This window comes from Meriones unguiculatus, chromosome 8 (assembly GCF_030254825.1).
Source record: "Meriones unguiculatus strain TT.TT164.6M chromosome 8, Bangor_MerUng_6.1, whole genome shotgun sequence".
In the NCBI taxonomy this organism is placed as follows: Eukaryota; Metazoa; Chordata; class Mammalia; order Rodentia; family Muridae; genus Meriones; species Meriones unguiculatus.
The window spans coordinates 4,902,524-5,185,254 of NC_083356.1; the positions used below are offsets into that span (position 1 = coordinate 4,902,524).

The window sequence follows — 282,731 nt, forward strand, 5'->3', positions numbered from 1 at the left end:
CTGGTATAAACAGTGCCGCAGTGAATGCGGGAGTAAAGATGCTCTTCGGCTGATTATGCTGATTTAGACTCTCCAGACAAGATGCTGCAGAACCAAATGATACACATGTTTCAAGCTTATTAGGGAAATGTCACATTTAATATAACAGCTGGGCTCATATTCCCACCAACAGTGTGCAAGAATGACCTTTTTTTTCTACATCCTTGCTAACACTTATCTTTCATCTTTCTGATAACAGCTATTCTAAGAAGTATGAGTTCATATCTCCTACGGCTTTAATTTGCATTTTCCCAATCATTAGCTATTGAGTGATTTTTTTTCCCTACCTATTGGCTATTTGTCTATCTTATTTTGAGAAATGTCTATCCAAGTCCTTTGCCCATTTCTATTATTAATGGAATGATAACCTATTATTCTAATAGAATAAATAAGAACCTATTATTATCTTTCTTGATAACGAGTTTCTTTAAGCATCTAAATTGCTTGAGCATACAACATTACACAACTTATAATTATCTATATTTAGCCAAAGACTCTCAGCGTCTGAGTTTTTCGATTACACTTAAGGCCTGGAGGGTCACCTTTACGGTGAATAAGAACCAAGTCATCTTCTGATTGTTATGAGTCTGCTACTAAATTTATTCACTCTGTCCCTGTTTGGTTCCCGATGTCCTTAGGTCATTTCGCCTTTTAACCATGAAGGCAAAATTGGAGCACAGGCCTGTGGGGAAAGCGGTCTAAAGTGTTCTAGCTACTTTTAGCATTAGGTTATTAAGAGCCCCAGGAGAAAGAGCTCATTGTGCATTCACCCAACTCATGAAGTCTAGGACATCTTCCCTATAACAGTTGGGACCCAAATAAATGATTTCCCTAGACTTCTCTGTAGAAGTCTTCCTCAAGAAAGGCCTGGTGGTGAGATTAAGTGTTCAGTCCTGTGGGGAGGGGGAAGGGGCATCTCTGCAACCACCAGAGCCAGTAGAGTGTCAATCCATGTAAGGCAGGAAGGAAATTCGGTTCATCATTACTCAGTAGCCAGTGTTGGTTCAAACGTCTAGAATCTCACACTGGGCAGTTTATTTTAGGCATATTTTAGGCACAGCACAATTTTGAAGAAAAGTTTCCTGATGATACAACAAAGCTTAAGATGTTACTCCACTGAAACACTTTTCAAGGTTCGTGTGATCTCTTCCATGAAGATGGGTTCTGTTGACTGAGAAGCAAAGCCCAAGATAAGGGTCTAGGAAGGATGACTGAAATAAATATCAGAGTCTGGGGGTGCCAGGTGTGGCCTGGTCCTACAGAAAGCACAGAGGTCACCAGGCTGTTAACCACAGCCGACCCCAGCCTTCTGGGCAGAAAACAGACTATTTCTTTCCTCGAAGGAAACATCTCTTTCCTCGAAGAGGCAACCCTCTGTGCTTAACGTTCCTGGTTTCCCCAGAGCTTGTCTGTGATCACAACAGGGACTGTGCCCTCAGCACAATCCTATAGCAGTCAGGCTTCATAAGAAAAAGTCTGAGGAAACAATTCAGCCATTAAAAGAGCAAATTTCAGCCAAAAGAAGATAAGGCTATGGAACTTAAAAACTTCAAAAAAAAAAAAAATCCCACTCTGATATATTCAGCTTTTCCTGCAATGTTTCAGGAATGCACTTATAGTGAAAAGCATGTTTATCAATTTGTGGAGGTTCTTGAGTCCCAAGTTTGATCTACTTCATGGGCTTTATGTCCAGAAAACAATGATTTTTTTCCACACTTACAAAGTGAAGGTTTTAATAAAGAAAAGTAGCAGTCTTCAGTATGCATAAAAACAGTTTTAAATGTTAGTAAATATGAGTATGAGAGGCACAGATTAGTTGAAGAAAAAAACCTACTAGAAGATAGCCAAACCTTTCAGAGTGAAGCTCTTTTAAAAATACATATAATTTAAACAAGGCTGATGAATCCACATGAGGCTCAAATGAACTAACCTCATTCCTAAAACAGGTTATTTTATTATTAAATAATTAGTTAATAATGAAGGGCTGTATTTCCCTTATTTCCTGTGTTCGGAGCATGACAGGAGAACAAGAATCCAAGCATCCCATTGCAGTGAGACATTTTCCCACAGGTCACACTTTGTTCTTTGAGCTCCTGGTCATATCTGGAGACACTCCCTTAACTCATGAACCCTGTGCTTTTGTGGCCAGGATGCGGAAGAGTGCAGAATTCTCTCAACAAGAGCCTCTTCAAAGAGCAGAGATTTGTACCGTGGGCTCATTCGCACGAGAGGAACACAGCAGTCTTGATTACTGCCCCTTTGGTTAACCACAGGCTTACTGGGTAGAAAAACAAACTTTTAGGCACTGTTGGAGGTCCTGACACTTCCTCCCATGATGTGTACGAACTACTTTGAAAATTGTTGCTAATCTAACTATGATCACAGATATGCTGTGTGTCTCTGCCCAGAAACCTGGAGTTAAGTAACCTTGTTCTCTAGCTATTGGGAACTCCAGATAGCAACAGAGCCTCCCAAATGGGGCCAGAGATGCCCCATTTGAGCAGTGGTCCTCAACCTCCCTAAAGCTGCCACCCTTTAACACAGTTCCTCATGTTGTAGTGACCCCAACCATAAAATTAGTTTTGTTGCTACTTCATGATTGTAATTTTGCTACTGTTATGAATTGTAATGTAAATAGCTATGTTTTCTGGTAGTCTTAGTCTGGAAAGGGATGTTTGACTCCCAAACGGGGCATGACTTATAGGTTGAAAACCACTGTCCTGGAGAAAGCCATGCTCCAGGAGAACCAGAAAAATCAAAAGAACAAGTGACGAGTTTTTCTTTCTACAGAAAGCAGCTAGGCTGGTATATCCTGTCCCCTGTGACAGCATGATGGAAGGATGATGGAAGGATAGGCACAGTGCAGGAGTGTTACACTGTGACAATTCTCACCACATGGAAAACAGTATCAGGACCTTTGTGATGGTTGTTACTGGTTGTCAGCTTGACTACACCTAGAATTTATTAAAAACTCAAGCAGCTGGGCACACCTATGAAGGATTTCCCTTAATCGAGATCATGTGAATTTTGAAGACCCACCTTAAAAGTCCAGATCATTCGAAGTAGGAAGATCACCTTTAATCTGGGTCACACCCTTCTCATGGCGGCCTATAGAAAGCACGTGGAAGAAAGAAACTCTTGCTTTCTGCCTATTCGCCCTCATTCTCACTATATGACAAGTTCATACATCATGCTGCTGAGGCATTTCCTCACTGCTGTCAGAGCCTGCTTTTTCTCATACAGAAGACATGCGGAGACATGCAACCTCATGGGATGAACGACTGCTGTGTTCTTAGACTTTCTGTCAGGAAACAACTATTGGACTAGCTGGACCACAGCCTGTAACACACTCTAATAAATCCCTTCAAGTATGTGTAGGTCGTTCTATCAGTTCTGTTCCTCTAGGGCATCCTGACTGATACAACTTCTCACAGTGTATAGCTTTCATTTTCCTACCCCTTAAGCCTATGGATAACCAAAGGGGCAACCATTAAGATGGCTGTGCTCCGTTTTCATAAAACAGACTCCCCAGTACAAAGAGCTGGTCTTTTTAGAGATTCTTGGACCTCTGGGAAGTTTCTGTTTTGCTAATAGATGGTTCTGAAATGTATCAGAACAGTGGGCCAGTTAAATCAATTACGACCACACAGATTTACAGAAAGCTCATTCTCTGTCCTGTTCTACGGCCAAATGTACATGACTTCACTGTGAAAACTAAATTATCTATGACTCTTCAACAAGATTAAATTACCTCAGTAAGGTAATAAAATAGAGCTCAAATGTCATGATATGCATAAACTGTTTTTAAAATTGCTGCTAATTTAACTGAGTTCAAAGACCCTCTGGCCTTTAAATAGGGATCAGTGGAGTTGAGGATGGCGCTTTGCACCTGTAGGGTCTGCAGAGGTTGCAATTATGATGCTCTTTTAGCTTACCAAAGATATCACAAGTATGTGCCTGGGGAGGAGGGGTGGGAGGAGGTGTTTACATGGATATCTTTCAGAAAGATGGCATCAATTTAAATACCATCATTTCAATAATTCAAATTACATTTCAGATATCAAGATTAGCTAAAGTAATGCTGAGCCATGATGATGCACACCTTTGATCCCAGCACTCAGGAGACAGAGGAAGGTGGATCTCTGTGAGTTCGAGGCCAGCCTGGTCTACAGAAACCCTGTCTTCAACCCCCCCAATATAGTTGAAGAGAACATAGCTGCAACTTCTACATTTTATTGTCAGAAGTAATTTTTTTATAGTGAGGTTTTTTTTGTTTGTTTGTTTGTTTTGTTTTGTTTTGTTTTGTTTTTTGAGACAGGGTTTCTCTGTGTAACAGCTCTGGCTGTCCTGGAACTCACTCTTATAGACCAGGCTGGCCTCGAACTCACAGAGATCAGCTTGCCTGGGTCTCCCGAGTGCTGGGACTAAAGGTGTACCCACCATGCCTGGTGAGCAAGGCTGTTTTTTGTTTTGTTTATTTTGTCTTTGCAGCAGAATTCTGTGGATTTAGCTAAAGCTAAAGGAGAATCAACATTTCCTCTTTTTTGTTAATTTCTTAAATTAACAAAAGAACATGACATTTTTAAGTCAAGTGTGGACACAAAAGCTTTAAAATGGCAAGGTCAAAATATGCAATCTGAAAGGCCAGTGAGAAGGTAAGAGTTGCTATATCAAATGGCAACAAGGGCAGATGGTTCTCACCCACACTATAAGACGCTGTCCACATGCAATGTGGCAACATTGTCTGTAAAGCACAGATGTCAAAAAACTGTCCAAGAACAAAACGCTCACCAGACACCGCTGTCTTCCAGAGTGGCCCGCCAGCTCAGACCACCCTCCCTGGAGCAGCTCTTCCCCACACACCATGCCATGTCTGTTACTGGGGACGGCGATTCAGTGACAGTATGAGCACCAGAGCAGCAGGATGAGGTAGGTGTGGTGTGCCTTCCACAACCCCATGTGTGTACACAGGCGCCTGGCTGCACCTCACAAGGCCCTGGATGCTGGCCAGCACGGAATAGTATTGTCTGCTCAGTGAGCTACAGGCAAGCATTTGTCCTTTAGTGGGGCTTGGTGAGCCCTTGAGTTAAATGCCAGCTTCTTGGCCAAGTCCAAGAATTCTGTGGTTTGTAGCTCGCCGCCGACTTACGTTGGCCGAATACAAGCTTAGCCTCAGCGTGTCTGCTGGGTGAAGGGTTGTCAGCTCATTTTAAATCATGCTTTCTGCCCTTCCCTTTCTTTTCCTTCCCCTCCACTCCCCTCCTTTCCCTTCTCTTCCTTTCCCATCCCTTCTCTTTTCGGACTACAAGAGTAGTCCTAGATACCAGAAATCTCCAATGTGAAGATGATAGAAATGGGCCCAGCTCTTGCCTTCATCAACCAAGAAATCTCACTTAGAGCAGATCTAGTCATGAAAGGAGTGGCTGAAACAGGGGAGGGAGCCTCCGTAAAGCAGAAAGGAAATGCTAGGGAGATTAGGGGGTTCGGCTGGACTTCGATACCTGGCTGATGACCGGGAAAGGTGGGGTGTGGGGGCAGCGAGGGGTGAGAATCAGGTGTGGGAAACATGAAAAAGGTGAGGTTAGGGTGTGCCAGAAAGAGAACAGAGAAGACCATGGAGCTAAGCAGGCGTCCACACACTGGCCACCTAAAATCCGGCAGGCAGAAGGGATCTGACACCTGTTAGCTCCAAACAAGACAAAAGGACAAGAGACTTGATCTGAACATACTGAAATGGCCCTAAACGTTACAGTAATGGGAAAAGAACACACTAACAGTGAACACTAACTCTACTAAAATAGACACTCTTTACTCACGGGCCTCTAGTACTACTCTCAGGTCCCTGGGAACCAGTTCCAGCAAGGCCGCCATCTGTGGGCCTTGGTCATCCATTCCCCATTCTCAAAGACATGCTTGAACTTAAAATAAAAAAAAATTCTTCTCTCAATACATTCCAACCACACTTTACTCTCCCAGCTCCCCCCACCCGACACACACACACACACACACACACACACACACACACACACACACACTAACCTCCCTTCTCCTCTAGATCCTTTCTGCCCAGTGTATGTAAAACAGACCGGAAAGCAGAGGTGCCATGTATTAAGGACTCTCCTCCGGCCAGGCCCCTTTTCCTTGTGCCTGTGCACAGTGCTGAACACCTGGGGGGTGGGGGGAGTCCAGCTGGGAAGGCATGGATCACTGGAATGATCTAGAAATGGCTGCCAGCCAGTCACCTGGGTGATTTGACTCCTATGCTTTGAAATATCAGGACTGTCCCCGCCTAAATTAAGGACGAAAAGACAGGATTACGTTTCTTCTACACAACACTTTCTCCTGTATTTTGCACCAATGCCCTTTAATAAACTACTTGCCATCATCATCACTCACTCTATTCCTCGGTGTCTTGAAACTTTCCTTCTCTGACATGAGTCCTAGACATAGCTCTTTTCTTCTCTCCCCTCTGTCTGCACCCAGCCATAGCAGTTCTTTGATGCTGAAGGTCCTGGAACACACACACATGACTAAATAGGGCGTCTGATCAATGCAGAGTAAAGGGAACCCATCACTCCCTGTGTAGAGCCTGTGGTGACCCTGGCATTTTCACTACTATGCCACTACTACAAAGATTTGCTAGACAGTGTTAAGTTCAAAACTTTCACTGTCACCCAGGTTCTAGGTCCCAGTGAGCATCTGACCTTCCATACAAATGTGTCCTTTGTGCTTCTCCTGCCCTCCTCCTCAAACAGGCCCCAGGCAGCAGACCCGAGGAACAGCAGCACAGTGACCGATTTCATCCTCGTGGGCTTTGAGCAGAGCTCCCCTTCCACTCGGGCATTGCTCTTCACCCTCTTCTTGGCTCTCTACAGCCTCGCCATGGCCATGAACGGCCTCATCATCTTCATCACCTGGACTGACCCCAGACTCAACAGCCCCATGTACTTCTTCCTTGGACACCTGTCTTTCCTGGACATCTGCTTCATCACCACCACCATCCCACAGATGTTGATCCATCTGGTGACCAAGAACCACACTGTCTCCTTCATCTCCTGCATGACCCAGATGTATCTGGTCTTCTTTGTGGGTGTGGCTGAGTGCATCCTCTTGGCTTTTATGGCCTATGACCGTTATGTTGCAATCTGCCACCCACTGAACTATGCCCAGATCATGAGCCATCAAGTGTGTGTCCAGCTGGTATGTTCTTCCTGGATCTTTGGGATGATCAACGGCATCTTTCTTGAGTACATGTCATTCAGGAATCCCTTCTGCAAAGACAACCACGTGGAAAATTTCTTCTGTGAGGCTCCCATAGTGATCGCCCTCTCCTGTGGGGACCCCGAGTTCAGCATGAAGTTGATCTTTGTTGATGCCATTGTGGTGCTGCTCAGTCCCATGGTGCTCATTGTCACCTCCTATGCCCGAATCCTGGCCTCCATCCTCGGCAAGGCCTCCTCCTCAGGTAGAGGGAAGACACTCTCCACTTGTGCCTCCCACCTGACTGTGGTCATCTTTTTCTACACCTCAGCCATGTTCTCTTACATGAATCCCCGCAGCACCCATGGGCCTGACAAAGACAAGCCTTTCTCCCTCCTCTACACCATCATCACTCCCATGTGCAACCCCATCATCTACAGCTTCCGAAACAAGGAAATGAAGGGGGCCATGGCGAGGGCTCTTGGGAGAGGCAGCCTGGCTCAAGCAGAGTCTGTCTAGGAAGAAGATCTCTAGGGAAGAAATTTCTTCTGTGGGAGAGTGGAAAGTTAACCCTGTTCCTGAGCCTCACCGTTTCTGCCAGACTCCAGGAACAAGCATTCATGGCCATCTTAGCTTTGGACTCAAGAGGAGATTTCTTTTGGGTCCATATCTCATATCTCCAGTTGACTTTCCACAGAGAGGAATCTTCTCTGACTTCCATTATTGGGGGAGGGGGTGTCTTCAGTTATTGGGGGGCAGCAGGGAGACACACCAGGGAGGCAACATGACCCAGTAGCCAATCATGGTTCAAACTTCAGGTGTCTGAAGCTTTCATCTTATTTTATTTTATCTGGTTTATTTTATTTTAGGTGTACTTAAGCATGGCACAATCTGGTGAAAACTGTACTTGCAATGAGTATCTCAACCCTGTGTGCACAACAGGGCTTTCCTAAATCTCTCTGAGGAACATACAGCTCAGACATGGCTACATCAAAACCCTTTGTAGAGTACAAGTGACATCTTCTGCAAAGACAGGTTCTACAGATTAACTGAGAAACTCAAGTTTACTGGAAGGGTCTGAAAGAGGGTCCTGGGCCAGGATGTCCCCGGCTACACAGATCACACAAAGGTCACTAGGCTGAAAAGCATGTCCACTCCAGCCTTCTGGTTGGAAAACAGGTTTCAGGTTCCTTCCATTACAGGAACAAGCCTGTGTGCTCACCAGCCAGGTTCCCCTAGTGCATGTCTGTAAGCACCGAGACCTCTGTGGACCCTATGTCTTAGTGACACACTTCCATTTTGGAGGCAGAAGTGCAATGCAAAGAACTTATTTCATACATTGAGGAGAGATGTGCATGGTTTTCCTAAAAAAGCAATTGAAGAAGACAATCAGATCATGTCTGGGGAGCAGTCGTGTGTGTGTGTGTGTGTGTGTGTGTGTGTGTGTGTGTGTGTGTTACTTAGATGAGTGGGTTAAATGAGTGTGCACTGATAGGATAAGAATGTTCTGTTATACACTCATTTTTATTTACAAATGTTTTAAACTGTTTTTTTTTTTTTTCCTTCTTTGAGGCAGGGTCTTCAAGTCCGGATCCCCTTAGTGTAATCTCCTAAATACTGGTATTGCTAGGATGCACAGCAATTCTTGGTTCTCCCTGGAAATGTCATCATTAGCATGAATATACATTTGCATAATTGAACTTTATAGTGTTTGAAGCTTCCTTCTTGTCTTCTGTTTTATTCATAATTCACTCACAGTTGGTGAGTCCGCCTGACCCAGCCTTTCCTTTGCTCTCTGCAACCTCTGTCCCTTCGCCTATGGTCTAGATCAGTAGATCTCAACCAATGACAATCTGGCAATGTGGGAAAGAGCTGCTGCTGGCATCTAAGGGCACAGGGCAGCATGGATGCTAAACATCCTAAAATAGGACAACTGCACACCAGAACTTAATGTCCTGAGATCTTAACCATGAACAAAAGTTGAAAGAGGTCAAGGGCAGAAGCTAATGGGAAGAGGTAATGTGGGGAGAAAAGAAACACTGGAGGCTGGGAAGAGAATAAAGTGCAGGATTCTGTCTGCAAAGCTTCGTCCAGCGGTCTGTGGGCAGGAATTTTGTCTCATATGTACTCATAACAAACCCTGCTTTGAAACCTCTGTATTTGTCTCCATCTGTCTACCCCTACTCTCCAATGACTTTGGTCGATTTTGACTTTCTTAGTCCTTGATCACTCAACAACTGCCGTAGACTGTCTTAGCCTTGTTTATTTTTCCTGTAGGCCCTGGGATATGATTATCCTTTTTTTAAACTTTTTGTTGACCCCAGTGCCATTCACCCCTCTATCCTTTCATATCTACCTTCCCCGCAAAAAATAAATAAATAAAAATAGAAAGTTTAAAAAAGAAAAGAAAGATCTCATCGTGGAAGCTGCCAGGTGTCACAGTGTGTCCCACAGTCACCTTTTTTGCCCAAACAGCTTCACTTGCAAATGTCTATTGCACTGGTCTGGTTCGAGGCCTCTGGCTTCTGCTGCACCTTCAATACTGGATCCCCACCAGGACTCCTCCGGGGTATCCTGTTGTTGCCCTGTGCCACGGAGATCCTGCAGCTTTGGATCTGCAGGACCGGCCCCTTCACCTGCTCCAGCAGTTCATCGATGGGATAGATGTTGGGGTGGGCCAGCTCAAAGCCCTGGATCTGGGCCTGGGTGGAAGCCGAGTTGGTCAGCCACCTGCTTGCTCTCCTGTTCCCATGCCAAGAGGGTCAGATCTGCTTTCCCCAGGTGGCAGGGCAGCAGCTCTCTCACTTACACCCTCAGGACGGCTCTCCAGAGTGCTGTGCCCCAACAGCACTGCCACCAAGGTCAGCTCTCCTGAGCTGCCCATGTGAGGGGAAGGGCCCACTCTCCCAAGTGGGCTGCTGATGTCGACAGCTCTTCAGCTAGGGGTGGGAGTTCATGACCATCTCCCCTTTGCATGCTGGGAGGATTTTGCATGATCTGGCTTGAGCTCTTACAGGCATTACACATGATCTCACAACCTCTGTGAGTTTATATGTGCAGTTGCCCTGTTGTGTCTGGAAAATAGTATTTGCCTGTAGTCACACAGCCCTTCTGGCTCTGACAATCTTTGCACTCACTCTTCTGCAATAATCACTACACCTTGAAAAGGGGGGGAGGTGACTTAGATGTCTCATATAGGGTTGAACACTCTCCAGTCTCTCATTCTCTGCACCATGACCAATTGTAGGTCTCTAGCATTTGCTATCCAGATGCCCACAGAACTTTTATGAAGGTAGCATTAATCTATGGGTGTGATGGTAAGTCATCAGAAATTAATTTAATACTATGTACATTTAGCATAACAATATTATGAGAACCTACTATCCAGCCACAGGTTCTTAGTTCTAATAATGGGACTACATATAGATCTTATTGCCTTAAATCCAACCGGAAAGTTGCTGGGCCCTTCCCCATTGACTGCTGATTGAGAAAATGCCTTACAGCTGGATCTCATGGAGGCGCTTCCCCAACCGAAGCTCCTTCCCCTCTGATGAGTCTTAGCTTGTATCAAGGTGACACAAAACCCATCAATACATTAAAGATATATTTTTTATTTATGCATCGGGGCTTTTATTTCTGGTGTTAGATGGATGGTTGTGGGTGGGTTTTATTTATTTAAGTCATCTTCTTTCAGTGGAGGTGTTTGCAATGCTCAGGGGGAATGTGAGATAGTATGGCTGAGGAGTCATCCTCCTCTGTTGACATGAGCTCAGGACCCCAGGCTCTCCTGTAAGGGCTGGCTTCTATCTGAAACAGCAGTCAGTATCCAGGAGTTAACTCACCATGAGACAGAATAGCAGTTCTGACTTAAATACAGAGCGGTCGGTTGCCCCCATGACAGTTGTGCCACTACAGCGCTAGTAGCCGGGTCCTATCAGACCGACTGTAATTGCAGCTCAAAGGGTTCATAGCTGGGTGAGATGGACAGTTAATTCTCTCTTCTGGTAGCATTCAGAGTGCCTTCTGGCACTGTGAAGCTGGCCGGTAGGAATGATGCTGCAGGTCGTTTCCAGCTTTTCGGAGAGCAATGACAACAGCCTGAGATATTTGGGGGTCTATGGGACCGTACTGGTCAGCAAATGTAAAATAGGGTAATTCTTTCCTGGAACTGGGTTTGTATTTGTTAGTCTCTTACATTCCTGGCTAGCTTTCCGCATTTTAAAAAAACTAAGTGTAGTTGTGAATTTTCAATCAAATGGATGGATTTTCTAGATAAATGGCCATCTATCATTTTCTTCGTCTATTAATATGGTGATTTATATTAATTCACTTTCTAATGTTCAATCAATTTTAAATCGTCATAATAAACTCAACTTACAATGTAAGGTGTTAATTTTTAATACAAGGTAAGATGCAGTTTGCTAAAAGTTTCTCTAAAAGTTCTGTAACTATAATTCTAAGGAAATTGATTTGTTTTGTCGGATTTGTATATTGAAGTTATGCTGACTTCATTTAAAATTTGAGATGTTTCCTTCCTTTCTAATGTATCTGCATTCGTTTTTGTTTGTTTCTTTTATCTTTATTTGCTGTCATCATCACAAGATGCGATGACAAGAAATGCGTCTGGAGGAAAGTCTTACTTGGGTTGATAACTGTGACTGATGTCTTCGTCTCTTCAGGCCTGTGGAAAGGCAGCGTACTATTGCCTGAGCATTAAGTGAGGTAAAAGAAAGGGAGCAGGATGTTTTGTTTTATTTGAGGACCGCTATGATGGAGGTGTGTCTGTGACCTTCTTCTCTGCATGCTTGGTTGTGGTGTATAATAAACCTAGCCAAGAAGATGAAGAACCTTGAATGAAAACTTTAAACCTCTGAAGAGAAGGATGAAGACAATAGAAAATGAAGAGGTATTGCATGCTTGTGGACTGCTAATTTAAGATTGTGAGAATGCTTCTATCAAACGCTATTTATAGATTCAACGCAATACCAATCAAAATCCCATCTTATTTTTTGAAAGAAATAGAAAAAAAAAACCTCTATTTTAAAATTCATATGGAATCACAGAAGAAACCAGATAGCTAAAACAATCCTCAGTATGGCGGGGGTTGGGAGAGGGGAGGGTTGTAGAGGTATTACAGTTCCAGACTTAAAGGTCTACTGCAGAGGCGTAGTTAAAAAACAAAACAATATGTCATTGGCAAAAGCAGACAGGTAGACCAATGAAACAAAATCAAAGACTCAAACATGAGCACATGTAAATTCAGCCACTTAATTACTTGACAAAGGCACCTAAAACGTTCCCTGGAGAAAAGAAAGCACCGCAGCAAATGGTGCTGGTAAAACTGGATGTCCACATCAGGGAGAATGAAATCAGAGCTTTATGTGTCACCTTGCACAAAAGTAACCCCACATAGAGCAAACCCCTAAGACTGAAACCTGATACATTAAAACTGCCACAAGAAAACATGGGCAGACCAGAAAAAAAAATCATCCTGAAAGATGTATCCCAGACCCAAAAAGACAAAATGGATATGGTGGGACCAGAGCCTAGCATAATCATCATCAGAGAGACCAGAGAGGCTTCATCCAGCAACTGATGGGAGCAGATGCAGAGTCCACAGCCAGATACAAGGTGTTGCTCTGGGAGTCTTTCAGAGGAGGGGAAGGGAGGATTGGAGGAGCCCAAGGGATCAAGGACACCACAAGAACACGCCCACAGTGTCAACTGTCTGGGACTCAAGTAGGCTCAGAGAGATGAGCGTGTGTAGGGGTGTGACATAGGTCGTCTGTGTATGTTATGGTAGCTCAGTGTTTTTGTGCAACTTACTAATAGTGAGAGTGGGGGCTGTCTCTGACTCTTTTGCCTGACTCTGGGACCCTTTTCCTCCTACTGGGTTGCCTCACCCAGCCTTGATGTGAGAATATGTTCCTGGTCTATTGTAGCTTGTCATGCTATATTCGGTTGATGTCCCTGGAAGGCCTGTTTTTTTCTGAGGGGAGGTGAAGGGGGAGTTGATCTGGGGGAAAGAGGAGGTGAGGGGGAGAGGCTAAAGGGAGAGAAGGGAGGGAAAGCTGCAGTTAGGATGTAATGTAAGAGAGAAGAATAAACATTTTTTTTTAAAAGAAACATAGGTAGTGCCTCCATGATATAGGTGCAGGAAAGCACTTCCTGAACAGGACTCCATTTTTCTGAGAACTAAGGACAATTGACAAGGGGGATTTCAGAAAACTAAAAAGCTTCTGCACAGTGAAAGAAACAAACAATTGACTGAAGATGAAAGTCACAGAATGGAAGAGGATCTTCCCCAGCTGTTCATCTGACAGAGTATTAGTATCCAGAATATACAAAGAGCCTAAAACACAAAGAGTAAAAAAAAAAAGTCAGTAAAATAAAATAAAATAAAATAAAATAAAAACAGAGCCTGATTCCTGAATAGACTTCTCAAAGGAAGAAAAAAAATGGCTAAGAAATATCTCAAAAAATTCTTATCGTCCCTAGCACCCTTTGAGATTTCATCTACCCAAATCAAAATGGCAAAAATCAACAAAACAACAGGCAACAAATGCTGGAGAGTACATGGTGGGAGGGGACCCTCAGTCATTGTTGGTGGATTGCAAACTGGTGCTGCCACTCTGGAAATCAGTGTGGAGAATTCTCGAAAAGCTAAAAACAAATCTACCAAATGACCCAACTATACCAGTCCTGGGCATATTCCCTCATACAGTTACCTGGCCACATTCACTGCTGCTCTGTTCACAATAGATAGGTGTAGGGGCATTCTGGAATTTTGGTTTCTTTAAAAACCACAGAAATACATGTTTTCATGTTAATGTCAGGTGTAGGGATGTGGAGCTTCCTTGGACTGTCCGCAGCAGCTGGCTATGATTTGCCTCGTGCTCTAGCAGAGCCATGGTTTTGCCAGCTGCAGGTAGTTACTGCAATTGTGTGACTTTTGGAATTGTGGGAACTTTTCAGAGGGTGTATAGATGCTAGATCCCTGAGAGGCTTTGTGGGTTGTTGTTGATCACTTGGGAGTGGGGTCGGTTTGTTAGCAGTCATGCTCAAAGAAGAAACAAGAACAAAGAAATTAGATCCCGACATAACTCTCTCTCTCCCCTCCCCTTCTTTCTCTCCTATCTAGTGATAAAGGGTGGAAAAAAGCAGACCCCACAAAGTAGCAAAGACCAGCTGCAAGCAAAGAAAAAAACGAGAAGAAATTAGATTCAGAGATTCTCTCCCTCTCCTTTCTCCTCTAGCTTTCTTTATCACCTATCTAGTGATAGTTGGTAAAATAGATGGAATAAAGAGTGGAAAAAAAGGACCCACAAAGTAGCAGAGGTCAGCTACACACAGGGAATGGAAATTACCTAAATGCTGTACAACCCATGAGGAGATAATGAAAATGTGTTACATATACACTATGGAATATTACTCAGCTGTAAAGAAAAATGAAGTCACGAACTTTGCAGGTTCATGAATGGAACTAGAAAGATCACATTGAGTGATGAGACCCAGGCCCAAAAAGACAAATGTCACATGTTCTCTCTTGGAGGGTCCAAACTCCAAATCTTCAGATGTGAGTACATAGCCTGCAGTAACTACAAAAACCAGGAGAGTGAAACGGGACCACTGCCAGGATAGAGACATTGGAAACAATAGAGAGGGGAACAGCAGGGAATAACTGATTGGGGAAATGGGGAAGGGGGCTTTTGAGGGAGAGCGAGGAAGGTAAATGCAGAGGTAGGAAGAGGGGAAAGGGGAGTAGCAGGATACAACTGAGCTGATGGGGAAAATAGAAAAAGGGAGGGTTCTTTAGGGAAGGGAGGAGGGAAGTAAATAAAGGGGGAGAGGAGGAAGTAACAAAAGCAATTTGCATGGCTAAAAAGCCACAAGAAATCTTACTATTAACTGTTAACCGTTAAAAATCCTGTAAGGTATGTGATTCAGTGCATAAAAATGCATACATAGTTTTAGTGAGCTTTTCTCATTTGAGCTGATGGCACACTCTCCAAGAGCCAGAAACCACCTAACAGAAACCTCAGCCTCAGATGTGCGACTTTAAGTTGCTGGCCAGAGATGTCTAAGAGACTCCCAAGAACATGCAGCCCGTTGCTGTTGCTCTTGGTTACCCCACCACCACCACCACCCAGAGGTGGGAGTTAGTCTCTATTGCTGAAAGCAACATGTGCTTCAAAACTAGGACCCAGAGGTCCCTGAGCTAGAACTGACCTGAATGCCCTCTGCCTGAGGACAAGTTTTCATGGTACCAGAAGCTGCCATGCAAGCTTCCAAAGGAGGGAGGCAACCCACAGTCCTACCCAGCTATGACATCTATGACGCACATCAACAACCAGCATGGTACCATAACCCTAAAGGGTGCTGTAGTGGCATGCATGCCTTGGTGGTACCAACTGCTCTCTGATTGGACTTAAGATCCACTCAACAAGAAAAAGACCATGTCTGGTACTGGAAACCGAGGTAACTGCTCGGTGCCAGTGAAGTCATGGCAACGGGAGGAGAAGCTACAACCACTGAGTCACCAGAGCACCATAATCGCTAACGACAATCTATAGGTTTGTCCTCATATCCACAGACAAGTGTAGTCTTTACGCCTCATCAAGAAAACTTCTCTTCGCCATGGATAGAGAACAGTACAGGAAACCACAACCAATCAATATGCAGAGTCGTGGATCCCAGTCTCAGTGGATAAATCTAAAAAGCACTCCCACACCCAGGAAACAGTGCAAAAGATGGCAGAAAGATTGTACGAGGCGGAAGATCAGGGGCTTTTCCATGAGATGATGTCTTCTAGCAGCATCAGAAACTATCTGTGACGTCTCACCAGCGTGGCCGCCAAAATGTGAGCCGAGCACGGATAGCATTGACGAACACGACAAGGTGGACAGGAAAAAGCCCGTGAGTCTTAAACTTTACACAAAAAAACAACAGACAACTGAGGGATGCTAGAAGCAGGAGAGGTGGCTCTCCCCGGAGAGGAGCATGCCAGGCAGGTGGTTGTCCACTGACGATCGGTCAGCTCTGCAACCCTGAAAACATACACACAAGTAACACTGTATGGATGAGACTCTCTCTCATACATATATATGTTCATGCAATAACAGTTGATAAAAAGGGGGCATGAATTTGAAGGAGAGCCGGGATGGATATATGGGAAATTTTGGATGGAGGAAAGGGAAGAGAAAAAAATTACACAATTTTATTATAATCTCAAAAATATTATTTAAAGAGTTAACGGGCCCTATGACTTGAAGCTGAGGAGGCAAGGATTGTGTTTGCCAGGTCTCTTAGGTACAGAAGAACACAGTTTTTTCAAGAAAACCTGGGATTATGTTTGGCTCTCTAGGCCACTTGCCATGAGCATGGCCTCACAGGGGAGCCTCGAAAAGGACCAAGTGAAACTAACCCCCGGGGACACACTTGGAATGGCCAGGCCTCAAGAACAAGTAGCTGGCCTTATTACAGTTGGCTGCCATAGTAACCAGCTGGAAGCTTCTGTCTGTCTGGGGAAGGGACAGGGGTTCACGTGCTCAGGCAAACACACCTGAGATAGGAAGGAGGGCAGTGGGGAGAGGAGCCCAAGCGTCCAGCCCTGTAAATGCACAGCTGGTCTGCAGTAAATGCCCTCCCTGAACCCTCACTCTGAACCCCTGGATTCCTCTTCTGCATCCAAGACCAGCACAAACAATGTCCTCACCTCAAGGTGAGTGAAGTCTCCTCTGCTATGAAGCTAACTCTGTCTCTGACCTTGTTACCGGAGCCAAGCTTCCTCTGGCTTTCTCGGACACGATCTGCATTCACATCACACAGGGCTCCGTACATGGTGGCCGTAAGACAGAGGTCACGCTTTGACTCTTAACCTTTCCCTTGTTCAGCCTCTCCCTCTCTGGCGTCCACCAGGGTCTCTACTGTCCTGGATCTTTCGTGGATCCCTTCTTCCTCTGTGTTCCCCTGCATACTTCCATCAGGATCTCAGCCTGCTCACCTGCCTTCCTGGCTGGAGAAGTCATCACTAAGACATGGCAGGGAGGGCCTTGGTGCCTTGCTGAGTGAGTCCTATTGGAGGCTAGGGGGAGGAGGGGACCAGCTCAGTCTTTCTTGCTAGAACTTGGAGAACCAGGCTCCCCACTGCTGCTTCTATACCAACAGCCGAGCGTGCATAGTTCTCTGCCAGACTTTCCATGGCAGGTTTTGTCTCATTTACTTCTCCTCTGTCGGTGGAGGCTCTCGTAATCCCTCCTACTGTCCTCTTCTGTACTGACCTGTCCGTTTTCACACTTTCCGTAGTTTATTATATTTTGGTCGATTGAATTCCTTGGTTTTCCAAGCCTTTCTTTCTATATTGTTTCTAAATCTCTCCTTTCTCTAATCACATTCTTTCATTTTTTGCTTTTCCCAAGCCTTTGTCTTTATGCCCAAACATCTTAGTATTTTCTACTTACTTAGTGTTTTTCTTTTTTTTCCTCCTTTTTCCCTGTGAAAAGGGAGACTAGGAAGTGGTCATGGATGGTCCTCTTTCAAAGACTGTGGTGAAGAACATGGCTTCCACATTCTGCTGGGGATTTTCGGGGCCAGGGGTAGGGGCTAGTGTTTGCAGTGTCTATGGGAGCTAGCTAAGAGGAAAGGGTTCTTGTGACATTAAAGAAACAGTTAGGTGAAGAGATCTTCCTGAGAATAAGAAGCAGGAAATATTAGGGGAGACTGGGAAAGGTGGGTGAAAACTTCCCCTCTCTCAGTTTCTAAAACAACTAGAGCTTGATTGGAAGGCTAAACGGTCTTGGATGTGTGGAGTGGAGCCATAGGAGGACGAGAGGAGACTGACTCAAAACTAATTATCTGCCTTGAGTGAATTCTCCAGTCCTAGGAGAAAAGCTTAAGACAGCCTGACAGCTCATGCTTAGAGTTTAATTTCAGACACGTCTAAATTGAACCAAAGCTCCCTGCCTCTACCGGGGATGAGGCTGAAAGTGGGTATGTTGCCTTTTAATACATAAACATTAATGCATTTTATTTTTAAGTGTAAACATGAGCTTTATAGTCCATTTTTAAATGATTCTGTATGGGGAGAGATTATATACTCAAGGAAAATAACTCTTATAAGGCACTTAGCTTGAGATAGCAATGTCATTTCACTTTGTACTTCAAATCTGACTCAAAATAAGAATAACTTTTTTTGCATTTATAAATAAATGTTCTGTGTATTTGTGGTGCCAAACACGATATTTCTTGGTCAGGTGTGGGGCACACACTTTTAATCGGGGGGGCAGAGGCAGGTGGAGCTTTCCAAGTTCTGGGCCAGCTTGGTCTACCCAGTGAGCTGTAGGATAGCTGGAGATACGTAAGGGAGAGCCTCTCTCAAAATAAAAACTGGTGATTCTTCCACTGATTTGTTCACCTTCTGAAGTTCTTGAGATTGGAACCAGGGCCTTGCACCTCATTGGCAAGTTTCCCCCTGCTGAATTTCATCCTCACTGCACCGTTTCGTTTTCATATGTGCAAATATTGTATAAAAAAGGGGGGCTAAATTAAGCCAATTGACATATTGATCGCCTCATAAAATTTTCTCTCTGTGTGAGGTGAAGAGTTAAAAAAAATACTCAGCAGTTTTCAAGTGTGTGATAGGTAATTATTAAATGTGGTTACTATGATGTACAACAGATTTCATGAGTTTATTTCTTATGACTATGTCCTTAGACCAATCCCTGCCTTTGCCCTGCATCTGAGGATCATCTCTCTGCCCTCCATGACTCTGACAGTGTTAGACTCCACATATTGGTGATATCATGTGGTGTGAAAGAAAGAATCTCTGTATTGATTTCACTTCTGAGGATATTCTTTAAGTTTAATCCATCTAATCCAAAGCGAAAGGATGTCCTAATGTTTTAAGATTGCATTATATTTCATTAGTAAATACCACATTTTTAAAAATGTACTGCTTGTGATGGGTGTGATCATTAAATCTATATCTTAACGATTGTAAACAATGCTTACCGTGAACACTGCAATAAAGAGGTGTCTTCAACATGATCATTTAATTTCCTTGGAATATGTCGCATCAAATGATACATATATCTTAGATTTCTTTTGGAACCCCCATAATGTCTGCTATAACAGCTGAACTCATATTCCCACCAACAGTGCGCAAAAACCATCCTTTTCCTCTATATCCTGGCCAATGCTTAACTTTCAGATCTTCATTTAAGATTTTATTTGTAAAAATTTTATTTTTATTTTTAATTGTGTTTGTATGTGCAGACATATGCATGCTCATGCACACATGCATGTGAGCACAGAGCCTTGGAAGCCAGGAGAGGGCATCAGATTCGCTGGAGCTGGAGTTACAGGCAGCTGGGAGCTGCCAGAGAGGGGTGCTGGGAGCCAAACTCATCCTGGGAGGGCCGTGCACATTCTTAACAGCTTAGCCATCTCTCTGGTCCTGATTGTAGTCTTATGTGCAGTTATGAGTATATTTAGCTATGAATATATCTGTCTATGCACATTAGTGCAGTGCCCACAGAGACCAGAGGAAGATGTCAGGGTTCGGGAGCTGAGCTGTGGGCCACCGTCTGTTGACGCTGGGAACCACGCTTCGGTCCATTGAAAAAGCAGTTCATGCTCTTGCTGTTGACCCTTCACGCCAGCCCCTTTGCCTTCTTTTATGATGCCATCCTAGCTGATGGGAGTCATAAGTCCCTGAAGTCATAGTCTGATTCCCTGATCGTTAGTAGGCTTGAACTTGTTTTTCATTTGCCTGTTAACTATATATCTTTCTTTTATTGAGAAATGTCTGTTCAAGTCCTTTACCTACTTTTGATCTGATTATGCTGCTTTCTCTCTGTGTGTGTGGTGCGTACCCATGTGTGCAGTGTTATGTATTTCATGTATATTTGCATATGTGTGTGCATACATATGGAGACCAGAGACCTGGTGTCCTCACCGTCTGCTCTCTCCATCTTAGTTTTCGACACAGAGTCTCCCTGTGGAGTGCATGTGGAGTGCACTGATTCAGCCAGGGCTCCAGGAAGCTCTGAGACCTTCCTGTCTCTTGTCTTCAGTAAATACGGCAAGAACCTGAGCTTCAGGCTGGCAGGAGAGTTTTCCCTCGGGTCTGGTCTGCAGCATCATGCTGTGTTCTGTGCTCTCCTGTGTCCTGGATGGAGACCTTCTTTAGCTTACCAGCCCTGAGCTTTCATAATTCAGAATATGGAAGACTTCAGAATTCTTTTCCTTTTTGGGATCTGCCACAGACTGTGATTAGCTTAGAGGTGCTTGTCATTACAGCCCAAACTCTGTTGTATCCCATTGTTTATACTGTATCTTTATATATGGGATAGCAACTTGGGACTTTGACAGGTCCAGTAAATACTTCACCTGGTCTTGAATGAGCTGGAGAAAAGGGGGAGGAGGCAGAGAAGAGTCAGCAGATAGTGTGGTCAATATAATACTTATATTAACAATAACAACAATGACAAACCTATGTGGACATCTGTGTGTTCAAGCCTGGCCAGCCACTGGCAGCACCAGACAGCAACAGGGGCAGAGCCCACCCTAGAGAACAGAAGTGACAGGTTAGAAAGAAAAAAAAAAAAGCTCAGGTAGCCATTTCCTGTCTGTGACAGTGTACAGGAAGTCAGATGACACCCTTCATGTGGAAGGAAACAGCAAAAATGCAGGAGAAGCGTCTCTCCTCCCCGCTTCTCTCTCCGCACTTAACAGGGTCTACCATTGTATCCATCTACCTTGTTATGTCTATGGCTGACCAGCTTTCCACCCTCCCAGGGCTGATCCCCCAGTACAAATCACCACTTTTCTGAGATCTTGGACATTTCAGAAGTCCCTGTTTTACTTGCAGATGGTTCTGAAATGCCCAGAACAAAAAGATGGGTCAGTTAAGTCAACTATGACAACACTACACCCACAGAAAATTTTTTGTCCTTTTCTACTGCCAAACCTTGTGCAGCTTCATTGTCCAATATAACTTATCAGCAAGTTTTCAATGAGATTAAATTGCCTCGTTAGAGGACATTAACAGAATACAGGCTCAAACAGCATGATGCAGATGAACTACTTTGAAAAGTGTTGCTAATTTAAGAGATCACAGATCCTCCAGCCTTTGAATAGGGAATCAATACAATTGTGAATGGTGCATTTTCTCTGTGTAGTCTGCAGGGGACAATTATGATGTTCTTCTGGTTTAACAAAGAAATCCCACAAGTGTGTGTGTCAGTGTGCGCAGAAATAGCATTTAGGAAGATGTGGATGTTGATATCACCATAGCTATTATTTAAGACCATTGTAACTATGCTTCACAGCTTATGAATAGTTGCAGAGGATGTAATAACTTCTACCACTTAGTTCTTATTCCTAAGATTTATTTTAGGCCTGGAGAAATAGCTCAGTGGTAAATAGCACTGGCTGCTCTTTCAGCAGGCCCAGGTTCAATTCCCAGCAGCCACATGTGGCTCATAACCATCTATAATTCCAATTCCAGGGGGATCTTATTAGGCTCTTTGGACTTTGCAGGGACCATGCATGAAAGAAGTATATGTATACGAACATTCATACACATTAAAAATAAATGTATTTTAAATTTTTAAGAATTTTATTATTGAGCATCTTTCGGGTATATGCCCAGGAGTGGTATAGCTGGGTCTTGAGGTAGCATTATTCCCAGCTTTCTAAGAAAGCACCAGATTGATTTCTAAAATGGTTGTGCAAGTTTAAATTCCCACCAGCAATGGAGGAGGGTTCCCCTTTCTCCACATCCTCTCCAGCATGTATTGAGTTTTTGATCTTAGCCATTCTGATGGGTGTGAGGTGGAATCTCAGAATCATTTTGATTTGCATTTCCCTGATGACTAAGGATGTTGAGCATTTCTTTAAGTGCTTCTCCATTATTCGATATTCCTCTGTTGAGAATTCTGTTTAGCTCTGCACCCCATTTTTTAATTGAATTCTTTAGTTTGTGTTTAATTTCCTGCATTCTTTATATATTCTGGATATTAGCCCCCTGTGACGTGTACAGTTGGTGAAGATCTTTTCCCACTCTGTAGGCTGTCATTTTGTTTTGTTGACCGTGTCCTTTGCTTTACATTAGCTTTTCAGGAGGACTTCCCTTATCAGTGGACTAGGGAAGAGGGATAGGGTAGGAAGAGGGAGGTAGGGTGGGGCTGGGAGGAGATGAGGAAGGGGGCTACAATTGGGATACAAAGCAAATAAATTATAAAGAAGAAGAAAAAAAAAGAAGAAAAGATTATATTATTTTTAGACATACTTCTTTTAAATGGTTTATTTATTTTTGCTTTATGCCTTTGGTGTTTTGCCTGCATGTATGTCTGTGTGGGGGTGTCAAATTCCCTGAATCTGGAGTTACAGACAGTTGTGAACTGCCATGTGGTGCTGGGAAGTGAACCCAGGTCTTCTGGAAGAGCAGCCAGTGCTCCTAACCACAAAAACCACCTCTCCAGCCCCCACTACAGTGCATTTTAAAGACATTTTTGTCAGAAGTAATATTTTTGAGAGTGAAGATATTTTTTGTTTTCTCAATAGAATACTATATGTTTATCTGAAACTAGAGAATCAACGTTTTATTTTTCTTGTATTCCTTAAATTAACAAAAGAGCATGGCATTTTTAAGTCCAGCATGGGCACAAAAAATTTTAAAGAGACAAGGAGGTCAAAATATGCAATCTGAAAGGCCAGTGAGAAGGTAAGAGTTGCTATATCAAATGGCAACAAGGGCAGATGGCTCTCACCCACACTATAAGGCGCTGTCCACATGCAATGTGGCAACATTGTCTGTAAAGCACAGATGTCAAAAACTGTCCAAGAACAAAACGCTCACCAGACACCGCTGTCTTCCAGAGTGGCCCGCCAGCTCAGACCACCCTCCCTGGAGCAGCTCTTCCCCACACGCCATGCCATGTCTGTTACTGGGGACAGCGATTCAGTGACAGTGTGAGCACCAGAGCAGCAGGATGAGGTAGGTGTGGTGTGCCTTCCACAACCCCATGAGTGTACACAGGCGCCTGGCTGCACCTCACAAGGCCCTGGATGCTGGCCAGCACAGAATAGTATTGTCTGCTCAGTGAGCTACAGGCAAGCATTTGTCCTTTAATGGGGCTTGTGAGTCCTTGAGTTAAATGCCAGCTTCTTGGCCAAGTCCAAGAATTCTGTGGTTTGTAGCTCGCCGCCGACTTACGTTGGCTGAATACAAGCTTAGTCTCAGCGTGTCTGCTGGGTGAAGGGTTGTGGGCATATTAAACTATGCCCTCTACCTTCCCTAACTTTTCTGGACCACCAGAGTAATCCTAGATACCAGAACCCTCCAGTGTGTAGATGATAGAAGAAGGTCCAGCCGATGCCTCAATCAACCAAGAACTCTCACTTAAAGGGAATCTAGTACTTCGTGGGGTGAAAAATGGGAGAAGATGGACGAAGGGAACAAAGGGCTCACAGAGAAGGCTGAGAATGTACAAAAAAGGAAATGGAAAAATTGATGGAGAGAAAAAAAATGTTAAGCAGGAATACACTGGCCTTTTGCAAGCATCAGAGACAGGCTAACTCCACACAGGATGAAAAGTACAACAGACATGACATTGACATAGGGACCGCCTGAAAGTTAACCTTTTAAGAGGTAAGTTCCGGAAGATATACCGTGAACACCATTTACTCACAGAGGAGAAAGGGCTGGGACGTATGTGGCCTCCTCACAGATTCCTTCTCACAAAGATGGCTGAATTGTTTCCACCCAATGGTGGGTAAATTCCAAATTTCCTGATTAAAAAATAAAAAAACAAAAAAATGCAAGTGCTCACAATCAAACCCCCTCCCCAGCATGTGCAGTGTGGTCATAGGTGTAATGGCAGCAAGCACCAGGGAGTGAGTCTAGGGAAAGGTGCATTACAGTAGAGCGCTAGACAAGACTGCATCCAGAAACCTGTGAGTCCCACAGAGACCGCCTGCTTAGCTTCCCCCAAAACTTCAACCCATGCGGCACCTCCAATTAGGTACAAAAAGACTGAACATTGTTCTCCTCTACAAAATGCCACCTTTGTGCTGCTTGTAATGGCATCTGCCTGTTGTTACAGTCCTTGGGAAATGGAGGCAGAAGTTCAATGCCATCCTTGGCAGTACATGAGTTCAAGACCAGCTGGTGCTACATGAGACTTGATCTCAAAAAAGAAAAAGTGAAAGGTAGAAAAAAAGGAAGGAAAGAGGAAATGAAGAAAAAAAGAAAGGAGGAAGGGAAGGAGGAAGGAAGGAAGAAAGAAAAAGAAAGTACGCTTTCAAATATCTCTCAAGTGGGTCCTACATGACCCTCCCTATACTAATTGCCACCGACACACCTTCCAGAATCCTACATTCCTCAGCTTCTTCAAACTTTCCTCATCTAACTCGAGTCTTACACGTAGATCTTATATTCTCTCCCCTCTGTCTGTATCCAGACATAAGTAGTCCTTTGATGTTGAAGGTCCTGGAAAACACACACACACACACACACACACACACACACACACACACACGCTACTTCATAGAGCATCCAATCAATCCAGAGTAAAGGGGAACCATCACTTCCTTAACTTCTAAAATTAGGATCTATATTAGAGCCTGTGGTGAGCCTGGCACAGATTTACCAGCAAGTGCTAAGTTCCAAAACTTTCACTGTCACCCGGGTTCTAGGTCCCAGTGAGCATCTGACCTTCCATACAAATGTGTCCTTTGTGCTTCTCCTGCCCTCCTCCTCAAACAGGCCCCAGGCAGCAGACCCGAGGAACAGCAGCACAGTGACCGATTTCATCCTCGTGGGCTTTGAGCAGAGCTCCCCTTCCACTCGGGCATTGCTCTTCACCCTCTTCTTGGCTCTCTACAGCCTCGCCATGGCCATGAACGGCCTCATCATCTTCATCACCTGGACTGACCCCAGACTCAACAGCCCCATGTACTTCTTCCTTGGACACCTGTCTTTCCTGGACATCTGCTTCATCACCACCACCATCCCACAGATGTTGATCCATCTGGTGACCAAGAACCACACTGTCTCCTTCATCTCCTGCATGACCCAGATGTATCTGGTCTTCCTTGTGGGTGTGGCTGAGTGCATCCTCCTGGCTTTTATGGCCTATGACCGTTATGTTGCAATCTGCCACCCACTGAACTACGCACAGATCATGAGCCATCAAGTGTGTGTCCAGCTGGTATGTTCTTCCTGGATCTTTGGGATGATCAACGGCATCTTTCTTGAGTATATATCATTCAGGAATCCCTTCTGCAAAGACAACCATGTGGAAAATTTCTTCTGTGAGGCCCCCATCGTGATGGCTCTCTCCTGCGGGGACCTCATGTTCAGCATGAAGTTGATCTTTGTTGATGCCATTGTGGTGCTGCTCAGTCCCATGGTGCTCATTGTCACCTCCTATGCCCGAATCCTGGCCTCCATCCTCGGCAAGGCCTCCTCCTCAGGTAGAGGGAAGACACTCTCCACTTGTGCCTCCCACCTGACTGTGGTCATCTTTTTGTACACCTCAGCCATGTTCTCTTACATGAATCCCCGCAGCACCCACGGGCCTGACAAAGACAAGCCTTTCTCCCTCCTCTACACCATCATCATCCCCATGTGCAACCCTGTCATCTACAGCTTCCGCAACAAGGAAATGAAGGGGGCCATGGCGAGGGCTCTTGGGAGAGGCAGCCTGGCTCAGGCAGCATCTTCCCAGAGGGAGGCCATCTGGAGAAGTTTCCTTCAATGGGGAGTAGCAGGTTTCTTTTCCCAGCCCCTGCTTTCCAATTCTGGAAAAGCTCTAGAGAAGAGGGTTTCTAGTTTTCTTGGCACTAGACTCAGACCTGGAAATTCCTCCTGATATCTAAGGCTCATCTCTGACTATATTTCTAGAATCATTTTTTTCCATGAACTTTCTTTAACAAAATGTGATGCTTCCCTGAATTTTTCCAATATTTTCCTCAGGAGTCAGTGAATAAGTGCATTTAGCTCCATTTTATTCATATTATTCTCTTGCATGCCATCCCCCAGGATAATTTTTACACATACATTTGGGAATAAATGACATTTCAGTCTTTTAATATGCCATCTTAGTCTTGGTATTAGAGCAAAAGCAGATGTTGTAGGTCAGTGGAATTGACTAGAGGACCCAGGTAGAATCCAATGTAACTACAGCCACCTGATTTTTGACAGATGTCATGATAGTGTGTGTCATCAACTCCCAGGATCTATAAGCTGGAGACAAGACTCCAGCATACCTGTGAGGGGTTATTTAACCTCTGAGCATGCCTGTGGAGAATTATCTTGACTAAGTTAACTGAGCTGGGAAGATCCACACTAAGAGTGGACAGCGCCATTCCCAGGTCTGTATAAGACAGCAAGCTAGAAGAGTGCATCATTGTTCTCCGCTTTCTGTGTGTGGATGTGAGCTCCTCCCATCTTAACTTCCCTGCCCCAATGGACTGCGTGCTCTTCAGCCATAAACTGCAATAACTTCCTTGTCTTTTATTGCTTTTGTCAGGGTATTTTACACAACAATAGGAAAAGAAATTAAGATAAATGCTAAAACTACACTTTGCAGCCTCAGAAAAAAAATGGCTCTGGGGAAACTGGATGTCTGTATGTAGATATCCAAAACTGAACTCCAATGACTCAAGAACCTCAACCTGAGACTTGAAACTATGAAGCTTCTGGGGGGGGGGGGAGTAGGAGTGTGCTTCAAGATACAGGCATAGGTAAGGACTTCCTGAGTAGAATTCCAGCCAACAACCAACAATTAATTAATTAATTAAAAGGCATCTATATAGCAAAGGAAACCGCTGGGCAGTGATGGCACACACCTTTAATCCCAGCACTTGGGAGGCAGAGGTAAGTGGATCTCTGTGAGTTGGAAACCAGACAGGTCTATAGAGCAAGCTCCAAGACACCCAGGGCTATGCAGAAAAACCCTGTCTGGAAAAAGAAACAAACAAACAAAGAGCTGTCATCCAAGTGAAGAGGCAGCCTACAGACTGTAAGAAAATTGTTGGGGCACACCAACATTGACACATGTCCATATATATATATAATTGTTGTTATATACATATGTGTATATATTTTTAAATGTCCAACATCATTTGCCAATTCGTTAGGCAAATGCATATTAAAACTATTTTGAGATTCCGTCTCACTCCGGTCAGAGTGGGTCATCACCAAGAAAACAAGGGACAGCTGGGTGTGGTGGTGTGTGCCTTTAATCCCAGCACTGGGAAGGCAGTGAGTTTGAGGCCAGCCTCATCTACACAGTGGGTTCCAGGACACCCAGTGCTGGAGAAAGCCTTCCTCAAAAAAGAGAAAATAAACTACAAAAGAGAAAGAAAGAAAGAAAGAAAGAAAGAAAGAAAGAAAGAAAGAAAGGAAGGAAGGAAGGAAGGAAGGAAGGAAGGAGAGAGAAAGAGAGAGAGAGAGAGAGAGAGAGAAAGAAAGAAAGAAAGAAAGAAAGAAAGAAAGAAAGAAAGGGAGGAAGGGAGAAAAAGAAATGAGTAGGTCAATGAGATGCTCACTGAGTAAGAGCTTGCAGTAAGGCAATTCCTGGAACTTGTGTTGATGGACAGGGAGAACCAACTCCACAAGTTGTCCCCCGCCCTCCACACAGACTCTGTGGCATGTAGGTGTTTGTAAGTGCACACAGACAGTGCACACATACGCAAGAACTAAATAAGTGTAACAAGTACGTAAAGAATGAAAATAAAGAATGAGACCGGCCTTGTTCTTCAGATGCTGCTGGGGCTGTAGAGAAAGTGGATCCCTTATCCACTGTGGGAGTGTAAAGGAGTGCAGCCTCTAAGGCAATCGTTGCAGAGGTTTCTTTAAAAGCTGAAAATAGAACTAACATGTGATCCAGCTATAACGTTTCTGGGCTTATACCCAAGGGGCTCTGTATCCTGAATCAGAGACTCTACTCACAATAACTAGAAAATCGTATCAGCCTAGCTGTCCAACACCCGAAGAACGCATAATGAAAATGTGGTACCCACACATAATGTAATTTTATTCATCATTAAAGCATGAAATCGGTAGGAAAATGGAATGAACTGGGGGAACATTGTCCTGAGGTCCAGAAAGATAAAGGAGGTGTTTTCAGATCTTACAGCCAAAGTTGTAGATATGTGTGCTTAAATCGGAATGTCTGTGGGGACCAGAAAGCTAGAGAGAGGCCAAGAGGCTAAGATCCTGGGTAGGGAGAAGGGCTCAAGTAAGAGGACAGAGTAGGAGACATGGGGTATGAAAGTAAAGGGGAAATCCAAGAGTTGGAAAAGTTTAGGCATAGATGAATACAGGAAAAGGAAGGGACAAATGGAGGATTAACAAAAGCAAGACGGTAAGAAAAGATTGTATGAGCTCTACTTTGTAGATCTTACTACTCTTTGTAAAATAAATAAAAATATTTTTAAAGGGAGGGTGCTATGAAGCCAGTGCTCTATGTTGAGATTCTGTCTCAACAAAACAGAGAAGAAATGACTAGGTCAGAGAGGTGCCTCAGCCAGTGAAAAGCTTGCAGGAAGCTTCAGTTCCAGGAAGGCGGTCCTGGAACTGAAGGAAGGAGAGATCCAGCTCCCTGGAAGGGAAAGGGGCTGGGAGGGAAGCAGGACCTGTGTTGCTAACTGGTGTTACCTAAGGAAAAATAAACTTGTCCTATGCCTTTATGAATATTAGTTTAACCAGTTGGAGTCAGGTTCCTAACCCAGCCCCAAACTGAGAGATAGGACACCATCTTCCTTAAGGATGGACCTTCGATAGCTCAGGCCGTAAGCTTCCAAGATCCATATACATATTGAAGGAGCAGAGAAAACTAGCAATTCCAAGTGTTCTGAACTAAATTCTGTGAGAAGGAGGAGGGGAAACACTTACAACCAAGGAGAACCCTGTCTAAAGTCGTCAAACTGAGGGGAAGGCATAGAACGCATTCCAGATCACCAAAGAGGAAAAGATGAGGCCTCATCCTCGGCTCTGGAATCCTAGCTTCTGCACGTTTGAAATTCCAATCTGCAAAAAGCCTTTGAAAAGGAAAAGAAAGCCAGCAAAGGAAAGGCAGAGAATGGAGACGGTGTGCTTTTGAGTTCTGAGGAATTACTCCATTGCCTTTCAGCCCTGGTTCTCAACCTTCCTGACACTGCAACCCCTTAATACAGTTCCTCCTGCTGCGGTGACCCCAGCCATAAAATTATGTCATTGTTACTTCACAGCTGTAATTTTGCTACTGTAATGAATTGTCTGTAAATACCCGTTTTCTGATGGTCTTAGGCAACCCCTGTGGAATGGGGTCGTGACCCATTGCCTCACAGTTACCTGATCCTGATAGACGAGATTATAAATAGGGCAATTCCGCCAAAGAGCAAGCGTTATTGAACGGTCGGTGTAAAACATCAACGGAGCACGGAAAACGGCAGCTCACTTTTATTAAGTACTCAGATCTTACAACGTTTACAGTTGATCCCTGGTGAGAGTAGGATCATGAGATAGTGCGATGCTATCGCGGGCGGTAGCGCGACACGCCTTTAATCCCAGCACTCGGAGGGCGGAGACAGAGGGATCTGTGAGTTCGAGACCAGTCTGGTGTACACAGAGAGAAAGTTTCAGGAGAGCCGGGGCGACACAGAAAAACCCTGTCTTGAAAATCCTAAGAGAGAGAGAGAGATACTATCACCTTATTTGATATAAAAAATATCAATAGGGGGTTCCTAGAACTTGGATTTTGTTTTGTTTTTCCCTCTCTTTTTCGGATCACAGTGTACAAAACGCGTGGCCACCATTCTCAGGTGCGCTGGCCTCAGAACCCATCCTCCTCCTCTCCTGGCATGACACTGCTATTGTCCTCTTCCTCGGCAGCTGTGATTACCTGCAAGTGACCTGCACAGGCCACTGACTGAATCACTGAGGGGCAGGTCCTTCCTCTCCCTAAAGATACCTACATAGTCAATGATGGGGGGGCAGCCCTTAGCTCACCTGCGGAAGCCCGGAAGAATGCCAAGGAGGTGATGTTAGCTAAAGCATGAAGAATGGGGGGGGGGGGGTGAGGTGCAAAACGGGAAGTGGTGCTGGCTGTTAGGAATAGAATCCCGAACAGCAACAGCAACAAGAATTGATTTCTTGCAGAGTCAGGGCCAGCAATGCTGAGAAATCAGGCCCGGGTGAGCTGGGACTGTCCTCTCAAGGCCTCCCAGGTGGCCCGGGTCTCAAGAAGGGCTCACAAGGGAAGCTTACTGTGTCTGCCAGGTCTCCGCTGCTGCAGCCGGGCACTGTCTCCCGGAAGGGAAGACCTTCAGGGTCCGCAAAAAAAACAAACAACTACTCGGGTTCGGGAGAGGCTGGGGTCTGACCCGTAGATGGAGGAAGACGCAGAGGGGCCTAGAGCAGCGTTTCTCAACCTGGGGGTCTCCACCCCCTTTGGTTTGCATGGCAGACACATTACGATTCATAAGAGTAGCAACATTACAGTTATGAAGTAGCAACAAAAACAGTTTTATGGCTGGGGTCTTCACAACATCAGGATGTATTAAAGGGCTGCAGCACTAGGAAGGCTGAGAAACACTGCCTTGGAGTTAGCTCAGCCCCGCCCTGGGAACCGAGGGCGAAAGGGGAGCCCAGACCCTCTCCTCCTCCCCTGGCCGGCTCCACCTGGCGGCGGCCGCAGCGAAGGCGCCGCAGGCCTTGACCTGATTAGAGGCGGGCGAGCCCGCCACCTAGCAGCCTTCCTCGGCTCCTCGCGCTGTGCGGCCAATGAGCGCCGGCTGCTCGACCACTCCTCCCGCGCCGGGTCCAGGTTCGTCAGGCGCGGCGAAGCCGGGTCTATTTCGGGCTGTGACTGCAGCAGCCGGTGCCCCGCAGCTGCAGCGGCCCGCGAGCTCCGGGCGTGGGTACCCACCCGACCCAGGACCCCTCCCCTTTGGGCGGAGCGTAGCGGGGAGACCTCCACCAATCGCGTTAGGCCTCGGTGGCTGCCGGTCCAGTCCGGGGATGCGGAGCCTAAATCTGTCCAAGCGATAGCTCCATTTTTAGCGAATTGTGTAATGCTGGCCTGCAGTTCCCGCCCGTGAGCAGCTGCAGTGTCCTCAGCCGCCTTGGCGCCCCCTCTCAGTTAACGACTCGGAGAAACCGTCCTGACACGTACCCGGAGTCGCTGGGCTCTCCGTGCTATCACAATTTGTGTCTTTTCTTATCGCCGTATTTTCTTCATTGTTTTACTTTTCTCTCTACCCAGCTAGTGTGTGATTAGATTTGTAGCCCTTGGCATAAGTGCTTTGACCGTGAGTGGTATTGTGACGGTATCCCTCATAAAACCAAGCAAAAATCTTGGTACGTTAACGAAGCAGTAGGAAAGCTTTTCCGACAGGACAGGACGGGACAGAAAGTAGAGTCCTGACCCCGAGCAAGCCTCTCCTCTGAAACGGTTTAGCATATAGAAATGGGGTTTGTCCGGGCCTTGAAAATTAAACGCTAAATCTAAAATTTTTAACGGTAAATCTGAAGACCTAGATGTCTTCTGCCTGGCTCTTCAGCTCCTCGTGATCCATCTCGGGGAGTGGAAGACTGACCTGTGCAAACTGTTCCCTTCATCCCTGCGTTCCTTCGGGGTCCATCCAGGAATGGCGAAAGCAGGGCACAAGGTTGTGTTCTAGCGCCCTGCTCTCTCTTTTTGGTGGGGTGTCCCTTTAGCTAATATTTCTACAATTGATCCCTACTCCCCACCTGGTTCTGCCTCCAAGATCTGGAACAGAATTCTTGCACTGCTTCTAGATTTATTATTTTTCTACACACACACACACACCACACACACATGGGCCTTTAAAAATAACCCTTGATTAAATTATATTCAAATTTTCCTACCCAAATACAAGACCCTTCACTGAGAAGCAGAAACAGTCACCTCACATAGGAACGTTTGAAGGGGTACCTATGAGATGTAGTAGATATTTTTGGAGTGCTCCTGTTACGCTACACAACCCATTTTTCAAGAACTCTCTTCCCCCACAAGAGTGGACCATTGCCACCAAGAAAACTTTATGAGAGCTAACAATCCACCCACCATCCCCACAGCTGACCCTTCTGAGATCCTCCTGAGTCTTTTTTCCCCCCTAAGAATGTGTATAGGAAATAAGACTATTTCAGACTGGAACAGCCAAGAGCCTCAACTACAGAGCACCTGACTTCCACCATGGATACACAGAAACGGGGAAAAGTTGGTGTGCAGAGACAAGACAATGAGGTCAGAGGGAAAGAGAAATAAAAGACCATGTCTCCAGAGAAAGAGCCTAAGATAATGGCTTACCTGCTTTGTGCTGGCCTTACATTTTGGCTCCTTGTGCTGTGGAATAACTTTATATACTTACAGTGAATTCCAGAAATGTTAGGACCCACCTGTAACAACTCTTAGCGGCATCCTGTGTGGCCCCAAAACCACACACCTCTCTTTTGTACTTATTTGGGATGAGTTCATTTTGCTGTCGGAGTTGGAGGACGTCTGCAAGATTCTCTCATCCCAGCCCTTCATCTTCCCAGTGTTGTTCTGACATATTGCGGTTCTGTCTTACTTGTTCCTCGAGGGATTACGGTCACTATGCTCAGGTTCTCGGCATACACCATTACCGGTGTCTGCAAGTAAAAACTCTGTTTTGTTCATGTCTTTCGTCTCTACTCTCATGTTTCTCTTTTATGGTAGGTAATAATTTTCTATTGTGTATATTTGTGTTTTGTAAGCATAGTAGCTTTGTGAAATTTTTTTTTCCTGTGCTGAAATCGAGCCCAGGGTCTTGCTCATGCTCAGCAGATGCCTAAACTGAGCCATACTCCCCTCCTAGACACTCATTTCCCTAGCCCTCCGAAGCTAATGAGACAGATGTCCTATCCTGTTGTTTCCTTGCTTCACTGAGCATGGTTTCCCAGCTCCACGTGCTTTGCCAGGTGCTAACACTCTGTCACAGCAGAGTCACTCTGCCTTGACTCCCTCGTCGTGTCCAGCCCTGCTCACCACTTTATAACTCTACATCAGACATCCCTGACCAGCCCATTCTGGAGCTGTAGGAAGATTTATTTTATATTGTATAAAGCCACTAGTTACAGCTCTTCTCTTAACAGGTGTAAGAAATGCTCCATGACCTTCCAAAGATGGCGGAGTGAGTCTCCGTGACCTTCCAAAGATGGCGGAGTGAGTGCAAGCCCCTGTGGTTCTGCAGGGCTGACAATGCTTGCAACTTCGCTGACTCCTATTTTTGCCGGTGCGGTAGCTTTAAAGGGACATCGCACTGCTGGTTTAACTTGGATTCTGTTACTAACCAGTTAATTAAACTTCCATATGCCTATTAGTTTTTCCTCCTTAGTAAACTGCCTGACCATATCCTTTGTTCCTTTGTGTTTTCTTGGCCCCTCACACATTTTTTACACATTTACTTCTTTCCTCACCTTTAATTTACCAAAGTGATTCCTTCTTGAGTTCTGCTCTGGGACGTAACAGTTCCGTGCAGGCCAACGACAATGTAGAACCCCTCTCTGGCTTTCTCTCACCCTTTTCTTCGGTTTTGCTATCCGCTGCCCTGTCTTGTGATCCTCTCCCTGACCCTCTTATTCCTAAATTTTGCAAATGCGAGGCAGATGTTCTGCAGATCGCAACAAACTGCTTCTACCCCAGGAAAACATGAAAACATGGTCTGTGTCCTGTGGTAAGCAAGCTCTTCCGTGCCAGAACTTGGATCTGTTTCTTTGGAACAGGGGACCAGCTCTTTTTTTCATTGCCGTGTTTCAGGCAGGAGTCCCGTCCAGCTGTGTTTGTCTCTTGTGCTGTTTTGCTCGTCTTGTATAAAATGCGAGGGTCGGTTTATGCAATCTGCTTTCTACGTTGGTGCCGGTGCCGTATGTGGTTCATCTACGCACTTTGTTGGTTCTCTCCTCACTCTCTCCAGAGCGGGATGCTGCCCCTGCTGCCGCCTTTCTCCCAGGGTTACGTCACGTGTCCTCGGCACTGCACATCTTTACAGAACTTCATTTCTACCGAACCTCGTCCTACCTGCACGGGGCTACTTTCCCCATACACCATGCCGTTTTCACACTGCAGTATTCCCAAACCGGCCATCAAATACAGAACAGAGGTTTTTCCTTCCATCTTCTGAAAAGCACATTGCCGCTACTCAAGGGCATAGCATTCTGCTGTCTGTAGACTGTGAGCCCCCTAAGTGAGAGGGAGGTGGGCTAAAGGAGCCTGTGAAAGGCGCAGGCTCCGCAGTGGGACCTCCCACGACTGTTCCTTGCTTCTCTCTCCACCGATTGCACTCTTCTGGGTGTCTACAAGGAGAGGCTTAACGTGTCTAGTAGAATTGTGTTTCTTGATGAAATCGGGGAAAGGGCTATGCAGGTCTTGGACTTACTGCATCGTCACACTGAGGCAGCCTGCATGGCAGGATGTGGGCACAGAGGGAGAAATACACCAGCAGACACTGCAGAAGCTGTCTTGGATCCTGCAGACTTCCCTGGCTTGGAAACTGGAATTTGTGTCAAGTTTAATAAGATCTCTAATTGACCCGGGAAGTCCCTTCAGACACCTAACTTACATATAAAATAGCTGTACAAACGTCATCACCAAGGTTTCTTTCAGGAAAAAAAAAAAAAACATTTAAAGATTCTAAGAGATGGCCATATTTTTCAGTTAAATTCTCACCTCTCCTTTCTCAATTGTTCATTTTCAATCTTATTATTCAACTAAATATTTTTGGCCTATTATCAAGATGATCCTTTGTAATAATGTAAATTTTGTTGGTGTGATGGTGCACATTTATAATCCCAGCACTCTGGAGGCAAAGGCAGGTGGATCCCTGTGAGTTTGAGGCCAGCCTGCTGTACAGAGTGGGATCTTTTCTCAATTAAAACAGTTTCACTGATTCCTGCAATTTTTTTTCTCCCACATCTGAACATCTTTCAGGTAGAATGCCTTATAGACCTGATGGTGGCTTACATCAGTCAGCTCCTGGAAGTCATGCCATAACTGTCACACCCACACAAGCCTGACCCTCGCCTTTATTCAAAGCGGTGTGACTGGAAGCAATGTTTCAGCTTATAAACCATCTAAGGAACCCTCTAAAGAAATATTAGTCCTGAGTGTTGTTCCAACACTTAAACTCTCTCCAGCAAGATCAAAAGAAGTGCCCGCGTTGAAGACTAGCTATTGGGACAGGGAGGAAACTCCCAGGGCAACAGATTCTCCATAAGAAACTCTGCCTTGCTAAAACTCAACATGGCCCCTAATAGAAATGCATGGGAAATGCTTGGGGTCAAAAGTGATTCAGAAACGCCAGGCTCAGACTTTCAGTTATAATTCTGTGCACAGTAATGATATTTTAAAGTAGGAATAAAGATATTTAAATAAGAATGAAACTTTAAATAAGAAAACAGTGGCCAGTACTGACAGGTTTGTTTGGTTTGTTGTTTGTTTTTTCCTTCCTTCAAGGATCCTGAAATGAGATGCACTCAGTCAGCGGGACCCAAAGTCCCTGGTAGACACCCCAGAGACTGTAAGCGTGAAGATGCAGCTGCAGCTGTCGAGGCACCCCTAAATCTGGAAATAAGACAGCAGACAGCGTGCTCGGGTTGGTTAAAAACACGCAGGGAGTAGAAACATGATAAAATAAGGTCATTGTCCTAATCGGGAACCAACAGAAAGATGTAGCCACATAGAGGAGGGTAGGCTCACATTCTGTGTGCCTAAGGGTGCGGGAGCACCGAAGGGCTTTGAGGGACAGAGAGGATTCCAACCAGGTGACAGGGGCAGGACAAAGCCGAAAAGCAAGCAGCTTTGCCAAATGCAGGGAAACAAAGGCGTCTCCAGGAAACAAGTAGAAGCACATTTTGGCCACAGAGTTCACTACCCTTTTGGCATGACCTGCTAAAGAATTTGATGAAAACTGTGAACCTTGTCCTTAGAAATAAAAGCATAAATTTATAATAAAAAACGGTTGCATCGTGTCTCTGGGGATTCCTCACTCACAGACAGCATGAGGAAAACAACCCGGAGAAATTGACAAGCGGTGCCTGTGATGAGGACGGAGGCTCATTTCTGGAGATGAGGTCTGTGCCTGACTTTGCTGGAAAGGAATGGAGACGCATCCAGACTGCTCAGCCAGGGCCGAAGGAGCAGGGTACACTTGGGAGTCATCCACAGCTCTAAGCTGGATGATTTGATCTTCTGATGGTGTAAGACAGTCTTTAAAAGGTAGCTAGGAAGGCAGAGGCAGGCGGACCTTTGTGAGTTCGAAGCCAGCATGATACATAAAGCGAGTTCCAGGACGGCCAGAGCTGTTACACAGAGAAACCCTGTCTTGAAAAAAAACAAAAAAAACAAAAAACAAACAAACAAACAAAAAAAACCAAAAAACAAGCAAACAAAGAAATAGGAGCTGGGGAATGAACTATATGGGGGGGTATGACAGGCCCTTGTTAGGAGGAGTTTGACTCTCTCCCCTTACACATATAGACACACACACATCACATATATTTAATATAGGGAGCACTGGGGAGACGTTACAGATTGTTAAGGAGAATAAATGTTCAGAACTACGGTTTAGGAAGATTGATTTTTGGAGTGGAGGTAGCTGGGGGGAGGGGGCAGTAGTTTATTGCAGTTGCTTTTATAATCTTCAAATCCATTCTACTTATTCAGCTTTTCTGTCTCTCTGCACCACCCACCATATGGCAAAGAGCCAAGCCTTTAGTAGGCATTTGCCAGTCCTGAAGTGAAAGCCATAAATTCACTGAGGTTCCTCTTGTAATGTCTCTATTCCACAACAGGTGGCGCCATTACAGCATTATTTACAAAGCCGGTGCTTTCTCCAAACACAGGGCTTCCCAGCGGAAAAAGCCGTTTTTCAGAGCGAAGTCACCTTCTGAGGACAGTGTAGAATAGGAGGGGGCAAAGCTAGCTACAATACGAGATTGATGAGCATTCCTTTTCTGTTTCAATATCCCAGCTATGGTAGGCGCCCTGAATTAATTTCTTTTTCTAAGCATTTAAATAGGGGAGGACGTTTATGAAAAGCTGCCTTTCAAAGCAGGACGTTTGGTGTCTTGTGAGAAATATAGACTTGTATTTGGGGAGTGCTGTAGCTTAGTTCTAGGAGAACTTCCGTTTGTAGATGTCAAGCAGAAGCTTTAATCTTCACCGGCATCGGGAGCCCATCAATCTGCATGGCCTGTGGAAGGCCAGTTTGTGTCCCTGGGAAGCAACTGGTCCTCCAAGAGCCGAGTTTAGCTGCCAGGCTAAAGTTGGAGCTTATTTCCACAAAGCTGTATGTGCTTTGGCTTTGAGATTAAGAAGCAACCTCTAAGAGAGGCACCTTAGGCAGGTTAGAGGTGGGCATTCCAAAAACTGGGAGTTGTAGTGAGTTGTGTGGGGCGCTGGGTTGGCCCCAAACAGAAAAGTTTAGCCGGACGCCACAGGGGCTGATATGGGGTTGTGTCCTCTCAATTAGAGCGTGCCTTCCTGAAGGGAGGCTGCTGCCTGTGAGTGCAGCAGGATCTCCATGGATGCAGCTTGGGGAGCAGCCACCCATCGTGGGGCAGGCTGCTGGTGACACCTGGGGGTTACTCATACTTCTGCCCCCTATTAAACCACCCAGGAAACACACCAGTTGTAGACCTGGGTGAAACTGTCCAACCGTTTGCCTTTGGTGCCCTCTCTGGGGTGAACAGAAGTGTGCTCGCGAGCCGTCAGGCGAACTCTTAACCTCCCAGGCGTCTGCAGCGCTTTGACAAGCTTCCAGTGCCACAGATTTGGAGGCGATGAGCGGCGGGACTGTAGCACCTGATACGTCCAACGTGCTTAAAACTCATCAGATAAGAAGTGACTTATCAGATGGAGATAATCATTTCAGTTCCAGGCAGGAAATACTCCAGAGGCTCTCGGAGGCATGGATGTTGGAAGTGCCAGCCTTCAGGGGTCTTTTCTTCATTGGTTTCTTTTGAGTTGAAAAGTTTCATTACACTTTACTCAATGACTCTTACAAAAGCCTGATTCTCACTCTTTAAGGATTAAGTTGAAACAATGGCCCTTTCTCAAGCGAATATATTCTTGCAGAATTTTGTGTTTAATTTCCAGGGGTTGTGGCCTCCCAACATTCAGCAGTGAGGCCTGCTATTCACCCTGGTGAGAAACTCCAGCTGAAACCCACTCACCAGCAGTCTGAAGAAGAAACCGCAGAGGACGGTGGGAAATGGAGAAGGTAAAAACAGGAGAGAGGGGAGGTAACCTGTGCAGAGTCTCTGTGAGATACCAGTGTAGATTTAAAAAAAAAAAAAGGCAGAAGTGATTTCTGTGGGAAGATTTTTATCTGCCTGGACTTGCAGAGAATAACTTAGCAGCTGAGGCCACAGGGAGGGTAGTGTGCCTCATAAAAAAACTGGAGTGGATGGCTAAAGAACTGAACTAGAACTTTCTATGGAGTCTAAATGGTTACACTGCCTCAGGGATTTAGGTCACGCAAGTGAGACTCTGAGCTAGAGGGAGGAGAGAGCTCGCTCGCCCAAGGAAGTAGCTGACAGGAACTGCCTACAAACATCGTACTCTTCCTCCCCAGCAGCAGGTCCAGACAGCCATCGGCTGCACACCCTCAGGAGATTCCCACCCACTCAGTGCCGAGAAAGGCCGTGACCCAAACCCTGAACTGCAGTCTCTTCAAACCGAGAAGATGAAAACTGACTAAATGAGGTTGATTTCTTTTTCAGGATTCTCTTGGGCTCTTTGAAGGTCCACGTAATAGAGCAATTAGAAAGATGGTTTCTAACTAAGGCTCTTTTAAATCAAATCATTTCAGGGTTAGGTCCTGGCTTTTTCAAAAAATCCACTCTGTGACCTTGAAGTTTTACATTTGTTTCTGAGGTGTTATGTAAAAACAGTTTCTACCTCCTTGAGTTGTTGGGAGATAAAATTGGAGCTCAATAACTGGTCCTTGCCATGGTAATAGATGCTGACTGTAGAAACTGTAGCAGAAACCTCTGTCCCAGTCCTCAGCTATGCATTCTTGCTGCTCTCCTAAGGGCCGCAGCACACATCGCCCAGGAGCTGTAATACCTCAAGGCTTCCTCTGGCAATTCAGAAACAGGGCTGGTCCTAGTCTTTTTGGCTCATACCTACTTTTGCTTAAAATAAAAAGGCCCGTGTGATCTTGAGGAGCTAACTATGCCCTTTCCCTTAATTCTGGCCTCAAGGGTAAGAGTTATTTATATAAGAAGAGACTATATTAGAGGAGAGTTTGCTCAAGAGACAGAAGCAGGTGTCTGTGAGTCTGAGGACCAGCCTGTTCTATACAGTGAGTTCCAGGCCATCCAGGGCTATGTGATGAGACCCTGTCTCAAAATAGAAAGAAAAAAGAAAAAAGGGAAGGAAGAGGGGAGGGAAAAAGAAAGCGAGGGAGAAAGGGAGGGGCAGTACAACACTGACCTGGAAACTAAGGGCTGGAGAACCGCCTTAGCAATCGGGAGGCTTACTGCCTTCCAGAGGCCTTGAGTGTTTCCCCAGCACCCTCCAATCAGCTCACACCTGCCTGAAGCCCAGCTCCTGGGAATCTGACACTGTCTTCTGCCTCTGTGGGCACCAAGCACACACGTGCACACATACGCATGAGTAATGAGTCTCTAGGACCTTCCCTGCGTGGTTTGGCTTTCCTGGAGGGAAAGCCCTACAACCCCAGGTGAACTATAAAGAAACTCACATTTCCACAAGGCATCCTAGGAGTCAGACATTTTTCTTCCCAAGGTTTTATTCCTATCATATGCATTCTGAAAACCAAGTCTCAGGCAGTCAATTCAGTGTTGAGACTGAAGAGTCAACCCCACATCTGTGCCTTTAGCCCTCTTTGTAACCGAAGCAATTTTACATGCTACACACACACAGAGAGAGAGAGAGAGAGAGAGAGAGAGAGAGAGAGGAGAAAGAGAGAAAGAGAGCGAGAGCGCAACCCAGCCTAGTGGCTCTCAACCTTTGTTCTGGGGCATCCTCAGGAACTCTCCCTCACCCAGGGGAGCTGCCTAGAGATGACGTCAGCGTTGACTCTCCAGGGAACACCTTGCTGTGGTCTTCACCCGGAGGCCTGAGGCAGTAATAGTGGTTCCCTCAGTGATGTGTCACTCCACTCCAGAAACCCTGGGCAAGCCCTCCGGAGCAGTGACTCCCACCCCTCCCTGGAACAGGTGTCACTCTCCTGGGCCAGGGCGCTGGCTCCGTAGCCGCCCCCGTGGCAGGGTTGATGAGGGGGCATGCTTCACTGAAAACAAGTGGAGCGCTGGCTACCAAAAACTCGTTAGCTGGGTGTTTCCATGCAGACCTCTGCGATTCCCCGTCCACTTTAGGTCAAGGTCCAGGAAGAGAAGAAGGGAGAGCAGGCAGAGCTGGGAATGCTTGTCCCAACCAGGACAAGGTCAGTTGACTCTTTGGGACTGGAGGCAAGGAGAGAGGGGGAAAGGCATGGTCCCTAAATTTCCTGCTAAGCCCTGAGCCCACAGCTGGCCCAGAAGCCCCGCCCTTAAATCCCCTTAATACCAATTAGCAAGAGGGGAGATGACACCTTTTTTTTTTATTAAGGTTGACACCAAGGAAAGCAGAGAAAGGGTACACAAAGGAGCGGGAAGGGCACACAAAGTCACCACTTCAGAAGGTAGGAGGGAGGCACATCGGTTAAGGAACCTCAGGACAGCCACATGCTCCATGCCCTGATTGAGGAGTGGGGCGAAGGGGGAAAGGGAAGGGAGAGAGCGCCAGGAGAGCCTGGGGCTCACAGCTGAAGCCCCTTGAACCTAATACTAGAGCCACAAGCCCTGCCCCTGAGGGCTCACACACTACTGCACAAGTGGACACAGGTAACACAAGACGCGGTGGAGGCGACACCGAAAAGCAGAGGGCAGTGACACACCGACAGAAAAAGGAGCTGAGGTTAAGCCGGTAGAGCCAGAAGAGACAGGGTTTTCTGTGGTTTTGGCCCTCCCCGTCCCTCCCCTCAAGAGTTCTTCAAAGTCCCCTAAATCTGGGCTGTTGCTGAGCAGCCCCAGGTCTCAGCCTGTGAACTGGGCGCACAGTTCTCCAGGCCCAGGTGACTGGAAAAGCAGTCCCGGAGGAAGTCGGTGACAGGGCAGGGTCCGCTCTGCATGAAAATGCCAGAGCTTGAGCTACCGGGTCTTCATGCACGCTCATAGCCAGCTCCTCCCAGCCTGGGGGGCCCTGGGAACCCCACGCACCCAGATTCCTTAGGGCTGCGGATCCCCCAAGCTTCCTTTACCGTAAATCAGCAGCCGCAAAGATCTGTGAGGGAGAGAGGCTTCCGCAGAGCGCTGTATTATCTTGGGATTTCAGCAAAAGGGTAAATTTCCTGTTGCCAGAACAGAATACCCCGAAACCTTAATTTCTAGGTAAATAGAGATTATTTGCCAAAGTCCTAGGTGAGTCCTTTTACAGAATAGAAAAGGCAGAAGTTTATTTACATAATTCGATGGTCCTCCTGTTTCCTGGGAAGAGGGAAAGGGGCAAGGTAGAGGGATGGCTGGGAGTCCAGAGATGGGCACTTCCTGTCAGGGAACCTCACCTTTCTGCAGTTTGTTATGATGCATGGTTGGGTGGCATTCGCGAGGCTTCCAAAGTCCTTCACCCACAGATCCTTCTGCGAGGGAGTCTCTCTCCCTGACCTACAAGGACCTCGTTCGGAGTGAAGAACAGGGCGCCGCACTGCTCAGTCCCGCCACGTCAAGCGCTCGGAAACCCAAAGCCAGCCCGGGTAGCCGGTGCCCCGGCGGGGTCCCCCTCACAGAGAGGCCTCGCCCTCCAGCTGCAGCAGGGTAATGTCAGGCAGGTCGAGGGGCTCCACAAGTGGCCCATCCTCCCCAAGGAGATCTGCGCAGGGACTCCCAGCGCGCTCGCGGCGGCTGGTGGGTGTGGCGGGGCTGGGCAACCCTTTCTCCTCCTCGTCGTCCTCGTCGTCCTCGTCCTCCTCATTGGGAACGCGACCCAGCAAGCCGCCGTCCCCGATCCCGGGCGAAGGTGACTCCGGCTCGTGGGGAGCACTCGGGGAGCTCCCCTTGCCGGCGGCCACGCCCAGACCTCCCTGGCGGGGCGCGGTGGTCATAATCTGGCACATGGAGACTATGGCCCGCTGGTTGGCGCTCACGTCGTCCGACAGAACCTGGATGTGCGAGGCCTGCTCGTCCAGCGCCCCTCTCATGGCCCTCACGTCCTCAAACAGGGCCTGCAGCTGGGCCTTGAGGTGCTCCATGAGCTCCTTCATGCCACCGTTATACTCCCCAGAGAGCACGTCCCCCACGGCTGGCACCGTGGACACCTCTAGAGGCGCCGGCATGTCGCCGCCGTCCTTGGTCATCATCTCCAGCAGACTGTCCTCCATGGAGTGGCAGAAGCGGGCGGTGGCAGCTCTGGGTCGTGTCCAGCCCGGCCTCCAGGGTGGGGGAAGGTTGTGGAGGGGGAGAGGTCCCGGGAGGGACGGGGTGGAGCCCAGGGACACCTCGGCTCCCTAGAGGGGCGGGGAGCCGACGGAAGGAGCGCGGCCCCGCGCGGAGGGCGCGGGCAGGATCAAGAAGGGCTGAGGAGAGCCGGCGGGCGAAGACCCGTCGAGGGTCCCGGGGCCAGCGTCCTCGGGCTTGCTCAGGGGCCAAAGTGCCCTGCCAGCTCGCCTCCCGGAGGGTGCCTAGGTCCCCGCCGCCCTCCCTGCAGCCACCGGCAGGGTGCCCGCAGGCTCCCCGGGTCACAGAGGCGCTGGCAGACGGATCGGGGTCGAGACGGCGACGGCCCGCAGCGAGTGGGTCGCGGGACTCCCCCCGGCCATCCACCAGCAGCGCCCGCGAGTGCGGCTGGAGCGGCAGGGGCGGGTCTCCCGGCAGCGCCGCGGATGCTCCCCCGTTTCCAAGGCGACGCACGGCACGTAAGTGACGTGTGTCCCCATGGCAACAAGGAAGTGAAGAAGAAAGGGAACCGGGTTCCGAAGCTGCAGTGGAGCTCTGTTGTCTGGGCTAACGGGCGGGGCAGGGCCGCCGCAGTGGCCTCCGAGGAGCTGCAAAGAGCGTGTGGCTGAAATGTTTAATAGGACAGCAGCACGGGAGAGCGGCTCGCCGCACGCCCCCTACCCCTACCCCACCCCCGCCTAGCCGGAGAGGGGACGCCGCCTGCCCGGGAGGGCTTCTATCCGCTCTCCGCATTCCTTCCTCGGAGGATGGCGCGGGAGGCAGGTCCTTCCTCGGCGGCCTGCAGGACGGGGCAGCGAGGCGGCTGTTAATAATCCCAGGCGAGCTGGCGGTGCAGAGGGAGGCGGAAGGCACGACAGGTTTCTGCCTCTCCCCTCTTTCTTCTGCAGAAACGAGTTTTCCCTCACTCAGGAGAGCTCAGGGTGAGGAGATTCTGTCCCTTAGGGGACCCAGATGCTTCTACCCAGGTTGCTGTGAGCTTGTGAGAATGGTTAAGCTAAGTACTTGAATTTTGAGAATGAAAACTCCACAACAACAGATCTCCCTCCCCTTGCACCCTCCATCATGGAATCCCCAGCGCTTAAAATAGCGTGCGAGACACAGCAAGCAGATGCTTAATGTATCTGTGGAAGGGATACTTAAGAGCCACCAAGCCCCACTCCCTTCCCCAGGATTCTGCAGCCCACACATAGCCGACTTCAAAAGACCTGGATACAGTTTCGCTTCAGCCCTTAATGATTCAGAAACCTCCACTGAGCCATTTTCTTCATGTGCTGGGGTGCCGGACTGTAATGTCTCTAAATCTGAGTTAACATTGTGCCGCCAATTGTCAACAGTTGAAGGCCCATTGCCCCTAGTGTCCATGTTTAGATGTCCAAGTGCCCCTATCCTTTGAGAAAACCCCTTCCCCCTTCTTGGAGAGTAGATCAGGCGAGGAGGAGGAGGAAGAACAATTGGTTCTATTTTGAGATTACATAGTTTGGGAAGGCAGTCATCTTTCAGACTGCAGCAAGCCAATGTCACTTTAGTAAATGAGAAAGCCAAGTGATCACAACCCCCAAGTTTACAGGAATCTAGAAAGAAGAAGTAAATTGTCATGTAAAAGATGGGGGAAAAAATTAAGGTGGGTGTCACTACTAGTTCAGTAAAAGCAAGTGTGTTCTTGAGTTTCCCCGGTTCTGTGTCCTGGTGATGAAGTGTCTAGCCAGGGAAATTTTTGTGGCACCAAAGAACCATTTCATCTATACCACTCCAACTGCAGATAAAATAAAAGCAAGTTAAAATATCTTAAACTACCCAGCATCAGAATGCTTAAATAAATAACCGAAGACATATGTATATCGGGCAGATGTGAGAATTTTGATTTCCCAAAACAAATATGTGAACAAATTAACACATGCACCACCACGCAATGTCGTGTTTTCTAAAACTAAGGATCAGCCTTGTTTGCTTGCTCCTTCAACAAGTCTGCGGCAAGCCCACCTTCGCTACTGCTCTCGCCTCTGCTGCGCCCTGTGCGTGGTTGGTAAACTCTGCAAGAGCCCTAACAGTCTGGCTCACTAAACAACAGAACGCTTTTCCCTGGCATCCCTAAGCACATTCAGAAAGATGTCCACGTGGTGGAAGGAGGAAAGCAGTGGTCCACAAGTGATCCTTTGACTCCTACAGGCTCACTATGACATGTGTGTGATCACGCGCAGGTGTCTGCTGTTTTGCAGAGGGGAGATACAGCGGTGCTTGCCCAGAGTGCTGCTGTTCACCCCTCCCACCAGAACCTTACCAGAGCAAGAGAAGACCGGCTTGTCCGGCAGGCTTTCTGCCATGCTCCATTAATTCCCACCTCTTCTCTGGTGCATCATATCCTGGTTCTCTTCAGGCGTGCTTCCTGCCTTCGACCTCTGAACAGGGGCCCTGTCCCCAGTGTAATGCTTCCCCCCTCTGCTGCCAGATAAACTCCCCACACAGTAGGAGCTGGGTTGTGCCATCACACAAGGCTCTGGGCCGCCATTGTTGAGGGTATGTGTATGTCAAGGCTTTCAGCATCAGAATACCATGTTGAGCAGAGGCTCTGACTATGCAGCACACACAGGGTCTGGGCCAAGAGGGAGGGAGAGTTTCTGGAGAAGCACCAATGATCATGGGAAGCAGGTGCAGAGGTCCAGGAGTGTGGCTCATCCCGTCCAGTTCCAGGTCAGAAGTTTGAGAGGGTAGGTGGGAACTTGGGGAGCGGGACTTGAAAAACACAGGGAGGAAACATTAGTTGTGTTTGGTTTTTTTAAAAGACATAATTCCATAAGTTCTGTGTCAAAATTAGAGACAGGGAGATAGATGGGTCTAGCCTCAGGGAATTAAGAGTGGCGTGTATAGGGAATGAAGCCTTCATCAGCTGTAGGGGCCGTGAGGCTGGGTGCTTGGGGTGCCAGGCCTTGTACCCTAGCCACGTTGCTAAACTCTTCAGATGAACTGCTTGCTGGAGTAGGGCGGGGTGGGGGCCTGCATGGTCTTCTGCTTCCCGCCTTAGTCTCTTGGCATCACTGTAGCTGCCGTGCTCCTTTATCTCACCCTGATGAGCTTGCAGAGAGAAGAGACCTCAGGCTGTAAAGTAGTCCCCATTATCTGTGCCCAGTCCTAAGATCACATTCTTATGAAGGTTGAGTACGCCTGCTGTTTTCCTCTCTCGGGCCTTGGTTATCTATCTCCATCTTTTATAGCTGGTCTACTTGTGCACAATACATCTGATAGAGATGCTTCTGGACTCAGGTCTAGAAAAGTACAGTAAATCAAGGTCAGATGAAAGTCTAGCCACTTCAAAATCCCCAGGCAATAATCCCCAAATATAACTGAAGAAGTTGTGTTGCCTATCTCAGTATGAGACATGTACCTGTTGGGTTTGGTTTGGTTTGGTTTGGTTTGGTTTGGTTTGGTTTGGTTTTTTGTCAGCTTGACACAAATTAAGGACACCTGGAAGGACAGAAAATCATTTGAGGAATGGCTGCCCCCAGACTGGCCTATGGATACGTCTCTGAGATACTTTCATAATTGCTAATTGATGGAGGAAGGCCTGGCCTAGTGTGGGTGTTGTCACCATTGGCAGGTGATTCAGGATTGTATAAGAGAGGTAGCTGAATGTGAACACAGAAGCAAGCCAGTAAGCTGCATACTGCCAGAATCCCTGCTTCAGTTCTTGCCTCTAAGTTCCTGTCTTGAGGTCCTGCCTTAGCTTCCTGCAACAATGGACTGTAACCCGTAAGTCAAAGAAACCGTTTCCTCCTCAGGTTGGCTTTGGTCAATATTTTACCACAGCAATAGGAAAGGAAACTAGGAAGGGAATTGTTACCAGGAGTGGGGTACCTGACCAGGCTGTTTTGGAGAGGATTGTAAGCACCTGGAACTCTGGGCTGGAAAAGTTATTGAGTGCATAGAATGTGGTGAGCTGTTCTGTGGGAACTTGGAAGGTGCCGCTGAGAGAATGTTGTTGACAGAGACCTGGCTCATGAAGTTCCAGAGGGAAACAGACTATCGGGATGTCTCTGTGATATTTGGGGTTGATGATTTGTGCAAGTGGAACCTTTGCTTTGCTAGGATAATGGTTCCTGGTTGCCTGGGGTGGAAGATTGTCTGTGTAACCAACCAGTATTGCTAAGGGGGGATTTTCTGGCTGGGGCAGGCAGTTTTCTTAGGATCATCACAGAGAAGAATTTCTAGTTCATCAGGGACAACTTTTCTGGACAAATTGCTTCCCAAACCAAAACCTTTCCCTTACATTTCTCATCTTCTAAGGACATATTTGTGTTCCTGAGCAGATGCTTTCTTTTTAAACAGAGCTCGTTGTCTAGCCCAGGATGACCTTGAACTTGTGATCTTCTTGCCTCAGACTCCTGGGTGCTGGGATTGCAAATGTGCACCACTGGCCTAACCTTGTGATATCTTATTATTTATTTATCTATTTGTTTGTTTATGGGGTTCCACACATGTTCAAAAGTACCTGTTGGAGGTCAAAAGACAATTTGCAAGAGCTGGTTCTCTCCTTTAAGCTCAGGTCATCAGGCTTGGCAGCAAGAGCAAACTTGACGCACGGAGCCATCCTGCCGGGGGTCAAGCGGTGTACACAGTCAAAAGACTGTAATGAATTGGAGCCCTTTGTGTCCCTTGCGCATATCTCTTCCTGTCTGCTCTAAAATTCAAACCAAACAAGAACTCACCAAAATGACCCAATAGATAACAGAGGATATAAAAAGCTCTGTCTCCTCGGGACTGCAAAACTGAATCTAATCAAGCGTCAAATGTGGATCATAAAAGCGACTTTCTTGGGACTGAGGTTAGTCTTGAAATAGCCCATGGTGGCCAATCTCAATAAAGCCTCTTGCTTTCCACAGACCTGTTCAGGTCTCCAAGAAGCAGAGGCAAACTTTAAATGAAATTTGCTGGTGACTGTCTGGATTGAGTGAATTAAACTGGGACCAGATTCTCCTCAGAGAGTCATCCCAAGGATCCATCCATCCATCACCATTATTGCACACCAACCTCCAATTGCTTGTATTATTAAAATCAACTCCCCCCTCCCTTTACCAGAGTCACTGATGGCTCTGCTCAGCAGAGCAGTCGATTAGCCATGACATTTCCAGTGTGGTAAACAAAACAAATTGTTCACAATTTCACATATTTCACACCGAAATTTCCCATGTTTAAATTTCAACAAGGGACATAATGCCTCTCCCTTTCACACTTGTGACTTTTATTAGTTTGGGGGACATTCTCTTTTGTAGAAAAACGTTGTGGAGAAAGGTTCCAAGAAATGGAGATGGAGCATGGAGATAATGCCATTTCAAACCTAATTTAGGTCTAAGATAAGGAAGACAGGAAATCATCAATAGAGATGCAAGACAGAAAAACTGCTCAGTGAATTTTGAACTCCTCAGCAAGGTAGCTTTCTTCCCTATTCCTCTGGCAAGATACAACCTGATAGGTAGAAATTGTTTGCTTTGAGACAGACTTTTCTCTACACAGCAGCGGCTGTCCTTGAACTCACAGATATCTGCCTGCTGAGTGCTGAGATTAAAGATGCATTCCACCACACCCAGATGTTAGGCAAGACTTTGACAAGAGAGACGAAGGGATGAAAGGGGGAGCTAAGAATCCTCCCTCCCGGGGCATTAGAAGCCAGAAGACAGTTTTGTGACGGAGTTCTGTTAGGAATGAAATCTTTAAGCACTTTCTTACCTCTGAGCTCAGCTCTAACCACACCCTGGCTACCTGCTGGGTAACCAGGGTGAACCAGTTCTGAAGCTATTGTGTGTTCTCCAGAACAGGGAGGTGGCTGCAGATTCAAAGGCTCTTCCACTCAAATCTCTTTCCAACGTCCACAAATAATACCACATTTCTGGCCTGCCACTTCCCCTCTCATGTGTCCCTTTTCTCCCCCTGCCTGCCCGGGCCCCCTATATTCCTCTCTTTCCACTAATAAAAGTCTTCTAGAAAATACATTGAGCCTCTCCATACTCATAACCAATTCTGAAGACCTCCAAGCAGCCCTGACTTTTCACCTTTATCTTTTCTTTTCTGCCTTTATCTTTTTTTTTTCTTTCAGTTTTATAGGAATGGAATCATGGTAGATTTTAAATTTTGCTTCTTTTGCACAGCATACCTGTAAAAAAAAAAATCCCCAGTGTCACTGGGGCCCAAGGTTTGTTTATCTCATCATTCTGTTGTATTATGAATATGCCATATTGTGTTTTAAATTATTTCTTGTATTTCTAAGACTATAATTACATCCTTTTCACCCTTACCTTTTCTCCCTCCAAACCCTCAAGTTTGTGGCCTCTATTTTTCTTTCACTGTGTGTGTGTTGTTCCTAAATATGTATATGTATAATGTTACTCATGTGAATGTTTTCAGGGCTGACCATTTGGTGTTGATAACCAACTGATATGTTCTTTCCAGGGCAGGGTGTTGAGCGGGGAGGGAGACTATTTCCCCCACTCCCTACATTCCTTCGTTGCCTGTTGTTCTCTGTGTAGAGCCAAAGTCTCGTGCATTCTACTGTGGCATCCTGATGCTATCTGGGAATCCTCCTGCTATTCAAGTCAGGCTGTCACTGACGGTCGTGCTCTGAATACACGGCTCTTAGTGTTTATAACGGGTTTCTCTAAGCTTTATACTTGGGCGGATTTGCTAAATCACAGACTTCAGATCTACTGTGGCAGGCCATCTCACAGTCAGTCAACCAACAGGGTAAATTTTCTCATAGTGCACTTAGTTAGGCTTATTGTTGCTGCATTGAATTCCCTCAGTTACTGCACTGAGGAAGGAGGAGTTCATTTGCCTTACACTTCTGTAGCCATGGGTTTTCCTCTCATGCCCCAGTTCCCAAAATAATGACTCTGAGACTTTATTACTTATAAATAAGTGCCTAGGCTGTAAGCTTTGGCGTTGCTTCCTGACTAACTCATGCCTTACATCACCCTTTTATTTTATTCTACGTGTCATGTGTCTGGGTACCTCTCCTCAGCTTCACATGTCCTTCCTTGGAGTCCAAGGTAAATCTCTCACCTCTCTCTATCCCAGAGTTCATCTCTCTCTGCTGGAACTCCCACCTCCCATTTCCTGCCTCAGCTAATAGGCCATCATCTTTTTATTGACAGGTGATGCTTCCATACAATATGCAAGAGATTCTTTCTACATTTCCCCCCTCTTAGTCCAATAAAATGCTCTTTCTCTTATTACAATAAACTATAAACATAAGAACAATTATGATATAATTATGAAAACTATCATGTAAGAATTACATTCATGATGTCCAGTCCATTTGTATTTGGCAACTTTGGAGAAAGTACTCTGCTATCTATTCTATCTTGATGACTTTAGAGTTTTGTACTTAACTCATTTCTATCATAGTTTGTATTTATCAACCTAAAAAATCTACTTGTCCTAAAGGTATTTTAAAACATTTTCTTAAATTTTAAACAACTTAAGGTTAATTGTGAGACTCTACCTACCTAGTTTTCAACCCCATCAGAGACTTGAGAAGGAATAAATATTGCCTGAGTTTTCAGGAAGTGCAGAGCAAGCAGCTTCGAAAAATTATAGAAATGACAGAGAAAGCTGGTTGCTTGAATAGTCACCCAAGTTTTCTCTGCAACATTGGAGCATCATCTTTAGACTTCTGGCCCAGGATATAACAGACTTTTTGAGAAACAGAAAGTATGAAGGACTGCCAGCTTGTCTTGGCAAAGATTAGCAATTGACTTCTTTCTTGTCCTGCTCATTTATAGCTTGGACCGCATGCTGTCTGCAGCTGAGGCAAGGGCAGTTTTTACCCAGTGGCTGCTTCGCCACTTTTGAAGCAAACTCCACATGGAGGTTCTTTGATATCCATCATCTTCTTTGAAGTAGAATGGGGATGCTGCCAGGAGCTGACATGTTGCACTGTTAAAAAGCCTTTTCCAAATAATAATAATAATAATAATAATAATGCATCTTAAATGCCATATTCTGTGGCTCTCTAAGGTTTTTTGGAGACTATCTATCTAGCAATCCATCCATAGTATATTTTAATAGGCAAACATTGCTTATTTCCAGTTATTGCTATCTACTTCTGTAATTAACTAGACTAGTATCTAACATGCCCATGAGTTTGATTGTCTGACTACTAACTTGCATTTTTTAATTATCCTAAACAGTTTGTAATAGTAGCTTTCAAGGACTATAACTTCACATTGTATCTTTAAATGAGTTGCATAAGTACAATACCATATACAAGAATTTAAACATATATACAGTATGTTGTAACAAAAATAACCTTGATTTTCTACCAATATACGAAGCTCTATACCACTGTAACCAAATAGAACCTTAATTTTGTGTCACTATAAAAAGATCCATACCAATATAAGATTTCTAGCTAGTAGTAGCTCTATAATTTAATAGTAAATTCAACAATCTACCCATTATTCCTATAGCTCCCCTTTTTTCTTTTTCTCCCTTCTCCCTCTTCTTCCCTTAACATTAGATAAGAGAGAAAGAAGGACAGAGTAAAGAAAACAAAGGAGAGAAATCCCTAAGTCTAAGCTTTGGTTCTTCCCTGACCAAGACTCTTTAACAACTTGGAACCAACCCCTTTTTAATGACAAGCATCTATCACCCACAGAAAAACCAAAAACCTTTCACCCCTTGTGGGGAAATGGGCTGTCATTTTCTTAAAATCGTTTTCTCTTTTTTGGAAGTGATAGTTCTTTTGGGGGGGCATAAGAAAATTAGGATAATGGCCAAGTCTTCAGAGAACTGACTGTATCATTTGTTGTTCAGTCTCTGTGTGCTGTGAAAGTGCAGTCTTATTTGAAGTCCTCACTGGAATGGTCTGTGATGCTGAGCAATCTAGTTATCAGTTTTAAGTTGTTTTGGATGCAGGTTTATTGAGAAAACAGTTGCTGAGGCAGTCTATGATTGGATCAAGCAGGATGCTGGAACAGACATGTCTCAGCATCTCAGCATCCTTCTGGATGAATTCTGTCAGGGCCACTCCAACTTCATTAGTGTATGTCCTCTACTTCTTTAGACACATAAACTATCACAGGTAATATACATTGTTGTATTAATATATGAATGGAATGTGCAGTAAATAATTCTCTGCTCTTTGAGGGGCCAAAGGCATCTGTCTTTCTTTATAAGCCAGTCTGCACAATATAACCAAACTGTGATACAATTTTTCATCTATGCCATATGAAAGAATGGCATGATAAGTCCTGGGGACTCTGTAGCCAACAAGATTTATCAGCTGAGCAATTGACGAACTGGCTCAGATATTCAGAGATTTGAAGTATCAGCAATTTATGTTGTTACCTATGTTTTTGGTCTTCTTGTTTTTTTTTTTTTTTTTTTTTTTTCTTCCTGTCTGCAGCCAAGGTCTTCAGAGTGTCTCCCCTGGTCAAATCTGATTTTTTATTAGTTTGGATGGAATTCAGTTTTTCTTCTCCTCTTGAAATAAACACAAAACCTCTCCTCCAATGTAACAAATTTCCTGTGTTCCATTCTGAAGTTAAGACATCCATAGGTTGATCTAACTCAGCAGCCCTTTCTAAAATCCAGCATTTTTTAGTAGCTGTGTTACTTATATCATGGCATTTTTTTAAAATTAAGTCAATAAAACATTATTTAATTTATTTCTGGGATATCCCACATCCCCCTTCTATTCTATGCACATTTCCTTTAAATTCCTGTTAGATCTCTCTACAATTTTTTGTTCTGTAGGAGTGTAAGATATATCTGTAATATTTTCTGTATCATAATGTCTAAAATATTGTTGTATTTTACCAAATACAAATGTTGAAGTATCATCAGCTTTAATCTGTAAAGGCATTTCCAAGATAATCATCACCTTAATAAATGTACAATCTCAGAATCATCCTTTTAAGAATTCAAGGCAAAAACCCATTGGAATTCTGAATATGAATCTATTATATGGTGCACATTTTTTTCTAAACTCTGCAAAATAAAACACATAAGTTACTGCATGACATTTATCTAAGGTGACATTATACAGAATCTGTATTTTTAATTCAGTATATGGGCCTTCATCTAGTAATTGATTCTTGACAATATAAATATAGTATCTAGTCTGATTCATAGCTGAAGCCTCTTTATCCTTTATGGAGCGTCTCAATGAGCTGCCATTCTCCAATCTCGTCACGAGGGGGAGGTGTAGGCTTTAGATTGGATTTCTCTGACGCTCCATTATTCTGATTTAAAGAATTCTCTAATCTCTGTTCAACGGCCTCCATGCTAGCATTTAATTTTTCAGTCTTTTTCTCCAAGTATATTTTCTTATGATCTCTGTTAAAAGGATATATGAAATCACTATCATTACTGAAAACATGATTATTTGTATGCTGACAAGCATAGCAGAAGTATACAGTAACCCAACGCCCTCTGTCATCGCGTTTGCGTTGTTTGCCTTATTCCTTTTAATTTTGCTTAACTCTCTTTTTTTAAGGACTTCGTTATTTTTAAACTGTTTTTGTGACTTTCTATATCCAGCTCTTTTCTTTCTTTCTTTAGCATCTAAGCACATGGTGTAAGCATATTTTACCTGTTCAGAGGTTTCTGGGTCCGACTCCTGCCGGCGAGCAGCTCAGACCTCCGGCCTGCTTGCACAGCAGCAGCCCCTCCTAGCTGGCCTGTGTCCCGCATGCCTTGACACTGGGCTGCCACTTCTGACCTCTGCCTGGACCAAGTCTCTCGGAGTCACCGAGCTTTTCAGAGCAGCAGGGGTCGGGAGGCCGGTTGCCTTAACAGGACTGGACCAACCCCGTGCCAAGCTGGGGAGCCCCTCCAGCGGCTTTTCTAACTTTTCAGACAGAGTATTGGGGGCGCCTTAGGCCCCTCCTTTCGCTCTCAGCCTCTCTCTCTGGGCTGCAGCTCGGGAAAGTGTCTCAGCTTTGCTCGCCCAGCGGGGCTTGTAAAGGGGCCGCCTTTTGCTCTAGGCCTCTGCTCTAAGGGCAGGATGTTTCTACCCACTCTCCGCCTTCTCGGTTGCTAGGAAACTGTGTCCAGCTCTGTGTCCCGGAACTTTTGGTCTAATGTCTAAATCTAGTGTCTAAGCTCGGATTCTGTGTAAATTCTTACCCCAGGGTTTGGTACACCATTTGTAACCACAGGTTTTTCTCCAGTACCTCAGTTCTCGAAATAACAACTCTGAGACTTTATTATTTATGAATAAACGCCTAGGCCATAAGCTTTGGCTCGCTCCCTGACTAATTCATAACTTATTTAACCCATTTATTCTATGTGTACCGCATGGCTGGTTACCTCTCCTTAGTTTCATACATCTGTCTTCCTCAGAGTCCGGGGCGAATTTCCCAGAGTTCATCTCTCTTTTTATTAACAGGAGACGCTTCCATACAGTATACAAGAGATTCTGTCTACATGCTTCCGTATCGCTGTTAATCATCAAAGGGCGTCAGGGCAGGAACTCAAACAGTACAGGAACATGGAGGCGGGAACTGACGCAGAGGCCGTGGAGGGGTGTTGCTCACTGGCTTGCTCCTCGTGGCTTGCTCAGCCTGCTTTCTTATAGAACTCAGGACCACCAGCCCAGGGATGGCACCACCCACCATGGGGCTGGGTCCTCCCCCATCGATCACTAATTAAGAAAATGCCCTACAGGCATTCTTATTGGAGCCCAATCTTATTGGAGGCATCTTCTCATCCGAGGCTCCCTCTTCCTCTGATGACTCTTAGCTTGAGTCTTGTTGACATGACACTAGCCAGAATACCCAATCCTCACCAACACTTTGTACGGTCAGACTTTTAGTTATTGGTTTGCTTTCTATGGGATTCCAATTTCTCAGAGCAATAGTTGTAGCATAGTGAGTGTACACATTAAATATTTGAATAAGTGAACGTTTCTTAATTTTCAAGCATAAGAATTTTCTGTTTGTCTTTTTTGTTACTGATGGATAGCTTAATTCCATTGCAACTGAAGAATACCTCTTATGTAATTTTAGCCTTTTAAAATGTGTTAACGCCTGAATAAAAGTAAGTTTTGCATTCCTCAAAAACAGCCAAACAAAACCCAATATGCTCTGCAGATATGTCTGTTTAGGCTAGTTTTTTCAAATGTGTACATTATGTATAAAATGTCCTATGTCCCAAGTGACTTTCTTTACTTCTGTTATAAGAAAGAGCTGTTATTATCTTACTCCACTAATTTTGTGAGCTTGGCCTTGTATGTTCTGGAGTGATGTGCATATGATTAATATTTAATTTAATAAAATCAATTTAATTCATTTTCATTTATCTGGTTTTATGCCTATGGATGTTTTTCCTTCATGTGTGTGCACCATGTGTGTGGTTTGGTGTGCTCAGGGGTCAGAAGAGGGCGTCAGATCCCCTGGAACCAGAGTTAGGTTGGCTGTGATGCTATGCCATGTGGGTGCTGGGAATCAAACCTGGGACCTCTGAAAGAGCAGCTCCTGGGGTATCTCTCTGGCCCCATGATTAAAAATTTTCATTGTCATGGTTTTTGGTGAATGGGATGTTTTTATGATTAGGTGGTTCTTTTGTTCAGTAGTAATACTTTCTGCTTTAAAGCCAAATGTTGACCAATAGTAATACAATTGAACCAGCTTTCTGGTCACCTTGTGTGTCTTTTCAGAATGTCCTGGTAGACGACTTATATAGCCATGTTTCCTCTTATTTTTTTAAAGTCATTTCGATATTCCTTGTCTTTTTTCAAGATTAGTTTATTTGTACTTAACATAATTAATAATTAGACTGAAAAACAATTGTGGATTAGTCTACTTCTCAAGTTCCTTTGGGCTTTCCCCCTACATTTCAAAGTTCTTTCACTAGATACTTAACAATTCAGGGCTGGTACATCCTTTTGCTGAATCAGTCTCTTCATCGTTAAGAAACAAGGGTTGGAGAGATGGAACCGTAGTTCCAGAGGATCTGATGGAGTCTCCTGACCTCTGCGAACACTGGTCACACATATGGTGGTGCACACGCACACATAGCAAAATGCTTAAATACATTAGATAAAGTCAATATAGCTAATTTTTTTTAAAACAGAATTACAGATTTGAAAGAAAAACAATACTGATGGTAGTCATGGCTCTGGCATCCATTATCTGCTGTCAATAAGGCTGTTTCAGTACTTTCTAATATTTGTTGTTTTCATGGTGCTTCTTTCTTCTTTTTCCATATATCATGTCTGTTCTTTTAAGTTTAAAGTGAGTTTTGTGGTTAATCCTAGCACTCAGAAAGAAGAGGCAAGATGGGAGTGGTGGCCCATGCCTGTATCCCAGCACTCAGGGCGCCAGAGGCAGGCGGATCTCTGTGAGTTCAAGGACAGCCTGGTCTACAAAGCAAGTCCAGGACAGCCAAGGCTACACAGAGAAACCTATCTCAAAAAATAAAAAAGAAAAAAAGAAAGAAAGAGGGGTCAGATAGATCTCTGTGAGTTCCAGACCACTTAGGGCTACATAGGGAGGCACTATCTCCAAAATAAATAAGTAAGAAAGTAAGTAAATTAAATTAAATTAAATAATAGAAATTAAATGCTAATTTCCTACATGCATTTTATGCTTGCTTATTTTATCTACCCTGACAATCCCTATACTCTAATTAAAATGTATAGACCATTGAATTCATTTCAATTATGGATAAGATAATAAACTCCAGTCATATTGCTATTATTTTTCTATCTATTCCATCTGTTCTTTCTTTTTTGGCTCTTTCATTCCTGTGTTTGGATTAAATAAATTTTAAATTTATTTAATTAAATTTAAAATTCCTTTCTCTTTCCACCATTGGCTTATTAGCTCTTCCTTTCTTTTCTGTTTGTTCTGTCATTGTTACTCTCCCACAATTTCCTGTGATGATGAACTCTTTTTATCTGCATTGTCCACTGTGGGTGGCCACTGGCTACATGTGGCTATTGGGTAACTGAAATGTGACTGACTGCCATGATTAAGAAACTGAGCATTTGGTTTTCTTTGTCTTGAATTAGTCTTGCTCCAAATAATAAGCAGCCATGTGTGGGCCCCTCGGCACAAACATTCACAAGTCAGATGACTGACAGCCAGCCATTAGGAAGACATTCAGTGCAACTGAGCTTCAGGAAGACCAGGAGTGAAACATTCTAGTCTGGTTCCAATCGTGTTAGTCACTGGCACTGTTTACTCTTTAACTTGAAGTGTTAAGTGGGCATGAGTTTGCAAATCACCTTCAGTAATTCCAACCCTTAGCTAAATTGCCTCAATCTGGCGGGTGGCTAACACCTGAGTGGAGGCGCCCACATCTAGAGAGTGCTTAGCACACTGGACGGAACAGCTACACCGCTCGCAGCTAAGCCTGTAGCTTGTTTTGTTCCCTTCATCGCTGCGTAAGAATCCTGGGACAGTGCGCTCTCAACGCTCTCCTAGCCTCGGAGGTTTTGTTATCATAAGCATCTCATTTGCATGTCATAAAACCCCAAGTTTTTATTATTTTTCTTTTTCTTTCACACTATAAGGTTCATATGTAGCCCTGGCTGCCCCTGAAACTCACAGAGATCCACCAGCCTCTGGGATTATAGGTGTGCACCACCACATCCAAGTTATTTCTGTTTTAAATAGTTATTATCTTTTCAAGAGATTAAAAAGTGAGAAAAATATCCTTATAGTTCATCAAAATGCATCACCTTTCTCCTTTTATATTGATTCAGATTTCTCTATACTACAGTTTTTCTCCTGCCTAAAGAACTACAACGGGTCTCCTTTTGGCTCACAGTATCTCACCTTCATTTGAAAGCTCATTTGTGAGGGGCAATGAGGACACTTGCCTTTACTCCCAGCACTCCAGAGGCTAAGGCAGTCAGATCTCTGATTCGAGGCCAGCCTGGTCTATGGAGCGAGTTCAGGGGCAGCCAGGGCTACACAAGAGAAATCCTGTCTCAAAACAAAACAAGCAAACAAACAACAAGAAGAAAGATATTGTTTGCTAGAAAAAACAAAACAAAACAAAACCTTCTGGGCTGGCCTTTTCTTTTGCCTCCCATCGATTTTGCAGGAAACATGCCACATTGTTTTCTTTCTTCTATATCAAGAGAGACAAACTTTTCTGCATGTGGCCCCATAGTATATACTTTAGGCTTTGCAAGCCATGTGGTCTTTGTGGCAACTACTCAGCTTGGCCATGGTGTCACAGCTTAGCGAATACATGAAGGGATGAGTGTGGCTATGTCTCAATAAAGCCTCACTTACAGTTAGAGACAGCAAAGGTTTGACCCCTGAGCCCCAGCGGGTCAGCAGCTGCACTGGGCTTTGTAAAATGTCCTTATCCAGCTGCTTCTAATTTTTTTTGTTTACCTTTGTTTTTATTTGATTATGATGTGCCTTGACGTAATTTTTCTTATTCTATCTGCATTTAACTACCCTTCAAATTTGGGGAATTTTTAGTTACTATTTCTTTAAATGTTTTCAGCCCATGATCATTTTGAAACCTTAGTTACATGTATATTAAACGAATTCTTACATGCTAAGGTCACTTTTGTTCTAATTCCTTAGTTTTTAATCGTTCTGTCTTTAGGTTCTCTGACTTTGTTTGTTTGTTGTTTGTTTGTTTTTTGAGACAAAGAGTTTCTCTATGTAGCCCTGGCTGTCCTAGAACTCACTCTGTAGACCAGGCTGGCCTCAAACTCAGAGATCTGCCTGTCTCTGCTTCCCAGCATGCCTCCCCACCACCCAACTTCTTATTTTGTTTTCTGTGACCTATAATTAACTCTCAATTCTTCCAATAAGATGTTTAATTTTTATTAATTTTAAAATGGCACCTTCAACACTCTGGGAGGCGGAGGCAGGTGGATCTCTGTGAGTTTGAGGCCAGCCTGGTCTACAAAGCGAGTCCAGGAAAGCCAAGGCTAAACAGAAACCTTGTCATGGAAAAAATTAAATAAATAAATACATAAATACATATATAAATATATAAAATGGCATCGTCAGGACTCTGGCAACTTGAAGATTCAGTTTAAACATTAGACCTTTACATTTATTTGATTGTACTATGGTATTACAGCTCATGTTAAATTTACCTGTTTTCTTCTGTAAAATTCTAATCAGGTTTCACACTACTAGTCTTATTACCAGGAACAAAGTAACAGAATACAGCTTAAGAGATTTTTGTAACTTATTTTGTTCTTAGAATACTTCACTCCAAAGAAATGTGGGGTTCTCTGACCTGAGACAAGAAGAAAATCCGGTTCAACAAGGCTGGATAGCAGTGTGGGCTCAAATGTCTAGAGTCTGATACCAGGCAGTTTATTCTAAGCATATTTAAGCACAGGACAATTTGGGGGAAAAAAGTTTCCTGGTGTGCAATCCCCTGTGCACAGGGAGGAATAATTACACAGCAACTCTTCTCAAAGTACATGTCACTTCCTCCATGACATCTGTGTCATCTTAAGGGCCTAGGGGAGGATCTGGTCTCAGCCATGCAGATAGCACAGAGGTCATCTGAGCTATCAGTCACCTTCAGTCCTGCTTGTGAAAGCTTGGGGGAGTCCCTGGCCACACAATAGTGCGTAGCCACTCTGGTCCTGCTGGTAGGAGCTTGGTTTGGTCTGTTCCTACAGACAGCACAGATCACCAGGCTATTAGCCACCTCCATTCCTAGCTTCTGGGTGGAAAAAAAAACAGTTTATCCATCTCCCTGAAGGAACAATGCTGCAAGTTTAACATTCCTGGTCTCCCTAATGCTTATCTGTGAGGGCAAAGACCATTGTGCTTCCAGCAAAGAAAGGCAAAGTGCTATGTTCAAAACTAGCTTGAAATAAACATTTGGTCATGCTACCAGCTTCATATAAATTCAAGTTTGTCTTGTTGATTTTTAGTTTCAGATTTCTCTTTGGTCTTGTTGGTTTAGTTTCCTTCCAGAATATATAAAATGGTTGTAGAGTCAAAAATACACCGGAGTGTATGTTCTGAGGTACCTCTCTTCCATTTCTTATTCTTTGTACCTCTCCCTCCCCGATCCCCAATGTATAACATGTTAGTTTCTGGAATGGTGTCTCAAGTGCTTTGTTTGCACAAAAGGCTTCCAAATATACTCTCTCATGCACTCAGTTTCCCAGTGCCCTATTCTGGCAATCATCATCTTAGAAGAGTAAGCAAATATCCTCATTATGTTTTTAGAGTCAGTATTCCAGCATATTCCAGACTTCAGTTAACTACTCAGCTACTTCCTGGTTAACAGGCAGTTGAGGTGTTCTTATTCCTTGCCACTAAAAATGCCACAAGGAACCTCTGTATGCGCGTTTTTTTTCAGATTTGCACAGATATATTTTCAGTGTGGACTTTCAGCAGAGATCTCCAGAATATGTGACCGATGGGTTAAAGGATAAAGCCATTCACCCGTAATTTTGTGAACTAGTGCCAAAGCCCCTGCTTGGGAGCTGTATCACTTGTTACTTCCACCAACAACATAGTTGTCAATGTGTGGTGACAGTTTTGGCATTTGGGTTTCTGTATAAAACACAGATAAGAATAGGTTTTCATGTTAATCCCACGTATGGGATATGCAGCTGCTTCAGTTGTCCACAGCAGCTGACTATCATTTGCCTCATCCTCTAGCGAGGGCGTGATTTTGCCAGCTGCAAATAGATTCTGCAGGTGTATGACATTTGGGATTCTGGGGACTTCTCAGAGGACATATAATACTAGGGCCCTGAGAGGTGAGGTGGGGTTGTTGGTTGGCTGCTGTTGGTCACAGTTTGTTAGCAGTCACGTGCAAAGAAGAAAGAACCAGGCACAGTGGCGCACACCTGTGATCCCAGCACTCTGGGTGGCAGAGACAGGTGGATCTCTGTGAGTTCAAGGCCAGCCTGCTCTACAAAGTGCGTTTCAGGATAGCCAAGGCCACACAGAGAAGCCCTGTCTCAAAAAAAAAAAAAAAGAAAAAGAAAAAAAGAAAAACTAGAAGGAAGAGAAGGAGAAGAAATTAGACCAAACTTGCCCCTAAGGAAATCAATGCCCCTAATCAGCAGGAAGTAGTCCAACTATAATGTTTCTCTCTTTTCCCTCTATCCTTCTTTCTCTCTTATCTAGTGTTACAAGGTTGAAAGGGTGGAAAAAAGGGATGAAGGGTAGAAGGAAGAAGAACCCACAAAGTAGCAAATGCAGGCTGCATAAATGTACCCCACAATTTTGGCAACACCAAAAGAAACATTATTGTCAAAGTAACATAATTTTACTTTCTGTTTTGAATGAGTTGAGTCCGTTTTCATATTTTAAAATAAAATTGCATGGCCAGGCGGTGGTGGTGCATGCCTTTGATCCTAGCTCTCAGGAGGCAGAATGAGGCAGATCTCTGAGTTCAAGGCCAGCCTGGTCTGCAGAGTGAGTTCAGTCAGAGTGAGGTCAGGGCTACAAGAGAAACCCTGTCCCAAAAAACAAATCAAACAAATGACAACATCAAACCAAATTACATAAATTTTACACTGTTTAAAAGATCAATTACACAACTTTGAGATTTTATTTGTTTGTGTGTTTAGGCTAATTTTTCAACTATATTTGTATCTCTTTGTTTCCAGGAACTCCTCTGGCATTAAAAAAGAAATTACCTTTTCCCCATCATGTCCAGTGCAAATATATGTTCACCAAACCGTTTTCCTTTGCCCATTCTAATAGTACTCTGGTCATGCAATTTTTAAAATTATGTGATAGGAGTCTTCTGTTGCTTTTGGATGTAGAGTCATGGAAATGCTTTGCCCAGTGCCCCTGTGGCTCAATTACAGAGACCTACCCACATTTTCTTCTAAGGCTTGGAAGGTTTTCGTTCTTGCTACACTGTTTAACTGACCTAGATGGGGTTTATCTTAAGGTATGTTATAACTATGGATTCTACCTGACCTCCACCCACTCCCCAAATAATTTTGGAAGCACAAAGGTCCTTGTTGTGCTCACTGATACCACCAAGAAAACCAGGAATGTTAAACACTCAGAGTTGTCTTTTCAAAGGAAAAAGTGTACAATCCATTTTTCCACCCAGAAAGCTGAGAATGGAGCTGGCTAATGGCCTGGTGATCTGTGCTGTCTGTAGGAACAGGCCAAACCAAGCTCCCACCAGCAGGACCAGAGTGGCTAATAGTCCAGGTGACCTACGCACTATTGTGTAGCCAGGGACTCCCCCAAGCTTTCACAAGCAGGACTGAAGGTGACTGATAGCTCAGATGACCTCTGTGCTATCTGCATGGCTGAGACCAGATCCTCCCCTAGGCCCTTAAGATGACACAGATGTCATGGAGGAAGTGACATGTACTCTGAGAAGAGTTGCTGTGTAATTATTCCTCCCTGTGCACAGGGGATTGCACACCAGGAAACTTTTTTCCCCCAAATTGTCCTGTGCTTAAATATGCTTAGAATAAACTGCCTGGTATCAGACTCTAGACATTTGAGCCCACACTGCTATCCAGCCTTGTTGAACCAGACTTGCCTCACACAGATCATGGAAGTTTTCTCTACCTTCCCTGGGGTTTGCAGAACCCCCTCCCCGCTCTTGCCCCCCCCAACACAGATAGTATTCAGACATCCCAAAATGAGCTATTTTAAAAGTTTTCCATCTTTTTTTGCATAGTTAATATTTACATATTTTAAATTGCTATCTAAACCTTTTCTTTTACTCTGTCAGTGTATTTGCTCATATGAACCAACTCTGTACCAGTTTAATTATGAAGGCGTCATATACTTTTAAATGCTGGGTAAGACAGGCCCCTCCCTCTCCTCCTTCCAATGCTTGCCTGGATACTCTTGGGCTTTTTTTTTTGTTTTGTTTTGGTTTTATTATTGTTGTTGTTTGGGGTTTTGTAGTTGTAGTGTCTTTTGAAAATTGTGTTTTGATGGCCACTTCCGAGTTATATTCTGGCTGGTTCTTCCCTGTATAAGAAGACTGTTGACCCCATTTATGGCTTCTTCTGCATTGGCCCATCTTGTCTTTTATGGTACTTCTTCACTGGTTTCTTGTCCTTTCCTACATGACCCGTCTAACACATCTAACCTTATTGGTTTCTTCTGTAAAACTACCTTGGCGACTAAGTGTGGTGGTGCTCACCCGTCATCCTCGTAGGAGAGAGTGGGCTGCTGGGAGTTTGTGGCCAGCCTAGTCTACATAGCATGTCTCAGGCCAGCCAGAAGTACGTAGCAAGATCTTGTCTTCAAAAGTAAACAAGAACATAAATACTTTGGCAAGTGCCTCCCAAATTATGTGACATGTTGTACAGACAATTGGCGTCTTTGTCTTCTCCAGGGTCTCCGTACACTTGCAGTAGGAGTGAGGAAAGGAGATGAATTGTGATGTTATGAACATACACTTTTATTCTTCTTTTGAACATTATTTTAGTAGGCGCTCATTTTGAAGTTTTGAAATGCTTTTCCAGCATCTGTAGAGATAGGATCAAGACGTTTTCTTTCTGTATACAATACTTAGCTGTATTAATGAATTTCCTAGCATTTACCCATCTTTGTATTCCTGAAGCAATTAGGACATTGTTTGCTTTGGTGTTCCTTCCTAATTTTTAGCCTTTTTGCTTTCTCTGCAGTTTTTTCCCTTGTAGTATCTTGTATTTTAGTGGCAATGCAATATCTATATTTAATTGGAAATTTTGAAGTTTTCCTTTTCTTTGCTCTGAAATGGGGTTGGATGAAAGGTTTTAAAGTTCTGTTTTGAACCAGTTTGGTAACTTTTATGGAGATTTTTTAAAAAAGCATATACTATACTGTATTTTAATCAATTCATTGAGATGACAGAACTCAACAGAGCGCGGTGGCACATGCCTTTAGTCTCAGCACTTGGGAGGCAGAGGCAGGAAGATCTCTGAGTTCTAGACCAGCCTGGTCTACATAGTGAGTTCCAGGACAGCTAGAAATATGTAGTGAGACCCTGTTTTGAAAACACACACACACATGCACACACAGACAATGATAGAACTTCATTTAGCTCTTAAATTATTTTGATTTTGATTTTCTCTGGGGGAGAAAAAAAAATCTCCCACTTTTCTTAATGGGTGTGGGTGCTGCGGCCCCACTGGGGCCTGGTGGACAATGAGAGAGGCTTCCATACTGCTCAATAGTACAAGTGCCAATGCCCACTGGCAAACAGCATGACACAAGGATCCCAGCAAACTGGAAGAGCCTCCGATTGGGCCAGAACAGGGTGGTGGCCCCTTTTACCATCTGCAGAGAAGTTCCCTCAGGTGATCTAAGGCCCCAGGCACCTCCCCACAGTGACAGTGGGGTGGTTGGCTACCCAGAGCTCATGTCAACTTCCCGGTGGTCCAAAGGCTGTACAAAAATGTTTGCTGCGCAGTAAAGTAAATGCTGGCCCCCGGAGTCTGTTTCCCAGGTTCGTGACTCCGTCTCTCTTACCCCCTCCTGGATCCCAGTTCCCTCAAATGGGTTCTCGTAATTTTTCAAAACTTTGCTCACTTATTATCCCCCTAAAAAGTCTCCTCTGAACTCCCAGCTGGTGCTAAGTCCTTCGCTAGGTGACTGCTGAACAGTATTCATTCTTGTGTAGGTTCATTTCATTAAATAACACATGAATGGAAACAACAACAGCAAAAGCCCGCATCAACAGTGTGATGGCCTCCGGTAGGAATCCCAGACTGCCTTCACTTGTTAGCGGTCCATGTCTGGCCCCAAGCACTGTGCTCCACATGTTGTGGGAAGTAGCTGAAGAGTCCACCTTGAAACAGACCGTCTCAGCCCATTCAGATGATCTCAGCTCATCTTTTTTCCTGTCACAACTTTGTCAGTGGCTCCTTCATTCATACACGAGCAGACAGGGGCCTGGGAGGAGAAGGAGCCATATTTGATTCTCATCTACTTTAAGCTGACAACCACCACCAACCCCTATTATCTCTGACGTTAAGTATGTCAAATTCTCCCTCATGTCTGTGGCAGCCGCCTTCAGGCACCACCGTTTTCACCTAGACCGCTTAGGCTACTGTTTTCATGTCTTTGATCCTGTGTAAAAGACACTTTCTAGGGAAGCCAGTGTGACCCTTTAAAAATGTGGGCATGGTGATTCACTCGCCTAAACCCTAGTGGTGGGCTCCCTGTCTTTGGAAGTGCAGTTCAGAGGCTCTGAGCTGTGCCCCCAGGCTCCACGTGGTCTGGAGTCTCCCTGTGGCTCCCGGCCTCAGTGTGTGCCCTCTGCCTTCCACCCTGGCCCCTTTCTCGTCACCTTCCTGTGCCTCTTGCCTCCTCAGCCTTTGCACTCTCTGGTGCTTACTTTGCTCCAGCCTGACTCCTTGAACCTTGTCCTCACCTTTAATCTGTCTTCTAGGTCTGCACTCAGAGAAGTGTTTCTCGACTTTTCACCTTGAACGAGGTCTTTCAGTGAGTAGTCTTATTGTTTTTCAACTTTCTGCCTTGCTCTCCCGTGCACTGTTGCAAAATATAATATGCCTGTTTCTGGGCTCTCTTATAGGGGCCCATTCATGGCAGGGGCTTCCCAGAGGGCTCATCTCCTAACACTACCACCCTCGGGGCTAAGACTTGAGCAGGTGCGTCTGGGGAAGGCATGTGCGATTAGCTCATTGCACCTTCTCTTTGTGGTGCGGCGCATCGCTGTTGTAAGGGTGTAGGTATTGAAATGACTTCGTAATATTTCTTTCTCACCTGGAAGTATAACCTCCCTGGAGTCGGAGGTCATGTTTATCTTGTTCTTGGCAGTATCTTCAGCATCGCTCATGGTTAACAGTCATGGTAATAGCATCAAATAAATGCCTGTTGAAAGGATGAAAAAATAAATGAGTGAATCTATCAAAAAACCAAATCATGGAGTCAGGACATGTGCTAATTTCTGAACTTTTTTGGAAGCAGCCTGATAGAACAAATGCTCTGTTTGTCCTCCAGGGGGAGACTTATTCCTACCAGCTGCACCCCGGCAGAAAATTCTGAGCTGGAACCTAATTTACTTCTCAGGCTCCTGGAACTGCTTCAGACAATCTGGTCGCTTCTTTGCTAAGACACTCTGCGATAGTCTAGGCCAGCAGTTCTCAAACCCTGGGTCTCGACCACACAGCGGCCACCCAGGATCATCAGAAAACACAGACTGTAATTCGTGACAATAGCAAAATTACAGCTATGAAGTAGCAACAAAAATAATCTTCCAGTTGGCAGGTCACCATAACATGAGGCACTGTATTTAAGGGTGGAAGCATTAGAAAGGTTAAGAACCACTGCTCTAATCCATTCACTGGGATCAGCAGGTGGGCATTTCAAATCTCCTGTTTCCCTCCTGTAGGCAATAAAAAAAGTAGGAGAAAAAGGAAAAAAACCAAAAAACCTTTCCTTTAAGAGTTCATCCATTCCAATGTTTGTTTGCCAGATAATTAAAATACAGTGTTTATGTTTTTGGAAAAAATATATCATGTATGTGTTATTTCAGTATTATCATTAATGTTAATTGTGTTTCTACTGTGATTTTTTTTTTCAAAATCCCTCAAGCATTCTTTCTCTGTGAAGAGCTAAGTGGAAAATATCGGTATTCTATAGGAAAAAAGAGAAGAAAAGAAAATGTACATGTAAGGCAATTTTCATTTTTAAAAAATGATTCATTAATTTGCCTGAGCCCTGGAGAAAATGAAAAGGAAAGCAAAGCAGGGGGAAGCATTTGAATGTTGAGAGGGAGTCTGCCTCAGGCGGTTTCTGCAAGATGCCCTTGTTTAATCCTGAGGCATCCTGGGAGCTACTCCAGCTGCACTCTGAACCTGCTCTGCCCCTGTGAGGAAACTCACCTTGCTAAGCCTCTGAACTTTGTCCTTTCGGTTTTTCTCTGAGCTCATCCCTGAGCCTCTTTCTTCCTCAGAGGATGTCTTCTCAGAGGAGAATGTCTAAGGACATCACTTTTCAGCAGTTCACGTTTCCTTGTGTTGACATAGAGCCACTGTCTTAGCTGTGGCTGCTACTGCTGTGGAGAACATCATAGCCAAAAGCAACTTGGGAAAGGTTAGTTTGGCTTATGTATCCTGAGTCACAGTCCAGGGAGGGAAGCCGAGGCAGGAACTCAAAGCAGACAGGAGCCCAGAGGCAGGAGCTCATGCAGAGGCCATGCAGAAGTGCTGTTCACTGCCTTGCTCTACCTCACGGCTTGCTTGTCCTGCTTTACTTTTTCTCTTTCTCTCCTTGTAGCCATATGGTAAGTATCTGTTTTAAATTTTTCTTGAAAATAAATTTTTTCGTACACTATATTTTGATTACAGTTTTCCCTCCCTCACCTCCTCCCTGATCCTCTCCACCCACCCAATCCACACCCCTCTTGTCTCTGAGAAAACAAACTGAAATGTGTAATAATAAATAATAACAATAAATACATAAAAATATGCTTTAAAAACAAACAACCTAAATAGAACAAAGCAAACAGGAAAAAAAAAAGCTAAAGAAAAAGCTTAAGAAACACATACAGATGCTGACATACATTCAGACACACAGGAAACCCATGAAAACAAAGTTGAAAACCATAACATATAAGAAAAAGATCTATAAGGTTAAAAAAAAAAAGTAAAAGGCTAGACAAAGCATTGTGTGAGGAAACAAACAAACAAACAAACAAACACTCCATTGAACTTTTGTGCTGGCTGCCTGCTGCTGGCCATCTGTTGCTGGGCATGGGGCTTGCCCTTCCGTGTTATTTTGTATACCCAATGAGAGACTCAGTTGCATAAAACTAGCTTATCCTTTCCCAGGAGTTACCAATGGGGATAGCTTCTGGGTTAGGGATGGAGGTTGTGTCTGCTTCCCCCTCCCGACCCTGGGACCCTGTGTTGGGACCCCGGCTTAGACCTGTGTAGGCTCTGTCCATGCTCTCTGGGATTAAAGTTGCATCAGTCCTGTTGTGCCTGGAAGGCCTTGTTTCCTTGGTGTTGTCTACCCCTCACCCCCGTTGGCCCTAACAACCTTTCTGCCTTCTTCCCCACCGTTTCCTGAGCCCTGGGGGAAGGGATTTAAGGGAGACATCCCGCTTAGGACCAAGTGTTCCACCAAGCGTCTCTCACTCTCTGTGCATTGTCTGCTTGTGTCTGTATTTGTTCCCATCCACTGCAGGAGAAAGAGTCTCTGATGACGGCCAAGAGAGACGCTGACCCATGTATGGCAGAACGTTCCTTCAGCAGAACAATATATTTGGTTTTTCTCTAGGTCCGTGGAGTATCTTGTCTCCGGTTCCTGGCCATCTGGGCAGTCTAGGGCAGAGGTTCCATCTCATGGAATCCGATCAAATTCCTTAAATTCAATCAGATATTGGCTGGTTACTCTCAACTTCCATTGTACCAGCATGCCTTGCTCGCAGGTCACCACTGTGGATCAAAGGGTTTGTAGCTGGGTCGACGTTTTTCTCCTTTGGTAGCGTGCAGAGTACCTCCCAGGAGCGCCAGTCCGCAGGGGCGAGGGCTCTAGATAGGCAGCAGCTTGGCATCTCCGTGGTGGTGAGTTATGTAGATGCTGAGTTCAGCAATGCGGAGTTACCCTCGGTTTACAGAGAAGAACCAATAGCCTTGGTGAGAGCCCGGGTTGTTTGGGGGTTTCCACGGAGTCCCTTTGGCCAGCAGCTCAGACGAATGCAGTCCTAGCACGGGAGGTTTCGTTCAGTGGTAAGAGATGTCTAGTTGGGGGTTTGCCTCCTTCTAGAACCCAGGACTACCAGCCTAGGGCTGGCATGACGCATCAATCATTAATTAATCAAATGCCCTTCAGGCTTGCCCACAGCCTGATCTTATGGAGGCATTTTCTCAGTTGAGTTTTCCTCCTCTCAGGTGACTCTAGTTTATATCAAGTTGACATAAAACTAGCCAACACCTACTATGTGAGGAGACTTTGCTACACAGAAGGAATGAACATGGGAAATCTGTCTCGTCCTTAATAGGGCCAAAAGGACAAAACACTTGGCAATCCCTCTAAACAAACACAAGCTAATATGAAGATGGTATAGTAGTAGCCCATAATGCTTTATGTGGCATATAAAACTGGTCTTCACAAACATGGCCTAGGTTTTGTGAACTTCACCCTTGGACTAGGTGTTCTCTGGTCTCGTTGTATGGACCAGTAAACTGAGGCTCAGATATGGAATGCAACTTGCTCAGAACTGGAATGTTGTTTCCTACTGTGCTGATATGGTGTTATATTATCTCTAAATGTGAAGAACTACATTAGCACTCAGGAGGCAGAGGCAGGCATATCTCTGTGAGTTCAAGGCCAGCCTGGTCTACAAAACAAGTTCTAGGACAGCTAGAGCTACACAGAGAAAGCCTGTCTCAAAAAAAAAAAAAAATACAGTAAGTGACAACCTTAAATATTAAATAAGTTCAGAGAAAGGTAAAATATACGATTGTGTTAGGAGAGATTTTTCCCAACCAGCTAGATAGTGAGTGGGCCCTAATTTTTCATTCTATCTTGTTAATTTTGACCCGAACTTCTCTCCCCATGTTTAAGAGTATCTCCTATTCCTTTGGCTTCTGTTCTTTTGGTAATAGGAGCACCTAAGAATTGTCCCTCCTCACACTTTAGTCACCTTTCTCTAGGCAGGATGTGGGGAAAATTGCCATCAACATTGGATGTGTGTCCCTGAGGAAGGAGGTCTGAGGCAGAAGCATATTTGATGAGTTTGGCCAGAGCCCAGAAAGCTGTTGTGAAAGACGCTCTGTTACCACTCAGAAGCTTACAAGGCAGAATTCCTCTCCTCCAGCTTCCTGTCGCTCCAAAGGATCTGCTTCAAACCACAAAAATACGTGAAGCTGGTAAGAGAAGAGATGGCTTCAGTCCCGAAAGGAATCACGCACGTGGCTTAAATGGCAAGACATGAGATCTGAAAGCTGTTTCACTCCTGTGGCCTCCACTCGGTCTGGACACTAATCCATGTTGACTGCTGCTAGCAGCAGTGGGTACAACCATAGCAGCATTATCAAGTTTCCAGCTCAAGTTTACGCCCAGCTCTGAAAATAGAAACACTAGTGAGACTGTCTGCCAATTAACACCATTTACTGGGCCCTTCTTGAGGGCAGAGTTGGAATTAACATAGGGAAAAATGACCTAAAAGTCTTATGGGAAACACAGCATGCAAAAAAAAAAAAAAAAAAAAAAAACCACAAAAACAAACAAACAAAAACCAACAACAACAAAAACAAAAACAAAACAAAAAACAAAAAACTCATGAATTTCTTCTATTCAAACTACTAAGGACAGAAAAAAACTATGTACAATGAGAGCATAGAGATGAAATTCAGATGTGGAATGCATAAGCCATGGGGTGTGATCAAAATGCAACTTTGCTTTTTTGGCTTTTAGCATCTTTTAGAATGTTTTGCCTAGGAGCTGGGGTTAAGTTATCTTCCTTGGTTCTTGAATGGAAAAATCAGGCAGACCTTTACTTTTTGGCTCATTCTCTGACAACTGACACTCTTTTACAGAACAGTTCTTTGAAATTAAAATAAAAAAGGACAGCCTAGATTTCATAATTAGAATGTTTCCAGTCCAAAATGTTAGTTGGATTCTCAAATCTTCATTCTAGGGTATTAATCACTCCAAGGCTGCTCTCTCCTTCCCCCAGGTAGGGTCTGTGCTGGTGGCTGCCAGCTGTCAGCTTTCTCCTAGACTCACTACATCTCTCCTCCCACACTCCCGAGCTCCTGTCCCCATCAGCCGGCTGCCTTTCCATCTGCTTGTGTACGAGTGGGAGGAGGCAGAATGCCTGAGTCCAGAGGGCTGCTCTTCGGAAGGTCAACACTTTATCTGACTGATGGTAAAACTGATTTTCCCCCCTAAAGGAGGCCTTTATCTGTTCTTTGGAGGTTCCATCATCAGGGCCCTCTTAACTAAATGCATTTCTGTTGTCTGTCTCTAACTTCAGCCCATCTGGTGCCTTCATGCCTCCAGACTGCCCTTCATTCGGTAGGCAACTGTGTTGTTGGTCTTTTTATGTGGTCCACCTTTGGGCCCAAGGAAATACTGACAATTTCCTATTTGTAGCTGCAGCTCTCATTCACTGACAGGCCAAAATGTGAATTTACTTCTTTACAACAACAGTGAACACCTTTCAGACTCTCTGGCGCCAAAGAACCTTGTTTGCTTGAGGGGAAAGGAATATTTGGGTGGGAGGACAGACTGAACTCAAACAGCAGAAATTTTTCCCTATGAAGCTCTTCCCAGGTCCCCTTCCTGTAACTCTTGGTTTCATTTCAGAGGAGAACTGTATTTCAGCACTAACTTTGGATGCAGAACCTTTGTTGCCGTGATTGTCCTTAACAGCAATTGACAATGATCCCATTTGTCTTCCGATTCCTTAATCGAAAGGAACCACACTTCATCCCTGTCCCCAGAAAGGCTGGGCTGAAAAGAATAGGTGCTCAGTAAATGTTCCGTGAACAGGCAAATCTAAAACTTATGTGCTGTGATGACCAAGTCTTCAAGGCACTTCAAAATAACCCATATGGGTAGTCTATTTTATCACTTATTAGTAAAATGCAGTCATTCATACATTTATATTAGTTATCTTATCAGGAAAAAAAAATCCCCCAATGCCGCAGGGATTACAAACATTTTTGAGTAGTTTGTCTAAAACAAAAAAGAAAAGCAACAACAACCTAAATCTTGAAAAAAGAGATCTTAAATGTGATGAAATGTCAATGTTTTACAAATAGGTAATGATTATAAAGATTTCATGCTGCTATTCTTTCTAGCTTTTCTGTATGTTTGAATGTTTTTATGACAAAAGTAATATTAAAATAAAAAACTGAGAATCGTTGTTGTCCTTATCTTTCTTTAGAAAGGAGACACCAGAAGAGGCAAAAATGGAATAGACACTGTAGGCTTTGCGATTTTATAATGACATCTCACAGGTTCTGTTTTGTGGTTCAGAAGCATCAGGATAGCTATATAACCGTTCGAATTTGGGCAACAGAAGACAGCGCTTTGGAAGCAACACTTTTTGCTTTGAAGCTTAGTAAAATCAAAATGTCTAGAAATAGGATGTTTAAGTATCATTACAGTCAACATTCGAGAAAGTCAGCGCTCAGAGAAACAGAGTGAAGTAAGAAATCAGCCTCAAAGCCAATGCCCTGGGCTTGCACTCTTCATACTGTGCTGTGTGGTGCAAGGCCTCAAGATCTGTCAGGGCCCACACCTACAGACAGCGGCGGACGCCACCCTCCAGGCTATAGTACTTTGTCTTGATGGATCCTTTGGCCCTATCCTCTCTGCAGTGTAGAGGTGGAAACGTGCTTTTGTTGTGCAGTGAGTGAATTCTCAGAGATGAGCGGCTGAAATAAACCAGGCTTCATCCATCAGATCAAAATTAGAGAGGCAGTCACCAGCCTCCCGCTGTGAAGCTTGCACTCCACGTGGAAATGGACGGTGCTAAGCAGAGAATGCTGTTTTCGGATGCAGACACGAGGAGGCAGAGACTGGTGGGACGGTGCCACGCTGGCCTGGTCCATACTGACACAGCCTTACAGACTAGGCTTGAAAGCCGGGAGTCGTGGGTTTCTTTTCCAACAGTAGACCAGGATGCCAGGCCCAAGGCTGGGGGCGAGCTAGCGACTGCGCCCACACGCATTCCTTAGAGGCAGAGACAGGAGAAAGCAACCGACTCGCTAGGAAAGTTGAAGTATCCTGACTCCGAGAGTCTGCGCAGGCGCACTCCGCGCCTTCACATTGGCCAGCGCGCAGGCGCCCACGCAACTCGGCGGCCTTTCGCTGTAAACCCGGGCCCGCCGCAGGCCGCTTCTGCTTCCGGGTCACGCCTTGACAGCGGCTTCCCGGACCGGTCTGCCCGGCGGCTCGGTGAGTGCGACCGACCGTGGGTGCGGGACGGTGCGAAGCCAGGTCGCCCGGCCCGGAGCTCCGCAGCCAGTTAACGCCCCTTGGCCGCCTGCCCGGCTCTTTGCGGGCGGTGGGGGCGGGGACTGGTCCGTGTCCGCGCCCCCGGGGGTGCAGGCTGAGGCGCCCGGGACTCGCCCGAATTGCTGCGAGCTCCAGGGAGCCCCTGCCGCAGGGGACTCAGCAGTTCTGGCGTTTCGTGCCCTCGCCCCCGCCCCTCGGCTCGGCCAAGCCCGGCGGCCGCGAGCCTCCCGCAGCCCATATGGTGGGGTTGGGAGCCAGGCCGAGGGTGCCCGCGGGGGCGAGGCTCAGGCCTGCCCAGAGCAGCTGTGGGTCTGTTGAGTGTCTTTCTGCATTGCTTTAAAAAGGGGGGAAAATGGTGCTTTCTCTACATTCCATAGGGAAAGAAAACAAAAGGGGGGGCGGAGCCCCAGCTGAGGCTCAGACTTCAGGGTTGCTGCCCGCGGGAGTAGATCCTCACTCAAAGTCACACAGTTTTCACCTGGAGCTTCAGGGCAGCTTGGAGTTCTTAGCCTGGAATCCAGGAACGCGCGTAAAATGAGTGCAGGGTTTAGTTTCTCTGCTTAACCATGTACCAGAAGCTTAACACAACCATGTCTGTCCAGTCCTTCCCCTTTAGACAACCTGGGTTTTGTCCACACTGTTGTCAGGATCCAGACTCAAACCTTTGTGCTCCCCACCAGCTTTTGTTTCCTTTGCTACAAAGTGTAGGGTACAGATCTTTGTCTCTGAAGATCTGATGAGAATGTGTTCTTTTCTTTTGAGCGCTAGGAACTGAAAAAAGGATTTGTCGAATTCTGCCAAGCCTTACTCAGCCTTGTATACCTTTGAGACAGATATAAATGGCTACTGATTCGCAAAAAACAGACAAACTAGTAGAGTTTATACTATATTACCTAGTGCAAAAGGGATACCTCATCACAAAAGCAAATATGTATTACAAAATTACCAAAACTGTTTTTCAGATTTATGCCCTTTGTAGTTGTTTATGTAATTACAAAAAAAAGTAATAGGTTCCAAAGTGAAAGCTTTTTTGCTTCTGTGTCACACCTTGACGGCAGCTTTCCTCACCCAGAAGTTTGGTGAGTGTGAGGCCAAGTCAAGTACTGGATTAACAAGTGTCTGTTGAGGCCAACCATGTGCCCAGCACTGCTTTAAAACCCTCCCATTACCCTTGTTCTTGGGGTGGAGGTTGATGTTTTAAGGAAAAGGCGGACTCCTAAGCAAACACATCAAGGAGCTGGGGCTGCTTGTTATACTTTTTTCTCCAGTTTTTGATCAGTGCTTTTTTTTTTTAATAATAAAACATCACCTTGTTAGCTGTCATTTTCAGATGTGTCACTTAACTACATCTTATGTAGTTAAAACTTTTTATCATAGTTGAATCTAAGTATGTTGACTTATTTTCTCCTCTCATCCTAGAATTCTCTTTCATAAAGCGGTTTCAACACATTTGTACAACTCTGTTTCTCAGGCATGTTGACTAGCCAATTATTGAAATGTTTTTATTTTAAATTGCTTATTTCCTATACCCGAAAGCATATTTTATTGGTATGAACTTTTAAAAATTTATGTTGATTCCAGAGTAGTTATACGCTCACTTTCTTCCTTAATTTAGAATGTTGCCTTATTTCTTGTTTTTCTCTGTCAAATATTTGAAAATATCCACAGGCGGCTTATCATCAGGATAGGTTTGTCTCCTGGCCCCATGGGTACCAAGCATGTTCATACTCTGTCAAGCGACCGACGTTTGTCAAATGTCTACATTGTGTGTGATGTGGTGGTTAGCCTGACTGAGCAGAGGAGTAGAAGACAGAGAAACAATGAAGTGTGCACAAGTGTATTCTAAGGCAAATATGTAAGGAACCGGAAGGGAATACTGAGGAGGAGAGGAGTGTGTGGTACCATCTTCAGCCTTCAAGAACTCTTCCTCCTTGCCAGCCTTGTGGACCATGTGGTCCTCCAGGAGGATCTTAGAACCAGACTTCTTAGGTCTCATCACATTAGAGAGTAGAACACAGGCCCAGAGTATCCGGGTTTACTTAACGTCCTAGCAGCTGCTCTAGTCTAGTCCCTTACTATTGCAGGAGGCACCCCTGGTTATGGTTAGTCGCAGATCTCCTTGAAGTCTGTTTTTAGATCGGGAAGCCCTCAGAAAATGCTTAGCCCTACCGAGTGGCGTACTCTGTGGTACTGTGTATGCCTAACACTTGTTTGTTTCAGGCAGTCTGGAGCATGTGAACATCCTCTGAGCCTTGATGAGTTCCAGCATGTGGTATATTATGCAGACCATTCAGAGCAAATACTCCCTCTCAGAACGCCTGATCCGAACAATCGCTGCCATCCGCTCCTTCCCACATGACAACGTGGAGGACCTCATCAGAGGGGTGAGTAGGCTAGTCCTGACAGCAGACCTCTAAGGGAGGTGGGGGATCCCTGCTAAACCCTGGCCGGTCTTCACGGTGCAACCTTGATTTCACATGTGCTCTGTGGGTCAGTGTTTACAGTCTGATCATTACGACACATTCCCCAACTTTTGCTTCACCTGCTTCCCCCTTTCACTTTATGTCCCTGATGCTTTTCTTCATAAAATATATTCTAGATGACACTACTCTTATGGTTTTTGTTTTGTTTTGCAAAATCTATCCGATCTGCTGCATGCACACATGTGAAAGCCATGCAACCCAGAGTCCTTTGTACATGTTTTACTAAGGGTAGCAGGAGACAAAGGGGAGGGGGGAGGTTAGTTTTTAAATTCTTGGAGGTTTCCTTCAAACCTGGGTTATGGTGATTACATGGAGAGATTTCACTTTTCTGCTTGGTTGCAATGGCTACCAGCCTGATTTTTTTTTTTTTTTTTAAGAAAGGAAACCCTTTCTCTGACCTGTGAGCGCTGCTGTCAGTAGTTCTGTTACATGACTCATATGTTTTGGTGCCCCTCCCCCTCTAAAGAGACGGTACAGAGTCATGTTTTGGAAAGTGTAACCATGTAATTACTCCACACTTCCTGGTTTAAAACGACTGTCAGCCGGGGTTCTGGAACTGCTGCAGGGCTGCATGCCTGCAGAGGGAAGGTGCCGAGTGCTGCTTCTCAGCAAAGTAGGGTCAGAAGCCTCTCGGCAGGAGGGCCTTGGTCGTGTTCTGATCCCAGCGCTGCTGCCGTCACACAGGCTTTGATGTGAATGTCATACTTTGAACCTTCCCCATCAGACTAGGAGCAATGCTGAGACTTGGGCTGCCTTGAAGAGTTTATAAACAAACATTAAGATGGCTTTACAGTTAGTGATGGTCATTTGTTGAACTGCGAAAAGAGCCTGATAGTTCTGGCCTCAGTCTGAGAGACTCATTTTCTCGTGACTTGCAGAGGGTGGTAGCTGGTCTGGCTTTTCCTCACTGGGTTGTTTGGTTTTGTTTTGTTTTGTTGTTTGTTTTTGAGACAGGATTTTTCACTTTATAGCTTTTGCTGTCCTGGAACTCTCTGTAGAGCATGCTGGCCTCGAACACACAGAGATCCACTTGCCTCCACTTCTCTAGTACTGGGATTAAAGGCATGCGCCACCACTGCCTGGCTTCCTTCAGCTTTTTAAGGTCATGTCCTCAGGGGTGTCCAGGTGGCCATTTTGGCAGGCTGTGTTGTAGAGAAACTTAATAGCTTAATCTGGGTAACTGTGCATCACAGGGATGCCTGGTGCCTGAGGAAGTGGTGATCCTCCATGTGGGTGCTGGGAATTGAATCCTGGTCCTTCTCAAGAGCCATTGCTCTTAATCACCAAGCCACCTCTCTGCCCCCGGTCTTGGGAGCCGGCTTCCTTTTCTTCCTCTTCGGTATTCCCTTGGTGTGAGTACTGAAATTCATTCCTAGAAGTAATAGGTACTTGCACTTCCAGTGTATTCAGGGTTAGGAGCCCTTCGTCCATCTGGTCACGTCTGTCTCCTCCTGCAGGGAGCAGACGTGAACTGCACGCACGGCACCCTGAAGCCCCTGCACTGTGCCTGCATGGTGTCTGACGCTGACTGTGTGGAGTTACTCCTGGAGAAGGGAGCGGAGGTGAGTGACGGCTTCAGCGCTTCTACACTCGTGACTCGGGGAAGCTTGGCCTTCGTGTTCTCTTAAATTTCCCTTTGCGCCTTCCAGCTTACTTTGTAACTCATGGTGATGTTGGCATATATGCTACCAAAGCAAGGTGTTACCGTGAATCCGTGAAATAACTCTAAGGATCTTACCCTTTTCCCTTTCCCCCCTGTTCACGTAAGCTGAACATGGCTCCCGGGAGGAATTTTATGTCTTTCCTTCCCTGCCCACCTCCTGGAGGTTGTTCATATTTCCACTGACTCCTCCTCTGCCGATTATCCAGTTACCCTAAGCACAGAGGCTTTCCACTGTGATTAACTCTAAGCCCTGTGAGATACTTGTAGACATGAGATTCTACAGATTATCATCATGAGGCCATCCTGTCCTTTGGATCCGGCCACTCGTGCCCCTCTTTTGCCCACTAGTTATTTTTAGTATAGCTTGGTCTATCTTCCTTATAATGTATCTTAAGAGAAAAATCAAAGATTAAGTTTTAAAAGTAGACTCTTGGCTTTGGCCTGAAGTAACAATGTAAAGAATGATTATTAAAGGGATAGACTCTGAGCCAGGCCTGAGGGGAAGTAGTGCTGTGTGATCCCAGCCCTGGGAGGAGCGAGTCCGACTGTGAGTGGAGGCAGCTGGGGCCCATCACAAGACTGTCCAAAGCTGCCCACCCCAAACGACTCTGGAACCAGATTTCATCTCCAGCACAAGTGCTTCCAATTGTGTGATCTTGAACAGATTCCTTAAACCCTTCGTTTGTCTCCATTTCCCCATCTATAAAAAGGGAATGTAACAAGATTGAAAGTGTGGGATTGCCAGCTTGTGGCCGTTGCTAAGTACTTGGCAGATTAATCCAGTAGCTTTGTTAGGGAGCAGTCGTGAAGGTGGTACCTGCTAAGCTGCTGGCTTGAATCAGACAGGCTTCGAGCCAGTGTGCAGGCAGTCCCACACACATTGGACAGTAAGTCGAAGACCCAGATTCCACCCTAACATCTCCACACGGCCATGATGCTCTCTGCTTAGCACTAGCTAGTCTATAATTTTTTGATTATAAATGTATTTGTAATGTAAATGTCCCTGAAGTGAGAAACTGGTTATACCCTGAATGATTAATACCAGTGACAAAAATGAAAGTGAGACTTAGCAAAATAAATGGCTAACTCCGTTAAATGGCTTGGTTTGGCTGTCATGTGTATGTTAAGATGACCTTAATGACAGAGTCAGTGAAGCAACTGCCATTTCAGTACCACAAGTGTGTGATCTTCCTGCTACATGGGTTCATCTGAGTTCTCCGTAGGGTTAAAAGGACACCACAGCTAAAAGGACAGGGTATTGACTTCATTATGTTTCTCTCTGGTTCCCATTAATCCCAGGATATGGTAAGTGTCAGGGTGAAATAATCAGGATCTCCCAGAGCAGTTTTTAAGACCTGGACTTCGTCTTCCCCTCCTCACTCGCTGCTCTGCAGCGGAGGAGCCAGTGAGTAGAGAAGTAGACACTGAGCCCCACCGGCCCCTTAGCGGTGGCCATTTGCAGACAGTTCAGCCCCTTAGCGGTGGCCATTTGCAGACTGTTCCTGTTTGTTCCCGTCTTTCCATCTTGACCACCGAGACTTGCGGGAAATTGCACATTACCTTATTGTTGAGAGCACTGCATGGCAAAGGCAGTGGGGAAATAAGTGCAGGATTCTCTGCCAGCCTCTTCTTGCCAGTAACCTGCCCACTGTAAACACGTCCTTCCTTTCTGCAGGTCAACGCCCTGGATGGCTACAATCGAACAGCACTCCACTATGCAGCAGAGAAAGATGAGGCTTGTGTGGAGGTCCTGTTGGAATATGGGGCGAACCCCAATGCACTGGATGGCAACAGAGATACCCCACTTCACTGGGCAGCATTTAAGAACAATGCTGAGTGCGTGCGGGCCCTCCTGGAGAGTGGGGCCTCGGTCAACGCCCTGGATTACAACAACGACACGCCGCTCAGCTGGGCTGCCATGAAGGGCAATCTCGAGAGTGTCAGCATCCTTCTTGATTATGGTGCTGAGGTGAGAGTCATCAACTTAAAAGGCCAGACGCCCATCTCCCGCCTGGTGGGTCTGCTGGTTAGAGGACTTGGGACAGAGAAAGAAGACTCCTGCTTCGAGCTCCTCCACAGAGCTGTTGGACACTTTGAATTAAGGAAAAATGGTACCATGCCACGAGAAGTGACCAAAGACCAGCAGCTGTGTGAGAAACTGACTGTGTTGTGCTCAGCCCCAGGGACTCTGAAAACCCTGGCCCGCTACGCCGTCCGCCGGAGCCTGGGCCTGCAGTACCTGCCTGATGCAGTGAAGGGCCTTCCGCTGCCCGCGTCTCTGAAGGAGTACCTGTTGCTCTTACAGTAGCCTGGAGGGGATGTTCCTGCCGCCATGCAGACAACTCAGGGTGAGGTTTTCTTTCAATACTGTCTCCTTGTGGAACACAGAAAAGAGCTTGTTCCTGTTGCGTGGTTTGTGGATTTTGAGGCATCGCATCACAACAGTAATGTATGTGCCACCTCCCCTCCCGTACCTAGCAACCAAACCAAACCCAAAAAAAAAAATTACCTCACTTCTGTTTGCTGTTTTATTGCTTAGTTGCCTTTTTATATTCAACCCTGCAAAAGAAGTCTTCCCCTTAGGACACTAGTCAGCAATGTAACAAAACCTCCCTAGGAAGATGGAAAGTGCTCAGAGTACATGGTTTTCCTTGGGCCATGGTTTAGCATTGTGAAGGAGCTCCTTCTAAAAGCTTTGAGTTGATCTGAAGTTTAAGAAAAATCACAATTTCAATTAACAAGAATTATGTTCCAAGGATGAATGCTTGAACTTCAGATGGGGTGTAGACTCAGAATTGGGCATTCAGAAGGACCGGCCCTTTCTCCTCACCAAAAGAAAGAACCGTCTTTGCTTTTTTCCATAGTCGTGCCGAAGGGCTAGTCCTCCAGCAATGTGATCTCACCGGGGTATCTTGCTGCTCCCACAAGAGGAGAGGTGGAATCGCAGCAGGCCCAGAACTGCCAGGCCATTCTTCTAGTTGTTCTTTCCATGAAAACTCCTTTGCACCAATGAGCTGAGCACATTTCCTGCACCGTAGATGAGGGTGTTTCTTAGCAAGGGAGGCTGGGTAGCGCTGCCTGCCCCGTGGAGCTTCATTCTCCAAGGGTTTGGAGATTTTTGCTTGTTTGTTTTTTTGTTTTTTTTTTTTTTTTCCTACTCTCTTGGAACGTTTGCTTTTTATTGAGCTATAGAAAATGGTAGGGGAAGTGGAGATGGGAACAGAATATAAAAGGGCTTCTTTGGAATTGGCCCACCTACCCTAAAAAGACCTGTTTCGGCGAACAATGTTCTTGCTTTTCGTGTTCTGAAACCAGATGAAGTTGATTTTGACCTTAAGTGATCTGTACGCAAGTTTGGAAAGCACTTTTTAAAAAGCTGGCTGAAACTATACTCGAATGAATAGGACCTTCTCATGCAGCTAACTCAAAAAGTTTGCCTGCTTTTGTCCTTCGCTGTTGCTGGGGTTTGCCCATTTGAGAAAAAGAATAAATAAATAATTCTAAAAGCAAATTTGGCAACTTCCAGTTTCTACTTTTCTCTGCTTCCCCTTCTGCCATTGCTAAGAAGTTGCTTGGCCCTTCACTGTGCCTCTCGATCTCCTCCCAGCAAGTGGCTCCGGGCATGGGTGAGCAGGAAAGCTAGGGCGCAGTATTTCAAAAGCTCCCACTCGCTCATTTATCCCCTTACCCAGATTTGAAATTCCTGCTTTTATTCTTAACTTCAGCTGCAGGTTGTAGCTCAGTGATAATAGTAGATGACCCTGCCCCAACCACCAAAGACACAAAGAGGAGACTGGAGAGATGGCTGAACTGTAGAAGACTGGGAGTCAGCTCCCCGCACCCACATGGTGGCTCACAACCATCTGTAACTCCAAGGGGGATCTGATCTCTACAGGCTCCTGCTTGCAAGTGGTGCACTTAAACTCATGTAGGCAAACACATTAATGGTAAAATAAATGTTCAAAAAGAAAAATGTTACAAAGTAAGACTCTGAGGAATCTTTAAAAACACTAGGCCAAGATTTCAGCCTTGTATTGCTTGGGATTTCTTGAAGAAGGGCTGGGTTGATCTTAGAGGCTTCTACAGTGCAGCCAGGAATGAGGTCCACTACTGTAGACAGAGGCTTTCAGCCTCATAGTTATCAAAGGCCATGCAGGGAAGTTAAATGCTAAAGCCCAAACTCTACTCACCAAGGCTGAATTGCTTCAGAATTAAACTAGGCATCAGCTTTTTTGTTTTTTTGAGACAGGGTTTCCCTGTGTAGCCCTGGCCGTCGTAGAACGAACTCTGTAGACCAGGCTGGCCTGGAACTCACAGAGATCCACCTGCCTTTGTCTCACAAGTAACAAGTGCTGGGATTAAAGGTGTGTGCCACCACACCTGACTGAAAAACAAAAAAAAAATTTTTTAAACAAATTTTTTAAAGATCAGTTTGACTCCCAGTTCTGTTAGGCTCTGAAACCTCGGAGACATTGGTCACTCCAAGACACTGTCCTTATCTCTGAAGAGGGTTGTCAGCATGCCCCTCATAATGCTACTTTTGGGGATTCAATGCTAACATGTAGAATGCCTCACAGCACTTGGTGCTCAGTGTTTATTTCTCCGGCCTTTAAAGAATGCCAATGGGCGTTCAGCTGCCTTACCTGTAGACTTTGGAGCAGCCTATTTAGAACTGCTGTGAGGTGTAAGTGGCTCTGCAGACAGCCAGACACCTGCTTCAGCAGCAAGGAAGAGAGCTTTGTGCATTGGGAGGAATGGGCATATAAGGAACGCAGAGTCATAGTCTGCCGGATGGAGGCTAATCCTAACTTCAGATCAAAAACAGGACACCCTCCCGTCAACGTGGGGTACAGTCTGGAGTCCCAACCTGAGGCCGCAGTGGACACTTCAGCAATGAAGACACAGCGTCTGTTGTAGAACAGAAGACAAACTCCAGCTGAGTCAGAGCGGACATCCTTCCAAACTGTGTTCTCCAACCAACGCGGCCTGGACAATACAGAACCTGGTGTCTCTATTGTCCAGGCTTCCAAAATGTCCATGTCTTTCCCACAGACACTGACAGACAGAGTCCAGCTTTCATCCAAGAAAGGGTTGAAAAGAATGCTGAGTTGAGTGGAGATTGCGAGATGGCTAGAAAAAAAAAACCAACTTCATGGGTATCAAAGAGATGCGCCACTGTACACTGTATACACCAAGAGATGCTAAAAAACAAGCCAAAAAGAAACCCCAAGCCGAATTGCACAGCACACTTGCATGTGCTGTTCTCACGGGACTTGAGTCTGGGTCGGGACACAGGGCTGATGCCATTACACTCCCCTCGTGACGATAATAACAGCACCCCAAAGCACAGTGAGCAGCTGGCATTTATTAGTGTAGTTATACCTCATCACTGTGGTGAAAGGTAAGGGGTCTAAGACTCCGTTATCACAAAGAAATAAATAAAGCTTAGGAAAACTCTGGAGTAGCTGAAACCTAGCAGTAGCATGAGAGAGGTCCAGCCTATGTGACAGCTGAAGCTGGGGACAGGGGGAATCGCTCACTGCCCCTTCCCCAGCTCCTGGCCACAGCTAATCCTGGCTGCGGGTACAGAGGACAAGGAAACCTACAAGGGCAGGGGGCCAGAGCGAGAACACTGAGAAATCATGGACTTAGATCTACTAGGGCATGAGCTGACCATGATCAGGTAATCTTTCCCCCTCACTCCAAAAAGGTCTAGACAGCAGCTTCTCCAGACCGCTTCCTAGAAATGTGCTCCAGGTGGGCGTGGTCAGAGGTGTCCAAATCAATCTCGTACTTGGCTAGGATTTTGAGGATTGGCCTCAGCTTCAGCCACCACTGCTCTTTGGGGATTCGGTGCCTGCGGAGAAACAGAGTAACGGTGAGGCGCTATCGTCATACCCCGGTGAACTTCTATCAAAGGTTAATGGGAAGAAGGTCGGCAGAGGAGGCTAGCTTAAAGGCATGAATGCCCACTGGTGGTACAAAAAGAAAAGCATTAGCGACAATTAACGGCAGGGAGAGGGCATTCTAGAATGGCATAATGACTTACTCAAAGTCTGTCTGGTCCTTCAGCTCCGTCACTGGCTGAAAGACTAGGGCCCTCTTACGCATCCCCAGGACACAACCCGAGTCCGGAGTGTTGGCAAAGATCCGTCCTGGAATAAAGGCGGGTCGGTTGGTTTCTCAGCTGTGGGGTGAACCTCTGCAGGGGGGGCTCACCCTCCCACCCCACATACCATTACGGTAACTCTCCTTGATCTTCCCAGACATCCAGTTCATAGCCTTAGCACCCATCTTAGTGGCAAAATTCCTGTCAAAGGGAGTTGGGCTTCCACCCTGGGGGGGGGAAATCAGAAAAATTAGAGGAAAGAATCCTAATGAATTTCAGAAATCTAAATATACAGAAAGAATGGGTCCTGGATTTTCAGGACATGGAAGCCTGACTGAGACAGGTAGGGACCCAAGGTGAGCTGGCCCTTGATCAAGTGCACGGGCAGTCAGTTAAAGGACTAGGTAAGCACACAGCTCTCTTCCCTCCACCGCTGCCAGATCCCATTTCAACCTCGGTGTGTACTTTTTAGTATGGCAGCTTGGCAGTCACCGTCATCACTGACATGGAAATGTCCTCTGTAACCTAACTAGGCTGCTCCAGGGAGGACCTCAGAATACTCTGTCAGTTTTTCTATGAACCTGAGATACTGGGAATTCTTTGTGAATAGAGAAGCATTGGTGCTTACGAGGTATCAGCCAGGTCAGCTGGGCCGTGGTACTACCCATGAATGAGACCTTTCCCCTGAAGGCCAACTGGTGGAGATGGAAGCCAACAGTAACAACTGTCTACACTCATTCATTAGGCTCAAGAAGGGCGAAGGTAGAAATCATCTTACCTAGGCAGGTTCAGCTCTAATTCACATTTGCTAGGTAGCCCTGAAAATATTTTTCTCTCTGGACCCCATTTTCCTCATCACAACCGCTGGTTCTCAACTAGAGATCCCCCGGGGGATATCTGGCTGTGTTCAGAGAGGTTTTGTTAAAATTGGAGGTGAAGGGGAGGTGTGACTGCTTGGAATGCTAAGCTCCTGAAATGCACGGAGCAGCCACCCGAATGCAAAAAACTAACCATCCCCCAGTGGCAGTGATGGCAAAGGTGAGGAACTATATCCTATGCAAAGAGGATGGAGCACATCTCCGGGGCCGTGTGGTGGTTTGGCCCCCACAGGCTCCTGTATTTGAATGTTCCATCACCAGGGAGTGGCACTACTAGAAAGGACTAGACGGTATGGTCTTGCTGGAGGAAGTCTCACTATGCGTGCAGCCATGTTCCCTGCCATGGCGATCAGGGACTAAGCCTCTGAAGCTACAAGTGAGCCACTAATTAAACGCTTTTTTTTTTTTTTATAAGCGCTGCCTTGGTCATGGTGCCTCTTCACAGCACTACAACAGTGACGGAGGCAGGTTGTGTCCAAGGTAAAGCTGTTTTGATGTTATGACCCAGCCTTGCCCTGCGGTGACAGTGAGGCCCCGGCAGATTGGAGAAAGCCCGGGTCACTAGTGAACACATGGCTGCATGTTCTACCTGCTGCATGTGGCCCAGCACGTTCTTCCTGCTGTCGAAGATGCCCTTCCCCTCTTCCGAGTACAGGTTGAAAATGAAGTCAGTGGTGTAGTTCTCATTGCACTTCTCATTTCTGCCAGGGAAACCAGAAGCCTGTGAACCATCCCTCATCCCTGCCTCAGAAGCCTGTGAGCCCAGCCCTCATCCCTACCTCAGAAACCTGTGAGCCCAGCCCTCATCCCTGTGAATCCATCCCTCATCCCTGTGAGCCTGTCCCTCATGCCTGCCTTTTGCTTTCATAGGCTGTTTTTCCTCCTCCCAAGGTTCAGGGGACAGGCTCCTCCACTCCTACCTGCTTCTATATCAGATTCCCCAGGTGTCCCAGCCACAGATCCAGCCATGGACCAGAGCCATACTGACTAGTTTCTTCTTAATTTGGGACAAGCTGTTAATGCGGTACCTTAATACCAAGCCTCTTTTCACCGTTGTTTTCATCTTTTGCACCAGATGCTCAACATTCACCTGAAAGAGAAACAGTAAATCCTAAGTGTAGCTGGGATTGCTCAGGGTGGACAAAGACCCCCATGCCTCTTCTACATCCAGCCTTTGCAAGAAGGGAGTGGCCATGGAAGGGAGTTGCTCATAGGCCTGGGCTTGGACTGGGTCTGTGTGCCTTTAGAAGTTCATGCCAGTGAGACTCAGAAAGACCCAAACTGCGACAGGCAGATTTTAGAGAGGAAACATTGGAGAAGCTTCCACGATTGTCCATTTCAGCCTCACCCTTTCTCAGCTCTGTCCAGCGGCTTCCCTCAGAGAACTGACTGCTCACAGTGTGTGTTTTCACACGTGTGACACGGGTTACTTGTGTGAAAAGCAGTGATTCAGGTGTTGGGATGTGTACCCTCATTTGAGCTTTGAGGGGGTGTGAAAACAAGACTTAAGCTTTCAGCTTCTGGCAGGGATTTGGGGCTGGGAGTGCCCTTAACCTGCTGCTAAGTCTCTGCTTTGTGGCTTTCTTCTCCTTTACTGAACTCAAAACTGGAAAAATGATGCTCATTTGATCTCCTCTCTGAAATATGAGTCCTGCCCAGAGGTGAAGAGAGATTTCTCTCAGAACTGGAAAGGCACCAAGAGAGATCTGGGGAGAACACATAATAGATTCCTCAAGTATTTAAACTACTGGCTCCTAAGAGTTTGGAAGTTTCTGAACCCTCTAAATCTTTCTTGCCTATAATATGGAAGCAGTAACTTTGCATGGATGCTGGGCAGATAAAATACAAACTATACCAAAGGGCTTAGCAACATGCTACCTGACAAAATGCATTCCTAAAATAGTAGCTGTGGTCACGTATGTGGTCACTGAACTCGAGAATGACTGCAAAGAGCCCTTCATAGTCTTCGTGGGGTCCGGGCCCATCGGCTGCATTCTACCCTCATTGCCCTAGTTACTTTTGGGACACTCAGGAGCTAGACTGGAACAGGAGAGAGACACCCAGCAGGCTCTGTTGGCCGGCTACCTGTAGATCTCGGATGGTGAAGGGCTCCTCAAAAATGTAGGCAGCATCTGCCCCGGCTGCTAGTCCTGCCATGGTGGCCAGATAGCCACAGTAGCCACCCATTGTCTCGATGATGAACACGCGGCGTTTGGTGCCTGCTGCAGACTGCTTAATCCGGTCACAAGTCTGTAAAGACAACGGGCCATGGAAAGACAGGGTCGGAAGTCTGATCCTTATTCTTCAGCTTTCTCATTAATTCAACTCCAGAGCTACATCCTTCTAGGACAGTGAGATCCCCGGACCTCATAAGGTCCTGTATTCAAAGAGGGTGCTACATTGGAGAACTTCTCTCCTGGGAAGAAAGCTGTTCCTATCTTTAGTGTTGTTCAGAATAGGGATAGTAAACTATGGCCTCTGTGGACAGAACAAAACAGGCCCTTTGATAACAATGATATATTTCAAGATAGGAAGAATGAATACCAGCACACACGCCTGGGCCAGACACAGCTATCAAAGACAGGGACTCACTTTCTAGGATCAGGACAGCAATCCGGGCAGACTAACACGGGGCGGGGCAAGAGGGGTCAGGTGCTCACCGTGCAGATGGTATTTAGCGCTGTGTCGGCCCCAATGCTGAAGTCTGACCCAGGGACATTATTGGAAACGGTGGCAGGGATGACCACAAATGGGATGCAGAGCTCATCAAACTGCTTCCTGCCCTCCATCAGCTCCAAGCCACCTGTGTAAGCCTAAGGAGAGAGCAGCAGGCACAGGCATGAGAAGACAAGGGAAGGCAGGAGGGAGAGAAGAGGAAACGGTGGGCCACTCACCTCAAAGCCCCCAATGATGACAAGGCCCTGGATGTTAAACTTAGTTATGTTGGCACTGATCTGTTCAAAGTTCTTCTTGGGTAGAGTCCTAGTTGACCAGTGGCAGGGAACAGGGAAATGAGGGTAAGGTAGCAAGATGGAAGGAGGGAAAAGTTAAGAATTAGAAAGTGAGCCAGGTGTGGTGGCGCATGCCTTTGATTCCAGTACTCGGGAGGCAGAAGCAGGGGGATGTCTGAGTTTGAGGCCAGCCTAGTCAACAGAGCGAGTTCCAGGATGACCAGGGCCACACAGAGAAACCCTGCCCCCAAAAAACAAACCAAATAAATATGAATGAGAAAGTGTTTACTTTCTTTAGTGTCTGAACCTGTGGCACCACTCTCCCCCCACCCCCCGCACTCTCACGCTATTCTAGAGAACATAGTGGCTCTCTGAGTGGTCGGATCTGCTACATGATGCCCACTTGGGCCTGGCAGTCCTCACTGAAGATGCTAGAGCTTGCAGAGCGGTGGATGTAGGAACTGACATAATGGATTGATATTCACATTCAAAAGCAACTTGAAAGCGCAACTGGGAGGGGCCCTTCCCCCAATACCACTTACCTCTTAGTGCCAAGTTTGGAACCACCTTGACCAGTCCAGCCTCCAACGTAGCTCCAGCCAGCTTCCTCAATCTGCAGGGAAAGGCGGCACAGCTCTGCGTTATGGCCAGAGGGCCAGGAAGCCCGTGTGTGACTAAGGCCACTTCTTGAGCTCTGACCCTTCAGAGTTCCCTAGGTTGGAAGATACCCCAGACACTGGCTTTCCCTGCATGGAACTGCTTCCACCCTTCTGAGCTCATTCAGGACTATCAAACACTTATGGCGGTAGACGCCGTGCTGAGCTCTGGACAGAGAAATAAATAAGACAAGAGGTTTGGAAGGGTTTGTTTCAGGGGTCCTATCCTTATTACCCCAAAATTAACTATGCCTCCTAGAGAGAAGAAGTTAGGTTGGCAAGGAGGCAGAGACCATGTACTTATGCTGACCTACCATGGCCCCGTACTGCACATGTGTGTCCTTCATGTTTCCGTACCTGACCTTTGGCCAGACCCTCAAAGCCATCATGCACGACCAGCACTCGGTTGCCCTGGATCAGGGCAATCCTCACAGTAGAGCGGACCGCAGCGTTCATGCCCGCAGCTGGGGCCCCCACATTCATCACCGCCACTGTGTGCAAAGTGCCCTGTTCAGGAGCAAGCAGGAGAAGAGAACTCTGAACCCCCATGGGTGCATATGACAACACACGTCACTCCCCCAGGGACTGCTAACAGAGCCTGAGAATTATCCTACAGAAGCAAAATTTGTTACCACAAACAACGCAAAGCCAGTGTCATCATTATATAACAGACAAAGGGCCTTGTAGGATGTTTTCCAAAGTGGGTCCTTGAGCCACTTGCATCCCAATCGTCCTGAAGAGCTTATTAGAGGGCACATTCCTGCCACTGCTCCACGCCTCACTCTCTGCTGGAAGAAGGGCCTGGGAATCTGCATGCTTCATAGCATCCCTGATAATTCGGATCAATAGTAAACACTGAGAACTGCTCTTTCAAGGGAACAGATGCGGGGGCAGACCTGGGTGGGAGTCTTGGGTTCTCTAATCAGGGCAAGGTGAAAGCATGGGACTAGAATCTGGGGTGGCTGACAGGAAGTCGTCAAACAGGGGCAGGGTTCCAGCACTGAGGAAGAGTAGGGACAAAGATATGGCAAGGCTAAGGCTGTGTGGACTGTGGGTAGCACTCAGAAAGAGACACTGAGAAAAAGGAAGGGCAGGTTGCCAGTACCTTAGAGACGGGGGGTCTGACGTGAGCGAGAAGCTTGTACACCTCCCAGTTGTTCATGAAGCTCCTGAAAGAAGCATAAAGAGGACATTGCTTACGGCACACAGCCACAGGGATCTGGGTCAGGAGCTGGGTCGGAGTGGATTTCCACAGGGTAGACCTCTGAGGGACTAACCAGGCGGAGCAGGGACCAGGCAGGAGCTTTGGGGGAGGAGGGGCCATTCATTCATCAAACACTCTGAACATTTATGTCCCAGGAGCTGTGTTTGGCATAGGAGACCGTTCCTTGCTTAGAGACGCCGAGAGCCTATCTGGGGTCACATCTAGAACCAACAGACTAGAGTAAAGGGCTCTTTCCAAGGAGAGAGCCCTGGATGGACTAAGTGTCCTGGGTACCTCACAACTGACTTCCCTGGGGAAGAAACTGTGCAGTCAGTAATTAGAAATGGCAGCTTATGTTTTGGGCATAGGGTGATGCAGATTTTTGGCTTCATTCTGGTATCTGCTGTGGTTAGCCAGTTACTGGCCATTTTCTCACCGGCCTCTCAGCTTCATGGCTTCTTCAAATCTCCTCTCATCCATAGCCTTGGTCACATCTTTGGTCTAAGGGAGGAACACAGCCAGAGTCACAACTCCAAGGCATGATTCTGTGTGACCAGATCTGCTTTGCTATGATCCTGCTCATCTACCCCACACCTGCTCCATGTCCCCAAACTATCACAGAAGCATTTTTTTTTTTATTCCGAGTAACAAGCAGAAAAAAGGGGACTAGATTGGAATTCTGGGACAGTGGAGGGGGCCCGCAGGTGGTGGAGTTTCTTCCCCTCTACACCACATGTTTCCTCGGTCGTCCCGGGAGACTGTGCCGGGCGAGAAGGGTCCCCGGCACATGATGCTCAAAGGCTGACTTCCACTCCGGGCTTTGGCTTCTGCTCTTTGCAGATGCAGCCTCAAACACACCTGCACATTACTGGGATTCCCAAGTCTCACGGAGAAGTGCCCCCCCCCCCCCAAATTCAGGCAGTCCCAACAATCGGGACCAACACTCTAGTTCAGCCACCAGCCAATGTATTCATAGTGTGGTATCAAAGGGGTGGCTGAGAAGCCCGCGTTTTCCAGGTCCTGTGTCAGCTGCACCCTAGCTTCCCTCCAGCCTTTCTCACCTTGGAGGTGAGTAGTGCTTGCCCTATGCTGATTTAGGGACACACATATGAAGCAGATGTCATGTAGAGATAAGAGGTCACTGTCTAGAAGTTAATGATTAGCATTTCCCAAGTCTTAGTTTTGTTCGGAGGGACACTGCATTTGTGTCCCCCCTACGTAACTATGTGAAAAGGATTGAGGCTGGCACTTAAAAGACATTAGAGAGCATGTGGAGCTTCCCTCTTCCTTAGGACTACTTCACTTGAGGAAGCTGATGCTAAGCTGGGGCCCCGTTCCCGGACTTAGAGGGACGGCAGCTCGCAGAGTCCTTCCCTGTATGTGCCTTACTACACCCCCCCGCCTTTCCATCCTTTCCCTGCTGGGACCACAGACGCTCATCTCATGACCTCTGAGCTCCTGGGACAGGCACAGGGCTGCTAAGAAGCAGAGTGGGGCCAGTACTTACCACCTGGACACACTCCATGAGAGGCAGACGCACAGCCTGGTTACCGGACAGGCTCACCACACAGGCTGGGGTGTCTGGGGTCCCTTCCAAAAGTGCCATCACTGCTTCCACACCCATCCTGCTGCCCTGCAGGAGGCCAAAGGATTTGCTTAGACAGCCCTTTCTGGCTTAGCTAAGAGCCAGGATGCTCAGGACCTTTTCTGAATCCCAGGGCTGGGTTCCCTATTAAAGGGCTGTGCCCAGGAACGTGCCATGCTTTACCTCCTGCCCAGTTCTCATCTAAAGCTTGCTGGCTCTCTGCCCTCTTGTCACCAGAACCCTGAGGGCTGTACTTGGTTCCAGAGAAGCATGCCCATGCCACATGTGGCCTAGAGGCTGTATGACTAGCGATATGAGCCCCACAGAAGTAGGACAGCAAGGCTGCGGCTTCTGAAGCATGGGAACCTCAGAATCCTGACTTACCAGGATCCGGTCAAAGGCTGATGGTGTCCCACCCCTCTGTACATGTCCCAGAACGGTGACCCTGGTGTCATATCCAAGGCGCTTTACCACTAGCTAAAAGGGCCAAGAAAAGGAAACACAAAGTCAAAGGCAGAAAATAAGCAGTGGCTTACTTAAGGTGAACTACAGGGCCAGTGTTTTGTCTTGTGATGGCTCCTAGCAGGAGGAAAACAAGGAAGGGCACAAGGACCAAGAAAAGATGCAGGGTCACAACTCAGAAGCCACCAAGGGGATGGCCAAGCATGCTGGGGGCTTCCCACTAACATTCTTGATGTCTTCTGAGGTGATGGGCTTCCCGTTCTTGTCGATTGCACCCTCAGCAACAATGATGATGTTGAGACGAGACCCACGGGTCCTTGTCTGGTCAAGAGCAAGAAAGAAGGCAGTTCATGGAGTCAAATGAAGGGATCCGAAAATGGATCACCCATGGAACAGGGTGAGGGGTCTTGCTCAAGAACACGATAAAGTGCCAATACCTCACTGAGCCTCCGACAAAGGTGCTCCTCCCAGTCGTCATCTGGTGGACACTCAGGAATGAAAACCCAGTCGGCCCCACAGGACAGAGAGGTGACAAGGGCCAGGTATCTGGGACGAGAACCAGAAGCACAGAGTAGGTACCTTTATATTCCACAAATAGCCTATCACACCCAGCAAGTTCTCCTGGTCCCCGGAGACCAGGAGATGAGACTCTGTCCTTGAAGCCCGCCACCACAGGCTTCCCAGTCAGAGACTGCCCATCCTTTCATGTGTGCCTGAGCATGTGCCCATGTGCTCATGTAAGTAGATAAGGGAGATGGTGCAGAGAATAGACTTCCAGACCTACTACAGCAGAGACCCCGCTGGACTCTCGGGGAAGAGGAGAGGGCCCTCCCTAGGCCTGTGGAATGCAGGGGACAGGACGGGGGTCTTACCCACAGTGGCGGCCCATCACTTCTAACACAAACGTCCTCTGGTGGCTGCAAGAGAAAAATGGGATTTACAGCCTGCGTGTCCCTGAGGCCAGGACCAAGGCAACACCATCCACACCTGGGCTCTCTGGCCTCTGGGAGGTGTGTTTATGCTGCCAGCCAGCCATTAGGTTTTCTGAAAAACTATGAAGACATGGGAGAAGTAGTTTAGCATTTTAGGGTGGCAAAGACACTCCATTCCACAAAAGGGTGAGTCCCAAAAGCAGAGAGAAATAGAAAAGAAGCAGATATAGGACGAGGCTAAGCTGGAGCCCTGCAAGGTTACCTGGGTAAATTGGCAGCCTATTATATTCCCGTTTTCTCTACTGACCCTCTGCCCAACCCATTTCCTTCTGAGCGGTGGTGCTTAGGCATCCGCACAGCTGGAGAGGGCATCGCAGACTCTGAGCTTCCCAGGTCTGATTGGTCTGGACCACAACCACATCAGACAGTGGTTGTCAACCAGTGGATCATGACCCCTTTGGGGTCACATATCAGATAGCCTACACATCAGATATCCTACACATTACGATTCAGAACAGTAGAAAAATGACAGCTATGATGTAGCAACAAAATAATTTAATTTTAACAAAATAATTTTAATTTTGACAAAATAATCCCTCAACACAATGTGAGGAACTGCAGCAAAGGGTCGCAGCATTGGGGAGGTTGAGAACTACCGACATAAGAGATCATAGGTGTTCAAGCCCCCAGAGCGACATGAGATGCCTACGAAACAGGCACGGACAGGCTGGAGAGCGGCAGATGGCGTTTGGGTGGGGGGGCAGAGCATCTTCAGTGCTCCGGGGTGAGTCTCAGGAACGCTGGCTGTGAATCGAGTGTTTTCACTCTCACCGGCTCCTGTCTGCCCCCAGCTACTTCTCTGCTGGCCCCCTTTCAGCTGCCCTCACCTCTGAGCGGTAGTGGTGATGGCGTCCACGATCTCCACGATCCTGTGCAGGGCCGAGTCAGTGCCAATGGTCATGTCAGTGCCACAGAAGTCATTGTCGATGGAGCCAACCATGCCCACAATGTTCAGGAAGCTAGACTTTGTAGCCTCCTCAGCTGTAATCTTCCCTGTAAGGGGAAGCAAACCCGAGGCCACCAGGTGAGGAATCCTCCACAGGTACTGAGGAGATTGCTAGGGAGACTGCAAGCCACGGTAGAAAGGAGGGCAGAGGTGGTTTGCTTGTGTGTAGTTAACACCTCTCTCTGACGGTAGGTAAGAGCATGTGTGCAGCATGTGTGTGCACACACTGTCAGGTGAGAAGAGATACTGATGGAAATGTCTCACCTTCTTTCTGGAGGTCGTTCAACAAGTCGCTCCACTCTGAACGGAAAGTGTCAGCCCCGGTGAGGCTGCCGTCGCCCCCAATGACACACAGGTTCGTGATCCCCAGCTTCACCAGGTTGAGGGCGGCTCGGAGCCGTCCTTCTCGCTCCCGAAAGTCCTTGCATCGCGCACTTCCAATCACCGTGCCTCCCTTTAGGGGAGAGGTAGAACACAAGTCCTTAGATGGCACAGCCAAGTTTGGGTTCAACGTGCTAAGATGGCCCCATCCTAACCCAGTGACAGACCAGTGAAACCATTCCACTCCCTGAAGTTCCCTGGTATCCCGAGGTCACTTGTCCCTTACAGAGGAAAAAAATGATGTTGGATATCATAGTGTCACATATGTTAGGAGACTACTAAGATCAACTATTTCATTGAAGGCTTTATCATCAAAGTAAGCAGTTTCAAAAGAATTTACGTAAATGCTAGTTTCTATTCTAGAATTGTCACGCTGACTTCAGTCTTTGGTTTTCCTTAGTGCCTGGCACTTATTAGATTATATCCAAACTATTTTAAGGAAGCTTGGCAGTGTCCCTTCCTCTCTAACCCACTCAAATGCTACCTAAGATCATGCAGCCACCGCCAGTTTATTCCCCTTAGTTCCCTGGGATCTATGGTATTAGTGGCAGGAGCCACAACATTCCTGTATTCACAGGGGGGAAAAAGCTCTGTGTTAGAACAACTTGATTTCCCAGGGACTCACAGATACCAAGAGGTAAGTATATCTAAGAGTTTTCATAAACCCTTAAATGCTCCTGGGCAGTCATGACTCCAGGGTATTAGAGAGACTGTGCCTTCATTCTCAAGCCACTTTATAGTGGACACTATTGCGTGATAGAAAGGTGACTAGACCAGTACATATGACATGGCTTCCCAGCCAGGCTCGGTGGTGCACACCTGTACTCCCAGAACTTGGGGAGGCAGAGGCAGGTGGATCTCTATGAGTTCAAGGCCAACCTGGTCTACAAAGTGAGTCCAGGACAGCCAAGTCTACACAGAGAAACCCTATTTTGAAAAACAAAAAGTGGCTTCCATTGGCATTTTTAATGGATTTAGGTAAAGAATGGGATACAAATATAATCTGTAAATTTCTCACTAGATCAGCAACTGGTTATCATTCTCAGCTAGCCCAGAGTGGATACGTCTCAGAAGGATACTTGAACAACATGAAGTAAACATAGAGAGCTATAGATAACAAAAACCAATTTCCCTGGGATTCTCTGAGACTCTGCAAGACTGTCTCAATCCCCTTCTCCCCTAAATAGTCTGGTTTCAGGGTGTCATCTCTCTATCACATGAGGACTGGCTTCAGTCCTCTAAGGTTATTTTCAGGGCCAGACTTTCCCCATGACCCCAGAGTAAGACTTGCTTATGATGTCCTGGTTGCAAAAGTCTTGCTATGACCTTTCTGTAAAGGGCAAGCCATTCCAGAACCTCCTTCCCACCCCCTTCACTACTGCGAGAAGCCAGGGTGATGTTTTCAAATGCAAAGAGCAAAGGGCAAATATAAGCCCTTCTTCTGTCACCGGAACCCTTCATGCTGAGCCACGTGGCAGGAATCTGGGATACTTGAGTGGGATGAGGCGAGGACAGTACAAACATGGAACACAAGCTCTCTGGAACATACCAGCTGAAGCATCATGGACACGCTCTCCCAGGTGGCCTCCCTGATGTGTTCGCCACCATCCACCAGGCCTTGGTAACCCTAAGGAGAGAAGGATAGCCCATTAAGCCTCTGTTAGGCTTCCTCTAGATGGTCAAGACAAAGACAGCATCCCTAGGAGGAGACTCAAGCCGCATCCTCCCAATGGTGACCCATGGATGTTCATGAGAATAACATATTTAATAAATCAGTCTGAGAGAGGACGTGTCAACTTCCTTGATATTCCAGTTTCTCTCATTCTTTTCTTTACTTCTGAGACAGGGTCTCACTGTGTGGAACTCACTACGTAGAGCAGATTGGCCTTTAACTCACACAGTACTGAGATTAAAGGCGTGAGCTACCATGCCTGGCTCTTTCCTATCCTTAAAATATCAAAATACCCTTCCGCCTTAATTCCTTTCTCTCTCTCTCTCTCTCTCTCTCTCTCTCTCTCTCTCTCTCTCTCTCTCTCTCTCATCTTGTTTCCTCCAAGATGTTTCCCAGGAGACCTAGGAGACAGCTGGTTTAGATAATCTGAGAGAAAAGGAATACCAGAGCAAGAGAAGAAATAGGACTTACTATTAAACTGCCAAACCTGACAGAAGGGCAAGCAGACCACAGACAGAAGAGTGGGTGAAACCTGAGGGGAACCGAGCAAAGGCGGCCAAGGAGGAGCCTGAACCTCAGAAAACTGGGAAAACCCAGAACACAGTGAGACTCTGAGACTCGGCCTACCGGGGGCTCCACCCTTAGCTGTACTAAACTTGCTGCAAAGCCCTCCCATCTCTGTTCTTTCCACTTGAATTTCTTCCTTTAAGTTCAACAGGCAAAGTGAGAACTCAGCTGCGTCCCAGCATTCTTGTTGAAATCAAAGGTGGGAAGGAATGATTCAGTGAGACAGAGAGCCAAGGAACACAGTGATGCAACTAGGACGTAAAGAGGAGAAGGTGGGAGGAGGGTGGGAGGCAGATGAGACGGAGAATGAAGCAGACAAGCAAACCTCATGGACAAAGAAGACGCGGGCGCCCGTGAAGATGCCAACTCGAACCACAGCCCTGACGGCAGCATTCATACCTGCAGGGAGGCGAGGAGAAAGTCAGGGGAGGTTACTCCGAAGAAGAGCAGCCCGGCAGTTCACACCGGTTACATCTGGTTAAAGCCTGGTGTTCGGCCTTCAGCTAGGGCTTGCTCTGAATCTAGAACAGTCCTCTCACTCAAGTCTTCTGGTCTCCCCAGTTTCAGTGACTGCATCCAACGTTAGTGGGGCTTCAGACACCCATCCACTTCCCTTCTGGCCCCTAAACCTTGGCCTTCCCTTTTCCTGTCAAGCTATCCTGAGAGTAACAACAGCGATAAAGCACTTTCTCAAATGTGTTTTCTAAGTTAGATACCACTAAGAGTTGGTCAAAGACTGTCTCTTTAATCCCTCATACAACCTGGCGTCTCCACATTTCAAAGATTTCAAAGTGGAAGCTCAAAGAGGTCAAGGTCATAAGGCCAATAACCTTACAAAGTTCGAATGTGAACTCAGTCCTCACATGCCCACATTAGCACTCGAGACTGCTCTTCCTGCCCATCAGCCTCAGGTTTCAGTAGGTCTCCCTTGCTTTCTGCACCTGAAGAGAGGCATCCGGCTTTAGGATACTGTTTGTGGGGAGCATGGCTTTCTCTAGCTAAGTGATCTGACAGAATGTAGTTGTTTATTACTGGATGGTGGGTTCTTTCAGGACACACACGCAGAGCTATCATTTGAATTGTCTATATCCCTGTGTGGCACGTGCTTGGGACTCTCTAGCTTCCTCAGTGCCAGGAAATGCTGTGACAAGTGTACAGAGAGAATGGTGAGGCATGTGCCTCCCACTGCCTCGTCTCGCACCATCAGCAGGGTTATGCATGGGATTCCCATGCATCTCAGAGAAAATAAATCAGCACTTGGGAGGCAGAGGCAGGCAGATCTCTGAGTCCGAGGCCAGCCTGGTCTACAGAGGGAGTTCCGGGAAAGCCTGGACTATACAGAGAAACACTGTCTCGAAAAACCAAACCAAACAACAACAACAAAAACCTACAGTAGCCAGCCTCTTTCAGATATTTTTGTTTCAACCTAAAATGTATCATTCAATTCTTAAATCCTGCCTGATAAAAGACAGTTCACCAGTGAACACCAGGGAAACCATTACTCTTGGTTGTGCAGCACAACTGAAAACAGCACAAACTAACGAACAATCAGAGCTACATAGAATAATAGGTTTTCCCTTTCTTTTCCTTTCCTCCACCCCCTCTCTCGTGGGCCAACATAGTATCTATTATGTAATTATTAACCCCAAATCAGATTGCAGGTCCATTCAGCCCCTGAACAAAGATGAAGAGACACCCATCATGTTATAACATGGTGCTAAGTGCTGAGGAAAACAACAGTGAACAGTACAGTCTGGGAACTACCATCTCAAGAAATGAAAAACTACAGTGTGGTAAAGTGATCCCTAAGGGAGACAGATGTATAAGCACAATATGAACAGGAGTAGTCCGAAAATGCAACATTTGTCCTGAAACCTAAAACACAATTTCCCATTCTTTTTGTCAGGTAGACAACTGAGGAACACTGTTCTGGGCAGAAAAAAAAAATTGCAATAAGGTGAGAGCCAAAAAATAACTTCAGGTAGTTCAGTATTATAAAGAGTAAAAAGCCGAACAGAACATGATGGGAGATAATGCTCCAGGTGGGGCGGTGCCTGTATGCCATCTGAAGAAGTCTGACCTCTATTCTGTAGGTCAGGGTTTGACTAGTGAGTGATCCATGGATGTGAGCTCAGTTTCAGCAAATCCATAAACCCAGAAAACTATATTAAAGTTTTATGATCATAGCATTTCTTCTAGAAAAAGGTCCACAGCTTTCATAATTCTTAAAGGGTTTTTGTTGTTGTTATTTAACTTCTCTCATGCACAAAAATAGTTGCAGATAATCAAGAATCTCTAAGAATTTCAAGAGTTGGGGGACATGATAAGATTTGCACTGCAGATCAGAATGGCTCTGGCAGCACGGTGACAGGCAGCTGGGTAGAGGGTCACCAGGATTAGGAGGCCTCTGGCATCCTAGATAAGACAGGAGGGGCCCCCGGTTAAGGGGCATGTGGGACAAAAGATATACTGGACAGAAGACACTCGGAGAACATGGGAAGGGACTTGGAGCCAATGCGCAAGGTGATCAGATCTCACTCTGTGAAAAAGGAGCTATGACTGCAGACTGAGGCAAAGGGTCAGCTGAAGCGCCATTAGCTGAGCAGACGGCATGCTTCAGTTTGGGAAGAGAGGGGTGAGGAATGCTATGTTCGCTTAGGATGTGTTGAAATTAAAGCACTGTGGGACATCCATGTTAGCATGGAACATAAAATGTGTATGATTAGAAACTCAAAGGACAAGGGACTGAACTCTGAGGAGAGGTGACCGTAGCAAGAGAGATACAAGAAGAAGCAGGGCTTAGCAACATCTTGGGAGACAAAAGAACCATTTCGAAAAGTAGGAGCCATCCTAGATGCACCTAAGGACAAATCTAAGATAAGAATGGAAGGCCCGGGTTGTCAGCACAGGGACCCGTGGGCACAGCTTACTTCCGAAGTCACTTAGGCAACAGTCTGAGTCTGCAGACTTTGCTCTGTACATTGGTAATCTTGGGAAACACGAAGCGGTGTCTGAGACACACAGACAACAGTGTCCTTTCTGACCCCTAAGCCGAGTAAAGGTAGGAGGGGCACAACTAAAAAGAAACAAATGACTTCTGAAAGGTCTTCCCTGTAGAGCAAGCAATGGTTGGTAGGCAGGGAATATTCAAGCCTGATGGGGAGAAGGAAAATCCTGTAATAAGGAAATTAAGTTCTCTCATCTCCTTCTACTTTCTAAGCGCAACCCCGCCAATGTCTAGAGGCCAGCCTTCAGCCTCTAGACTGATGAGAGTTTTCTAATAGTTTCAGATCCCCTGTGTTCTCCTGTGCTCAAACCCTAGCTGCCTAAAAACCCCAGACTGGGAAGTATAGGTTAAACGTGGAGTCCCCAGAAGTCTTTGGTCTCTCCTACCCAACCTCATGGCTTAGCCTAGTCTGGCCCTAAGCCACTCCTGGCCAGACTTTTCTTGGCTGTTCCATGTTTCCCTAAATAACCCTCTACGAGCAGCTGCATGACTTGTTAGAAATAAGATGAAGGATAAGATTTCAGGGAGCATGCAAGAGCTATTCTGGGGACAACCAGGAGGGGCTCTGAAGCTCTGTAAGCTTGCAGTCTGAAGCAGCCAATGGCAGCCTCTGGGGAGAACCTTAGGGCAAAGCGCTGGGTCATGAGTATCTCCACAAGACTAGGCAGAAGACAGAAGCTAAAAAACAAACAAATAAACAAAGCAACAACAAAAACCCGCTCCATTGGGGAGGACCTTGCATTTCTGATCCTCTTGCCTCTACCTCCCAACTGGGATTTCAGGTGTGTACCACCATGCCAAATACATAAGTGTTTCGTGCATCTAGGCAAGCATTCTACCAGATGAACCACATCTCCAAACCAGTCACAAGGTTCCTCAAGTCAGGACTGAACAGTTTCTTCCTGAGCTTTGGAAAATTATGACAAATGTTTGCAACATGTGAATTGTACTTCCTAATGGATGAATACTAAAAATTATAAACCCTAGGATAACTGTCCAGAGAGGTAATAGAATCCCAGTCCTGTACTCCTTTAAAAATAGGATGTGCACGCATTTGGAGCTGGGGACAGAGGGCCAGAGCAGATGGCTGAGGTCCTTTCCAAGGCAGAAAATGCCAATGTCAGGAGGCTCAGTGAGGTATGGATTACTGGGACTCGGGCCTTTTTGGGGCAGAAGGAATACCGATTTAGTATCCAGCCCAACATTCCAGAATCCTTGACTTTTGAGCTTAAGATCTAATTCATGGCCATATTTCTACTTCAAGAGATTAGCTTTACAGAGCTCAAGGAAAGACAGCTGGGGCTTCCGTAGCATTTCGTCTTTCTCTACCATGATGCCTGTGGCCTCTTGGGAGAAGCAGCATTCCTGTGCTTTCCTCTGGGGAGGCCCATCACACTGTCTCCCGGAAAGTCCCCCTCCCCCCCGTACTGGGAGCCCTCCTCCAGCTGGAGTCTCCCAACAGCATTGCACACTCCTGCTCTGGTTCCTAGTCACCTTCAAATTTCACTTCCTACCTCTCTTGATCCCTGCTGAATGCACCTACCATATTATGTGAATTCACAGGTGACACATACTATCAGAAAGTCCCAGAGGCCTTGGCTCTCTTTCCCTGTCTCCCCCCCTTTTTTTTCCCATCCTCTCCTCTCTCACCCTTCCCTTCTCTTAACCCTCTCTTCCTCCCATCTCTTCTTTCCAAAGAAGGTCCTTTCTTTCATTCTTTTCATATGGTCTCATAGATTTCTTTCCAGGCTCTTTCTTTTTCTCAACCTGACCATCTAAGTACACAGGAGCCAGGGTCACCACTAAAGTGTCTGTAGAAGATCACGGTACTGGCATGGGCTTCTACCAACAGAGAAGATGCAGGAGAATCTGGGTTAGCAGCATCTCCAGCCACCACCAGGGCTCTGTATTCCTGATCAACCAGGCCTCTGTGCCATGTCCTCCTCCCTCTGCTTCTTCACTACTAATTCTGATTTATTATATTCCTTATAATTACAATCAATAAATGTTAAAATTTTAAAGTCTAGTTTTTAAATATGCTAACAGAAAAATACCATGACACAGGGTTTGGGGAAATAACCCAGGAGCTCAGATTCCAGCACCCATGTAAAGCAGGGCACAGTAGCAAGCATCTGTGAACACAGTGCCAGAAATGTGAACACAGCTGGGTCCCCAGAGCTGCTGACCATGTGGGTGCACTAGCCATGTAGGGTGTGTTTATCTAATCAGTGAGCTCCAGGTTCAGCGAGACCCGCATACATACATGCATACACACAAGGGTGGAGAGAAACTGAGGAAGACATCCAATTCTGACCTATAGCTTACACACACACACACACACACACACACACACCTACCATGAGGACAAATATTACCTTTTTAATTGATGCATCCTTGGCACATGCTATTCCGTTTGATCATAGGCGGTGCTTTATTTGTTAGCAATCCACTAACCGAGTGTGTACTGTGGCTAACCACTCTTCTAAGCATCATACTTGAATAAAAGGATCAGTGGGTTTTTTTTTTTTTGTTTGTTTGTTCTGTTTGTTTTTAAGCATTTTCCTTGTGATGTGTTTTCCGGTTGTTCCCACTGGCCTCATCGATTTGCTGCGTAAGCATTCCTAGCACGGCTGATGCACACAGGATTACTTTATTCCTGTGCCTGAATGAAAACCCTATCGATACGTGGGCTCTCTCTCATGGGATGTCAGCTTCTTCGCAACAAAGCTGTCAACAAAGTGAGTGCTTAGCGTGAGGTCTGCGAAGCCTAGTGTCAGAAGCGTTGGAGGAAACCTTCCATTTCTCTTCCCGACTTTGCCCCTGTGTCCTGTCAACCCTTAGACTCTACAACATTCTATCAATGTGAGCATGTAAAAAGATCAACGTGGTAAATTTTCTGTTGGTTTTTAAATCATACATCCATCTCTCCCACCTGCATCCACCTTTCCCACATACTTCACTTTTATGGCTTCTTAGCCTCTGTTCAGAGGCAGGTTCTCTCTGGTTCCTGCCTCTTGGACCCCTCTGGGTCTGTAGTTCCAGCTGGAACAGAAGGGAGGAAGCTGGTTCACAGTACTGGCTGGGGCTGTGAGCACAGCGCTCCCCAGGGTGAAAACCTGAGATCCTGCCGGTTTGCCCAACACCAACTCCCAGTCTCTTCCCTTCCCCAGTATTTCCCGAGTTCTTGAGATGAATCCATCTATTGCTTCCTCAATAATCTTATCTCAGATTCTCTCCAGTGCTGCTCAAGGACCAAGAGCAATAACTTCTAGAGAAACTGGATAGAAGTACTCTGAAAGTTCAGGTCATCAGGAGTAGAGCAAATGATATCTAAATACACTTAAAGGCTCATGTCAGAAACTTCTAGGAAAACTCAGGATTCCGTTCTAATCTGCAGATTGAGGGAGTCAAGGCACTCAGGAGTCACACACAGCAAGAATGTTTCTGTCCCCTTTTACTTACCCTGGGCATCTCCACCAGAGGTCAGCACGGCGATGGCCTTGCCGACCCCCAGGGTCTTGGCTGCATGGTGCTCCTCATTGGTCATGATCCACTCTAGAATTCAAGACAGTGGTCAGTCAAGATGCACCAGACCAATGTGCCACTTGCTCAAGAACCGTCTGTCTTAGACTGGCTAGAGCAATCCAGTCAGACTCTGCCACTAAAGCTGGGCTGTGCAGCCACAGAGCTTTGGAGGTCTTCCAGAGGAGAGCCACTCCCTCTCAGAGTCAAGCTAACGTGTCAGTAATCCAGACCAAGACAGCGTAAGTCCTGGCTTATCCTTCCCTGTGCCCCCCCACCCCAACTGGAACCTGTCTTCAAAACAGGCTAAGGTCAAGAGGAAAGGGCACTGGACTTGAAAAAAATGAGAAAGCAACAAGGAAATCTGAGTGGATCTTGGGACCCTCCCTTTTAGTGACAGGAAGAGGCACTGCAGAGGGCACAGGTCAGGTGAGGTTTGAGGTACTGACAGGGAACCTGCAATCAAGAAGCAAGCAGGCAAGCACAGGTTGGTTTCTGGCTAGGAGTAGAGTGATGCAGAATTGAGTGAGCAAGGCTAGGTGACAGGGAGCAAAAACTCGAGTTTGAGGCTATCAAAGCATACTAGAACCAGACAAACTGATTATGTCAATCTTGGGGATGGCTAGGGTCCTCCCACAGTGCTGCCCATCCCGCTTGGGCTCTCAGCTTTCTAAGCAGCTGCTGAATCCTTTGTCTTTAGGCCTTGACCCTCACATTATTATCAAATGGAACAGTAACAAAATTTCTGCCACACAGTGATATGTGTGTGTGCGTGCAAACACACACACATACACACACACCTTGTGTTATGAGGGGACGTTTATATAGTCATATCTGTGTGTATGTAAATATAACACACAAGACATACTTTTATATCCATAAAATGCCAATAGGTTCATCCTTCCCTAAAACCTGTTACTTTTAAAATATATCTCACTTGCCTCTCAGAGTCAAAACTGCCACTAACCCCTACTATTCTTCCTTTTTCTCTTTTCTACACGCCCCCTCTCTTTTATCCTTGCTGCCTCCTTCTACCTGAGTTGTTGTGGAAATAGCTGAGCTGGTCTCCCTTTAATAAAGTAGCTTGCACTGCCCTTCTTCGCTTTACTAGAAATGGGAAGAAAACGTCTGTGGGAAGGCCCCCAGGCTTTTGTGGAGAAGATCATGCAGAGGAAGAGCAAAAGAAGGCTGTGCTTCTATCCAGCATCTGGGAAAATCAGGGTAGCTGCTTAAAGAGACCTAGCAGCTAAGTCTCTGTAAGACTAAGCTTATAGAAACTAAACTTATAAACCCATAGATGCCAATAAAATACAGGTGGTGAGAGAAGCATGAAAGACACGCACAGTTAGAGACTAAGATTAACATACCACCAAGTCAGCACTGAAGTCGAATCAAACTTCTTGATTTGGACATTCAGAGCTCCTACAACTGTCCCTGCCTATTGCTTCAACATTCTTACTACCCCACTACCCGTGGAGCCTTTGATCTGCTGTCATCTGAGCATTCTTTTCCTCAGCCCCACTTTGGTGTCTGTGAGCCTACTGCATCCTCTGCCCAGGCTAACCTGTGTGTTTCTATCCATCCATCCAGCCAGCCAGCCAGCCAACCAACCAACCAACCAGCCAGCCAGCCAGCCAGCCAACCAACCAACCAACCAGCCAACCAGCTAACCAACCAACCAACCAGCCAACCAACCAACCAGCCAACCAGCCAACCAACCAACCAGCCAGCCAGCCAGCCAACCAACCAACCAACCAGCCAGCCAGCCAGCCAACCAGCCAACCAACCAGCCAACCAACCAACCAACCAACCAGCCAGCCAGCCAGCCAGCCAGCCAGCCAACCAACCAACCAACCAGCCAGCCAGCCAGCCAGCCAGCCAGCCAGCCAGCCAACCAGCCAGCCAGCCAGCCAGCCAGCCAGCCAACCAGCCAGCCAGCCAGCCAGCCGACCAACCAACCAGCCAGCCAACCAACCAACCAACCATACATACATACACACTCAGCCCATCACTTTATGCCTTACCTCCTCACCTTTATCAACATATTAAATCTTCACTAGCTTATAAAAGGTCCAGAAAGCCTTCTTTTTAAGTCTCCAGCAGGTCACATATTGTTTTGGAAGTAATCATTCATTTAGCATTTAAACACAACTTTAGTGACATTTTAATGCTTCTTACACACTAACAGGAGGGCAGGACTAGATCAAGGGCCAGCAAACTACAACCTGTAGGGACATATCCAGACATTCTTCCTTATTGCATGGCAGCAAACTATGAAGGGTCCTTATATTTAAATGGTTGTAAAAATATGTTATGACATGAAAAATACTTGAAATTCAAGTTCCTGTATAGCTGGGCATGATGGTACTTGCCTGCAGTTCCAGCTATTCCAGGGTCTGAAGCAAGATATCTGTTGGAACTCAAGAGTTCAAGACCAACCTGGTAAGATATCACAACCCTGTCTCAGAGACAGAAAAAAGGGGGGTGGGGGGGAAGGCAGTGTCCATGCTATCCTTACTCATTCCGACTCTGAGCGCTAACACTGGAACGGGGGCTGCAGCAGAGACCTGCTGGTGTTCAAAGTCTAAGATAACCCGTGCCCTTTAGTCAAGTGTCCTGACTGTCGGGCTGCATTATCGTTAAATTCACTTTATCCAATAAACTGACAGTCCCTCCAGGGCAGGCAGTGTGTTTATTTTTAAAACTATTTCCAGTGCTGGGAAGATGGCTCAGTGGTCCAGAGCACTGGCTGCTCTTCCAGAGGACATGGGTTCAATTCCTAGCACCCCCACGGCAGCTCACAACTGTCTATAACTCATCTCCACTGGAAACCTTCTTCTAGCTTCCACAAGCATGAGGCACACATGTGATGTTTGAACATACATTCAGACAAAACTTATTTTGTCTAAAAGACTAAAAGCTAAAGAAAGAAAAGAAATCCAGTTCCAACTCTACCCATTGAAGTCTGTGCACACAGGGGAGCTCAGTAACACTTGCTGAAAAGCACCAATGAGCAGATATACCACAAATGTGTGAAAAGGAGGCTTGGGAATGGATATGGCTCCATATTCTACTCCTGAAAACAAACTCAGGTCTGGGAATACAGCACAGGTTTACAGCATTTACAAGATCCTGGGTTCTATAACATCACAGGTTAAAAAGAAGGAAGGAAGGAAGGAAACAGGAAATAGAGCCAGGCTAGATGACCATCAACAGATTAACGGGTCATAGAAAATTGGTACATAAACACAATAGAATTTTGCTCACTGAAAAGAAAAACTAAATTATTAAATTTTTTAGGAAAATGGATGGCTCTGCAAAGCGCACTATTAAGCAAGGTTACCCAAACTCAGAAAAACAAAAACCCCATGTTTTCTCTATCTCTAAGATCCGACCCTGTAAAGCACACCTGCATATCCATGAGTGAGAATAAATGTGGTTAAAGCATAAAACATTAGAAAGGAGACCAAGCGAGTGCAAAAATAGGTGATGGGGGGGGTCATGGACCATGAAAGAGGAAAAGAGACCAAAAACACGTTTTATTCTAAAATGTCATAATGATATCTAATAGCTTATATGCTAATTTTAAATAGATAAATACATAAATAAATAATCAACACTCAGACACAGCTTGGGCTTAGAGAGTGACAAACTGGGAATCCAACATGGACATACATATACCTAGAATGTTAATGTCTCAATTTCTGCTGTTCTTGAGAAAGACTACACGACTGGAGAAAATAGGAACCCAAATCTTTAGAAAAGAAACAGACATCTGACTGTGCTGCTCTTTTTCCCCTTGAGTTTTCCTGGAGCTCGTCACCAGATTGGCAGGGTGATGGGTGGGGAGGCTCATCACCCGTAGAAGCCCCTGGATGTCTCCATGGCGCACTTTCAGTGGGAGAGAAGGAGAGTTCACCCTACCAAGGTTAGGAGAGCTGACCTTTAACAGCAGCTCACATGCTCCCGAATCTGTATGTCAAGAGGCACAGGGCACAGGAATGCATACAGTTCGCACACCCGCATCCTTTCCGGACCCACAGTAACACGCATGTGGACACAGTCATGGATGCTAAATATAAACACACAAAATCATGTGTATGTGTGAGCACTCAGGCGGCAGGACACAGCCTAGCAGCATCATAGGTGCACCAGTTTGAACTGGATATGTGCCAGGGGAGGGGTCAGGCAGCCAAACGCATCCCAGCCGAGCAGCCCCGGCCATGGATCTGGGACCTGAGCGTGCAAGTGCTGGGAGGTTAACCGAGGGGCTTGCCTCTTCCCGCGTGCCCAGCACCCATCCCCCTCTCGCCTGCGATTTCGGATGCCTTGTCACGCCTGGCCTTCTGTTTCTTTCTGTCCTCCCCACTGCCTGTTCCCGGCGCGTTCGCTCCCACCTCACTCTTGGCTTCGCCCCTCGCTCTCCACCCAAGGCCTCCCTCTTGCCTTGTAGTTTTAGCTCTCCTCCGCCGCTGCTTTCTTGCAGATTGTCCTTGGGGAAAGGGGGAGGGGAGCTCGGCGAACACGGGGAGGAGCCAGGTGGAGGCAGCCGGGAGGAGGGGAGGCTTCCAAACCTCTACTGGCCAAAGCTGGCAAAGAGTCTCCGCCTCCTCCTGCTTGCTTCTCTCCCCTTCTCCTCCTCCTCAGAACTCTGCTGCGGTGTGGCCGCGGCTTGGACGCCTCCTTCCCTGGGACTGCTTGTCTATCTTGGGAGCTATCAGCTCAGGTATGTGGTGAGAGTTAGAAATTACGTAGTTGCTAATCTTGTTTCCAACTGAGCCAACTTTTCCCTTGCTGGACTGTCTGCTAGTCCTTGAATCAAACATCTCCTGGTACCGTTAAAATCCTACCCTGGCACTTGACCACCTCTGTCGCTCTTTCAACCAACATTTTATCCGGAGTCTGTGAGCCAGGCTTTGTGTTAGACAGATCCCTGCCTTTAAGAAACACCCGACACTGGTATCTCTTACAAAATAACCTCTACAACTCCTTCCACATTTGCATCACCTCTCAGAGGGAGCTTGCATGGTACCTAGGATAGAGAGGAAAGGGCCCCTTCTCAGGTCCGTGAGCCTGGAGCAGCATGCCCCAGAGCAGTGGTTGTGCTCTGGGAGCACCACTGCACTCCCCGCCCCCCAAGCTCAGATCCTCGTCCTGCTCCTCTGCTTCACCCTTTGTCTTTGCTTCAGCGCTGCTCACAGTCAGCACTGCTCTTGTTTCTCAGGACCTTCGGATTTCTCCAGTGCCCTTTCTCTTGCTAGCTTTGCCTCTACCGTGTACATTCCCGCTGCAAACCAACAGAAATACAAGCGAACAGGCAGTGAAACCACCGCACTGAAAATGTATACACTTTTATGTTGCAAATGACACCGTCGAGAAAGTAAAACAAGACAACCTATTAAACCAAAGAAAGTAACTGCAAATTTTGTATGTGACAAAAGACTGGCACGTGGAAGAAAGCCCTAAGGCCTGCCCGGTCACTCACCTGGTGCCTGCCTTTCTGTACCCCTTTCTCCACACACCCAACAGACCAACACATCTTCAACCCTCATCTGAGAGCTTCTACTTGCGGTTACAGCCATAACCGGGCAAAGTGCAATGAACAAGAGATCATACCTCCACCCAGGAGGCCCGGGAATCATTTCCAAAGAAGGGACAGAAAGATTGTAAGGGCCAGAGGCAGTGGGTGGCTTTGAGGAAAATTATCTCTTGGATACATCAGGGCAGCTGCAGATAGGAATCCACAGCAATGTCGACAGCATTTACAAAACTTGTGCAAGCCAGGGCCAGACCAAATACCAGCATAGAGAGGGATCTGGGTGAATAGCCCCATTCCAGCCACGGAGCAGATGGCAACTGTTAGCTACTGGGAGAGGAAGAGACAGTTTTCTGAGAGTGCGGCGCCTGATACGCTGACTACAGGGGAAGACCACATTCAAGAATGCTTATTTATTCTTGACGGGATAAAAAGAAAAAGAAGAGCACACAGTTGGGTAGGTAGGGAAGGGGGAGAGATTGGAGAGGAGCTGGGGAGGGGTGAGTGTGGTCACATTTAATATGCACACATTGTAGGGAAATCAAACCTTTCACAGAACTAATTTTAAAAATAACAAACACGACAAAGCCCTCTTACAGCTCAATAGTGAAAAAAAGACAATAACTCAAAAACTGGGCAAAGGATGTGAGCAGACATACAAGTGGCAAATAAGCACATGAGAAAACACTCATTTCTTCTATCACCAGCTTGAAACAGTGACTCTTACCCTCCCATCAAATGGCTCCAATAGGAAGAGATGATAATATCAAATAATGGCGGACTGCAAGGCCACCCCAAACAAGAGTGGAAATCACTCGCCATTGACAGACGCGCTTTAAAGACAACCTAGCGGTTTCCTTCAAAGGTAAATGTGGGCTCACCACAGTCATGGCAGTCACAGTTCTTTTTTGCTTAAACAAGTTACATTATGCCCACATGCATATATGTAGTGCAGCTTTGCTCATGGTTGCCCCACACCAGGAGCAACCAAAACATCTCTCAAGAGGTAAATAAGTAAAGAAAACATGGCATATCGATACAACAAAGTAGTATTCAATGATACTCAATGAATAATCAAGCCATGAAAAGACATGAGGAATCCTGAATGCACCTTTCTCACTTTTCTCAGGCAATCTGAAAAGGCTACCTGCTCTACAAGTTTACAGCTTTCTGACATTCTGGAAAAAGCAATCATAAAGATAAAAAGATCAGTGGTTACGCGTGGCTTGAAATAGAGGGAAGATGAATTTAGGTAGAGCATAGATGGAAGACTTTTAAGACAGGGGAATTCCTCAATAATGTTGTAATGATGGGCATTATGTACAGCATTTTTCATTTGTCAAAACTTGCAGAACTATATAATATGAACTACAGACTTCAGTTAATAACATTGTATCAACATTGGTTCATCAGGTGCAACAAATGTGCTGTGTCCGTGCAGGATGCTAAGAACAGAGGAAACTGAGCATGGTAGAATTCTATTTTATATAATTTTTTAAAGAACTTTTTCTCTTTGGGGCTTTATTTATCTTATTAGACCTGAATTTTAACTGAATAAATAGTAACCCTGTAACACCTGTAGTTTATTGAATTTTTATGACATAAACATGTTAGTTCAAAGTAAATAAAGTGAAAAATGGATAGTAAATATTTGGCACTATCCATTCAGCGCTGCTTAGGGAAAGGCATCAGTGGACACGGATATTCCAAAACCAGTGAAACAGGGGATGTGATTACACAGGGACAGCTCATTACAAATGGCTTTTCTGCCTTTTAATTTTAAACTCCCAAACTGAACAATTCTCTTTTTCCAGATTTTTCTTTTCATCAGACAATGTTTACATTGAAAATATGATTGATTTTCCATGAATAGCTTGGATAAGGCACTTTTATCTAGCTGTGGTCAATTTACTTAGTGAAAGTTTGAATTCATAAATTGATGCTGCACTGGTGATGGAGACAATGCTTGGATTTCAGCAGTTCTGGAAAATATGGTGTATGCTCTGTCTCCATCTCACTGGAATTGAGAAGCAATTGAGAGCAGAATGTTGGGGAATGTACAGGCTAAAATGTAGTGATTGAGCAAGGCATCTAAACATATCTGTACCAGCTAGGGTGCCTAAAGGGAGGATCAGCAAACTTAGAAGATGGATCAGAAGAGGATGCAGAAGATGAGATGGTACCACAAATTCCTGAGAAGACTAAATTAAGGTCATTTCCATTGCAGGAATGATTTAACACGGTCACAGAGGTATGCAGTGTACCCTTCCTCCAAAGCAGAGGGCTGGAGCTGTGGTTTGCACTAACATCGAGAATTAGAATTCATACTGCTTGAAGGTTTGGTTTGGGCCATCATACTCCAGATTTCTTCAGCTTCTGAAATTTATAATTCTAATTTTGGGCTTAGGGTAGTGGACCCTAGCAGGGAGAATGGGGCAGGGGGAAGAGGCACTGGATCAGGAAGTTGTAGTCCACCATCCTTCTACCCTCACTGCCAGAGACTGGTCTTCCTGGACCTAGCATCCAGGGAAAGCCAATGTGTAATGGCCAAATGATATCTTGCTTTATGCCATACCCCAGTACCCAGAATTAGCAGGCCTATTCTTTTTTTTTCTTTTTACTGTGTATGCATATATGATGAGTGTGTGGTTACATGCATGTGAACATGTGTGCAGGTTCATGTGGAAGCCACAGGTTGACACCAGATATCTTCCTCAGTGTCTTTCCTTTATTAAGGAAGCATCTCTCACTATACCCAATTTGCTGATTCAGCTAATCTTGCTAGCTAGCTTGCCTCAGGCACCCAGTCTGTGTCTATCAGGCTCTGGAATCAAACACTTCATGTGTGTGTTGGGATCTGAGCTCTGGCTCACATTTCCATGGCAAGTGCTTTGTTCTCTGAGCCATTTCCTCTGCCCTGAAAGGGCTATTCTTTATGTTGATCCTCAGTGCACAAGATGGCATTCAGAAGATCCTGTTAAACTTCTCAGAACTCTACAGGATTCGACTAGCTACTGGGGCCTCAGGTACAAGTAGACAACAAAGTTAAAAATCAAGACAAGCTGTTCTGAGAGATCGAGTGTAAGATGCGTAGATAAGTCTCTGGTGCTGGGAAGTCAGAGCACAGTGGTAGAGAAGCCAAGGCACTCGGAGTCACCTGGCTCCTGCGTTCTGCCTGGTGTTGCCGATGGATAAATGAAAACATGCAGAGCTTTGAGCAACAGCCTCCAAACGGGGAACAACTCTGCAACACTGCAGACCAAGAGCGAGAGAAGGAGAGAGAGTGAGCCAAGCTATAGAAATCTGGGGAGTAGGGGGCAGCTCTGCAGAAAAACAGCAAATAGCAAATGCAGTAGGAGGCAGAGACAATTCAGGACTGTCCTATCAGAGGACCATCACGTTTCCTGACGGCTACAGTCAGAATTGTAAACACACTGCACCAGCTGGGTGGGTTGGTCTGAAGTAAGCAGGAGACATGGGCCTCTCTGAAGGAGTCACTGCCTGACTAACGGCTGCTTTCTTCCCTCACTACAGTGTGAGTTCTATGAGGATACCCTGGGCAGACATACCATTCTCTACAGCAAGGCTCAAACTGGTAGGAATGCGTCCTGTGTTCTGTGTGGTTTGAGACAATGCCAATCAGCTTGCCTGGCATAATGAGCATCATCTGGAAACAGGTTGGAAATGCAAGTTCTTGGCTCTTTCCTGGGATGGCTAAATTGGAAATTTGGGGGCGGGGTGTACAATGTATTTTAACAAGCCGTCTAGGTGATTCTGACCCAAAACTGAAGTTTACAAAACCACTATTGAAAGCTTTGGAGGTCGAAGAACACCATCACTTGAAGAGTGACTCTGCATGTCTATGGAGTAAATACACCAACTAGAATAAACCTAAGAAAAGACAGTTCAAGGAAGAGGCCATAAGCAGCGACAGGACCCCTATGCTATGCCGAAAACACTGTTTTCAAGGGCAGAAGTAAACCATCAGCTGAGGTATAAAACTTCAACCTTGGACCAGACTTTTTTTTTTTTTCTTTCCTTAAGGAAATAAAGTTTGGGGGCGATGGATAGAGAATGCAATCATTGCATAAGACACTCCTGGGGGTCTCACACGTGAGATCGTTAATGCTTTGCCAACGCTGTTGTACATTAAGTGCATCGCAAAGAACTAGTTTGCTCTTCATGAGAACGTTTCCCTGGGTGACTGACAGGTGATGGGCTTTGGTGCTACCCTGAGGAGGGAAATTCAAGAGGGCATGAAGTGGGGATATGTTCTACGAAAATACATTTTTAGGGTATTTTGTAATTTTGTGAACAACATAAAATATGGTTACATAAACCTAAATAGTATAATGCAACACACACACACACACATTCTATCACTTCTAGACTGCAAAACTGTAAAGCATGAGACTGCTGGATATTTCAGGGCAGGTAGCACAATGGTAAATACTTATTCGATCCAAACATATCCGAACAGAAAATATAGTCATTGCATATGTTACCACAAACTGTTGATCAAAATATAATGCAATGCATGATTGTGTTTATATACAGGATCATCTCTACTAACCAATGAAAGAAGTGTTCATGTGAGTATTGTTGTCTTTGCATATTTTCCTGGAACAGCATGTGACACTATTTGTCCCACCCAATGATCTTCCTAATTGAGACAATTCTGAAAGAGCTAACTTTTTGTCAACTTAACACAAGCTAGAGCCATGGCTTTGGGAAAGAGGTGGTACCTGGCTTTAATTCCAGCATTTGGGAGGCAGAGGCAGAGGGGTTTCTGTGAGTTTGAGGCCTGCCTGGTACCATAGTGAGTTCCAGAAAAGCCAGGGCTACACACAGAAACCCCATCTCAAACAAACAAACAAGCAAACAAAAAACCTATCAAAAACTAGGGTCATTTGAGAAGATATTTGAGAAAATATCCTCATAAGTAGGCCCATAGGCAAGCCTGTGGGCAATTTTCTTAATTGGTGATTGATGTGGAGAGGTCCATTACGGGTACTGTCTGGTGGTCCTAGATAGTTAAGAAGGCAGCTGAGCAACTATGGAGAGCAAACATTAAGCAGTATCCCTCTATGGTTTCCGCTTCAGTTCCTGCCTGAGTTCTTGCCCTGACTTTTTTTCATGAAGGACTGTGATTGGGAAGTGTAAGATGAAATAAATCTTTTCCTCCTCAACTTGCTTTTGGTCATGGTGTTTTATCATAGCAATAGTAACCTTAGCTAGGACACGCCCTTAGAGTTTTAGCTCCGTGAGAATTCAAGTTCTGTGAAATTCATTCTGGAGTGTTAAATCTTGGCTTGTGGAGATTGAGGTAGTCTTCATAGAGCCAGAATTCCTATTGATTTTTCTTCAACAGGGGTCTAGGTTTTTGAGTTCTTAGAACAGCACATAGATAGAAGCTCTTGGTTCTCACACAGAAAGCAAAAATACTTTAAACGGAAGTTGAGCCACAGGCAGTAGTAATACTCTGCACATTGACTGCACTTACAATGTTTGCAAAACTTTGCTTCTCTGTCTACCCAGACCATCTGTGTGTGAGTGTACTTGTCAAAAGGCCAGAAGGGCAGTAATGGGCATGAGTAATGCTGGTGTCAGGTAAAGGGAAGAACATGCTGGTATCGCCTACAGAGAAGCTGTAACACAGGAGGCAGTGGGGAGAATATTCTGCCTTTGAATGCTCTTCCGTTTTTTGACTCGGTAATAAGTAGTCATGAGAGTCACATGCTGCCCAAAAGCTTTTATCCTGAAGGGAGCTCTGCCCTACATTCCTTGGCTTCTAACTGTGTTTCTTGCAGGTTAAACAAGTAATCAGTTTTTCCCCTCATGTAATAGGAAGTCCAAAGACTAAATAAGTAAATACACAAATAAATAAATAAATCTAGGACTAGTACCTACATGCAAAAAGGCCACAGGGGAAGCCAAATTAATTGTGACATCTCTGCAATGCCCTCTGTGGACTGTAGTTTCATTTCTCAAGGTCACAAGATGGAGCTTTTAACACTACCTACTGGACTCTTGCAAGGTGAGAGGGAATGAAAAAAATGAAGAGCACAGCACATGGGATCCACGAGAGTGTTCTCGGCAGCATCTGCCTGTCAAAGGCTAGAGTCATGGGAAATAGACCGTAGTTAGAAGAAAACTGCACAAGACTTTTTAAAAATAGCACACTTTGCTAATCTAATAGAACCTGGATACTCTTGATTTAGGAAGGGACAAGAATTGAATCTGGGGAGGCAATTAGACATATATAGAAGTCTTGGCTAGAACTGCAGGCCACAAATGTACCAAAAGATATGTATAATGAAGACATACAATGGCTGGGCATGTTGCCAAACACCTTTAATCCCAGCACTTGGGAGGCAGAGGCAGGTGAATCTCTATGACTTCAAGGCCAGCCTGATCTACATAGTGAGTTCCAAGACAGCCAGGGCTATGTAGAGAGACCCAGTCTCAAACCAAACAAAACAGACATCACAATGTATTTTAATTAGATACCAGGTGTCATTGAATGCTAAAGAGGGGTAAGTAAGTTTTCCAGAAGGAAACTGAGATGTAGCAAGAATTAAACTATAAGAAAAATACTATGCATTCTTTGGTGATGAAGAACGTTGGTATTTACAGTGGCACCATCTTAAGAATGAAAACTTAACAAGCTGGCATCCGTTTTTATAATAAAACATTGAACACACAAGCTCATGTTCCTTGGAGTTTCTCTTCCAGTGTGAATTCCTACATGGGTGAGGGAGAGAACTGGGCTGAAGTTCTCCCACATAGGAAGAAGCAACAGCATCCTCACGCCTCCTGAAAGAACTGCATCACCTTTAAACATTTTAAGAGAAATTTCTCCTAGTGTGACTGCTCATCACAATCACAAAACTGCAGGAAACAACTGAGAAATAACCACGATTGTTAGCAGTCTCAGCAGGCCTGACACTTGAGGGTCCATGACTCTTCGTCCTGAGGACTCCTGTGCACCAGGGGATGTTTAGCTGTATCCTGGGTGTTTTGGAATATTAACTGCCATTCTTTACAAAAGCTGGGGAGCAGGACCTAAGGGTCAGAAGACAGGCCTGTGTGACTCACTTTGAGATGCCTCTGTGCAGAGTCAAGTATCTTATGTTGGTAGCTGAGTTTCTGTAGTTCAGAAACACACAAAAACACACTAGCCTCATCATCGCACAGGGCAAGGATGCTTATACTAACGGACAAAGAGCTGGAGAAAATGGCAGCTGTGGCTGCTCTTCTGTCAGGCATAAAGCAAACACATACTTCATTTTTCCAGAGACTAGCATGTGCCTGCTCTGCATGTAGTTGTGCTTAGAACAAGGAGCAGGGCACTCTGGGAGCAGTGTCTATGGCTTTGTTTTTTTCTTCAGAAAAGCAGAGGCAGCAGTAGGACACTGGGCCAGGGTTTGTGCACATTTTTGTGTTCATAGCTCTAGGTTCCCTTATGTTATCTGATGACATGACTCCTTCATTGATACCCTGTATGAAAAAAGCAGAGCAAGGCAGCAGCTGGCACTTAAGGCAGGACCCTATTTTTGCTTCTCTCTAAATCAGTGGTTCTCAATTTTCCTAGTGCTGCAACCCTTAATATAGTTTCTCATGTTGTGGTGATCCCCAACCATAAAGTTACTTTTGTCGTTACTTCGTAACTGTACTTTTGCTACTGTTGTAAATTGCAGTGTAAATATCTGATAGGAGATATCTGTAAAAGGCCCTTTCACCCCACAAAGAGGTCGCTATCTGCAGCTTAAAACCCACTTCTCTAAACCATCTTCTACCCAAAAGACCAAAAGGTCATTTTAAGAAGCAAATACAAGGGCTGGAGATACAGCTCAATGGTAGCCTAGCATGCACAAGGTCCTGGGTTTAATATCTATTACAAAACGGAACAAAACACCTCACTAGCCATGTATCTGTTAAAGAAATAAATTGTGGTTAAATGTTTTTGTTTTTAATATGATCCTGTCACTGTTGATTTCCCATAGTGAGAAAGTATTCATAGAATCTAGAAGGCTATGTATGTTATTGTTCTTATAATACCTTTGGGCATTCTCCCCAGAGCTCAGGTCTTACTGGCCCACACTACGTGGCCCACATCCTCTTCTCAGGTTCAGGGCCAGCTGTCCTGCTTTCTGGGAAACACAAGTCTGGCTAATGCAGGCATCCCTCTGGCATTCCTGAGTTAGTCTCCTGTTTTACATGCTGAGTTTGCAGATTGCTTTCTTTCCCTGAATTCCCACTATTATAATTCTATAACCATGTATGATAACTATCTTCTTTTCCACAAAACTATAGACTTCATGAAGGAGGTGTATGTTTTGTTTACCTTTATTTCCAGTGCTAAATACTGTATTTAGCCTGACACAGTATATGGTCAACAAAATTTCTTTGTATGAAGAGAAAAAAATCAATAGATGATAGATAGGTAGATAGATAGATAGATAAATAGACAGATATATAGATGAATGAATAAAATAGAAGGAAAGACAGCAGCAATCAAGAAAGAATGCATGGAGGCCCCACCAAGGCCGCAAGATACTTGATGTCCATCCTCAGAGGAAAGCTGGAAAGGTTAGGAGTGACTCTTACTTGAGGCCTCGATGTTCGAAACAGAAACTGAATATCATAAGTTTGTTCATGGGAGAATGGAAAGTGCAAACCATAAAAACAGTCCAAGTTAGCCATCAGAGCAACTGGGATCTGAGCTGAGTGTAAGGTATAGAGCAAATGAGAATGGGAAAAGTGGGGAAGACACGGGCAATTAAGAAACAACCTAATATATTCAATGGTAGAATAAGTTGCTGGTTGCCCAGCTGCTAACTGTGCATGGACAAAGCAACACCCACGGTTGTCAAATAGGTACCCCAGCTATTTGAAAAGATAACATTCTTGAATGTAGACCATTTTCTCATGAGTTTGGACATACGAGGTATACCAAGAAAATCACATTAGGTTTGAGACCATGTGGGATAATGGCCCCTGCCTCCACGCCAGCCCTAACCAGAGAGCTTAAACTCTCACCTGGCACCACTCAGCTCTGCATCTCTATGGGATCTTTAGAAATTCAACATTTGAACCAGCATCACCCATCTTTCAACTTACATATAGTCTCATATATTGTCTCTCCTTGAGTGTCAGCTCCCAAGGAATGGAAACCATCTAGTTCATTTTCTCTCTTACTGAATCTAATACCATGAGTTCAGATTTCTCAAAGGGTATGGAAAATATTATCTATTGCATAGGTCCTGGAATACTTAATTCAACTGTTAACTCCAAGTTAAGATTTTATTTTACTTTTATGTGTGTGGGGGCTTTGCCCTCATGTATGTGTGCACCATGTGCATGCCACGCCCATGGAGGCCAGAAGAGGGTGACAGATCCCTAGCGGACTGTTGTTACAGGCTGGTGAGCTACCATGTGGATGCTGGGAATCGACCCAGGATCCTCTGGAAGAGCAGCCAGTGTTTTTATCTCATGAGACATCTCTCTAGAATCCAATTTTTCACTTCCTGAGGAAAACTTTTAATCCCTGAATTCCTTCTGGAATTACATGGAAGCTGAGCTAAGTAACTTTAAGACACTTCTGAATTGTAACTATCAGGATAATGATAGAGATACGTATATACACATACATATATACATGTATGGGAGGAGTCAGTCTTGATGAGCACAAATGCCATGATGAAATGAATTATTTTGTACTGTACCTTAAAAAACGTAATTTAAATCTTCTTGATTGGCAGGTTGATTGGGTTGGTATGCATACTGGCAATTAGCAAACCCTAGCTCTGGATACGTCTGTGAGAGGACTTGCAGGAGAGTTAACTAAGAAAGGAAAGCTTGTCCTGCGTGTTACTGGCACCATTAAATAGGCCAGGGTCCCAGTAAGAATAATGGGAGGATAGATGGAGGGAGCTCAGAGGCTTCTCTTCCAACCTCCAGTCACCCTGATGGGAACTGCTTTTCCCATGTGCCCTCCCCAGGAGGATGGACTAAAGCTTCGAACAGAAATAATCTTCCTTTCCTTAAGTTATTTGGTGAGAGTATTTTGTCGTGGCAATGGGACAATACCACATGTTTTATGACTCACCATTTCTAATACGTCACTGCACACAGGAAGTAGTTTTCAGTGACCTGCCTCCGATATAGATGCATGTAAGTTGAGAAGGGACATATAGATGTGTTTCTAAAATTTAATATAAAGTATTGGTGTGCTGAACCTTTAATAAAATATACAAGAGAAGCCTGTTATTCAGTTTTTCTCGGGGTAAATTTTATAGTCTCTGGAATCATTTTCTAACATAATAATAACTCCTTAATTTAACCCATTAGTGAAGTTTCACATTTTTTTTTCATATATCAAGTTTACTCACAATACAGGAGCCAGATTAAAAAGCTTAGAGTAACAGGGGAGGCAAATGACTCAGCATCACTGTGGCTTGGAAATAATGAGAGTGTGTCTCTCCCTTTCATGTGTTGAAAACATGGTATTCAGTGCAGCAATGTTAGGAACAGGTGAAACCTTGAGAGTGGGGTCTGGTGGGAGGTAATTAGGTTATTGGAGGTGCTGACCTGGAAGAAATTAATGAGGTTCCTGTGGATGTCAGTTAGTTCTTGTGAAAGAAGGCTGTGATAAAGTAGACAAACTGGGCACTCTTCACCATCTGGCTTTCTGTTTCACCATGTGATCTCTCCTTCTTTCTGTGATGTGGCTCAACTAAGGGAATCCTCAGCAAAGGCCAAACAAAAGGAGCTACCCACTCTTGGGCTTCTAGTTTCCTAAACTGTGAATAAAATATCTTTGTCTTACACACTACTCAGCACTGGGTATTTTGCTACAGCAACAGAAAAACAAATACAAATATTGAATAGATGAGATTAAGCACTGTTTATACAAAGAATGTTTCTTCTTTCTACAGTTTCTTTCTTGTCCCCTCTCTCTGTCCATCCACACTTTGTCCCTGTGTCTTAAATTTAAACTTTGGCCGACTGTGACTCATAATGCTATGACTAAACTTTTTCCTTTCCAGTACTTCTTTTCACACCCATTCCCATTTTTTAGCCACATGCCTCACCAGTTTTAAGAACAGGGATATGTCCCACGATGTTTGGATCATCCACACTTTCTGTTTCCTTCAAGAGATCTGCCTTTGGTTGAAGCTTTGGTATGATCATGCTGGAAGTTGACGCTTCCTCAGCTGAGAAGCAATGGCTATAGGTCACCCTCAGGATGGTATTCGGGGAGGGAATGCTCCTTATACTTTTAGTTTCCCTAAGAGGCTTAGCTATTCAAAACTTCCTTTTCATAAATATGGTGAAGAGACTGAAGAGAACTGATGATTTTTCTCAATAACTAGAATACTATCTCCAAAGATTCTATCCCCTTGATAACAACAGAGGCAGAGCAGAACTTTTTACCACTGATTAGAGAAGAGAAGACCAGCTTCGTTTGGATCTTGACTTATGGTTGGACGTGCCTAATGCAGTAACAACACGGACTCCCACAAGTGAGCCCAGCTAGATTAAAACAATCTATAAATTAAATAGAAATCAACACCCATCCCGTGCTCCATAAATCTTTTTCTCCCTCAGCTCCCAAGTCTTCCGTATTTGCCTGGGATAAAGATAGCATCCCCCTAATGCTTGTACAAAGAAAAGACACAACACAGTGACAAATATTTTTCAGACTAGGAATAGAAATAAACAGTTAAGTTGACCCCTTCAGTCTACAATTACAGCAGCTCTCATCCTGTATGCTCCTAGAGAACTCACCCTTTGTAACAATCAATGGTACCTGTGTGCTGAGTGGTCCTGACTACTCGGCCAGCCTGAATCACACACATGAAAATTTTCAGACGAAATTCGTCTTTACGCATGGCTATTTCCTAGAAATAAAGAGTTTAATCCAGATAAATAGATCTGTAGAATAATTAAAGTGTCAAAGGTTGACATGGTCTAGGTATTCTTAATACTGTTGGGTTTTAGGACTTGGTCATATAAAAATATCAGCCAAGAAGGTGATATAAATATTCTACTCATATATACAGCAAGCCAGGCTCCCCTGAACAAGGAAGTTCAGGTCCTTATGCTGAGAGGAAGGAAAAGGCTGGTAGCTTTCTGAGGCTTTCCCTCCTTCAGGACTGAATTCAGACATGCAGTCAACCGGCTCTATAATTCCCAGAGGTGAAGCATCTCTCCAAAGCTTCTAAGTAGGGTCTGGCCAGAGGCTTACTAAATTAAGAAGCTTGGTAAATAATTTGAATGAACAAACAAAATGTCCCCCATATTCTCTCTTTAAAAATCTGGCATGGATTACATGTGTGAGCACCATAAGAGATTACTATTTTAAATTCCTCCAGTTTTGTATGGTTCTGCGTGTTAACAGTCAAAGCTAAGTTGTTCCCAAAGTTTCTCTTCCCAGTCTCTGGTCTCTCCCCTAGCCCCACTTCCTGTGATCAGTCAAGCGTGCCAAGATGCACACTAATTTTCAGAAGATACAGTTTGAAATCGAGTCCTCATTTGTCAGGGAAGGCACAGGTTTCCAAACATCTAGGGCCACAGCGAAAAGCTGCCATGGAAACCTGAGCTTAAAGAAAAAAAAAAAAAATCAAGGAACGGAACCAGAAGACAGTGGGTACGGGAGCCGAGGGACAGAGAAAAGCAAAGGACGGCGGACGCACTAACAGTACTCCAAGTGTGAGGAGAAAAAGCCCCGTCTGACAAAGTGACAGGGAGATTAAGACTAGAGGCAAACGCTCCCTTAGCTTCTCAGGCCTCGTCACTTCGCGCAGGCGTTCCGCAAGTCTCTAACTCTGCTCTTTGACCTCTTGCCCCACCCCTTTTCCTCCTCGGCGCCCGCCAAGTCTTCCGGTACTGTAAAGACGGTTCCGGTTCACGGAGGTTCCCGGGCTTTACGGTCCGCGCCCGGCCGGAAACCCCTTTGCCGAGCAGCCGGTTCCGGTTCGGTGAGTGGCGGCGGGAAACTGGGGGAGGGGTGAGGATGGAGGGAGACTGGGCCGGGAGGCTGTGTCGGACCGGGCCGGCTCGCCTCCTCCGGGCCGAACCGAAGGGAAGACCGCGGTGGGGACAGTGCTGTTTCTTCCGCCCCGCCCCCTGGGACCACCTCCACTCCCCCCTGCTGTCCGGTGGCGGCTGTCTAACCCGGGGCTGGTAGTTGGGCTTCCTGAGGCCGTCCCTTCAGGCGTCTGTCTCCTGACCCACGGAGAAGCCATCTCCTTGCGGTCACGGCAGGCCCTTCTCAGCGCCCAGCTCTACTTTCCCAAAGAGAAAAAGGCCGGTTGGGATTCCGTGAGTTTCCCGCCAGAGCAGGGTCCTTTGGAGGGAGAGCTCGGTTCGCCAAGGAAGTTGAGCTTTCAATCCCACCTGCTTCACCTCTTGTCTTCCTTGAGACCTGAGTGATACTTCTTGGCTACTTCTGTGCCCCACGTCCACAAACCTCCAACTCTTTTACCCTGTGCTATTTCCCTGAGATGTGATATCGCTGGTGCCACCACCAGAGAGAAACGTCTGGACCCTTCTGCACAGGTTATGAAAACCCCCTTAACTGCCACAGTTTTCTTACCTGGCTCATCGCCTCTTGGTAATTGCCTTGAACCTTTTCTTCGTGTACCCTAACGTGATCTTTCTGGATATGTGCTGGGTTTCCCTTGTCCTAAGCTTGGTGATTTCTGTTTTATCAGTACCTCTACAGTTTTTCTGTTATCTTGTTGGCAATAACTCTCTCTTTTATCACGTTTAAGTCACACTTGTTAAAATTATTTCGTTCATGTGGCGTACTTGCTGTGTTTGGAGTGGTGGTGATTCTTGTAAAAATTTGTATAGTCCTTTTATAGGCTATCAACTATTTGACTTAGGGGTTTTCGCTGTAATCGGAAATTCTGGATGAAGTGGACATGTATAGATATTCCTCATAGAGATAATTTGTATTCAGGACTCTCAGTGACATGTGGATTACTGCCTTTGAGGTTACAGTGACACCTTAGTAAATGACTTTAACCTTGCCATTAAATTACCTGTCCCTCAGTCCCTTTTAAAGAGCTTCATTCATTTTTCCTGGTTTCAGTTAATTATCTGAACTGGTGAATATCTTCTCGTACATCTGATGAATTAAATCTAGAGAGGGAATGAATGAGTGTACAGACAGGCTCTGCCACTTGTGGCTAGGTGATGTAATTTTTAATTTTTATTCTTCCCCCGACTGCTCTTGCTCCTACCAGTTGTACCAGTTTTGCTAGATCTGTGAATAGATCTGGCTTGCTCTTCTAGCCCAAGAACTTATAAAAGGCAAAGCCTAGGTCTGCTTATTTTTGTATCCCACTTATTATGTATATACACTTAGTATAATAAATGTATGCATGAAGGAAGTTAAATACTGTTTGAAGCTATAGCATGTTAAGGTGCTAAAGGGGGAAGAGTTCACATATGAAAGTACTGTGGTGGGCGGCCTGAACGATGATGATGTAGTATAAACTATAACATATGCAGAATTGTTTTCCAGAACTCAGAGTAGGGTTATTACATGATCATTTCCATATGGTGGTTCTGACTATTCAGTTCTATAGACTGACTTCATATAGTAACTTCATCATTGTTCTAAACATTAATTTTTGTAATCATCTCTTCCAAAGTGTATAGACATACAGATGATTTACCACTTTAGATTTTGTTGCAGTCAGGACTTCATCTTTTCTCCCCCAGATTTCCCCTTCACTTGTGTTCAGCTACTAACTTGATTCACATTAGTGTCTAGATGCTTATTAATATTCCTTCTGTAAATTAAGTTAACACTGTGTACTAGGGATGAATTATTAGAATGATTTTTTTTTTTTTTCTCTGTGTAACCTTGGCTGTCCTGGAACTCACTCTGTAGACCAGGCTAGCCTTGAACTCACAAGAAATCTTCCTTGCCTCTGCCACTCAAGTCCTGGGACCAAAGGTGTGTGACACCATCTCTACCCAGCAAGAAAGAAATTCTTTCTTTTTTCTTTTTGAGACAGGGTTCTCTGTGTAACAGTCCTAGCTGTTCTGGACTCACTTTGTAAACCAAACCAAGCTGGTTTTGAACTTACAGGGATCTGCCTGTTACTGCCTCTTGAATGCTGGACTTAAAGGTGTGCACCATTATGTCCTTTGAAATATTTTCTTAAAAGAAAAAAAAAATGTCATCCTTGCTAGAATTTGATGGCATCTAAGGACTTCGTATAGAATCTTGATTTGTTGTCTTTGATGTTGTGGTTTGTTTTTTAAGTCTCTTCTTGCATCATTGCTAAAGAAGGTTCTAGACACATACCAAAGAAGCAGGATATATTGGTATTAAGGTATAAATATGGAGCTTTAATCATCTAAAAATGTATGAGCTAGGGTAGATAACCCAAAGCTAGTTGGAGGTTATTTTTCAGTGGCCTGGGTGAATCTTTGGACAAGGGTGTTCGAGGGATGTGAAGCTGTGTTTGGGAGGTGCACTTCCTGAGAGATTCTTGGGTCCTTCCTTTTTACCCATCTGTGTGATTTTATGCAAGTCATTTAACTTTGTGAATTAACTGAATTTCTAGCTTGTTTTCCCCTTTCACATCTCTAAAATGAAAAAGAAATTAAGTGGGATTATTCTACTGGATACTGAATTTTTTTTTTTTTTTTGAGAGAAAGATACTTGCTATATAATCCAGAGTGGCCTCAAACTCAGAATATTTCTACCTCCCAGGTTGTATTAGACTTTTAAGTTGGCATTTTTCTTTTTTAAAAAGGTGGGCTAATAACAATTAGAAAGTGATTTTGGTTGCTAGGATATTTTTTCCCCCACCGTAATCTGGACCCTAAAGAATTCTACGCTAGGGCAGGAGGAGTAGCTCAGTGGTTAAGAGCTGTGACATCTCTTCCAGAGGACCCAGGTTCAGCTCCCTCCATCCACATCTCACAGCCATCTGTAGCTCCAGTTCCAGGGGATCTGATGCTCTCTTTTGAGCTCTACAAACACTGGGCATTCACATGGTGCACAGATACACATTCAGGCAAAATACACATGAAGTAAAATAAAGAAATATTGAAAAAAATAAAGAATTCTACCCTATTGAAGAAAGGGAAAGAAGAGCCTAGAGAAATTCTAGAGAGAAGCCAGTTGCCAAATTAGCATTTAGAAATGTATTTGAAACCTAAACCCTTTGTGGGTCTTTCCTGGCAGCCTGAATGCTCTGCTCACTCAAGCAGCATTCCTTCTGGTGTACTCTGTTACTGTGCCAATTGAGAATGCCTGTTGACATCACATAGTTTCCTGAATACTTTGAGGACTCAAGATGGCTGTGGATTTGATAATCAAGTATGCAGTCTCCTTAAACTATGGCGCTAAAGCAGTTATTTTCCAAGCAGTTAGGGTTTTAACAACCCCCAACCCTTTTCTGGGGAAATATACTCTCTGTAATTTCACTTTCTCCAGTTTTGGTTGCAGTCAGCTATAATTAGAAGATAAATGGAAAGTTCTATATTTTGAGACAGATGACAGTCTTACGAATACACGCACACAGGTGTGTCTCACTATGTAGCTGTAGGTGGCATAGAACTCACTATGTAGATCAGGCTGGCCTCCAACTCACAACAATCTATCTACTTCTGCCTCCCAAATCATTCTGTTTTTATTACTGTTGTTAATCTCTTGTTCTAATTCATGAGTTAGACTTTCTTAGATATATATGTACAGGAAATGTGTGTGTCAATATAATCCAGTACCACATGTTTCAGACATACTGGAAGCCTTGGAACATATCTCCTGTGTGAGGGGGACTTATATATAGATTAAAGGAGCTTTGGTTTAAGCAGGTTTGGTTTGGTTTGGTTCAGTTGCTTGGTTTGGCACTAAGGATTGCGTAAAGGACCTTGTACATACTATGCCAAGATTTTCCAACCCCCTTTTCAGCAGTTTGGTGGATAATGGTGGGGAGTATGGGGTGCCTTGTACAACTGAAAGTATTCTTTGATTGTATTTAATAAATTTTGTAGAGGAATTTTAATCCAGCAACATGTCTGCTCTGGCAAGGGATCACATCCAAAGACCTAGGTCGGTCTGATCTGGCTGGAATCCAGGCATACCCTTAATATACACATTTAATCCCTCTTACTGGAATACAGACATGCCTTTAGTGCACACTTTTAATCCCAAACAATAACATAATTGAGGGACAGACAAAGTTACAAATCAGAGAAAGATTTGACAGAATGTATCAGTGATAGGATAGCTTAACTCTCATGAGAACAAACAGGAAGGAGAAGCTACTTAAGAGCAGTGCAGACAGAAAGAACATGTTTCATGGAGACAATACAGTAGAGTTGAGGAGTACAGTACAGTTTGGTGTAGCTGAGTTTGTGGAATTCAGAGGCAGTTTTCATATGTCTGTTCTGGCTCCCAAATAATGGCATGGAGACTTATTACATTTATTAATAAGCTTTAAGCACTATAGCTGGGCAGATACTGACCTATTCCAACCTGTCTGTGTTGCCCTGACCTGCTTCCCAGCCATGTGCCCCATTACCTGCCATCTTAGTCTTATCCTGGGTGCTCCTGTTCCGTCTTTTTCTTCATAGCCTCCTTCCCATGCTGATCTTCCCCCTCTCTCCCACCTTCTACCTGAGACCCTCCGCATGGGATCGCAAGTCCTGCCTCAACTCTCCTGCCCAGTTATCAGCTGTTCAGCTCTTTATTAACCAATCAGAGGTGATGGAGAACACTTTTTTTTCCTCCAAGACAGGGTTTCTCTGTGTACTGCGTAGCCTTGGCCTGGACTTACTTTGTAGACCAGGTTGGCCTTGAACTCACAGAGATTCCCCTTGCCTCTGCTTTCCCAAGTGGTGGCATTGCAGGCATATACCACCACCATGGCTGCCTTGCGTGGAAAGCATTTTTTTACACAACGTAAAGCAGAAGATGCTTCAGTAATGACAGTGCTCTGTTCGACTGCAACCAGGCCTCTGGGCACAGAGATCAGCATCTGAGCACAGAGCACAAACCATCCCCCAACAGAGCAAGTCAGTGAGAAATGGAGAGAAGCCAGCTTGAATCATCGGCTTCAAGAGGAGTTCTGAACCAGAACAACTGAGTTTAACCAGCCAGCCAGAGTTCAGAAAGAACTAGAAAGGGTGAGCTTATTCAGCAGTAAGTCTTAGAAGCTGAAAACATTCTAGGCCTAGGTTAGTAGTCAGAGGCTGGAAGCTAACGCCTTCAAGGTCTGGGTATGGAGAAGATTAGATTGTACAGAGGTAGAAGCTTCCAGGCCTAGGCCTAGGGATATTTAGATAGAAATGGTCTGGACTCAACCCAGCCATGTATTCGTAAAGCTTAGTTAGGCCTCTTGTGTGATCCCCTCTTCTGAGGAAATAAAAATGATATTTACAAAATGTGTGTCATTTTGTTTGTCCACTGAATAAGATTTATGGATGAGGTAATAGAAAAGCAGTGGACTGGGAAGAGTTTCTAGTTGTAATTTTATGCAGTCACTAACTGGTTTTATGTACATGATTCAGTCTCCTGAGGGCTGGCTCATTGGACTTGGTTCTCGCTTTGATGAGCTGTGATTCTCTAAGTTATCTGGAATTGCTGTTTAGTGCAGTGTAGTTTGCAGCAATGTTTGGAAGTACCTCAGACCAATTTTATTTTACTCCTTTTCTCAACATATCAATAGCTTTCACCATTTATCTCCATTAAGGACATAAATGTCACTTCGGTGCAAGTGCCTGTTATATAATATTTGGACTAGATGCTTCACTGTGTAATCTCTTTGTTTTGTGTCTTCTTTTATAGGATTTTGTATCTTTGCTAAAGCCAGTGATGTGTCTTCTTTTATAGGATTTTGTATCTTTGCTAAAGCCAGTGATGTGAAAAGACCTGAAATGGGTAAGACTAAAGCAGCCTCTCTGTCCTTTTACTTAACTGATTAGTTAAGCTCGAGAGAAAGAATGAGTTTTCCCAATATTTGTACTGTTTGTGTCTTTGTGCATAGTAATAATATTACAAGATCCTAGTCCTGTTTTTCTTTGGTTAATATATTATTTACAAAATAATTTAAGATCATTTTCTTATTCATTGTATTAAAAAAAAGAACGAATGCACACCAGCAGTATTTGTTCTGTTTACTATATATCTTTTGTAAGTACTTAATACATATTTAGTCATTTCATTGCTTCAGCCATCTCACAAGGATACCTAACAGCATGTACAAAATATACATGACTGTACCAACAAGGAAAGTGAGACCCAGCAGAGTTGGAGCCCCTACTCTGTAGGACTGTGTTGCACTGCCTCCTGTAGGATAAATAGAGTAAGGTAAATATTTTATTTCATGTGGCTAGTGATAAAGAAACTTTGCAATTGGAACATTTCCCACTGCTTCATTTACAGTTATTTTATATCTGTAAAGGAGCTCAGTATAGAGACAGGAAAGCAGCCAACTTAGAATACATCAAAATGGCTGAAACAGGAAGACATTACAGCATCCATGGCTCTTTTAAATTCACTTTAGCCTTTTCTTCTTACATTTTTGTCCTTCTCACCACTGTGCATTCTCTCCCTTTCCTTAGTCTACTCTCCCTCTGTTCCTCATTTGTTTCCATTTTCTCAAAGCTGTTACCAGTGTAACTCACATGAGTTATCTTGACTCTCATTTGTTCCTGTTTTAGCTCTTTTATGGTAAAAATGTTTCAAAAGTAAGACCCTGCTATAGTGATTGAGATGACACTAAGAGATACAAATGAATTCTTTTTTTACAGAAAAACTCAGCTGGATTGAGGGTTGTTTTTGTTTGTTTGTTTTGTTTTATAGTGGTTGGTCTTTGGGGGAAGTTGCATACACATGTGTGTGCATGCCCAAAGAGGATTGTGAATGTCCTGTCTGCCTTCCTCCTTTAGACAGGGACTTTCACCGGATTGGAAGCTTACTGGGCTTGCCTTGTTAGCTGGCTGGCCAGCAAACTCCCAGGATCTGTTTCTTCCCCTACAGCGCTGGGATAACAGGCAAACACAGCCATGTCCAGCTTTTTACATGGGTGCTGGGGATTCAGACTGAGGTTCTCACACACGTACAGCACTGCTACCCACTGAGTTCTCACCCCATCTCCTGGCTAAACATTAAAGCACCTTTTTGAGTTAAGATAGGAAACAAAGTAATATGAACAGTGTTTGTCCATGTGACATGGACTCCCACCTCCCCTTATGCTGACCACAGACTCATAGTCAGCTAGTCAGAATTCTGCCTTGGCGTTTCAAGCAGCTGCCTCGGAGAGCCTTTTTATCCGATGTCCTTTTTTAAGTATTAAATTTCTTATACTTAAAACCTTGTAAGTTTTCTTTGGGGGAAATTTCATTATTTTAAAAAACTATAAGTCAGGGTGTGTTTTTTATTCTTGTGTAGGTTTGAGCTACTTATTACATGATGATCTTAGTCAGTTCTAAATGGACCAACCAGGGTCTTCACATGCTATGAGGGAGGGATTTACTTGTCTACATAATTATTCTTTGAGAATAATTTTTTTAGGTGAAAAGATTGTTTCACAGGAAAATGTTGTTGGAGGATTATGTAACTTGATCCAATCTGGACTCTTTCCCTAGATGACACTGCTGATGGGGTGAAGATGGATGCTGGAGAAGTGACCTTAGTGAACCACAACTCCACTTTCAAAACCCACCTCCTGCCACAGGCAGGTTTTCCGAAGAACCAGCTTTCTGAACAGCAGGTTAGAATAATGCCTTTCCTTTACTTAACTAATTATTTTGCTGATGATAAATATTCATCTGATATAGTTTGAAAGCCACACTAACATCTTGAAGCATGTGAACTTTTTACAGTCAATAATTTTAGTGTTGGCCGGATGCAGTGGTGCACGCCTGTAGTCCTAGCACTCTGTAGGCAGAGGCAGGTGGATCTCTCTGAGTTGGAGGCCAGCCTGGTTTACAGAGTGAGTCCAGGACAGCCAAGGCTTCACAGGGAAACCCTGTCTCAAAAAACCAAAATATTTAATTATTATTATTATCAATTATTATTTTAGTGTTGGATTTCTGCTTGGTTTAAGAAAGTTAAGACAACATGATATATGAATTAGGAATAAATTTGTTTGTTTATTTGTTTTTTGAGACATGGTTTCTCTGTGTAGCCCTGAGTGTCCTAGAGTTCTCTCTACATCAGGCTGGCCTCAAACTCAGAGATCTGCCTGCCGCTGCCTTCCAGAGTGCTGGAATTAAACATGTGCTGCCACTACCTGGCAAGAATAATGTTTTTTAGAAAGCTCTTCAGTGTTCCTCTGATTATTAAACTGTTGACACATAGACTTTTGTTCTTCTAAACTAGGTCTTAAAATTACTCAGCATAGCTTGGGGGAGAGGGATGCATGCACCACCATCCAGAGTGTTGTCTCTGACATAACTCAGAAGATTTCAAGGTTTGGCCCAGAGCACAGCATGTGCATTACCTGTGAGTCTGGCTAAGATGCAGATTCCGAGCATCCACCATTGAAACTGAAGCCACATTTTAAAAGCATCCCTAACTGACCATGCCGTCAGAGTAACAGGAACACTGCTGAAAAAGCTGTCTTGGGCCAGAGAGATGGCTCAACACAAAATATAGACAAAATAAAGATACTTTCTGCCAAGCCTGATGACCTTGGTTTGATGCCTGAGACCCACATGGTGGAAGGAGAGAACGGACTCCTTCAGGTTGTCCTCTGATCTCTTCACTTATGTCACTGGATGTGCAATAAGTAAATGTAATTTTTCTTTTCCAGACCTGAGGACTGAACCCAGGACTTTGCACTTGCTAGGCAAGTGCTCTACCACTGAGCTAAATCCCCAACCCCAATAAATGTAATTTTTAAAATTAAAACAAAGAAAGTAGTCTTGCTCAGCAGGGAAGCCATTAGTAATACGAATGACGTAATTTGTTGCTGGATGAATCTACTGGTTGGGCCATGGTCATGTAGGTGCTGCATGTGTGCTTATGCTTTGTACTTGTACTAAGACTGCAGCAGCAGTGCTGATGAGAATGACTGTGAAGTCTTCAAAAGAAGCAAAACCAAGTTGATTTTCTTAGCTTCTGTAGCATAACTTATTTTCTGATAGCATATAGTAAATGCAAGTATACCATCCAATGAATATTCTTTTTTTTTAATTTATTTTTATTTTGTGTACATTCGTGTTTTGTCTGCATGTGTGAAGGGGTCATATCCCCTGGAACAGGAGTTACAGACACTTGTGAGCTGCCATGTGATTGCTGGGAATTGAACCTGGGTCCTTTGGAAGAGCAGAAAGTGCTCTTAACTGCTGAGCCATCTCTCTAGCCCTCAGTGAACTTCTTTAAGTGGTAGGGCAGATAATTACCTTCCATCTTTCCCCTTAAATATGAATAATTTTATCAAATTGTCTCTTTCTTATTAGTATATAGCTTGTTTATAATATAATAGATAAATGCACATTATAATGAGTTGCAACTTTTATCATAGTCCTGTTTAATGATATTTTTCTTAATATAAACTTTTATTCTCTTTAACTGTCAAAAATATGATTGAAGAAAACAATCTTCTGTTTTCAGATCTTGCCCTTCAGGCAGGGGACTTCAGACAGACCTTTCACGTGTTCTACAAGAAGTGCAGCTTATAATCCAGATTATTACTCAGGTATGGGTCATTACTTGTATTCAAGTCACTGCATGCCCTTCACGTTTCTTCATAACAAAATATCTTGTGTTTACCATCTCTAAAAGTGAAACCATTATCAGGTATTGGGACATGGCTCGGTGGTAGAGTACTTACAAAGCGCCCTGGGTTTCTTTCCTAATACTGTCAAAAAACAAAATAAAATAAAACCATTGTCAAAACCAACATGCATTTTTCCATTAACACCTCATTTTAATAGGGTACCTATATGTATGTATTTGGTTGCTGTAGTAGTTTGGATTTAATGCCAATCAAATACTAACTTTTGAGTGGGAAAATATTTTTGGAATCTGTTTTCCTTGACTACCATTTCGTTATAGAAAATAATACTGCTTTGTTTTGTTTTTGTTTTGCTATGTGCATGTAATACAAAGGGTATTTGTTTTGTATGGATTTAAACCACACAGCTAACTTATCTCTGTTCTTGAAACAATTAAACCTGAAACTTTCTGTTAAAGTTTGTTCCTCCTTTAGGGCAGGAAGTGTTAACTACATGTTTCTGTCCAGCACCTGCCACAGCCATATGCTTGTGTATTCAAGGACTTTGCTGTTCAACCTGTGATCCGTGTTAGAGGTTAGCGTTCTCTAAGTGACTCCTATCCTAAGATTTTTGTCCATTAGTCTCTGAGCCCTGTGACTCAGGAAGGTGACAGTGGTCTTTCCTGGTCATTTTACACTGGATTACTTAAAATCTCATTCTACCACAAATATGGGAATAATAGGAATACCACAGAGTCTGCCTACGTGAGGTTTTTGTTTTTTGTTTCTTTTTGTAAAGATAAGCTTATGATATATAAGAAATAAATATGCACATAATAATTATTATTATTTGGCTTCCTCTGGATTCTTTGTCAGAAAGATGAGATCTCCTCCCCTAAATAGACATTAGTATGATGTTCTTTTAGACTTATATTTAAGTGTTCATTTTTTTAGGTGGGTGGTACTATATACCCTGGGTGCTAGATTTCCCCTCAAGATGGACAGTGGCCTCCACATAGTATGTGTCAGTAATTTCAGTGAAAAAAAGCAACTGAGAAAGTAACTCTTGGAAAGGAAGGAGGACTCGGGGACTAAAATGCTCAATCCCCATTCAGAAAGACAAAGAGGATGGACATCAGAAGAAGGAGAAAACAGGGAACAGGACAGGAGCCTCCCACAGAGGGCTTCTGAAAGACTCTACCCTGCAGGGTATCAAAGCAGATGCTGAGGCTTATGGCCAACCTTTGGGCAGAGTACAGGAACCTTTTAAAAGAAGTAGGAAATAGTAAGACTGGGAGGGAAAGGAGCTCCACAAGGAGAGCAACAGAACCAAAAAACTCTGGGCACAGGGGTCTTTTTCTAAGACTGATAATCCATCCAAGGACCACTCATGGAGATAGCCTGGAACCCCTGCACAGATGTAGCCCATGGCAGCTCAGTGTCCAAGCGCGTTCCATAGTAATGGGAACAGGGACTGTCTCTGACATGAACTGATTGGCCTGCTCTTCGATCACCTCCCCCTGACGGGGGAGCAGCCTTACCAGGACACAGGAAGATAATGCAACCACTCCTGATGAGACCTGATAGACTAGGATCAGAAGGAAGGGGAGAAGACCTCTCCTATCAGTGGACTGGGGGAGGGGCATGGGTGAAGAAGGGGGAGGGGAGGAGGGAGGGAGCTACAGGGGGATACAAAGTGAATAAATTGTAATTAATAAAAAATAAATTAAAAAAAAGAAAAGGCCTTTGGTGAGCAAAGAAATGTGGCGTGACAGTTTGTTATTAATCCTACAGAAAAGATGATTAAGTTGTTAGTGAAATCAGATTATTAATATTTCCATTTGATTTGCGCAGTGTTTGCTTGTTATTTCATATGCCAGTTTACCATTGGATAGAATCATCCCATTGGGTTTCAAATAATTGCTTCAAAATCAACAGTTGTGTAGAAAATTCGACTTAAACCCCTTAACTAAAAACCAATTGCTTAATTCCATTCTCTTTGGCCTCTTCTGATTTTTATCCCTGTATATATTCATGGTACACATCCTATGATTTGACACATAAAATCCTTATAACCCAAAGTTTGTTTTCTGTCAGTTCACAGATTCTTCCCCATATTTATTGTTTTCTGTCAAATTTTAATTTGTGCAGTTACGCACAGCTGTAGTCCCTTACGTGCAGTTTCAAACTCCAAAAGAGTTCTAAAAAACTTATTTTTAGATTTGACACTAAAACCTACATGAAGTAACATGGAGTTTTAGTTTTGATTTCACTTACTTCTGTAAATATAAGTACCTACCCATTTTTGCTACACATACCAATATTTGTTTATAGAGTGATACTCCAGATTGTATTGTATAGAATAACAGGTTATCTTGCTAAAATTTCAAGTTTGTAATTCTGAAGTACAATTGGAGCCCAAGGCTTTATGATTTGGGATAATAGCCCAGTGTCTTCATTGGTGTTGGCATTATTTTTCCTAGGGCTTAAGTCCACTACACCTTTGCCATTGTTGGTTATTATTAGTAACTAACGAAAAAACATTTATGGTTTTTTCCTTTAATTTTAGTTGAACCTTAATGTTGACAAAGATATATCTGAGATAATCCCAGATTCTCATGTTTGTGACTGTAGCAGTATTTGACCAGGTTCGTGGCTCTCTGACTAGCCACAGATGGCTGAGAGTCACACTTTTCCTGTGTTTATCACACCACAAGTTGATTTCTCACTATGATTACCTCCCACTTGGATTTTTTACCATTTTAAGAAAATGAAAATCTTTGTAATAGTTTTGTATACGTAGGAAAATAGCAGTGAGTAATGAAGTCACGCAGAGGCAGGAATGCTGAGCTGTCTGCGAGAGTCATTCTCTGTGCACTCTCTATAGCTTAAAACAGGACTCAAGTCTGTTCATCTTTAACAGCGGCTCTCAACCTTCCTAACGCTGTGACCCTTTAATATAGCTCTCATGTTGTGGTGACCCCCAAACATAAAGTTACTTTCCTTGCTAATTCATAACTGTATTTTTACTACTGTTACGGGTTGTAAATATCAGGTTGAGAACTGCTGATCTATCAGGTTTCATCCAGCTCTTGATTAAACATGGCACAGGCCTTACAAACAGAAATTTGTATCTAGTATGCATACATAGGACCCAGGATTTGATCCCAGCACCAAACAAAAACAAGGCTGCTTTTAACGGTGAACTTTAAATCTTTTTCCTTTGCCATGCCCATTGCAATTTGCTACAAACCTGTCTGCTTTGACCTTGAGCCTGCCCTGCTGATGGGCTAGGTGTGGCTCTCCTGGTATCTGCCGCAGTCTTCTAATTATGGCACTGCTGATGTTCTTCTGCTCTTTTTGCATACTCTGTCTTCTGCCAGGATGAAAGAGAAAATGGGAAAGTCCAGATCGTAGAATCTGGAGCTAATGATTTGTTGTTCTGTTATACCTAGCTCTCTGAAGAAAGCCTTTCAAAATCCTGTCTCTCAAGTCTGCTTGAGATTAAACTATTGAAAGGAAATGGCTTTTCTGAATTATTTAGAAAACATAAATGCAACACCTACACTGTTATAGCACAGTGGAAGAAATTTAAAGCATTTTAAATCCTAAAGAGCAACCAAAAAAGTAGATTGAGATAAAAAGAATTTTCTAGTGCCTTAAATTTATCACTCTTTGGAAAATACATTAAATTAGGTTACTAAGCCAACATGTAATAGGTTAAGTTTACTTAGTGACCTGTTACTACAGTAACTAATCCCAGTGTTAACAGGATTAAAGAGCTACTTTCACATTGAATTGTTATCTGACACAGTCTTCCCTTTTTCTTGAGTTTTAGAGAGAAGTTTATTATAGATTCCGGAGGTAGGAGGTTAAGTGGAGGTGATCAGAGAGCCTCTGAATAGCAGGTGCACACTTGTGTTTTAATACCATGTATTATGTTCATAAAGGTACTGCCTGTCTCTGTGGAAAGCTTTCCCAGAAAGTGCTCAGTCATCTTCATTAGAATATAACCCCAATTACAATTGCAGTGTGTTCTAGTTTTGTATGCATGAACACATTACCTTGTGTTTGGCTTTGTAACTGATTTCTTAGTGATGAGAAAATAGCAGGTTAAATTTTTGCTACTAAAAAGAAGATTTGCAGCTTCTTATTAGTCCCTTACTCCCCTCAGCAATCAGAGGATTACTCAGTGATGTCATTGGCTGGAGATAGAGTTACCTGCCTGAGCCCGGGCTTCCCCTGGTATTTTAAAGCTGAAGCCTCAGCCCATTGCTCCTGGAAGGCTGCTCTGACCTACCCTTCATCTCAGGTTTCACAACTATCAAGATAATTTATAATTTTAACAGATTTCCTCCTCAAATATACATTTTTAGTTAGATTGTTTAGCAAAAAGTGTGAAAGGCAATTATTTCTACAGTTACAGCTTTGCATTTAGCAGCTTCTGTTTTCTGGGTTTCTCACTGAGACTTCAGTAGCTTTGTGTACCTGCCCTTAGTGTAACAACAGTCACACATGCTAACCACATGTTTACTTCAGGAGAAGAAAGTACTAATTCATTTTGAAAATGAATGTACTTACTTTAATTATCATCCTAAGTTGCTGCACTGACTGGTGAATCATTTGATCCTAACACCACTATAGATTGCTTCTTCTCCCCGTTATGTTTACCCAAATTCTGTTTCATGGTTTACTTAAGGAGCCACCTTTTTGAAGGCTGTTTTATTTGGACAAAGTACTTAAAGATAGACAAATGCTTGTTCTGATCGTGTGTGCATGCATATGTGTGTGTGCATGTGTGCGGTTGCCTATGTGTGTTGAGACAGTCTCGTAGCCAAAGCTGGCCTTAAACTTGTAATTGACCTGCCTCAGCCTCTTAAATCCTATGATTGCAGGTGTGCACACCATACCCACCATAGATACTTAAATGAGTAATAAAAAATAACATAAAATAATATAAATGAATACTATTGTGCAAAGTTCAGTGTTAATGTTCTTTGAAAGGAGAGCTTCAGAATATTGTTAGTGTAAGACAGAAATTCTGGGAATAGAAAATTATTATCCTTACTTTTTCCACGGACACTCCATAGAATTCCATAGCTTAATATCTGAAGTTATTTTGCAGGAGCTGTTTTAATTTATCTGGTCCTCCTGATAGAAAAAGGAAGGCATAGAAATGATTTTACTACTCTTAGTTGAAACTTCAAGAGGTTTTTTTTATTCCAGTTTATAATCTAGAGTTCATAAAATAATAAACAAATAATCCTCAGTGTGATTGTAGTTGCAAACATTGGAGTACTGATGATATATCTGATGATTAAGAAACTGAAGATCATACTAATATATATTAACATATATATATGACATATATATAGTGGGTCATTCCTGCCATAAGCAGCCAGTATGAGCTATTATAAGCAGCAGTTAGATATTCTGTACTTTGAGAGATTCTCTGAGTCTGGAACTTGATAACTACAAAGAAGAAGGTGACACCAGCTGCTTATTAAGCAATAACTGTTGTTCATTTGAATTACAATCTCCTTGGCCCTCCACTTGCTTTCTTACTGGTCTGGCCTACCTTCTTTCAGGCCCAGGCCTGGGAGTGCTTGCAAGATATAGTTGGGGTAAAATGTTGACTTTTGGTGGACACCACGGAGTCACATTGATGCAGATAAGGCACATGGCTGTGGCAGGATTCAGCTCCTTCATCAATTTTCAGGTTAGTATGGCTGAATCGATTATAGTTTGTAGAGTGCCCTTCCTGCAGATTTGTTGACAGTTGAGACTGGGCTCTTTTCCATGAGAGACATGGTAATATGCAAGGTTGCTTTGGAATGCAATGATGGAACATGGTTGCAATCATAAAAAGACCTAGATTAATTATTTGTTCAACTTATTCAAATTTTTATTTTCTTTTAGATAACCCTTCCTCAGACAGTTTCCTTGGCTCAGGTGACCTAAGATCCTTTGGTCAAAGTGCAAATGGACAGTGGAGAAATTCCACTCCAGCGTCAGTGTCAACGTTACAAAAACCAAGAAATAGCCGAAGTCTTTACTTTGAAACCCGAAAGACCTCAAGGTTAGTTTTTGGTCCACGTACTTCTCCAACTCTTCTTAGATATAAGGAGAAAAGTAGCTATAAAGGTAGGTGTTGCATTAGAATTTTAGGGCCTTAAACCATATTAATACATACATATTTCTTTCCTTCGTACTGAAATTGAGCAAAAGCCAAATCTTCTAGATCAATAAAAGAGACACCTGGTAGGTGTAAAATAACCAGGACAAGTTTTAAAGTGAAAAAAGCAAGTCAATCTCTGCAACTGGAATAGCAAAGAACTCAGCACTTTTTCAAAAAAGTTTTATTTATTTTAATTTTATTCAATTTATATATATATATATATTTATATCATATGCATTGTTGTTTTGCCTGCATGTGTGTCTGTGTGAGGATGTCAGGTCCTCTGGAGCTAGAGTTACAGTTGTAAGTTGTGATGTGGGTGATGGGAATTGAATCCAGGCACTCTGGAAGAACAGCCAGTGCTTAACTGCTGAGCCAGCTCTGCAGCCCTGAGCTCAGTCACTTTACAGTCTTTCACATGAGCTGACTTAAAGCAGAGCTACCCCACCTCTGCGCTGGTCAGTTAGGGCCAAGCATCTTGTGACTCTTAGAAAGTAAGGGGCGTAGAGAACTTTATCCCAGTTCATGAGCCCCACCTGTTCCCTTGCCAAATGTCCACTGGCTGTTAACGACAGGTCCCTCAGCTCCTCCATTACGTTTAAGTTCCTGACAGTGTTGGAACACGGCACCCGTCCTTCTTATTCTTTCAGTGCTCACATTCTGACAATTTTGGTTTTGTAACCTAGAATAGCTGAGGGAGGGGGTTACTTGCTTGTTTGCATTTTTAAAGACATCTTTTCTGCTGAATTCCCTTTGAACTTGCTTCTGGCTCTGATAGACTCAAACTCATTAAATACAGGTAGGGCACTTGTTTCCTGACATTGCAAGCTATCTTTATACTGTTCTTTGGTTTGGTTATTTTGATGTTGAAAAGATATACTTCAGTAAATACAAAAAGATGCTGTAGAAACCCATTTTATCTTTCCCAGACTCTTGCACTACCACTACTGTCTTGTATTGTGTCCTCCCAGCCGAAGAACAGAAACCTAGGCTGAAAATTGGAGTCTTTGTTTCTTCTATATTATACAGAAAAGTCTGTAGATTTTGAAAAAATTAAGAGAGTGTATTTGGTTTTGGTGTTCTTTAGATCTCCTCAGCTCATTTAGGTTCAGACCACATAATTAGTTGAGTTTATTGAATTTAGTTTAGTCAGGTATTCAACTATTTTCAGTCCGTGGGAGTTAATGAAAGAAAAAGAAAAATTCACTTTGGTCAGAGTATGTACCTTGCCCAGACTTGCTAGGTAATGGCAGATGGAAGGCATCATATAAGGAGGGAAAAGCTTTAAACTAGTAGGCTTTAGCTAGATTGTGTATTTGAGTTATCTTGTCAGTGTTCGCACTAGAGGGGGCACAGTAAGAATCCACAGTGTGCTGTGCAGCCTGGTAGATCACAGTGTGCAGGACACCCTGGTAGAAATTCTTCTCGGTGTTCTTCTTGAAAGTGGAGAGCCCTCTGTTGGTCTTGTAGCAAATTTTAAAATTCACTGCAAAGGTTTAGTTATGAGATTTCAGCGTTATCCATCCTTACATGTTTAAAGTAATTCCTTCCAAAGAGCTTTAGGGACAGGACTGTGGAATAGAAATGTAAAGTAGCAAATATATGATTAGCATACCTCCACTCCATGTTCTCCAACAGGAAATACTCTGATTTGTTCTCTGTCATGTCATATTAAGTTCTAGATTTGTGTATCTAAGAAAAACAGTTTTAATTATTTGATAAATATATGACTTAGCAATCTAAGACCTTTTAAGAGGCAGAACCTGATGCTATAACCTCATGTGTCAAATCTTACATATTTCCCACAAATGTACTTCTGTCATTCTACCGGTCTGTTTTTTTGTTTTTTTTTTTAATGTGTTTTTCTTGCACATATGTCTGATGAGGGTGTCGGATCCCCTAGAACTGGAGTTATAGACAGTTGTGAGCTGCCGTGTGGGTGTTGGGAATTGAACCTAGGTCCCCTGGAAGAGCAGCCCGTGCTCCTAACCTCTGAGCCCTCTCTCTAGCCATGTTTTTATTATTTCTTGAAAGTGAAAGTACAAATAATCACGAGACTTATCTTAAATGTTCTTATAAATTTCTTTTTTAGTGGATTACCAAACAGCTTTGCAGGAAAGTCAAACCATCACTGCCATGTGTCTGCATATGAAAAGTCATTTCCCATTAAGCCTGCCCCAAGTCCGTCCTGGAGTGGCTCATGCCGGCGAAGTCTGTTAAGCCCTAAGAAAATTCAGAGGCGACATTTCAGCACAGCAGAAGAGGTAAGGAAAAGCTGCGGCCAGAGCCACTAAGAGCAGCAGGGGCCCTTCATGCTGTCATGTGCTTATCAACCATTGTGCTTACCTAATACTCTTTGTGCTTTTTTCCCTATAATTACTCTTTTTAAAATTTTGTGCTAAGTTCAAAAATGTTGGAAGAACATTGTTTTTCCTATTGATTTCTGATCCTGTTGTTTCACAACCTTTTTGAACTGTTTTCTTTAGTAAAAACTGTGAGCTTTGCTTAACAGTTTTTTGTTATTTTGACTTTTATGGAACATCTGTTCTTCTCACTAGAAACAATTTTCTTCAATTATAAAAACAAAATATAAAATAAAAATAATATTTTTAAAAAGACAGCAAGCCAATTACAGTGGCACACGCCTGTACTCCCAACACTAGGGGAGGCAGAGGCAGGCGAATCCCTGAGTTCAAGGCTAGCCTGGTTTACAAAGTGAGTCCAGGACACCCAAGGCTATACAGAGAAACCCTGTCTGAAAAAAATAAATAAATAAAATAAAAATAGAAGGCCAGCAAGAGACTGGGGAGATAGGTTGGTCAGTGAAGTGCTTTCCATTAAGTATCAGGACTTAAGTTCAAGTCCCAGAACTCATATAAACATGGTGGCATGTGCTTGTAATGTCAGTTCTCGGGAGGCAGAGACAGGCAGGTGTCGGGGCCGTAGTGGCTCATTGGTCTAGCCCACTGGTGACTTCCATGCCAGCAAGAGACCCTGCTTCAGAAACGGAGACAGGCAGCTTCTTGAGGAATACCCAGGGTTAACCTATGACTTCTGCATCTATGTTTGTACACGCACCCATGTGTGTGCATACATTTGCATGCATACATACATACACATTAGTTTTTAAAGCCACTTAAGTTTATTCTTTTCATTATGTGTAGGATCTTGGAGGTCACAGACCTTCTCAAAAGAAAGTGTTCTGTTGACTCTTGAGTTGTTCTTTTCACACAGTAACATAAAGTGTGAAATTGTAACTGTAATACAGTATATATTTGACGTAGCAAGAAGTGTGAGTTTATTCATTTACATATTTGTCATATATCTTATTAGGTATTGGTTGCTGTAGAGATACAAATGAGTTGTGATTTCACTTTTGTATAGAAGTATTTTAATGTGCTTTCTATGTATTAGTGTTAGTTCTTTTAACCCAGTGCAATGGGTAAAGGTGAGTTTACCTTACAGATTAGGAAAGAAAAGTCACCTGGCTAGTAAATGGTTTAGCAGTTCTAGAGTGCAGGTCTTCTGAAGTTTCTTCTGGAGTGCTTCCTTTCACACAACATGCTGATACATTCCTGTCTAGCTTTGCTTACTGTGCATGGAGTCAAAAATACAGTATTACATGCTAGATAGTTGCATATTTTGTTAACTGAAGATGGAGGATTATTTGTGAAATGGTAAATGTTTAGTTAAGTTGTGCTTCTCTAAGTTTTAAGTTTGTATTGAACCTGAAATAGCCAAGAGGAACGTGACAGAATAATCATTTAATAGAGCAAAGACTAAGAAACTGGCATATTTGCCATTGGTGAGGGAGCTGAGTGACAACAGGAAAAGGGAGATTGACTTTGAGGGAATGGTCAGTCCTGCTGGGGACAGAGCTTCATTCGTGATTACTACTCAGCTGACTTCTTAACCCAGTTAATTTTTATTTCACTTTTGTATTGTTGAATTTTGTGCCAAGTATGTACTAGTTCGTACATGCATACATAAGTAGTTTTCCCTTTTCTTTTTGTTTTTATTTTATTGAGAGGGAGGTTGTGCTCAATAGCCCAGGCTAGCCTTCAACATATTATGCAGTTAAGGCTGGCCTCAAATTCTTGATCCTCATCCTTCACCCTCTCAGGCATTGGGATTACAGGTGTGAGCTGCCCTCCCTGGCTTAATTTCTTCTTAATTACAGCACTGGAAGGGTTTGTGCTTATTCTAGAAGGAGATACAGAATGGCTGTCAGGGGATGGGAACCAGCAGCATAGCAGCTGGGTAGAGGTGTCCCAGGAATGCAGGGTCTGCAAGTCCTCTCTTAGACCGTCATTTGACGGCAGTCCCTTCCTGGCTTCCTTGCTTCCTGTCACCTCCATTGCCACCCCAAGGACGTGGGCTAACCAGGTAAGTCTTCTCTTCCAGCCGGCTTTCCAGGCCACAGACTGGCTGAGGAGAGAGCATGGAGCCGGCATTCCCCTTCCTCTTGAAGCAGGGAGGTGATGAGGTTTTAACCTCGGCTAGGAAATGAGGTGCAGGGAATTTTGTGTCAGTGGACTTCTGGTCTGTGTTCTCCAATTAAGAAACCACTTTTCATTGAGACTAACACCTATATGTATATCCAAATATTAGAACAGACATCATTATCAACTTTCAACAAATATTTTATGTATTTCATTATGGTAAATTACCAGTAATGCAGAGGTAATAGTATTTCTCCATTGGAACTAGAGAGTTTTAGGTGGTGCGGAGGTTTTATTTTGTTTTGTTTTGTTTTGGGGGGGTCTCCTATGTAGTCCTGTTGTCATGGAATTCATTATGTTGGCCAGGCTGGCCTCAAATTCATTGAGATTCACTGGCCTTTGCCTCCCAAGTATTGGGATTAAAGGCATGTGCCACCATGCCTAGCTAGAACTAGAGAATTTTTTATGGAAATTTATAAACTATAAAAAAGAAAATCTTCATAGAAATGTTAGAATCTACAAAATGAAAATATTCGCCTAAAGTAAAGAAGGAAATTGCTGTATTAATACCTAATTAAGAATTGAGATTTGTCTTTGAACTGCTGCTGACTAGACTGTTAAGATGGGGATTTTGAGAAGGATTAGAAACACACAAGTAGTAACTGCACAACTGTCAATTCATAGGGCAACACTGAAGAGCCGTGCTACCTAGCACCATTCAAATCAATTTAAATGAAATAAAATTGTGGCTTCTTAGTTACACTGGTCACTTGAACATCACAGCCACATGTGATCACTGTGAGCTGCACAGGTATAGAGTGTTTTGTGCTGTTGTGCAGTACTGTAAAAGAGAGTATAAGTGTTCGGAAAGGAGAAAATGATGCGACAGTAAGAAGTTAAACAGGAGAAATGTAAGTCAAGGGCCAGCAAGATGGCACTGCAAGGGGCAGCACGTGCTGCCGAGCGCAACCAACAACCTGAGTTTATCGCTGGACCCACACGGTAGGAGAGAGCTGACTCTTCCAAGCTGTCCCCTGGCCTTCGCATGTGCCCACTCCCACAATAAATAAATAAATAAATGTGGAGGGAAACATTTAAAAGCCACAAATCTTTCTTTGTAGTCAGGTGCTGCTGTGAGACAGACAGTTCCCTGAGCAGCGCTCTGTGGCTGGAGCACCATGGTCTGTGGAGTGAGGACACTTGCACTCTTTTCCTTGTTTAATGCTCTGGTAGTTCTGCCAAAACCCAAACATTTTGGATTTAGCAGAAAAGCTTTTAACCATTTTGCTTCATATTTATTTCTATGTAAATCTGTTATGTAAAATGAGAGACTATGAATTTAGGATTCTAAATTACAGTGATTTACAACAATATTTGCTTGCTGAAACTCATTTTGTTCTCTTAGGTTTATACAGTCCCGTTTTGTTTTGTTTTGTTTTTGTTTTTGTTTTTTGAGACAGGGTCTCTCTGTGTAGCCTTGCCTGTCCTGGACTCGCTCTGTAGACTAGGCTGGCCTCGAACTCATAGAGATCTGCCTGCCTCTGCCTCCCTGAGAGCAGGGATTACTGGCATGTGCCAGCCTTTTCTTTTTTTCTTTTTTCTTTCTTTTTTCTTTTTTTTTTGGTTAGGTTTTTACAGTGTTACAACTCAGTTTTGCTGTACTCCTACAGAAATGCCACCTAATTGCAGAAGTCAATCACATGTTGTAATTAATAGACTGCACTCCATGTCTGTGTGTGATGAACATGTGTACCTGCAGGTACAAAACAAACACCATTTATTCCCCATTCCAGTTTTCACCTTCCCTGCAATTCACCTTAATCGCACTGAACTTTGTTCTTCTAGAAGCTGCATGCCATTGTTCATCCCAAACAACATTTTTTCATTGGCCAAACTCCTTGAAACCAAAGTAAACCGTTTAGAAGATGTATATCCTTTAGTCTCATTAAATTCTTCCTGTGTGATAGTTTTCTGTATTAGTAGGTATTCATTGTACATAATGAGTTTCATTGTAAAATTTTCATTTATGCATATAAGTATTTGATCATATAAGCTCCTAGTTGCTCTCTCTTGTTGGCTCCATTCCTTAGGTGTTTTTTTCTGTGTCAAAGTAGTTCGTTGTCCCAACCCCTTTCTTTCTTGTTTTTGCTTGTTTGTTTGTTTTAAACAAGGTCTTAGCAGGTACCCCCATCCTGTCTTACTGCTTTCAAGTCCAGAGAGGCCTTTATTTGCAGCAGTTCTCCTGTCTCAGACCCCAAAGGGATGATAATTTATTTTCATGTGACAGGTATTCTACAAATGAAATTTTGTATTTTGTTTTGACAGTTTATTCTTTTGGGTAAATACCCAAAAGGAGTGTAACAGAATCATATATTAGTTTTAGTTTTAGTTTTTGAGGAGCCTCCATACCAGTTCCCCAGTGGAAATTCCCACCAACAGCACGTAAAGGTTCTTTCCCACCCTCCTCCTCTGCAGTATTTGTTGTTGTTTTCTTGATTTCTTCTTCTAGGGAAACCTACTGTGTAGGAAGACTGTTGAATCTAAAACTGCTAGTTGTCAGTAGGTCTGTGCGCACACTCAGGCTGTGCACGTTCCGGCCGTGTGTGCTCTCGGGCTGTGTACACTCTCAGGCTGTGCGTACACTCAAGCGTACTCAAAAATCCCCTGTGGAGTGGAGCTAGGGCTAGAAGTTATACACACATTTTCCTTTAGATCACCTTTCTATTTCTTCATGCTGTTGAGCTGTCTTGTCCCTTCTGATTCCTGACGTTCTTTCTCTTCTTGGAATGTAGCCTCTCTTTTGTTCTCCTGTCTTGTCATTTCTGGTGCTTCACAGGATTGAACTCCATTCTCAAGAACTTAACTGATATGTCAGATACTAGACAAGGTCATCAGTATCATAGATGCAATATGAATGTAAAACGGTGTGGACCCCGACGCCCTGCAGACAACACTGCAAGCTGTTGTTTTCCCCTTGGGATCTGTGTCCACCAAACGCTTACCTAATTATTGCTTTTGTTTTAATCACTGAGCTGTTCAAATTTCAGGAGGGTTGTAGTTGTCCTATTTCACAATTTAAATGCATCTAGTAAATGAGTAACATTAGAATGACAGCGTCATTATAATTTACTTTGCAGCAACAGTGAAAGATTTGGGAAGAGAAATGTTAGTGTCTGTTTACTTTCAAAGTTAATTCTTAATTTATTCTGTTTTCAACAAATATTTACAGTTAAATAAAATGTTAATGCACTTATTGAAATGTCAATGAAAACCATAACACTTTCAGTTTTAAAGATTAGTGGCTGAAAAAAGGCACCAGGACATGTTTCTTAGAAAAACATTTTAGTACTGTGTAAAGTAGATGCTTTGTAGGTACGGATCCTCATGGAATCCTTGTCTCCCAGTGACCTCCTTTGTTCTACTCTTTCTTTGTGTGGATCTTAAAACACTTGAGTACATCAAGCACATCCCTGTCTTGGGCTTTGCATTTGCATATATACATCCTTATAGTCATCATTAACTTGTACCCTTAGTTTAGGTTTCTGCTGAAGATTACCTTTCAGATCATATCTCTTCTTGATGTGTGCCCACCATCAACTTTTAGCCCCCTTGCCCTTTAATTTTCTTTATGCCATGAACAAGTTTTTGATTGACAGTTTCTATAATAACTGTAATATAAACGCACAAAAGCTGTAAGCTTATTTTATTCATTTTGTGAATATCAAATGACTAAAACAGTAGATTTTTAAGTCAATGAGAAAATTTACAAGTTATTTTTTTCTAAGTACTAAATTGAGACTTAGAGAAAAATAAGTAAATAAATGGTGGAGATGGAAACCATCTTTGAAAAAATACTTATACCTGCATAGAGTAAAGAGCTGACAGCGCTTGACTGTGTGCTTCCCTCCTCAGGACCTTTAAATCAGAATCAGGACTCCAGGGATTATTCAGGATTCTAATTTAGAAGTCTTAAGTGCTTTATTTCTGGACTCATTATCATTTGAGTGATTAAATAATTGCTTCATGGCTTTCTGGTTTTATAGTCAATAGCTTCTCAGCATTAGTAAGTCCACTGTAATTTTCCAAAACAAGCTACCTCTGAGACTGAATTTTGCTTAGCCCCTCTCATGCATATTACCTTCAGAGTATCATCAATGTACAATATTTCTTTATCTTCAGGACTGCTAGAGCTTTGGAAGGAGGCCTGAGAGTCTATCTGCCTGCTAATTTGAAAAGTGTTTGCCTCATTGGATGTATTTAAGATCTTTTTTTCTCTCTCCTTTATAGACAGTTCAAGAAGAAGAAAAAGAGATCTACAGACAGTTGCTGCAGATGGTCACAGGGAAACAGTTCTCTGTAGCCAAGCCCACCACACATTTTCCCTTACACCTGTGAGTCACGAAAGCATCTTTCATGTGAACCTAACTTTATAGTTTACTACTTGATATTGAAACTATTACCTTTTCTTCTACCAGGTCTCGGTGTCTTAGTTCCAATAAGGACTCTTTAAAAGACTCGCTGTTGAGAAATGGAAGCTCTTGTGCCTCTCATGTCATTGGCTCTGATACTTCATCCTCTGGATCTGTCAGCATTTTACCTGCACAGGAGCATTTGTCCCACACTGCACATTCCCTGTCACCTGGTACCCCAGATGTTTCGTTTGCATCCAAAGACTCTGATTCTCACCATCACCTCTCTGCTTCTCATCAGCCAGATAATGTACCAGCATCAACTACACAATCTGAAGGTAAATAATAATAACATCCAGCTAACTACTCCCTGGATCTGTTGCAGGCAAAACTGTAACACATATAACTTAATACATACGAGATTTTCATTACATACACATGATTCACGTGGCCATACCATGATAAAACCAAACCCACAAATAAAATTCATCCCTCATTTTTCCTTTCTCTCACTCTCCTCCATCCCTTCATCCCTCCTTTTCTTTTTAAGGGGTATGCTTTCTTCCTACATACAAAGGACATGGTATAAATTTTTTAAGGGTCTTACTGTGTATCACTGGCTGCTTGGCACTTGGTTTAGAGTAGGCTGGTTTTGAACTGTGGCAGTTCTACCACCTCAGCTTCTAGAGAGCTGGGGTTACAGATATGTGCTACCATGCCAGGCATTTTAACTTCCTGAGAAGTCAAAGCTCACTCACCCTGACTGCTTTCAGGGATTTCTTTTTGCTTCTCTTACTTTATAATACAAATGAGGTTCTCTGAAGTTCTGTGAATTTTCAAGCATTAATCAAGTATTTATCATATAACCCTTAATTTTGATAGAAGCTTTTTGTATGTCAGAGGGGTTGAACATTTTAGAAACAGGAATCTGCTGCCTGACTTTCAGCTAACCCATACCGGCCTGAGCATTGGTGGTGGTGAAGATTTTGTCATGAGGATAACTATCCTCGTTTTATAAAGTATGTATTCAGATTGTAACGTAAAGCAGGTTTTAGATGACATGGCTAGATACGCATACAGAGCATCTGTCTCTTACGGCTTCCTCCTTTCTCAGTTCATTTGATTTACTGTCGTCATCATTATACTCATCATTTTCTAAAAATTCTTACTTAGGAATTCAACTGTTAGGATATCACTATTTAACTAGAGATGAAAACTTGTATTACATTTTATGAAATGATTTACCGAAAATTATCTTTTTTTTTTTTTCCAAAAATCAAAAGTTGAAAAATTTTCCAATGTCAGAAATACATATCTTGTAGTGGGCTACTGAGATGAAGCTGGACCGAAACACCATTCAGCATGGCATTGCATCATGCCCTTGTGCTGTTAATACATGGTCTAAGTCAGGCCAGAGTCACAGTACTTGAGGGGCACATGACCCTGCTCTTGACAAGCATTGAAAATACACAGTGACAAAGTCTGTACTTGTGAAGTGATTTCTACAAATTCTACCTTTGTCTCTGCTCTTTCCTTTTTTCTTTCCCTTCTTCTCACCTAATTTAGTACATGTTGTGATATGAACTTAAGCCTTAAAAATTGTGGCTGTTCATGTTCCCTGGAAACAGGAGGAAGAAGCACAGAGCAGGCAGGGCCCGAGGACAGATGCTGATGGGCAGATGTGCTGTGTGTCTAGTGCCTCCTTATATCTGGGGCAAAAGTGGAACTGCTTGCTTTTCCTTCTTGAACTTTATCTATAGGCTCTTGTTATTGGCTCTATGAATAATGTTATGCTTGTGGCGCAGAACACAATAACGTGTAGAAACTTAAACTGAAATGAGACCTGGTAAATGGTGGGATTTTACTAATAATACTCTTATATTTCTTTGTTTAGGATCAGACTCTGTGATTTTACTCAAAGTAAAAGAACCTCAGATTCCACCTTCCAGGTAAGCCTAGGAAAGGGGTTGGCTAATTTCATTTTCTTTAGTTACTTAGTATAAAACTGCCCCCACTTAAATCTCTTTCATGTGTTTTTCAAGTTAGTTTAGTGACTTCCTGTTCTGTCTTTCCCTCCAGCCTTCACTATCTTCTTCAGTATGTCCTGCACTAAGTTCTCCATGGTCTACCTTCATGTTGCAACCATACTTGTCTTTCTAAAATTCATGTCTGATCATCAAAGAGCTTTAATGATCTACAGTTATTAAATTGTCTCAAGGACACTTTTTAAAACTAGGGTTAAGCCAGAATGCCTTAACGTAAACTGAAAAGAACTCCTTTGCATGTCTTAAATTCTCTGGCACTCTCTTCCCTTTAATGAGTATTTATCGAGAACCTACTGTGGGTTCAGTATTGGTACAACATTCATATAGCAACAGTGACTAAGACTCCCTCTGCTCAAGGAGCCGCATTTTATTTTCCTCTTTGTTTCTTTGGTGTTTTGCTGTTGTTTTTTTTGAGACGGGCTCTCACTGTAAGAGAGACAGGCTAGCTTTGGCTAGCCTGGAATTTGCTTTGTAGACCAGGCTAGCCTTGAACTCAAAAAGATCTGACTGCCTCTGCCACCCACGTGCTATAAGGACCTTCATTTTATAAAAGGTTGCCAAACAAATAGTGAGCAAAAAGTGGTAATTATCAATGCTATGAAGAAAAGTGAAGAAAGAGAGACTAGGGTTGGGGGTACTGTTTACAATGGCGTGAGGAAGTCTGTGATCAAATGCCAAATGATAGAAGTCAGAGAAGGAGCCATCTGTACACACACATATAATACATATTGTATAGAATATGTATATACTATATATGTTTACATATATATATAAATGGGGGGGTGTAGACAGGCTGTCCTGGAGCTCACTCTGTAGAGCAGGCTGGCCTGGAATTCAGAGGTCCTACTGCCTCTGCCTCCAAAGTGCTGGGATTAAAGATGTGTGTCAGCACCACGTGGCTAGAGCTATATTGGTGAACAGATCCTTTTGTATGTGTTCTTAGTTTGTACGTATGATATATATTTTTGTATTAGCATCACTGTTCCTTGCTGTCTCCTTTAACTTGTCTGACACTAGTGGTATAAGTCTCAGTTCAAATGTACTCTTCCACGTAGAACTTTACTTCTCCTGGAGGTATCAGCCTTCTTCCTCTTAGTGATTACTCAGACTGCTATGCCATCATCACACAGTGCCTTGGCAGTGGAACTGGTAGGATGATAGTGGTAGCGGCTTTTATGAGGAGATTACAGGCGCTAGAATGTCTGTCTCAGGAAATCAGCTACTTTGCAGCTCTAATATCTATTCTAAGTTTTGTGTATTCTACAAAAGTTTCTCTGTTAAGTCTTTTGAGGAGAATGTATGGAAGGTTTGGATTTGTTATTTCTTGTGTGGTACTTAGAGGCAGGTCTGACTTCTGCTTGTAGCTTTTTTTGGCCTTCATGTAAATTCAGGTTATTCTTTTGAACCTCATTTGTCAATAAAAGTCCAGCGTGACACCTTACCGTTGACTGTGTGAAGAATAACACACTGTCAGGTTGTGGTGGTGCACACCTGGATTCCAGCACTTGCAAGGGTGGAAGCGGGAGGGTCGAGTCATCCTCATCTGCACAGTGAACTTGAACCCGGTCTCACATGCAATGGTGCTTAGTAAGTAAAGCTTTCTACATAGGCGATCATCCAAGCCCAAATGCCCTCTCAAGTAGCCCAGTACTCGGCTTTTCTTGTTGTTTGACATGTTAGCATGCTGAAAGGCATTGCAACACTAGAAGAAACATAGTCTTTGGGATTGAACAGATAAGTTTTACAATACTTGTGGTTCTAATATAATTTGTCCTTCTGAACCTCAGCAAGTGTTTGTTTTCTGTAAAGGATGTGTAATAATTTCATGTTACATATTATATTAAAGGTTAATTAATATGGAGAGTTCATGAGGCTTAACATAAATGAAGCCATGAGAGCAGTTCTCCATATAGAGCACTAAGAACAACAATGCACAGATAAGCTTGTAGCTCTTCCTACTAAATGTGTAGTCTCTTCAGAAGTGCAGTTTCCTTCATGAGTGTCCTTCCTCGCCGACAGATGCCGCAGCCAGTGACGTGCTTGCCTCTACATTGTTCACTCACTCAGCAACCATGGATCTGCTCTGTACCAGGCAGTATTCTAGTTGGGGAGGATACAGTAGCTTATGAATAGACAAAAATCTGTTTTCATCAAATTTATGTTTTAATAAGGAGCGTAGACAAATTCATGACCCTTTAGTGTGAGGTCTGGATAATTCCTTTTTCATCTTTGTGTCGTGCTATGAGCACCTTCTCATGTTACTGTCTCTCCGTGACACACACTACCCTGAAGATCGCTGAGCCTCTCTGCTGTGCTGCACCGTCAGGTGTGCAGGTAGCACCGAGCTGGCAGACCGGCATTCTCTTTGCCAGTCAGCCTATGGGTGAGTGGGAACTTAAAGGAGCTCTAAGCACGCTGTGTTTTACACATCTTGAAACTGAAGCTAACTGACTCAGAGTCAGAAAACTGTGTGGAGCCAAGTCTGGCTTTCCAGATGGTGCTCTGTGCACTTGTTCTGTGGACCTCCAAGGCTTCCTTTTGGAAAGGGTTCATTCTTCCATGTGTTTCTGTGATAGATTGCTCAGAGATTTGCAAGGAGATAAAGCAGTTGAAAGGGGGAAAGCTGCTGGAACAGTTAACACTCCTGTGACCTACTCAGCGCTCATTGAGTTTGTCCACAAGCGCCTGTGGAATGGAGTAGGCCTGTCATCTTTGGAACAGGCCTGACTTCTGTGTCTCTACCTCGCCTCATTGACTCCTTAGCCAATTTGACATGGACTATTTTGTGGGTGGAGATTTTCACTATGTCCTATTATTTGGTGTGGGTATGTTTTGACTCAGACTGGGAAGTCCAAGAATTCAAGATTTGATTAGACCTTGTAAGAATTCTGTCAGCCTGAGCCATTTAGAACAGTATTTTTCTATCTTAATATAATCTTTTAGAAATGGACTTTTTTTTTTAATATATGTTATTCTCACATTCAATTCAAGAACTGGGCTGAACTTCATTTCCTCAGATCTTTAGGTCATTGTTTTAGTACAGGTGTAATTTTGCTCTTTAAGTTTCACTTAGTTATTTTTGTGTTGGTTGGATATCTGTTATTCTGTGATTGCAAAGTAGTCTTACAAACTGTTGAAGTAATTGCTTTGAAATTTCCTAACCCCTCTGCTTACTTTCTTTCCCCACCTGTAGCCCTATTTTCTTCCAGGCAGAGCTGTGGATCAAAGAATTGTAAGTTATTGTTTTGGATATTTTTTTATTATCATTTCATTTTCATTTAGGAAGGAGTAAAAAAAAAAAAAAAAAACTAGTTAATTATCCTAATTGTTTTTACTCAGTAAAAATGACCTGTTTATTCCCTTCAGATACTGGATTTTTAAGATTCTCTTAGATTACAATAGTTTGTTTCTGCAGATTTCATGTATCTGTATTTCACATGTGCAGGTATTTTCCCTGCATGTGTGATTATGTGTCTTGTGCATGCAGTGCCCGCAGAGGCCGGGAGGGCCGGAGGCTCCCCGGGACTGGAGTTACACGTGGGTTGTGATGCGCCCCATGGGTAATAACAGGAACCAAACCCAAGTCCTCTGGAGTTCTTACTGAGCCATCTCTCCTGTCCCAGTTAGGAGATTTCTGTTTTCATATTTGTCAACTATGAAACAGTTATTGAAACCTAAGTTAAATTGGAAAATATTCCAAAACTAGCTGTGTAAAGAATAAAGTAATTGCCATTATTTTACCATTAAACTATTGAGTTGTTAGGGAGTTTGAGAAATAACTGAAAAAAATTATTTAGTTTCAAGTGCTAAAACCTTTTCAGTTTTCCTCAGCCCTTGGTCTTTGTGAGTGTAAATACATAATAATTAGCTGCAGCCTTGACAGTATAGTGTTCTATCTGCCCTCCTGGGGCTCGGCCCTGCTTTCAGATGCTCAGGGTGAAGCCTCACTCTCACCAGCCACATTGAGAGGCGTACTTTTGAAACAGGGCTTTGTATTTAGCAATACCCACAGAAGTCACACTAACTATATGTAAATTACCTCAGTAGAAGGGATAGAATAGTTTAAGTAACCATGTTGTTTTACTGAGGTCTAAGTGGAATTTCTGCATGTGTGAGCTCTCTTCACTGTTATCTGCCATGTGTTGCAGAGATGTGGTCAGAGCCGAGACGCTGATCTGACTGCTGCTTTTCATTTCCTAGAACTAGTGTTTATGATTCTCGAGCTCGGGAAAGATTGCGCCAGATTGAAGAACAGAAGGCACTGGCCCTGCGGCTTCAAAACCAGGTAAAGAAACAAGCCGTGTTGAGTAAGGACTTCTCGGTAGGTAAGAGCACTAGCTGCTTGTGCAGAGCACTCCGGTTCTGTTCCAGCATCCTCATGATGGCTCACAGCTGTCAGTGACCCCAGGTGCAGGGGATCCAGCACCCGCTCCTGCCCTTCTCAGAAACCAGGGACCCACTTGGTGTACATGCAAGCATGCAGGCAAAGCACTCACACACAAAAAATAAAAGTAAGCCGGGCGTGGTGACGCACACCTATGCTCCTAGCACTCGGGGAGGTAGAGGTAGGCGGCTCTCTGTGAGTTCAAGGCCAGCCTGGTCTACAGAGTAGTCCAGGACATCCAAGACTATACAGAGGAACCCTGTCTCAAAACAACAACAACAACAATTAAATGGATTATAAAATAAGTAGCACACCAGGCTGTAGTGCTGGGGAGGGTCCCATGCTTGAGTGACGGCTGCACACTTGTGTAGCAGCATGGCATTATAGTGGCTCAGTCATAGAGTCCAGTGGTAGATTTCTTTGCCCTGCTTATTCTGAAGTTCTGTCTCCAGAGACTGCAGGAACAGGAGCATGCGGTACTTGATTCTGTAGAACTGCACCTTCGTGTACCTCTTGAAAAGGAGATTCCTGTAACAGCTGTCCAAGAAACCAGGAAAAAAAGTCATGAAATAACTGATAGTGAAAATGAATTTCCTGAAATTACAGAGGTAAAGTGCATACCAAAAATTTCTACAGTAGAATTCCTTTATCACAGGATGTGATAGTGAGGGCCTTTAATTCCAGCATGCTGTCACTAGAGGCAGGTGGATCTCTCTATTTGAGGCCATCCTGATCTACGTAGGTGTTCCAGACCAGCCAGAGTTCCATAGCGAGACCCCGTCTCAAAAAGAGAAATTCTGCGGTTGCTTTTTGTTTAGAAAAGGTGCCATGGCCAGCTTTGGATGCATCGCAGGAGGGTATCCGATGTTTAGAGTGTTTTTTTATTTGCCTTAATGCACCAGTGTTTGCTTTTAAAAGTGATTCAAAATTGCTAGGTTCATTATTGGTGAGTTTTAGCAGCTTCAGTGAAAAGATATGCAGTAAATTTATCTTTCATATTTGTTTTTAATAATTTTTTATATTTCAAAAAATAATTTTGTGGGTTTGGCTTGGGAGATTTTGTTCTGTTTTGATACAGTTGTGGGAATTGAGCCCAACGTTTCATATATGCTGAACTGCAACCCAGGCTCACATAGGAAATAATTCCGTAGCAAATTGTGAGCTGGGAAGTGCTATTTCTTTTTGTTTGTTTGTTTTTGTCTTATTTTTTTAATTAGCATATAAAGGAATGGGTTTCATTATGACATTTTTTGTTTTTATAATGTTTCTTCTTAAGCAGTAATAATTCACTATGAAATTTTTAGAAAATGCTTAGAAGTCTGTGTATGTTTTTAAAATCAGTTTCTTGATTCATACCTTTCCCGTCATTGTTGGACCTGGGGCGCAGGTTGGTGGTGGATGCTGCGTCTTAGGGCAAGGCCCCTGGACCTGGATTGGATTGCCAGCACCATGAAAACGAAACAGCCACCGTGTCGCCAGGGAGCTCCACATGCTTCACGGCTGTCCTAAAGTCCATGTTTTTACTTCTTTAAAAGTGAAACAGAATATTGTCTCTGAAAAGAACACCTGCCTAAAGGATGCTTCTTTTACTTCATGTTACCTTTTGTGAAAACTTTTGTTTCGTGGAAAACTACTTGAACCAGAAATATAAGACATAATGAAGCCTTTACGGACCTAGGAAGATTTAAGCAAAGGTTATGTCAGTCTCCTGAAACTGACAGGAAACAAGGATCTGAACGTTGAGTGGAAAAGGAAGGGGGGAGCTAGGTGGGTGGGAGGCAGTAACCAGGAAGACTCCGGAAGGAAGAGAAGCCGAATGTTAGATAGTCACAAACTGATAACAGTGAACTGTAGGAAGTTGAGGAATGGTAAATACAGTCTGGTGAGAAACCATTTTTTCTGAAACCATTATGTTTGCTCATTTGTTTTCTTAGGAAATGGAGAAAGAAATAAAGAATGTTTTCCGTAATGGTAACCAAGATGAAGTCCTCAGCGAAGCGTTCCGCCTGACCATTACACGCAAAGATATTCAAACTCTAAACCATCTGAATTGGCTCAATGATGAGGTAATCTTCACTTACATGATATACAGATAGAATTACCATCTCCTTGTTTCTCAGATGTGTTTCTCAGATGACTGGAGCTGAGTCCCTCTTCCTGGCCTTTGTGTGAACAGATGTGTACAGAGAAGCCTTTTACCGTCTCTCAGTGCTTCTGTGTACTTGAACGACTGTTTCTGATTTCACCTATGCTTGTACATGCTGAAGGGAAGGCTATTCTCACCTGGCTATTCTCACTCTGCCTTAGGCACTGCTCTGCAGTTCATATCTCTGAGCAAATATTTAACGTCTGACCTCATTGCAGCATGAGGGAAAACTTTGGGATTTCTAGGCAGGAACTAGGTCTACTTCCTTTTCCTCCTCTGTGGCTCTAGGTTACTTAAATTGTTCATGATAAGCTTTCTAAAGTAGCATTCATTTGTACATGATTGCTTTTAATTATTTGTTTTGATTTGATGTACATTGGTGTTCTGACTGGAGGCATGTCTGTGTGAGGGTGTCAGATCCCCTGGAACAGGAGTTTCACACAGTTGTGAGCTGCCATGTGAGTGCTGGAGATTGAACCTGAGTCCTCTGGAAGACCAGGCAGTGCTCTAAGTGCTGAAGCCATCTCTCCAGCCCATTGACGTGATATCTTTAAGGCCGACATTAAAAAACTAAATTGTTTTTTATGTAGTTGATAACTAGAAAAAGGGGGATGGCTTTTTACCTCCCAGTTTCAGTTAAATATATTAATTATGCCTTGATCTTTAAATGTATCTGTCTGCATCGTAAACCTTTAAAAGTCTGTTTTATTTAAGAAGGGTTGTTACTTTATTTATTATTATGTGCATATAACAAGTTGCACGTCTAAAAGACAAAACATGGAAGATTAGGAAACTCCCAAGGCCTTAGCGTAGTGAACAGCAGCCCGGGCACTGTGCTCGCGGTGAGCCTCTGCCTCAGCGTCTTCCCAGATCTCTTAGGGTGGATTTACAGAACTTAAGCCAGGCAGCGTGCCCAAGACAGCGATTTTCTTTGGGCCAGCTGAGCGGCCCCATTGTCTGTGCTGCTGCTTACTTTACTAGAGAAACTCCAGGACTACTATTTTTTTTGACTAAGAATGATAAAGGAACACATGGTTTGATGACTCCGTTAGAAACCTCACATCTTTCAGCTCCTCAGGTAATGAAACACTGGAGAAGAGCTCACTGAATTAAAGAGAAAAACAAGAGTCAATAATAGTAAAGTCAATAAGTGTCCTGTATAAATTGTTTTTGACCAATGATCTTTTTCCCTTTTTTCTTTTCCTGCCACTACTGGAGAAGAAAGTCAGTTATTCCAAAAAAGGATTGTAGCCTGTTTGTTATACATTATGCTAAACCTAGGGGGCAGCAGTGAGGAGGATATAAGCTAAATTCTCGTCCTTTACTGTGGCAGTTACCTCAGATTCCTTACAGAGACAGCATTCATCAGAACATACTTTCCTTTCCCTGTTCCCATCAGAGGCTGGACTTAGAGCATGCAGAGTTACTGGAAATTACATGGTATAGTGTAGATGCAGGGAAAGAAAGATCCCTTCTCTACTTTATCCCTATCACTCCTACCCATAGTGTTGGAGGGAGTGCTTTTCTTCTGAGTTCAGACCATTAACTTGCAAAGCAGGGGTAAAGCCGCATCTTCAAGATGATAATATTTTAAGAAGCACCAATTTTAAGTTTCATATTTCTCGGGCTTAAATAGCTAGCATTTGATGAGCTATTAGATATACTTAAATTCTAATGTTTATTTTATACTTAATTCTTTTTTCAGCAATTATGAAAACTCATTCTTTGACAAGTAGCTCATGTTTTTTTGAATTCTATTCTTCCCTCAAATATTCTTGTAAATAGTCATTTTTGTTTTGTGTGTCCTGTTAGTATTACAGGATGTATTAAATAATTCTCTGCAAAACAAGGTAACTCATAAATTATTCTTACCATTGACAAAATAATTTAAGAGCTAGGAAATGAAAAGAATCAGATTCAGTTTTTAAACAAAGAAAATCCTCAGTACTCCAAAAGAAGAGAAGGAATGGAAGGGAAAAAAAGAAAAGAAAACCCAGGGCAAGAGGGGTGACCAAGCAGGTGGAGGTGTTTGCTGCTAAGGCTGATGACCTGCTTTTGGTCCCCAAGACCCACAAATAGGAAAGAACCAACTCCCACAAGTTGTCCTCTGATTTCCACTCAGGTCTGCCATGGTATGACTATGTTCATACATACATACATGCATGCATACATATATACATATGTGTAATAATAAAAATAAAGTTCAAAAATCCTGCATATCTACATAGCCCTGGCTATCCGGGAACTCTATAGACCAGGCTGGCCTCAAATTCACAGAGATCCACTTGCTTCAGCCCCCACCCTTCCCACCCCCAGTGCTGGGATTAAAGACATGCACCACCACTCCTGGCCCTGATCTCTTTTTAAAGAGAAAAATAAAAGCCGGGCATTGGTGATGTTCACCTGCAATCCCAGCACTCAGAGGCAGAGGCAGGCGGATATCTGTGAGTTTGAGACCAGCCTGGTGTACAAAGCTAGTTCCAGAACAGCCAGGATACAAAGAGAATCCCTGTCTTGAAAAACAAAAAAACAATTTCCAATTTCCGTGCCTATTTATTCAGTATATTTTCAATTTTATTTTCATAAGTGAACTTATTAAATTCTATAGTGTTTCAAAGGTCTAATTTGAGATTTCTACTGCCACATAAGAAAACAAAACTTCTCAAAAATAGAATGTGGGAACTGACTATCCTACAGAAATGACACACAATAAAAGACTGAAAAAATTGATACTGTAGATGGAGATTTCTATACTGGATCAAGAAACCAGTCATTAGTAATATCTAAAAAGAGGAGAATAAGATGAAAGAGAATTCACCTTCAAAGTAGATGCGAAGTGGGCACGGAGAGCAAGGTTTTCAAGTGGGTGTCAGTACTAGCAACTACTAATCCTAGAGACTGGGTTTCATGACTTCTGAAGCCATTCAATTTTAAGATTGTGTGTTAATCCTTCTGATAAGAGGCCTGCTGTCAGTTAGATGTCTTTGCTTCTTTGAAGGCCTGAGCGTTGTTGTTGTTGTTGTTGTTTTTTTTTTTAATTATACTAAACAAAACATGTAAAACTATTTTCATACATTGTAGGAAGGCAGTAGTACATCAGTTGTCCCTGAGAGAAGTGAAATAAGGGAGATATGCTCTGGTCTGTAAAATCGTGGCTGTGGAGATATAGCAATAGATACCCAGGGTGAGCTAGGGAAAAAGAAAGAACTCCGTCAGTGAGTTCTAGGAGGCTATCAAGCAGCCCAAGTATGCAGATGGAATCTCAAAAGAAAAGTAACAGCACACCCAACGTGCATTTAAAAACCCAAAAGGAAAAAGATACAAAGAAGAAATGGCACAAACATACAAATATGTGACTAAACTCAGCCATATCAATATCAAGTCGAAATGATCTACACTGTAGTGAGGGAGGAATTAAGGTAGAGTCTACATAATAGATAGCAAATATACTGGCGCCACAGCTAACCATGTGGGCTATCTTCTTTTTATTTTTTGGATTTTGTCTATACAGGGTATCTATAGATAGCCCTCCCTAGCTGTCCTGTAGACCAGGCTTGCCTTGAACTCAAAGAGATCTTCCTGCCTTTGCCGCTGCTGCTGCCTCTGACTCTGCCTACAGAGTGCTGGAAGTAAAGCAGCTGGGCTCCTATTTGTGAGCTTCATCTTTGAAGAGAAAGATGTCTTTCAGCTTTCAGCCTTGCAATAACCTTGTATGTAGAGATAGTGTTGCTATTTGATTGCTTGTGGAAAGTAAAAGAGTAAGGCTATAAGGAAGCACCATGTTCCATGGATCTTTTGCCGCAGAATCAAGATCTAGAGCTGGAGCTCATGCTTTTTAGTCAAGAATTCTAACTTTAAGAACACAATATTTAGTGGAAGTCCAGTGCTCAGTGCTAGAGCTCCTACCTACCATGCACAAGGCCCAGAGTTTTAACCTCAGCACCACACATACAAAACAGTGGAAAAGGGGGTGAGAGGGCCAGTAGTGGTCAGAGTTGATGATTCTCTCCAATAGGTTGATCCTAGTAATAGTCTGTAGAGAGGAAACAGCCCACAAAACTTAAAACTGGGAGTAGATTTTTTTTAAATAGTGAAGAAATCATATATTTAAGAAGAAAAGAAACTAAGTGAAGAAAATTACGTGAATATGATAGACCTGACAGGTGTGATGTTTCCATGTGAATGAAACCATCAGAAACTAATGTTTGTAGGATGTCACACAGGCTTCCTTCCACATCATTATAGCTGTCTTCTGGAATATTCCCCAAACTCCCTCTAATAAAACAGGACCTTATGCAAGGTCATATGGAAAATAGTAATTATTCTTCATAAATGTAGTTGTTGCCTGTCTGTCCTTTTTTTAAAACTTTAGCAGTAATTCTGAGCATTTGTTCTTGAATTTACACACAAGAGGACAAAATCATGGAAGCTGTATTTTCTAAGTTAGTCTAGATCTTGGTCAGATGCTCTGAACCATAGTCAAGTGCTGCTTTTCTTTACTTTCCTGTCTCAGTGTCTGATCAGGAGTCTTGTCATGCCCAGGACTGTTGGAGCATTTCTTCCTAAGCCAAGCACTGGGATTCAGAGTAGACATGGAAGAGCCAAACATCAACACCTCACTGCTAGGGAATATGATACTTCTAGATTTATCTGCTTTATTGGGCAAGAAAAAAAGATACAAATACCAGTGACCATTTATGTTACCATGGTAACATTTGGGGTGGGGGAATGCGGCCTCCTCAGCTCTCTATCCAGTCTTAGTTTGAAAACACTGTAGGATTTTCTGGGCTGGAGAGATAGCTTAGTGTTTAAGACCACTGAAAGCTTGCAGAAGACCCAGGTTTGCTTCCCAGCACCCACATGGCAACTTAAAACCATCTGTAACTCCAGCTCCAGGGGATCCACATAGAAGTGGTACACAGACATACATTCAAACAAAACACTCATATCCATAAAATAAATGTTTTTTAATTACAAAAGAAAACACTGTAGAATTTTTCTTTAACGAGGGGCTTCTTTGCAGCTTCAGGCTGGCAATGAATCAAATAGAATATAAAAGGAACAAAGACACTGTAAACAATTTTCCCATCCTCAAAAAGGCTGCATAGACAAGCAGACGCTCATGGCCAGGCTCTTCCAGGAGGAGAAGGAAGGCAGTTTTTTAGGCACCAGCAGCCACAGGCAGCAGGCAAGTACACACCAGAAAGGCTAACAAGTGGCCTACCTAACAGTGGTTTTGAGATGTGCTTTAGTGGCAGGACAGACAGCAAGACCCCAGACTGGTGTACTTTTTGCTCCTTGTTTCAAAGGGGATGCAAGATCTGCTAGGCTAAGAAAATCCTGTATGGCAAGAGAGAGCTCTCGCTGGCGGAGAAGGAAGGGACCCTTGTTTTCATAGAATACAAGCAAACGTTGTGGCTTAACTGCCTCTCTTTCATCTTGAACACTGTGATCCCTTCTCTCATTTCTTTTTCCTTCATTCCCAGGCCCCCTCAGTGAGATGACACGGAGGATTCCCTTTGTAGCTTATTTTGAGTGTGTTGTGTCTTGGCTGAACTGTGGTAGTTCTCCTCACTTGAGGGGAGAGACTTGCGTCTAAACTAAGCCTGCATATCAGATTGCAAATTCTCAGCTAAGGATAGGGAATATCAAGGCCACCAAACTCCCTCTGCTGGCATAGAAAGAAAATGGAAAGTAACCCAGATCATACTGTAGACCTAATTAACTAGCTAGCTAGTGGGAAGAAACCATTTGAAGAAAAACCTTGGATGGAGGCAAGACACAGCAGTGAAAAAAAGATTCTCTGTTCTCCTCAGTCTTGCATTAGAGTTGGTTCTTTCAGGGAGCGAGGAAAAACTGACTTGTAAAAACTTGTTTTGTTTTTAGAACTTTTTCCTTCTGAAAAATAGGATACTTACATATAACATGTCAAACCCCTGCCTCTTTTTAAGCTTCAAGCTAATGATTCCACTGGTAATAACATTGCTAGATACCTGGGAGAAAAGTGCCTGCGTGGCTTTGTGTGCTTGACTATCCTTATCTCTCTGCCCATGTTCTCTCACCTTTCTCTTTAGTTCTTTTTGCTTGCTCAAATATGCAAAAAGGTTGGCTGTCAGTAACTGTCTGGTTATCTGCCTATATACTGTACCTTTTGGTATAGTGAGTAACTATAACATGTTTGGATAACATAGTAGACTGGGTAGATTCTACCCAATTCTCTGAGAGGAAACTTATCCATACCTTTCACTTAATTTTCTCTCAGTAGAGATTGTAGTTTACTATCTGGAAATCTGTGCTTGCCTGGGCCAATATGCCTGTGTTAAAAGCTATTTTTACAAATGGAGATACATCATTTAGGACCATTGTTTTCTACAGTTAAACTGAATGCCTATATTTGAAAACACACCATCTGATTGTACTGTGATTGCTTTTCATTATTTAAAACAACCAAGAACTGGTTAGCTTCTGCACATAGAAAAGCCACAACCTAAGTCCTCTGCTTCCTCGGGGTCTACTGCGTAGTAATCAGAGCCTTAGGCAGAACCGTGTTTTCAGACCTGGCCCCTGTCGCCTTAGAGCTCTTCATTCAGTTTCCCTGAAGCTGCCTCTACATCTGTATCTGTAGGGCCTTTCTCTGCTCTAGACCATGCTCGGGTGTGTTCCTGGCAGTGCTCCCTGCTGTTGGACAGTGCCTCACTGCTCTGGCATCCTGGTGTGTAAATATTTGTCAAAGGACAGGGGCATTTTCCCATTCCTCAAAAAACATTCTGAAAAATGTGCCTGTTTTCATAGTCATATTTCCAAGCTGTGGCTCAGTTAGCCCATTCATTCCTTTTAGTTGACAGACATTGGCCTGGCCTCAGCTATTCACATTAGTAAGTATGCCGTAAGTTTGGGCCCAATAACTTTTAAGCTTTAATACCAGGGAGTCTTGGACCTCACGGAACCACAGACAGCATAGTTACTGTTGTAGAAGACATTACTTTGTTGGCAAGAAGAATTGTGCATCTCTTCTATCAAGCATTTAAATTTGTTGTACTCATACTTGATATTGAAGGAGTAATGCAGTCAGTAGAGACAAGAAAGCTAACATCTAGATTCTTCATGCTTACGACTTGACTCTTAGGTCTTTAACAAAAAATAATTCTCCACTACATCATGTCTTGCTCCTAAATGAAATTGCTGGGCTATTGCAGGTATTTTTCTAGTTTGTCTCATGATTTTCTAGTCACTTAGATCTGCTTGAAACCTAAGCAGTTTGCGACTGCAGTGTGGCTGATTATGCTTCAGATGTGGAGCTTGGTTCTCTCTTTGTACAGACCATGTAACATTCAAAGTCTTTAATACCAGCACTCAGCTGTCAAACAAGAGATGTACCACAGGTTTGAAGCTAGCTTAGGCTGTATAGTGAGTTCAGGCCAGTCTGCTACAGGGGGAGACCCTGTCTCAACACAGAGGAAGGAGAGGGAAATTGTCAGAGTGAGAGGAAAAAGAAAAGGGTGTGGGAAGAATAAGAACTGAGCCAGGATCTGCTTGCTCCGTATAAAGATATTAAAGTAGCTGCTGTTATGCTCCTTTGTTTCCTTTTTTCTGAAGCCTCATCTCTCTCCTTAACTTTAGTTTTTTACAAGTCTAGCTAGCATCTGCCTATTTGTTCTGGTTTCCAGCAGTTAGCTTAGTTGTGTGATACTTTCAGAAGTATGATTAATAAAATCTTTATATTAAGTAAAAATTGGATATTTTAAATCTATCTGTTGAAGCATTCATTGAGTTGGTTGGGATCCATAACATAATACGTAAACATATGGTAATGACATGCTAATTATTCAGTATAATAACTGCTCTCTCCCTGTTGTTCCACTGTCTTGACTGTTCTAATGTGTTGTGTCTTCCTGCAGATCATCAATTTCTACATGAATATGCTAATGGAACGCAGTAAAGAGAAGGGATTTCCAAGTGTACATGCATTTAATACCTTTTTCTTCACTAAGTTAAAAACGGCTGGTTATCAGGCGGTAAAACGGTGGACAAAGAAAGTGGATATATTTTCTGTTGACATTCTTCTGGTGCCCATTCACTTGGGTGTACACTGGTGTCTAGCTGTGAGTAACTCCTTTATTTTTGATGACATGAAATCTACACAGACATGGGGGTTATAAGTTCTACTTCTTTGTTTGATTATAGGGGAGGTATGACTTAGTGGTGGTGACTTGGCTAAAACTCAGGTAAATCAGTGAATTTCTTATCCACAGTAGGAGATGCTTAGACTTGGGAGTTACGGGCCATCTAGCCCCCTCAGCTTGAGACAAAGGGAAAAAGCATGTTCGTAATGCCACCAACTCCAGCTCAGCCTGCTACTTCCTGCCTAGTTGTGACTTGCCTTGTGTTGTGGGGGGGGGTAGCGTTTCTATGACTCTGGGAGCGTATATACATTTTGAATTATATTTAAAGATATCAATCCAAAAAGAAAATCTCAAGATAAAGACAAACTGAGAATCTTGTCACAATCTTTCTTAAACTGTGGAAATGATCTTAAGATAGTTAATTAATTTTCTTTGAATCATGCGTTGTTGGTCAGTGAGAAACTGAGCTGTAGAAAAATATTTCAGGCCAGTTAAGAGACCACCAATTGATTGGCTTCCAGCACCACTCTACATAAATACTTGTTAATAAACACTTGTTCTTAAGCATAATATAATGCAAAACATTCACCAAACTCGTCACAGTTTCACACAAAGTCTGGGGAAGGGTCAAGGCTGAGGGAGGAAAGCTGATGGTACACCGGTGTCCTCACTGTTTTGCCTTGTTCCAGGTTGTAGACTTCAGAAAGAAGAGCATCACCTACTACGATTCTATGGGCGGAATTAACAATGAAGCCTGCAGGATCCTCTTGTAAGCGCGAGTTGAGGACAGAAGAAATTGCCGTTGCTTTCTCTGTCTTTCCAGTAGCCAAACTCATTATCTGATACCTTCAAAGACATGATTAATGGCATTGTCACATCAGTGAAAACCCATGTTTTAAAATCAAGTGAAGTTAATACTTCAATATGTGTTAAGGAGGGCAGTTGCTGTCTTGCCACACTAAAAGCTAGAATAACGATATACATAGAAATACGGTCAACAGAACTCACTTAAGTCAACTGTCTGAGATTTAAATGAAAGAATTGAGCCGCACTATGTAGTGGCTCACTTGGAGATTAGAAAGCAAATGCCTTATACCCTACTTGTTTCGCTTTCTAAAACACCTGTTGCTTGTAGTGCAACTAGTATATAGCCAGAGGGAGTAGATTCCCGAAAAGTGAGTAAAAAGGACTCACTTAAAAAGAGTCCTCTTGGGCTAGGGGGAGGCTCAGGGGCTAACGGGCTTCTTACATGAGAGCCACAGTTTGGACTTCCAGGACTCACATAAGTGCTGTGTGTGCGTGGTTCCCGCTTAACTCCATCCTTGGAAGGCAGAGACAAAGATCCCCAGAGCAAATTGGCTAGCAAGACTAATAGTATCAGTGAGCTCTGGATTTGATTGAGAGACCCTGCCTCAATGAAAAGGTTGGGTAGTGGTTAAGGATGACCCCTGATGTCATCCTTGATCAGGCCTCTACAAGCACACCATACACATACTCTTACCTACATATGTCTGAACACATGCACATAACCACACACATTCATACTACAACACACATACATAAAAATTGGAGAGGAATCCTCTAAATATATTGTGCTATCTTGGTTTGGGGTTTTGTTTTGATTTTTTGAGATAGGTTTTCTCTATGTAGCCCTGACTGTCCTGAAACTCGTTCTGTAGCCTCAAACTCAAAGATCTACCTGCCTCCTCGGGCTGGGATTAAAGGCATACACCACCACTGCCCAGCTTGAATTTGTACTTGTTAAATTGTAGGTTTGTATTGAGCTTTTACTAGGAGATCCTAAACTACCAGTGTTAAAGTACATACCCTGAAACTGCTAAAAATATTTTGAATAATATATATAATTTAATAATAAATTATTCATTATATTGATAACTCTAAAAGGACCATACAAGCCAAGAAAAATAATTCAAAATTGTTCCTTAGAAAGGTTAGTAGACTGAAGAACTTTAGAAAGAATATTACCTATCAGGAAAATCAGAGGTAGAGGTCCCATTCCTCCTGGGTCGGCAGAGTCAGCTGATGGTGGGAGTTTTAAGAGTTGGCTTCCAAGGATTGCCATACCCTTTCTTTGGATGGTGGCAGCCATCAGAGCTGCACACAGCTCATCTCATTCTCTTCCAATGTCTTTAGGCAATACCTAAAGCAAGAAAGTGTCGACAAGAAAAGGAAAGAGTTTGACACCAATGGCTGGCAGCTCTTCAGCAAGAAAAGCCAGGTACATTTCATGTTTGCTGTCAGATAAGCCCTTAAAGACTAGGGTGTGTGGGGAGGAGAGAGTTTTAGTTGATGTTGATTCCCAGGGGCTCCCTAGCTTCATGTTTAGCCTGACTTCAGCTTTGTCTGGTTCCTCGTGGAAGATGAATTATTTGTGGGAAAGCTCATATTGTGTTTCTTGTGTAAAACTGTTTTCTAAATGCTGAGCTGTTTCACCGAGATTTTTACTCCTGTGAGAAATACTTGTTGACTATTTGATGCTTAGTGGAAGGACTGGTTTCTATACCATTAGGTGCCATGAAAATCTGAGATAATTCCCCATGTGATTAATATGAAGGAGAACACAAAGGTGGGACTAAAATGCTACATCAAAAAAAAAAAAAACAAAACAAAACAAAACAAAAACAAAAAACAAAAAAAATCCCCTTCTTCTTAAACTTTATTGTCTGAAATAGGAGACCCAAGGTCATGTGTTCAAAATTTAGGGAAATGGTATAAAATTGATAAAGAAATTTGCAAAAATATTGTGGTGTTGTTGGTCTTTTAGGAAATTCCACAGCAGATGAATGGAAGTGACTGTGGGATGTTTGCTTGCAAATATGCTGACTGTATTACCAAAGACAGACCAATCAACTTCACACAGGTGAGGTGGACCTTCCGGGCAGAGCCTAGGCACCTGACACCCAAGCTGTGCAGAGCTGCTGCCTTCTTCTCTAACTGTTCTGCGGAGCCTCTGGTGACCTCTGCATGCTTCAGGCTGTGTCTTAGAACACTGTACAAAAGAAGACAGTGACAGTCCACACCAGGGTACCCCATGTCACGTGTGGTAGTGAGTCTTGGGCTAAACAGAAAGCTTTATGCTCTGTTCATCTCCCCCACCTACCTCTAATCTTACAGAAAACGCAAAACTGGAACCAAAAGCCGTCCTCAGTTCCCCTGAGTTAAGCACTCAGGGTTTGGACTAGACCCTGGTACATTGCATGCACCTGTTACAACGCTCCTATCCTTGTCCTTTTATTAGTGCATCTAGTCTGTTTATCTCACCAGGTATTTGGTCATTTTTCTACGTATTGTCCTGAGCCAAAGTGGATTAAGACAAATTATGGCTTATTCTGATGTGTTTTCTACTTTTCACTTCTGTTTGAATCAGTGTCCTTTCTAGATTTTGTCTCAACCAGGGCTTCATTTTTTTCTTTTGCTGAGGCTAGAGAGATGGCCCAGTGGTTTAAGAGCACTTGCAGCTCTTCCAGAGGACCTGGGTTTAATTCCTAGCACACACACACACACACACACACACACACACACACACATATATATATATATACACATTACCATCTACAGCATTGTAATTATAGTTCTAGGAGAACCATCACCCTCTTCTGCTTCCACAGATACCACTCACTACTTGTGAGGAAAGAATTCATAAAGAGTCTTTAAAAGGAAACAAAAATTTTCCATTCGTTTTTACCCAAGAAGTTTTTACATGACTCTACATTACACCTATATTAAATGGATAAATGAAACATATACTGATAATAAATCAAAGAATTTGTTTTAAAACAGTTCTCTGGTATACATATAATTTTACAGTTGATTAAAGACAAAAGCAAGTGCACACAAATGAGATCGATGTTTTTGTTTTTGCATAAAGAATTGAGTTTGGCTGATGTTATAGGATAGAGCACATCTCCATTGCTGTTCAGAGTTGATTGATAGTTTGGTTTTATAACTAGCAATGCTGAGAATGCTGTTGCTGTACTGCAGTGCTGGCAGTGTAGGGCAAGATGGCCGCAGAGTGAGAATCAAGTCAAGCAGCAGTTTTTAAATATTTATTATTTGGGGGGAAGGGACCAACAAGCATGTGGAGGTCAGAAGACAACTTGTAGGAATTGTTTCTCTCTTTCTCCCAAGGGTCAAATTCATGTCATCATGCTTGGTAGCAAGTGTCTTTACTCACTGAGCCATCTCACTGGCCCAAACCGTAATTTTTAAAATCAAAATTCTAGCACAATACAATACAGAGTGATGCCAGTATGATGTCACGTGCTAAGGACTGATGGTGGGAATGGGGTAAAACTCCTTGTTTCTCACATTTAAACTGTTATGTTTCTACAAGAGCAGAAAATGTTATGCATGAGTGAAAACAATACATTCATAATGTACCATGGTCTAGAATCTCTACTGGGTGATTCTGGCGACGTTAGTTGGTAGTCTGTGCTGTCACAGACCACAAAGTGCAGAGTCGGGGCTGCAGTGAAGTTGTACAGCACAGGGAGCTCTGCCAAAAGCACCTTAGATTCATTGTACATTTGAGCCTGAATTCATTTTTGGACATGGTGTGTCCAGAAAATGTTTACTGTCCTCAGGTTTTTGACACTTAACCATATTCAGTTACAAATTTAGATACCTGTATGGGGTCACAGCCCAGAGTCTAAGAGAATCCTTGGGAAAACTGGGAGTGGTGACATACTTTTTTAATCCTGGCACTCAGAAGCAGAAGGCCTGTCTCTATAAGTTAGAGGACAGCCTGGTCCACGTAGAGATTTAGTAGCCAGCCTACATAGCCAAGTTATATATAACCAAGAATGAACAGTTTGGAAGACCAGAAATGTCACCGAGTCTGTTAGTCGAAAGCCTTAAGGAGAAAGGAGTATTGTACTTACATAAGAGAACGCTAAGAATATGTCTGTGTCCCTACAGCAACACATGCCGTATTTCCGGAAGCGAATGGTCTGGGAGATCCTCCACCGGAAGCTGTTGTGAAGACTGTCTCAGTGAGCAGACATCAGCAGTGTCGGAGACCAGCGCTTTGCCATCGACATCCAGAGACCTTGGAAACAGCTGCTCCTAACCCCCTGTTCCTGTACAGCCCTTGGTCCTGGACCAGACCAGGCGAGATGCATTCACAAGCACATCTGCCTTTCCTTTTGTATCTCAGATACTATTTTTGCAAAGAAACTTTGGTGCTGTGAAAGGGGTGAGGGACATCCCTACGCTGAAGAAAGAGAGTGCTTTTCACTTCAGTTCTGCCATCTTGTTTTCAAAGGGCTCCAGCCTCACTGAGTCCCTAACTAGGAGCCCAAGGGAAACTCGGAAGAATCTTGGTTTCATATAAACTCTTGTTGCTAGGCCTTACTGAGAAGTAGGAAAAAGAAAGGACAGCAGGAAGGGATAAAAACCACCAGCAAGTAGACAAACACATGATTCCCAAGATGCAGACTGGACACTGAGGCACAAGCTTGTGTCCCCTCCTCCAGAACCTTCCTGTTTATGTGCCCCGGTTTGAAAATGAACTGCTTTTCCTCAGAGCTGTTTTCTCACTGGTACAGTCATCCCATCCTGAACGCACTGCACAAGCCCTGGCAGACCCTAAAGTTGAAAGCAGTCCTTTGTGCCAGTGTGCACGTGCTGTGGGAGGACCCACCCGCAAGTGCTGAACGCAGCAACAAGGCCCCAGCTTCACTGTTGCCTGCTTCTGACTAAGAAGAAAGACCTTGGCCTTTAGCATCAAACACCAGAGTTGGATGAATACAGATCTAGTTGGTCTGTGGCTAGTTAGTTTAAATATGTTTCTAACCACAGAGAATTTTATATACATATATATCTATATGTGTGTATACATACATAGTACACACACACAATGTGAAATATATATTTCACAGGGATATGCTTTTAAAAGAGAAAGAGACTGAATGTGTTCACCATTTAGTCTGCAGGTTTATTTTCATCTTTCAAATCCCAGCACACAGTGATCCCAATAAGCCCTGTGTACTGGGCATCTGTAGACTTCCTAAGAATATTTTGAGACCTGGATGAATCTGGTTTAGGAGTAAAGGTTATCAAGGGAAATGATGGTGTCAGCTGAAAAATGGGTGGAGCTTGGACTGATCAACTTTAGACTGATAAACTGCTAGTTCTTTTGTTCTTTCTAGCATCTCTCCCACCCTCCCAGAGCTCCTAAGGTTTAGATGGTGAGATGACCCAATGCCAGTGTCATTTTGTACTTAAGTTCCAAGGCAGGAACATTTTATACTTTTTCTGTATTGTAATAGGTAGTTTTATATAAAATCTTTTCTCTTCTTCCCTCTTCCCCTTGTACCCCATCCCTTCCAGCATTGTGCTTTCTCCTTGGGCTTATTTGAAAATTTTACTCTGTTTTATACCAGGCTTGTTTAGTATACATTTTTCTATGTTTTACCACAAGTTACAATTTGAAAACAACTATTTTTTTTAATATTCCATTGTTAAACTGAATGTGACCGTGTCCACTCCAGCAACCATGTCCTCCCTCTTCCCTTTCTCCCTGCATGTTGGAGGATGAGACCCCTTTGTACATTTGTTTCTTTCTTGCTGCTTCTCCTCTTTCCTCGCTTTTTCTTTTGATTTTCCATAGGAAATAAATAGCTTTCTCTCTATGAGTTGCTGGGAACTTTTACACTCTCCTTTAGAAAACTGTGGCATGCAGACTCACAGTAGGACTCCTAGAATATCATCCGATTCTTGGTACTTACTATATTTAAGTGACAGCTTACACTGCGGCAGTTTAGGCTGTTAATCTAAAGACATGCTTTAGCTTTTCAGGCTTTTTTTTTTTTTTTTTTTTTTTTTCCACTATTATCTGGGGCTCACCACAAGATAGTTTTCTGTGTTTATTGTTTGTTCCTTTACACAGTATCTGTTTTATTTTTCTCAGAGACTTTTTGTATGGACCAAAGCAACTAATATTTATTGTCATGTATAGCAGAATATGAGACATGCAACAAAAGCACTTTGCAAATTAAATATAGAATTATTGAGCTGTCTGAAGCTGGCTCCCTTCTCCAGTGCAGTTTAAATGTTTCAGGTAAAAGCTAGTGATCCTAAGGCTACTGTGTCTCCCTAGAGGGTCAGGCTGTGGCAGGATAGCTTAATGGGAACCAAATGCAGACTTTATAGTAGGCCATTCCTAGAGAGCCGGCCAGCAGGAGCAGGACAAGTATCTGGAAACTTCCTTAATTCAAGAGTGAGCTTTGATGACCAAGACTGAGGATGTTTCTGTATTTCATGGACAAGAGTATGCTACCGGTGTCTTGTTCAAGTTGTTTTAAACGAAATACGCCTATTTTTTTCCTTCTTTGTCTCTTTTTTTCTGTGTTCAATACCCATCTCCCCTCCCTTACAAAAGAAATATTTGAAGGATGATAAGCATTACATGGCAGTTATATACTCCTCAACAAAAACCCATAATCCCAGCAGTCATCCCTGGACTGTGTGCAGAGAAAAGAAGACTGTTTCTGCCTTTTGAGAACATGTGCTGTGGTGTGTGGAAGCTAATCCGGTCGATCACTTGAGACTCACTGTGGCTCCCAGGAGTCCTGTGTTGGGTTCGGTGTAGTTACTTTCCATCATAAGGCCTAGCAACTTGCTGTCAGTTCAGTCTCCTATGGGTGACAAGCACGTCCTTCTATTCTTAGCCAGTGTAGTCATAGTAGTCTCTCCTGCTCACTGCCCTCAGCACTGCTGGCTTTAGTGTTTAATGGTTCAAGGGCACAGCAGATAACCTGGCACCCATCCATCTCACAGCCTGCCCATCATCACCACCCACTTTCACACAGCCCATGCTACGATCGATCACTAGATTAAGAAGGAGAGGGTTCATTAAAGAGCTCCTTTGTTTTTAAATCTTAACCTCCCATCTTTCAAAAAACATCAGAGTGAAAAGTGACTAACACTTGATTGCTTCATTTTGTTTTTCCTTGCTCTGTCTGCATGGCCAGTTGCCAGGTGTAGTAAGATACTTAAAGTTGAAGGTCAGTATCAACACGGGCTTGGTGGCAGCATCAAGGCTACACGAGAACCTTGCTGCATCCAGCGTACCTAGGTGCAGGCCTTGTTCCTTCTGAGCTGAGGAACAGCCATCCATTATTTGACTGCTAAGGACGGCCTTATCCGTGAGGGCCAGCTGCTCGGTAAGGCAAATGGGAGAGAGGCGCCCAAGAGCGCGGGCTCCGTTCTGCCCGGGCGCCCTCATTCAGTACAGTCTTCTTAAGTGTGGACGCCCAGGTCTGCTTTAAAGCCCTCCCCGGCCTCACTATCTGAAACGCTTGTCGGACTTGTGTAGTCCTAATAAGGGAATGGCCTAACTTACCCCTGCTGGTCTTGTCATCTGCCTTTCTCAGCGGGGCGGGCCAGAGCATGCAACCAACTGCCAAGGCCAGGAGAATGGATTGGTAGTTTGCTCTAGCCAGGAGCGCAGGCTTCTGTGCTCTATTCTGTCAAGGATGCACTGGGGCTCATTCTCTGGAACTTTTCTTTAGAATACTAGTGTTGTGAGGGTGTGAGGAAGGGTTGGCTCCTCATCGTAACTTCCAAATGCTGTAGCCCCAGAGCGTTCCCTCTGCTCTCCAACAGTGCTGCGCTCGGCCTTCAACAAAAGCACTTCATTAGTTCAGCATGCTGCCCTCTGGGGTTCTCGGGCTCTACCCCACAAGGCTCATCAGAGCATCTTCTTAACCCTGTAGGTAGGTTCCTCTTCCATCCTGTGTATTGACAAGGATACCCCTTGCATATTCAGACGATGGGTCCCTTTCTCTTTGTCTTGCCCTCTAAAGGCACTTGCCTTACCTGAAACTCACTGGGTATTTTATAAGTGTGAGGCCAAGCACTGAACTTAGGGGTCCTGGCGGGTGAGAAAAGATAGTTTCACAAAGGAAATAAAAGCCACCTTGTCCTCAGGGTCTTCGAGTCTGTAAGTTTATAGTTTGCCTGATCCAGGAGGCTAAGCAAACACAAATATACCTTGTGGAGAATACAGGCTTATTAGCTGAAGTGGAGGAAAGGATGGAGGTAGATGTGTCAGGGATGGTGTTGCCTTTATCTGTATATGTGACTCCTAGGGTTTTTTTGTTGTTTTTTTTTAATTGATTTATTTAAAATAAATTCTGTGGATTTTGCTTCTGTGCTCTGACTGGGGACTCCCTGGACTCAGTAGTATATTTCTTCCTGAGACTGTTCTGTCTCCTCATATACGATTATGAAATATATGTGTATTTATACACATACACATAGGTATCTCCCTTCTGTGTGCAGACCCAAACAGGACCAGGGATTGGATCCTCACTGTGGCCTGGATTTCTGAATCCATCTCTTAACCAGGAGACTGAATACTGTTCATTCATTCATTTCATTCTGCGTACCCACAAGTGAAGCCTGGAACACAAATAACATGCAAATCTGAGGCTTTCTGGAGTTTTTGTTTTGTTTAACTAACCCTGTCTGCAGAGCTGCCAGGTGCACCAGCCAGGACTCCTCCGAGCGACTGCTCACTGTTGTCTTGTTGCTTTCCTGCACCCCTTTCTCACCGTATTGTCTCGGTACAGCTCAGGCTCACAAGGGTGGAACTAGGAAACAGCCACTGGAAGCCCCGTGGAAACATTTGTCTGTTGGACTCGGATGGCCCAGGTTGTCTCTGGACAGGTTTTTGAATTCTGGGTTTTTTAGGCATGATTAAGGTTTGTTTTTGTTTTTCAAACTTCTCATAATGGCTGGAGTGAGGAAAGAACCCTATAAACCATGTTATGGTTAGATAACTGGCCTGACTCTTCTCCACCTGACGCCAGACCAGGAGACTGTTCTCAGAGTGGGCCCGTACCCAGTGTCCATAAAAGACATCTTCCCAGCCACTCCTGGGTGGTACCTGCTAGTGGCTCTGCAGAAAGTTCCGAAGGAAAGGGGATGGGTGCTGGCTTTTCACGCACCAGACACTTCTCAGACACACCTAGGGGAGACCTTCATCTCCTGTGTACAGTCACTGTGAGCCCATTACAGGCCTGGCGAAACCCTACGTCTGGCTCAGCACCTCTCTGTATCACCTACTCCTCCCCCATGCTGCTTGGTGTTACCATGTTGGCCTTTTGCTACTGTTTGACAAGCAAGCACTCTATCTCACTGCTTCCGCTAACTGTTAGCGGAATACCTTGAGTCTACAGCTTCCTCACTCAGTTTTCTTCTCTGTACTTAACAGCATCTGGGTGTTAGGAACTGATTCGTGTTAAGTACCTCTTCCTAAAACGTCTACACTCCTGGTGTCTAAAACAACTGAAAGAGACAGACTGGTTGAAAGAATGAGTGGATTGCTATCATGGACATCTCCAAGTGGGGTGTTGATTGAAACAACAGTTTTGTGTAATTCAGGCTGGCCTCGAGTCTTTTATGTAGCCAAGGGTGATTTTGAACTCCTGATCCTCCTCCCTGTCTCCCAAGTGTGTATCACAGCTGACCATTTTTATTTCTTGTTGTGTTTTATGCTTTGTTTAAATGTAGTTTTCCTTTTTTTTTTTTTTTTTATGTATGTGGGCATTTTGCGTGCATATATGTTTGTACATGCCTATTGCCTGCAGAGGCCAGAAGAGGGCAACATCCCCTGGAACTGGGGTGACAGACAGCTGTGAGCCACTAGAAGGGTGCCGGGAATTGAATCTGAGCCTTTCGGAAGAGTAGCTACTCTTAACTGCCCTCCAGTCCCATGGGTCCATTTTCTGAGAGTCTCACAGTATAGTCATCTTTTGATCCTGAGTGCTGGGATTCATTCTCCTAAATGTTGGAATTGTAGTGTGTACCTTGTTACCTTGGCTTCCTTTTTGAGAACTTTCGCTTTGATACTTGTTTTGAAGAAAGGGTCTCACTAGGAACTCTGGCTGATCTGGAACTCACTATGTATCCAGGCTTGCCCTCAGCCTCTCGAAGCCTGCCAGGTGCCAGGCTGGCCCCTAATCCAAGTTCTTCCAGTTTCTTTTCTGCTTAGCAGCTAAAGCCATTTTCCAATAGCATTGATAGTATGCTAACTATAAATTTTAAGACCCTGGTCTCATACCTACATGCCAAACACTTGGTATGCATTGCTTCACTAATCCTTACAAATCTGTCACCACTTCTGAAGTGAGAAGACAGAGTGTAGACGCTGCTGCATGCTCACAGGGAAAACACCTGACACGACCAAAGAAGCTGAAACCCAGGCAGAGAGCCTTTCCTGAGATCTACCCAACCCCTCCTCTCCCGGGAATGAGATTGGGTCTATACTCAGCTTTTCACCATAGTGTGGGAGGGTGAAGGGAAAGGGAGAATCATTCTGCCCTTGAATTTACTTTTCTCTTGGTTTCTTCAGGCCAGTGGTAACAGGGTTCCCTTCCGCCCTTCCCCAAGACCCATTTTTCTCTTCACTACCTATCCAATAGTTTCTTTGGTCTCATCTAACTCAGAAAAAAAGGTTAGCCTAAGGCTAGAGGGTGATGAATTAGAGTCACCAGGCGGCCTTAGCCCAGGATGCAAGCAAGGTTTGCAATAGGTAAGAGCATCCACCCACCTTCAAAAAACACCCTGTGGACATTTCTGTCTTTCCACCTCTGCCTCACTCATTCTTGTCAGTGTGGAGTTTCCTCTGCCCTGGCTTGAGAATCTCAGGAATGTGGAATGCCCTCCCTCTGTCCCTCACTTCCCCCCCCCCACACACACACACTCTAAACCCCTTTGCCCTGTGAGGGAAGTTTTATTCAAGGAGCTAAGGGGGAGGAGTCCTGACCTGGAAAAGAAAAGCAATGCCCTCTCAGCCCTTCCCCCACCCTCTGCTACTCCTCAAATCATTCAGCCACTTTTCATCACAGATGGCTTCCACCCTCACCAGAGGCCTCTCTTGATGGTAATTGCTCTTAATTGTTTTCCCTGGCTTACAGGGCCTTTCTTGGCTGCCCTGAGCCCACAGCTCTCTTGCATTTGCTTAGAACATGGGACTCAGTGAGTGGGGCCGGGGAGGGGGATTGGCAAGCCTCTTTGGACCCCAAACCGAGAGGCTTTCAAGATGTAATTTAGAGGGAAGGCTCACAGAGAATAGTAACTACAAGAGCAAGTTCCTTCCCTAAGACTCCCAGTATTAGGGATCTATGAGGTCTGTCAAAGGGAATGGTTGCACTCCTAAGTGCAGTTGGAGAAAGAGCTGGTGTCCCTTTCTCCTTCAGCTGGGCTACTCATCCTGATTCATTCTACCTCCAGGAAATGGGTCCCAAGTAATCTAATACACTGGTTAGAAAAGGGTTTGGGGGTTACATCCAGAGAGAAGGCATAGAAACATTTTATTGGGTTAGTATTTACTGCACTGCCTGTAGTGTGCCAGGCTCCTGCACTAGGACAAGAAGCTTTCTGTCCCCTGGTGCATCTTGCTCTAGCACCAGCCCTGTGCCATAGTCAGTTCCATGGCTCCTGGCAGCCTGAGCTACTCCCCCCCCCCATCACCTGCTGCTCACTTCACTTGACTGCAGCTTCACCCAGCCGCACCACGCCTTTTCTGGTGGGCACAGCATCCTTTCTGAGAGGCATCCAGAGGAGTAGACGTAAGATGGAGAACGGGCCAGTTTCATATTACCTCTGAAGTAGTCTCATAAATATGTCAGAAAGGCTCTGGGCCGAGAACATTACTTTAGATACCACGATAGAATGATTGTGCCCTCTCTACTTAAGCCTTTCCCATATTTGGGTCAAGATATGAGGTAAGATGTTTATGAAAATTTCTTTATTTTCTATCTGTATATCCATCTATCCACCTGTCTTCTGTCCTCTACTCAGCCACTCACTCCTTTAGGTCCCACTCTGTGCCAGGCCCTGGGGTATGTTGTTGGTCTCCATGAGTCTGTTTTTTGGTCCCAGGAACCTGTGTCACCTCCAGTTAATTCTTCAGAAAGCAGATCTCCATTCTGTCATGTCGGGGACCAGACTCCAACCCAGGAGGTCTTCCAGTGGATAACTAGAAGTCTTAAACCAGAGGCCATTGATAATTAGGGCCAGGATGGTGGTTGGAGGAATAAGGAAGGCACCCAGCCAGCCCATCACTGGTTTGGCTCTGCTGGTTTAAAAAAAAAAACAAAAAAAAAAAAAAACACAGGCTTGGACAACCATCTCCCTATGTCCTGTGCTCCAGGCTGCTCCCAGACAGGAGTCACTCCATTAAACAAACCCTCGCCAAGGGCAACAAGGGCCTGGACACAGAGAGGTCTGGAAGGGGGAATGGGAGCATGGGCCCTGGACCAGACTTGAGCCTGCCTGTTGATTAAGATAAAACTGTGAAACTGCAAGTGAAGCCTGCTGGCTGACTGGAAGTAGGAGCATACAAAGTGGATGCTGAAACTGAGCCAGGAGAAAGCCACACTCAGGATCCCAGACGCCGGGCAGGGCACACCTGAAGTTGACATGGCCATACGAGTAGTTTCCTTGCTGGAGCCTGTTCAAGAGAAGATTAGCAGAAGAGAGAGCAAAACACCGGGTGAGACACCAACACACATGCTCTCCTGAGCTGCAGCTTATGGGGTAGCTTCTGCATATTGCCTCATTCTAAAATCAGGACTGTGTACTTTGGGCTTCTCAGGCCTCTCCCCTTTCTACATGTGGCTGAGGTGGAGTTAATGGGACCTGCACACACAGAGGCTCACATAGCCTTGAAGACAGAGGCCCATTCATTCCAGGAGCCGCAAAGCACCTCTCAGGCTGGCCTGTAGACCTAGTCCTGTCCCACCAATGTGCAAGGGAGCGACGTGCGTCTTTGCACATGCAGCCTTGCCCTCAGGCACACACAAAGCCACACTCAAGCTCTTTCACTCCTCCCCACCACACGCCTCTTGGCTCGGTCTCTGGCTGTGCCTTTCTCACTTTTTTACCCAATGATGGGCCTGTTGGAGTTACCTCTAACAACCTCTGGACCCCACCAGGCAGCCTACCTTGGTGGTACTTGTGAAACCTCTAAGATTTAGGAGGGGAGGTAAACATTATCTTAGCCAAAGAACGACATGGAGCCATCACCTCCACAGAGGAAGGAGGTTCAAGTGACAGCTGTGCCACTAGCAAGCTTTGAGACCAGAGCTATGGCATGCTAAGGGGTCCCTGGCTTGCCTTTTCTGTACCCCACTCGCTCTCCTCAGCCATAGTATTTCCAACGCTTATCTGTATGCCTGACATCATCTGGTTTCCTTATGGACGGCAGGAACTCCAAATGGGGTTTCAGATATGAAGGTGCACTGACAGTGGTCACTCCATCAACACTGGTAGCTCATAGAGAAAATGAAGGGCGGAAGGTCAGAGAGTGGCCACTAGAAGTCTCATGATTCCATCTCCCTACATCCTGGCCTCAAGGCAAGGATTCCCCAGGGAAGGAGACCCCACACCCCTTCAGTTCTGGGTTCACAGTTTGCTAAAGGCAGTCTAAGTTGATGAAATAAACACTAAATTGATAAAAAATGAACTGCACCTCAGATTTTGTTCAAGGCATTTTTCTAAAAGGGTTATCGCTGCTCTACAAGCCACAAAACCAGGACCATGAAAGGTCTTTAGAGAACCTCTACCACACAGGACTCATTATCCCACGGTGTCCATAAGGACTGCCTGCCCACAGTCACCATCCTCCCTCTGGCTGTGGCAGGATGAAGTTGAGTGTAGCCTGTCGGGACACATGGTCATCCCAGCCTGTGGACTGAAAATTGGCTCTCCCTGGATAGCACCCAAGAGCTGCATATTTTTTTCAGCGCCTCTCACCAGCCCCACAGATGAAGTTTCCTTTTCTACATGTGCCGTTTGGCTGTTTCTGTTGCAGGAGACCACAGACGGGTTCAATGGGCTTCACTGTTGTGCAGCTCTGACAAACAGCCACAGTTCTGTTCTCTCGGCCAGCCCCGCGGCCTGGAGGCCTGCCTGTGGGAATTCTAGAATGTTATTAGGAGACCCTTGCCTAGTGCTGCCCAGCCACTGCACATGGGGAAACTGAGGCCCGGGGACCAGACAACTTAAGGAGCATGGGATGGCAGGCTTTCCTGTGTCAAGTCCCTCACATTGGCACTAGCAGTCTCCCAAGCCCTGGGCCGCTGGCCTCAGCCACTGCGAAGTCAGATGTTCAGGAATGGGGACGCTCTTTTCCAACGCTGAGCTAACCTCAGATGCCCATTCCCTTATATGTCCCCCTTTGTGAAGTCGCCAGAGAGGGATGGGACCGAGTTTACTTTTGTTTTTTAGGTTGAAATCAATTTTTACAACATAGGAGTGACACAGACAATTCTTGAGCAGCCTGTGACCACCAGACTGGCAGGGCCATATACCCTAGTCTCATGAAAACTAAATCGAGTTGACTCTCATAAAGGGCTTTAATTCACAGAACTAGAATCTGAAAGTCCTGGGAGGCTCAGGACAACTTGATCAAGCTTTAGTGTGTGTCCAGTAATTCTCTTGGCCCCGCCTTCTGTAGATGTTGGCCCCCTTGCAAATCCAAAATGCCCGCATGAATCCTGTGCAAGGAGACGGGGGGGGGGGGAGGGCTTTTCCTTCCCTGCCGTTAAACCAAACTTTGCCCCATAGTTTTTGTTTTTACAAATTCAATTTTATTTATTTATTTATTTATTTATTTACATATACAGTGTTTTGCTTACTTGTGCTCCTGCTCACCAGAAGAGGGCATCAGATCTCACCATAGGTGGTTGTGAGCCACCATGTGGTTGCTGGGAATTGAACTCAGGACTTTTGGTAGAGCAGCCAGTGCTCTTAGCCTCTGAGCCATCCCTCTAGCCCCTTGCCCTATAGTTTTTACAGACCAACCCAGAAGACAACTTTCTCTTGGCTGGAGGGATGGTTCAGAGGTTTAAAATGTGCCACTTTTGCCGAGGACCCTGAGGCCTTTTTCCCAGCACCTACATCAGGCAGCTCACAACTGCCTGCAACTCCAGGTCCAGGAGGATCTGATGCCTCTGGCCTGTGCAGACACCTGAACTCATGTACACACACACACACACACACACACACACACACACACACACACCTAAAAAATAAAGTAGATCTTTAACAAAAAAGGAAAACCAATTTCTTGTGTGGATCCTGGAATTAGCCTAGTTGACCCAGATCAACCGGGTCCTTTCCGCACACTAGGGGACTAGAGCAGACTCTATCAAAATAGCAATTTTCTGCACGGTGGTGTGGAGTGTGACAGAGGCTGGGGGAGCCAACCACAGTGTCATCTGGAGAGGGCATTCAAAGGAGCTCAGCGAGAATACACATAGAAGCTTTCCACTCTGCGCATAGGAGGTGCACCGTCTTTATCCCCTGTTAGCATTACTGGTGTCCTGAACACACACGCAGCTTTCAGTGGTCCTAGCTAGCTTGGGGATGTGTTTGCTTGTATGATACATTTGTGTGCAGTACAGACAGAGAACTTGGTGCAGCGTGTAACGACCATATATGAATAGTCAGGATCTCCATCGCCCCAAACATTTAAAATCTGTGTATGTCGAGATTCACTGGGCTTCTTTCTAGTTGTGAAGTGTCTCCTGAATTAAGAAGGAATTTCTCTTATTGAAGAATTACATGGCTTTCTGAGCCGATATCGCTCACGCGAACATGGTGAACATTCCTAAGACCCGACGGACATTCTGCAAGAAATGTGGCAAGCACCAGCCCCACAAAGTGACACAGCACAAGAAGGGCAAAGATTCTTTGTATGCCCAGGGGAAGCGGCGTGATGACAGGAAACAGAGTGGCTCTGGTGGGCAGACTAAGCCTATTTTCCACAAAAAGCCTAAAAGTACAAAGAAGATCGTGCTGAGACTTGAGCATGTTGAGCCCAGCCGCAGATCGAGGAGAAAGCAGGCTCTTAAGAGATGCAAGCATTTTGAACTGGGTGGCGATAAGACGAGAAAGGGCCAAGTGATCCAGTTCTAAGGCGATTCGGTTACGAAGACAATAAGATCATGAGCCTTTGTTCACCTCACTTGATTGCAGTTGGCCTTTTGCCAGGAAACAAACTAAAGTTTGTGTTTGGAAAAAAAAAATTACATGTTATCTTACACGTGTGTCTTCCCTGAATGTGCCTGTGCACCATCTCTGTGCCTGTTGCCCACAGTGGCCAGAAGACAGTGTTGAATTCCCTAGAACTGGAATTACAGATGGCTGTGAGCCACCATGTGGGTGCTGGGAATCGAACCTAGATCTTCTAGATCAAATGCTGAACCACCTCCATCGCCGCAAAGGAATGTCTTTAACAGGTACCCGCTGTCTCTGTCCCCACTCCCAGTGCCTTGTGACCGTTATTCTATTCTCTTCTTTTATAATATTGACATCTTAGGCTCCCACAAATGAGTGAGAACGTGGTATTTGTCTAGCTGTGCCTGGCTAATTTTAACATGTAATTATCCTCAGGTTTCATCCACATTGCCACAAATGACAGGGTTTTATTCTTTTTATGGTAGACTAACATTCTGTGTGTGTCCGTACAATGCTCTCTTCACCCGTTCATCTGCCTGTGGGCACCCTGGCTGGTTCAAAGCCTACCACAGTGTTTCAGAGTGGCCCCATTGCTACAGTCCCTGCATGTTGCTTCTCTCCGGGGCCTCTAGCCCCAGGCCCTGGGGAATTTCAGCTCTGGAGTGCTGCCATCCCGATCATGGCTTCTGCAGCTCACTCGCTCTCTCTCCCAGCTGCACCCGGCAGCCATTCTATCAAGATGGCTTCCTTTATAACCAAGACATTTTAAGCTATCCCTCTCGATGTCACTGTAAGGCATCCTGAACCCCTGCTCTGTTCTAGCCTTTATTCTGTGTTCTTCCAACACCTTGTGGGAGATGTCGCTCTCTCTCGTTCCCTCAGCGACACAACTTTCTCTCCTAGACAGAATGTTCCTCCTACCAACCCCTTGTTCTACAGGTTGATCCCAAGCTTGAGGTATCGACACCCCATGGGAAAGTTCTGTGAGCAGTCTAGTCCAGGTAGCTGTTCTGTGGGCTTCTTGGCACAGCACAGAGCCAATCCTGCAACTTCCTGGGCACGAGTGGTGCTGGGTCCTAAGACTCTGGTGGCTTGTAGATCAGTACCAGCCAACTGTCTTTAACTTGCTGTACCTGAGCAGTCCTTCTTGCCTTTGTCGGCACCAGATAGTCCATTCGGACCCTGTGCCAAGGTTCTGCTCAAAGGCTCAGTGAGCAGGCAAGGGGAGCTTGTCACCTGAAGGCTACAGATAAGACTAGCTTGGAAAAGGCTTAAATGGCTTGCTTAAGACTAACCAGTTGGCTGAGCATTGTTACACAAGCCTGTAATCCCAGCACCCGGGAGGCAGAGGCAGGCGGATCTCTGTGAGTTCAAAGCCAACCCCATCTAGAAAGAGGCCAGAACAGCCAAGGTTACACAAAGAAACCTTGTCTCAAAAACAAACAAACAAACAAACAAATAAAAGGCCACCTGGCTGAATAGTGGGAGAACTTGCCACCACCTGCGAATCCAGGTCTTTCTTTGCTCTTGCCCCTGTGTCCTGGGCAAGAGAACCTTGAGGATCCCAAGCCAATCCTCACCTCATACCTAGCCCAGGGCCTGGCCTGGTGGGTACTTGAATCCTTTGTCTTTTCTGTTACATCTGTGCCACAGTGGGAACAAGTGTGAGCAGGAGAGCAGTCACCCAGCTTATTTCCTGCCCTGCCTTTGTCTCAGTGATGAAAAGCTGTTGGGGATGGAGAAGTGGATCAAACTCTTAGCTACATCTAGAATCGTGGTCCCAGTGTCACGCTGAGTTTCCGGGCTCTGTGGCTCTCCCGTGGAACACCTCCAGGCTTTCCTCTGACCTCTGTCAGGCTCCAGTTCACCCTAGGCTCCCCCTCTGTGGAACTTCATTTTCCTTTCTCCCAGGCTCTTTGTTTCTTATCTGCCCTATCTCGGCTTTCCTCTCTCATTAACATCTTTTACCTATGCTCCTTCAGAGCTTCTAGACCCAGCTGACCTCTGAGGGCCTCTAGCACTGAGAAGAGAGGCTCACAGCCTTCTGTGGGCCCTGCCCCTCTCACCTTAGCCGCCCCTCTTCGATGGTGGGGGCTGGGGCAGGCTCAGGGCTGCAGTTAGAGCCACTTCCTCGGATACAAAAGCTTCTTTCTCCCCTTCAGAGATGAGGTTTCCAGGCAGGTTATTTTTATAGCAGGATCCTTCAGAGAAAATAAACAAAGTCACACACACCAGTCCTTCACACCCCTCAGCCCCTCTCTGAAGAGGGGCCCAGCCTGGCTGAGCTGACATGAGGGTGCCCCCTGCCCCAGAGTGGCTGCCATTCCCAGAAGTGAGGGTCCAGGCTGGAGGAAGGGTGCCTGGGCAGGCAATTGAACTGATTAAGTCCTCTGACCCTGCGTGCAAAGCAGGGCTTTGGGGTCAGCTGGAGCTCCGGGGACTCTCCACATAAGGCCAGGAGCTTTATCTCTCTATCTGTAGGGAAAGATGAAGACTCAGACATACTTGACAGTTTCCTAGCTGCTGATCAATGGCCAGCCGGGCTTGCAGTACATTCCTTCCCCACATTCCCCAGCCACTGGATACAATCAGCTGGAACTGGCCAACGCTCAGTACCCACCTCCGTGAGCCAGGCACTGCTTCAGGTGCTCAACAGACAGAAATAAACAGGACTCATGCTCCGAGAGCTGAGCAGCGGGGGCGAGGGGCCTTTATTGCCACACCACAGCAGCTTGGGGTACATATTTTTATGCTCCCTTTGCAGCTGGCAAAGCTGAGGCTAGCTGAGGTTAAGTGACTCTGCCAGGAACATGTGTGCCTAGAGGCCAAGATGCCAGGGATTCAGGGGTCTCTCCAGCAGGTTTGCTGTAAGGAAGAGCATATAGGGAACAAGAAGCCTAAGAAGGGACGTGGGGACAAAGCTTAGACTGCTGTTCGGATTCGTCGGTATCTCAGGACGTTCCAGACCTAAGGTGGGCACAGCATTCCCTAATCCTTGAAGCGGGCCGGCCAGCAGGGCCTCCTCTGACAGGGCCCCAGAAAGGAAGGCCTTTCATAACCAGGTTCACTGTAGTCTCAATGCTCCTTTATGACGAAGCCTCAGGTTAAAAAAAAAAAAAATCATAAATCATGCACATTCCCGGCCAGGCATGACAAAAATACATGGCCTCAGCAGGTCCCTGCGCAGCAAAGGCAAACAGATCCCTGGAGCGGCACTGGGTGTCCACACAGATGGCCACTGTCCTCAGCCTGCCTCAGCAGGGCCTGTGTTCCAGCTTGGGGGAGCGTCCCTCCTCCTTGGCAAGACAGAGAGCTCCAGGTACCAGACATTCACTCTAATTCCCTTACAAGAGAAGCGGAGCCAGCTCCAAGCGACCTCAGCCTCAACGCGCATTTGGACCACTTATGACTGACTGTGGAGTGAAGGAATGTGTCCCTTGTTTAGAAGCTCCAAGTATCACTGGGGGATTGAGATCTAGTGAATTCTGCAAGAGCCCAAAATAACACACTTGGGTATCTGCTTCTTTATCTCTGAAACAGAGCCAATAATATGTATGTCACTGAAATCTTGAGAACTTAGATAGGGCGGGGCAAAGCCTGAGCACTGCATGAATCTGAGCTTCAACGGGCCTCCTCCCCAGGCCTCTGGCTAAATCCTGACTCCCTCATTCAGACTTGGGAATGGCTATACTGAGACCCTGGGATCCAGACTCCTGGGCCCTGTCCCGACTCAAAAAACATACACGATGAAGGGTGCACTGGCCTTGTTTCTTAGACACCCCAAATCAAGAAGGAGACCTGGCAGCCCTTAGGATGCAGCCTGAGCCGGAGACCCTACCCTACAGCTCTCTGATGACCACCAGCCCCTCTCCAGGCCTCCGTTTTTTATTTTGTGTTCTCTGGGGGCTGGCCTTAGTTATGGTTTAATAGCCATTTCCTGCCTTGGCCCCCCTTTTAACTGACACCTGGAATGCCTCACTGAGCTGCCTCTTGCTTTTCTGTCACTGCTAATGAGGTTTCTAACAAAGCCAGGAGTAGCTGGGAAGTTTGCTCACAGAGACTGCTGGACTGCTACCTGAGGGACCAGGCTTCTGCGGGAAGGAGCTGTGTGGCTAGCAGGCAGGGAGGGAACACAGCGTTTCTTTCCCAGAAGGCCTTGCGGGCAAAGAGTGGAGGGGTTGCCTGCAACAGGGGCCTGCTTTTCCTTTGGCACCTGTAGGGTGGCCATAAGACTCATCCCACACCCACACTTTGTAGCCACATAAGCAAGAAAGGAAGGAGCCAGGACCAAGAAGCAGGGCTTGAACCTGCTAGGGAGTTCCTAATTTAACGCCTTGTACAAGTGGAAGCTGCTGAATGCTGGTAGCCTCTCATAGCCTGTCCAGAACAGACACCCTCTCTGTCATTTCCCTTTATCCCCCACACTGGGAACACTCCTCCACCAGCTATACTCACTCCTGGGACAATGCCAGTTGTTGGGGGCAGACTGGCATTAGAAGACAAAGCTTGAGAAAGGGCCTTGAACACATAAGTACCCAGAGAAGAGGCTGTGGGGTGGCCAGGAATAGATATTCCTCAAGCCTGCACAGAAAGAGACTCGTTACTCAGGCTCTATGGAACCTTCAATCAAGAGAATCCACACAGAACTCACTACAGGACACACAAGCACCGTTCACCATATGTCTGCTCTGTGGGAAATCAGTGTAAAGAGATTGCTCTGGGCAACAGCTGAACTCTACTTTCAACAAAGATACATCACTGGTCACCTGTTAGTATAGATCTTGTTCAGTTCCAGGGGGCCCGTGTCATTTACTTCTCCCAACAGAGCTAGGAGGCAGCAAATGATGCTGCCATCACCTTCTTGCCGCAGATCAGACAACTGTCTGACAGCGAGGACGCAGGCTGGAGGGCCGGGAGTGCCAGGATCACACCGGAAGCTGTCCTTAACCGTAAGCTGTGCTGGCTGTCTCACCTGCAGGTGAGAGTCAGGCAGAATGCTGCCAGGCAAACCACAGAGCACTCTAAGCCTGGGGGAGACCAGAGGAAGAAGCCTAGCTGGCCTAAGCAGGAAGCACCTGGTTGTAGCGGAGAGGCTGGCGTGGGTGGGGATGGTACGGCTGCGGTGAACAGGCTCTGAGGACCAATCCAGGAGCTTTGGTAATGGCAGCTCTTGAAGAGAATGAGTCTGGCCAGTGCTGACAGGCAGAGGACAGGAGAACCATGGCCAGGTGAGCCAGGACAGTTTTCTGGACCTGTCGTTGGACTTGGAGCATTTGTGCTATCTGGGAATCCGGGGTAGAGGCTCCTTGTTCAGACCAAATTGTGTCTGTCGGTCAGCAGATTGCAACAGCCAGGCAGGGTTAAGTGAGAACTGGGATCAAATGGAGTCAGAGGGTACCCCAGACTGCTGTTGGCTTAGTTTCTTTAGTCAGCTTCTCATCCCGCCCCCCTGCTTTACCTTAGCCATTTGAATGGAACCCTTCCCAAATCACCAGCAGCCTCTGCTCTCTGATCTGCCCCTTGCTTTCCCAGCTCAGGTGACCTCACTGGAAGAGACTTCCTCGGAAAAGACATGTCAGAAAATCGCTCAGTGCCAGGGGAGGGAAGGAAGCCCTGGAAGGGGGTGGTGGTGGGATGTCTCTGTAAATAAGGCCCAGCAGAGGACCGGGGGTGTGAGACTAAGGGACCCAGGGAAGTGAATGAGACCTTGTAGAGGGCCCCTGGGCAGCAAGGCCGCATGCAGAGATGGTGCTGTGAACGTAGTTTCCAGTAACTTCATAAAAATACTTTTATTTTATGTGCATGTGTGTGCCTGATTGTATGCATGTACACCATCTGTGTAGGAGCCCATAGAGGTCAGAAGAGATGTTGGATCCCCGAGAAAGAGAGTCACGAGCCGCCGTGTAGATGTTGGGAATCAAACTCACGTCCTCTACAAGCGCAGTACATGCTGTTAACGGCTGACGCGTCTCACCAGCCCTTTCTAGTAACTCTACAAACGGTTTCTTTATCGACTCCAGAGCTCTCTGGACCGAGGGCTGGTTGGTCCTGGCATTCAGAGGCGGGTGAGGGGCTGCGATCTGCAGGTCAGGACGGCATCTCCTCCCACTGGGCCTCTCACACTCTGCCTTTGTCCTCTTTCCAACCCAACAAAATGAGGACAGCTCCTAATTGCCCATGCCCCGGGTCTGATGCTGTACTAGATTCCTTCTCCATTTTGTCTTACTTAATCGGATAAGCACTTCAAAAGCAAAACCCAAACCAGAAACAAACAAATGGAAAACAACAACAGTTGTTGCAGAACAGCTGGGCAGCTGCTGGGTCTCTTCCCTGTCCTGTCAGCCCTCCCGAAGCTGAGCGTGAGGCCCATCACTGTGAGCGTGAGGTCAGCCTGGGCTACAGAGTGAGACACTGTCTCAACAAACAAGTAAATAAAAGGTTGGTACAGGTTGACCATCCCTAACTCAAATTTCAAAACTAGAAGTTTTGAAATGTTTCTTACACATATCAAACACAGAGCCTGAAGGCATATGCAAATATTCTAAAATCTGGGGGAAAAAAATAGAAATCAGAAATAATTCTGAGCTGAGCATGGTGGCACATGTCTTTAATCCCAGCACTTGGAGGATAGAGGCAGGTGGATCTCTGAATTCAAGACCAGCTTGGTCTACAGAGTGAATTCCAAGATAGCCAAGGCTACAAAGAGACCTTGTCTTGAAAAACGAGCAAAACAAAAGAAATAATTTCAGATGGCACATCCTCATGTCAGGAGAGAGAAACACATCAAGTTTCTTAGCAGTTGAGTAGAAGAACCAACTTAGCTGTCTGGACCCAGATTTATGACTGTAGAACCAGGCCACTTACACCCTGAATTCCCTATCACTCTCCATCACCAGAATGATTTTTTTTCCTGGCTGCCTACCAATTTCTTCTCAGAGCCAGCAACAGTTAATGGATCTCCCCACAAAAATACCTGGGGAAATCCCCTTCCTCAAGTCAAAACACAGGTGTAGGACTATCCTGGGATGTGATGATCAGCCAAGCAATCTTTGTAGCCATTGAAGCCTTTTGGATTTTGGCACTGGCTTCACATGAATAGGATAGATGAATCTCAGGGCAGAAGAGCCTTTCTCAGAATTTGGCATCTCAAAGCCAAGCTCTAGTTGGAAGTATGAACTTCAATGACGCTCTCAGCTTTCTTTAGTGGACTTACCACAGGGGCCATATGAAGTGATAAGACAGATATATTAAGATGTAAGCCCCAAGTCTTCACTAGACAGAATTTACAAGGGAGGAAGTAAAGTTCTCAGATGCCAAGAGGCAGCAGGTGTGTGTGTGAGAGAGAGAGACATTCTACCTATAGCCTCAGAAAATGCTAGTTACCTGTGCTCAGTGAGCTGCCCTGTAGCTCATTATGAATCAGCCAGTAGGCTGCATCCAGACCTCCAGGACAACCACACTGACACAGCACTGTTTCTTGGTCCGGAGCTTCCTGTTAGTTAGGTTCAGTTGGCTTTCAACAAACATACAATTTGCAGACTCCTAACACAGAAGTGGTCAGTGGTCAGCTCTAAGCCATGGACAATAAGTAACCGACTCCTAACTCCATAGTCAGGCTTGTTGTGCAAGCCTGAAGACCCAAGTTTGATCCCCCAAAACCCACTGTGAAAGGAGATAATCACTCCAGAAAGCTGTCATTCCGACCCTCACATGTATGTTGCAACACTCATGCACACTCACTCAAGCACATAATCACGTACACACTTACAAACAAATACCCGACTCTGTGTCCATTACAATTCCCAGTGCATGTATGTATCACATTGGCATCACTTTACAGCTGCTCTTACGTTGTGTCGGCCTGCAAAGCCTAAACTCCAGACCAGGGTGCCACGCCTAGGTGACAATCAGTGTCTCGAGAGAGACTGTAGGCTTCAGGTTCCTGGGGTGCATGTCCTCAAGGTTGATGGGCCCATCCGGAGAGATAACAGAAAGGGCTGCGTGGATGTCTCAGTGGGTAAAGCACTTGCCTTGCAAGCTGTGGAGACCTGAGGAATTCTCAGGAATTCACATAAAATTGGCGGTTAGAGTGGTACACGCATGCGCTGCTAGTGTTGGAGAGGCAGAGACAGGAGCATCCCCGTCTAGCTGAACTGGTGGACTCCTGGCCAGTGGGAGACATTTTTCCTCAAAGGAAGTGGAGAGCATCCCTGAGGATAACACCCGAGGCTGTTCTCTTGCCTCCACAGGCACCCCCATGCCAGCATGCCCCCACGGTCGTGAACACACGCGCTCACAGGCGAGAACACCGCACACGTTTTTAACACTGGCTAGGCAATCTCCCAGCTGACGAGCCCACGCAAGGGCTGTTCATTCAGAGGAGAGGCGACGTGGTGGAGTCAGACCCGAGCAGTGGTCCAGTTCCTCCCCTGGCCGTCTGCGAAGGCCGCTCGCACACCACCAGCCAAGTCTCTCGAAGTCTTCCCGGGGACAGAGAACGCTTGTTACCAAGCAGCTCCTTTGGGGTTGAAATTCCACTTCGGGTCTCAGCACCTACAGTCATTTTTCTTCCTTGTTTATGTTTCCTGTGGAAAGTCTGAAGAAAACTCCGTGGAGCATCTTTCAAGTTTGCATTTGGAAGGGAGAAAATAGGCCCCTTCTCTGCTGGACAAACACCGCAGACATTGGTGCTTTCACAACTCAAACACAGGCCGGTTTTTCAAAGCCTCCGGCTTGGCCTCCCAGGCTCCACAGAGCTGGTGAAGGGACAAGCGAGACACAGCCACCTGGGATGGGGAGTTTGCTTTGGGACTAGGACTTGGAATTTGTGAATTTTCTACTTCAAGCACACCCAGGCATGTGGTCCTCACCCCTCTCCTGCGCAAGCTCACCCAGTCAGCGTGGCTCCTTCTTCTTGGGGTGGAAGAGGGAGAGAGCCCCAGGCCTCAGGTGACCCCTTCCCTGCCCCCACAAAGCCCCTGATGAGAGATTTGGCAGAAAGGTTGCAGACAGGCAGAGATGGCATCAGGGATTCTTGTCCCTCTCTCTGCATTGTGCAGAGGGTGGGCGGTGGGGGTCAGAGTGAAGGAAGGGATTTGGGGCTGTACTTACAAGCTTTCTGGCTTCAGGATGTCGCAGAGAGACCTCAGACTTCCATCTTAGGAGGCTAAGCCACTGTGGGCTGGATAGCCTTTCAACACAATCTAGCACATTCCATCCGGCCCTCCTCTCCCCTCCCCCCTCCCCCATCTCTCCGTCTTTCATGAGAGAATAATATAATAAATTCCCAAGCACCCATCACTCACTAGCTTTAACTCATGGCCAAAGCCATTTAATTTACAGCTCCACTCTGCACCCCATCTCTGCCTTCCTCTCCCCCCCTACAGACGCCATCATTCCCTCACAAACACTTAGTTTCCATGTTGGTTCTGGATTCAGGAACATCAAGGAATTTGTCCCACATCTTAAAAAAATACTGTTATAGGCCTGCCTGGAAGTTGTCAGCCACAGCCAGGTACAGAGTCCTGACACTTGACCTCACAGGCACACAGGCAATTTCTAGCTGTATCCCTGTGCTGGTGGGCTGTTCCTTTGACCGGTATGCATCTCTGGTTGGTGTTGTTTTACTGGTGAGCAGCGTTCACTGAGTGCCTGGCAGCCATCTTGGGTCCAGGTGGACTAAGAAGAAAGGGCCAAGGCCGACGGGAGATTCCAGGGACTGACAAGGGACTCAGCGCAGAGGGCAGCAGAGCAGCCTGCCTGGGAGCAAAGTCTACACACCAAGGGGAAGACGCAGAGAAACCTCAGTGACATTGCTTGGAAAGTCTTTAAGATCAAGGCCAGTTCACTTTATGGGGGGCTTGAGTCCTGGCTGGGGGCTATAGCAGGCAACTTCTAGCTCTTCCTGACATAGAAATGTATGTCTGTCTCCTTTAGGTGGGTGAGTGGGGAGTTTGTTGTGGGTTATTAATATTTATCACTGATTCATCTTTTAATTAAACAGCAGTTATTCTTAAACCAGTTGTATACCCAAATCACCACACAGAGCCTAGGGTTTATTTAATTAACCTAGAGCACAACACTGGGCAATAGTTACTCCATCCTAAACCTCCAAGCCCTCATAGTTTCCTCCCATTCAGAATTTCCCACATTATACTTGCTCTTAGTCATATCTTAGGTCTGGTTCATCTCTCCTCATGGTTCCAAGTCCTCTCCTCCTGATCTCTGTTCTCCTGCTGCTCCACTCTCTTCCTTCTCCTCCCCTCTGGACCAGGATGCCCCACCCTATTCTCTCCACTGCACAGCACTGGGTGGTTGTTTTATTGACAACACAGAGAACGAATGGTGGCATGCCTACACAAACTTGAGACAGGTGATGCTTAGAATAAACATCACAATGCAATGTCTGGATTGAAACAAGATAGTAGGATAGAGAAATCAGCATTTGAATGAACAAGGGTAAGTATACATTCCACAAGAACATTATACCAACAAGGGTTACTTGGTTTGGATTGTTTTTTCCAGGCAGGGTTTCTCTGTGTAGCCCTGGCTGTCCTAGAACACACTCTGTAGGCTTGGCTGGCCTTGAATTTTGAGATCTGCCTGCCTCTTCCGTTTGAGTGTTGGGATTAAAGGTGTGAACCACCCAACCCATCCCTAAGATTTTTTAAAATTCATTTTCACTTTTCTTCAGTTCTTTTTTACATATTGGAAGCTTAGCTGGGTAGGATCTTGGTCTGATGTTACCATTTTCTTTATCCCTTCAGGCTTTTCTTTAATCTGTTTATACTTCCTAGCACCACCTTTTCTCCTTGAATTGTATATTGTACATATATTGAATATCCTTGAATTGTATTTTCTCTCTTGCTCAGCTTGCTTCCTTTCATTATAAATCTGCATAAGAATGGCCACTAATAAAGCAAAGAACACAGTCAATATGAGGCTGTCTGGAAATGTCCTCTGCCAAAGCTGCTAGTCCATAACTCTTCAGTTTAGCCCCAGGCAGAATTTTTGGACAAAAGCAGAAGGCAGACACATTCTTTGTCAAAATATCACAAGAATAGTCTCTAGGCCACACACTGATAGTCTCCTCTGAAGCCTCTAGATCCAGTCCCTCACACTTCAAATCACCCTGGATCAGCAGGCAGCAGGCAGCAGGCAGCAGGCAGCAGGCAGCAGGCAGCAGGCAGCAGGCAGCAGGCAGCAGGCAGCAGGCAGCAGGCAGCAGGCAGCAGGCAGCAGGCAGCAGGCAGCAGGCAGCAGGCAGCAGGCAGCAGGCAGCAGGCAGCAGGCAGCAGGCAGCAGGCAGCAGGCAGCAGGCAGCAGGCAGCAGGCAGCAGGCAGCAGGCAGCAGGCAGCAGGCAGCAGGCAGCAGGCAGCAGGCAGCAGGCAGCAGGCAGCAGGCAGCAGGCAGCAGGCAGCAGGCAGCAGGCAGCAGGCAGCAGGCAGCAGGCAGCAGGCAGCAGGCAGCAGGCAGCAGGCAGCAGGCAGCAGGCAGCAGGCAGCCTGGTTTGAGCAACCAAAACCTCAAAGTCCACCCCCAGTCACACACCTTCTCCGACAAGGCCACACCTCCTGATAGCGTCACTCCCTATGAGCTTCTGGGAGCTGTTTTCATTCAAACCACCACAAAGAGCTCCTGGCTTGTTGTTGTTTGTTTGTTTGTTTTTGTTGTTGTGTCCCTGGCTGTCCTAAAACTCATTGTGTAGTCTAGGCTAGGCTCCAACTCGGCCTGCCTCTGCTTAGAATTATTGCCTGGCTGTTTTTCTTTTGAGAAAAGTTACCAGAGGATGCACTTTTAGATGAGTGAGAGGGGTTCTTTGGAGACAATGGAACATCAGTGGGACCTAAATACCCAACATCTTTGCTGTTCCCTCAGACCTCCCATTCCACTGCCGGACTCTGAAAGCCCCAGACCCAAGGACGACCCTGTGAGATGTCAGAGAAAAAGAGTATGGCTTTTGTGGTTGAATGCACTGGGGAGGCTGATAGGCTCCAACATATGTGGGATTACCATAGAGTAGAGAGTCCTTTCCAGACAGGAATGGGAGACAGACTGTAATGTAATGTAAGTTACTGACTATAATTTAATGTAAATGCCCTAGGACAATTAGACATAGAGGGATAGTAACTCAGGTGTACCTCTTGAGCCATAAAATACTGTCAATTATGTCCAATCAACCATTGAAATCTTAACCAGGCATGGTTGCACATACCTTTAGTCCCAGCACTCAGGATGCAGAGACAGGCAAATCCCTGAATTGGAGGCCAGTCAGGTCTGGAGTGAGTTCCAGGACAGCCAAGGCTACACAGAGAAACCTTGTCTCCAAAACCCAAATAACAAACAAACAAACAAATATTGAAATGTAAATACAAAACCAGAAAGAAATTCAAAGGCACCAAGAGAAAATTTGAAAATACGCAAAAGAAGTTATGGATCATAAAACAAAAACATGATCAGTTTGAACGTTTGACAATCAGAGGTGTTTCAGCTCACACTGTGTGTGGAAACCTTGTGGATACTACCTGGTCCTGCCATACAACCCTGGAGAAAAGGGGGGCCAACAGGGGGAAGGCAACAGCCAGAGTCAGGGCCTGGCCACACATGCACGCACGCACAGGACCACCAGGCAGCCCAGTCTGCAGAAGTAGAGGAAGCGACCTTCACCTGGAGCTGCTGGGTTTCATCACCCTGTGTCCTAAGGCTGTGCACCACAGGCTGTGTGTGGGTGAGGAAGTGCATGGAGACGACACAGTGTGGCAAAGCCTGTTCAAAGAAGCAACCATTTGGAAAGGTGTCCGGTGGGTTTGCAAGGAATGGGGGCCCCTTGGCTTCAGAGGTAATGCAGGTCAGTGGGCTTGTTGGGGAGCTGGTCTACACCTTGGTGTGTGTCCTAGATCTCAGCTCCCTGCTGCACCAGTGTCTCTATTTTATCCACAGCAGCTACACCACGTGTAGGGGATGGCATGATTTTGTTTTGTTCCATTTTTCAAGACAGAGCTTCTCTGTGTAGCTTTGGCTGTCCTAGACTTATTTTCTAGACGAGGCTGGCCTCAAACTCACAGAGATCTGCCTGCCTCTACGTTGCAGAGTGCTGGGACTACAGGCCTGTGCCGCCACATCCTGCTGCATTTATTGAACTTTCAGATGTCTTTGCCTCTTTGGCTGCACAATAAAGGGCAAATACGTGTGACCGTGTTAGGCCACAAGTCAGAACTCTCCACTTACTTGGAGAAGCAGGGAGTACTTGAGGCTGACGGATGAGAAGGAACCAGACAAATTTATCATGCTGTCATTTTACTTCTGACATTGGTGTCACCCTGGCAAGTCACTGCTCTCTCTGCCAGGATCTGACTGAGAATGCAAATTTGTTTCCCTCCCTCCCTTCCTGCCTCCTTCCCTCTCTTCCTTCCATCTTCCATTCCTTCCTCCCTCCCTCCTCTTTTTTTTTTTTTTTTCCTTTCTGACAGCCTCACTTTTTGTGTTGACTTAAACTCTTGATCGTCCTGTCTCGGCCTCATGGGTGCTGGGACTACAGCCATGTCCTGTTATACTTGGTGAACAGAATCAGTGTTGGGTTTTGTATGTATGTATGTATGTATGTATGTATGTATGTATATATGCATTTGCTCACTTACTGACACAGAGTCTCACTGTGTATTATTGATGGCTACTTTGGAACTCACTATGTAGACCTGGCTGGCCTCAAACTCACGAAGATTTACCTGCCTCTAACTCCTGAGTGCCAGGACTTAACGGCATGTGCCACCACACCTGGCTTTTTATTTAATTTTGTTGGGGTGAGAACTGAACCCAGAGACTCACACATGCCATGTAAGAGAGCCTTGACTGAGCTACATTCTCAACCCTCAGGGTACAAAGAGATTACTGTTGATCTGTTAGCATCAAAAAGCTTAGTGAATAAGATGAACCGTATTTATTATATTTCAAATATGTAAGTTAGCATTAAAAAATCCATGGTAAAAATGTCATTTTTAAATAAAGATGGGTCATGATTTTGGTTTAGCACTGACCCAAGACTCCCCCCCCGCCCCGCCACCCCCTTAAAGGGTTAAGGCATTTGACCATCAAGGAACCTGCTGGGCCCTGATGTTTTATGGTTTGGAAATGAAGTGCCATTGAAAACTAGGGAACATTTAACAAAGTGCTAATTGTGGAGCCCAGACAGCAGCGTGTGGGCCTGGGCGTAGAGCACCATTTCATGGAAACAAGGAAAAGCAACTGGAGTAGAGCCACAGGAGGAGATAAGGCTGTTTGACCGGCTTTCCCTTGCTGTTTCCACTGGGCATGGGTTGCCGCCAGCATGGCACGGGACGGTGCTCGCTGCCTTTCTTGATTCTCCTTGGGCACTGGGCTTAGACCCAGGCAGAACACAGAGAGGCTTGCTTCCCTCAGGTGTGGCTTGTGGTCCAGGGACCTAGCAGTGACAGAGCCTTCTAAGGATACCTCCGGGACGCTTGTAACCTGCCCGTGGAGAGCAGGGCCACAGAGGCGTCACCTTGCTCTTGGTGTCCTAGCACACAACCAGTGATGGCACGTTCTTCTCCCTTGCCCCGAGACAGAAAGCACAACAGCGTGCTCTCTTGTAACTTTCCTGAGGCACCTTTGTCTTGACTGAGTCCTCGAAGGCCTGTAGGAAACCAATGCAAGAGAAGAGATGTGACTACAAAGAGCCAAGAAATTGCACAGGCACAGTGAGGCATCTCTGCTAAACTAAGGCTCGGGTAGTTGGGGGACCCCATTTCCAAAGAGAAGCATTTGCCTTCTGCATCATCGGGGTCAAAGACGCTCTCTCTCCGTGAACCTGTCTATGGATGCTTCTCCGCTGGCAGCTCTTGGGATAACCTTACTACACACAGGACTCAGTTTCTCCAAAGCTTGTTTCAGACACTTGTTTCTCAAGCCCTCACCAGCTCAGAGGAGAACACTGATCCCAAATGTCATTCATCACTCGAAAGCCTGTGTGGCCTCCAAGACCTGGTTCTGATCAACACCGCGAGAGAACCCAGCTCTTCAGGAAAACTCACCTCTCCTCTCTGGCCCCAGTGCTCCTTGGACACTTGCTGAGGTGCCGCATGCAGGGGGAGCCGGGAGGCTCCCAACCGTGGAAACAGCAGCAGCCTCCCTCCACCCTGCATGGGAAGAATGGCTCCCTTCATGGGGACTGGCTGCCCTGAGACGCCAGGGTTCTGCAGGCCCCGGAGGGAGGAAGTGAATCAGCCTTCAGTCATCCGGGCTCGTTCAGTACCCTTTCCTCGTGTGGTATTTGGACATGTTTTGTCAAAAACTAATGAACATCTCACTTAGATGCTGGAAACAAACATAGGTCCCAGCCAGTTCTTACACTTGTGGAGGGATGATGAATAAGCCTCCTTGGCTTCCCAGCTGGCTGCAAGCAACAAGTGAATTCAGAGCAGGGAGGAAAGTCGCTGGCTATCTCATGGACTCACCCATTAGAGTAACCCCAACTGGCTTCAGGGCCTGACAGCAGCAGCCTGCAGCCTCGGACATATATTGTAATCACCTGGGACCCTTCAAAACTGCGTGTGCCTTAGAGTCCATCCAAGGAATTCTGACCTAATTAATCCAGGGTTCAGTTACAGTACTAGGATTTTTAAAGCTCTTCCAAGTGGTTCTAGCACTCAGACAACACTGGGGACCAGCGCCCTAGTCAGTGCTTAAGTCTTAAAGTGCAAACAAATGAACCCAGGACCTTGTTAAATGTGGGTTCTGATTCAAGAGGTCCAAAGTGGGACCAACGACCTTCAGGTGAGACGATAATCCTTGTCTGCAAACCGCACTCAGTAGCAGAACAAGGGATTACATGGTCCAGTAACTCTCTCAACCACTTACGGCTGCTCAAGATGAAGAGCGATCAACACTAAGCATACTTTCAAAACGTGTTTTTCTCAACTGTCCTAGCCACATTTCGGGTGCTTAAGAACGCGCGTGGCTGTCGTCATTTTACTGGACAGTACAAAGAGATTTCGCCATCAAGAAAAGTTCCATCAGGCTGCCACTCTTTAGAGCAGCGAGCTCCTCCTCCCTCTTTAATTTTTAAAATCGCATGTGCTCAGCAGAGGGGCATGCGCAGTCCCAGGTGCTTGTGTAGAGGTCAGAACACAGCTTTCGGGGGTCAGTTCTCTTTTTCTACCATGGGGGTCCCAGGAATCCAGCTGCTTCTCAAGCTTCAACCCACTGGGCTCCCACCAGCCCTGCACCTCATTTCTTAGCTCCCACACAGCTGCTGTCTCCCGGAGTGTGGGTGGACGATGTCTTGGTGGCAGGGAACCTGAAATGGCTCCTTTGTGATACTCACAAAGTGGTTAGACTTGTAGTAAATGCTTACTCAATGCTAGTCCCGATTAGAGCGTTTACAAAGACTCCTGTCATGTAAACACTAGCTAATTAGCTGCTGTTTGCTCGGACATTAATTAGCATTTTGGTGGAGCGGTGCACAGGACACAGCTCAGTAGCTGTCAGCTTGACATAGGCCAGAGACTGAGGTTGCAATGGAGACTCCGAGGCTCAGGCTATGACAATCAGGGATGCCCATAACTAGTCACGAAAGCCAGGAAGTGGACCAAGGTGTCAGGTATAGCTAACGGCGACTTTTTGTGTACCGTGAGGCATTTATTTCTCTTGAGCCATGGAAGAAAGTGCCTGGAGGGAGGGCTGACTTTGGCTCCCAGCTCATTGCTCTTTCTCTGAGCAAGCGTCACAGATGCAAGAGCAGGTGAACTTGTGTGAGAGACTGAGTCCTACAAACGGGAGGAGCTGCCTGCCATGCCATACTAGGTAGGAAAATCGCAGCTTTGGCTTCTCAGTGGTGCATTTTAGTATCTAATCAAGGGATTACAGAGTACGAAGAGATCCCATGATGGTTATAGAGGTAAAGAAAAAGAAGCCAGAGCTGGTAGCTCTCATCACAGGGTCCCTCAGACACCTCATTTTATCCATGGAGACTTCGTCACAGAAGAAAGTGAGTTGACCAAGACTACAGGGGGAGTTTGATTAGAGATTAAAATGGAGTATATTCTCTTCTCTCTCTTTTCCCTTTGAATCAGGTCCTCTAACATTTCTTACCAAGCAAAAGGCAGGTGGCTCCTCCCATTTTATCACTCCACCTTGTTTTAAGCTGCCTTGGTTTTCCCAGGCTGCGGGACAACCTTGAAGGTTGATCCCTGCCCTGAGGGAAAGTCCTGTTGGAGTACTGGCAAAAGAAAGTGACACCAATGACTATCAACCTTCCCATGAGCCTCCTGGTCGAAGCACCGTGTGGGGATGTCACGTGTGCTGCTTCTGCACGGATCCCACAATGTCAGGGGAGGGAAGTGTGATGCACACACACAGACTGCTTTGCTCTCACGAGAATGCTGGCCGGATACAACTGGATGGGGATTAGGTCAGCTCCCCCAAGAGATGAGGAGCAAAAGCCTCAGAGAGGGCCTAGTTGATAGCCCCACAGTACACCCGGAGGGCAGCATGCAGAGAGAGCAGGTCTCTGGTGATCTGAACTCTCAGTTACCCCAGGGAACAAACGAGAACAGGCTCCTTTCACTGCCCAGCCTGTGTCAAGAAGGGACCTCTCAGCTCAGAGAGAAACAGTCGGTAGATGTCACCGACTGATCGGCTCTGAGGCAGAGCAGAGTACACCAGGCCACCTCACAACGAGGTATGCTATGGCCTGTTCACCTCCAAGTTCGATTCTTTATGTGACTGTCGCCCCTCCCCGGAGAGGGCTTGGGGGAGAGGCCCATACCTAATAAATCACTCTTTGTGCCCCCCAACCTCCTGGGAAGGGCCTGGTACATGGCTACTACTCATGCCCCGTGAAGCCTGGGGGGGGAGGGGACAGGAACAAAGTCAGCCTGAAAGAGACAGTCAGGGAGGGAGAGTGTCAGGGCAGTAGCGGGCTGTGAGCGCAGTCCTGAGTGCCGGAGGCAGGCTGAGCATGCCCAGGACAGTGTTACATTTGCTGCCCCACACAGGTGCCTGGGGTAGAAACAGACAAGGCACCCTCCTGAGTTTGTGGCCCTGTGTCCCTCTGGTCTCTGTCTATGTTGTTTTTGGCAATGGGGTCCACTAGAAACTCACCAACTGTTTTCTTGGGCTTTTTAGGGACTTCCTGGAAGGCCCACGCCAGCCTGGACTGGGATAAACACGGTATCTGGGGAGCTGGCCGCAGGGGGAAGGAGGGCATGATGGCTGAATCTGCTCTCCTTCCTTCCCCGACAGTCTGTGGCATATACAAGCCAAGGTCTCATCTTGTGTCGCCTCCTTGGAAAGGGAGATGGTGGGAGATGTCACAGCCACTTAGGCCTTTTCAACACTGTGTCTCCATTCATTTCGTGTTGCTGTAACAAAAATTCCGAGAGGTAATAACAAAAGTTGTTTTGACTCACAGCTCTGGAGCCTGGGAAGTCTGACTTCCTGGTACCAACAGGGGCTGTGTTGCTGTAACTCTTAGCCCAAAGGGTAGAGGCAAGCGGGTGGTATGGAAGGGAGAGAACATGAGAGGCACCCTCTCGTTCTCCTGAAAGATCTTCCTCATCTCCTGAGGGATCTCCCCGTTTCCAAGCACTGCCACGAGGGCAAACATCACGAACAAGTCATGCTCAAACCACAGCGCTGTCCCTAACTCCTTTCTCCTCTGTCACTGTTGGCTCAGCCCCTGCCCTTGCTCTCTGCCGCCTGCAGCTAGAACACGTGATCACGGGTATCTGTAACTGCCGACCCTGTGAACCGCACCTTCTCTCTTGCCAGGGCTACACATGGCTACCTATCCTCCAGGATGCGTTTCTCTGAGTGAGTGTGTGTGCGTGTGCGTGTGCATGCGCAGATGTACATACAATGTATACAATGTGTATATGTGTATGGAGGTTAATGTCAAGCGCTTTCCTTAATTACCAGGCTCTCTCCATCTTATTGTTAGAGACAGTTGCTCACTGAACATGGATCTTCCCAGGCCCACCAGCAGAGCCTCGGGAAGCCTCCCCAGTGCTGGAATTACAGATGCCGCTGCCACCCACCCAGCTTTTAACCGGTGCTGGGATTGAACTCAGGTCCTTGTGTGGAAAGCATTTTACTAACTGAGCTGAGGGGGAGAGGGGAGACTAAGAGACAGCTCCACAGAAGCTGTCATGCTCCAGTGCACGAAGAGATCAAGGAAGCCAGAGAGATGGAAAGTAGAACCTATTTTGTCTTGTCTGGTGAGTTCCTGTTCCCTCGAGGGTGTCTCCTGGAGCCACCACCTCGTGTGGTTGCTTGATGCTCTTTGGCTGTAGGAAACAGTTGGATGCATTTGACGTAAAAGCGATTCCTTCATATGCAGTGTCTGCCTGGAGGCTTCAGGCTTCTCCTCTCTGAGGCACTTGCATTTTTTCCTTGTGTCCCTAGAACCATCGCACCAATGAAAGACACACATTCCTGAAGCTAGAAGGCTATGTACTTCAAGAAAGTGCAAGGCTTGGTGCGAAAGGGTTTTGTTTAAAACAAACACATAAATAAGTGAGAAAATCTTTATAGATTAAAAATATAGCTCCCCCCTTTTTTATAAAGGAAGTCTAAAATACCAGACATCTTTATTTTCCCAACTTCATCCAAAGGTCTGGCTTGCTAGAAGGTGCTGAAATAGAAGCAATGCAGGTCTGAGCAAGACTCAGCAGCACCTACTGCCTTTCCAGGGGGTCCTCCGTGTCTGTTTGTAATTTCCACCCTTATTTCTACCTCTTATCCCCCACTTCCCCGGCCCTGGTGGTTGACACTCTTCTGGACCCCCTGCCATGTCTTCTGGCCTGCCCCATCCTCCTTTGCTCTCCTAAGGGGCCTTGATGTATTCTCACTGGACATCTGCATTTCCACCCTGAGCATCCTCAGGAAGCCTGCTTCTGCTTCTTCGTTGTTTTCTGTAATACTTCCCTTCCCTTCTTTTCCCCTCTCACCCCTTTCCTTGCATCAATGTTCATTTTCTTCCCTTTAGTTTATTTCCTATATTTTTCATCATCCTATTTCTCTTCTGTCCCCTTGGATTCATAGGCAGCGCTAAATTCACTCTGTGCTTCTGTTTTGTGCAGAAGCTGATGTCTAGCATAAGTGCTAAACTGAATTTGTGTGGCTCTGGGACAAGCCTGACTCTGGGTGGGATTCTCAATGCTGTTTGCATTTGAGAGCACATAGTAGCGCATTTATGCCCTTATGGAATGGAATGTACTCCATAAATCTGGAAAAACCGTATCCTGGACAGTCCTGATCCTGTTACTCTGGCCCAAAAATGCCAAAAGAAAACATAAACACCTCTTGAAAGGCTGTCTGAACTGAGCCCAACCAACAGAGGCTGGGTGTTGGGGGAGCCAGGCCCGCCCCTCCTCCAAGGCTGTGTGAAGCATGTCATTCACCACCTGCCATATTTGGGGTGGGTTTACCTCTTCGGAATGTGGATCCTTCCTTACTTTATCACTGTTTTTAAGTGGATTTAGGTAGAGGAACAGAAAGAGATCTTTTCTCTACAGTATACCTATTAATATCTTTCCCAATAAGGTAGTGTCTACGTAAGTCTAAAATTGGGCTGAGAATATAGCTCAGTGATAGAGCGCCTGTCTAGTATGTGCCCTGAGTTCAACCCCCAGCACCACTAAAATGTCTACGTTCACAGCCTCATAAAACAGAGAAAAAACAGCGAACTGCTTATTTTGCCTATACAATATAAAATCACCAACTTAATTGATCTAATTTGTTGAGTTGTCTGATTTGGGGAATATGCCTGTGAGACTGTGCCTGTTTAACTTCTAAATTCCCTGACTCCTAACCTGTATACTCAGCCTAAAGGTGTGAGCAAATACTGATGCCACGTGGAGCCTCATTCTCAGATAATCAGGTCCTTTTCCCTGCTGAGTGGGGAAGACAGACATTCTTTGTTGGAATTCAGTAACTCTAGAGATTATGACCTCCTCTTGTCTATCTAATGTTGGCCTACAAGTTTTCACATTAAGAAAATGTGTGTAAGCCAGGTGTAGGGGCACACACTGTTAGTCCCAGCATTCAGGAGGCAGAAACACGTGAATCTCTAAATTCGAGGCCAGCCTGATGTACAGAGTAAATTCCAAGACAGCCAGGGCAACATAGAAAAACCCTGACTCAGAAAAACAAACAAACAAATTGTGTGTGAGAGAGTTTGTAGATTAGGAATGTATATTTCTAAATACATAACTGCAACCTGTTCAATCTGTATAACGTTTCTTGCTTGTGTGTTCTCAAGGCTGACCGTTTGGTACTGTATAACCAATTGGTGTGTTCTTTCCTGGGGAAGACTATGTCTCCCACTCCCAGGATTTTTTAGTTTTCTGTAGTTCTTTGTGTGGGATTGAGGCGGTGTGGGCTCTCCTCCCTGCCCTGCTTCCATGTTGGCATGTCTGTTGTCCTTGTTCAGCTCGTGTTTAGGTAGCCGTGTTGGTGAGACTTCACGGGTGTAGCTCTTGATATTCTCAGGACACAGTCTCACAGCAAACTCCCTGTCTCTGGCCCTTATAACCTTTCAGTCCCTCTTCTGAGACTTAAGTGGGAGAGGTGTGTGGTGCGCAATGGGACTAGACTCAACGACTCTGCGTTTTGATTGTTTGTGATTTTATGTAATGATTTCTGTCTGCTGCAAAGAGAAGTTTCCTTGTTGAGGGTTGGGGACTACACTTATCTGTGGGTATAAGGACAAATATTTAGAGTGTAGTTATAAATTATGCTGGTTTAGTAAAGTGGTGGTTGTAGGCTCTTTTCCAAGATCTATGACTTGGTTGGACCTGTGTAGCCAGGACCAGGCATGATTTCCCTCTGTTAAGAAGGTCTTAAGTCCACATAGAGAGATGCTGGCTACTGCCAAGGTATTCTTGCCATACCGAACCTTAGGGTTATCATGCCACACTGATGCCATGCTGGCCATGGTGTTCATAGGCATCATAGCTGTGTGTAGGACTCTTGGTTGCTCCCTCTTTTCCTGCTTTCTTTTTTTATTTACCCTGTGTATGAGTGCTCTATCTGCATGAACACCTGCACGCCAGAAGAGGGCACCAGATCTCATTATAGGTGGTTGTGAGCCACCATGTGGTTGCTGGGAATTGAACTCAGGGCCTCTGGAAGAACAAACAGTGCTCTTTCGGAAGCTTGCATTGTGCCTTCTGTTATCATGAAAGCTAGTCCTCGGGAATGAGGCTTCCAGGCTTTTAGTCTTTACCATAAGGAAGTGTAGGAGGCTATAAAATAGGATGTTCCCTAGAGCAGGAGCACACGGTAGCACCATTGACGCTTTTCCTGTTGTCCCCAGGTGTCCGTGTCTTACATGCTTCGTGTCAATTTCATACTGCTTCTCTGTCTCATCTCAGCCCCCACCTGCTGTTTTTTATAAGCAACATCCTTCCCCGCTCCCCGTGTTAGGGATAGAACCCAGGACCTCGTGGATGTTATGCAGACTCTCTGCCTCTGAATCACATCCCTAGCTCTCTTGCTAGGGAAACAGCTGCTCTGTTTGTGGGCATCAAATCGGTAAGGTCAGGTGGCATTACCTTTGGGGCACCGCGTTAACCATGAACTGATAACACGCACAAGGATGCATAAGGTCTGGCTACTCAGATGTTTCCTTTTCGAGTTCTTTTCTGTATCATCACTCTGCTCAGCATAATGAGGTTCCATGACTGTGGAATTCCAGCAATTTCCATATATTCTGGCTTTGTCAGTTTAAACTTTAAATTGTTTAATTTAAAGTTAATTCCCACCTCTGACAATTCTGTTTTTGGTTATAGGAAATGGAGAACTTTATCTGGAGTTCTTATATGCAGATACTGCCCTTTGGTCAGAAAGAATCAAAGTTAAGGGAGACACCCAGAGTTTCTGCTGGTGCTGCTCACTGAGCAAGGTCATTTTCATATAGGTTTCCATGTTACACATCTGCTTTAGCACTTTCTTCAAAAGTTTTACTGTTGAGTTTTCATGGTCACTTGCATTGAGACAAATTATTTGGACTAGCTTTTTAGTTACCTAAGCATTATTTGTATAAAAAAATAAATTCTATTTTGTAGGGACTGGTGAGATTGCCCAGGTGAAAAGGCGCATCCTACCTCCCATCCTCAGAATCCGTGTGTTAGAAGGAGAGAAGCATCACACTCACAAGAAAAAAATAAATAAATTTGAAAGTGTAAAAAAATTCTATTTTAAGTCTAAATAAGTTAGCCCACAAGAACGTACCAAAATTCCCTCCTCTCTGCTGAGACTGTGCTAGGTAGAGCTATGTTCTCACAGACTTTCCAAGCAAATTTCGATGAAGCAAATTTAGTAGATACAATAGAGAAAATGAAAATTATACCAGAAAAAAAATGTAGGTAGCTTGGGGTGTACAACTGTAAGTATGTATGCCAGAGGAATTCTGAAAGTCAGGAAAACACTGCATTTTAAAGACACTAGAAAAGGCAGCGTAGAGACCCTATGGGATCGGGAAAATGTGTGAGAGTTAGGACTATCTTCTAGGCCAAGACTGGACAGCCATGGTCCAAAGAAGACTTGGTCACTGCAGACCTGAAAGCAGCTTTCTAGCAGACACTGAGGCTGAGGGAGCCAGAGCTGAATGCAAAGCCGTGAGTAGGCTGGGAAGAGACAAAAAAAGACTCAGGCACCCCCACTTCCCACCCAGACTGGTTGGTGGAAGCACTCTCTCCTTTTCCAGCCAGCACACTTGCATAGAAATTAAGTTTTACACACTTGAAACTCTTGTTTCCCTTCCTGAGAAGCTTCAAAGCCTGCGTGGTGTGGTGCGGTAGCTAAGCCCCTTGAGAGCTCCAGCCAGGTCTACGGAGGTGGCTTCTCCCAAGGACTTCCAGCTTCTGGGAGGAAGAGACACAGGAACCCAGCTGTGGGACAAAGGAGTTGCTGCTTAAATCAGGCCCCAATTTCCAACTTTCATTTTGCCTAAAGTTAACTGGAGGACCATCTCACTCCTGAGGGAAAAGATGTATTTGGGACTTTTCCTTCTAGTTATCTAGACACAGCAAGGGCTGGGCTGAGCCTAGGACCTCGACTAAGGTGTGTGTGAGGGGGTGGGGTGGGGAGGGACGCAGGAAAGGTGAGGCTGGAGGCCCAAGGGTGGGTGGGTGGTGGGGACAACTAGGAAACTCTGGCGCTTTCCCCTCCCACAAAACTTGAATCCAGCTGGAGCAGCCTCCAGACTCTCTGGCCAGGGCCTCAGAGTGGCCAACAGTCCCTGGCCTGCTTTGCCCTGTCCAGGCTAAGGGCGCCCACTCCCCCGGAGATTCCTGGACATGGGCCAAGAAGAGACTGGAACTAGACAGTGTCTCCAGTCCGGCTGGGTGCATCGTTTTGTCCCGGTTCCCTCTGTTCTCCGCCGTTCCTTCAGTCCCTTCCCTGGCCTACCCCGCCCCCCTCACCTCCACACAGGTCTCCCTCTGTGCAGGAATACACACCAGCCCCGGCCCTAGCCATCTGCTCAGTCCTTCGTCTGCCTAGGCTGCAGAGCAGGCCCTTTCATAGCTAGTTGGATGGGGGATGGGGGATGGGGGACGAGGGTTGGAGGCTGTTGCGAGCACCCAGGTGGGATATGGGGCCAGGCACTCCGCAAAGGGGCTAGAAGGCAGGTCCAGACTACTGTCCCCAGATTTAGAATTCTGGACAACTTCCATCGGCTCATACTTTGGTCCCCGGCGCACCTCCTCGCCCCCTAAAACTCCCCATCCCCACCTTAGCTTTTTTCTGTTGCCTCGTCCTCCCTTGTCTTCTGTCCCAGGTCGAGAGCCTCCAGGCTTCTGCCTCTGCAAACAACCCCCTCCCCTCTATCCCCAGCAGAACTCCGCGGGGAGGGGCCGGAGGCCCCCCTCCCTCCTGTGGTTGGAGGGGGCAGTGTGGCAGTCCCAAGTGGGGGCGACCGGAGGCCGTCTCGGTGCCCCGCCCGATCAGGCCACTGGGCACATCAGGGGCGGGAAGCTGGGCTAAGGAGAGGGGCGTCTGGCCTTGGCAGGTGTGGGCTCTGGTCCGGCCTGGGCGGGCTCCGGGGGCGGGGTCTCAGATTACAGCCCCGCGGGGGGCTGGGGGCGGCCCGCGGTTTGGGCTGGTTTGCCAGCCTTAGGAGCCACCGGGCGCATATAACGGGCGCCTCTGCCCGGAGAAGACGCAGAGCGCCGCTGGGCTGCCGGGTCTCCTGCCTCCTCCTCCTGCCCCTGGGGCCTCCTGCATGAGGTCGCGGTAGAGACCCGGACCCGCTCCGTGCTCTGCCGCCTCGCTGCGCTTCGCCCGGGCCAGGCTCTGCCAGGCCCCGCGGGGAGCCATGATCCGCCTCGGGGCTCCCCAGTCGCTGGTGCTGCTGACGCTGCTCGTCGCCGCGGTCCTCCGGTGTCAGGGCCAGGATGCCCGTAAGTTGCCCGCCGCCCCTGCCTGCTTTCCCTGACCTGCGTCCCTTCTCCTTCTCTTCCTCCCCAGCCCCGCTCCGGGTTAGGGCGCCGAGGCTTAGGCGCAGGGTAGGCAGGAGTTCGCTGAGCCGAATCCTGCGAGCGAGCAGCTCCGTCGCAGCATCCTCGCTGAGAGTCGCAGTGGAGACCTTTGCAGGTCCCTGCGTTAAGCAAGGGTCTGATCTGAACTTGCCAAGCGTCGGGTGCGACAGGTTGGAACACAGACGTTAACGCACTGAGCTTCGAGCTCCGCGAAAGGAGCCGCACACTCAGAGGCGGGAGAGGCGGAGAGACGCCTGGGGTCGGCTCCTCAGCCCAGTCCGGGGGTTGGAGGCTGCGGGGCTCCAAGGGGCGCCAGACAAAGGCCTGACGCTGCGGGCTTGAAACCCGAGGCCACAAAAGAGAAAGAGGCTTTCCGCGAGTTCCGCACTGCTCCCGAGCTCCCTCCCCCTCCAGGCTGGCCCGGAGTAAGGTGCTGCCGGGCAGCCCTTCTCGGAAACTCGGCCGGGCCTCCCTGGGGCTGCAGGAACCTGACCTCTCCAACCAGCCCTCTCCCCCTTCCCTCCCTCCCGGGGGTCTGCCGCGGTGTGCGCAGCGGTGGACGGAGGCAGGGTGAGGCGAGCGGCTGGCCTGCGGCTCTCGTTAGCGAGGGCAGCTGTGCAGCCTCGGGCCGAGGGCGGCCCCCCGCACCTCTCCACCTCCTCCGCGGTCTGGGATTGCACTCAGGGCGAAAGAAGCCTGGAAAGCGTATTAGGTGGGGAGGATTTTCCTCCACGTGTTTGGGCGCGTTTCCGACGGCTGGGATTCCAGCCGGGGCTCCGCAGGTTACAGACTGCGAGCCAACCGCAGGTGAGGCTGGGCGCTTTCGGACCCTCTGCCTCCAGGCCGTCTCCGGAGCCGCCTCGGGAGGCCCCGGGGGACCTGCGGCTCCTAACGCGGCGGCTGCGGCTGCGGCGGGGGCAGGGCGGAGCTGAGAGCCGGGCAGCGTGGAGCCCAGGAGCGCGCCTCGCGCTCCGGCCGCGCAGGGTGGCAGGGCGGCGGCTCAGCCGGAGCCGAGCGCTCCAGCTCTGGGGGCGACGTCGAAGTGTTTGACGGGGTCCGAGACGGGCCTGACCCTGTCTTGTCCTGAAATTGCAAGCGCACACACACAAAGCGGCGGTCCGGACCGGTGCTTCTCTGTAGGGAGCCGTGGAGGGAGCCGAGTGTCTAAACTCTTTCCCCAATTCTTCATCTGATAGCGGAGGCGCCGGCTTCGGAGGCCGCCTTCCTGGAGGAACGTGCGTGCCACAACTTTGGGGAGGAGGGGGCCATCTGAAACTTGCAGCCTCCTCCTCCTAGGAGGGGTGTGATTCTGCATCTGACGGGTTGGTTTCACACCCTGGCTCGTCCTACCTAAGCACACACACCCACACTCCAGCCTCGGGTCCTCAGGACCCAAAGACCTGGATGTGGGGAGAGGCGTAGCCTGCGTGGACGTTAGGAATGTCAGAAACCTGCAGTCCACCACGCCCCTCCTCTCCATCTTTCCACGAGTTTGGGAAACTTCTTGGCGGCGGATCCTTTGACCCACATCTGCATTTCTCAGCCCTAGCTTCCAAAAGCGCTGCTGGCTGTGGTGCGGGGGAGACCTCAGTCCCCCTTTGTGAGGCTTGTTTGCGTTGGGGGATTGGCAGCGATGGCTTCCAGATGGGCTGAAACCCTGCCCATATTTATTTAAACTGGTTCCTAGCGGGGACCTGTGAATCGGGCTCTGTATGCGCTCGAGAAAAGCCCCATTCATGAGAGGCTGGGCCCGGTGGGTCCCCTCGACTCCCCGACCCCCTCTCCCACAATGCCCCCCCTCCGTGCCCGCCTGCCGCCACCTCCCGGGCTCTGGCCCCCAAGCGCAGCGGCGACGAAGCAAAACAGTTCCCCGAAAGAGGTAGCCTTTTAATTGGCCGGCCACAAAGAATCGCTTATGCGCCGCGGCGGTAACGAGGGGAACCGGATCGGGCGGCCAGGATGCTATCTGCAGCCCCTTTCGTGCCACAATTAGGGTGGCGCTGGCTCCCTCGGACCGCACTGGGGGATACGGTTACGGTGCTGGCTCCTTTCTTGGGCAGTCATTTAATCCCACTTTTTTACTCTCCGTTTGTCTTTCTGCCGCAGGGCTGTGTCCAGAGCCCCAGCCACAAAGAGCGAGCCAGTGGCCCTCACACCCAGCCGGCCCGCCCCGCTCCCGGCCCGCGCGGCCCTGGGGCGCCCTTCCTGGGGAACCGATCAGCTTTCACGATGCACCCTCCCCGGGCTCTGCTCCGGCTCCCCCAGGCAGTCTCGGGCGCTAGAATGCTCTTGCTTAGTCAGGACTGGACATCATTAGCAAGGCTGAGCTCTCGCTCTCGTCACCGTCACCTCCAGCTATTTTAGCGCCGCTGGAGGAGGCGGGGGTGAGGGGGTCCCCGCAGCTTCGACATTTTCCCCGGGATCTCCTCCCTTCCCCCTGATGCTCTTGCCTAAAAGGCTAGATGGGTTTCTTCCAGTGGAGAAGAAAACGGAGACTTTGATCTGTGGATTCTCACTGTTCTAGAGGAGCAGAGGGCAGGCGCGGCTCTCTCCACGCCCACTGGGTTTGCGTCTCTTCGCTATTATTCATCCTCAGCTTTTGCCATTGCTCTTGAGATTTTGATGAGAAAAACAGCGCTGGGCGCTGCCTAGCACGTGGTGCGGGCTCTTCGGTCCCTGGCGCTCTGAGAAGCTTTCTTGTCAGCACAGTTTTCATGTGCAGGGCGAATTCCAGACGGCAGGGGCTGGTGGAGAGGGCACAGTCTGAGCTGTTCCTTTGCATTCTTGGAAGACAAAGGTCTGGACTGCTCAATCGTAGCCAAGGCCGGGCATTTAGAGCCTCCTGCCGCCCATATTGGGGTTGCCAACTTCAGATAGAGGCAAGCTTGCCTCTCCAGCTAATGTTTACATATTGTTTATATCTTACCATGTTTGTAGGTAGAATTCGCTGCACTTTCTCTGAATTTTAGCTGTCAGCTGTATTTAGGAAATCTCATTGTTTCTATAGGATGGCAAAAAGAATGTCTCTGCTCTCCAGCTAGAGGGTCTCGCCATTTTCCTGTATTCTCCATCTTTACTTCTATCAGGTTCCTCCTCCGAGCGTCATCTCCTACCACCCACTTTCACCTTCCAGCTCATCCTTCCCTATCTCAGCCCCCTCCCCCCATGCTGGAGACTGCCCTTCCTCATTGCTGGGTCACGGTTCCCACCCCAGCCCCCCACATACCCATCTTGCACAGTGCAGGGCACCTGAGAGATACTGCACAGAGAGATGCATTGTGTTTTTCCAAAACTAATTCGTAGGTTCAGTCTGTCTGGTATGGTCTGAGCCTCCCATTCTCTCGCATTTGAATTCCGTCCAGTTGATTTGCAACCTCTTTCTCTTTCTCTCCGGCTCTCCCCCCACCCCTGCTTTGGCACACTGCCCCTCTCACCCCACTCGGTGCAGAGGAGGCTGGCAGCTGTCTGCAGGACGGGCAGAGGTATAGAGATAAGGACGTGTGGAAGCCCTCGTCCTGCCGCATCTGTGTGTGTGACACCGGGACTGTCCTCTGCGACGACATAATATGCGAAGAAACAGACTGCCTCCACCCGGAGATCCCCTTCGGAGAGTGCTGTCCTATCTGCACAGCTGACCTCACCACTGGCAGTGGTCGTAATTTATTTATTTACTATCAACATAAATAAATTACTTGCAGACACCTTTCCGTGGATGCTGGTCTTCTCCAAGCTGAGAAGCTGCTTATCCATTTGGTCCTAGCAGTAGGGGCAGAAAGGCAAGGCCACTTCTCGATTGCAGGTTGAAACCTGGTGAGCCTAAGTTGCTATAGAGACTGTCCCTCTCCTAATCCCTCAGGGGTGTGTTTCTGGAAATACAGATATGGCTCCACAGAAGTTCACCCTCCTGAGTCAAGTCTGTGAATTAATAGAGCCACAGTGGGAACCAGGCTCCGTCTAGTCACAGCATGAGTTAATTTGTCCTGTGTCGCCTACACCTTGTCTTCTCTATAGAAAACCTTCAAGGACACGGTCATTAATGTGCAGCAACCTCTGTCAGTAAGCAGGAGCACTGAATGGAGCAGAGCAGAGCCCAGTGGAGGCATTTCCTCTTTGCATTGCCCTCTGCTTGGTGCTGGCCACCATTTAAGAAGCAGAACAGACAAAGGAGTGGCTGGACTCTGAGAGCCGAAAGGGTGTGACCGTGTTCCTGCCCACTGATGACAGTTATCTGCTCCCAGCTAGAACCAGTGCTCATGAAGAAAAGTGCAGGCGACCCCTTCCCAGTACTCAGTCCCATCTCCCCACAGAGGAAGTGGGGGCTCCTGCCCAGGTCTCCTGGATGGCTCATTGTTGGCTTCCTATTCAACATGGAGAGGAGAGGTGAACGGCAATCGAGAAGTCTCCTTTCCTGAATGCTTGCCCAACACTGAAGCCTTGTATGGCGCAGACTCAGACCATGTCTGAGGGGCCCATGCCAGGGCAGTGTTGCCGGCCTATGGGATTCTGCTGCTATGGTGGGGTAGGGGCTTATCAGTTTGGGATGGCCCTGGCTACAGTGCTCTTTGTAACTCCTGTGTCCTGCTCTTTTTTGTGCTTGCTTCAAGGAGACGCCACGCTAATGTAAGGCTTCCTCAGACTCTTCTTTGGGAGGGTGTGGGTTGGGAAGGGCTGTCTGACCTCTGGGTCTCCTGTGTCCTGGCCCCTGGTTGCCTCTCTTCTGCTCTCAACCCATTCCTGTACACTATGCATGCTTTTTGACTAATAAAGTTAGAAGCACCTCCATTCCTTATGAGTCCTCAGCAACAAAATGGCTCTGTGATCCTAACACCAGCCACAGAGAGATTCAGGGGAGCAGGAGAGGAAACTGCTTCCGTGTCCTTGGTTGTGATTCTTTCCTTTGTTTGATCCTCCAAAGAGAGTTTGAATGACAAGCAAGATATGGTCCCTATCTCACCTTCTCCTTCTCTGTTTTCCCTTGCAGGAAAACTAGGGCCAAAGGTAAGGCACCCTGTTTTTAATTTAATTTAACTTAATTACATTTTTACCTGCCTGCATGACTCTACATGATTGTATGTATGAGTATGGGCCCACGTGTGCTACAGTGCATGTGTGGCGGCCCGAGAATAACTCGGAGAAATCGGTTCTCTCCTTCCACCTACCAGCCATTTCAGTGGCCCTGCTTTTTGCTCTCGCATGTCCTTCTCCAGAGGCACTGAGATGCTAATCTCTGCTTCTTCAGACCTCAGAAGATGTCCCTCTGAGAAGCTGGGGGGCAGGGTGGGGTTTGGTGTTGGGGCTAGGTGGGCTTACTCCTGTCAACTGTTCCTGTTGCAGGGGCAGAAAGGAGAACCCGGAGACATCAAGGAAGTAAGTACAAATAACCCCCATCACCACCCATGCATCTGCCATTCTAAAGGCACCCCTCTAACCAACAGGCCTGTGGCTCTCTCTCACACAGATCGTAGGACCCAAAGGACCTCCCGGCCCTCAGGTAAGAAAGGGAGAGAGCTTTCTCTCGGTTCTTTCCTTACTGCAAATGAGCCATTATAGCCTCCAGTCTCACCACTCCATGCTCCTCACCTCCAGGGACCTGCCGGTGAACAAGGACCCAGAGGTGATCGTGGTGAGAAGGGAGAAAAGGTGAGTAGATGGCAATAAAGTCTGACTTCTGTGTTCCCCAGATCCCCCAAAGGCCTGGTTACCTCCTGAGAGGCCCTGGGGCAAATGATTCCTAAAGAAGCATCACTTCACTGCCACCCTTTTCTCTTTCTCTCAAGGGCCCACCTGGACCTCGTGGCAGAGATGGAGAGCCTGGTACCCCTGGAAATCCTGGGCCCGCTGGCCCTCCAGGCCCCCCTGGTCCTCCTGGCTTTGCTGGAGTAAGTGTCCTTAGTTCTCCTTTCTCCAGGCTTCTCAATCGCTGCTTGCTTACCTGGCTGGCTCCCAGGACGGCCAGCAGTATGTACACAGCCTGTTGATGGCTTTGACCTCAGGCCTGTAATTGAACAGAATCACATTTGAGGCTTGAGGCTGTGGGGATAAGGGCTGACTTTTTTTTTTTTTTTCCTTCCTTTCACTCACTGGGTTTCTGTAAAGAAGGCCTTCAGCTGCCTGGCTTCCTGGCGCCCCATCTTGTGGCTGGTTTTTGGGGGTGGGAGTAGGGGTGTGGGAAAAGGATGACTGGGCACTTGTATTTCTCTGGAAGAGCAGTGACCACTGTCCTTGGAAGACATTTATCCATAGCTCATGCCAAGTACATTCCAAGCAACTATTCATTCTCATGAAAGAGCCTTACTGAGCAAAGGTGTGTGGTGACTGTCGGGCTTGGAATCACACCAACCAACAAATTATATGACTGCCCCACTTCTGTAGGTGTGCCATTTGGAGGTCTGCTATGTTTTAAATTCTTCAATTTAAGCAGGCTCACAGACGTCTACTATAACCCTTCTCAAAATATTTCAAGACCGAATTTCAAGCCTTTGCCAGACATCAACATTTTAGAGAACAAAGAATGCCTTTTAATAGAGACGTTGGATTTACGTAACGTTTGAGACTATAAAGGTTTATAAAGCGGCACCTGGGGGGGCGAAGACTACCACAAATGACGCTTGCTGCCCCAGCAAAGCCCCCATCGCAAGAACACATCCCCAAACTGTCAGGTCTCCTTGACAATTCCCATCAGTACTCAGCTGGTGTCTAATAACTAGAGACGTGGTGGAACTCTTCCTCTCCCTGGCAGAGGGGAATGGCGCTGGGCCATTCCTCCTCCTAACATAGTTGCATTGCTTTTGCAGAACTTCGCGGCCCAGATGGCTACAGGGTTTGAAGAGAAGGCTGGCGGCGCCCAGATGGGAGTAATGCAGGGTCCGATGGTAAGATTCCATTTCCTCACTGACCCCATGGGAGGGGCCCGCCCGTAGCAAGGCCCGAGGCCGACAACCTGTGCCGTCCACAGAGTTGTTTGTGGCATGTCATCTCCGCAATCTCCGCAGCTCGTTAAAAGCTCTCATTTAGTTAGCTCGAGGAGTTTGGCTTTTAACGGTGATGGATGCCAGTTTGAATGCTGCTCTAGAAGGACTGGAAAGAATGAGGCTGGAGAGATGCATATAGCCGATGTATGGCACGGCCAGGTTGCTGTTGCTCTTGGAACGAGAACTGAAGAATGCGGACAGCAGCTACTGTTCTCCAGCATGCACAAGGCTTCCAGCAGGAGATCTTACCCTGCAGCGCTGGTTTGGCACATGCTAAATGAAATTCAGACTTTAGTAAACATGGCTGCCGGCCAGGAGAAAGCAAGGCCAGCTTCTCTGTTCAAATGGTGCCTATAAATAAAAATAGATGGTTGGGTGGGGAGTGGGGAAAGAAGAGGGAGCAGCCGCTGGAGGCCCTTTGTTCCCCCCACTGCTTCCACAGTACCTTCTTGTCCTTTGTCTGGCTGCTGGCTTAGGAGTTGAAGCTGATAAGGCAGTCCAGTAAGTGTCTTATTTTTCTGTTCCAATGTAGGGCCCCATGGGACCTCGTGGACCCCCAGGCCCTGCCGGTGCCCCTGTAAGTATTCTGTCTTTTCCTCTTGGTGGCATTGCAGATGCTCACTGAGCTCTGACAGCACAGTTGGGGGGTGGGAGGCAATATGACATCGTCCCTTTCCCTTTTAGGGCCCTCAAGGATTTCAAGGCAATCCTGGTGAACCTGGCGAGCCTGGTGTCTCTGTAAGTACCATAAGCTACCCTCTCCCAGGAGCCTCTGGGAATGGTCTCTTTTCCCACTCAAGCTACTGACCGCTCCCTGGCTCTGCCTGCTGTTTCCCACAGTGGGAGGGCCATAGGAGATTCAGATGTTGCTCCCTACCCATGGGGCACTCTTTCAGAGAACCAATATGGCAGGAAGTCCATCATGACATTCCCTTTCGGGGGTCGCCACCCTGCACTGTCCCTTCCTCCCACCACGGTCTTCCCAAACTGCCATCCTGCATTTTATCCACTGTGTGCCCCTTCCAACCACTTCTTCAATTCTCTATTTGTAGGGTCCCATGGGTCCCCGTGGTCCTGCTGGCCCTCCTGGAAAACCTGGTGATGATGTGAGTAGCCCCTGCACCCCAAGTCTCCCTCTCATGTGTGCTGAGGCTTTCGGGTAGAGAGACTTCCTGAGGACCAAGGCTGGCCAGTCGTAAATTCCAGTTGTCCACCACCCACACACTCATCTGCAACTAAACTTGTCAGGTCCCTGGGGACTGTTTTAGATCTGATGAGAAGGAGTGTAATTAAAACATCATTAACTTCAGGAAAAAAAAAAAAACAAAACTGAGAAATGAGAGAAGGGACAGGAAAACGCAGGGCACAGAGATGTGGAGCAGAAAAAACAAAGAAAGATAAACACCCTAACATCATCTTAATTGTAAATGAGCTAGAAAAGCTCAGCCTGAGCCAGGATGTCTACGGAGGGTGGAAAAAAAAAAATTAGAGACAAGAGCTTGCTTTCTTGAGCTAGTTTTGTGACTGGCATCACACAGCAAAGTATCTCGAGGTCAGGGCACAGAGGCCTGTCCAAGAGCTCTGGAGAGGACAACCAGAGCCTACTGGGGAAGCTGGACTTTAGTGAGGACGAGGAACTTGCCAAAGAATAAATGAGCATGCAGGAGAGGCATTCATGGAGAGGCATCGGCAGGAGGTGGGTGAGGCAGGCGGGCAGGCAGATGCACAGCCGTGAAGGGGTTTGTCCAGGAGCACACCCGTTATGCTCGTGGGACTTCCAAGGAAACGGAGACACCTCTCTTTCTGTTCAGGGTGAAGCTGGGAAACCCGGAAAAGCTGGGGAAAGAGGCCTTCCTGGCCCTCAGGTAAAGCTCCACCTTTCCTAATCTCACGAGGCTTTTCCAGTCTCCCTCCTTAGTCCATACAGCTTACTCAGCTTGATTAAGCTCAGTTTAAAACTGGGCACGGAGAGTACCTGCATGTATCATGGCTTCCGGCTGCCAATTGTGTTTGCATGAGCACAAGATGTTTGGTTGAAAGAGCGGATGCCTGCTTCTTATTGGTTGCCCGAAGGATCTGAATCTGCAGCCTCTCCAGCAGCCTTCACCCACTCTCTTCTTTTCCCTGAGTACCCCCTCTTTGCATTGCAGGGTGCTCGTGGATTCCCGGGAACCCCAGGCCTTCCTGGAGTCAAAGGTCACAGAGTAAGTATCATGGGTAAGGGTGCTGGAAGGCAGGAGATACCTGGAGAGGAAACATTTTGCACATTGCCTCCTGGGTGGGTTTCCAGGTGTGTGATGGAACCCTTCTCTTGCTTCCCAGGGTTATCCAGGCCTGGATGGTGCTAAGGGAGAAGCAGGTGCTCCAGGTGTGAAGGTAAAGGACCACAAAACTCACAGGGCTTCACGATAGGGACGAAAGGTGGCATCCGCCAGGGAGATGCTGAAGGGCAAGGGGAGTTAGAACATAGTTGGGACCACTGTGTTCTAAGCCTAGGAAGCTTCTGGAAGCCAAGACTCCAAACACTGACCCCGTGTGTCTTCTTTTCCAGGGTGAGAGTGGTTCCCCTGGTGAAAACGGCTCCCCAGGCCCCATGGTGAGTATGAGCGTCACCCACGAAAAGCCACCATACGCTCTTAAGACCCTAGCACCTGTCTGACGCCTGCCCTGTAAACCAGAGCATTTCCTTCGTGCAGTCACGCGAGGCAGACACCTGGTGTTGCAGCTTTATCCGATTATGAGCGAAACCATCCTGCAGTGGACGGTTTGTTCAAAAGGTCACCCGCACTTCCACAGAACAGGAGCTGTTAAGACACACTACTTGAACCGCCTCTCAGTTCTTAAAAAGCCTGCTTGTCATCAATGTTTTGGGGTACTCCTCTGCTGCAAGAAAACGAGCTGTGTTCCCCATAGGCGCCAGCAGAGGCCCCACCTGCAGGACACCCTGTGCCCTGAGCAGGCTCCAGGGGCAAGGCAGCACCACCAGGCTTGCTCTCCTTTGCTTCCTGGTGCAAACAGGCAGGAGGGTCACCGTGGTGGGAAGGGCCCTCCAGAAGTCATCACACAGCCCACCATAATGCCAGCTCATGCTAAGACTGTGCTGGTGTGTGTTGCAGGGTCCCCGTGGCCTGCCTGGTGAGAGAGGACGGACTGGCCCCGCTGGTGCTGCTGTGAGTAACTCACCACGTGTTCAACACTTTACAGTTTACAAGGAACCTTCTCTTGGCCCTCTAAGCAACTCAGTGACAAACTGGGCCAGGAAGTGCATACTTATGATCCTAGTAGGGGAGAAGCTACTAGGCAAGGGAATCACAAGTTCAAGGCCAGCCTGGGCCATACAGTGAGACCTTTCTCAAGCCCACCTCCCAACTCCTAACAACAAAATCCAACTTGGTGAGGTACAGGGAGCGGCTTCATACCAGAAGTTCCCACCCTGAGTTTTCCCACTCCCAATCTTCAGGTGGGGTGGGGCCTGCAGAGCGGAAGGAAGGGGGATGCTACAGGAGAGTGGGGTGGGGAGAGCAAGGATCTCCTCAGCAGGCTGGATTCTTCAGGTCACCGCTTCCCAGTCCCCCCGCAGTTAGAGTTCAAGAACAGGCTTAGATGGGCGAAGCTGTCCGCACTGATTCCGATGACAGTGCCCTTGATGAGACGCTGGTGGCCGCCACCTTGTGGCCTTTCCTTGGTTTAGGATCTGGCATGTTGCACTTTGTCTAATCTTCCCCTCCATCCTGTTGAATCTGCTATTCCAATTTTAGAGAAGAGGGAACTGAGGCCCAGAAAGAATAAGTAGCTCAGGGCAGACTGCGCACTGGGCCTTCAGACTCTGCCGGCCCCTAGGTAATGTGGAAAACCATGGCTAGGGGACTGTCAGGCAGCGGAGGGCATAGGTGCCAGATGGAGGCGGTTAGCTTGGCTCCCCAGGCAATAGAGAGGCCTTGTAGGTGCTTGGTCAGGCGAGTGATGCGATGAGAGGCGTGTTTAACAAAGATGGCGGCTCTCTATTGGTCTGCACTCCAGCCAGCTAAGCTCAGAGACCCCGCCCCCTAGGTCCTTGCAGGGCAACTGAAATCAGCTGCGCTGGATGCCACTGCTTCCCAGACCTTGCATCTGGGTGGCAGAAACTTTCCCTCAGGGGCAGGTTTGTGAAACAAGCAGCCTTAACCGCCCTCCCCCCCCCCCCCCGCCATGCCCACTCCCCACCCCCTCCCGCTGTCAACCGGCGCCTCGCCCCAGGCCCCAGGGTCATTTAGTGCAAGGGAAAGGAGGCTCTGGGCCTGTTGCTTCTGCAGAGTTGGGGGACCCTGGCCTGGGGCTTTTAATGAGGCTGGAAGGCAGAGTGAGTGGCTCACTGTGAGCAGGGGTGAAGACGGCCTGCTCCGTCTCAAGCTCCTCCCTCCTCCCTAGACACAGCAGGTCCCAGCTCTTAGTTTGCCTTGATGGTTCTTGTCCACATAGGGAGCATGTTGGCAGTGCAATTATGAGACTCAGCTTAGAACATCCTCTGCATTGTGTTGCCCCACCTCCGCCTTTCGTGGCTGGGGTGGGGAATGATGGCCTCAGACACAGGCAGCTCCCTCTCTCCTCTCACCCTGCCCTCTTCTGACTGACTCCTGGAGGGAAGGTACAAGCAGCTGGGTCAGGCAGTCTGCAGGAGAGCAGGCTCCGTATCCCCTCTGCCCTTCCTCCCATTGAGACTCTCTTCCCCACTCCCTCCCTTCTCCCTCCCCCCACTGCCAAGCTCTGTGAGGAGAGATGGCCCACCTGAGTGCCACAGAGCATCCTTCCCTCAGGCGTCTGACAGGCTGAGACTTGCAGAAAGGCTAGCTTCAGCCAGCATGGTTCTCAACCTGTGGGTCGTGACCCCAGACAAATCTATTTCTAAAAATATTTACATTATGATTCATAACAGTAGCAAAATTACAGTTGTGAGGTAGCAACGAAATAATTTTATGGTGGGTGGGGTCACCACAACACAGGGAACCGTATTAAAGGGTCACAGCATTAGGAAGGTTGAGAACCACTCACTGGCTTAGTCTTCTGGGTCTAGCAGGGGCTGGGTCCCAGGCTTGGCTGTACCCAACACAAAGGGTCATGGAGCTAGAGTGGAGTTCCTCATGGGCACTTGAAAAAAAAAAACAAAAAACAAAAAACAAACAAACAAAAAAAAACTTCAGGTTTTTACCCCAAACTAGTGGAACTCTCAAAGTGCAAGTCCTGCAGAGAAGGGACAACCTTGATTGCTTGGCAAAGCCAAGGCTCTTGGAGATAGGAGCTCAGGTAGGGTTGTGAAACAGGGCTGGCAGCCTGTCCTCTTCATGGGCAGATTCCTAGACCAGCAGGAAGCATCCTGGGGGCATTTCTGCTGTCCTGACGGGGTTGCCTGGAGTTCACGGAGGAGGGAGAGGCTTCCCTTAGCCTTAACCCAGGGTAACCATCACAGAGGCGGGATTCTCCTGGCCTCTGCCATTTTGGCCAGTTCACTGGCTTTCTGAATGATCATTCAGCTTAAAATCTAGGCTACTCGGGACCTAGCTGAAGTTTTAGAAGTGACAGGGCTGTTGGGAAGTTGCCCAAGCTTCATTAGCCATGAGAGCAAGCCCCGTGCTGCCCTCTGGCCACCCACTCATGCAGACATCCCGAAAGGGTTCTCCCGCCACAGACACACACCAGGCTCAGGCTCAGCCTGGGACACCCCACCACCGTGTCCCCACATTTTATATACAGTGGGCTGCTTCTGAGGACACCACTCACATTGGCTCCTTTCTGTTGTCCACAGGGTGCCCGAGGCAACGATGGCCAGCCAGGCCCTGCTGGACCTCCGGTAAGTCCCTGTCATCCTTAGCAGGTGACAGTAGCTGTGCACCCCAGGGGGCAGCCCCGACATTAGTGGTGTTGCCCCTGTCCTCGGCACCAAGAGGGAGGTGGACTCTCCCTTAACCATGTTGGTAACTGCAGCCCTGACTTCCCCACCCCCCTTAGCCATCTCTTGTTCTAAGGAGAGTGGCTTCTTATGACCTGGACGCAGAAACTTGCCAGGACAAACAAGGCCTCTCTTGGGAGTTTTCCGGGGACGGTAGCTGGGACAGTTTCTTCTAGCCGAGGCAGGCTAGAGCAAAACCAATCGGAAGTGAGGAAGGAGCGTGAGGTGGGGTGTCTGCCTAGCCCAGCATTCACCCTCTATCCCCTTCTTCTCTCCAGGGTCCTGTCGGTCCTGCAGGTGGTCCTGGCTTCCCTGGTGCTCCTGGTGCCAAGGTGGGTGATGTGCTGGTCAAGCTGGGGATCGCAGAGGGCCAACACCCCCTCTCTCCCGACAGCCCTTGCTAAAGGTTCTTTGTCATGCCTCCTTCCTTTGAAAGAGTCTCCGCACCCTAGCCTCTGTGGGTGTTTCCAGGGTCTCTCCCTGAGAGAGACTAAGATTGGCTGACAGGCCAGAGGTTCACTTTGTAGAGAGAGATGGGGAGACCCAGAGACCTTCGGGAGAAGAAAACCAGGGAGGGAAGGAAAGGGGGAAACAAGCCTGGGAGTGTGCAAAAGCTGGCATACCCAGAGGAAGGTTAAGGGGAGGAAAAAGGGTAAGGGGGCACAGAGGCAAAGAGACACTTCTGTGCTTTTCTCTGCCCCCTTCCTATTTCTGCTTCACTTGGGGTGCTGGGCTCTTATTAACGTGGTGCTTCCAAGGATTAACAGAGGCCAGTGGGAGGCCAGCCAGTTCAGGGGAAGGCCCCTGTGGGCCAGGAGGGATTCCGCTGCAAACTTCCCTGGGAATGAATAAGGAGCCTCCCTCTGTCACTGGCATCAGGTTGCTTTTCCACTCCTGGGGGTTTCCATGGCAACCAGACAGTGTCTGAGGCCTCTGGGAGCCTGGTGAAGGAGACCCATTGTGAGGAGGGACAGCGGAAGGTGAGGGGGCCTGACCTTTAGAAAATAATAATTACCAAAGTGAAGCAAGAATGCTGTGTGAAGAAACCTGAGGAGGCTCTGACCTCTCTCCAGGTCAACAGCCTTCCCCAGAGACTCCAGTCTAGAGAGCCAGATCACAGCGAGCTGTGACTTTTAGGAAAATAAAATAAAATTAAAAAAAAAAAAGTTTTTACACAGAGAGCTCCTGCTGGTTAACTTCAAGAAAAGTGGAGTCGGGGAGCCTGTCCCAGCTTGCTCTCTGCCCTGGCTTCCTGGTACTTCAAACTGGCTGAGGCTGAAGCCTGGAGCAGCTCTGATCATGCAGCAATCAGACAGAAAGGGACCCCTGAGATTCTGGAGGAATGAGAAGGCTGAGAGACTGGGGGATCACCCTTCTGGCCTCTGTTCCTCCATCAGAAAGAAAACAAAAAGAGGGGATAGGAAAGGGACTGCCTACCTGTGTCATCCCATGGCTCTAAGATGGTGCATCCCCTAACCCAGGCTCCCCTGACAGGAGCTGGCAGGACCAGCCAGCTGCTGGTTGCTGGAACCCAGGAGGCATCTGCATAGTTGTGTGGGGCCTGCAGAGGTGGAGTGCAGAGTAGAGGAGGCAGGAGTGGGATGTCATATCTTCCTGCTGCTCGGTCGGGTGGGAACAGAAATGACAGATTCCTGTGTGAGCCTGACTCACTCATCAGTGTCTGAGCACGTGCATGAGTCCTGCACACAGCTGGCTTTGAGCTGCCGCTGCCCCGCATCCTCCCTTCATCCTCCCACTCTCTTCCCAGGGCGAAGCTGGTCCCACCGGTGCGCGAGGTCCTGAAGGTGCTCAGGGACCCCGTGGCGAGCCTGGCAATCCTGGGTCCCCTGGGCCTGCGGGTGCTTCCGTAAGTTCATCTTTTTGGGCTGGAAGGCATGACAACTGTGGCCTTGGCCCTCCTGAGTGAGGGTGTCATTTGAAGGAGCCCTGGGTCCCGATCACTAAACCTCCATGCTGGCCAAGCACCTCCCATTGACCTCCACACCCTCTGCTCACTCCACCTGTAGTCCACCCCATGAGACATGAAGCAGGAAAGCTCCTGAAGCGGACAGCACCTGTCCCTGACCCCTAGAGTAGGCCCTGATGGGAGCAATGGTTGGCTTGGTTCTTCGCTGTTATTTTACCTCAACACCATCTTCCAATCAGGGTAACCCAGGAACTGACGGCATTCCCGGAGCCAAAGGATCTGCCGTAAGTACTGGCCCTGGGCTGCGTCCTTGGGATGGCTTGGTCCCTCCTCATCCTCTCTCCTCACCCGTTTCTCTTTTCCTTATGCTGATAGGGAGCTCCTGGAATTGCTGGTGCCCCCGGCTTCCCTGGGCCACGTGGCCCTCCTGGTCCTCAAGGTGCAACAGGTCCTCTGGGCCCCAAAGGTCAGACGGTAAGAGACTGAAGTGCTCCCGGCAGCCTACCTACAGGCCCGTTTTTTTCTGTGCCCCTGCTCCCCGCAGGAGGTTTCTGAGGAGTAGGCAGACTCTTCGGAGAGAAGCTGGTGTGAGCACTTTCCTTTTTCTCATTCAGGGTGAGCCTGGCATCGCTGGCTTCAAAGGTGATCAAGGCCCTAAGGGAGAGACCGTGAGTATCTTTTTCTTTCCTGTAGCTCTGCCCCACAGATCATCCCTCTAACCCACTGCACCCCCCCCCCAGATGTTCCCCATTCCAGGCCCTCTCTGGTTGTTCCCAGAGAAGGGAGCAAAATAGAGTGGAGGAGACCTGATACAGCTTCCTCTCCCAGTTTGAATAGCTTGAGTTCTAAGCCATCTTTCTCTTGGGCTTCTTCTGCACCTCCATAGCTGATCCTGTCTGGCCCCTCTTGCCCAAGGCCTGAAACATTCCCAAGGCCCCTTCCTCTGCACACCAGGCTGGTGTTTTTCCCAAGGCTAGGTGAAAATTTTTATCCTATTTCTCTTGTGCTTGTCATCAGGGTCCTGCTGGGCCCCAGGGAGCCCCTGGCCCTGCTGGTGAGGAAGGCAAACGAGGCGCTCGAGGAGAGCCTGGTGGCGCTGGACCCATCGGCCCCCCTGGAGAAAGAGTAAGTGGGCAAGGAGGCCCCGTCTCACACGTTGGGTCCCGTGGCTCTTTGTTTCGGCCATGTCCAGTGATTTTTCTGGATGATGTGATCTTCTCTTCCCCATCCAGCACCAGAGGCAGAGGCATCCTTATCCTGTCTGTGCCCTCTGTCCCAAGGATGGCATAAAGCAGTGAGCTGCTTCCTAGAGAGGCAGGAACAGGCCCTAGATGTTAGGCTGTCAGAGCCCCACAGGCTGTGACTCCTGCCCCACAGATTACTGTGGTGGGAGGTGGATGGGATGGACCCTCAGATCCTGGTGGGACTCCTTCCAGGCACACTGGTGAGAAGCCAGCCTCACCCTCTGCCTCTCCTCTACTTCTCCCTAGGGTGCTCCTGGCAACCGTGGCTTCCCAGGTCAAGACGGTCTGGCAGGTCCCAAGGTGAGTGGAGAGAGAGGGGCTTGGTCTTTCCCCGTTTCCTGGGTTACAAAGCATTCCACTGACTTTCTGTCTCCTCTGCTATAGGGTGCCCCTGGAGAGCGAGGGCCTAGTGGCCTGGCTGGTCCCAAGGGAGCTAATGGTGACCCTGGCCGTCCTGGAGAACCTGGTCTTCCTGGAGCCCGGGTAAGAAGGAGAACACTTCCGCCGTTGTCCTTGACCTTGGATGCTGCACGGAACTCCACACCCTTCTCCCCACCTGCATCCTCCAAGCTGTGCTGCCGGAATTGGGGGATTTGGGGCCTGCCCTCGACTGACACCACTCTCTTCTCTCTCCCCAACCTAAGGGTCTTACTGGTCGCCCTGGTGATGCTGGTCCTCAAGGCAAAGTTGGTCCTTCCGTAAGTGTGTCACCCTGAGTGAGCCTCCTGGGGGAACAGAGGATGTCCTTCAGAAGATGCTGGGAAGAGGGATGGGGTTTTTGGTGGAGGCAGCTTAGGATTCTGTACATTTTGAGAATGGGGTAAGAGATAGATGTAGGCTTTATGGCCAGAGATAACCCGATCTTTGAACTGTGATCTTTGAAAATCACACACACACACACACACACACACACACACACACACACACACACACATACACGGCATCTTCTGGGAGGAGTGGTGATAGAGGTTAGAGGTCCAGGGAAGACTTCTGAGCCAGCGGCGCCTTCCTGTAGATGGGTCCATGTGTGTGGGGTTGTCAGTCCTAGACTGCAAGGACATGCCTGGCACTTGGTTCCGTACCTGCCACACAGAGGCGTTTAGCATACGTTGATGGGGAAATAAGATAGGGAGGACTATGTTCTGAGAATGACATCCTGTCTTTCAGGGAGCCCCTGGTGAAGATGGCCGGCCTGGACCTCCTGGTCCTCAGGGAGCTCGTGGGCAGCCTGGTGTCATGGGTTTCCCTGGCCCCAAAGGTGCCAACGTAAGTAACAGTTCTCATCTCCCTCATCAGTTTCCGCTGAGCCTTGTGGCCTGGATGCCACTGGATAAGAGGAGGGGCTGATGTTCGAGGTTCCCTTCTGTTGTGCACCCGAATGGGCCTTTAGGCTCCATGCTCCTTAGCATACTCTGTCTCATTCCATCCTCAACCAACTAACTCGTGGTCGTCTCTCCCCTTCCTTCAGGGCGAGCCTGGCAAAGCTGGTGAGAAGGGATTGGCTGGTGCTCCTGGTCTGAGAGTAAGTGTCCTGCTGGTGGAATTCCTAACAGGAGCAGGAGGTGTGACTTCTAGACATGGTCCTCAGATCCTTGGTCCTCAAGATCTCATTCCTATGGCTGAGCACATGTTAGGTTGTGCCTTCTGGGATCCACGCAGAGAGTCCATGGCTGTTGAGGGGTTTCAGAGGCAGGGCTCTGGTACAGGAAAGATGCCTGAGGTAGAATGACAGGAGATGACAGGAGCTCTATAAGACCAACAGAGCCAACAAATCTGGGTCCAGGGGGACCTGCAGAGACTGATGCACCAACCAAGGACCATGAATGAAGAGGACCTAGATCCCTTGCTCAGAGAGTAGCCAATAGAAAGCTCAGTCTCCATGTGGGTTCTCTAGTTAGGGGAGCAGGGGCTGTTTCTGACATGGACTCTGCTGCCCGGTCTTTGATCACTTTCCCCTCTCAGGGTGGCTTTGCCAGGCCACAGAGAAAGAGGATGCAGGCAGTCCTAATGAAACTTTATAGCCTGGGGTCAGATGGTAGGGGAGGAGGGCTCTCTCTTTCTGAGGACTAGGGGAAGGGAATAGAGGGGGAGAGGGAGGGAGGGAGCCTCAATCGGGATGTAAAGTTAATAAATTATAAAAAAAAAACAAATTTAAATTAAAAAAATGGTGGGTGCAGCAAGGGAGATCAGGGAGGAGTGAAAATGAAGTTCCATTGAGGACCTTGTTGATTTGACCAAAAACAACAACAACAAAAACAAACTTCTGCTGGTCTCAGGTGACACCAAGGACATAAGTCATTACAGCTCTTTTTCCTTTGCCCTGTAGGGTCTGCCTGGCAAAGATGGAGAGACGGGAGCCGCAGGACCACCTGGCCCCACTGTGAGTACCTACCCAACTCCCCTGGGGCTGTCTTGTGGAGGTGAAACAAGGCACCTTAGATCCACTGGGTAATGGAAGCGGCAGACGTGGATCTGGGCTAAACGTGCCCAGATGAGAGAGCATGCCCGAGGCAACGCTAGCACAGGGAATTGTGGGTAGATGGTGGCGGTGAAGCGCACAGCCACTCGTTGGCTGGTCAGTGAAGGAAGGCTTCCAATCCCTGCCCCAGGGCCTTGTGTTCTCCACATCCTTGGCTTGGCTCACCTTGTCTCTCTTCTGCAGGGACCTGCTGGTGAACGAGGCGAGCAGGGTGCTCCTGGACCATCAGGGTTCCAGGTAGGTGGTTGGTTCTTCCCAAGACTGGAGCTCGCTGGCAGGCACTGTGGGTATCAGGCCCACTCCTCTCATGGGGTGCTGGGGGACGTGGCTTCCCATACCTGGCCCTAAGTACTATCTCTTTTGGATCTGTCCTGTGCTGTGCCTTCCTGGAGGGCAGAGGAAGAAAACAGCTCTTTTAATAATCCACGTCACTTTGGCTTCCAGGGACTTCCTGGCCCCCCTGGTCCTCCAGGTGAAGGTGGAAAACAAGGTGACCAGGTGAGTATGGAGCTGTTGTCCAGGAGACCAGGGGAAGAGAGTGTATGAAAAGTCCCATGAAGCCTGGGGACATCCCTGGCCTGATTCTCAGCTCTCCACAGACAACAGTCTGAGCTCTGCCCTCCTGCAGACATGTTCAGCCACTGCGGGAGGCATGTCCTGGGAGCTGGAGCAGGCAGCCTTCACTCTTACATCCTCTCTTGTTCTCTAGGGCATCCCTGGTGAAGCTGGAGCCCCTGGCCTTGTGGGTCCCAGGGTGAGTGTCCTGCCATCCAGCATTGGAGTCCCCTTGGGTCTGCTTTCTCTCCATTCAGTTTTGCCCATGTCTCTCAGCACTGCAGCCTGCCTTGGGTTCTTGGGGACCCCCATCTCTCCCCATCTCATCTTCCCCACCACATTTACCTGATTTCTACCTGGTATCTCTTCCACAGGGTGAGCGAGGTTTCCCCGGTGAACGTGGCTCTCCCGGTGCTCAAGGCCTCCAGGGTGCCCGTGGCCTCCCTGGTACTCCTGGTACTGACGGTCCCAAAGTAAGTGAGGCCAAGTCCTGTAGGGGTCTTCCATCCAGCACTGGGGAAGTTCACTGAGGGAAGGAGGGAGGCACAGAGGAAGGATAACCAGGAGGACCTTGTGAGAGGAGACACTGAGAAGGGGACTTAGGCAGAAGAAAAGAGGGAAGAGGGGTTTGGGACACTGGGTTTTCAGGCCGCGCAGAGTGGAGCCATGAGAGAGGTGCCGCTCACTACAGACACCCCTTGTCTTCTACCCTAGGGTGCACCTGGCCCAGATGGTCCCCCTGGGGCTCAGGGCCCTCCAGGTCTACAGGGAATGCCTGGTGAGAGGGGAGCAGCCGGTATTGCTGGGCCCAAGGGAGACAGAGTAAGTACTGGGCCTCTCCCCAAGCCCCCAACTGCCTCACTTCGGCCCCTCACACACATTCCTTGGCCTTCTGAAGGTGAGGGAGGATTCTGGAGCTAGGCGCCCCTACCACAAACAAACCAACCGACAAACCGCTCTGCTATAGTAACATCCTTTTCTGTGTTCGTTCACCTCTGGTTGCTCTTTGTCGCCGACCCTAAGCCCACAGAAAAGCCCTCTTAGGCAGAGGCTGTGTTCCAGAAGCTCAGCCAGGCAGGGCTGAACTGGCCTCCGCTCCTGACATACCCCCTAAGGTGCCTGCTTTTCTCTCCCACAGGGCGATGTTGGTGAGAAAGGCCCAGAGGGAGCTCCTGGAAAGGATGGTGGAAGAGTAAGTAAACACGGTTGTAGGACTGAGGTGCTGGGATGGGGACAGGTACCGGGGTTTCCACAGGCCTTTAGCACTCAGAGAAGGAGCTGGGAAACCACGGGGACCAGACACTGAGACCATGAGAGGGTACACCAAAGTCTGTGGGTATGGGATTCCCAGAATCCCCGAGGAACCTCATGACACTGGCCTGCCTCTGCCTCCCTCATTGATCTCTATCTCTCTCCCTCCAGGGTCTGACTGGACCCATCGGGCCTCCAGGCCCAGCAGGGGCCAATGGTGAGAAGGTGAGTTGTGGCTGGTTTTCCTTCCTCTGTCCACCTCCCCCTTAATCTCCTACAGCCAAATCTTACTCACCAGCTACCAACTTCCACAATGGTGACAGGAGTGAAGGGTGGGGGTCCTGTTAGCATGCGACTCGCCTGTAAGTTGAGGCAGCTGGCCTGGTGGAAAGCACCCTTAGCCACGGCCTTGAAGAGACAGATGGGAGAGCTGAGCCCCGGTGAAAGCTGGATGTGCAGTGGGGTCTAGGGACCCAACATCAGGGCTTCCTAGGTACACTTGGGTAGGTCAAGGTACCATTCTGATTCCTACCTTCTCAACGCTTAGGGAGACATGGGATCCCCCGGCCCTTCAGGAAGTACTGGTGCTCGCGGTGCTCCGGTGAGTGCATCTCTTTGAATCCTGCTGTCCCTGGCCCCAGGAGTGAGGAAGCCAGCTGTGCCCTTCAGCCTGGCCCAGTGTTTTGGGGTTAGGGGGTGAGATGACATGAGAGAGAAGAGTCACAGAGGTCCAGGCTTGGGTCCTCTGAGCCAAGACTTTCTGTTCTGGGTCCCTGGGACTCAGGTCACTCCGATGCCTTCTCTCTGGGGGCGGGTGGACCATACAGCTGGGCTGGGCAGTGGGCTCTGACCCTGAGGAGGGCACAGAGGCAGGCGACAGGACCTGACACCTCCTGATCCTCTTACAGGGTGAACGTGGAGAGACTGGGCCTCCTGGTCCTGCTGGATTTGCTGGGCCTCCTGTGAGTATCTACTCTATACTCCCACCTCACTTCATGCAGTCTGGCTCTACATCCAGAACTCAAGGGTACCTTCTGGTGGGGGACAGAAGGAGGGAGTACAAGAAGGCAGTAAAGAGAGGGGTGGTCTTTCTCTCTTTCTTTCACACTTCCATGACACTGTAACAACCCTGTCTTAAACCCAGTGTTCAGGCCCGGGGCAGACACGTGGCCATGTACTCTAAGAACCTTCTGGCAGACCCTCTCCCTCATCTGTCCTTTTTTCCTATTACAGGGTGCCGATGGCCAACCTGGTGCCAAGGGTGAGCAAGGAGAGGCCGGACAGAAAGGGGACGCTGGTGCCCCTGGCCCCCAAGGCCCCTCTGGAGCTCCTGGGCCACAGGTGAGCATCGCTGAGTTCACGAGGCAGAGGCTGCAGGGAGAAGAGGAGGAGGGCCCTGGTAGATCACACTGGCAGCGTCTAACTGGGGACCTGGTGGCTACGGCAGCGTGTAGGGAGATGATTCTGCTAGGTTGTGGTATGTGAGGGTATTAGGTCACCAGCATCCAGGACAGGCTATGTCCACTAACCATAGATAGCCAAAGTGAAGCACTTGGTCTCCTGGGGGAGCAGAGAGAGCAGGTTTCCCAGGAGGCGAGGCCCCGGCCTTGCAGAGTCTGCCAGTGGTGAGATGCATGGAGAGCTTTTGTTTGGGGTCCCAGTTTTGGGAAGCTGTATTCTGACAGCCTGACCCTCGGGAGTCCTGTATTAAGGTTCAGTCAGACGCTTCCTGCCCTGCTCAGATCCACCAGACCTCACCATTGTCTTCCTTCCTTCCCAGGGTCCTACTGGAGTGACTGGTCCGAAGGGATCCCGAGGCGCCCAAGGCCCCCCGGTGAGTGAATCCCCTGCTGTGTCCCAGCTCTGCCACAAAGCTCCCCAAAGGCTGGATGTACCCCCCCCCCCACACAACCCCCTCATGTCGATCATATATGGCCAGGTGCAGTGTGGCCCTTTTCCCTCTAGCTACTCACTTGCAGCTTTGTAGCCCCTGACTCTTCCTTGATTGCCCATCTCTGAGACATAATCTCTGGACCTACCAACTTGATTCTCCTCCCTGCTGAGAACCTGAAGTATTCAGGGCCTTTCTTCCATCCTCCCCCATCCCTCTGTGCCCACAGGGAGCCACCGGATTCCCTGGAGCTGCTGGCCGTGTTGGACCCCCAGGCTCTAATGTAAGCATCACTCCTGGTTAGGTCTACCTTACTTCCAGCATGGGAGAGCCAGATAGGGTCAGAACCAGCTGGAGCAGTCCACCAAACATAAGAGTCAAAAGAGCTCCTGTATGGCCCTGATTTCTCTTCTCTGTTCCTGCGGATGGGAGGCACAGCTGACTGGTCCTTGGCAGCTGGGAGCAATAGGCACCACCCAACCTCCCTGGCTGGCTTGGACTTACCCTCAGACTTGGTGTGCTGAAAGGGTTGGCATGGTGCCCTTCATCTGGGGGACACGTTTCCTAAGCTTGTTCAATGCACCTGGTTCCATATTCTGTAAAGAAGCCATGAGCCCCACACCAGATAATTGGGGGGTGGGGAGGCTTCAGTGAGGGAGGAGATAAGGAAAAATTCCATTCGGCAGCACTGAGCGTGGAGGAAGAGGTGCGGGTGAATGGAAAGCTCAGGTCAGAGGAACAAGGCCGCGGCTGTTTCTGGAGGCATCTGTCATAGAGGATGAAGCTGGCCCAGCAGGAGAAGTCCCACATGGGTGGGGAAAGGCAGAGCATGGGTGGTGGAGCCACAGCTGGCCTCCCAGAACTCCCGCCGGGGAGAGGAGAGCAGAGGTGGCCAATTTGCAGTGTCTTGCCCCCAAGGCTACAGTGGCTTTGGTAACTTGGGCGAGGAGGGTGACACTTATTACTTTCCTTATTTGTTCCTCCTAGGGCAACCCTGGACCCCCTGGTCCCCCTGGTCCTGCTGGAAAAGAAGGTCCCAAAGGTGTTCGAGGAGACAACGGTCCCCCTGGCAGAGCTGGTGACCCTGGACTTCAAGGTCCTGCAGGACTTCCTGGGGAGAAAGGAGCGCCTGGAAGTGATGGTCCCGCTGTAAGTCTCCCACCAGGCCCATGAGAGGCACCTGAGCCCCTCCGGGCACCAGGAGGAGGCGCAGGGCTGTGGGAGACGTGAGAGGGGAGATGGACAGAATAGACTCAATGCGTGGGAAGAGTGCCAGTCAAGCCAAGCCTCTGTGTCAACTCTTTCTTCTTCCCTAGGGAAGTGATGGTCCCCCAGGTCCCCAGGGGCTGGCTGGTCAAAGGGGCATTGTTGGTCTGCCTGGACAGCGTGGTGAGAGAGGATTCCCTGGCCTTCCTGGCCCATCGGTGAGTGAATGATGCTTTTTCCTCCAACCCCCTGCTAGGCCAGGCCTGGCTCAGGCTCAAAGCTTTTAACCCAGTGCTCTTGCTGCAGTGGTACCCTAAACACTAAGCCATCCCTTGACCGGGCAGCCTTGGAAGCATCCCTTTGCCAGCTGTATCTGCTGAAAAAGGGGGCGGGGATGGGGAGCCCTGGCAGGGATGCCTAGCACATACACTCATGGTCTTTGTTGATATCCCTTCAGGGTGAGCCTGGCAAGCAGGGTGCTCCTGGTGCATCTGGGGACAGAGGTCCTCCCGGCCCTGTGGGACCTCCTGGCCTGACAGGACCTGCGGGTGAACCTGGACGAGAGGTGAGTCCAGGAGCTCGGTGTGACAGGAGGATCTCGGGGGAGGGACACACAGAGAGACTAGGACTGGGTGTCCAAGGGGGAGGGTGGGTGGAGGATGTGTTAGCCCGGAAGCCTCATCTGGGCAGAAGTGAACAGGCAAGAGTGAGAGGGCAAACAGAGTGGGCTCTAAGTGAATCTTCATGTCCCTTGTCCAGGGCAGCCCTGGTGCTGATGGACCCCCTGGCAGAGATGGCGCAGCTGGAGTCAAGGTGAGTGACTGGTGTCTATTCTGGGATGGAGGGCTGCTCTGGGTAACAAAGGATCTCTCCTTGCCTCTTCTGGAATGTTGTTTGCTGAATCTGATACCTTGCTCCTACAGGGTGATCGTGGTGAGACCGGCGCCCTGGGAGCTCCTGGAGCTCCTGGGCCCCCTGGTGCTCCTGGCCCTGCTGGCCCAACTGGCAAACAAGGGGACAGAGGAGAGTCTGTGAGTACCCCAAATCCAGAGATGCTGCGGTGAAGAGGGTGACCGAGTGGTAGGGGGTGTTCCATGTTTGCTTTCCCCTGATTTAAGCAGCTAGAGGTGGCCCCTGGGTCTGGGGCTGCTTCTGGGCCCCTAGGCAGATGTGGAGGAGTGGCTTCCTGTCCTGACTCTTCCCTGATGCTGTTCTCGCTCTCCCCTCACAGGGCGCACAAGGGCCTATGGGCCCCGCAGGACCTGCTGGAGCCCGTGGAATCCCAGTAAGTGTCGGAGCGTTCTGTACTGACCCCTCAGAGAATGGACACCAGGTCTCAGATGAGACACATATTGGCCCAGACTTGACTGAAGTGACATCTTTCTTGTTCATAGGGACCACAAGGACCCCGAGGTGACAAAGGAGAAACTGGAGAGGCTGGAGAGAGGGGACTGAAGGGACACCGAGGTTTCACTGGACTTCAGGGTCTGCCTGGCCCTCCGGTGGGTATCACTACATGCCATTAGCCAGGAGAAGGCTGCCTAAGACCTCCCAGTTCTCAGGCCCACTGAACTTCCCCCGCTACCCAAAAGTCTTGGGGTCTTTCTCAGAAGCCCCTGGGCTGTCTTAGTGGGTGGAAGAAGATCAGGAGGAGAGGGGCTCGGGGGGCATGTGCTTGCTTCCCATTCTAAAGGAGATATATTTCTATACCCAGCTGTGTTGACCTCTATTATTTTCTTCTCTTCCACAGGGTCCTTCTGGAGATCAGGGTGCTTCTGGCCCTGCTGGTCCTTCTGGCCCTCGAGTAAGTGAGATGGTTTGGGGAATGGAATGAGTTTTTCTGCTGGGTGGGCCAAGGCCTCAGCCAGGGGATGGATGGGGTGGGCATTGCTTCTACAGGGAGCCTTGGGCATAGCAGTCCTCACTCAGGAGGTGCCCTGGGAAAAGCAGAATCCTGCAGTGACCATGGACATAAACATCAGAGGTTGCAGTGGCTAGAAGACAAACTTGACAAAAAGATTTTTTTTTAAACATGACTTAGGAGGGTCAGAGAAGACATGGAACTTACCTGCGGGTCCTTGGCTAAATGGAGATGGATTTAGGGGGCATGGCTGAGCAATGTGGAGAATTGGATGCAGTGGCTATCCCTGGATTGGACACTGTTTTCTCATCATCTCTTCTGTTTTGGTCCACAGGGTCCCCCTGGCCCCGTTGGTCCCTCTGGCAAAGATGGCTCTAATGGAATCCCTGGCCCCATCGGGCCTCCAGGTCCTCGTGGACGTTCAGGCGAAACTGGCCCTGCTGTGAGTGTCCCGACCCCTCCTTGACATCCAAAGTATTCTTAGGTGCTTAGAATACTTTTGAGACATCAGCTGACAGCTAGTGGTGACAGCATTCTACAGGCTGAGGGCCTTTCAGAGGGTAGTTCACAGGGCTCATGATGGGTTCTAGGAAATAGAAGGGCCAGGGAGGAAATGGGGAAGCTGCTCTGGTTTTCTTGGTCCTGTTGCCCTTGGTCCCCACCACAGGAGTAGGAAGAGGCCACATTAGTATATGTCCAGCAGATGGACATAGAGGAGGGCCTCATCCCCATCATTCCTGGCTGACATCTCTATTTCCTGTTGCAGGGTCCTCCTGGAAATCCTGGTCCCCCTGGCCCTCCAGGTCCTCCTGGTCCTGGCATCGACATGTCAGCCTTTGCTGGCTTAGGCCAGAGAGAGAAGGGCCCTGATCCCCTGCAGTACATGCGGGCCGATGAGGCGGCCAGCACCCTGAGACAGCATGATGTTGAGGTGGATGCCACACTCAAGTCACTGAATAACCAGATTGAGAACATCCGCAGCCCCGATGGCTCCCGCAAGAATCCTGCTCGTACCTGCCAAGACCTGAAACTCTGCCACCCCGAGTGGAAGAGCGGTGAGCCTGGAAGACAGGCCCCTTGTCACAGAGAGGAGGGAGCCAGACCGCCAGGATGGCTGCCTTCAGCAGCCAGGCACACACATCTCACTATACCTTAGTGCAGGGCAGAATCAGACCTGGAAGGTTCTGGTGAATGACCAGGACAGAAGTGTCTCCAGGGTGGGCTTGGCTGGAGAGCTCTGCCTCTGTCTTTTTCTCCTTGCCCCTTCCATGAAGATTCCTTTGTCCCTTGTCCTTCTGTCTGGCCTCCTTTAGGCCACATGTACGCCTTCCTCGACCTCGTTGGGCTCTCTGCCTCTGAAGAGGCAGTGTGGCCCTCAGGCTTGAGCAGGAACCTGATGGACGCTGCCTCTTTCTCCTGCAGGAGACTACTGGATTGACCCCAACCAGGGCTGCACCTTGGACGCCATGAAAGTTTTCTGCAACATGGAGACAGGCGAGACTTGTGTCTACCCCAATCCAGCAAGCGTGCCTCGGAAGAACTGGTGGAGCAGCAAGAGCAAGGAGAGGAAGCATATCTGGTTCGGAGAAACCATGAACGGTGGCTTCCATGTGAGTGCCTGGGGCTGTAGGCCCAGCTGACCCCTCACACTGGCTTTTCTCTCTCCTCAGATATTTTAGCCCCCTCCCTGCATTCTCTACCAGTGTTTCCCTACTAGAGCTGGTCCTCTGAGTTTGCTCCGCTCCCTAGATTCCTCCACACCCACCTTAACATCGCTGACAGATGCTCTGAGCCCCTAACAGTTAAATGCACCATTAGCCTCTGAGGCCACCAAACGCCAGTCCTCGGACCTCATACCCTGGCCCCCCTGCCTACAGTTCAGCTATGGTGACGACAACCTGGCCCCCAACACCGCCAACGTCCAGATGACCTTCCTTCGCCTGCTGTCCACCGAGGGCTCCCAGAACATCACTTACCACTGTAAGAACAGCATTGCCTACCTGGACGAAGCAGCCGGCAACCTCAAGAAGGCCTTGCTCATCCAGGGCTCCAACGACGTAGAGATGAGGGCTGAGGGCAACAGCAGGTTCACGTACACCGCCCTGAAGGATGGCTGCACGGTGAGTTTGGGTTGTGATGAGCATCGCGCTCCTAGGGGCTTGAGTCAAGGGGGTGTGTGAGGAGACAAGCTGAGCGGCAGCTGAAGGGGAAGTGTGTACTATTCTTGGCTTGTCCACTTCCTCGTTGGGAGGAAATGAAGATGCTGGCACGCCCACTGACGCTAACGGAAATATTCGTGTAAAGTGTCTGAGCCTACAGAAGAGGGTATCGAGGTGGGAAGCCCTTTGTGGAGGTGGGGAAGGAGGGAGACAGGAAGGTGGAGGGGCGCTCTGCCATTAAGGAAAGAATTGAAGAGGAGAGGGCTCGGGCAAGCCAAGGAAAAGTCTAGCGAGCCGCCTAGTGTTCCCACTCTGCGGCTGCTTGGTTTGGGGGTGCTGGGAAACTGGCCCTTGCTGTAGGAGATGGACTGCATAACATCCCCCCCTCTCTGCCTAGAAACACACCGGTAAGTGGGGCAAGACTGTCATCGAGTACCGCTCGCAAAAGACCTCGCGCCTTCCCATCATCGACATCGCACCCATGGACATAGGCGGGCCCGAACAGGAATTCGGTGTGGACATAGGGCCTGTCTGCTTCTTGTAAGAACCTGAACCCCCCAAAAGAACCAACACAATCCATTGCGAACCCAAAGGACCCAAGTACTTTCCAACCCCAGTCACTCTAGGATCTGCACTGAATGGCTGACCTGACCCGATGTCCATTCATCCCCCTCACAGTTTGGACTGTTCTCCCCTTTCTAAGAGACCTGAGCTGGGCAGACTGCAAAATAAAATCTCGGTGTTCTATTTATTTATTGTCTTCCTGTAAGACCTTTGGTCAAGGCAGAGGCAGGGAACTAACTGGTGTGAGTCAAACGCCCCCTGAGTGACTGCTCCCAGCCCAGCCGGAAGACCCCACAGCTGCTGGGCGCAGGAACTGTGTGTCCTACACAATGGTGCTATTCTGTGTCAAACACCTCTGTATTTTTTAAAACATCGATTGATATTAAAAACCAAAAAATTATTGGAAATGAACACAGTGACTCGTGTTTTGTTATATTTTATTTTTATTGGTCCTTGATCCTGTAGGCATTCTGGAATATGGCCCCAGGGCTGACGTTTCAATCCAGGATGCTGAAGCCACACTTCCTGGTTTGGTGACCACACACACACACATATACACACACACACACACACACACACACACACGACCCACCTCTACTGTAAACTTTGGCACTCTGTGGAATCCAGTGGTGACTTGGGACCAGAAACCAAATGGTATCAGTTAGCCTCATGTTACTGAAACAAAACAGTCAACACGAGTTACCTAATAAGTAAAACAAGATTTATTCTGGTCCACAGTTTTGAGGCTCAAAGTGATAAGCTCATACAAAATAGGATCAGAAAACAGCTCTTTTGTTGGATTTGTTTATGAAATTAGGTGGTCGTATTGGGCCTTAGGTGAAGACAGCATGTCATACAAAGCAGGAGCACAAGTCAAGGCCATTGCTTCATGCCACAGGGGAAGAGGAGGAGACCAGGGTCCCACAGACCCTTCTGAGTCTGTCACAGTGACCCAAGGACCCTCTTCTCAAGGCTCCATCACACTGGGCGCCAAGCCCCAACACACACACTCTTGAGGGACGTTATACTCAACCTTTAGACCCATCGCTTGGGAAGTCTGAGGAGCCGAGGATGACCTTTTTCTTGAGAGGAAACATGGAGTACCCCTCTCCAGCAGGCTGGTGCACACGGTGTGTGCTGACATCCTGCTTATGGGAAGTAGCAGGGTGTGGGGCAGAGGGCAGGAGAGAGAATCCCCCAGCAGTCGCTGGCACAAGCAATCTGATGATTACTTGTACCCTTCTGAGGCAAGGAGAGGCGAGAGTCCAGTCTCTGGCCCCACCTCCCCTTGTCCAGTCCCCACTCTTCATTCCCTTCCCTTGACTCAAAGCATCTGTGGACGTCTCCAAATTCCACATGGAGGAATGGAAAGCTTTCCCATTCCCTATGGCCAGGCATCCTTTGCTTTCCAATGCCGTGTGTGTGAGTGTGTGTGTGTGTGTGTGTGTGTGTGTGTGTGTGGCAGAAATGAGCATGCTGTTCCTTTCTCCGCTAGAGCGACACGATGGTGGTGTCGTGTGAAGAGAGCACAAGGTAAATTCCATGACAGTTATATTTCGTGAAATAAATTTCAAAAGATGCCTGGTATACACCGCAAACAAGACGGCCATGCTTTCCTCTGACCCTTTCCCCCATCTTGCTCCCTTTCTTTAAAAGTTGCAATCTTTTTAAAGAAACAAGAAAAATAAAAGAGTTAAGGGAAATTATTTGCATCAATATTCAGATTGTGGTGTTGAATTAATTGAATGAAGCGCTGGTGCCAGGCCTAGCTCAGGCTACCAAGGAAGTAAAAGGATGTGTTTATACACTTGTGATTTGTGTTGGGAGGGTGTGGCGCTTCCTGAGCATCTCCAAGTCCCTGGGGGTGAGTCCCAGTGCCACACACACCCTCACACAGTTTTACTACTTCATAAGGAAAAACAAGCAACCTCCTTCTATGGAGCTAGTGAGGGCTTGTGAAACTTGTCTCAGACAGCAGGCCGAATAGAAGAGCTGCTCTGAGTTCACAACCAACCTGTCGGTCTAACTGGAGAATCAGAACTCCCCAACTCATTCCACTACCCTCAGACAGGTCAGTGATCACTCTGAATAAGACATCCAGCTGCCTTAGAGCTTTTTGAGAAGCCATAGGGTACCTGGGTAGTTCCTTGCAGCCTACCTACTTCCTGCCCAGAATGGAAGCTGCTTCTCAGGGAATGGAGGGAAGCAGCAACAGGGGCTGCAAGGGGAGCCGAGTGAGAATCAAAGGTCAAGTGAAAATGCACTGCTTAGCCTCTTGTTCTGCAGAAGGCGAAGACAACCAGGGTTCTTATTAAGTCCTGAATTCCCGAGGATGGCCCCCTGGGGGAGCAAGAGGTCTCTCCAGACTGAATAATGCATCAAGTAAATTCCTGAGCCAGCAGGACTGAGCAGAGGGGGGGCACACTGATCACCAGGGCTCCATCAGGTTATTTTTCCACCTTGCAATTCTTTTCTCTGAAAGCATCAGCCATTGAAAGACTTTAGATTAGGAGCCAGTGGTCCAAGCTCCAGCTAAGACTTACTTTCAAGTTCCTTGGTTGCTCAGAAAATCACTGGATACTTACCCCTCTATAACCGAAGGAACACGTCATCTTCAAGGTAATGAAGAATTTCATTTATAAAGAAAGATCATTCTGCCAAAAGTGAGCCAATCTATGGCTCGCTGATTGCGCAGAGCTCTTAATAAACAGGCAGATTCCTTCAATGACCCGTTACACACTTTGGATTGGAAGCCCCAGGATACTTGACAGAGATCTTGAAGGGCCTATGGGGGGAGGGGAGGAATAACTAGAATGGCAGAATGACTCCTGAACATAAACTGTGGCCTATATGGGGGCCTCATGAGCATAAACGGCTTGTGATGACTAGAAATTCCTAACTATGGCTGGAAAAACTGTGTCAGAAATTGTGATCCATGCACACAGTGACTGTATCCACACGTACAGGAACTGTATCGATACAGACATACATAAAGATTTCTGTATGTAGCAGGTCTTCAGTCAGGTGGCTGGCATCAGCGTGTGAGGTCAAGAGAGAGGACAGTGTAGGCCGAGCTACGGGGAAGCAAGATACTTGGCCTGCAAGGGCAAACACTTCATCTCCCAGAAGCCAACAGGCCGCAGAAATGGCTCAGCAGGCTGATCTTCTGAAGGGCCTCTGTGGGTTCAAGTCCCAGCACCTGTGTAGCAGCTCACAACCATCAGTAACTCCAGGCCACTTGCATTCATGCAGCGGCAGGCAAATACGCACACAAAATAAAAAAATAATGAAAATGAGGTATATGGGTGCTGGAGGAACCAGGCAGTCCAGGGTCATTGGCTACCCAGCCCACCCCACTGCATAAGCACCAAGTTAGCAAGAGACTATGCATATCTCAGAAAACAAGGACAGTGCCTGAGGAACAGCACTGGAGGTTGACCTCTGGCCTCCACACACATGAACACACACACACATACACACACATACACACACACAATTGGCAGACACCATGTTAAACCATGCAGGGCATCCTAAAGTGAAGTGTAGGATGCTGAGAGCGTGAGTGGGTTCGAGGATTCACAGCATCAGGAGACCAGCATCACCTGCCCATGTTTAAAAGCTTCAGTTGCTCTAATGGTGTCAACTGGGTTTTACAGTACTATCCGGCAGCAGATGTTACTGAGGCACACGGTCACAAAAACCATCCAATACTAAGTACCAAAATGAGTAGCTTTTCAAAACGGTATGGCAAATGGTTCAAACTTTTTTCTTTTTAACGAGAAAAACCAGGGGCTCAGTAGATGTCTCGGTTGGTAAAGTGCCTATCACAGGAGCCTGAAAATGTAAGGTCAGGTCCCCATCATCCACATAAAAACTGGGCATTGTAGTGAAGTTTGTGTTTCTTTTAAAAACTCAGTAATGTTATGTAAATATGAGTTTGTCTTAATCCCAAGTGTGGGGTATGGGGCAGCCTTAGTTTGTCCACAGCTGATAATTATGGGGTGTGGTCTCTGCCAGCTGTGAATAACCTCCTTTGGCTCGGCGAAGGGCAGGGTCTTTGCCAGCTGCAGCTAGTGGAATTCTGAGGACTCTGAGAGGGTATAAATATGAGAGCCCTGAGAGAGAGAAGGGGAGGGCACCAAGGAGACAGATGGAGGAGGAAGAAGGCTGCTTGTTTGTCCTGCTGTATTTGGCCCTTGCTGTTGCTGGACTGCTAGGTATCCTGAAGACTGAGATTGGTATTTTCCAAGGAACCCGACGACCCTAATGAGCCAGAACTAAGTCTAAAGAGGTCTGTGTCCCCTTTCCCTTCTAACCTTCTTTCTCTCCCACCTAGGGTTGGGGGATTGGAAGACAGGAAGTTCCAGGGGTTTAACTGTCTCTACCTCTCGGTGCCCTGTGCCCTATAGGTGCTATTTTTTCAGACTTTTATTTGGGGCACCTATAGGGCACAGGGCACCGAGAGGTAGAGACAGTTAAACCCCTGGAACTTCCTGGCCAGACAGTCTAGACAACTGGTGACTGCCGGCGATGGAAAACCTATGTCAGAAAGTAAGGTAGCAAGCCACTAAGGAAGACGCCTGACATCCTATGGCCTCTACATACATGTGAAGACACAGCCAGCCAGCCAGCCAGTCACACACACACACACACACACACACACACACACACACACTCTAGAAAGGGATATGGAAAACTGCAGCAATCACAGTGTGAACATTTCCTTGTACAAAGGGTGTGTGTTTTAAGGGCACAATTTTTAAAAACAAAACGAAACAACGTGCTTGCTCTTTCCCTGCCGTCCTCACCAGTTCTGCGGCCATGCCAGAAACCCAATCAGCACAGTTAGCACCAAGCCCTGCTTCTGGTAACTAGGTCATGGTTGTTATCAGCAAACTAGTTATGACACGTTAGTTTGGAGATTCAAAGGGTGAAGGTAATTAGGCAAATATTGAAAATGAAACCAAGAGAATGGGGCCAAAATCCAGTATTAAGCGTCGTCACATGCAGCCAGAGCAGCTGAGCTCTGGACCTGCCCACTTCCAGAACAGAGAGCAGACTAGCTGAAGAAACCTCCCCCCTCATAGTGGGCCTGAGGAGTCCGGAAAGGTTGTCCCTCCTCCCAGAAGCGGCAGATTCCTCCTCAGGCATTTCTGCCTGTCATTCCCAACCTCCAGGGGGCGCTGTGTGCTGTGATCTGGAAGTGCAACCTGCTCTGAAGGTGCTTTTGGGGACAAGGAAGCCACAGAGTAGGGCACCTTCTCTTTTCTTCCCCCAAACACCTTGATGTCTCCCTCAGGAAGCTGCTCTTCTACGTTTCTCTCACAGGTACCCACCAAGGCGAACAGGCAACCAGAGACAGTGCAGCTCAACCAAAAGCAGGCTTTATTTTTCTTTCCAATCCCCAATCCACGTCCAGCCAGTAGATGGAAGGTTCATCGAAGCCTTCAACAGACCCCAGGGGTGGGGTGGGGCAGTATTAACTTTGTAAGGGGAAGGAAAACTACCAAAACCTTTCTGGAAAGCTGCTGGGTGTTGGGGAGCACAGAAACCAATGCAGCCACCGAGGGGCTCCCCACAGGCGTTGTGCTCGCCTCTCCTGCTGGCGCTTCTTTGCACCTATGGCACCTGCACATCGGCAGATGCAGCAGCCACCTACTTCCACGTCACTCTGGTCCGGAACCTAGAACCCTGGTCCACCTCAACACGTAAGGAATGACTCAAGAGCAGCCAACATATCCGAACTCAATTCTTCAGACTGTAGTTGAGCGCTAACTATTTGCTAGGCACGGACTAGGCACTGGGCAGTGATTTTGCTGTTTCCCGGAAAAACCCAAGGTGCTGGGAGGGGCAGCTTCCCCCCATGGCTTCCTCCTCCGCTCAGTCACTCCATGTGGGTGCCAGGCCAGCACAGATGCTGGGCCTAGGGACAGATGTGAAGCCTCCTACAGGTGTGGGCCCCGGGAGGACTAAGAGCAGGCTCTAGACAGCTGTGGAATTCGCTCCACAATCCACATAGTGTTGTGTCTCCAAGGTGCTCTGGGAGATGTGGCCAATGTATGAAATCTTCACAGAGGTCCTAGCAAATAGAAAGTCATGAAGAGACTAAATAAGCCAGAAAAAAACCAAACCAAACCAAACCAAAACAGATAATTCCTTCCAAGCTGAGCGGGACAATACCTATGTGAGCCTCAGGCTCCTGTCTTCACGGTTATGTAACCAGGAGGCCAGAGGACCTTTCTATTCCAAAAATGCTGTGCCATGGGCTGACCTTCCGGATCAGCAGTTCTTAAGCATGGATGGTTTTACCCCATGGCAGGGAGGGGGAGGGGATGGAGTGGGGGTTCTGGCAACATCAGGGCACCTTTAGGTCCTTACAGCTGAGTGGGGCAGTGGGTGGTAAACACTCCCAGCAGCAGGCAGAGACAAGGGATGCCATCACTGAGCACCCACAGTGCAGCCAATGACAATAAATAACTCACTGGCTTAAAATGCTAATCATGCCAAAAACTGAGAAACCTCACTCAAATCCCCAGATTTCAAATGACTCCACTACACTCTGCCATCTCTACAAGCAACAGTCACGGTCCCAAGACTAGTAACACCGTCACCAGAGACTGCGTTGGTCAGATACTTAGTATTTACATCCTGAGAAAGCTGGGTGATCTTTGCGCTCCAGGATTCTGACAGGATCACATGTTCAGCTAAACTAGACCCCATTTCATGCGGAACTCTTCATTTTTAAAAAGATATTTATGTCTCTAGGTGTTTGGCCTGCATGTATGTCTGTGCCCTATGTGTATGCATGGTACCCACAGAGGCCAGAAGAACAGACCAGATCCCCTGAAACTGGAGTTACAGACAACTGTGAGCCTCATGTGAGTCCTACGTCCTCTGGAAGAGCAACCAGCACTCTTAACTGCTGAGCCATCTCTCCAGGGGCCTCCCCTCCCGAACATTATGTTTAACTATTCACCAAGAACCTGGCAACCTATGCAGGGCCTCTGAACTCCACCTCAAGAGCACCGGAAGGTCTGCTGAGGCTGTGCTGCAGGGCAGGGGAGGGGTCTCCTTTCAGCCACGGGACTCCAGTGACTGTGGGAAGCTCACAAGCCCACCCCGCCCCCCCGGGCTGAGAGCGCAAGGCCGGCAGGAGAGGGCAGAGGACATACCTCATGAAGATAACGATGTTGTGCACCAGGATGGCAGGGATGGTGCAGTAGAAGCTGCGGGCCACAAACACGGACACGGTCACTTGGTTGAAATCCAAGTAGAACAAGAATGGTGGCGCAGTCTCCCAGGAGAACCAGCAGGACAGTGTTGCGTTATACCGCTGGACTATCTGGGCCACCTTCCCTCCCCATGCCTACCCTTCGAACTCAAGTACTGTCAAGGACCACAGGTTCTGGCCCCCGAAGCGTCATTCTCAACTCCCCACATCACGCCCCTTGCTTCTCAAAGCCAGTGTACGTTTACACGCTAGAGCTTGCTAAAGCTTCTAGTGGTTAATGTCCTCTTTAGAAACCCCAGCACTTCAGTCAGATGTCAAGGGACATCTTCTACAAGACCCCTCCAGAAAGCCAAAGCTAGGGAGTCCGCAGGCCAAATCTGGGTGTAAGGCAGAGCTAGGGACACACACAATTGAGGAGGACTGAATTGCTCCAGGCAGACAGCACAGTAGAGAGAAGTCTGTCCTTACTACACATAGGAAGACGGTCCTCCCACCTCAGCCTTCACCGTGAAATTCACCTGAAAACAGAGTAAGACCTGGCATCAGCCTGTGACACACAAGTTTGACACGGTAGCATTGTCGCCACCAACCCTCGGGTGCTGGATCATTCTTCCATCACAGACAAAGCACTTCCTTAAACAGCCTGGGAGCCTGGAATAAATACTTCTGGCCCCTTTACAGGCCTCTGGGCTGTAATTCCAACTCTTCTTGATTTGGTAACTGGCTTTCTCTTCCCCCTTCTTTCACTGTCCAGGTACCCAAATGTTCATAATTACAGGGTCCACACGGTCTCCTTCGGGTGGGCGGGAGGGAGGGGAACGGAAAGGAGCCACAGCACTCACTCCTGTGTGGGCAGAGGCCCTCCGAGAACATACCAGGCGCTCACTCCTCGGGGGGATGAGTGAGACATTAGCAGTCATGTGTGTGCCAACCACGGCCCTCATGTACTGAACCTGGCTCAACAGGTTGGTCACGGCCACAGAATAGAAGTTGGAGTTCCTGATTTTCAGGGTAGCCTGGATAGGGCAAGGGAGGAAGTGAGTGTTAAATGTCCTGGTCCAAGGCTGGCAAGTGCACGGGCCAGGAAGTGAGGCTCTTTGTCTTACCGTGACAGCGAGGATCACGAGGGAGTCCTGTTTATTAAAGGTGACTTTGGCCACTTGGACGCCATCATCATCCACAAGGACTGAGTGTGGAAACAGGAAGAAGAACACCAAGCCAGATGCCAGGAGACAGAGCAGGACTGACAGGAGCACATACTGTTTACTGCAAATGCCAGCACAGGGAGATGTTGCGCATTCAGATACGAAGCCTGTACGGTCATGACTACTGCAGAACTGAGGAACTGAGCCTTTATTTCCCAGATACCCGCACATCTCCCGGGACATCCTGTTTCTCCAACCCCTTCCACTCCCATCCTTCCATTTGACCCTCAAGGCATGTCTAGCTTCAGGTTTCTTTGCCCAGACTGTACCAGACAGGGACAGTTCACTTAAACAAAAGTGCTAGGGGAACGGGGAGGGCTAGGGCTTGATTCAGTGGAAAAGTGCTTGTCTAGCATGCAAAGGGCCTGGGTTCAAGTCTCACTATCATCCCCCCCAAAGTAATATTAATAATAATAAATAGATAAAGGAAATGGGGCACATATAAAACCAGATATCTTCCTCAAATAATTGGTATCCTTTCATGAGAAAGGCGTCAGGGACAGAAACAGGTGTTGACAAATGGAAGGCCGCCACGCCAACTCACGTTCTCTGAGGACGCAACCTCTGGTCACTGTGGGGTATCAGGGCCACCAACTCATTGACTTGCTCTAGAAAAGCAGCAAAGACTCATTCTGTAAAACCCCACCGACTGGTAGCCCTTCTCGCCCCACTGCACTGCAAACCGCCACAGCGAAGATCCCTCTGGGACGAGACACTAAAAAGGACTTTTTTGTTGTTTTTTTTGGTTGAATGAAGAAGAAACACGTCAACATATAGAAAGAAAAAAAGTAAGGAAAGCGGAGAAAAGAAACAGATAAACCTCCAGGGAATGCCACGATTATAAAACTTCTCCCAGCGCTGCCAGGGCAATGGCGCCGCCGTTGGGGAAGCTCTCGCAGTTCTCTCCTGTCATGGCACAAGTCAAAGCCACCGTTTCTTCACTTTTCATTTGGAGCTTTGGAGTATACGGCATCCAAGGTTCTTTTTTCTTTTTTTATTTTATTTTATTTTATTGTTTTTTTTAAGACAGAGTGTCTCTGTGTGGCCCTAGCTGTTCTGGATTCGCTTAGTAGACTGGACCGGCCCCAAACTCACACAGAGATCCTCACGCCTCTGCCTCTCAAGTACTGGAATTAAAGGGGCACACCACCGTGCCCGGCTTCCAAGGTTCTTAATAGCTCTAACCATTGGGACTGCCCCAACACCCAGGGTCCATTTAGTGACAGCTGTTCCTAGAGATAATTCAATCCTGAGCCTCTCTGCCTCTCCCCTCCCCCTGGTATTCTGCTGACCTCTGGCTACTGAATCTCTCGTGCTGGGTTTTTTGTGTGTGTGTGTGTGTGTGTGTTTTTGTTTTTTTTTTTTTTTTTTTTTTTTTTTTTTTTATTTTTAAAGAAGCTTCCAGGATAGTCCCTCCACAAGGCCGTGCCTGTCCTTATGAGCAAGAGCAATAGAGAAACATCCTTGTCAACAAACCCCACGGCAGAGAAATCAAGATCCCAAACCAGAGAGGGGCTGGGACAGCAGGGACCACGAAGCCATGTCAATGAGGCGCCATCTAGATTAGATTAGGCTGGCCCCAGGCTCGCCTGTGGGCGACTTTCTCAACTGGGTTAACTGAAGAGGGAAGACCCTCGCTGAATGTGGGTGGCGCCCATTTCAGCGCCTCTGAATGAAGAAGAAAGAGGAAGTTAAGCACAAGCTGTCCTTGTCATTTCCTCTAATGGGATCTAGGTAATCTTAAATTCCTGCTGTCCCGGCTAGTCCTCAGTGCTGGATTACGACCTGGCTCTGGGAACCAGAATAAACAAACCCTTCAGGCCCTAGACCGTTTTTTGTCAAGGTATTTTATCACAGGAACGGGAAAAGGAAACTAAGGCAGTCATAAAGGGGTAGAAATGAGGAAAAGTAAAGGGCTGCAAATGTAAGCTCAAAAAGAAGCCTGCCGTCCGCCCGGGTTTACACCAGAGCGCCTTCCGCACAGCTCTCACCTGCTGGGATGTAGCCCGCGCCTTGGCAGGTGTGGCAGGTGATGCTGTTTCTCCCGGTGAACTCCACGTAGGGGAACTGGGCGATGGCTTCCTCCTGCTCTCTATCAGCCAGCAAGTCCTCCGCGTTGTCAGCCTCCTTTCGCTGACAAAACGTGTGAGCAGAGGAGTGTTGAGACCCCATGTGTCATCTCCTACGCGGGGGTGGGGTGGGGTGGGGGGAGCGTGTTAGTGTCCACAGGGGCCAGGACAGAAAACAAAGAAATCACCTCCACGAGAAATGTAACAACACTGAGCGAGAAGTGGCTGTCCTAAGTGTGTGCCTAAGTGTCCCAACACCGGCACAAGTCCTACCTCCGGCCCTGCGTGGTGAGTGACAGCCCCCCCACACCACGTAGCTAGCCGGGTCAGGGCCCTCTCTCTGCCCAGGAGACCCCAGCACCCCACGTAGCCGCTTCCTCCCCGCTGCTTGCAGAGTCTGAAGGGCAAACAGACAACAGCACCCAATTAATAAAAGGCCTCAGCGATCTCCTCCTTCCCCCCCACTCCCGGCCGAGGAGGCGGGCTCCGGCCACGGCCCCCTTAGAAAGCCACGGGCCGAGCATATTCAAGCCTCCGAGGCCGAGGGACCACGACCGCCCCCGAACCTGTGGCGCACCAACTCCGGGCAGTTACTCTCTGGACCACTCCTCCCTCCACCTGCCTGCTCCAGCGAGTCCTCCGCGCGGCCCAGGCTGTGCGCAGGCGCAGAGTGCCCGGCGAGCGCCTGCGCCTGTGCCCTGAGCTTCGGTGCGTCGCTCCCGCCGAGAGGCTGCAGCGCACCCAGCCGCCGCTAGAGGGCGCCAGAGCGCGGCGGTGAAGCTCTGTACCCCAGAAACGCTCACCCGAGCTTCCGGATAGGAGCAGAGCGCTTCTGTGCAGGAGGAGGACGGAGTCCCCTTTGTCCAAAGCCATTCTCACCACCCAGAGAGTGTAAAGGAACCCCAAACCCAGACCCTGCCCTAGGTCCCGGCAGAGGATCTGAATTGCATAGGAGTGTATGGGGAGCCACTGCGACAGGGACCCCAGACCTGATTGGGAGCACTTTCCACCGGAGCGCTGCTAGCTAGTCCCGAGAATGAAACCCAAAGCTCAATTATGCAAGCTGGTCCTGTTTCAGGACCACCATACGAAGGGGGGAAAAGTGCGATGGACATAAAGGGCTCCAGAGAGCCCCCTAAAGTACCATAGAAGCCAGTGAAGCGAGTGAGGAGGGCCAAAGCTGAGGCTGGGAGGCCGTGTCAGGGTGCAGGCCAGGCTGATCTAAGCATGGGAGAGACAGGCAGCAGGAGCGCCACAAGTTCAAGGCTAGCCTAGAACTTGAGATTTAGGCCAGCCAGTAGGAGAGACCCGGTTTTAAACCGAAACATAGAGCAACAAGTGAAGAGTTAATTTCGACATCCTAAAACTGGATGACGGAACAACCTGTGTGACTGGAGAGAGGAGGCCACCCGCTCCTTCCCTGCGTTCCTTATGCCGCCCTGGGAACTGTAGACCCTTATCTAACTGCTGGCCACCGTTAGCTACTGGAGCCTTCAGTGGAAAACCAAGCGCCACCAACCAGCTTCCACCTTTGGTCCATTCCTTGAAATGTTTTTTTTTTTAACAAGATTCTTTCTTTGAAATTTTTATGTCACTTCTATGTTTCTTACTTTAATAAACCTGATGACATTTGGGGAAAGAAACAGTCACCTAAAAATGTGTTGCTCAGCTCCCATTTGCAGTCAGCTGGCCCTGTGATACTTTTCTGGCCAATGAGGAGTAAGAGCATCCAAGTTTTCTAGGAACATCCTTAAAGGAGATGGAGACTCAATTGATCCTCTGGCTTTATCTGTTTGGACTGTAAGCTTGATACTGGAGATCAGAATTTTAAAAAAGATATTAGACATTAGGGTAGCTGTGTTGAGCTCTATGGAGCCACCAGGCCATGAGGAACTCTGGACAAAGGATAAAAGAAATCCAGTCCCTGACAGAATACCCGTATTCTGACTTGTCATGTCCTAATAGTGGATTGCCATCCTGGAAATACACAGTGCAAATAAAGAGGTAAGACTTGGTTTGTTTGTTTGTTTGTTTGTTCGTTTGGTTTTGATTTTTTGGGTTTCTGTTTGTTTGGTTGGTTTTTTGAGACAGGGTTTCTCTGTGTAGCCTTGACTGTCCTAGAACTCACTCTGTAGACCAGGCTGGCCTTGAATTCAGATCTACCTCTCCAGTGCTGGCATTAAAGGCATGTGCCACCACACCCAGGGAAAAACTTGGTTTTAACATGTACACGTTGCTGGACATGCTGAGTTCAGTGCCAGCCTGGATTACAAAGTGAGTTCCAGGACACAGAGAAACCCTGTCTCAAAAACCAAAAACAAACAAGTTTTTGCAGACTGCCTTAGTTACATGGTACAGCTTCGGCTCTTTGTCCCCCTGCCTTTAAAGGGTAGGGGGTGGTCAGACCTGTCAGAGCCCTGCCCCAGTTAGGCTTTCATGCATGAAGATGCCTCTGGAAAGTAACTCACCAGGAGAAATGACCTTGTTCTCCACCAAGAGATAAAATGCTATCTCTCGAAAGCCCGTCCTCACAAAGGTGTTGTATCTAGCCTCTGCCTGACACCCTGCTAGTGCTAACACACAAATAAACCTGGTGTCCACACCTTGGAAGGGCAGTATGGCGGGAGCAGGGGGAAACACACAGAAGGCTGTAGCTGGCCCTGCCTGCCGAAGAGAAAGAATAGCTTAGAATACTGAGGGCTGGGGGTGCTTCACAATGGAGGGAGAAAAGGCTCAGAGCACAAAGCCTGTGGTCAGGAAAAGGTGGGGGATGGGTTGGTGGACCAAGGAAGGCAGCGCGGAACATCAGCAGCAGAACCCTGAGGCTCTTTGTCTGTTTCTGAGTGTGGCTTGGACTGAAGACCGCGCACGTGGGCCAGCACCTGGGATCTGGGTGTGCAGTAGACCCTCAGGAAGTACCTGCACAACTACTGAGGCTGGAGGCTGGCCAGAATGGCCTGGGGAAGTATTCCCAGCATCTTCTTGAGCCGTCTGAGAGAAAGCCTTAATTGGCCAGCACATTCCTGAGGAGACAACCATCACTTCTCACCTGTGTCTAGCTTCTGGATTTGTCTCACTTTCCCAGTCAGGAGGAGTGGGGTTACTGTAGACATGAGCTCATTGGGGCTCTCTGGGTGGCCAGGGCAGAGTGGGGCCACCCCAACATCTCTGAGCTCCCATCCTCCTCAGTTTCTCCACAACCTTTACGGGGCCCTAGCCCCACGGACTGAGGATGCTCATTCAGAAAGACCCTAGGGGCGCACAAATCCTTTTAAATTGTTTGTGGTGTCATTTTCTCCCATGAACCTGAGATCTTGGAGCCCTGGGCTCATGGGTCTCTAAAGCGAAGTCCCGAGGGCAGTTCTTTAAGGCAAGGAAGGGAGAAAGAGAGTGAGGAGAGAATCCTTTGCAGTTAAGAACCCTGAAGCCATAGATCATGGGGTGGGAAGTGGCTGTTTCCGCCATTTTTACTGGGGAGGAAACCAAGGTGCAGGGAAGGCGATGGTCCAACTCTGGTGGTAGGGGGTCTTCCCAAGAAGGGACAACACTTTCAAGACCCACCCCCAAGCCAAGCTCCAAGCCAGTCTGGCAAGCCAGGCTCCTCAGCCACTTGAGTGGCTTTTCCTCTGTCCCTATCTGCTCCAGAGCTTGGCTGACATATCTCCCCGACCCCTGCCTTCTGCCCTGAACTTTCCAGGGCAAGGGCTTCCCCTTCCCCTTCACCATATAATCTGCACATTTTGGTTCTCTCTCTCTTTCTTGCTCACTAAGACTCCGTTTCTCTCCCTCTCTCTGACTCTCTCTTGGGGTGCCCCCCTTCCCGTCTCCTATGCCCTCCCAGTGTCTCCCTTTATCTCTCTGTCTCTGTCTCTCTCCCCACCTCCATACACTAAATGTCTTCATACCAGATCTGCTGTGCATGGCATTTTTATATATAACACTTTCTACCAAGACACCAGCCCCTTTGCTTTACATTGCTTTGCTTTAGTTCCTTACCAGCATCCAACAGCACCTGTATCATCCCTTTAATCTGCTTAAAAAAAAACAAAAAACAAAAAAAAACCAAAAAAAAAAAAAAAACATTCATGGAAAAATTTTTAAGGGATTGGATTAAAGAAATTAAAACTCTACTGTAGGAACTAGTTTTTAAACTATTTTAATTTGGTTTCTTAAACCTCTACCTCCCTTCCAACCCCCAACCTAGGTAGAAGAAAAGAAGGTAAGAAGGGACAGGGATTGTAGACCTCTTTAGATTTAGTTCTGGCTGGTTAGGGTCGTGGGGTCCTTTGGGAAAATACCAGTCTCAGTAGTCAGGATATCTTGCAGTCCAGCAACAGCAAGCGTATCAGGATGAACAAGCAGCCTTCCTCCTCCATCCGTCTCCTCGATGTGCTCCTTCCTCTTTCTAGGCCCTGGTATTTATATCCTCTCAGAGTCCTCAGACTTAAACTATCTCCTGATAGCAAAGACCACACCCCTCTCCCAGCTGCACAAGGCTGTTATCAGCTGTGGATAAACTAAGGCAGTCCCATATCTCACACGTGGGATTAAAACAAAATCATAGTTACATAATATAACTGAGTTTTTTAAGACACCAGAACTTCCATTACACTCTACTCAACACTAAAGATAGCGGAAGGGCTAGTCTATCTCCTTTGAAGAGGAGACAAATTCAGGCAAGCCCCATGCACTAATGTCTTAAGACTTTCTTGCAAGGAGACCTATAAACTAAGGGGACAACCAGCTGATCTACAAATATGTCATCTGTACCAAGCGTAGGGTACCATCACTATGTAGTTCTTGGTGGGGATGTCTTAGCTCTAGGAGCCCTCATGGCCGCCAACCCAAGGACCACACATTCTAAGAGAGTGGTGAGCCAGCTAATCACACTCCCCATAATTTACTTCCCTCCCACTCCCTCCCTCTAGCTGCTAGACTAGGCTCCCCAGTGGGAACCATCTTAACAGCTGGTGCCCTGGGCAAGGGGTGGAATAAAAGGCTGCCTGAACTGGGGAATCTTGGGAACTGTGCCTGAGGGGCCAGAGGTGGGATACTTGGATTTCAACTCTTCAGAGAGAGTGAGTGAAAAAAGCCATACATTAGTCAGCTAATTTTCCTAGTCAGTCCCCCCCATCCCAGAATTCCTTTCCTCACTGCCCGGGACAAACTTGGTGACTAGAAGCCTATCTGAGAGTAGTGTCTGAGGATGAGGGGTGGGGTTAAACTGCAGGAGGATTTTGTGAAGGACAGTCCCTCAGATATCTCCCAGCCCCTCCTTCCACAGTGTGTGGTGGCAGCCAGGTCCTTTACATCCTTTGCCTCAACCCTGGACAAGGTCAGTAGCCTTCTTTGCTGGCTCCCTGATATGATAAAATATGCTAATTTACTGAGTATTATGGGCCAGACATTGACACAGGTGCTCTGCACGAGCCACCTCATTCACCTTCCCAACTTTACAGGCTGGATGGCCTCTTCCCATCTGACAGCAAGATGGCTCCCAGAGGGATGAAGCTGATCCTGCATCACACACCTGGGACATAAGGACCACAGCATCTCCAGCAGGCCTACAGTCCTTCATCCTGGCCCTGTGGGTCTAGTGGTCCACTCCAGGGTCCTTTTGTGAAGGGAAAGTGTCCTCATCTCCTTCTGCACATTAAAGCCTTTGGTGGCTCCTCCCAGCCCCAGGGTGGGATCCAAATCCTCCCGAGCCTGAGATGGCGCCCTCTCCCCACTGCCTTCTTCCCACTCATCATCAATCACACATTCCAACCACAGAGCTCTATCTGCAGCTTCCTAAACATGTCTGTACCACACGCCTCTGGGCTGGATCTCCTCTTCTCCCAGTCACCCTACCCAAGACCTCACTCCCTCCACCCCTGATGTCAAAGCACAGCCCCCGTGTTGTCCAGCGCCTCCTGCCCTCCTCCGCATGCACTCGTGTGCACACAGAGCGCACACACAGACACACACTCCCCCTGTGCTCGCACCAGTCACTGCTCAGTTAAGTGCTGCTGCTGTGACCACCCATCAGTCTGTGTCGGGCCCTGGCCCTCTAACTCCCATGTCCTTCTGTTATCAGCCAGGCTGTGTGTCCTGCTGAACTGGGAATTCTCTGAGGCCAGGGAAGATTCTCCGGCACCTCCATGAACAAGTCAATGGGTGTGAAAGAGACAGAACATGGGAACACGGGCAGTGTCACACTCACACACAGTGTCCCCATCACATGTCATGTTCGTGGAAGCCAGTGAACAGGGATTGAAACAAGGGTAACTGAACCCAGGAGAGAAGAGATGGGACTTAAGAGGACACGTCATTCCTCATTCCCTCCACCAGGAGGCGCAGGAGGCCAGAAGACGGCACGCTGTGACTCGGACTCATTTCTCTCAAAACCCTCAAGAGGGCTGGCGGTGTACCCCTCCGCAGAAGGGTCTGGGGAAGCAGTGGAGTCAGGGAGAGGAAGCCCGAACAACACAGACTGACCTGCAGTAGCAGGTCAAGGCCTGGCCTGATCTCCTCTGGCAAAGTGGGGCACGGAGGGATTTTGGTGCGGTTGGCAAAGTCACCTTGAAACACGTAGATTCTCGCAACCAGAGGTTACTGCTGGGGTCTAGTCAATCCAGAGACTGGAAGGGGCTCAAATCCCTTTGCTTATGACATCGTGAGCCATGGGGAGATTATTTGCACAAAGCCCTGGACTCTAGCATTTCTTTAAATCCACCCTTACCACACAAACACTCTCCACCTGGAGCTAGTGAAGGCCTGCCAGGGGGCTGGGAGCCCTGGCTGTCGTTGTGAGCACCACCTGTGCCCAGCCCCGTGTTAGGCCTCAGGACATATCCTTGACCTCCAGGCATTTTACTCAAAAGGCAACAGACAGAACTCTGCCAGCATTAAAACTGCAGGCTCCAGAGCCTGGAGGCCCAGAAGCGGGTGCTGGCCCAGAGCCTCACCACCGTCATGATCCTTACTGTCCTTAACTTTCTCCATGCCTCAGTGTCCTCCTGGAGAGGACTGTTGACACCATAAAATAAGCTAATCCACAGAAACCTTTAAGGGCAGTGCCTGTCATTTTGGTGGGCATGAAATAAAGGTCAACTATTTCACAATGTTGATTCTCCACCAACAGGCCCAGAGCAGCTTGTGTCTTAAGGGACCCATGAAGCTAACAGGCCAGTCTCCCGACATTTTTGCTACTATTTTTGGGCTAGTCTTGGGCGTCCATCTGGCAGGACATTTGTGGCTAGCTCTTAGGTATGCAGAAGGGCACTGCCTATCCAGAGCTCCTGAAGCATTCTGCTCTAAAAGGGTATGTGTCCAGAGGTGCTAGGGACCCCAAGAAAGGTCACGGAGACAGAAGAGGAAGGCAGGGAGGGGAAAACTCTAGCCCTCTGGCTCAGGACACAGACTGATGGGTGGTCACAGCAGCATCACTTCACTGAGCAGCGACTGGTGCGAGCACAGGGGGAGTGTGTGTCTGTGTGTGCTCTGTGTGCACACGAGTGCATGCGGAGGAGGGCAGGAGGCGCTGGACAACACGGGGGCTGTGCTTTGACATCAGGGGTGGAGGGAGTGAGGTGTGGGGTAGGGTGACTGGGAGAAGAGGAGATCCAGCCCAGAGGCGTGTGGTACAGACATGTTTAGGAAGCTGCAGGTAGAGCTCTGTGGTTGGAATGTGTGATGATGAGTGGGAAGAAGGCAGTGGGGAGAGGGCGCCATCTCAGGCTCGTGAGGGTTTGGATCTCACCCTGGGGCTGGGAGGACCCACCAAAGGCTTTAATGTGCCCAAGTCCTGAAGCTTAGAGCTGTGTGGCTATCCTGCTGGCCCAACCATCCCAAACAAGATAAGCTGAGGCTTTAGAAGATGAAAGGAGGCCGGAACACCAGAGAGAGGGGATACAAATCCCAGGGCTTTTCCGCTATGGCTGGGTACCACCTGCCTGAGCATCTTCCCGAGACCAGTATCCCCCATGGGCTCCGGGCTGTTGTGAGAGTGGCATTTCTGGTGCTGGGCGCCATACATTGGAGGATGGCCCTTTGGGTCCTGACTCTGCTGCATCTAAGTCTGTCCTTGAGTAGGGGCTCCAAAGGCCCTCTCTGCTTCCAGATATAGTTGTTATTTTCTCCACAGAGAATTCAAGAAAGATGCTGACCTGGGACTATCTCACCTTGAAATCTCAGGCTGCTTATACAGCAGGCCTTCAGTATGCTCGGGGATTGGGGAGTCAGGATTGCAGATAGCAAAACCCGAGGATGCTCCTGTCCCTTATGTGAGATGGCGTGGTCTACGACCACACCACCCACCTCGTCTGATCTCAGAAGCTAAGTAGGACTGGGCCTGGTTAGTACTTGGATGGGAGACCACCCTGGGAATACCGGGTGCAAGAAAGAAAGAAAGAAAGAAAGAAAGAAAGAAAGAAAGGAAGGAAGGAAGGAAGGAAGGAAGGAAGGAAGGAAGGAAGGAAGATAGCGTGGCCAGTGCGTATCTTGTGTACTTGTAACATCTCTAGGTTGTACATAATATATAATTCAATATAAGTAATTATTATTGTTGTTGTGTTGTATTCTTTGGAAAATAGTAACAAGAACTTTGTTTCAAATGTGGTTGGTCCTCAATTTCAGTGGCCTGGGGATCCAGCCGGCCAGAGAGAAGGCTTTGTTTTCGAGTTGTGTGTTGATGTCCACACGGGTGGGTGGTTTGTGAATGACAGATGTCAACGTTGCTGTCTGTCTCGTTCTCCATTTTATTTCTAGAGACAGAGTCTCCTTTGACCCTGTGGCTCACCAATTGACTGTCCTGGCTGGCCAGTGAGCGCCAAGGATTCTCCCGTCCCTGCCACATTAGGGTTAAAATGAACCATTCTGTTTAGAGATGCTTAAGCCAAGGTGTTCCGGGCCGTGAACACTCGCTACTGCACACTGTCATCAAAGCTAAGTCTAGCCATCTTATTAGGCTCACTACTCTTTTATTAAGCCAGCGTGTGTCCTCTGCAGCCTGGTACAGGGCCTGGTACATGGCATTTTTACTGGCTGCTTGTGGAAGTGGGGATGATCCCTTGTCCTCTCCGCCAGCGTGGGTACCACAAGCACAGCCCTGCAGGAGCCCTATCTCTGAGGCAGAGGCCCTTCCTCCCACAGCCAGCCAAAGCCCAGGCAACTTTCCTTGGCAGCTCCCACATCCCAGACTAACTTTAGGGTTTGTTTCCAGCTGTGGTTAGCTTTTTCTGTTTGAGAAATATTTTAAGCAGCTGGTAGGGGAAGGGGTGGAGAGGTGGAAAGAGAGTAATAAATGACCGTGTGAAAGAAAGATTGTCCTCACAGCTTGCGCTGCCTCTGCCCACATCTCTGTCTCTGACACCGAGGGAGGGGACCCCAGTGGCTTCACAGGCCAGGAGAAAGACTCCATGGCCCCTACAAGCACTTCATGGGCTGCTCTTGCAGGCAAAGCCCCACGGAGTGCTTGAATTTCAAGTACGTGAGAAATTAACACACAAGAGAAAGGTAGACAAGACTGAGGTTGGACACCAGGGAGAAATCCTGTCAGAATGTGGGGCTCAAACCACAGGTATTTCACCCAAGACCGCCTTCCTTCGGAACTCAACTTCCTTCTCCGCCAGCCATCTGTAAGGCCTCAGACAACACCCACCCCAGTCCAGCGGCTCCCCCTGCACCTAAGGATGTGAAACTTCCCCTTCCTCCCCTCCTCCTGCCATCAGGTCTATGTGTCTCTTCTTCCCTGCCTGCTCTCCATCGTAGCTCTGAGGGAAGCTTCTCCTCAGTCACCTCTCAGGGTCAGACTTCCTGCCTGAGCAGCCAGCTACACAGGTCAAGGGCCGGGGTCAGAAACCCTGATTACCCCACGGGAAGAGGGTAGGTCTACTGACCTTTGTTGGCTGGCATGGACTACAGAGACAGAGTCCCCACAGAAAACCCAGGATGGGAGAGAAACTAAAGCCCAGAGTCAAACAGAAGCTGAGTCAGAGGGAAACAGGGGAAGTCAGTTATAGGGGAGGGAATGGACAGTCACCAAGCAGGCCCTGGCTGGCCCGCATGGACATTCCTGTGGCCTCTGATGGCAGGGTGGGTTCAGCCCTGAGGGCTTCCTGGTGCCAGTGTGGGGGGCCCAGCATGGGGTCTTGGGTCAAGGTGGCAAGAGGGCCTCCCCTCCACATTTTCCTTCTTCTAGGGGCTGCCTCCACTTGGCGGAGGAGAGCCTGTTTGGCCAGGGTGGAGAAACTGGGTGTAGCCCTTACACTCTCACACAGGTCTAGCTTTAGAAGCCTTGAAGAGCTGTGGATGGTGAGCGCCTCATGGTCAAGGGGGAGGAGGTTGGCTCTAGGAGGGGCTGAGAAAGCTGGGAATCCTTGTCTAGGGACCCCTGGCCATTGCAGCAAGGAGCGCAAGGAAAGGACTACACTGTGGGAGGAGATGGGGTGTCACCTCGGCAGGTGTGACAAGGAGGGCGCCTCAGTCAGGCATCAGGCAGTAGAAGGACAACCTCAGTCAGCAAGTCAGGGTGAGAGAGGGCTTTGCTATGCCCTGCAGTCTGCCCTGGGGACAAGCCCTGGGGAAGGTGACACTGATTTCAGTGGACAGACAGCCTTCCTTAGACCCTCGCCCCCCACTGCATTTCTAGGAAAGCTCCAGCAGGGAAAACAACAGGCCTTGAGTTTGTAGCAGCTCTGTGCTTAGACAACCCTTGACACGGCTGATTTAGACCACAGCTCTGCTGCTCTCCAGCCCAGGAAGCTGGGCAAGAATCAAGCAGCCTAGAGGCCCCCAGCAGGAACACACATGGGATGGCCTGCTTCCTGATACTTTTGTGTTTATACTTCACATGTAAAATTTCCAGTGCAGGCACACGAGTGTATTAAACATATATGTACAGCTTAATAAAGCATCACAAATGAAACAGCTATGTTCTACCACCCAGGTCCAGATCACCCTTTAACCTCACACACAAGTCCCTGTGTCCTCCCTTGATCTTATCCCGTCACCTGGTCCTCTGACTTGAGGTCTTCATTTCCTTGTTTATCTTCCAAAAACATTTAGAGTTTCTTAGATTTTATCATCTTTGACTTTCACAATAGTCTTATTATGCCCATCTTCTAGATGAGGAAGCTGAGACTTAGGGAAATTAAAATAGCAAGCCCAAGGCCAACTAACAAGTAAGTGGCAGGAGCAGGTCAGAGTTTGCACTGGGTGGTGTCCTGAGGAGCCTTATTGGTCAAAGAAGAATCTACAGGAAACTCCAGGGCTGGCCCCAGCTCTAGACACAAGAAGCCTTAGCCCACCGAAAACTTCCACCTCTCCTGCTTTGTGAACACCCAGTAAGGAAGGATGGAGGCCTAGGGAAGACAAGGAGTCAGGAAGCACCGAAGCTGGGTTGGTCTGGAATGATATTGGCACTTGAGAATGCTTTGGCTCTGGGCTGACACATCTGAGAATGGCCTGGACTGTGGGTCTGTCCTGAGTGTCCAGGACTGTGCGTATGTGCTGAGTGCACAGGACTATGGGTCTGTCCTGAGCTCATAGGACTGTGGGTATGTGCTGAGTGCCCAGGACTGTGGGTATCTACTGAGCGCACAGGACTGTGGGGTATCTACCGAGCCCAGTCTTCCCAAGGCTGGCAGATTCACTAGGCGCCCCCTCCCCAGCAGGTGAGGTGTGCTTGGTGTGTGCACTATAGACTTGGTGTGTGCCTTATGTATAGACTTGGTGCTGAGCCATCTCCATCCCCTCACCCCTCCCTCTCTTTAATTGCAGAACCACACAGGTTTATGATAAAAGCATAAAAACCTCTCCTCTAATTCAAATCCAAATCTCAGTTATAAGACTTTACAGTTTACTTTACTTCTTCCCCCGCCCCCCCCAGAGTAGCATGCTTGTGACTTTATTGATAAAGATGTTAAAGGTCTAAAATAGAATGTCCTTTCTGGTTAAGCTGAAAAGTGAATTTTTCGCAGTAACTCTGGACCTCTAATAGGATGAGCAGAATAAAATCCATCGTTGAAATGAAAAAGCAGCAAGGAGAGTGTCCTAGCTAGTCAGCTTGACATAAACCAGAGTCACCTGGGAAAAGGGACCCTCAGTTGAGGAAATGTCTGTAGGTGTGTCTGTGTGGCGTTTCTTGGGTTGTTGGTTGATGGGTGAGAGCCCAGCTCACTGTGGGTGGTACCATCCTAAGGCAGGTGGTCCTGGGAGGTGGTCCTTCAGTTCCTGTCTCCAGGTTCCTGTGTTGACTTCCCCGGATGAAGGACATGAAAGCTCCTTCTTTTTTGTCCTTCTTTTCCCCACCTGCTTGTGTTTTTTCGTCTGGGCCTTTTCATGCCATTATTCGAGTTCTTCCTCTCAGCTCACAAGGTTTTTTTCTTCACACCAAGCCATCGTGGCGTCCTCCTTCCTCCTCTCTTCCCATTGGTCTCTACTTTTTTGTTTGTTTGTTTTTTAAAGTTTTACTTATTTATTATGTATACAGCATTCTGTCTGCATGTACACTTGCAGGCCAGAAGAGGGCACCAGATCTCACTATAGATGGTTGTGAGCCACCATGTGGTTGCTGGGAATTGAACTTAGGACCTTTGGGAGAGCAGCCAGTGCTTTTAACTTCTGAGCCATCTCTAGCCCGATGGTTTATTTTTCTATGCCTCTTCCTCTGCACACTCAGGTATACAGCTGTTTGCATTGCTTGGGCACACATATCCAAACAGTGTCAGGGAGACTGACTGATTGATTGATTACCTGGGTCAAAGTTTCTCTGTGTGCTGCTGCCTGTTCTGGAACCCTCTCTTTAGACCAGGCTGGCCTCAAACTCGCAGAGATTACCTTGCCTCTGCCTCCCAAGGAGGGCTGGGTTTAAAGATGTGAGCCACCACGTTCAGCAAGGTTCTTTTTTAACAAAAAAGACACAAGAGTTTATGCCTCACTTTCCAGTTTGTTCTTCTATTGCTTGTTGACTCTCCTCAGAATGAGAGGGTTTGTATCTTTCTGAACAGTGTAAGGATATCATTAATGGATGTGCCGTGGGGTGCTTTTTGTGGGAAGGGTATGCCTCCCAGTGTTGGAGATGTCCTAGGGTCCCAGTAGCTGGGAGCAGGAGGCAAGGGGCCTGAGAAAGGTCCAGCAGATTGACTTCAGACTGTCAACCTCACCCCAGAAGCTGCCATGTCCTTGCTGCCCTTAGAGCTCTTACAGAGATTCTAGCCCTGCCTGTCTCAATACACCTACAAGCCCACCTACCTGAAGTCCACAGCTTCTTTCATCTGCCCTGGGTCTTCCGTTCCTTACTTCTCCCTTCTTGATCCTTGACCTCTGAACCCTGCTGCCTGGCTGGGGTCTTCTGGGTGTGCTTGCCAGCCCCTGGAGCCTGACTTCAACGAGACAGAAGGAATTGGGGCCAAATGAGCCTGAGTTAGGAAGATATGCTCAGAAGTCCAGGGAGCACACCTCTTCTCAGGCCGACCCAGGGGAGACAGGCATTGCCATGTACAGAGGACAGTTTCCTGCTTCCCAGGAGGCACTAGGAATGGGGACTGTGCCAGGTAGGCACGGTGCCCCCGCCCCTGTGCGAATGTCATGGAAAATCTGAGACCTTGATCTTTGTTCTTGATTGTTCCTCTCCGATTTTTATAACTGGAAACTTTCTCGGCATCTTTGTTCCCATCAGCTTGGGAGGGAGGAGTGAGGGTGAGGAAGGGAGGAGGCTGAGTCAGCAGCTGGAGTCGAAACCGGGTACTTCCTTGGACTAACGTGACCCCTTCTCTCTCACACATCTTCACTTATACGGTGCACCCATCAACAGCGTGCGCTTCTGTGCCAGAGGCCCCGGGAGCAGGGATGGGTACCACACAGCCCTGCCGGTCCTGGTCCTCCCTCGGCGAGCCGGCTCCCCTTGCCCTGGGCTGACCCCCAGTCACTAGGGCTGCCACCAATCCCTCTAACACCTGCTGACAATAGGTTCCCAGCCCTTCTCCTCCCTCTGGGCAGTTCTGGCTTCTGTTTACCATAGGATTCAATTACGAGTTTATGGCTAGGAAGCCACTCTGTGAGGGTGCTCCTGCCCTCTGCCTCTCTCCTGTTTTTCTCTTTCAGGGCCAGGTCCCGTGGAAACGTCTTGGGTCAGTGGCTCTCACCTTCCTTTCCTGCTCAGGAAGGGAAGGCTCATGCCCCTCCCCTGGGCTGGCACCTGCTCGGGAGGAGGAGGGCAGCCCAGGCTGAAGCCAGAGCAGGGCCTGCTATCCTTCCCGGCATTACCTGAAAAGGCTTGCTGAAGAGTAGAGCGCCCCGTTCCCCGCCATCTGTACAGTTACTTCGGAGGCTGAAGCGAGAGTGCCACAGGCCTCAAGGCCAGCGGGAGCTGAAGAGCTAGTGCAAGGTTATCCTGGGAAACTTAGTGAGACAGTGTCTTGACATACAAACTTAAAAAGAATATGGCTAGCCAGGCACAGTGGTGCATGCCTGTAATCCCAGCATTTGGGGAGGCAGAGGCAGGCGGAGCTCTTTGAGTTTGAGGCCAGACAGCCTGGTCTACAGAGCAAGTTCAGGACAGCCAAGGATACACAGGGAAACCCTGTCTTGGAAAGCCAAAAATTTGCTAATTTAAAAAAACCTAATGGCTAAAGGATAGAGAACACTTGCCAAGCATAGACCTTAGGTTCAATTCCTACCTCTCCCTGCAGACCACACGCGCAATTAATAATAGTCATTTGAGGGATTACATTCTAAATTCTGTGAGAAACCTGATATCTCAGGCTAGTGAGATAGCTCACTGGTTAAAGGTGCTTGCAGCCAAGGCTGACAGCATGAGTTTGATTCCCAGAACCCTTGTGGTGGAGGCAGAGAATCACATCCTTCCTGCAAGTGATCGATCCTCTGGCCTTCACATGTGGGCTGTGCCATGCCTACATGCAACAATAAATAGTGTGTGTGTGTGTGTGTGTGTGTGTGTGTGTGTGTGTGTGTGGCAGGGGGTGTTTTGAAGCAGGTGTGCTTCAAGCCATCAACCCTCAGGATAGGGAGGTTAGAGAAGCTAGGTGGTCAGAGTCTGCTGTCCGGGGCTGGGAGTGAGGAAGACCACGTGATGGGTGTGGTCAAGTGGGAAGGGAAGGTAGGGACTTGGGGAGTTCCCTCTGGATCTCTGTGCATAGGCTTGCTCTGTGTCTCTGGGGCTAGGTGGGGCCCTGCTCTGCCATCCGCCTGTCTGTGTGTTGTGGGCTGGGCTGCAGTTTGAGCAAGCTGTAGCTATAAGGCAGAAGAAATAAATCTTGCTAACCTGGGGTCAGTAACCCTGTTTCCCTCCATGATGGAGTCACGCCCAGAGCTGTAACACTGAACGCTTGAGGACAGAGACAAGTGTCGCCCATCTTTACACCTGAGCGCAACCCCCTATTGTAGGGCATTCAATAAGCCTGCACCAAAATGGACCACATTTAGTAGAAGGCCGTGGTGAGGAAAGCATCTTGACAGTCTTCTTCTGTGACCTTAGAAGGACAGGGACCCTCGTGCCGATGCCAGCCCCGACCAAGCTGCCTGCTTCATGCCCAGGTTTGTGGTTCTGAGTGCTGGCTTTTCCACAGCAGTGTGATGCTTCTAGTGGGAATCATCCCTGTTGGCTGGTGAAAGGGCAAGGCTGTGAAGCTCTCTGCTTGGTCCCCAGACCCTCATGTCTGAACTACCTCTTTAACGAAGCGCGACAGATTATTTTCGTTGCTGCAGATCCTTCTCTCCAAAGTTACTCAGTGACAGCCGAGTTTTCTATTTCCAGACCAAAGGCAGGTTCCACCTCTACCCGCCCACCTGGTGCTTCCCCTCCATCCAGTATGCAGAGGGGCCGGGCTACGGGCTGGGCCCTATTTCATGTTCAAAGTGAACAGGGTACGCAAAGGAGAGGGTTAACTCCTTTCTCTTTTATGTCGGCAATTCCTGCTTTCTCCCAGGCTGTGTCCAGCAGTGTGCAGCAAGGCCTAACTCTTGTTTTAAAAACCATTCCCCTCAAAGGCTTCTCTCAACGGAGAGGACCTTCGCTGTTTTACTTGTTCTCCGCCATCTTTCCAGACCCCGTGTGGGATTCTGTTCCCACGGACCACACCAAAGCCCCACTGAGCTGTTTGAATTAAGTTCGTCTGCCCCAAGAATACCTTCTCAGCCTCACCTGACCCTTCTCAACACCCCCAGCCATCTAGACTCATCCTCACAGGCACACCCAGAGGTGTGTCTCTGACACGATTTTAAGTCCAGTGCATTTGGCAATGAAGATGAAACATCTCCTTTCCCTCACCTCTCACAGGCATGACACGCCCCAAGAGTGCCACAGTTATGCTGGAGAGGAGAGCCAAGAGGAGGGACCTTCTTTCATTTACTGGCTCCTTATCATCCCTCCCAACAATCCAGAACCCTCTTCAGACCTCTTCTCCATCAACTGGGCTCTATCTACACGGTAGGTAACATTATCCAACCCCTGGACTCATAACACCATCCAAAAATAACGATGCTTAGTAACACACGTGTCTTTTGAACATCTCTCTCTCTCTCACACACACACACCTACCTGAAAGTCTGTGTACTCCCTAAATTCATGTGTTAAGAACTTGGTCACAAATGCAATGATATTTGATAAGACGTTAGAGTAGCGGGTCTCAACCTTCCTAATGCTGCGACGCTTTAATACAGTTCCTCATGTGTGGTGACCGGCAACCATAAAATTATTTTCCTTGCTACTTCATAACTGTAATTTTGCTACTGTTATGAATCGTAATGTAAATATTGGATATTCAGGCCCTGTGGAAGGTCGTTCAACCCCAAAGGGATCGTGACCCGCAGGTTGAGAACCGCTGCTCAAGCTGCTTCTCACAGGTGTTTGGTCACAGCACAAGGAATTAATAAAGGAAACTCTGAGAGGCCTAGACCTGGGCATGAAGCAGGCAGCTTGGTCCTGGGCTGGCATTGAGATGAGGGCCCTGTCCTAAGGTCACAGAGGAAGCTAAGGTACACAGCTGAGTGACACGGGTCCCTGTCCTCAAGTGTTCAATGTTGGAGCTCTCAACATGATCCTTCCCCTGCCCCTTAGAGGGAAAACTACTGACCTCATGGCCCCCAGGCACAAAGTTGGCTGCTGTCGATGACTTAATCTCTGTCCACCATGGAACAACCCCACGGTACAGATTGTAAGCAATGTTCCCTAAATGGGAAATGGATGCACGGATGAGCTGTAGCTTGGCAGGGCTTACCTCAGCAGAGGAGCTGGGATGCAGCCCGTTTTCAGATACCTCATTCCCTCTCCTAGGATCACAAGTCAGAGTCTAGTGGGGACAGAGAAGCCAAGTGGAGGAAAAACTCCAAATCACACCCAGCAGAGGGACCCTGACGTTTGGTAGGTCAGGCCATCGGCACACGTGAGACATTAAACATATGCTGTCGGGACATATGTCTCGACATATGTTCCCAGGAGGCTTCTGAGCCTTGGGGAGAGAAGGGGCTGGTGAAATGGTAGCCTAGCAGCCTTTCACCCTAAGGGTCTGTCCTTCCACCTCCTGAGCTGCAGCTGGTCATGTCCTCTTTGGCCTGTAAATCACTGGAACTAGATTGGACTTCAGGATGTCATCCCCATGCTTTCTGACTCCAGGAAGGCCAGGTCCTTCTTCTGTTGCCATCATGATCAGGGGAGCTATGTGGCTCTCTTTTCACCCTCTCTAGGGTCTCTCATGCTGAAGAATAAAGAGTTCCACCAAGTTTTGTCCTTCCCAGTGATCTTTGTGGCAGGTGGCCACAGCCTCAGCCCTAGGGAACCAAGATGATGTTTGTTTGTTTGGTTGGTTTTTGTTTGGTTTTTCAAGACAGGATTTCTCTTTGTAGCCCTGGCTGTCCTAGAACTCACTCTGTAGACCAAGATGGCCTCAAACTCATGGAGATCCACCTGCCTCTGCCTCCCAAGTGCTGGGATTAAAGGCGTGCACCACCATGATGGCTCAAGATGATTTTTCAATTTGCTCTTTGATCAGCACTTCATCTTTTCGATTCCTCAAGGTAGTCTCTAGTCTCTATTTTCCTTATCCACGTTGTTTCCAAATTGATTAATATCCATAAAGATGTGGGTGAGGTGTGGAGAATCTCCTTCTTGGGTTGCTCATGGGGCTCACACAGGGATTTACTATCTTGGGGTGTAACAGCTGATGGAGGGGTCTGAGGATCTTAAGTGCTTTGTACACTTTTCTAGTCACATTTTGGATTGCTGGGACAGCTGCCTACATACACAGGCACAAACAGTGACTAACACACATACATGTACTTGTTTGGTTTTGTTTGTTCGTTTGTTTGAGGCAAGGTCTCTCTACTAAGCCCTGGGTTTCCTAGAACTTACTGCGTAGACCAGGCTGGCCTCGATTCATGGAGAGCCATCTGCCTCTGCCCCCCAAGTGCTGGGATTCAAGGTGTGCGCCACCACCCCCAGCTTCCACACAGATACTTTCAACCACTCTTGCACATACATTCACACACATGCTATAGCGATATACTGCCCATCCATCCTGTAACTAAGGACACTGGCATATTGAAGGGCATGATGGCTAACTATGGTTGCCAGCCTGACTGCATCCAGAGTCCGCTGAAACAAAAGCTGCTGGCTTCCTTTATGAGGTTCCTTCTTGGCCAGATTATTTGAAACAGGAAGACTTTGCTTTTTGCCTGCTTGCCCTCACTCCTGGAGGCAAGTTCACCTGTCCAGTTGGTACAGTGGCTTTCACTGACATTAGCAGCAGCTTCCTCAGAGACCGGAGACCAGCAGCTCTCCAGGTCTTCAGCAGCAGAGTGGGGCTGCGGAGATGAGAAGCTTCGTGAACAGCTGCTGGCTTCTCAGCCTCTCCAGTGTGGGACAGCCACTGTCGGACTCCCCGGATGATATGGTGTAAGCCTTACCTTAACACACACACTGTCTTAGCCAGTGTTCCACTGCTGTGAAGAGACACCATGGCCACAGCAGCTCTCCAAGAAGAAAGCGTTTAATTGGGGTTTGCGCACAGTTTCAGAGGGGGAAGCATGGCCGCACACAGGCAGACACTGCTGGAGAAGCGCCATGTCTATAGGGAGTTCTATATCTGGAAGCACAGGCAGCAGGAAGAGAGAGAAACACGGGGCCTGGCTTGGGGCTTTTGAAACCTCAAAGCTCTCCCACCCTCACCCTTGCCACAGCCCCATAACACACTTTCTCAAAGAAGAAGAAGAAGAAGAAGAAGAAGAAGAAGAAGAAGAAGAAGAAGAAGAAGAAGAAGGCCATATCTACTCCAATAAAGCCTAATTCTTTATCTCCTGATTCTTTCAAAGAGTGCCTCTCTCTGGTGACCAAGCATTCACATCTATGAGCTTATGGGGGCCATTCCTATTCACACGTGCACACACACACACACACACACACACACACCTCACACACATACACACCTCATGCACAATCTTTCATTCATTCTATCACTTCTGTTCCTTCAGAAAACCCTGGTACAGTCAGGAAAAGACCCAATGCTTTGTGGTGGGGAAAGATCTCCCTTGAACACTTTCTTGAACAGATACTATGACAGCTATTCTGGTAGGGGACAGCAGCCCGTGAGTGGGACAGGCTTTGTTTGTGATGGGCAGATGATCAGGCTAGGAACTGGGGGCAGGGGATCAGAAGGAGCCACTCACAGAAGATGGCTGAGACCCAGGCAGAAGAATACGGCGGGAACATACAAAGACAGGACAGATTTCAGACTTCCAAGGGCAAAGACTGCACTTATCAACAGTTTGGGCCTGTTCTGTGCAGCCAGAAACCTTCCCCAGCTGCTTCCCGAGCTACAGTCCTCCGCAGCCAGCACATGCCATTCGCACCAGCTAATGTGCTTCAAAGACAGTAGCCAGGAACACGGAGGAACCGTCACACGGTTGACATCAAGTACGTCCTGAGTGGAAAGAGCCACACGAGACGGGGCACTCGGGAGAGAAGTTTTCACGGAAGCAGAAAGCTACGTCCTGAAGTAACTGGGAGAGACACAAGCCCGGCTCCACCCTGTCAGACAGTCCTAGGGACACTGCGGGGAATCAGGCTTACGACACATACTAAATATTGCTCATACTAACGTGTGTGTTTATGTCCCCTGTAACACGGGAGCGAAACAGTGGTTTGACGAGTGTCTGGTTCGCTCTGTAAATGAAGATACCCAAAGCAGAATGTGTAAGAATGGAGCCTCCCACTGGCTTGAATCACCAGGTCTGGCCACATCATCTCTACTTAGAAAATCAACCTGAAAATGACCCAAGTCCTGGACCTGTGCTGTGTAGGTACACTCCTATGATACTCACATCCTTGCAAATGCATAGATATCACTTCATACCTTACTATTAAAATATCACCCCACACATTATTACCTCTAATATATATTTGTAACCATCTCAGTGATGGCCCTCAGATTATCAGGCTCTCATCTCTCATGCCAGGCTGGTTACCATGTGACCTCGCCATGGATACAGAAGCCAAAGGCGTGTCTGCCGGCAAAGGCTGTGTTAGCATCTATTCTTGTTTGACCCGCGCTCTGGAAGTACGGTCGTGTTTACTCTCAGACTGAGCTGCAGTGCCAAAGAAAGTATGCTTGTAAGCCGGGTGCCACACAGAAAATAGAAGCATAAAGAACAAAGGACAGCCACAAGCCCTGTGAGTGAAGCAGAGAATGGGGGGGGGGGGCTGCCCTGAACATCTGTCAGGCTTCATTTACACCATGATGGAGTAGGCTAGGTGCTCTAGGGAGGCTCCTTCCAGCTCTAGCATGCCGGGATACCTGGGTATGCCACCCAAGGCATCACTGAGTGCCAGTGAGCAGAGGCCTGATGTGAGCAAATACTGCTTCTCAAACTTCAATCTGCCTATAAAACACAGCTCCGCTGGGCATTGTTAAAATACAGATTCTGGTCCGCATGGTCTAAGATTGTTTCCTTCTCACAAACCCCCAGGATGGGCCATGTTGCTGCTCCATGGACCACACTTGGAGAAGCAAAGACCAAAGCATGGTGGGCCTAGAGTTACAAGTCCCAGTCTGGCCACTGTTTTATCTTTTCTGAGCCACACTTCATTCTTTGGCAAAAACAGAAACGGTTTTAAATCCACGCTTCCCAGTGACCGTCATAAGGCTCGTGGGAGACAACATATCTCTGGGAGACAGCAAGCTCTGGCTCTGTGGAGGGTCACATATGTGTTTGTTAGGGTTGGGTGGGGGTTGCTGGGTTTCACCTTCAAAGGCCGCTGACCTGGCAGGAGGGTGGGGTTGATGGAGTGATAGCCACTTGCATTCTTGCGTTTGTTCTAGGGAGCAGCTTCCCGGAAGCTGTTACTTGCGGAACCAGAGATGCTCTGTCTCTGCCCCACCCCCTTCTGATTGCTAGTCTGCCTTAGCGCCTGTGCTCCTGGCCCTGGCCCAGAGGTGCCACATGGCTCCCAGCTGTGCTCAGGACACCAGGAGACATTCCTTCCTCTCCCAACTGCAGACTCTCCCTTCTGCTCACCACAGGCTCAGGGCTGGCGTGGGGTGGAACCCTGCACTGAGTGGTTTTCTTTCTGGGTTTTGTTTTTGCTTTTGTTTTTGTCCTAGGACATCCAGTGCCCTCCTGCCCTCATGCTCCAATGCCCTCAGCCTGGCCAACCCCCCTCATCAAATCCTTATTTTAGAAATACCCATGCATGTGAGCTCACACTAGGAGTAACCTCACCTCAGTGAACAAAGAGGGGAGCCCCAACTCCAGAGGCCTGCTTGGATCCAGAGGGCAGCGTGTGTCCTGAAGCCCCATGCCTTGTCGTTTCTGATCTCAATTGACCCTTTCAAGCTCTGCTGAGTCCCAGGCTTGCTCTCCGCCTGACTGGGTGTTTGTTAAGACTGGGACCAACTCCTTTGATTTTCGTAGGCTGAAGTGAAAATCAGGCGAATCTGCCTTTCTTGGCCACTCAGAAGTCTGGGCACAGCCACTGCTATCTGCAGTCTGCATCAGCAAGCACAATGGGTGGACTGGGAGCCCCTGCTGTGACTGAAGGGACCTGAGCCCAGCGCCAGCCCCTCAGACATTCCTAGGGACACTGTGGGGAAGTGGACTCCACATATTAGATATCGTACATCCCATGGGCCATGAGCGCTCTCTCTCTCTCTCTCTCTTTCTCTCTCTGCAGCCATAGCCCACCCCCCTCTATTTTCTCTCTCTTATTCAAGCAAGTCTCAATCAGGTGAAAGAGAAAACTATTACTATAAGGAGGACTCTGACTTGCTCTGATTATCATCTTTAACTGTTCTTAAGTTTGGGTCCTTTACAAACCTGAGCAACAAACAGCCACGCACAGTTTGTGTGTTCCGGCCCCAGGGCTGTGGACTGCCTGCTCAGTGAGATGAACCACTGAATATCTGTCGTGGGACAGGCTTCCAGCCTTGGGAGCCCTAAGAGTAAGCAAGACGGAGCTGGCTGGTGCCCAATGGTAGTCCTCCCTAACTCAGTGAGTGCCTCCCTCGATGGCAGTCCTCCCTAACTCAGTGAGTACCTCCCTCGATGGCAGTCCTCCCTAATTCAGTGTGTGTCTCCCTCAATGGCAGCCTTCCTTGGTTGAGCCTCTCACTCCATTTCTTCCTGTTTCTTCCTAGATGAGCCTTGCTGCTTTTTAAAGTTTATCCCAGAAACCAGCTTTGGATTTTCTCAATTATTATATCTTTTGTGATTCATCGATGTCCTTTAGCATTTACATCCTATTTAGAAGTGAATATTTAAACGCATTTTAAAATGTATTTTAAAATAATTTGAATTATAGCTGTAATTTGTTAACATTTTATTTTATTTTTATTTACTTAAATTTATTATGTTATTATTTTGTGTGCATGAGTGTTTTGCATCACATGCATGCCTGATGTCCAAGGAGGTGAGCATCCATGTTGGTTGTGAGATTCAAACCCGGGCTCCTTGATAGAGCAAGGACGCTTAACCACTGGGCCAACTTTCAAGACTTATAGCTACAATTTTATATGCAAATTTATATATACTGTGTGTGTATGGATATATAATGCATGTGTGTATGGATATATGATGTGTGTGCATGCATCTCTATGTGTGGTATGAATGTATGTGGTATGAGTATGTATATGTGTGTGTGTATGTGATTCAGAGTCTTGTTATGTAGACCAAACTTTCATAAACCTAACTACCAGCTCAGGCTGGCCTCACACTCACACCCTCCGGCCTCAGCCTCCTGAGTGCTGGAATTACCATCATTCCATACTGTTCCATGCCTATGACTGCTTTTACACATACGTCCTTGTGTGTTATTGAGGAGAATGTGTCTTCTGCAGTTTGCAGTGCAGAGTTTCAAACACTAAACCAGTGCTTAATGATAATTTCCATTAACAGGGTTTATGCTCTAATTAAAATTTTACTCTTTGGTTTCATGGTTCTAAAGTAGACAGACAAATTCTGCTATAATTGAGTGTTCCCCAGTTTCTCTGTTAGTCTGACAAACATGGCCTCATATGTCTCAAAATGCATTGTTAGACGTGGTTAGTGTTAACTATCTCCCTGGTCTAACGTCCTAAGAAATGATCCTTTTTAGCTCGGTAATGCTTGTGTGAGATTTACTGCTGCTTTATCTTTTTGCTGTAGATGTGGTCTGATATTATGATCACACCAAATTTCTCTTCACATAGTTTTAATGTGAGTGTTCTTGTGTTGTATGAATCATGGGAAAGCACAGACAGGCGTTATGGTGTACACACTCACACTCACACACGCTTACACTGTGCCCACAATTCCTACGCTGTCCATCAAATGCCATCGCCGAGGGATATTTTAAATGAACCCAGCTGTCAGAGGTAGAGGAGTACACTGTATAAATCAGACCTGGAAGGCCCTGCCCTTCAGTGGCTTTCGCCTTACATACGTCCCCTGCTTGAGAGCTTGCTTGCAGACTCTAACAAGAGAACGCAACTACTCAACAGCCTTGACTGGAGATGAGTCCTCCCAGGGAAGGCTGCCTCTCCTAACTGAGCACATAGCTTTGGGAGAGAAGCACAGAGCGGTGGGGATGGCTGAGCACCCAGCCAGCCAGATCAACCAAAGCAACCCTGGCAACCAGTGGTGTGACAGATGTCACAGCCAGATCACCCTCACATCCCAAATTTACTTTCTTAACGTCCCTGAGTTTTAAGCAGGAGGGGTGCAGAAGGATGCAGGATGTCCCTGCCATCCCCAGGAAAGTGAAATGGAGCACCTGGCTTTGGAACTTGCCTTATCCTCCATTGCAGGTACAGGAACCCAGGCTGTCATTTGCATCTATTCTCTTTGAATCTGTCCCATGGACCTCTGCCCCTAACAACTAGGCTCATACCAGCAGGTAGGAGGGATACACAGGCGTTGACTCAACTCCATCATCAATACAATGAGACCCATTGACATCTGGCGTTGAAGCCAGGTCCTCTTTGCCCTCTACCTGCATTGTCCTCTGCACACACACACACATACACACTTGTGCCCAAATTTCCCATGCTGCCCATCAAAACCTGTCGCTGAGGGGTATTTTAAAAGAATTCCCAGGCCAGAGGTGATGGTGTACATTTTTATTTCCAGCACTGGGGAGACTGAGACTGAAAGATTGCAAATTCAAGGCCAGCCTGGGTTACATAGAGAAAAGAAAGAAAAGAAAACTTAAAAAGAAGCGCAGTGTACGGCAGGCCTTTGAATCTCATGCCTTCTCCCAATCCAGCCTCAGGTTAGACCTCACCAGCTGCACTGGGGAGGAAAAACCACTTCTGAAATTCCTAGCCCAGTGGCGGGGGGGTTGGAAAGCATGGGGGTGGTCATGATCTGGGAGAAGGGGAAGCTCAAAGCCCTGAAAGGTCGAGGCTAGACCCTGCCCCCAGGATTCTGCAAACAGGCTGTCCTTACAGCTCTTGACCTTCTGGCTTGGCTACCAGGAGCCTTCTTGGAGTATAATCAGGAACCGGGTGCATTTCAGGGACCCAAAATTACATGAGCATCAAACGGAGCCTGGAGGTGGCAGCCACCGACAGGTGCAATGAAGGAGGCTTTGTGATATTGCTGGAACCATCTCACCTGTCCAGCCCTTTCTGAGCTGGCTGACACTCATCAGAGACACTGGGGAGTAGAGACCACGACTGTCGTTTGAAACCTTTCCTGGCTGGGGGACATGGCAGAAGGGACCAGGTTTTCTTGGTTTATCAGAAACCGTGACCTATGCTCAGAAACCAAACAGCCCCATCTGAAAAATGATGTCCGTGGACACCAATAACCCAGGCTGCTGTGCTGAAGCAGTGTCTATCCAATGGCCTGCAGCCGGTCGTCCTAGCTTTCAGTACTCCAGGAACGGTGTGGATGGGCACATCCAACTACCCTTTCCTCTTCCTAAACCGCAGCTTCCCGGGTGCTTCGGGTGCTGGTGCGGAGCATGGGCACCGTAGACCGCTCCTCTGAAACAGCAATCAAGACGACTTCAGGTGACTTCCACCTCTATTTCAGCTCCCCCCACAGCCAGGGCAAGCCTAGAGAGACTATGCTGGTTACAGGCGTGCACTGCCTGCTGGCTAGCGAGGCCGCAGGGATACTGAGCTGCCCCTCCCTCTCTCAGCAATGGATGACGTATGCTGAATTTCAGGACCCTTTATGCCACTGGCTCTCAGATCATCTCTGCAAAGCACAATCTACGGCCTTTCACTGGCCGCTCTGACCCATGTCACACGCGTTGCCTGACTGAGAAGGGCGTTGAGATTGGACTCGCGCAAAGCTGAAGCGCTCCGTGCCCTCTTTGACTTTCCCCAGTCCTGTCTCCTCGGGTGGGAGCGGAGTCATCGGGAGCGAGAGTGCACAGAGTTCTCGCGACGCTCAGGGTAGGTAAACGGCTGTGGAAGAAAGTCTCTCAGCAATGCTGTGTGGGTGGCGTCTTCCTGCCAGCACCAGCAGTTAGAGTAATTGGGCCGATTACTGATTACCGCCGCGGCAGGTGAGCTGTGTAATTGCGCGCCCGCCCAACCGCCCGGGGTGGGGTGGGAGGCAGCTCTGATCCCACTCCAGCGAGTTTAGGAAACTGAGAGCTGACTGTTGTGCACCTGGTGCCTTGGGGACCAGGAGCACCTGGAGCTGGGGCTAGGGCAAGGATGGAGGTGCTGGCATAGCATAGGCATCTCTAACTTCCGGTTACTCGCTTGCAGTTTCTCTGCTGACTGTGATGCTAAGCAACTCCAGCTCAAGCCTAGAGTGTCTCCGGACATCAAACCAGGGAGGCTCTGATGTTCCACTGCCCATCTGCACTTAGGCCCAATCCCTCACTGCCCTTGGGGATTCATGACCGGACTGTACAGCTTGGGTCTGTGCCCATCTAGCCTGTGGGCTCAGGCAGACAGCAGAGTCTGCAGGGCTTTGAGTTCAACATGACCCCTGACCTTACCCTCTATACATACACAGGTCACACTGACCTGGGTCTCTTACCCCATCTTGGCCTGGTCTTCCTGTGGAGACAAGAGAGCCTTACTGTGCAATTTTGGGGACAAATCTTTTCTGGGGTGGGTGGGTTTTCTCTAGGTCAAGAGGGGATGTAGGCCACAGTGTAAAGTAAACAAGTTGAGTCTCTGGGAAGACCATCCTGACCGCTGGTGTGAGGTTGAAGGCGAGGGCCCAGCGTCCTGTGCCAGGCCACACAGAATCATCCGGAGGGAGGCAAGACTGACCTTCAGCCAAAAGAAGTGTTCCCCAGCCTTTGTCTGGGCTTCTTGCTCCAAACTGCTGATATGATTCCAGGAGCTGGGGAATTCTCATCCCAGTGACCTCAAGGCTGGGGCGGCTGTGGGCTTGGGCTACAGTGAGAAGTAAACCCTCTTAGAACCTGAGAGGAGACAGATGTTCTCCTGTGCTGGGACCAGAGTCACTCAAGGACTGCATCTGTCCTAATAATCATCAGCTCTTGCCAGGATTCACTTCTAAGAATCTGGTGGTCTCCGAGCTTCTCTGAATTTCTTTAAGGCTAAGGAGGATATTTTGGGAGAAGAATGTCCTTATTTAAAGCTGAAAAAATACAAACAGTGTGATTCTTGCTGTTCTAGTAAGTTTATCAATCCCCTATAATTTTCTTGACCCAAAAGATAACACACTGTGCTCTGAAAGAAAGAGTCAACCACATCCTTCCCCTACACAGTCTCCTTCCTGTCCCTCTCCCTCCGAATCCAGCCTCACAGGCCTGGCAAAAGTGGCTGGGCCGCCCACAACTCAAGGCATGAGTGCTGAGTATGTAGACTCGTGCCACCATCTCTGGGAAGCCCCTAATGTTCTGGGCTAGACGCATTCACAATGACATACGACAGCTCCAAGTCCATTTTCCCAGTCCTTCTCCTGGCTTGGGAGGTGTCAGGACCTGAGCAGGGTCCCTGAGCTGAGGAGTGAGTATGAGAGCTTTGTTGTCAAACAATTCAGTTTGTCTTTGGTGCTCTCCAACACGGGGACAGCCATAGTGAGGGTTCCAGGCTTAAACATGGTCCTGGTTGAGTCCACGCATGGCCATGTCTTGCTACCTCATGGCAAAGTGAAATGTGCCTCTTGAACACTGGTTGTTCCGAACCTCAGCAGTGCCTCGATGAGATCTACTCTCCCCCTTTCCCTGACCTGTTTGAGCTGAGTCGGGCTTTCCCGTCTGGGCTGGATCTCCTTGGGCTGGCTGGGTGGTTGAGTGGGTCTAGGAGAAAAGGCACCAGAATGGGATCTGAGAGCAGAAGCAGAGAGAGCAAGCATACACCTTACTCCTCCTGGTTCACGGCCACTCTCCACAACTGCAGCTGCAGCGCTGATGGTAGAAGCATGAAGAACTGTGTTCTTCAGGCTTCGAGCATACACTGTGCGCTGGCTGCCTGCCCCTCCCTCACCCCTCAGGCCATGCGGGTCAAGGGACTTGATGGTGTTACCCTCTGCTTTCATCCCTGCATCCTCACTGAACATTTTTGTTGATGGGTGAGAGGTGGAGGCTGGAGGATGAGGAGTTCAAGTTCTTCCTTGGCTACAGGTCAGTTCAAGGTCAAAAAAATAATAATAATAACTAACCTGACTAATAAAGAATAACTTGATTAGAGTAAGCTGAAGTTGAAGGCCAGCCTGAGTGTTAGAAGGAGACCCTGACTTGAGACCAAACAAAAGAATCAAGGCCAAATTCCTTGAAATGTATGAAAATTGATGACATCCTCAACCTCAAATTTGCAGGCTCTCTATGCCAATTCCTTCACACTCATACACTCTCCAGCGCCGTTCCCAAGGTCTCTGAGTTCTCCGCGTCACCAGGTTCGTGCTCGTCTGCTGAGCAGAGAACCCTCCTGTCTTGGTTTCAGAGCACTACACATGGACGGCACAGAACAACACCTGTGTTATCTTACTGTCCAGAGTTCAGGAGTCCTGGCAGTTGCACGGGGTTCTTTGTGAAGCTCTTACCAGCCTCCCTACCCTCCCAAAAAAAATCAATGTGTTAGCCAGGTGGGCTCTTATCTGAAGGCTCGGGGACAGAATCTGCCTTCCTGCTCAGTTGGGCTGATGGCAGGATTCGGGTGAAGTCCCTGCTTCCTTGCTGGGTGGCTGCCAGTGCTCTCTCCCCAGGTCTTAAGATAAGCTTCCTTCCCATATGTCCCCTTCAAGAAATGGCACATTGGGCTCTTCTCTTGTTCCCGGTCCCTCTGGCTTACCCTTCTGTCACTAGCCAGGTAAAAAGCTCTGCTTTGGAAAGGCTCATGTGAGGATGAAAGGATATGGCCCCCTTTGCCATAATGATCATGGCAGCACCACAGGGTAAGGGCTGAGATAGCCACCTTGAACTCTTGCTTGGCACGCCTTGTGTCCTTTGCTCAGCTGTTACCACCACCGTAAAGCCTTCCGGTCAGCTCACTGGGGTGTAACTGCTGTCTTCACACTCTGCTGACACTCTATTAGGCATTTTGTTTTGTTGTATTAATGAGCTCTTGGGGGGTAAGCTTGTCTTACCCCTGGGTCTACAGCTGTAAGTACTCAATAAACAAAAAAGGAAGGAAGAAAGAGAGGGAAGGACGGAGGAAGGGAGGAAAAAGGAAACGGAGCAGGGAGGAAGAATTCAAATTCTCTGTGTGTGTGTGTTTCCACATGTATGTGTGGGCATGCTATGCTTGCCTGTGTGTGTACATATAGAGGCTAGAGGTTGACATGTAGGGTCTTCCAGTATCGCCCTCTGCCTTTTTTTTTTTTTTTTTTTTTTTTTTTTGAGGACAGGGTCTCTCCCTGACCCTGAGATAGAGCTTATTGTATGTGCCACCAGAATCTACCATCTCCCCCCAGGGCTGGGGGAGGGGTACAGGTGCCCCAAATTTCTTACATGGGCTCTAGGGATCCTACCTCAAGTCATCATGGCTGCACAGAGAGCGCCTCACTGGTTGATCTAGCTTCCTAGACCTGACTATAAAGCCTTAGCCCTGTTTGAAGAATCACATTTCTATAAACGTACTTAAGAGTCCTCAGTGCTTTCATACAGCTTTATTCTCCTCCTACTCCTCTTCCTCCTTCTCTTTCCCAATCTGCTTGTCTTTTCTTTCTTCAAGGTTTATTTGGAACATTTTCAGATTCAGCAAGAGCTCATGTTCTACGCCTTCAGTTCCTAGCAAATTGTACGATCTAGTCCCAGAAAGAGACCGTCAAGGGCATCCATCTTTAATAGTGCAAGATGAGCAGTTGCTCCCTCACTCATGGGGCAGAGGCCAGAAAGTAAGACCAGAAAGGTTAGAATCTGGAAAGTGTGGGAGTGTCTCCCACGTTAGATAGGACTCAGTGACACCTCTTGCAGCCCCAGGCTGTGAGAGAGCTGGAGGGGGAGGGGGAGTCCAGTTTCTTCCTCTCTGGGAAATGTGAGTGTTCCACAAGGTTTCCAATCTTTTGCTTTCATTCTACTGGCTGAGGAGTGGGTTCAGCCCAGCAGGAAAGGCATGCTTACTCATGCCTAGGAAAGCAAGTGGCTCAGCCCAGCAGGAAAGGCATGCTTACCCATGCCTAGGAAAGCAAGTGGCTCCAAGCCTGATGGCTCAGCACCTCCCTCCCAGCCCAGCCCCCTTGCTAGGGAATAAAGTGAAAGTCCTCTTCCACACATTTGTCACCCCAATGAAGTTTCCCTAACTTTTCTCACTTGTTGACATTTCCTTGCATCTCCTTACAGGAGACAATTTTTATGGTGCCTGCGCTTTAAGCACAATCACAATACTTCTGCAGTGAGTACACAATTTAATTGGGGCCTTATTTCTGTAAAGATCCTTTCTCTTTCCTATGAACTATCAAGCCCGTTTAGGAGCATTTAGCAAAACTATTTTCAAGTAAATTATTGAACTTGTTTGCAGTTCATCCTAGAAGGAGATGAGTTAGTTACTTTAACTACCCCAGACAGTCTCTCCCTCCCTTCCTCCCTCCTTCCATGCCCTTCTGCATTCCCAGTTTACCTTTCTCCTGCCTGGATGAAAACAAGTCCAAAAGTTCCAGAAGATATTTCCAAAGTCCTGCCCCAATTTCCCCTGGGAAGATAGTAAGTGGACAAACCTCCTTGGCACCCTCCCAACCTGCCTCAGCTTTGGCCCTTAATGGATGCACAAGATGACAATTACTGAGTCATTCAGATAGGGAACTGCCACAATGTCTAGGCACACGAACCCTTGCTAGTTACAAAATAACATTCTGGGTAGTTACATTGTAATTTAACTGTTAGGATGAACTTTGGAGCATTTACTGAAGTTGTATACAGTAAGTGTGTGAGTGTGTGTGTAAGTGTGTTTATTTTGATGGCAATAACTTTTCTGTTTATAAGGAAGCCTCAACAGAAGGGAGTAAACCCAGTGAGTGCATTCAGAGACATCGTATGGGTAACTTTCTTCTGAATTGGGGACAGTCTTGGGCATAGGTCTCCATCTACTTATTACTGTGCACTCCTAGGACTGTTTCCACGTCACCCATCTTAACTCTACGCTCAGGGCTCTGCCATTCACCACACTGGTTTCCAGATAGCATCTAAGGGTCACTTAGCTGTACAGCCTAGGCTGGTGTGGGAACTGGGAAATTTCCCACTGCGTGCTTCAGGAAGCACTTGCAGTAGGCTTGGGAAACGCTCTATACTGTTGGTTTCAGCGGAAGAGGTTTTGTAGGTCCCCACATTAAAGATCCTCTGTTTAAGGCAGCTTACCTCCCTGGCATGTTTATTGAGCTCCTACCACATGGTATGGATTATTCTAAGTACCAAAGAGATGTCAATACGTAGGATAGATATCTGGTATTCAGTTGTAATTAGAAGAGAGGACAATTCACAAGTAAAATGATTGCCATAAAATGTGATGTGGTGGGACTGGAGAGATGGCTCCAGGGTTAAGAGCACTGGATGCTCTTCCAGAGGACCTGGGTTCAATTCCCAGCACCCACATGATGGATCATAACCATCCATAACTTCAGTTCCAGGGATCTGATGTCCTCTTCTGACATTCGAGGGCAAGGAACACACATGGTGCACAAGACACACCTGCAGGCAGGACACCCAAATGCACAGAATAAAAAGAACTATTAGAAAAAAGAATAATGTGGTGGGGACACACTTCAGATGGAGTGGACTGGAAAGCCCCTCTCTGGAAGAAGACGTTTGATATGAAACCTGGGTGACAAGGAGAAGAAAGCTATGGGAGGACCTTTGAAGGGGATCCCACCTGAGACACTAGCAAATGCAGAATGGCCGAGGAGGGAGGGAGAGAGGAAGAGAGAGAGAGAGAGAGAGAGAGAGAGAGAGAGAGAGAGAGAGAGAGGTGAGCTCTGAAAAGCAGAAAGGGGCAGACTCACTCAAGACTTTGTTGCCTAATGCAAGATGCTTACTGTATCTGCCATCTCCAAACCTTAACTGATAATAGGACTTTTTTTCCCATCGTAAAACTATTCTAGCCAGACCTGGTTGTGCACACTCGTAACCTCAGCTACTCAGAAGCTGCAGCAGGAGGATCCCAAGTTCCAGATCTTCCTGGATTACTTAGTGAGTTCAAGGACAGCGCGAACAACTTCCTGGAATCCAGAGTTAAAATAAAAAAGTGAAAGAGAAAGGCTATAGCTCCGTGGTAGCGTACTCCCACCTGTGCATGAGTTCCCTGTTACCAGAACACAGTGAAACACGGTCCACACAATGCAAGTGCTGGGGCTGGAGGGATGGCTCGATGGCTCAGAGCACCGGCAGCTCTTCTGGAGGACCTTCCTTGGATTCCCAGCACCTGCGAAGCAGCTCACACCTCTCGGTAACTCCAGTTCCAGGGGATCTGACGCCTTCTTCTGGCCTTTGTGGATACCAGGTAAGCGTAGTAGGCATTTCGGTGTCTTTACAAACTCAGTTATGTTCTATAGACATGTTCTTGTTTTAATCTCCGCTGTGAGGTTATGGGGCTGATTCAGATGGTCCACAGCAGTCCACTCTTTGCCTTGTGCAGGCTCTGAGTGGAGGCTCTTTCCCAGATGCAGATGTTTAAGTCTGAGGACTCTAAAGAGGAATAAATGCCAGGGCTAAAAGAGAGAAAGAGGGGCTCTGAGGAAGCAGAAGAATGCTGGCGATGCCCCCTGCAGCTCCTGGTTGTTGTTGGTGTAGTTTGACAAGAAGAAGAACTTGAAGACATCCTGAAACAAAGATTGGACTTGCCCCAAGGAACCCAACGACCCTAACCAGCAAGAAGTAGCCAAAGAGAACACTTCCCCTTTCCCTTCTGACTTTTCTCTCCTCCCTGGCAGTGGGTGTTGGAAGGGACTGGGGTGGAGAAAGGAAGAAGATGAAACGTAAGTAAAATAGTTTTAAAAAGAGTGCATCAGGTGAGCACGTGGTACACAGACATACAAGCAGGAAAAACACCTAAAATAAAACTACAAAATAGATGAATAACAAAACATGGACCCGTTTCCCTTCTCAGATTATTGGCTTCCTTTGGGAGGATTTTGCATCCTTACAGTGGTTCAATTGTTTGGACTCTAACAGAGAACTGGGGGCTTCAGCAGGCGGGAGAGTACTTCCCTACTGCCTCAGATTTTTATTTTGAATTATAAAGCATGCCCCACCAGCCAACGGCATTTCCAGAGCTTATAAAGGTTATTCATGTAGATTATTGTTGTAAGTTTTAGGTATTTTATTGCTCATCTGCCTCTTGACTGTTGGATTTTTTTTTTTTTTATTACTTCCTAGAAAGTTTGAAAATCAGCGTGATTGAGTGACAGAATGGTCAATAAAATGAAGATCCTTCTATTTGGCCAAAAGTACAAGAGGGGTGTGTCAGGACTAAAGAATCCGTTTCCCACTTAGCACTGGCAGAAGGACAAATGACGGTTGGCGGTGGCTATCGGTGTACCAAAGCGCACGCTGGCCTCCAGGGTCCCTGAGTATCACCAATACCCGTTACACATTTCAGCGTCCATGCTGACGTCCCCCCCCCCCCATATCATCCCCACGTTCTCATTCTTTTTGTAGCCTTGCTACTTCAGCTCTGCCCTCTCCTGGCTCCTCTCTCTCTCTCCCCTCTCATGGCCAGGTCCAGCCTGCTGGCCATGTTCAGTCCACTACTTTATCTCTCTTCTCTGGCCTCTTCCAGATGCCTCTGGCTGTGCTCCCCCTCATATGGATAATAAAAACCTTCCCCTCAACCATGCCGTGGAGCAGTCATGTCCTCGGTTTATACGCGGTGAGAGTTTTCAGCAACTGTTCTACGGCTAACGGTTAGTCTTTATTTGCGTGAGTGAGTGGGCAGGGCCCTGGTGAAGGGAATTGAAATCGTGGATCAGCAAGAGCCTCAAGACTAGAGGCAGAACGAGAACTGCAAGCCGTCGTGGGAAGGTGCTACAGAGTGTTCCGGAGCACGGGCAAGTCTTCCACTGTGTGGGGAGATGTTTGGCTAACTTCCTGGGGGTCTCAGTTTCATTCAAAGTCGTGGAAGTGAACGTAGGAAGGTAAGGAGTTTGGAGAGAGGACCATCTCAGAGTCCAGGAAAGTTGAGAAATAGTTTCACTATCGTGGCAAAGTCAGCTATCAAAGTCGGTATAAGAGAAAATAATGCCCGGAATCTAAGAGTGCGTCCTGCCTTTCTGCCGTCTTCTAGCACATTCTACGCGCTATGTGCTGGTTATGACTTACTTAGGAATTGAGATAGGCTCTCACCATGGGGAGATTGTTCAGAGGGCTAAGCGTTTGCCGCGCAAGCCTCAGGGTGTGAGTTTGGATCTCTAGGACCCCTGTAAATGCCAAGCAACTGTGGCTGCCACCTGTAATCTCAGGACTCAAGAGGCAGAGGCAAACTCAACTCTGTGAGTTCAAGGCCAGCCTTGTGAGACTGTCTTTAAAAAAAGAATAAAAGAACAATAAAAATAAAAATAGAATGCACCTGCTTAGATAATTATGTGTCTATCTTCCCTCTTGAATATTTTCTTTGTTTGTTTTTTGTTTGTTTGTGTGTGTGTATTTTGGTTAAGACTCTTCTTAATTAAAGGTAAAATGAAGGATATTTGCTGTAGTTTACTGTGACATCACTTCCTGTGCCCCCGTGAGCTGAACTCCCATCCTCTCCTCTCATTTATTGCAGCTGTCAAGCACCTCTGCACAGCTGTAACCTGACGGCATGCTCCTCAGCTCCCACATCTGCCTCTCACTCTGAGGCCCCAACTCTCAGGCCTGGTGCTCAAGGGTTTGAACATCTAGACATTCTAGTGCCCCCAGGAATGCTCTACCCAGACTGCTCAGCCGTGTCCATTTGCATCTTGTTGATTTTTTTCCTGGTTCCTCCTGCCCCCATATAAAACACTTTACTTTCCCAAACGAATCGCCTACCCCAAAGGCTTGGGCCTTTGGCTCAGGCTCTGTTCTCTGCAGCCCTGGGCTATGATCCTTTTTTTGAGCTGTTTGGTGTGGTGTTCTCTTTGTGAGAACATCTGAAGAGCCAGTTCAAATTTTCTCTCCAGGGCACAAAAGACTCTTCATACTGTTGTTTCTGAGTCAGCTTTAATAAATTCCGTTTCCAGGCACTTATCCATTTCTAAAATGTATTGGCATCAAGTTGTGTATTCTAGTTTTTTAACCATATAATTTCTACAGCATCTTTAGTTATATCCCATCATGCCCCTAAACAATTCTTTCTCCATGTGTTGATCAGTCTTGCCATGGGGTTATCTATCTTATTTTAAAGATCTAATTTTAAATTTTCTACATTACCTAGTTCAGTTTTTTAAAATTTATGGTCTGTTAACTTATTTAGTTTTGGGGGTGTTGTTTGTTTGTTTTTGTTGTTTTGTTTTTGAGACAGGGTTTCTCTGTGTAACGTTGGTTGTCCTGGAACTCTCTCTCTCTCTCTCTCTCTCTCTCTCTCTCTCTCTCTCTCTCTAGACCAGGCTGGCCTCAAACTCAGAGAGAGTCACACACCTCTGCTGGGATAAAGGTGTATGTGCCAGTATACCCAGCTTGGTCTTTTAATTTCTTTCTTATGCTTTTTTAAATATCTCACCCCCCTTCCTTACACAGGCCACTCATCATATTAATTTTGAAATTTAGAAATATTTTAATGCAACCGTTTTCAGCTGTAGCTCATGGACTGTTAAGTTCCACCCTCACCATCTGCAGGACCAAAGCCAACCATGTTGCAATTCAGCCTGCCTGTTGGTCTTGGTCAGGGTTCTCATCCCTGTGATAAAACACTGAGAACAAAGCAACTTGGAGAGGAAAGGGTTTATTTCAGCCTACATACCCCAAACAGTCTCTGTGAAAGGAAATCAGAGCGGGAACCTTGAAGCAGCAATTGGAGCAGAGCCATGGAGGGGTGCTGCTTACTGGCTTGCTCCTCATGGCTTGCTCAGACTGCTTTCTTATAGCTCCCAGGGCCACCAGCCCAGGGATGGCACTGTCCACAGTGAGCTGAGCCCTCCCATACCCAGCATTAATCAAGAATATGCACCACAGGCTCACCTACAGGCCAACCTGATGGGAGTATTTTTTTTCAATTGCGTTTCCTTTTTTAAAACAGCTCTAGTTTGTGTCAAGTTGATCTAAAAGTAGCCAGCACACCATCTTCATGGGTTGTCACAGAGCCGCACTATGCAAAGTACTTAAAATAACTCCCACCATATACATTTTCATGCCCGGACTATGTTAATTGTAATTCACAGGTTACAATGTTTCATATGTACTGGTTGATTCTGTTAGTATTTTGGAGCACAACCTGCTCCTGGGTTACCCAGCAACCTATGATGTCATCATGTGTCCCAGGCCAGGTGGCCACACCTGGAAGGCGTGGTTACCTTGCCCCTTAAAGGGCCAACCCCAACACGTGGTCTCTCTCTTACACTCTCTTATTCTCTCTCTTACTCTTACACTCTCTTACTCTCCTCTCTTACTCTCCTCTCTTACTCTCTCTCTTTCTCTCTCTCTCTTTCTCGGGGCGCCCCTTCCCTTTTCTCTCTCTCTCTTCATGTCCTGCTCCCCCTCCCTCCATGCCCACTTAATAAACCTCTTGCAGAGAATATCGGTTGACCAGCCTCATGCTTTTTTAATAACATTACATTGGTGCTGTGACTCGGGAAGGGCTCCCCTAGCTTTGCTAGGGTCCCTTTCAGACTCCTGTAATCTAATGGGATGGTTTCAACTGATTTTCTCTGTTGAGGATGGTCCTTGAGTCACCAAATAAGAGTTGGTAAAAATAGTAAGAGCCATCCCGACTGGCACCAGACCCTAGCTGCACTCTGAAGCTGTTAGTGTTCCCGCAAAAAGGCAAGAGGTTTGCATAGCCAAAAGTCCGTTCTTCCAGGTGACATTTTCAAATGCAGCCAAGTGGATGCTGGTCCCGCTGCTGATGCAACATGCCAAAGCTGGCTGCTGGCAGACTGTCCTCTGGAAGTCAAAATGCTCCCAAGCAGGCTTGTCCTCTGTGCCCAGCCATGGAGGTTCAACTAGCACAAGAATGACAGACACTTCCAGCCTTCTAGCTCGTTGGCCTGGCCGGAGGACAGGTGGCTCCTTGACTTAGCAACCTCCACAGCTCTCGCACAGGTCTGTTTTTGACCTCAGAATGAGGTCCCATGGACATATTGCCAACTTCTGTGTAGGGAGACTTCAGGTGCCTTCCCAGTTCTCTTCATTGCAGGAGACCAGGCCTTAAGCCTAAGTCCTATAACTGCTATTTTCAGGCCTAGACAGAGACTTCAGCTGCCTTCCTAGTTCTCTTTATATGCAGGAGACCAGGCCTTAAGCCTAAATCCTAGAGCTGCTATTTTTAGGCCTAGACACAGTCCAGACTCAAGAAACAGGCCTAAATGAAACCTTTCACCATCCTGTTAGCTAAAGGACAATAAATGTTCATAGCCATTTCAACTATGTCTCATGGTAAATAACTAAATACAAAGGTCCCTCTCAAAAAACATATTTGAGAGATGTCTTAAGGTTAATAAATACAAGTTATACATATTTGAGAGTCTTAAAAAGTGTCTTAAGGTTGGCAAATATAAGTTATACATGTTTGAGAGTCTAAAAATGTGTATTAAGTTTGGTAATGCAACTTATAAATGTTTGAGGGTCTAAAAAATGTTCTAAGGTTGGTAAATGCAAGTTATAAAGGTTACAAGGTCTAAGGTGATTTAAGGTACCTTAAATAGGTAAAAAGGCTTAATATTTCCTCCTGTTGTTATGCTACTGTTGCATTGACTACCAGAGTAGTTAAAAGGCTTAATATTTCCTCCTGTTGTTATGCTACTGTTGTATTGACTATCCAGTGTTTTGACCCTTATCAATAGGGCTCTAATTCATTAATCTGACTCTTATAAAAAAAAACATTCCACTATACCATGTACTATTATGGTTCTAAGCTCAAGATTGTAAGCCTCCATAATATGTATGCTTATACTAAAAGTTAAGATCAAGCGAGTTTCCCTTTTACTTCATAAAAGGCTTTTGCCTTTTCAGAGCTCACCTTAAAAAATACTTATGCGATTAACACAAATATGTATGTCTACTGCCATTTTCTACAGTGCAGAGTGCAATTGTGATACTAACATGTCTAAAGTTTTATCTCCTTCTTAAAACTCAAAAGTAACTCTTGTAAGCTGCAGAAAGTCCACCTAAATCCACCTCTCAGGTCAAATGGACTCCAGATAAGTACTGCACTTATTGCCTGTCTCAAAAGGTGGGACTCCTCTCCTTTTCCTGGTTTTGGGACTTCCTTTCCTCGCTACCAGACTGCTGTTTACTGCATGCAACCACTGGCTGGATTGGTGAGTTCTCCTTATTGACCAGCCACTAGATTGGTGAGTTCACTCCATTTTCTCAGCATAAATGCCTCTTTTGGTCAGGGAAGCTTGACCACAGAGCTCCGGCAACTTCATACTATCTTTTGAGATGGAGGGAACTCCCCACCCCACCATAGCTTTAACTGTCTAGGGTGGACCCTCTATGCTGACCTCCATTTTAGGACTCCACTCTCCCTTGGGCGGTATGTGCCCACTCACACACGGTTCCTTCTCCCCTTCGCTCGCTTGCTCGCTTGCTTGCTTGCTTGCTCGCTCGCTCATGGGAAGGTCCCCACTTGCACACGGTTCTTTCTCCCCCTTGCTCGCTCATGTGAAGGCCTAGCGCTAGGTGATCCGTCCTTCCCCAGCTGTGCCCTAATGGGCATCTGTGCCCCGGTCCCTGGCCAAAAGCTGACGAGATATTGGACCAGGTAGCACCCTTTTCGATCGGAGTCACACCTTCCCATTTGGATGCCTCTGGAAAGTCGTTGACTTCTCTGCCCCCAATGGGAGATGCCCAGACACCCGTCCCTCCAGATAGGATGTCCTCTGGAGAATTTTAAGTTTCTACACCTAGTGCCAGCTGGCACCAGGGCCTCTAAGTTTACACACTTCTGTAACCAAACTTCACCTTAATGACAGATCGAAAACAAAGCCTTCTTTAAATATTGCCAGTGATTGGGTAAATAAAGGTCCCCCCAGGTAGACAGAGGTTCCCATGTTCAAGTCTGGTTGATCCAAACCTTCTACCTCTGTTTGTTCTCGAAAAAGGTTTCAACGTATACCTACAGGATTTTCTCATAACCTATTCAACTCTATCTTTTGCCTATATATGTATTTCAGTGTCCTGCCAGGCACAGATGTTTCCTGTAGCCACAACAGTGCCAAAGCAGCTACAGGTGTTCAACTCTGACCTCACAGACTTCCAACAAGCTGGACCTGCACCTTCCCTCCCAGCCATGGATGTTCTCGCAGACCCTGGAAAGCATCAAAGCAGCCTATTCTTCCTGGTCTTGGCCAACATTTCAGCCTTTTGACCTCCCTACAGCGCCCCCAGTGTCAGCAGGAAGTAGCCAGAAGAGAACCTACACCCATTGTTCACTTCTTATTAACAAAAGGCTGAAATGGTGTGCTTCAGAACCAGGACAAGCAGCTCCAGGTTCTCCCAGCATTCCCCAGTTCCTACCTGCTGCCTTGCATGGCTGGCAACTCTCTCTATTGACAGCCCTCTACCCTAAATTTTCCAGGACAGAGGCTTCCCTTACTCTTGACATTGCAATCTGACCATTTTGTTGCTATAATTCTTCTCTCGATCAACCCCTTGCATGACAATCAAGAGCTGCTTCCAATGAGCCTAAATTTATATACTTTAACTTAGCTTATAAAAAGCAGCCCAAGCTTCCCATTTTTAATTATAGAAAAAGGGAAGAATGTTAGTATTTTGGAACACAACCTGCTCCTGGGTTACTTAGCAACCTATGATGTCATCATGTCATCATCCAGGTGGCCACACCTGGAAGGAGTGGTTACCTTGCCCCTTAAAGGGCCAACCCCGACAGGTAGTCTCTCTCTTACTCTCCTCTTGCTCTCTCTCTCTCTCTTACTCTTACACTCTCTTACTCTCCCCTCTTACTTTCTCTTTCTCTCTTACTCTTATACTCTCTTACTCTCCCCTCTTACTCTCTCTCTCTCTCTCTCTCTCTCTCTCTCTCTCTCTCTCTTCATGTCCTGCTTCCCCCTCTCTCCATACCCACTTAATAAACCTCT

General features: G+C 46.9%; 9 protein-coding genes and 1 long non-coding RNA gene across 23 annotated transcripts; 6 read left to right on the forward strand and 4 right to left on the reverse strand.

The window, feature by feature from the left end:
- The first annotated feature begins 5,605 nt into the window (after nucleotides 1-5,605).
- LOC110560084 (olfactory receptor 10AD1-like) lies at nucleotides 5,606-7,758 on the forward strand. Its single transcript, XM_021655810.2, has 2 exons — nucleotides 5,606-5,614; nucleotides 6,718-7,758. Exons 1-2 carry the CDS (start codon nucleotides 5,606-5,608, stop codon nucleotides 7,756-7,758), a joined length of 1,050 nt encoding a protein of 349 aa, XP_021511485.2.
- Nucleotides 7,759-23,035: 15,277 nt separating this feature from the next.
- LOC110560086 (olfactory receptor 10AD1-like) lies at nucleotides 23,036-26,117 on the forward strand. Its single transcript, XM_060390500.1, has 2 exons — nucleotides 23,036-23,214; nucleotides 25,010-26,117. Exons 1-2 carry the CDS (start codon nucleotides 23,036-23,038, stop codon nucleotides 26,115-26,117), a joined length of 1,287 nt encoding a protein of 428 aa, XP_060246483.1.
- Nucleotides 26,118-40,968: 14,851 nt separating this feature from the next.
- Ccdc184 (coiled-coil domain containing 184) lies at nucleotides 40,969-42,744 on the reverse strand. The gene has a single exon (XM_021655825.2). It carries the CDS (start codon nucleotides 42,658-42,660, stop codon nucleotides 42,064-42,066), a length of 597 nt encoding a protein of 198 aa, XP_021511500.2. The 5' UTR covers nucleotides 42,661-42,744; the 3' UTR covers nucleotides 40,969-42,063.
- Nucleotides 42,745-64,423: 21,679 nt separating this feature from the next.
- LOC132655983 (uncharacterized) lies at nucleotides 64,424-66,605 on the reverse strand. The gene is made up of 3 exons (XR_009593936.1): nucleotides 66,507-66,605; nucleotides 65,386-65,493; nucleotides 64,424-64,551 (listed from the first exon to the last, which is right to left on the reverse strand). It is a non-coding gene; the product is annotated as an uncharacterized LOC132655983 (long non-coding RNA).
- A 5,814-nt stretch (nucleotides 66,606-72,419) lies between these two features.
- On the forward strand, nucleotides 72,420-80,257 carry Asb8 (ankyrin repeat and SOCS box containing 8). Of its 2 annotated transcripts, none has more exons than XM_021655827.2 (4): nucleotides 72,420-72,540; nucleotides 74,825-74,984; nucleotides 76,541-76,645; nucleotides 78,422-80,257. In XM_021655827.2, the coding sequence occupies exons 2-4, from the start codon at nucleotides 74,856-74,858 to the stop codon at nucleotides 79,052-79,054; spliced, it is 867 nt and encodes a 288-aa protein (XP_021511502.1). In that variant the 5' UTR covers nucleotides 72,420-72,540; nucleotides 74,825-74,855; the 3' UTR covers nucleotides 79,055-80,257. The 2 variants fall into 2 exon arrangements, with proteins under 2 accessions (XP_021511502.1, XP_021511501.1); XM_021655826.2 differs by having other exon boundaries at nucleotides 72,426-72,540; nucleotides 74,821-74,984.
- Nucleotides 80,258-82,091: 1,834 nt separating this feature from the next.
- Pfkm (phosphofructokinase, muscle) lies at nucleotides 82,092-106,261 on the reverse strand. Of its 4 annotated transcripts, XM_060388697.1 has the most exons (24): nucleotides 106,125-106,196; nucleotides 104,051-104,117; nucleotides 101,619-101,711; nucleotides 95,475-95,548; nucleotides 94,460-94,537; nucleotides 92,794-92,983; nucleotides 92,411-92,576; nucleotides 91,464-91,508; nucleotides 91,029-91,137; nucleotides 90,817-90,912; nucleotides 90,514-90,606; nucleotides 90,052-90,177; nucleotides 88,981-89,045; nucleotides 88,446-88,509; nucleotides 87,698-87,847; nucleotides 87,227-87,297; nucleotides 86,628-86,715; nucleotides 86,394-86,546; nucleotides 85,819-85,983; nucleotides 84,762-84,823; nucleotides 84,323-84,434; nucleotides 82,983-83,082; nucleotides 82,796-82,901; nucleotides 82,092-82,603 (listed from the first exon to the last, which is right to left on the reverse strand). In XM_060388697.1, the coding sequence occupies exons 3-24, from the start codon at nucleotides 101,701-101,703 to the stop codon at nucleotides 82,459-82,461; spliced, it is 2,343 nt and encodes a 780-aa protein (XP_060244680.1). In that variant the 5' UTR covers nucleotides 101,704-101,711; nucleotides 104,051-104,117; nucleotides 106,125-106,196; the 3' UTR covers nucleotides 82,092-82,458. The 4 variants fall into 4 exon arrangements, with proteins under 4 accessions (XP_060244680.1, XP_021511494.1, XP_021511496.1 ...); XM_021655819.2 differs by lacking the exon at nucleotides 104,051-104,117 and having other exon boundaries at nucleotides 106,125-106,261; XM_021655821.2 differs by lacking the exon at nucleotides 104,051-104,117 and having other exon boundaries at nucleotides 106,076-106,200.
- Nucleotides 106,262-119,938: 13,677 nt separating this feature from the next.
- Nucleotides 119,939-170,828, forward strand: Senp1 (SUMO specific peptidase 1). Of its 6 annotated transcripts, none has more exons than XM_060388700.1 (18): nucleotides 119,939-120,200; nucleotides 126,041-126,133; nucleotides 127,843-127,967; nucleotides 129,815-129,899; nucleotides 135,837-135,996; nucleotides 138,188-138,359; nucleotides 144,825-144,928; nucleotides 145,013-145,284; nucleotides 146,841-146,895; nucleotides 150,185-150,223; nucleotides 151,192-151,276; nucleotides 151,828-151,983; nucleotides 153,310-153,441; nucleotides 161,420-161,623; nucleotides 162,334-162,413; nucleotides 163,799-163,883; nucleotides 164,430-164,525; nucleotides 166,583-170,828. In XM_060388700.1, exons 2-18 carry the CDS (start codon nucleotides 126,130-126,132, stop codon nucleotides 166,643-166,645), a joined length of 1,917 nt encoding a protein of 638 aa, XP_060244683.1. In that variant the 5' UTR covers nucleotides 119,939-120,200; nucleotides 126,041-126,129; the 3' UTR covers nucleotides 166,646-170,828. The 6 variants fall into 6 exon arrangements, with proteins under 6 accessions (XP_060244683.1, XP_021511492.2, XP_060244682.1 ...); XM_021655817.2 differs by having other exon boundaries at nucleotides 126,086-126,133; XM_060388699.1 differs by lacking the exon at nucleotides 119,939-120,200 and adding an exon at nucleotides 120,216-125,379.
- Nucleotides 170,829-178,261: 7,433 nt separating this feature from the next.
- LOC110560082 (large ribosomal subunit protein eL42-like) lies at nucleotides 178,262-178,667 on the forward strand. Its single transcript, XM_021655807.2, has one exon. The coding sequence runs from the start codon at nucleotides 178,277-178,279 to the stop codon at nucleotides 178,595-178,597; it is 321 nt and encodes a 106-aa protein (XP_021511482.1). The 5' UTR covers nucleotides 178,262-178,276; the 3' UTR covers nucleotides 178,598-178,667.
- Nucleotides 178,668-203,811: 25,144 nt separating this feature from the next.
- Nucleotides 203,812-232,581, forward strand: Col2a1 (collagen type II alpha 1 chain). Of its 2 annotated transcripts, XM_021655824.2 has the most exons (54): nucleotides 203,812-204,061; nucleotides 207,588-207,791; nucleotides 209,121-209,137; nucleotides 209,474-209,506; nucleotides 209,598-209,630; nucleotides 209,726-209,779; nucleotides 209,917-210,018; nucleotides 210,934-211,011; nucleotides 211,643-211,687; nucleotides 211,795-211,848; nucleotides 212,163-212,216; nucleotides 212,922-212,975; nucleotides 213,261-213,314; nucleotides 213,433-213,486; nucleotides 213,662-213,706; nucleotides 214,227-214,280; nucleotides 216,890-216,934; nucleotides 217,312-217,365; nucleotides 218,802-218,900; nucleotides 219,200-219,244; nucleotides 219,336-219,434; nucleotides 219,575-219,628; nucleotides 219,978-220,085; nucleotides 220,451-220,504; nucleotides 220,589-220,687; nucleotides 220,849-220,902; nucleotides 221,372-221,470; nucleotides 221,673-221,726; nucleotides 222,531-222,584; nucleotides 222,867-222,920; nucleotides 223,128-223,181; nucleotides 223,393-223,437; nucleotides 223,613-223,711; nucleotides 223,953-224,060; nucleotides 224,377-224,430; nucleotides 224,661-224,714; nucleotides 225,037-225,090; nucleotides 225,398-225,451; nucleotides 225,723-225,830; nucleotides 226,270-226,323; nucleotides 226,610-226,663; nucleotides 227,368-227,529; nucleotides 227,697-227,804; nucleotides 228,044-228,151; nucleotides 228,346-228,399; nucleotides 228,510-228,617; nucleotides 228,818-228,871; nucleotides 228,981-229,088; nucleotides 229,337-229,390; nucleotides 229,782-229,889; nucleotides 230,214-230,502; nucleotides 230,870-231,057; nucleotides 231,325-231,567; nucleotides 232,004-232,581. In XM_021655824.2, the coding sequence occupies exons 1-54, from the start codon at nucleotides 203,977-203,979 to the stop codon at nucleotides 232,148-232,150; spliced, it is 4,461 nt and encodes a 1,486-aa protein (XP_021511499.2). In that variant the 5' UTR covers nucleotides 203,812-203,976; the 3' UTR covers nucleotides 232,151-232,581. The 2 variants fall into 2 exon arrangements, with proteins under 2 accessions (XP_021511499.2, XP_060244679.1); XM_060388696.1 differs by lacking the exon at nucleotides 207,588-207,791.
- Nucleotides 232,582-237,538: 4,957 nt separating this feature from the next.
- Nucleotides 237,539-243,397, reverse strand: Tmem106c (transmembrane protein 106C). Of its 4 annotated transcripts, XM_060388705.1 has the most exons (9): nucleotides 243,242-243,320; nucleotides 242,949-243,072; nucleotides 242,598-242,788; nucleotides 241,151-241,214; nucleotides 240,508-240,667; nucleotides 240,277-240,417; nucleotides 239,870-239,919; nucleotides 239,343-239,396; nucleotides 237,539-238,249 (listed from the first exon to the last, which is right to left on the reverse strand). In XM_060388705.1, exons 3-9 carry the CDS (start codon nucleotides 242,776-242,778, stop codon nucleotides 238,153-238,155), a joined length of 747 nt encoding a protein of 248 aa, XP_060244688.1. In that variant the 5' UTR covers nucleotides 242,779-242,788; nucleotides 242,949-243,072; nucleotides 243,242-243,320; the 3' UTR covers nucleotides 237,539-238,152. The 4 variants fall into 4 exon arrangements, with proteins under 4 accessions (XP_060244688.1, XP_060244687.1, XP_060244685.1 ...); XM_060388704.1 differs by lacking the exon at nucleotides 242,949-243,072 and having other exon boundaries at nucleotides 243,298-243,397; XM_060388702.1 differs by lacking the exon at nucleotides 242,949-243,072 and having other exon boundaries at nucleotides 243,253-243,350.
- Nucleotides 243,398-282,731: the final 39,334 nt, after the last annotated feature.

Excerpts from the sequence above, each read along its gene's own strand:
- LOC110560082 (XM_021655807.2), top strand. The coding sequence starts at position 178,277 with ATGGTGAACATTCCTAAGACCCGACGGACATTCTGCAAGAAATGTGGC.
- Ccdc184 (XM_021655825.2), bottom strand. The coding sequence starts at position 42,660 with ATGGAGGACAGTCTGCTGGAGATGATGACCAAGGACGGCGGCGACATG.
- Col2a1 (XM_021655824.2), top strand. The coding sequence starts at position 203,977 with ATGATCCGCCTCGGGGCTCCCCAGTCGCTGGTGCTGCTGACGCTGCTC. Across the intron at positions 219,629-219,977 it reads AAGGCCCTAAGGGAGAGACC|GGTCCTGCTGGGCCCCAGGG; the intron begins GTGAGTATCTTT and ends GCTTGTCATCAG. Across the intron at positions 220,086-220,450 it reads TCGGCCCCCCTGGAGAAAGA|GGTGCTCCTGGCAACCGTGG; the intron begins GTAAGTGGGCAA and ends ACTTCTCCCTAG.
- LOC110560086 (XM_060390500.1), top strand. The coding sequence starts at position 23,036 with ATGCAATGTGGCAACATTGTCTGTAAAGCACAGATGTCAAAAACTGTC. Across the intron at positions 23,215-25,009 it reads GACAGCGATTCAGTGACAGT|GCCCCAGGCAGCAGACCCGA; the intron begins GTGAGCACCAGA and ends CTCCTCAAACAG.
- Asb8 (XM_021655827.2), top strand. The coding sequence starts at position 74,856 with ATGAGTTCCAGCATGTGGTATATTATGCAGACCATTCAGAGCAAATAC. Across the intron at positions 74,985-76,540 it reads TGGAGGACCTCATCAGAGGG|GGAGCAGACGTGAACTGCAC; the intron begins GTGAGTAGGCTA and ends CTCCTCCTGCAG. Across the intron at positions 76,646-78,421 it reads TCCTGGAGAAGGGAGCGGAG|GTCAACGCCCTGGATGGCTA; the intron begins GTGAGTGACGGC and ends TCCTTTCTGCAG.
- Pfkm (XM_021655819.2), bottom strand. The coding sequence starts at position 101,703 with ATGACCAATGAGGAGCACCATGCAGCCAAGACCCTGGGGGTCGGCAAG. Across the intron at positions 95,549-101,618 it reads CTCTGGTGGAGATGCCCAGG|GTATGAATGCTGCCGTCAGG; the intron begins GTAAGTAAAAGG and ends GCCTCCCTGCAG. Across the intron at positions 88,510-88,980 it reads GCCATGAAGCTGAGAGGCCG|GAGCTTCATGAACAACTGGG; the intron begins GTGAGAAAATGG and ends TGCTTCTTTCAG.
- Tmem106c (XM_060388704.1), bottom strand. The coding sequence starts at position 242,778 with ATGGGGTCTCAACACTCCTCTGCTCACACGTTTTGTCAGCGAAAGGAG. Across the intron at positions 240,418-240,507 it reads TCGTGATCCTCGCTGTCACG|GCTACCCTGAAAATCAGGAA; the intron begins GTAAGACAAAGA and ends TGCCCTATCCAG. Across the intron at positions 238,250-239,342 it reads AACATCGTTATCTTCATGAG|GACCTCTGTGAAGATTTCAT; the intron begins GTATGTCCTCTG and ends TCTATTTGCTAG.
- Senp1 (XM_060388698.1), top strand. The coding sequence starts at position 120,784 with ATGAAAACCCCCTTAACTGCCACAGTTTTCTTACCTGGCTCATCGCCT. Across the intron at positions 127,968-129,814 it reads ACCAGCTTTCTGAACAGCAG|ATCTTGCCCTTCAGGCAGGG; the intron begins GTTAGAATAATG and ends TTCTGTTTTCAG. Across the intron at positions 144,929-145,012 it reads ACACATTTTCCCTTACACCT|GTCTCGGTGTCTTAGTTCCA; the intron begins GTGAGTCACGAA and ends TTCTTCTACCAG.